Here is a 277,500-nt window from a genome sequence, read left to right on the forward strand (position 1 = left end):
CAGACTGATAGAATCCACAGGTGGCTTTGCTCTTGAATCAATGCAATGTGCGTATGTACAGTATGTCTGTACGACGTGTGTCTTTGAACACTATAGGCCTGTGCACATGTGTCTATATGCATGTGAATGTGCACGCACACATTCCTGTATGTGTGTGTGTGTGTGTGTGTGTGTGTGTGTGTGTGTGTGTGTGTGTGTGTGTGTGTGTGTGTGTGTGTGTGTGTGCGTGCGCGTGCGTGCGCGTGCATGCGTGCGTGCGCACATTCTATATGTGTGGGTATGGATATGTGTTTGCGGATCCACATGTGCATACAGTACGTACCGTCGCCTGTGCAAGGTCAGCCTCTATTATTTTACTGATAGAGGTGTCATTGTGTTCTCCCTTATCTGAATACATGGGCACAGGCGAGACAAAACAGGAGACAGGGCAGCCTTCGGACGGTGCTTCCACCAACACAGCCTTGAAGCCAGCTGGAGTCAGTGGGATGTCAAAGTAGAGGAGAAAATCTACAATCTAAAAAAGAAAACCATGAGTCATGATTAAACCAGCCACATGGCCTATTTCACATTTCTCGACAGTCTTTAAAGCCAAAGAAAGCCCTAATCTGCCACAACGTGCAAGATGTTTGCCATAAGTAGAAAGCCCATTAAGGTATTCATTCTAGGAGGAGGGTGTGTCAGGCAGGGCGGAGGAGAATGGCTCCTCAGTGGGAGTTCAGTTTTACGACTGGCCCTTTTAAGGAGAGCGAAGTTGTAAAGAGCCGCAGAAAGACTGAAGTAGTATATTATGTGCATGTGCATGTGTGTGTGTGTGTGTGTGTGTGTGTGTGTGTGTGTGTGTGTGTGTGTGTGTGTGCGTGCGTGCGTGCGTGCGTGTGTGTGTGTGTGTGTGTGAGTGTCTGTTTGGGAAAGTGGTGTAGGAGGCTGACACCGGTTTTTCATTTGCCTATTCAAGGGTGACATTAAGAGGCAGTATTATACACTTGTGGAGTCAGTTTAATGTGGGGACAGATTGATGCTTGGCTATGTGTGCACTGTGTACTTTTGTGTCTGTCTAAACAGGCAAATGTGTCTGCTATGCAATTTATACTCTAATTGTGTGTCTCATATTTGTATATACGTGTGTGTGTGTGTGTGTGTGTGTGTGTGTGTGTGTGTGTGTGTGTGTGTGTGTGTGTGTGTGTGTGTGTGTGTGTGTGTGTGTGTGTGTGTGACACACACACACACACACGCACAAATATATATACACACGAACATAAGTACGTACAGTACATATGTATATCATTATTTATATCTGATAAATAGTTTTCCTTTTATGAAACGTACAGTTCTTTGGTTTTATTAACAATGACAGTTCTTTCCTTTCCAGTGAGTGAATAATGTTGGCTGACGGGGCAGCAGAGACCGTGGGGAACAGCGAGCTTTGCAGGGGAGAGCGCTCTAGTCTCTAATTTGAAGCAGACACAGGGAGGTCCATTTCTCTTTGTACAGTTGCAGTCTGGAAGAACCATGGTTGAGTACCGTAACTTGTTGAGTGCAAATAAATAGTATTCTAAGAATACAGGAAACATTTCTTGAAATTAATAAATGCTGCAGGCTTCTGTTTCACTTATTATTATTTGCGGATAATGTAGGAATTGAAATACTTGCTCTACTGTTGTTTTCATTGTGTCTATGAATGAAAGCATCATCCCAATGCTAAAATGTGAATGTTCATATACAACTGTATGTATATAGCATTTTCTCAAACTATTTCAGGCATTCCCATTATTAAACTGCTGATTGCAGAACACATGTTGATATCATCAGCTTACCTTTAATTTATAGAGATTTAAAATGTTTTTAGCATTAGAGAAATCATGTGAAAATGCACACCAACACATGCACAATATAGGAAAACATAGCAAATATACACAATGTTCACATAAAATGTGAGGTTCTTTTCCCTTTCCAAACGGTAATGAGACCATTACGAGAGGAGTTCTGCAGTCAGATGTCAGTATATGATGAGGTGATTTCAGGGTGCAAGGGAGATGGGAGAAGGCAGATGATGAAAAGTCAGACTTCTCATATGTCTATATCTGGAATTAATTTATATATAGAATGAAACCTTAGTCTATACAGTATGTCGTAACAGACATCCTGTTACCAAACCCAGACCCTCCCCCTCCTCACATATTGTAGACATTTGGCCAGTGTGTGTGTGTGCGTGCGTGTGTGCGTGTGTGCGTGCCTGCTTGCCTGCGAGCGTGCGTGCGTGCGTGCGTGCGTGTGTGTGTGTGCATGCATGCAATAACATATTGCACAGTGTAGAGTAGACGGTCGCTTTACTGTAGAACAGCCTACGTATATATATATGTACGGCACGTGTGCAGACTTTGCACACAGAGAGAGATCTGAGATCTGCAACAGTCTCCCACATACAGTATGTTCTCTGTATGTCTGACAAGCCTCCACATTGACACAAAACAAAGACACACTTCATGCCAAAGACATTGAGAAATGCAGACACACAATACAAGTTCTGCACACAAGCACACTCATGCATGAATGAAGACTTACACTAATGAAGATGCAAACCTTTAGACACATTCAGGTGCAGACGCTGTAAACCTCAATTACACAAGCATACACTGATACACACCACATGTGCAGGGAATCTTGGTGGTGAAATCCAACGAAACACGCCGACTGCTTTTGTTGCTAACATTTAATCTTCATCAGAGTCAAACCTCCGTGGGACCCACACAGTCCCTGCACACACTTATTCTGTCAGCACCGCTTTCCGTGTGTGTGGATTGACTGAAGCACAGAAATCTCCTTCTCAATGCACTCCCACTCTCCCTGCATGTCATGTCATGAACATAACTCAAAACACAAATGTTGCTAGGAATAACACATGCACAACGATAAAGTTACTTTTATTTACAGCACAAGCTAATGGAAATGCTGTTGTGTGGCTAAACACCCGCAGTCACGCCCTAACCCTGGCAATGTTATGGCCATGCTCTCCCCATCTATGCATGACCACATGTGTGCTTGTGTGTGGAGGTGGTAATGTGCAGAGATTATGTGCGGAATGCAACAAACCCATAGCATCCATCATACAGCCATGAGAGCAGCTGCTCATGGGACAATGTAGGTCAGTCTTGAGCCAGTAAGGCTTTAAGTGCACAAAGGGCTCTGACCAGCACTTTGCAACTCACCACTGCCCAACACAGATGATAAGCATGCTCTGATATTGTAGCGATTTCACAACTAATTAATACGTCGTAAATATAAGTTAAAAAAAATTGATCAGTGGTTTTCAAACTTTTTGTGGCAAACCAGTGGGCAAGTCAAAATCTCAAGACACACCTGTATTTGTTGCAAAAAATATCTCACTAATGTGTGGTTGTCACTAAATCCCAAGGCACACCTGGACTTGTCTCATGGCACACCAGGTTGGGAACCACTGGCCTTGATTAAGATGCCAGCATCTGAGTTGGGGTGGTTTTGGTTAGGCATGTAAACATCCTTCCTTCCCTTTATTCCTTTTCTAACAACACCTCATTTTTGGCCTCTTCAAAGCCCAGAATGCTGCAGATCTGCAGACCTTCTACTCCCTGCTGCTCTCCATGTTTCTCTGAGTTCCAGCTCCAGTTAAGAAGCATGTTATCTCAGCTTTGTTTCTTTACTCTCTGCTGTTGCGGGAAGCTCCCGGTGGGTCATCTGCCCTTGTGTGGTATGAGGTCTGATGCCTTCCAAACAACTCCCCCCCCCCCCCCCCCCCCTATTTTTTAACAGTACTACTATTTTGGCAAATAAACTCTTAAATTGAACTTTTCACCTCGTTGTTGTGCTGTGCTTGGGGGTTTAAAGAACAGTAGGTTAAATATCACTTACCAACAACAACAAAGCAGCATATATTAGACTCTCTCTTTTCCCGGTGTTTCGCCCAGGTTGACATGGTTTTGAGATTAGGTATAGTGAAAAAAAACGCAGTGTTTGATGTGCGGGTGATATGAATGCCAGGTTGTAAATAACACTCCAGCAACTGCCAAAGTAAAATAAATAAAATGCCGTCTTTATCACATGCAAAACACTTTCTGTGGACACGAATACTAAGACTTCAGGTGCCCACTCTTCCTGGTGCCCACTCTTCTCCGCCCTAGTCCCAACTCTTCCCAGTGCCCACATTTCCCTAATGCCCACTCTTCCAAGGTGTCCAGTTTTCCCTAGTGCTCAGAATGTTTTGGTGCCCACCTTTCCTGTTAGCCCTAGTGCATCAACTTTAGCTGAGTGAGCGACCACATCCTGCCTGTAATCTAGTGCTTCATAACCACATTGCCACTTTTACAAGGCTGTTCTCACGGGTCCACAAATCAAACACTTAATCGATGAAAAAAACACATTTAAGTATGATTCTGTAATGCAAAGAGACAGCAAAGAGATACAAGAATACCAGCTGTTAAGAACACGAGCTGATAGATATACACTCAAGTATCTTGGAACACACACACACATGCGCGCACACACGCACGCACGCACGCACGCACGCACGCACGCACGCACGCACGCACGCACGCACGCACGCACACACACACACACACACACACACACACACACACACACACACACACACACACACACACACACACACACACACACACACACACACACACACACATGGAATGGAATGAACTCCCCATTGCAATTAGAACTGCAATCTTCTGCCGTAATCTGAAGACTCACCTCTTCAGACTCCATCTCAGCCCGTAGCACTTGCCCTAGCCTTGACGACCTTGCAGGATTATGCAAAGGCTAAAATGTAACTTAGATAGCATGTTATGTAGACAGATGAAAGTTCATTGTTGCCCTGGCATCCTATAGTGTGTATAGTTTCAATGTAGGCTGATGATAGGTTCTTGGTTTACGTATGTATTAGTTATTAATGTGTTTGAGCACTTGAGAATCTGGGCCACACATTATTAAGGGGAAGTAGGCCTACTGTATAATAGAATAATGGCTTCTCCAGAGCCAAGTTGAAGTCATGCATATTTAATTGCTGTGGATCTTAATGAGACGTGATGAACAAATAAAAGCTAAGCAAGGCAAACAAAGACAAAGACCCAAACATGCTTGCACAAGACAGTGAGGCTAGACATTCTGTGTACGTATCCCACCCATGGCTGCCTGAAAAGGGAAGAAAGCATAAAAGTGAGGCCTGCACAATTAATCGGAAATAGTCAAGACTGTGATTATATTCACAGAAGAACAATAGAAATCACAGAGGTCATTACATACCACTTGACCAAAGATCTAGCACCGATAAACACAACAAGCAACAAAGATATTAAGAAACATTGTTCAGGATTGTACAGTATTAGATATTAATGCTTGACTGATTCAATTGTGGTCAGGCAGGGAGCCTGGTGCCTCTCAGTGCATGTCAGGACACTGGCTGGCTGGGGGTGGGCCATGTGTTGATGCAAATCTGTGTACTGGGTGCAGGAGGTGTTGGTGGTGTTGGTGGCTTTCTGGTGCTGATGCATGTCTAGTCACTGGTAACACAACCACTTGTTGCAGAATGTACAGAGGCTCTGCACGTCCCTAGGCTCAGAGCAATCTGAGCAGCTCTGAAACACTTATGACTTAATACTGCAAATATCACATGAATACACACAAGCACACAAGCACACTAGCACATGCATGCACGCACGCACGCACGCACAGATGTGCATACCGTGCAATGACGAACATACAGATAAGTGTAGGTCCGGATATGCCTGCAACGTGAGCATAAACATAATTTCATGTGCACTGCGCGTGTTTCCATGTGGTTTGCGGCGTTCCACGTCAGAGAATTTAATCAATCACACGTACTGCTACATAACAAACACTGGGTATCAACACACTAAAGAAACACGTTCTGTTCTCCCTTGAGCTACAATGTGTGGTGTGGATTCCTTCATGTCCGTGCCCATCTCTCACGTGGGGGACTTTATAGTTATAGGTGTGTCTCTGAAACCCGCGGTCATCATAATATTATCGAGTCCAGCTGCAGCCAAGTTGCTCCACATGCAGCCATGAAGAGAGACGGGGAGAGAAATCAAATGACAGATCAAGCACTATAGGTTGTTGGTTCTCAACCAACCACCCAGGGGTCCTTGGGGGAGTTCCAGGGGGTCCCCAGCTAAATGATAGATAGTATAGGAACCAAATTGACCCTTACATTAACATTGATTTTACAATATAAATTGGGGTCCCAGAGATAGAAATGCCATTAAATGGGAGTCCTTGAAATTAAAATGGTTGAAAATCACTGCTAGAGCCGTAAGAAATATTCTCTTATGGGGGTCCTTGGCATATCTTTTCAAATGGGGGTCCACGGGCTAATAAGTGTCTAACCACTGATCTAGGCCAAAACTGAAGCATGAGAGCATGACTTCTGTTAAACGGAGACTATCACTCATGGTGTTGATGTACATTTCAGTTGTACACAATCCACAGTGACAGAGACAATTCTGTTCTTTTCCAGCCTTGTTCCTGCAATCATTTAGAACAGAATGTCTTCAACATTTTTCAGGCCAAGGACCCCTTAGCTGAGAGATAGATGAAGCAGGGACACCCACTACAAATTTGTGTCGCATATTAAACATTTTCATAGATTTCATAGATAACTTCACAGACTATCAGTGTACATTTTTTGTTTATTTCAGACATGCACCCTCAATACCTAACCCAAATAAACCTGACCCTTGACACTTGAACCTGACCCTCTGTACTTGGTCTGCTTTGCCAAACATAGCCGATCTACAAGCTCACATGCGAGGAGTTGTGAGCTTGTAGATCGTCTACAGTAGTTTCGGCTAATGTTCCCCTCAGAATAGGGATGCAAGGGTTGAAGTGGTTCATGTAAAAAACAAGATATGGTGCAGTAATTCCGAGGACCCCCTAGGGTCCCTGTTGAAGACCCCTGATCTTATGTGAATGTGGCCAGTTCCTTAGAGATATTTTACATGAACCTGTAATCTGTCAATCTATCAATTTAATATGATTCTTGTAGCATAATCATAATATGGCATACCATACAATTAACGTTAGAAGAACCTATGTTTGCAATGTATGACATCATTTTCATACAATACATAAAAGAATCCTACAGTAACCTTTCTGCATGGATTTGCGTGGGTGTGTTTGGATGTCTTGTGATTCTCTGGAGGCTGGGCCTTGTGAGCTCCTCTGACCAGCTGTTGGTCATGTTGACTTTAGCCGTGTCTACATCTGCTTTTCTATTTGTGGCTCTGGACCGGTCACTCTGGATGAGAGGTGCGAGGATACAGAACAGGGGAGATTGGTGAACTGGCCCAGTGACCTTCAAATATTCATCACTACCACCCACCTAGACAGTCATGTTTCAGGGCTACCAGCCACCCAACCACTGATCTCACATCCTCTCTCTTCCCTCACAATATAGATACAGATCATACATACATTGACAGTTATCTCGTTAACTTACACAGGTATATCTGTTAAGTATTGTCCAATGCCTTGTCTCTGATCCTGCACTCATAAGTTCAGTTGTTTGTTCAATTAAGAACCATTTGAGCATGTATTTATGGTGTTGTGGTACCCTCTGCTGGACAAAAAACAGAACGACAATGACCAATAGTGGTGGTTAAGATGAAACCTGACTTGTTATGGATGACATTATGGAGTGTAAGGCCCAGTTCTAGACAGTTGTTTACTCAAAGCTCAAGTAATCAAAGTTAATGTGTTTCATGGGCACATTTTAGGGCTTTATTAATACACTACAATAAAATAACTACTTCAGGTGTAAAATGCTGAAATACCCATTATGTATGTATAGACACTAGGCTAGGCTACTTAATCCCCAGTAGGTCATGTTAATTGTCTCTCTCTGGCTTCTGCAGACTTTAGGGACTTACTGTCATAGGAACATCACAACTGTTTATCACTCTAGCATTTTATTGTTACCCTTTTCTCTAAATGACGTAAGGCAACCCTCACAGGAAGATGTATTAATGGAGAGAGGAACTACATTTGTATAAAGGAGGAACTTAAGCTCATAATAGAAAGCACATGTAGAAGGAAGTGAGTGACAATTGGGGAGTTCCTTGGTGAAAGGAGTTATATCTAGAATAACATATCTAAGTAAATAAGGCTGTGGTGTGCTCATCATGCCCACTGAAGTTTGGCTGTACAGGGGTCAAAACCAAGAACATCTACTTGTGGGAACAAGAATGTAAGACCAGAGCCTAATATATACTCGGTGGTAGTAGATCAATCTAACAATGCTTTGTTAGCTTGAAAATCAGTTTCAATTCCCAAGAATGCACACCAGTCATGGAAATCTATTGAATTAACACACCTGGAATGCATCCTGATTGATCGCTACACAGTAAACCCCTCAGTGTTAATTCATCTATTTGTAACTCAGAGGGTAACCAAATGGATCCTTCCAGCTCATTTGTTACACTGATTTACACGGTGTATGTAATCTGGATGGACCTCTCGAAGCTACATTAGGCCATCCACTAGCTTTTAACCTGATTTCAATAGTCTGGCCTGGTGTCTTACAATACAGGTCAGGTCATGGATGTGAAATGGCGTCCATCCATCCTTATGGGGGTTATTGTTGGGTAATGGACCCACTGCAGTGTGCGCTGTGGGACACCATGACATGAGACAGCAGTTTGAACCCAACAAGATGTGGCAAGCAGCACAGTTCAAAGTGATAATTCAAGGGACCAGTGATGAGATGTGCACATGAACTATCTGAATAGATACGGGCAATATATACGTCACTCTCGGATTGAAACCTTGGATGTCAAAAAAGGTTCATTTTCAGGAAATGGAAAAAAATAACCTGCGTTCCAATGGATCCAATGTAATTACTAGTCACAAGCTCTATTATTTTCATTAGTTCAATACATAAAATCCAGACACGTTACTTTCTCAAATATAGCAACAGCCGTCGCGTTGTGAGCTTGTAGATCGGCTATTTTTGTGACACTGTAGTATCACGAAATAGGGCATTCATTTACAAAGGAATCAAAACGTTGAAATATAGAGCTTTCTGCCCGGCAGCAACAATATTAGATGTGTAGTGAAGAAATATTTATTATGAACACGGATATACACATAATTATGTCTTGTACAAGATGTAGGATATCCCTACGGTCAGTTTCTGCTTGCTGTATTGAATGTTCACTAGTACTCATACTATGTTGAGATTAAAATGTTAAAGTACACATAGCTGCACGTTCTGTCAATGTAGCAGATCAGCATGTCAATTGATATTCCAAGTACCGGTAGTTCCACAGCAGGAATGAAATGAAAAATATTTTATTGTAAGCAGCAATTAAATCAACTAATTTTATTACATCACTGGTTCGTCACCACTACTATGGCTCTTCAATTAACATATTCAAGTGAACCAAGTAACAATGTAAAAAAAAAAGAAGCTTTTATGTACAGGATTGGTTTGATGGTTTTACCAAAAATGTTGTTATACAGTTATAAATTAACCAGATTTGTTTGTTCGTAAGACTTACTTTAACATTTTCCAATTTATCACTCGCACAAATGAAATTTAAAGTACATAAAATAGGAAATGTAATCATCTGAAAAAGAAGGAAAAAAACTGAATAAGGTATGATCATCTGAACGTTACTCGTGGCATTTCAAATGCATCGTCATAAGTTTTACTGCCCACTTCTTCGAATACAAATTACACAACAAGAGAATAAAAACACACGGTCTGAAATTCACAGAAGCATTTGAGAGCAATTTACATGCAGCAGACAAGTTGCACTTCAATATAATTGTGACAGGCAAACAGGAACACATTAAGTGTGGTGGGGGCTTTCAAAAGCTTTCAGACAGAAACCCATATAGAAGGCAGGGAGAGAGGTCAGTGCCCATGACTTCTAATTGAAACAGTTCAACTCAAAACAGATCTGGCATTTGCAAGCTGACAGCTGAGGTGTAAAAAAACAAGGTTATTTTATCTAAATCACTGATTCTCAACATAGGGACAGAGGGCCACCAGGAGTCCTTGAAGTTGTTTGAGGGGGTCCCCAGATAAATGATTGCTGTAGTTATTAACCAAATGGACTAACTGTGCACTCACACCATTTATTTCCAATGGCTGCTGTCTACACTACACTACAAGGTTAGGTTATGATGACTGAACAACTTCGGAGTGATGAAACGCCTGGCTACAAGGTCGCCACGACTTGGCGACCCCCCAAAAAGTTTAAGGCATTTCAACTTCATGTAAATGAGCAGAGACTACATTCAAGTAACAGCCAATCAGATGCAGGGATTAAAGCAAAATAAAATCTCACGACTGAAACATTTTAGGTGCCAAGTCTTAATCTGCCATTTGTGAAACAGCATGAAAGGAGCCCCACAAACACGCACTAGTGCTGTGTTTCATGAGCAATTGGCACAATATGTTAAGTTAGAAAGTCTTGGTAGCCATACAGCAAACAAGAAACTTCAGATTGAGGCTGATTTGATTGATTGATTTTATGAATTATCAGAGATCAATAAGGGTTTTCTGGGGATTGAACATGTATTCTATTACTAGTATCACCACTTCAAATATGCTTTAATTTATCTACAAGCTTACACCGGGTTGTAGGGCGACCCGTTTGTAGATCGCCTATTTTCGGTACGTGACATGCTGACTTCTATGGAATCCAAAAGACTGAAATCAATCATGGCGACTGAGAACTTAAATCCATGCAGATGGTAGATGTTTTGTTACGTTTTTTTTAATGTATTCATACTGTACTGTAGGTAAACAGCTCCTGAATTGTATTTTTGGATGTACTAAATATATAGATAGAAGCTCCTCAGCACTCCACTTCCTCAAAAACAATGAATCCATGCCCTTGTCGCTTTTGATCTGAGAGCTTTTCAGGCTTTGGCGACTGAGACTTGGTGACGACATACTGTACGATCAAATCGCTTTTGGTGTGGGAGCACAGTAAGGGTCCATTTGGTTCCATTAGTACGTTTTCAGAGTTCAATTAACACCAATGATTTTACAGTGTTGATTGGGGTCCCAGAAATTTAAATTTGTATCAAATGGGGGTCCATGGCCCAATTAATATGAGGGCCCATGAGAAGTAGAGAAGACTCATCTAAATTATCTATATTCCAGGTAAATGAGTACTCAAACACAATGGGGGAAAAGAGCTACAGTATGATATAGGAAAACTGACATGGAGATGAATGGATCCAAAACCTCTAGAACCCTGGTGGTGAGAAATAATAATTAAGTCTCCAATGTGGCAGCCTTGAGATAAACAAAAAACAAACATTTTCAGACAAGACGTCTCAGTACCGTCGCCCAAAGGCCCCACCACCCTGAAGTCCACTGCCCTGCATCTGGTTCATCTGGTTCTGTCTGTTCAAAGCTCCAGAAAGAGACTGGGATGTTCCCGTGTTCATGTACGCTCCTCCACGGCTGGAGACGGAGGGGAAAACAAAAATGGACAGCATTATTCTCACTTTGGTTTGTAAGACGCCAGTATAATATTTAAGGAACATGATTCAATAATTCCACTGTCAAGATGACATAAATGGAAATGATTAAATGATGGAATAAATAAGTAAGACAGTAATCTTGTATGAGGTGGAAGCCTACTGCCTGTAGTAAAATCTTCATTGGTTTTAATTCATGCATTCTTTTGCAAGTTATTTACAGCTACAGTGTTCTTTGAAAACACTGAATAAAAAAGCTTACGAATTCAATGCTACAAGCTAATTAGATCCTCCATGCCACCACCACACACTCTCTCTCTCTGACTCCCAAGACATCAGCCTCTAATCACCTTGCCATTCCTCCTCGGGTCATGTGGCTCTGGCCTGGGATAGCACCATCTCTACCTAGAAAAGATGAACAGGACATCAGGCACGGACCACAAGTCAGCAATCAGAGTACTGTACGGCTGAAAACCATTCAGAGCAAGAAAACTAGAGTTTTTAGATCATGTTGCACAATCAATACAATAATGTGGATATGGAATAAAATTTGAATGAATGCTGACTGATACAATTAGAATCCAAAATAGTTCATAATATATTGTTTGAGCATTGACATTGTGTAATATTCACATTGCAAAGAATGCAATTTCGGTGGACCCAAATGTAACATTACACTACAACTTTTAACCCATTTAAGTTTTCTGAAAATATAAATATATGTATTAAAAATTACAAAAAATGTATGTTGCTATATACTGTACATAGCAACAACTACCCCAAAAGGGAAAGACAGCTATCAACTAATTTCATGACTAAGCTAGAAGAGAAACGGTCTAGTCCATGATAAATATTAAATAACAAACTTTATTATAATGTAATGATTACTTGGGTTACTGGTCTTGCACTGCTCTGTTAGCCTGGTTCCAGATGAATCTGCCATTGCAAAAAAAAAAATGCCCTTGGCAGATTAGGTCTGGCCCATCTCAATACAGATTGGAATTCTCTCCCTCTGAAGTTGTAAGGGACCAATCAAGGCCCAGTATGCAAATATGGGACCAGAGGCATTTTTTTTTATTTACCCCTCTGAAATGCAGGTTCCACACAAAGACTCCAGACTAATATCTACGCAGTGATATTAGTCTGGCCATGCCAGGCTACTGCTCTGTATGCATGGAGAATGCCCAACTGCATTATTTCTCAGGATGGAGTTCATTACAATACTAAAAGAAGTAAATAGTCATGTATTGTGTTGCTAGACAAACAGATATCTGCCTTCCGATACGTCTGGGGAATTCTAAATGCAGGGTAGTTGCCAGAACACCGGTGTGAACAGCCGCTGACAAAGCTACGCCCATTGTAATAATAATAATAAAACATTTTATTTGTAACACACTTTATATTGGACACAAATCTCTAAGTGCTACATGGCATAAAAAGTGAACACACAGTAACAAAAAACATATTCTTACTTTGCCACGATCTGTCTCCGTCCATCTTCCGCCCAGACTCCCAGTCACGGCCTCCGTCTCTAAAAGATGACAGATATTTGACATATTTTATGATGAGCACCAACTTCACCAAAATGCTTGACAAAAATGTTATGTCAAGTGACAAACATTACTTTCTTCCACTTGAAAATAAGGCATTTGTGCCACGCAGTAATCGTAAAATAATATTTAGTCAACTACAACTAGACTAGAAGACAGATGACGATTGACGCATTAACTGCAGCCACCTGCAAAGAACTAACCTCGAGTTCAAGCGCTTGTTGTCGTAGCCTGTGTTCCAGGAATCCCTGCTGTGTCTGCTGTCTGACCTGTCTGAGAAGTGCTACAGGGGGAAAAACACAGAACGGGATCAAGTTATGTTCGTGTTCATCTATGACTTTGTGACAAAAGAAAAAAAGATAGGTTTTTGACGTACTACCCCCACACAACCTAAGAACCACAATATATTTCAAAGCCTCTAACCTGGCCATCTCTGTCTCCACTCAGGGTACGCGAGGTGTCCCGCCTGTCCAATGCCCCATCCTCTTGGTAACGGCCACGGTGGTCAAAGTCTTGGTAGCGATTGAACCGGTCCTCAACGCCTATCCGTTTCTCTGGCCACTCATCTTTCCTGCAGAGCAGCAAGCAGCAACAACCACACAAGTTAGAAATAAGAACATCCATGGATCATACACGTTGGGCTCAACGATTCAAATCATCATTTAACTGACAACTTCATAAATAATAGTCCCGTGGCTTCTTCCTGATGAGCTTCTACTAGGCTGATGTTTCTTTACCTGCCGTCCATGTCGTAAGGCCTCTTCACACCGCGGCGGTCCTGTTCAAAGCGCAGCTGATCCTGCTGCCGCCGCAACTCGTCTCTCTCCCGGTGGATCCTCTCCTGCTCACGGCGACGTTCATACTCTATTCTCAACCTCTCGCGCTCCAGGAACTCACGCTCCATGCGGTCGGCGTCAAGGCGTTGCTTCTCCACCTACGGATGAACATGCCCACAGTTCATGAATTAATTAATTTAGAAAGGTTGTCAACATAACACGATTGATTGTAGGTTTTATGTTTCAGCCACAGGATCTTTGGTCCAAAGAGGCAGGGATATGGGGTGTGCACACGCACCAGACAATGAACCTCATTCAGCCTTATTTCACATTCATGTAATGAAAAAGCAATGGCTTTGGAGTATTTATAATAAAATATTTCATATGTTCATGCATAAATAAAACCTAGTTTACCTCCAGCCACTTCCTCTTCCTTATCAAGCGTTCACGCTCCTCTCTCTCCCGGAACAGACGGATGCGTTCACGTTCTGTACGGCCATCGCGATTTCCTTCGCGACTATTGCTTCTATTAGCGCGATTGTCTCGGTCTCTGGGAGGAACAATACATAACAAAAAAAATTCAGCGGCAGAAAAGAAAAGAAAAGTATGTTTGCAATATAGTTCATTTAACAGATGCTACATACCCAGAGTGTCTACGTCTCTCCACCTCCCTGATCTCTCTCTCTCGCTGCCTTTGCCTTTCTCTCTCCCTCTGCTCCTTGATCTGGTCAAATGACAGGATGTCTTTCTTCTCCTTACTGGGTGACTTGCGATCCCGACTCTTAGTGCTCTAGATGAGGAGAGGAAGAGGACAGAGGGTAGGTAGGAGGGGGAATTAGAACTATTTTCTTTCTTTCTTTATTGACCTTAACAGTGATGAAAAGGCTTACAGCATTATGGAATAAGTATTGTCTGCGTGCGTTCAAGGGGAAAATATATCAGATTTTATGCTATGTAGCATTGTACCATTTCTGAGTCATGCATGTTTTAGTGACTTACTCGCTCCTTGCTTTTTGTCTTCACACTGATAACGGGCTCTCCCTTGGACTTGTCCATCACCACAGTCCTCTCATTACGTGCTACAAAAACAACCACAGGTCATATTCAGGAAGATGTTCATCACATTTTAGACAGGTGATACAGTTAGTATCCATTCATTGACTCACCTTTGCCGTCTTTTCCTTCGCCCTCAGATTTGACATCAGACCTGGAAGAGGGTAACACCACATTAGATTTAGAAGGATTGGTTTGTTTGTGCCTCATGTATGTCATTTTGTCCAATCAACTTGAGTTGGTCAGCATGTCACATCACCATTTTGTAGATGAGCAAAACCCTGTGTGAACAGACCCCAAGACAACTATAGCTCTTATTTTGTAGTTAATGATACTGCTACAGTATACAGTTAGTTCTCTCAGGACTAATAGAATACGTTAGCCTGGAATCCAAACTGATTCGCTACCATTTGCTCCCCTTTATGCACGGAGATAGGAGGCTACATGGCAATATTATATATTATTTCAAAAAAGCTTTTCAGTCTTAATGCGGACATAAAAATACTAAATATGACAGTTACATTTCAAATGTTTCTCAGCCTTTAGATGACCTTACTTTGAGTCTGTGGAATGTCTCCTGTCACTGCCAGGCTTCTTAGCGTCATTCTTGTCTGCTGGCTTCTTTCCAGCAGGCTCATTTTTGGCCTGCAAAATTAAGGGAATGGAGAAATATAACATTAATATATCATAATCGCACATGTACGCAATACCTCACTTGTCTACTTTCATGGTGCTTAATACAGTGGAAATGGAGAAATATATCATTAAATATCCTCCAACCAAATTACCAAAAAAATAACTATACAAAAGGTCAACAACACCCACCCGATCCACAGAGATCATCCTGCCATGTAGCTCCGTCCTATGAAGGTGAGTAATACACTTGGTGGCCTCCTCTGTGGAGGACATGGTGACAAAGCCGAAGCAGCGAGACCCAGGGCTTTTGGCATTGGTCACCACCTTGGCTCCAACAACCTGAATGGAGTGGGAGAAGAGAGGAAAGCCAAAAAGAGTAGGGAGTGGCAAACAAGGTGAGGAACAAAAGTGAGAACAATAAAGACAACTTTCTGCATCACTGTAATGTCTTTTGCAATCACGTCAGCCATATTCAATTCAATCATTACCAATGTTGGTAATGGACTTACCTTGCCGTACTTGCTGAAGAGGGTCTTCAAATCAGTCGCTCTGGTGGTGGTGGACAGACCACTGACCCACAGATTCCTGCTACTGCTAGCTCCATCACTGCCTCCAGAGACTACACACACACAGACACAGACACACAGAGAGAGAGAGAGAGAACAGAATTCGGGATTCAAAAATAATTCGAATATGAAAAGAATGTATATGTATGCATGTTATTTCCTGACCTACCGATGTGAAAACAAATGCTTTCATCACGTCACGCATGATCAACAATAAAGTTTGAGTGCATGCACTGCACTCAGCAAGTTAATATGAACGTCGTTGTCATGATGTATTGGTTATTCGGGTCACATGATCAGGTACAAGGAAAACCGAAATGACACACTCGACACACTTGGTGATTTAAACGTTTGTGATGATTGAGACAAGCACAGTTCTGGTCCATAGTGTTAGGAGTTCTCCATAACGCTATGTGACTTTTTGGCCATTACCTGGAGGCGATGCTCTACCCTCGGTAGCGCAGCCTCTCGGCTGTAGTAAAAAAAAGTAATACACTTTCGCTACTCACCAAAACAAAGACGGTTTTAATAGGTTGAAAGCCTGAATTCCTTAGTGGGAACAATCTGACCCACAAAATACAATTTTTTGTGGGTCAAAAAAATGCCCCACAAAATACAATTTTTTCCAGAAAAGTAAATATTCCACCGGATGGAATTGTTACTCCACTGCGCACCCTACATATCTGGTCAATGGAATTTTTCTATTGACAAGCCACTGGCCACCATGTTACTACGTTACTCTTTTTCTCTCGGACGCGCGGTAAGAACCTGTACCCAAATATTATTCTCCTCTCATAAAGAAAAGCCTGAAAATGAACCTAACTAATGTAATTGGTTTCACAATTGTATGTAGGCTGTTATTATTGCATTTGTAAGTGTGCAAGTGGGTGTTTATTATTGTACAACTATAAATGATTTTATACAATAATAAATGATATAACATATTCGAATATTAAAAATAATAAAGCATTTTGAATGGGTTTATAGAGGAAAACTGACAGCACTAGTCCACCATCCCCGACACTTACTTTTTTCTTCTTTTGAGTCGTCCTTGCCATCTTTCTCCTCAGGGCTAGAGACAAACAAAACAAACAAATAAATATGCAGCAGTGAGGACAGCGCTGGTCTCTTCTCATCCAGGAACTTATACTTACCACGGCTTTTATAGTTCAAAACTTTTATCATGGCTTTTAGAGTACAAACTGAGTAATTTAGCAGTGAATGGATGGACCTAAGCCCAAAGAGTATTCCATTGCATTACTCATTAAACGGTGACATAGGGGGTTAGGGGAGTGTAAACAATGACAAACTTTTCGGACAAATGCACAGACCTTTTTTTGCCTCCAAAAGAGCACCCAAATTTTGCTAGTACAAGGGAGCCAATGCAACAGAGATAACCATTTTGGTTTCTAGTAGACAGAAAACAACAAACCTCTTTTTCTGATCATCACCCTCAACAGAAGAGGACTCTTTCGCTGCCGAGGATGTATCTGCATCAGCTATGTCTTCTGTCTTCTTCTCTTCTTCCTCGACCTTCTTAGAGTCATTTTCTGAATCGACCGTTTCGCCCGCGGGGCCCTGTTCGCTTACACTAACGGCTTGAATGCTTTCGCTTTCAACTGTCTCTTCTGGGACGTTTTGCGTGTCCCCAGACTCTTTTATATCAGTCTCCATAGCGTCCTTATCAACCGCAATATCTAAGGCGGCCTCGCCGTCCCCTTTGTTGCCAATGTCACTCACAGGGTCTTCCCCTCCATCGGTGGTGGCAGCTTGATCTTCTTCAATAGCCGCCTCCTGGATCTGCTGGCGATCTTCGTTAAGCGGCTCAGATATACAAGACCCGGCTACTTTGTCATTTTCTACGGATTTAACAGGAATAGAATGGCACAGTTTAATCACTTCTGAAACACAGCAATGGTTAACGAGGAACTTGGCAAGCCTGGATTAGGAAGGTCACAGACCCCTGGCCTGTGCTCTTAGCTCTAGCATCATAAGGATGGGGCACATCCTAACGGGAGACTGGAAATGGAACCCAAAGGCTGAGATAGGGGGAGCAAACAACCATAGGGATTAAGACATCCACTCACGTTTAAACACTCGACTCAACATTTCACCTGAAGAGTTCAGACGGACTGAAGAGTTCAGTCCAGAAGAGACCCACAAGATCGGCAGTGGAGGCACATTGATGTAGTCAGTCTTCTTTTGGTCATACTTGATTAGCGTCCACTCATGTTGAGAACATGATGAGAGTTTGATATCAAGTCCATCGTATATCAAGTCCATTAGTTTCATTTCCAGTGTATTCACAATTCAGTCTTTAAAAACGCTATTGTTCTTTGATGAGGCTTGACAGTTGTTCTTCATCTTGGTCTTCGTGGGGCAACCTGGAAACACTGCAATCACCTTCAACAACTAAAACCTCCCTGACCTTGACAATTGATTGCTGCCAATGTGCATCAAGTTGTTCACCACCATTTGGTTATAGCTAAAAACGTATATTGATACGCTTATTGAAGAAAACATTTCTTACGTATGGTTAACCAACTTTCAACACATGGCCAGCAATTCCCTTTGGGTTTCCAGTCTCCCTTCCTGGTTGAATTTACACTCAAGGATTGCATTTCAAGCACACCACTGTAAAAAGACAGGTCTGCGTTCAAGTGAATTTCCAACCCGTTTTCAGTAGTACCTGTTGCTTCTTTGTCCTTGACATCTGAATCATCTTGTCCCTAAAACAAAAAATACAATTTTGATTATGTCATTTTATGGCTATGTTAGCGTTACATTTTACATTAGTAGCTTTACTAGAGTTGTTCCAATACCGATACCAGTATCGGAAAAGCTTTGGATACTGCCTAAAATGGTATCGGTGAGAATGCCAGTCTATGCCATTCCAATACCACGTAATGTATCACATGATGTCATTTACAGTAATCAATAATTATGTATTTTGAATGCTTCAGTTGATGTTGCCCTACTGTTTACTATTACTGTACCATTACATTATTATTTTACTAACTTGCAGATGCACTTCAACAATTATTAATGGAACTTTTATTTATTCCTAGATCAGTGATTCTCAAACTTTTTAATTTCAAGGACCCCAGTAACTCTGAGTGTACAAATGGAACAAATGGACCCGTAAGGGTTACAGAACATGTAAGGGTCCATTTGTACACTCTCAGAGTTACAGACCTGTAAGGGTCCATTTGGTTCCATTTGTACACTCTCAGAGTTACAGACCTATAAGGGTCCATTTGGTTCCATTTGTACACTCTCAGAGTTACAGACCCTGTAAGAGTCCATTTGGAACCCCGCAGGTAACACTGAGGGTCCCTTGATCCCACTTTGAAAATCACTGTCCTAGATTTTTTTTCCATTACACACTGGTATCAGATATCGAACGCAAGTTATATAAATATTTCGGAATCAGTATAGGGAAGGAAAAAAAATGTATTGGTACATCTCTAAGCTTTATACATAACATCTGTGAAAATGATATACCTCTTTGGCTGATAAAAATGTCTGGTCTTCATCTTCATCTTCGTCTTTGATCTTGGACTCGGTCATCTGTTTAGACATAAATCAAGAGGAATAATCAATTATACAATTAAGCAAATATCCAACAAGTGCAATCGGCACATATTAGTTCTTAAGGTTATACTAGCGAATTACGGCAGCAAGTATGCAAATAAGCATACTCTACCCGTACCCACCCACTAGTGGTGCAACAGTTCAGTTATCCCACGGTTTGATTCTAACCTCTTTTTGGGTCACGGTTTCAGTTCAGTTAGAAAAAAGCAAATATTTCCAAAATGTTCCCTTAATTTTGTTACCAAATTAACCTTATGTCACTACGCCTCACACATGTGTGGGGGAAGAGGTGGAGGTACTTTCACAAAGAAAAACATCACTTCAATGTTTAATCTACAGCAATTAAACATCAGCTTGAAATCTCTGCATAAAGATTTAAGGATGTTATGCTTATAACGATTACAAGAAGAGTCCCTATCTGCAGTCATGAGTACTTTGTTGGAACCAGTCTGACAGAAATAACTTTTAATGAGCTACTACAAGTGGAGAGGACAACAACATCACGTAGACTAATCATTATGCTCATTTACTAATCCGATGGTGTGTCACCCGCCGTATATAGACGATCTACAGGCTCACACGCAAAACGCGCCGAGATACTTGTGAAGCGGCTGTTTTTGGCGAGCAACACCATACACTCGCTAGGATCTCTGCTGATTTTAATCACAGAGCTACTACATTTTGAATCTCAATGGAGATGACCTCCAGACGGTGTATTACTCATCTTAAACTTAATCAGCACACTAGAATATGTATCGGAATCTTTTTTTAGGTAAGAAATAAGCAACGTACATTGGCCCGCTCACTCTACCTTGGGCAGCATGAGTGACAAGCTATACAAACACTGAACGGGACCTTCTGATTGGTTGAAACGTTGCAGACTAAAATTTCAAAATAAAATGACCAAAGAAGCCATTTCACCAGGTCTTTCACAAGCGTGCTTCAGCAGTGGCCCTCTCTTACGCGCACACAGACCGTAGCTGCTGCATTTACATTATCCCATAGCACGAAGGGACAGGACGGTCAGCTGAGACTGTGACCGGTTGAGGCACAACACGCCTCCGTTTCAGAGGGAAACATCCAAAAATAAATTGAGCAAAAAGCAATTTCATGACTTCTTTAACCCATTAAAACCGGGAGAGCATCTGTGCCATTTTTGATTTTAGGTCTTAATGGATTTAGATACACAGTATAAACCTGTGTTGTATACGAGGCCATGTGACCCAGTCTCTCACCTCCTCAACTTTGGGTTTCGCCTCTGACTCCATTGTGCCATTGTCCAGCTCTTCATCTTTTATGGCGGAGTTATCGCTTTCTTCGTTGCCTTCCATGGTGAGCAACTTCTCCTCCTCTTCCTCATCTTTGACTGAAGGTGTTCCGTCATCGTTCTCTGCGTCGTCTACGACACTCATGTCAAGGATGTCCATCTCGTGTATGTTAGTGTCTTCATCTGGATGCTCGTCCTGCAGGGGGTGACATGTAGAGCTCAGGAGAAACGAAAGGAAGTTTGGGAACCCCTGATCTAGTGTCATGCAATAGAGCACTGAAGTCAGTGATCACTGCCGCTAGAGGGCGCTATCCCCCTGGGTCACAGCGTTGTTTTTTCTCTTGAAAATCGCATAGGAGAATCTTAGATTGGTCATAAAAAAACTGTGTTCCAGAAATAAACAAATCAGCCGGGCGATTTCATTCATAATGGATATGAAGCATCAACTGTGAAAAAGTACTTATTTATCCAAAGGGAAAGAAAATATTTTTTCTTTCACAGACGTTATCAAATGTAAATTTGATAACGGGTATGTGACACAGAGTCACATACCTGGCAAATTCGCCCTGGTGGTCTGTTTATATTTGGAACACAGTTCCCATAGAGAAATCTATGATTTCTCTATGGGATTTTCAAGAGAACAAGATGACGCCGTAGGCCCGCGACCCATGGGTAGGGGAGTGACGTCAGGACTTCGGTACTCTATAGCTTCAAGGGAGCCAGGACAAGCCAATTTCTTCTTGCACAAATATTGCAACACATTAGCAATATTTATATGAAAGACTATTGGATATCATATCACCCTTTAATCAACTCACCTGTCCATCACCAGCATCCTCCTCAGCAGGGCTGTCTCCATCAGTGTCTGGCCTTGCATCTATAAAACAATATTTTTGTCTTTCATGGCGGTCTTGAAAAAGGCAAGGCATGCATATGACATATTCAGCATATTTCAATAAGGCAATTCAAAATAGTCTCTACACAAAACATTAACTCAATCTGTTTGTATTTACCTCTGGCTGCCCGTTTCGGTGTGGATTTCTTCGGAGTCTGATCCTGAGCAATGGCAACCTCATCCGGATTGCCGCCCTCTTCCTCGATTGCCTGCACACACACATCCGCAGGGTCAGCTAAACACTGCAGTTAACAACATGACATATATGTGGGACACAGGACGCATACAAATTAGGGATGGAAAATTAACCAGTCATCATATCGGTATTGGCCGATGTTGGCCTTAAAATGCAACATCAGTATCAAACAGATATCAAAATAATGTACCGATTTTAGCCAATATTTTATTGTATAATAATTAAGTTGAAAACATTTTTTTTAAAGAAGATTCTATCATTTTTAAACACAAATAATACTACATTCAAGCTGTTTATGATATCTGTCTGTCTCTTATGTCATCATGATTTGTGTGCATGGGGATCTCATCTTAAACAAGCTCAGTGCTTAATGAGTCTTCCAGTTTAGTAGACCTTGTATTGTGACTTTGTACTTCCATGTACTGATGTTCTCATGTCTTACTAAATAAAGTACATCAATCAATCAATCAATATGTTGGCATATGGGCCAACATTTCAATAACCGTGCATCCCTAGTTTCGGAATAAAGAGGCATTGCTTTATTCAGTGTTTATATGCCTTTTTCAGAATGGACAAAAGTATTATTCTTTTTTTTAAATACAGAATGATAATGATATCGATATCGGCCAGAAATGTCATATCGCCCCATCCTGAAATCTAGGAATATAATAGTAATTTGACAATTACATGTTTATAACCTCATAATTTCTGTTTTCATTCCAAGCACATGCATTGAGCCGTCCATAGCTACATTAGCTTAGCTCGTTCTAAAGAAGGATATAGGGGCCTTCAGCTAGCTTAGTTAACTAGTAACCGGGTTTAATAAGGAAACTGTCCAGCTAAAGCTTCAGTTGACCACATGTACAGAGCTCTGGGGAACCGCCTGGTCAACGTTGACATGTATATTAATCAACAGTGATGTTAATGTTAATGTGTGGGACCTTTTTGAGGCGCTCTTGCAGCACGCTCTTGTTGCCCGTCCCGTCCAGGCTGCGTCTCTTCAGCTCGGCCTTCAAGTCGATGACTCTCAGCTCGGACAGTCTGCGGACCTCCACCTCCTCCATCACCGCGGACCCCTCTGTAAGGACAACATCTAGCTCTGCAGGGGGAGAGTCAGCCATGGTACAAGACCGTAGGATTGTTTCTGACACGCGAATAATAGCCGCTAAAGCACGAATCGAGCGATTCCCTTTAGCTTCTCTCTGCAACACAGACACCGCCGAATTCTGCTGCAAAATGGCGATGGCGGTGTTTTCAGTGTTGCCAGGTTCTGTGAGAGAAATAAGCAACCGGGTCTATGAAAACAAGCCCAAAAGAAGCAACTTGGCCACATGAGCACTTTAAACCTAAATACGTTGGCTATTTGAAAATAGCCGATCTACAAGCTCACGTGAGCTTGTAGATCTGCTATTTTCAAAAAATCTTTTCAAAACACAAATCTGTACGGGGCTCCCCTAGCATAAAACATTTGATTCATTTGGGGGTCCATGACATGACAATATTTGAGAACCACTGGTTTAAATAATAAATAAAACACATTGGAACAGAGCCCAAACAAGCAACTGCACTTTGGAAACAAGCCCCCCAAAAAAAACGCAACCTGCTACTTTAGTGAAAAACAAGCCCAAAGTCGCTTATAATAAGCGGACATGGCAACCCTGGGTGTTCCGTGTTCCAGAGATGTCACTGCGCCTGCGCAGGATAGCCCACCGGCACGATTTATATTGCCAGACGTCTTGGTGTGGTCACTTTTTATTAGGATTGTATAACTTAGTTACTTTACACCACCTGGTTACTGCCACTCTCGTTTGAGCATGACAAATATGGCAAGCGGTTGTGGTGGCATTTAACTCTATGAGTTGTGGTCATAGAGTGGATTGGTAGGCTATCATGGGGGAGAAACAGGAAGAGTGGGCACTAAGGAAGAGTGGGCACCTCAATGTAAAATTGGCTATTTTGTCCAAAATGTTAAAAAATATAATATTTGAAAAATGTTTCTAAGTAGGCCTAATGTAAAGTAGGCCCATATTATATTTGAACATGCACGGTACATCTACATCATGTATCAGACCTAAATGTATACAACTTCTTGTTTATGCCCCAAATGATTGGAAATACAGGTTTTGTAGCAATTTGTGGAAATATTAGACCTTATTGGCGAATGTTCAATCATGCTCTAATACTTAACATTAGCCTACTTGAGACCATTTTCCAAATATGTATATATTTTTTTACATTTTGGACAAAATAGCCAATTTTACATCGAAGTGCCCACTTTTCCTTAACAGAAAATACATTTTCCGGTAGGTGTCAAAATCTCAGCCAATCAGGAGAAAGTACCAATTTTTAAGCTTCATTTTTTATAGTGTTCCAGTTCCAATTTTGCCTGCTCATTTCTTAGTGTCATCACTTCCAATTTCCCTTGTTTAATCTATATCCTGATTGAGTTCTCTATCCTGATTGGATCAAATTGTACTGAACAAGCACTCTATAGCAATGAGTACTATCAGAATATAGAGCTATTTAACACTTATTTTAACCAAAGAAAATCACTTACCCTACCTTTAATACTCACTCTTCCTGTTACGGTATGGGGTCCGGCCCCACGACCCCCAGTGGTCCTTGAAAACCTACACGGTGCCTGATCCATCGGCTATTTGAAAAGCCGATCTACATGCTCACAATGCAGCTGCACAAAATATTTTCAGATGGGGGTCTGCGGCCGAATACATCATATTCATTTGGGGGAAATGAAAAAGAACCACCGATTTAAAAGATAGACTGAATATGTATTAAGATATCTGTAATTCAATTCTTCCTAGTCAAAATTTCCGATATCCTTAATGACTATCTTCATGGTCATGGATATTTGAAATGACAATTCTGGGTAGGAAGAAAGTTTTATCCACAATTGTCATTTCAGATATCCATGGGTCATTCTTCTTAGGAGAAATTATGCCAGCATGTCACTTTTGCCATTCATATGTTATTGGGCATTCAATTTCAGCTATCAACGAACAATGTATATCAGGATATGTCTGTTTCAGTTGCCCACTTGCTTAACAGATGGAGGATAGGATGAAGTCAATACGCAGTACATTTCTGAGGTGTACCATACACATTTTATTAGTTGTCAAAACAAATGTTACTGTACCAATAGGCTATAGCATATACATCTATAAATGTTTCTACAAACTAATAAGGGGTTAAGAATGACCTTCCCCTTTATGAAACTCCATAGACCCATCTTGTAAAACTATAAGATAAATAATCCTTTCACTATTTAATTTTGAGAGTAAGGTGCTCTTCAAATGAACTTTACAACAAATTAATACATAACACAACCAACAGCAAAATGGTTTAAAAGGTGAACTGCATGCACGTCTAACAAATACTATTGTGTCAATGTTTTTCCCTTTATCTTTCCTCATTTTCTATTTTGAGTTTTGTTCGGTTGATTTATTGACAAATTAACCCTTTTCACAGCAGCCATTTTGACAGGTAAACAGAGTTGAAGGTATTAACATTAAATGTTGGTGTATTTAATTGATTTAGGTGTTTCTGAGCAAAAGTATGAAGTTAACTGTAAAGGAGCTGTCCATGCTGGCACACATCAGCTGTGTTTACCTGTTGAAATGTCTGCTGTGAAAAGGGTATATTGAGTGATAGCCAAATTGTAGCGTGGCTCCTTTAACAAGAATGAAAATTATAAGCATTACTAAACTTGTAGTTATTGTCATCTCCTTGGCTATAAGGCAAGCTGGTGGTAAGAGGTTGAGGAGCATCGGAGTCAAACAACTCAGGACTATCAGTCTCCTCTGGGACGTTGAATTTCCTGGATGAAGTTGCAGAGGCAGTGGAGTCAGATTCTTTCACAGCCTCAGGATAATATGACCAGGTAGTTGAAGCTGAGCCAACAGATGAAGTTTCAGAATTGGGCAAGCCTGTTCCAAAGCCCTCAGTGAAGGAAGACGACTCAGGAAGGTTGAAGGAGTTTAGGTCACAGGAAGAGGCAGAAGAGGAGCGGGGCAATCTGGGTTCATGGAGGTTGAGTTTGGAAACCAAGGGTTTGCCGACTGAGATGGTTTGTTGTTCCTGGAGTTCCTCATCCAAGTTTTTGTACCGGTAGTGAAGACAAACAGTGAACGTGAGCTCTGTCTATAAAGAGAATAGGAAGCAAAATGTTTTCCTTGGCATAAGTGATATGTGATGATACAAAGAACAATTACAAAATGCTAAAATAGCTAGATAGTGTACTTTGCTTTTACATGACAGGCCTCACAAGCTGGTATGTAGCTGGTTTGTGGGATGATTAGGCCTGCAAACCTAATGCTGTTGTAGGTGAAAAGGTCCTGGTTTATTTCCTGATACTGACGGTGCCAACTGCCTCTGTGTACACTGTGACATCCTCTGTGATAACTCTGCGAGAGTAGGATCCATTTGGTTCCATTTGCACACTTTCAGAGTTTAAATGAACACTCAGGATTTTACAGTGTTTACTATACTGTATATGTACCTTCCGACTCCAGGATTGGGAATTGTCTGAATTGAATTGTTGGTTGGAATATCTCTCAGTTTCTGTGCCTAGCCTTGTAAAAATAGCCCATGCACACACAGACCAGATAGTCAAACATAAATGACTAACCTTGAGTCTCTGCAGGCTGTGGAGGCGAGTGTAGAGGCTGGGGACCTCTGGTGACGGCAGGTTGACCATGGTAAACAGTAAACTGCCTGCTTCAGCCAAGCTCTCCTGGTTGCTCTTTTTCAGATCAACAGCTGGACCCTGCCGAAGCATTTCATTATTATTTCTAATCTGGCACAAAGTAACCGGGGTCTATATGGAGAGTGAGAATCCAAGGAATCCAGGGGGAAAACAATTATTGTATGAGCTACGGTTCAAGAGTTATTGGCCAAAATGTTAAGTGGGCTGTTGTAGCACCACCATGAGGCCGATGTAAAAACAATTAGGTGGAGGTTCTTCCTAACTGTGAGTGTGCGTTCAAAGTTTCACAGTAATCAGGAGCTGCGTTCATGATTTGTGGCATGTGCAAAACAAGCCACGCCTGCAAAGTTTGGGAGGCAATCATAGCCAATTGGAATGAAATATGAGAACTCTGACAGATATGTCTTGATCACTTGACTACAATTGTGTAAGGTTTGGACAAAATCTGTAGGAATAATATTTAAAAAAATGTTTTTGCAAAAATCGGCCTCAAGGTGGCACTATGTGGCACTATAACCGATTTGGGGCAGAGGTTCTGCTCTGGGCTCCAGGGAGTGTGCGTGCAAAGTTTCACAGTCCAATAATGCCTGGAGATTAACTGCTCACAGACAGACAGACAGACATAAACAGACACACACACACACACACACACACACACACACACACACACACACACACACACACACACACACACACACACACACACACACACACACACACACACACACACACACACACACACACACACACACACACACAGATGGACGGACGGACAGGGACAAAAACAGCCTCTGGTCACTGCCTTATATTACAGGGGATAACCCTGTTTATGCCCCAAAGTGCTAGAAAGGTATACCGTATTCTATTTTGCTTCTCAAGACAAGTCACTGGGCCATGAGCAACACATCGAGGAGGATGTCTTAAATATTTTTGACATATTCAGCTAACCAACATACTTCAGAAAAGTCTGTTAGCTGAGCAGAGCAGGACATGATATTCTTAGGCGTCTCCAGTATCCGAGTGTAGATGATCATGATGTTGGAGAACTCTGCAGCAAAACCCAGCTGAACCTTCACTCCACAGTCAAACTGTAGATTACGGCTCTCAGGAAGAACTATGAAGACAGGGTGCATTTATTCAGTGTGCCATCATAGACCTTATACTAAATTCAAATGACATATACATGTGCTCAAACTCCAGTTTGACAATGCATGCTTAACTCTATGCAAATGAAATGCGACAAAAGACCAAGAGAATAAGGTTTTGAACATTTTGTTGTTAATTTTGGATAAACAGTACCATGTGCAATGGCCCACTGTAAGTTCCGTGCTGATGTGGCTGCAGGACAGTCTGTATCAGGCTGTATCTGGTCAGTGAGTGTACGTCGCTCAGACAGATTACTGCGTAGCTCCAGAGCCTGTCTCCCTCGTGCGATGCTACAGTGACCCATGTCTGGTAAAAGTGAAAAACGATTAATACAGTTCTACATTATACACAACTCATAGAGTATTTCCGTTTAATAACCCTACTGAAATATTTATTTGGGGCCGATGCAAGTCGTTCCATTTATACTGCTATGCGGCACAAAGTTTATGCGAAGCTCAGCCAATCAGTTAAGCCGACCGGTCGGGCTAGCCAATCAGGGACTTATACCGGCTTAGTGGCACAAACGTGATGTGACGCTCCTCCAATCCGTGAAGCCGACGGTTTGGGTTGGCCAATTGGGGCAAAAGTTGATGCATACAATCTCCCAAACACACCAAGAATTCCTTCCTCTTTCTCAGACCCGCGGGCCGATAGATACAGATATTCGTGATGTTTCGGTTCCCGGAAACGGTTGGTCCGTCTGAATTACCAGTCGGCTCAGCACACCACGCCAAGTTTCAAACCGAACGGTTGGACACATACACAGATTCCGTGACTTATAGTATAGAAGATAGATATTGAAAAGATAGATATTGTAATGTAGAACATACCTTCAGCCACCCTGTCTAACATGACAGTGACCTTTTCATCCTCTCTGAGACGCTTTTTGAGGAAGCTTATGAAGATACCATTGGACAGGTCATCTCTTTTCACCTCATATGCTTCTGCATCCACACACCTAAATATCCATACAGTAAACAAGACATTTCAATTGTCCATTTGTAATGGGTTTTAGAGAAGTACTCTGTGTAATATAATTCTTTGTGTATGGTAAATGAGATGCTTGAAGAAGGTCTATTGACCGAAACGTTGCTTAAATAAAGTTGTCCCTATTGTGCAAGTGTAGACAGTGTGCGGGTCATTTTATCTTATTCTATACGTCTGATCCCTATGCACCCGTCTCTGAGCTGATCAGGTGTGCATAAGACCTTGTTGTTTCCTGTATGGTAAATGAGAAAGTATTTCACTGCCTCCCTACCATGCAGCACAGTGTGTGGAGTAATGTCTCAGAGGATCAACAACTTACGTAGCATATCCAAACACTATGTTGGCTGTCACTTTCAGTGGCCGTGATTGAGTAATGGCATCATCGTTTAGGTTCCTAATAAAGAGAATGAACATAGAACGTAAATTTTTTTATACAGGAGGAATAATAGGAAAATGTAAGGCTTCATTCACAATTTAAGAACATTCATAATACCTTTTGCGACACATGTCCAACAGGAACACATTGAGTCCTGTTTCTTTTTCCTGCATCTTCTGAAGTACACTCTGTACACAGAGGCAGTGTTCAGATGTAAAGGAGGCAGGTGCATCAATAGGTACCATGAAGCTGTTGCCATAGTTCTCATAACCATGGCCAGCAAAGTACAGCAAGCCTGATGAGCAGGGACACCGAAGAAGAAGGGAAATATGCAGATTACCATAAAATACTCATTGTACATTGGACTAAGTTTTTCTTACCTTTTCTATGATGTTATGATATCTTAGGATGAATGGTACAGTAGAACATCCCACCCATCCTGGGTTCGCCACAGCTTAAAACGGGCGCGGATAGGCCTTGCGTTAGATCATTTATTTTAATACCTTTTTTTTTGTTTTTAGATCTGACGTTCATAGTGACAGAACACTGTCAAAAAACAAAAGAAAAAAAACGATTGAAATCTCGAGATTTCAATCTCATCTAGCGAGACTTCGTTTTTTTTTTTTTGGTTGTATAGTGTTCTGTCACTATGAACGTCAGATCTCACAAAAAAAAAAGGGAAAAAAAGCTATTAAAATATGTGATCTAGCGTAAGGCCTATCCGCGCACGTTTTGAGTTGTGGCGGACCCGGGATGGAGTTATGAATTTTTTCTACTGTACCATTCATCCTAAGATATCATAACATCATAGAAAAGGTAAGAAAAACTTAGTCCAAAATTCTGGTGTGGGTCTAAAGCCACTTCCCAGATTTTTTATTTGAGTAAAGGCTTTCTTAGGAATTAGAATCAAAACCAGCAAATGTCTGATGAGTCAGGGACTGTAACGCAAATCTCTTTTTGAAAACCAATAAAGATAAATATGATGCTGGAATAACATATACATTTCAACGAGTTGATCAATTAATCAAAATGGTTTGGGGACCAACCATAAACTCCTTTGTCTAGCAGTAAGAGGAACTCTGTCACTGCACTGTGCATCTCCTGACAGTTGAGGTCCAACAGGGACACCACCTTGAAGTCCAGCTGCCTGAAGAGGTTGGTCAGCTCATGAACATCAGCCATGGGTGCACAAAGCGGTGTGTGATAACGATAGTTCATGTTGCCTATCAGGAGAGCCACTTTGTCTGTGGCTGTGGAGGGGAAGTAAGGACAGACTGATTGCCCACTGAATACTTGCATTTTATTTACTATAATAGATCTTGATTCTTTGGAGACAGATCTTTACTGTGTCCAAATTACTATTATTGTTTTCTGTTGAAAACTCACCATAGAAACTAGTTTTATGCCTGGCAGCCTTGGCAGGGTTAGGGCTGGCTGAGGTGACAAACAAAAAGCACACAACATCTTTATCATTACAAAACAGCCCATGATATATTGTCATTATATCACAGCTAAGTTGTTTGCACACAGATATACATAGAGAAAACAAACAAACAGAAAGAGGTGATCACTGATAAGTTATAGAAAGAGGAAGTGGGGAACAATGGTTCCAGGAATACCTGTGCGTGTGCGATGATCAGCTTCCGACCAGTCATCACTGATAGAGCTGGGGCCTGAGTAAAAGAAAGAAAGAATAAAGGAAAACAAGAACAACAACCAGTAAGTAAAGCAAAATGTTAATGACTTGAATTTAATGTACAGTGTAGTACAAGTACACAAGTAACTGGTATGGTAAGAGCGAACAGATGACAGAAGTTCAATTAAGAACATCCCGCAACTTATACAGATATATACTGTATGCGTATATTACCAATGTGGACTTGGACGGTATCACTCCATGTCTCATGGTATAGGTTGAACACCCTGCAGCTGTACTGTCCTCTGTTTGCCGTGGTCACACAAGGGATCTACAAGACATGAATCACATAAAATAATGAGTAAATGCCTTCTTAAAAGGGAATCGACTGACGGCCCAACTAATTCAAATTTTTCATTGAGAGGCAGAAAATGTGGGCAATCTGACAGGCGGAAGCGGCAAGCGGGTACAATTCTGTGACACTGTCACGCAACACGCCTGCTTGCTGCCAAAGTTTAAATATGTTAAACCTTTTTCTACATGAACCATAGAAACGCATCTATTAACATGAGGATTTACACAGTTTGATCTTATGGATCTAAGCAAATACGCAGTGTCGCTCCCCGTGTGAAAAGCCCTTAAGGCTGGCCGCAGTAGGGCCCAAGGGCCAAATCTAGCCATGCGCAAAGTTTTGGTGAGTGACAGTGATACAGTATTACATTTTTTAGGGCGCTTTTGACATACTTGCTTATTACCGGGCATACTTACACAAGAACTGCTTATGTAGATGAATAGCTACTTGTTTGTACTTGTTTTTTCTACGCAATCTATTTCCAAATCATATCCCACAAATTACATTTATGCTGAGTGTGACGGCCCCATGGCCTATGTCAGGGTTTGAGTGCACGTTGCTAATCTCAATGTCCTTTCAGTGTGCTGGGACCTGGTTGGAGATGATGGTGGTAATCAAGGATTGGAGGCAGCTGGCCAGGGCCTCCAATCACTATAAAACAGTGCTTCCTTCTCTCCTACCTGCTGGGCCACACCTGAGCATGGTCACACAGAGCATATTGTTTCTTTGATTCAGTCCCTTAGTTTGTATGGCAGTTTAGTTTCCCTGCCAGGTTTTTGTTGGAGACATTTGCTTTATCTATTTAAATTCCTTATTCTATTTAATAAACATATACATTTTTGCATTTATCCCTTGCCTGTTTCCCTTCTTTGTTGTGGTCTGGGAGCCGGACTATAACATGAGTTAAATGAACACTCAGCATTTGATGCAGACACATCCATTGTGTTCTATATGTCACAGAAGACATACCCTGAGTGTGCCCTGTTTGTGCTGTGACATGGGCTCCATGTTGTGGTACCACTGATACTGGGCAGGGGGGTTGGCGTCTGCAGAACACTTCAGGAACAGAGTGTCCCCCTCAGACAGTGTCTGGCTCTGAGGCTGACTGACAACATGCAGACCACTCACTGATCCTGGGAACAGACTGCTGCTGCAGCCTGGAACGAGAAACAGAACTGAGTAGATGAACAGAGCACAGAATAACATGAAACAGGAAACAGACACGCAAAATACGCAAATACGCATCTGACAGACCGACTGAGAGAGAGAGAGAGGGAGAGGGAGACAGAGAGGTTTTGCGAGAGGGAAGTGTAGAGAGAGTATAATAAAGAAGAGAACATCTTCAATCCGTCCCTCTAGTCTACACAGAACAGTACCTGGACTGGTGTTTGCGTTGTGGAGGAAGCGTACTTGGGCCCATTGTGAGAAGATGCAGTGCTCTCCATAGTTGACCCTACAGATATAGTGGCCCACGTGCAATGGGGACAAAGGGCAGAGGACCAATTCTGGAGCACTTCCAGTCCCACCCAATATCTACAAAAAACAACCAAAAAACATCTTTACATCCATCATAACATCAACATGCATACATATTTACAAAATATGTGTTGTATGTATTCATATGGACAACTTAGTTTGTTTGTGACAAAAGAAGGTCAAATAAAAAAGACCATAACATTATATAAATTATGAAGAAGAGGAAGAAGAAGTGAAGAGGAAGCTAATTTATTTTCCAACGATAGCAGTGAAAGACTAAAGGTAATTTTACACGTCTGAACTTCTCTTTATTTAAAAATCACACAAAGAAGAGATTATTTGCAATTGCAACATAAGATTACAGTATGTGTCACATCACAGGTACAGGTAATATAATACTAGTATTTCATTGTATTATTACATATTACATGTGTGTACCATTCTTCTACAAGCTAACAAGTGTATGGTTGACTATGCATACTACTGTATTGTAAGGGTTGTGTGCTGTACATATTTTATTCTTGTCCACAACATGAGTGATGGCATCTTGTGCCTTTCATCGGCCTCATTCCCAGTGGCTACCACTGTGTCAGGCAGGTTGCCTATTTAAAGGCACACATTTAATTAGTGTGGATGATGGTCTGAGGAACGAAATGTCCATTATTTATTTAAAAAAAAACACTTTCACTGTACATAAATAATGTATTTTTGCATCCAAAGAGTCTTATTATACGTACATTTTTTGTCAATGTGTGGGCCTTCTCTGTTTAACTGGATAAATGTATGTCAAAAAAAGTTAGGGTTAGGGTTAGGGTTAACTTGAATATGTCTTGAATATTGACAATTCCTGTGTGGAATAGAAATTAGACCCTCTATTTATGAGTTAGAAGCTGACCTGGTATTTGTGTGTGCTTCGCTTCATTGTATTACATTTCAGCTTTATAAAATGTGACTGACCTCCTCCTTGCCTCTGAACCACTGGTAACTCAGCCCAGGTGGACCGCAAGCTTTACATGTCAACAACACCCTGCCTCCCTCTGAAACCTGCTGGGATTGGGGCTGTACAGTGACACAAATCTGCTCTGTCACTGTACACACGCACACACACACACACACGCACGCACGCACACACACACACACACACACACACACACACACACACACACACACACACACACACACACACACACACACACACACACACACACACACACACACACACACACACACACACACACACACACACACACACACACACACACACACACACACACACACACACACACACACACAGAGAAAACATGAAGTACTCAATTTCCAATTTCCAACAGACAAGGGAATCAATGCTTAACTTCTTCATTGGTGACTAACAGCTGCACTTAATCAGAGTGTCAGGTTAGGGCCCATTACTTCTTTGAAAGTTGAATTAATCTCAGATTTCAACATTAACATCAATTTACGTTTTCGGAGTGGCACCAGTCGTATATGGCGCATACCAACCTGTGGTAGTCAGGTATTGCACAGCCCCCTGGTGGTCGATCTTCTTCAAACAGTGGAGTAGGAAGCCCACGGAGCAGGAGCGGTCAGCTAACCTGGCCAGAAGGTAACGTCCTGGACTGCCAGTAGGATTCAACACCTGGAGGGAGCAGCTGGTCAGCTCATGCTCACTGCAGGGGAAATAATCAATGGAGAAAATATGTTCATTCACTCATCATTTATTTCTTTTTCTTTACCTTTCTGAATCAAAGGAATTAAATAACTCAATAATACACACAGATATACATAGACGTTTATGTCCCCTCCCGTTCCCTCAGGTCCAGTGAGGCCAACCTCTTGGAGGTCCCCCTGGCCAAGTACCATACCTGTGGGGACAGGGCTTTTTCTGTTGCTGCCCCCTCCCTCTGGAATGCAATGCAATTACATTTTTCAATTCAAAGGAGCTTTAGTGCCATGAGAAAACATACTTTTACATTGCCAAAGTAAGTGTCAAAATATAATTGCACTCTCCAACGATATCAATAATGCTCCCTCCCTCCCCTCTATCAAAACCTCACTCAAATCGAAACCCACCTTTTCAGGATAGCTTTTTTCAGCTGAAGTCTATTTAAGATGTCTCTCCAACCCATATTTAACATTTTATCCATTTTAATCTATCACTTATCTCTTTATTGTTTTAGTTTTTTTTCTTATTAAAGTTGGCTCCAAAGTTGGCAACTTTGGGTGCTTCGAAAAGCACTATACATCTGAGCTATTATTATTATTTAATAAGCCTTATTTCAAGTATGCCAGTTAATGTCACTTTACACAATATGAAATATGATATGTATTTCGGCATTGTGTACCCACCTGCAACGGAATCGAGGTTGTTCGGTCACTACATTAGCCAGTTGTCTCCATCCACAGGTGGGGTTGTCCAGCATCTCTGCCAGCCTGCCCAGAGGCCTGTCACCCAGACTCCCAATGCTCTGGTTCCAGTCCCCCATCTTCACCTAAGGGTCGCTGTCCCGTCCTGTGTTTAGGCTACAGAGATGCAAATAAGATTAAATTGAAATGGTTCACACACGCAATCCACGATTCCCGTCACGTCTCGAGTGTGAGTTCATCATTAGGCTACTCGGGTGCCAGTCACGACCAATGATTGACACAGTGATGACACTTGACACAAAACAGTGGACACATTGTTGCAACAACATACACTTGTTGACCATAGCGCGACGGGCAGTGGTGGAAAGTAACTAAGTACATTTACTCAAGTACTTTACTTAAGTACAATTTCTGAGGCACTTTTACTTTACGGGAGTATTTCCAATGTTCTATACTTTTACTTCTACTCCATTACATCTCAGAGACAAATATTGTACTTTTACTCCACTAGAATAATTTGAAAACTTTAGTTACTTGTTATTTTGTAGAGTTGAATTATTATTACAAAACATACATTAACCACGTCAGCCCTATATACATTTTGGCCTTTAGAAAATAGCCGATGAGCTTTTGTAGATCTGCTATTTTCAACAAAAAAAAAATATATAATTATACATTTAAAAATGTGCAAAATGGGCCATTCTGCATAATGAGTAGTTTCTTCCTTTGGTAGTTTAAGTACATTTTGATACCAATCATTTTGTACTGTTTACTCGTGTAAATTTTGAATTCTGGAGTATTTCTACATTGCAGTATTGATACTTTTACTTTAAAGTAAAAAATGTGAGTAATTTGTCCACCACTGCTTGTTGACTACCGCGACAGGTACGATTTCATTCTCCAAGGTTTTCCATTAATAAACGTGTTGTGTGGGACAGTAGGTGGTAAATAGTTGCTGACACTTTAAAAAGAAAACAAAACACCCGATATGGCTTAAACACCGTTTCCCAAACAGTGGGTCGGGACCCAATTGTGCGTCGCGGACACATTTGTATGGGTCACGAGTAAATATACCTTTATCTTTTGTTTCCTACATTTAGTTTTTAATTATTATTTCAAAACATTAACTTTTTCATGAATCAAAAACAAATTAAATGATTTTTCAAAAGAATTTCACGAACACATGAAAACAAATCCACACTCTATAAATTAGAAAACAAACGTTTAAAAGCATTGAAAATAGCTGACCTACAAACTCACAACGGGTCGCATCGCGACGCGCTGTGAGCTTAAAGATCTGCTATTTTCACTAGCTTGGGTCCTGCGGGGGGAGACATCAAATTTCTCTTTTGGGTCACGGGCTAAAAAGTTTGGGAACCAGATTTAGGCTAAAACATTCGCAACAGCTAAAACTTTTCCAAAGCAGAAATATTGGTCAAACACTGACAACTTATATCAACGGCTGTATAATAATAAAACACAGCTTATTGTAACGTTATTATAACAGGTTATTATAGTAGCAGGTTGTCGTAGCCTACACCGCTTCCGGTATGAAGTTAATCATTTGTGTGACAACACCGATTATACTCACCAACTCTTCACTGATGACTGTATTTGCAGAACGATTACGATATAGTCGATTATAGCGTGACTGTGAACACTTAGTAACACTTATAGGAACGTTATATGCACAACATCCCACTTCACCTTCATTAGGCTGGCAATCTTACATTATTTGGTCAGACGTTTTTGCTTCACATTTCGGTTCCTCATTTCTGCTGGCATGCCGGATTAATCATTTGCATAATGCGTTGCCCTACCTACTGTCGCCGTGCAGTTCTTTTTCACCTGGCTGCACCAATAGAACAGTGGTGGCAAAAGTTCTCAAGTTTTCTACTTATAAGTAAAGTATCAATATTGCAATGTAGAAATACTACAGTACAAGTTGGGCAATCAAAAATTACTTGAGTAAAAGAACAAAAGTATTCTAGTATTGGCATCAAAATGTACTTAAAGTACCTATAGTAAAACTCCTCATTATGCGGAATGTCTCATTTCACAAGTTTTCAAATGTATAAAAAAATCTTTTGAAAATAGCAATCTACAAGCTCACAATGCGCACCGAGGCATTGTAGGTAAGCTATTTTCAAATGGCCACTTTAAATAGGGCTGAAGAAGTGGTTTTGTAATAATAATCTAAATCTACAAAATAACAAGTAATTTGAGTTTTCAAACAATTGCAGTGGAGTAAAAGTACAATATTTGCCTCTGAGATGTAGTGAAGTAGAAGTAAAAGTATAAAAAAGTATACATTACAGTAAAGTAACTGAAAATTCAAGTACAGTACTTGAGTAAATGTACTGAGTTACTTTGCACCACTGCAACAGAATCACACCAAACTCTGCATGCTAATCTCTCCCTGAGAAAGTTTTATACAACAAAAATGTCCAGTGAAGAGGATATTTATTTCTATTTATTTACAATAACTTGAAATGTGGCATACTTTTTTTCTTCTTTTTTTGGAAGATCAACAGTACACGCCTTTCTTTAAAATGAGAGATAACAGAAGAATACAAAAACATGTTTTCATAACAATGTATTCTACACACATTTCTTTAATAAAAAGAAAGCACAAAGCCACAAATTCAGAGAGAGAAAATAAGCTTCCTTTCAGCCTTCAGTAGCCCCCAACCAGTTAAACCACTAAATATCCAATGCATGGGGGTAGGCTACCATGCGTATTTTCGATGCTTTAAATCGACCCACTGTATGAACACAAGGTGGTCTGAGAGTCCGTAAATCTGAAACTTGACAGTGGTTTACAATATACACTGAGTCAGGAATTCAGTCTGTGAAGTCACTGAGGCGTTCATTTTCTGGTTCAGTGAAGGCCTATATCTTCTTTCCTTTATGTAACCTGTTGAAGCGCCACATATTCTCCTTCCTGAGAACCTTCCAATATTCCCTGTCGTCTTGCTCCAGCTCATGCAGTTTCTTAGGAAGTCCCAAGTTTATTTGGAAAAGCCTGGGGAGGAAGACAAAGAAGGGGGAAATCAAATAACATACAGTCAAACTATTCAAATGGGGGTGTAATTTAGCTGTCAGTTTGATGTGACTAATTGAATAACTTTCAATACCTGACTCATGGGAATTCAATTATTGAACATGAAAAGTGTAATTCCCTGGCCTAGAATGATCATCATGTGCCATAAAGAAATGTTTGTGATGAGTTAAGGATATAGGTTTATGGTCTCCACCAGGCCAAGACCATGTTTTCGGCCTTGTCCATCCGTTCGTCTTTCCGTCTGTCTGAGAGCAGCTAAACTGTGCCAACATTTTTTGTTACTACTCCTACAGATTTTGTCCAAATGCAAATCGGTATACATAATCTCCTTTGTCATGTGATCAAGACGTTATCTGTCACTGCCACATTTCTCATATTCCGATTGGCTATGATTGGCTTCCAAATTTTGCAGGGGTGGCCCGTTTTGAACAAAATACCACACATCATGAATGCAGTGCCAGCTAGCTGGGAAACTTAGCACGCACAGTCCCACTAAGCCAAAGAAGAACCTCCATCCCAACTTCTTCAAATCTCCTCATGGTGGCACTACAACAGCCCACTTCACGTTTGGGCCTATAACTCTTGAACTAGGTTGTATAATCAATATATTTTTTCCCCTGGGTTCCTTGGATCATGATGAAACTTATAGCCCCTGTTTGTAGTGGATTACATTTTCTGCCTAGCGCACTTTTTGCTACCACTCCTACAGATTTTGTCCAAAACTCGCAGAAATCGGTACACATTATTTCTGGAGTTTCATGTGATCAAGATGTACGAGTCGGATCCCATTGCAAATTGGCTATGACTGCCTTCCAAGGTTTGTTTTTTAGCTGTTATAATTTAGGCCTTATGCATTTTGTATTTTCATGCTGCCCCCTGAAAGTTATATAATTTAAATTTTTTAGAATCTTTATTAGCTCAATCAGTTCTTAAAGCCTCCATGGACAGAATTGCATGCATTGTATTATCAAGGTATACAACAGTATATACTGTACATCTTCATGCCATTCTTTTTTGTACAACTATAACTCTTAATGTTTTGCAATTACAAAATACAAGAATAGCAATAAATAAAAGAAAACAAGTCAGATAACAGGACAACAAAATCAATGTCAAATTATATATTTTTCCTTCAAAAGATGTATTCATCTTGAAAGGCTTGAGGCAGATATTGAATTAAACAAACGAGGAGAGTAAAAGAAGAGACATACAGTACTCTAGGTTCTAGTACTGTATATCTCTACTTTTACTAAAGTCTAGAATATAATTTGATAGAGATACCATACTCTTCTTACCACTCTGGGTATTCCTCAGGGGGCTTCAACTGAGGGTCTTCTCCCTGCTTAAAGATGTTTACTCCTACAGCATAAGATGTGAGCTTCACAGGGTCTTTACACACCTCTGGGCCTTTCAGTTCTTCTTTGGCCATGCCTTTCCCCTTTTTGGACACTGGGAGAGAGAGGGAGTAACGAGTTGTAACAATAGCACACTTCATATCAGTCACCATGGAAAACAAATGGTGCGTTTATACACTACAGCGCCGTACAATATGCATTCAATTCACACAACGACGGCAGAGGAAACCATGTAATTAAGACACTAACTCAGGGGGAGCCCGGGATCGAACTGGGAACCTTCCTTGTTTTCCCGAACCTCTACCTCCTGAGCCACTGAGCTCCTATTAGAAGTTTTGTGTGAGGGGCTGACACAATTTTCGACGTGGCTTTCAATACATACAATATTATCTCGCTATATTGCTTGTGATATGTAAGAGGTGCAGTTGTGTAAAATTGTATATTTTGTACAAAAGGTTAAAAAATAAAATATTGACTTTAAGTAATGTAATGTATACATGATGTGAACATGCACGGTACATCACTAACAGACTTAATTTTATCCTTCAACTTCTTGTTCATGCCCCAAAATGACTGGATATGCAGGTTTTGTAGAAATTTGTAGCAATTATAGAAATATTAGACCTTACTTGTCGAATGTTTAAGCATTATGTTTAAGCATGTTCTAATCATGTATACTTTACTTAAAACATTTTCAATATATATATATTTTTGTTTAACATTTTGGAAAAAAATGCCAATTTAAGACCGAGGTGCCCACTCTTCCTTGGTGCCCACCTATCCTGTTACCATAAAATCACCCCCTGTATCTGCTCAAGAAGGATTTGGTCAATAATCAGATTTGCCACAATATACAAAAGAGATGGGACATTATTTAACGACCATGGTTGGCTAAATGCACACAATAAATATTGTCCAAATTGTGTTTAAGGCAGGGGTCTTCAAAGTTTTCAGCCCAAGGACCCCCTAGCTGAAAGAGAGATGAAGCAGGGACCCCTACTACATACTGTATAAAATGACATAACCAACATCACCTCTTTGCCAAAAATATATATACACAACAATAAAGGAGAAATAGCAGAGCTTGTAGATCTGCTATTTTGACCCCCTAGGAATCCCGGACCCCCTGTTGAAGACCCCTGGTTTAAGGCAATAGTTTGAGTAAGAAGTGTACACACTGTTATACGTTTCAAACAAGGAGAGGCAAGAGAACACAGACTGAATCATGACAGAGAGGACATGTCCTTACCAACTTTTTTCGCGTATCCACATGCCGGAACTCTGGATAATCTGTTCATACAAAACCCCGTTGCTGTGTTGGTTGTTGTTTGCAAGGCTGTCCGAAATAAATGGTTATACGCCGACATAGTTACTTAAATACCTAACAAATACAAACAAAATACACAGATAACATGCGTTGGTTTGACTTTCATGCGTTTTACTTCCTGGTCATCTCTTCGTTGTTGGATAACGCTTGTCTGATATTGTATGCTGCCCCATCTGGATGGGGGGCGCACTACAACCTGACTACGACCAGGGTTGCCATGTCTGCGACTTTGGGCTTGTTTTTCTATAAAGTCGCTTGTTAATATTGGTTATAGTTGCGGGTTGCGTTTTTTGGGGGCTTGTTTCTACAGTGTAGTTGCTTATTTGGGCTTGTTTCCTAATGTTGTTTAAACCAGTGGTTCTCAAACATTTTCATGTCAAGGACTCCCAAATTAACATTTTGTCCATGGACCCCCACATATAAAAATATGTTGTGCCAGGGACTCCCATTTTGCCACTTTCCCCCCTCAAGATTCTTTAGAAAACAGCTGGGACCCCCTTACCAGATTATCTGTGTTCAAATGATTGAAACTGATTGAAATTCAAACAAATAAAAAAAAAATGTGTCACTTTTCATAGACCTGGTTTCTTATTTCTCTCACGAAATCTGGCAACGCCTGTTTTGGACCGTTCAGCCCGCAGGGTGGCAGTAGAGAGCTTTAGGAGACAACAACAATAATAAAGGAGAAGAAGTAGTGCTCTCTTTTTCCTTCGACGCCACGAACAATGTCTGAATATGATGCGGTCCAGAAAGGTGCCTTAAAGTTAAAAGGAGCTGGAGACATTTCTTCTGGGAAAAAGTAGGTTTTGTCTGTCTGTTGGTGACACTGTATTGAAGAAGTCCATTTGTCTCTTTGGTAAAATGACAGTGTGTTAGGCGGTATGTCTGAGACACGTCGATAGGAGCTAATATGATTAGCCATCTTGCTAAGAAGAAAACAACACTGTCTTGCTCTCAGGTCAACAAACGTAGAATCTATCTAACAACAGTGGTGGAAAGTAATTAAGTACATTAACTAAAGTACTGTAACATTTTCGGTATTTTGTTTTACTTTACTGGAGTATTTCCAGTTTTCAGTACCTATACTTATAGGCAAATATTGTACTTTCACTCCACTACAATTATCTGAAAACTTTAGTTACTAGTTGTAGATTTTGATTATTATTACAAAGCATATATTAACCACTTGAGCGCTGTATACATTTCGGCCATTTGAAAATAGCAGATGCAACGCATTGTGAGCTTGTAGATCGGCTATTTTCAAAAGATGTTTATATTTTGTATAAAAGGTTGCCCACCCCTGCTCGCATTATTATTATATTCTTATTTTGCAGAATAGCAGTCCAATCTAATTACTCTGTGGTGTCATATTGTCAGTCTTTGTTAGGTTGTATCATTAGATTGTTGACTTATTATGTGAGTATTAATCTAATTAGCAGCTGTAAAAATAAGACATAAAAGGCAATGGTGGTTCGCACGAGTTGTTCTTGTTGTCAGCATTGGAAATTGACTGAGGCCTTGTGCCATATAAAGTAGCCCACCCCTGGTGTGTAGAGAGAGAGGGGGGGAGGCATGCAATGAATTGGAATCGAACTCAGGTCCTAAGTTGTAATGATCTATGCACTAACTGGCTGAGCTACCAGGACCAGAATGAGTCTCTTGATTCTGCTCACAGTAGTGCAATACAAATGAGAGTTGATGCTACTCTCATCACTAACATGTTTTTTTGTTACAGGAAGAAAAGGAAGGATAAAGAGAGGAAGCAGCGTTTGGAGCAACAGGTCTTGAGCAACAGCCAAAACGATGAAGAGGATAAGGCCAATAAAAAATGTGTTGACAAAAGGACTCCTGCTCAAATAGCTTTTGACAAGATGCAAGAAAAGAGAGTAAGTCAAAGGGGTTTTCAAGGTTTCTTTATTGTTACATATTGTGTACGGGTACATAAACGTACAATTATTTTGTTCTGGTGGTTTCTCAGACACTGTAGCAGCAATAACAATAAAGACACACACAACGACAGGAAAAAAGGAATAAAATATGAATATAAAATAAAATAATGAATATGGATAGCAGCTGCATTCGGAAAAAGAACACTTTGACCAAGCAACATAATTGTTGTTGTGCTAATGTTCCATTCATGACTGTCTACGTTGTGTCTGAAATGTTGCAGAAGTGCTGAACTGTTTACCCCCAGGCAAAAGTGCAAAGGACCACAGTGGAAAGTAGTGCTGCTGTGGGCTGTATTCTTTAACCACTGTCAACCTGGTGTGAAGATTGCCTATTATCACTTTCAATTAAGTGATTAATGCATCCCAGGTGATGATCCATTATATGACCCAAAAATACAGATTGTAAAGCTAGCTACCTGACCATGATAAAATAATATATTGATATTTGGAGTTGGAATCCAAACCTCTACCAAAGTGTAATTTTGTTTTAAGGCCGTATAGCCTAGAAATATATATTGTGACTTGAGTGGAATATCATGCCTTATATAGGCTACAACATTCTAAGGAAATGGTTCTGAGCCAGACATGATGCAGGAACGTTTTTCAAAGTATCATCAACTATTCTAAGGATCAGCTTATCAAAATGTGATAATTAATGATACATTTATCCATATAGTGTTTGGTGACTAGCTTGCCAGAGTGTCTTGAAATAATTCTCAAGTAAATGTAATGTGTAAGATGAAGTATTAACAGTAGAAAAAAACAACTTAAAAACTACCAAATCTTTTTAGCAAGGCCTCCAACTTTATGTTAAATATTATGCAGTTAACAAAAGGAAAAGGTCTGCACACCGTCTTGATGCTCCCAACATGATTTAATAACAGAGCTGTCAGAAAAAACTATGTTTCGGCCGATGTGGCCTTCGTCAGGTACACTGAGCTGAGTGAGGAGATGGCTATATGAAGAGACAATAGTGGACAGAGTTCACAAATCACTGAATGAAGACACCCGGGGACAACACCCCGAATTGGAATTGGAATTCACAGTCCATGTCAGAGTCAACAACAGATACACAGATCAGCCATTATTATTCCTATGTGGCCATCAGGAAAAACAGGAAAACAATTGTATACATATAAACTGTCCATATCCCGTACATAAAATGCAATATTAAAAAGACAGGACAAGTTCAATCTTACAGGAATGGTTTGATGTCGAACTCCTCGTTCAGACCACGAGGAGCCATAGAATTGAGATAATGAATATAAAACATTTCTTTCTCGTTGTAATATTATGTTATATTATGCAGTTAACTTGTCAATAACCCAACCATGAAGTTTGATGAATGTTAACCTACATCTGTTTAGGGGCGGCCATAGCTGAATGGTTAGTGAACCCGCCTAGGGAGTCAGAGGCCCTGGTTGCCCCAGGTTCGATTCCAGGCCAGGTCAGCATATGTGTCGATGAAATGAAATTTGTCCCTGAGCAAGACTCTTAACCCCTAATTGCTCACAGGTTCTCATTGGAAACAAGACCGCAAGGACTTTCATGAACGACCTGTTAAAAGGAATTATCCTTATCCTTACAGAGGTTAACAGTAACGTGACTCCTGACAGGCAATATTGCTCAAAAGTTAAGCTGTGCTGACAAACTTGCAGAGACATGCAAAAGTGTCACTTTTCATCTACAGTCACCTTTTTGAACCCAAATAGGGCAATAGTGTGACACCTGACCCGAAAGAACACAACATGTTGTCACCTTTTTCACCTCGGGGCTGTTTGCGTGCCTGCAGTTAGCAGTGATAATGGGGAGTATACTGGCAGATGTCTTGGGTGTTCAGTTCTCATTGAAATTACTGTTTCCCTTTTAAGTCTGATTTATACTTTGTCGCAGGCCGAAAGTAGCCGCGTCTTATCGTGTCACGAGTATAAATCAAGCATTGTCATGGCTACCCATCAAATCATATTTATTGACTAAATATAACATCCCCTATTTCATTGATATTGGTATCATCCTTTCCTTTATAAGATGTGTTCTAATATTAAATTATTTTTCTCTTCTATCTCTTTCAGAAAATGGAGAGGATTTTGAACAAAGCATCAAAAACACACAAACGCAGAGTTGAAGTAAGACATTTTAAAATCAGACATACTCAAAAGTCAAATGACATTAAAGAAAATAAGTTAATTCAAGCATTTTGGAAATGGGAAGTTCTTTTTACAAGTAAAATATTTGGAAGACCAAAACATTGGCATATTGGACCACAAGTTTCTTGAAAATATTAAATGTTCTCAAGACTCATGATAGTATAATGGATAGTATAATTCAATACAATATGATAGTGTTTCAGGAATGAAATATCGGTAATGAGTAGTACATATCTTTTTTGCTTGCAGGATTTCAATCGCCACCTGGACACTCTGACCGAGCATTATGATATTCCCAAGGTCAGCTGGACCAAATAAAAAGGATCAATGGCTGTTTGCTTTTGTTTTAAATTTCTTTTTTTAGGAATTGATCTGGTATTGCAGATGTTCCTGTAATACCAGAATTGTCGTCGTCGTCTTTTTTTCGGCTGCTTTTATAATGTGGTTATCTGTGCAGTGACACTTCAACAGTGCTTTCTCCAGTTCTTGGTGTGTCATTAAAGATTGAATTAATGTTTTTTCTTGTCTATGTGTGTGTCTCTCTGTATCACCATTCACAACCTCAATGTACACAAAGGTTAAATGATATGAATTTATCTTGGAGTATTGTTAAGTTTGTATGTGAGCGTTATTAATTTGTATCTAGGTACTATATACAAATTAAAAAATATATAAAATAAATATACACTATTCATTAGACTATATTTACTGTTTCATCCTGTAATAGTAAAACATGCTGGTAAATCACAAATGCTATTGGAAACATGCGCATGGTATTTGAATATTAATATCAATCTTTTAACAAATTTGTGGTTTACACATTGTATAAAATTGTGTTGCAGATTAAATGTTTTCATAGATTTCATAGATAGCTTCATAGACTATCAGTGGTGTGAGAATTAATGTTTGTTTATTTCACTTTCCCTCAAAATGTAGTAATCTTGACTGGCTCTACTTGATCTGCTCTTTTTTCCCTCTACACGAAACCCTTTCCCAAAAATAGAAGGCTTGCTCATTGGAACTTGTATATCTGCTTGTAGATCTAATGTTCCCCTCAGAATAGGAATTCTAGGGTTGAAGTGGTTGAAAATAAAGGTTCCTGGCTATCGCACAAAGATTTGGTGGCCCCACTAGAGGTCTCGGACTCGGACCCCCTGTTGAAGACCCCTGTCTAGACCAATAAAGACGCTCAGTGGAACCTGGAACGCATTTCCGCTCTCCTAATTGAGTCAAGTTTCCTGCAATAATGCTCAATATCCGGGCCTGCTGCAGGTTTGCTGCCGAAGGCCATGTACATCTCAAATTAAAGGTTTATACTATAAACCTTTAACTTTCATCATATACTATACATTTTATAGTACATACTGTTACACGGTGGCCGTTGTGGAGTTTTTTCTCTTCCTTTTTTTTCTACCTATTGGCTGATTGATGTATGTCCTTTATTTATCTAAATGTGTAGATATTCCAAACATGCAATGTCAAATTGGCATTGTAAAATCTTATACATTGTACATTCACCTATAACTATGTAATTCACTCTTATGAAAGAGCCATTTATAGTTTGCTCTAGCACTACATGTGAGAATATTTTGTAGTAGTGTTCAGCGTTATTATAACTCAACTAGTCTGATGGTTTCCCGGCTTAGAATAAAATAAATCAACCATTGGTTTTAAGTCATGCTTTTATTCTGAAGTTTGCCTATTATAATTTTTTTTTACCGGAAAACAGCGTTGCCATGTCCGCTTATTATAAGCGACTTTGGCTTGTAAATATTGCTAATTGCGGGTTGCGGTTTTTTGGGCTTGTTTCTAAAAGTGTGGTTGCTAATTTAGGCTTGTTACTCAAAAACATTGTTTTTATTTAAACCAGTAGTTCTCAAATATTTTCAGGAATTATTTTGTGCCAGGGAGCATTTATGTTGTTAGAATGTTTTAAAAAAGTATTCCACATTTTATTGCAAGAGTTTTTGAAAATGGCAGACTTACAAGCTACAAGCTCACAAGCTTATAGATTGGCTATTTTCAATGTATACAATATACAGGTTCAAAGTGCTCATAATGTCCCAGTGCCCTAGTTGCTTCTTTTGGGCTTGTTTTCCTAGACCTGGTTGGTTACTTCTCTCGCACAACCTGGCAACACTGCCGGAAGAGTGTCCGTTCAGTTCACTCATTCACTACCGCCTGTTCTCGCGGTACCATTGGTGCGACCACATTAGCTTGCATGCTAACCTCATCGTTTACAGGTTTACGTGTCGACCTGAAAACGAGCAAACGAGCGAGACACGGAGAAGAACCACGCAATTGAAGAATCTGGAATAGTGCTGCAAAGAGGAGCTCCAGGAAGGATGCCACACAATTTCCAGGCCGGAGACCTGGTGTTCGCCAAAATGAAGGGATACCCCCACTGGCCAGCTAGGGTAAGCAAAGCAAGTACAGCAACGAACGCAGAGGGGAGAGGGGGGCGGTGGGAGAAACAAGTACAGCAACGAACGCAGAGGGGAGATGATGGGGGCGGTGGGAGAAACATCAACCAGGTCTAGGGAAAACAAGCCCAAAAGAAGCGACTACTATGGGCCACATCATGAGCTGCTGAGCACTTTAAACCTATATATATATTGGCTATTTGAAAATAGCCGACCTACAAGCTCACAACACGTCTTGATGCCATGCTGTTGTGAGCTTGTAGATCTGCTATTTTCAAATGGATACAGGATAGGTGGGCACTTAGGGACATCTGGGCACCTTGGTGTAAAATTGACTGTTTTGTCCAAAATATAAAGAAAATATATATATTAGAAAAATGGTCTTAAGTAATGTAAAGTATACATGATGTGAACATGCACAGTGCATCATTATGCACTGTGCACAGACTTAATGTTATCCTTCAACTTCATGTTTATGCCGCAAAATCATATTAGACCTTAATTGTTGAATGTTACTGAATTTTCTAATCATGTTTCATACTTTACTTTACCTAAAAACAGTTACCAAATATTTTATCTTTTTACATGTTGGACAAAATAGCAAGCTGCCCAGATGTCCCTAGTGCCCACCTGTACTGTATACGTGACATGAAAATGTTTGAGAACCACTGGTTTAAACGACATTTAGGAAACAAGCCCAAATAACCAACTACACTTAACAAACAAGCCCACAAAAAACCCAACCCGCAACTAACCAATATTTACAAGCAATTTAACAGAAAAACAAACCCAAACTTGCTTATAATAAGTGGACATGGCAACACTGGGGGGCGGCAGGGGGCGGGCGACCTGCTCCTGTGTATGTGACACTGGAGAGAGAGAGAAGGTTCTCTGTGTTTCCTTGGCTCATGTCTGTGGAGAACCCCAGTCTCTCTTCTGTAGAGACCCCAGTCTCTCAGTGTCTATGGTGTGGAGACCCCAGTCTCTCAGTGTCTATGGTGTGGAGACCCCAGTCTCTCAGTATCTATGGTGTGGAGACCCCAGTCTCTCAGTGTCTATGGTGTGGAGACCCCAGTCTCTCAGTGTCTATGGTGTGGAGACCCCAGTCTCTCAGTGTCTATGGTGTGGAGACCCCAGTCTCTAAGTGTCTATGGTGTGGAGACCCCAGTCTCTCAGCATCTATGGTGTGGAGACCCCAGTCTCTCAGTATCTATGGTGTGGAGACCCCAGTCTCTCAGTGTCTATGGAGAGTGAGTGGAGACCCAGTCTCTCTGTGGAGACTCCATCCAGTCTCTCAGTGTCTGTGGAGAGTGGAGACCCAGTCTCTCTGTGGAGACCCAGTCTCTTTAGTGTCTGTGGAGACCCCAGTCCCGCTGTGGAGACCCACAGTCTCTCAGCAGCCGCAGAACCTGCTTTTTTGCTGCCATGGCAACCTTGTGATGTTAGGATGAAACGGTTCAGATAGCATGGTTTTGGGTGCGATGCTGCAGGGTCCTGCTGTTCTGCATCATGTAAACGTTAAACTTTAAAGCCACAACCCTATGTTACTTTAGAAATGACGTTTGGGGTTATATATTTTTCATTACAGGTTGACCCTTTTGTATGTTGAAAACGTGAACCTCAATGAATGTTGATGTGCTATTAGACGGCTTGTTGTGTTACATCACTGAACCAATAGATACATTAGACTTGCATTATCTTGCTTTGCTAGCCTAGATATACGTTTTATAACTTACTTCCTGACATGATGTCTGATGCCCCAACTAATGTTGGTTGGCAGAGTGTGTAGAGTAGACCATACATACAGTAAATTAATGTGTTATTATTTATTAATTTGATCCCCCTCTCTCCCTGTTTCATATTAATGTTTCTAGATTGAAGATGTGGCGGATGGGGCAGTGAAACCTCCTCCGAATAAAATACCAATTTTCTTCTTTGGGACACATGAAACGTGAGTAGAGTACTATGCATGCTCATTATTGAAGGTATACTTGTATAACTGCTATGCTGTGGCTGGTTTCATATGTTTGCAGGATGTGATCTCTTTAAATCTTGCATCTCACACCATTTGTAAATAAGATGGGAGATGCAATTCAATTCAAAAGAGCTTTATTGGCATGAGAAGACATGCGTTTACATTGCCAAACCAAGTGTCAAAACATAAAACAATACTATACAATTCACTATTCATAAACAATACTATTTAAGAAAGAAGAAAAAGGGGAAAGTATGTATAGTTAGACGGGGCACTGTAAACAGAGCTACAGTATGTCTCATTGCAACGTTATATTTACATGTTGGCATTGACAAGGGAATAAAGCTTTTAGAAACAAATATCAGCAATCTTTCAGTAGTTTGACGTTACTTTTGGGACATTTAGCAGTATTTTCCCCAAAACTATTTAAAACAGTATACAAAAAGCCTCAGATTTCAAATGTGTTTAAAGGTAGTAGCTCTGTTTATCTGTGCAGTAGGTGAGAGGTCCACTCGGTACAGAGGGTTAGTGTGCAGGAAACACATATTGGTTAGTAGTCCTTTAGGCGGTTGTATTCCAGATGCACTGTTCTGTCACATTCACTAGATGGCACAGTCTCTTTTCTCTCTCACACTAGGGTAAATCATATAGGAGGAGTAGTAGTTTTATTTTGGTCATTAAAAGCAAATTAATATAAAGCTTTCATTTGTTATCATTGAAAATGTGCTTGGCAATTATGAATAAATCAAGGTATTTACTTTCATAATCAGGGCTTGCCATTTACTTTGAATGGAAATGTTATTACCACAATTGCACATTTTCTTTTTCTCTATTTTTCACAGTGCATTCCTTGCACCAAAGGACCTTTTTGCCTATGAGAAGTACAGCGAGCGTTATGGGAAACCTAACAAAAGGAAGGGATTCAATGAAGGTTTATGGGAGATTCAGAACAATCCACATGCCTCCTACAGCGCCCCACCAGTAGTAAGTATTGTCATGGGGGGGGGGGGGGGGGGGGGGAATTGATACAATACAGAATATGACAGATATTACATACTGGTAGAAGCTTAGCACGGGGTTCTGCAACAAGGTAGGTTCAGTGGTTTTCAATTGAATACGAACATTCATACGAACATTCATATTCATTTTGTGACATATCCACAGCCAGCCAGCTCATCCGACAGTGAAGGAGGCAACAATGATGCAGGAGGAGGAGGAAGTGATGAGGAGGATGATGATGAAGAAGCAGCAGCAGCCGTGGTACCCAGCAAAGCAAGTTCTGGAAGCGACGCAGATTCCGATTCCGGGAGTGAAGACAGGGGAAAAGCAGCTGCGGTCACTGCGGTGAAGCGGAAGCCACCAGCAGCCGCTAAGGTATTGTGAAGTGCAGTCATGTCATCACAGTTTGTTTTTGGCGGTATCACAATCCGCGTTATGGATCACAATGTTTTTTCATGTTGCTTTTCTAAGACATTTTGCAAGTTGTTGGACAGTAGAAACCGGTAATTTCTTAAAATGTACCTGCTACCTGCTCTCGACTGTAAGGAGTGGTGCAACGTAGGTGTGAGGGCCGGCCCAAACTCTAGATGTTCGAACCTAGTTAGAACAAAGTTGCTGATCACTGATTAAATTAAATGTAGAAAAGTTACATTTCAGCTAAACATTAGGCCTAATAATTATCACTATGCGTATACAGTATAATGGTTGGGTATACTGTATGATTTCACTAGCTTGTACCCCAGCGAGAAAGGCCCTTCTGAGAAAATCTAGCCCTACAAGAAAACGATAACTTTAAGTATTTAAAATGCAAGTAGGAGAATATCTGAACCATTAGGACAGGACAACGTTCTTTTTCATGGATATTATTAACTACCCCCAGTTTCAAAAGGTTGACCAAGCAGCCACTACAATAATAAAATGGCATTTTAAACTTACCAATAAAAGTGCATAGTAAGTCAATTACATTTTCCTTGTTTTTGAGGTGCATTTTGGAATGTATTTTTGTCTTCTGTCAATGGTGTGTTGACAAAACAGTTTTTATCTCAATTTCATGAAAATAATTCAGATACTGTTCTGTCCCGAAGTTTGCCATTAATGCTGTGTTTCTTAGGTTTTTAGACAAGGTCCTCTCTTGCTCGCCACTTGGAAATGTGTCTATGAATGCAATGCATGCATGTTTACTAATATGTGCACACTGGTGCGGTGCAGTGAGACGTGCAAACGAATGCATGGAAGCAGGACTTCTGGAGAGAAACAGATGATCAAAGGACAAACTTATAAATTCTTAATATGTTCACACATTTGATCATAATCTGCCCCATATCTTCCAATTCTATGTTATGAAATGCTTTTCTGTGTTCCAATTTTGTCCATGTTTTCACAGAGTGATGCCATTTGTTTATTGGAGTGTTTTATTACGTAAATTATATATTGTATTATAAAAAAAGGGAATTTGATTTAAAGGTTGACCTGGGCAATCTCAGACACTTACTGTATGATAAGAAAGCCAAGTTTGGAATTGTGTGTGAGTGCAGTCAACACTGATAGAATGGACAGTAGTGCTGTGGCACGATACAATCATCTGTAAAGGTAGATTGTGGAGATTTTTTAAAAATCACACATCATCTAAGTTTGTCATATCACACACGCCCCTAAGGATTATATAGACATATACAGTATGCTTGAACAAGTTGTTGTGCTTAATTTCACTGCAAAAACTGCATCATGATGGTGATGATAATTTCACCCATTGACTTTTGACTGTCTTTACCCCCTCAGCGGCCCCCTCCTGCAAAAAAAGCCCGGGCCTCATCCAGTGACAGGGATGGAGAGGAGAGTGGATCCCCCTCTGAACCAGAGCCCTCCCCTTCGGAGTCAGACTCTGGCAAGAACAGTGACAAGGTGAAAACATGCATAAGTACACTTACGCACCCTCATGCAAAGTGAACATTCACTTGATGGCAACATTGTAGTGTGTAGGAAACTAAATAGACATGTAAGCAATACATTGTTGTTGCACTGCCTATGAGACATCACACTATCATTTTGTTGCTCCTAATAAAGGACTTTACTCCGGAGAAGAAAACTGTGGGACGGGGTGGTAAAAAAACTGGAGGAAAAGGGGGAAAGAAGAAGGTAAGGCTGTGTTATATCTTCACTGTCAACCAGCCTTTTAAGGCATTGAATGTAGCACCGTAGTGGTAGCAAAGTAGTTTGGGTCCGTTTTGTCATGGTGGAGGTTTTTCTTCATTCCTGCTCCATTTCTCTGGGGTGTTGCAGAAAGCTACATCTGACTCGGACTCAGACTCTGCGTCTGCGCCAGAGAAGAAAGCAGCAGACAGTGACTCCGATGACGAGAAGCCACGGCCAGCCCTGTCGGGTTCAGAATCTGGCTCCAAGTCTGGCTCCAAGTCTGGCTCCAAGTCTGACTCTGACTCAGACCCACCTCCACGGAAAGGCCCTCAGGCCCGCAAAAAAGGTCCGAGTTTGGGCATCCGGGTGGCTAATCCAGTCAGTGCATGTATCATATAAAACTAATCACGAAGTCTTGGGTTTGAATCCAGGTCATGAACTATTTCACCTTCTTGCTCTCCATCCCCTCTTTCTTGTCTCGCCACTATTCTGTCTAATGAAGCAGAGGTGCCTTAAAATAAACTCAATAAATAGACAGGGTCCCATACAAATTGTATTAAATGCTTTTTGGCCCCCAAGGCCACAGGGTGCTTACTGAAAGAAATATTTTTGCTTAATCATGTCAATAACTGTGTTTTGTGCCTTTCTTTTTGCCCACTCATAGAAAAGCCCCCACCAAAGCCTAGAGGACGGAAAGCAAAACCTGCCCCAGCTAAACGAGCACCTTCATCTTCATCAGATAGCGACAGGTCAGGTTGCTACAGCTTGTCTGTTATCCTGATCACCCATCCATTTTTATTAGAGGAAAGACATACTGCAAAGTTATTCCCTTGTTACTTTGTTAGTCCCCCCAGGATTCCTTAGAGAAAAGGTCTTGATTCCGCGGAGAACAATCCTTGATTCCGCGGACATTAAAAAACTGCCTAAAATGACCAGCTATCAAGAAAAAATATATTTTGTTTTAATAATCAAGTAAAATCCTTTATGAAATAGATACAATTAATTGTAATACCATTCTAAAACACTGTGGAAGCAAGTAATTGAGTCAATGTTACTGGTTATAAAATAATCAACAATTTTCTTTGTCCCTCTTGGGGAGATTTATATAAGTTCAGGCATTGTAAGTGCAACACACACACAACCACACACACACACACACACACACACACACACACACACACACACACACACACAAATCGCTCCTTTATGCCCATCGCTTTCGATCAGAACTGCCGGTGTTATGACTAGAGACTAGGGGTGTCACGATTCACTTACCTCACGATTCGATTCAAAATCGATTCCTAGGGTGCCGATTCGATTAAAATTGCGATTCTGCGATTAATTGATATTCGATTCGATTCTGCGATTTATTGCGATTTTCTAACAAATATTCGATTCGATTCTGCGATTTATTGCGATTTTCTAACAATTCTGAACAATATAAACCATGAAAAGTTGAATAATACACTTCAATGCAGCCAGATCATGTCAGTCAGTCTTTCTGACATTGATTTCAGACAAAGTGCCAGTGAAAAAGGTACTAACTTATACAAAAAAAAAAATATATATATATATATATATTTTATTTATTTTTAAATAAATAAAAAAATCGATTTTTAATATTTGGAAACGATTTTAAAATCGTGGCATTAAGAATTGCGATTTATTCATGAATCGATTTTTTTTGACAGGCCTACTAGAGACTCATGCCGAATTCGCTGTGAAAAGCCTGCCTTTAGACCCCGCCTTCCCCAAAACGTTATCCACACACACAATACCGCACATGCTCGCACGTTGCACACCATCCCCGTCTATCTGACCACGACCAGGATGAAAACCGCAACAATTCTCCACCATTCTGCTTGTTGCGAACGCGGAAGGAGCCCAAGTGGAGCCTACTATGAAACTCTGCTCGGCTTGTGGCTCTGTCTGTCTGTGTGTGTGCAGTATGTGTGCACTGCCTGTGTGCAACCCACAGAGTGCGCCAGAGTGCAGCTACAGTCAAAACACACACACACACACACACACACACACAGTCCGTAAATACACAATATTTTCGAGCTGCGTTCGCTTCCAGCGTTTGCGCGTCTTACTTGTTTTCTGCACTGTGCCTTGTATTCTGCAGACGGATGAGAAATCTGATGATGGCGGTATCCTGGGGGGTCTACTTTGTGCATTTTGTTGATGTACTTCTTTCTACCATGTCATTTAGAAGTAGTTATTTCAGATCAGTCTTGCTTTGTCATGTGGAGTTTCTTTTTTTGTATTACTTTTTTCAGTTAGCAGTCATTGGTTTCCTTATTTTGCCTTTATTTATTTTTATCATTTTCAATGATCATTTGTACAATGATCATTTTCAATGATCATTGTACAAATGATGCTGTTGAATGGCAGCATAATGGTAGCCTGCTTTCCTTTCTTCTCTAAAGTGACAGTGAGCCTGACCGCATCAGTGAGTGGAAGAAACGAGACGAAGAGCGCCGACGGGAGCTCGAAGAGCGCAGGAAGAGAGAGGAGGCGGAGGAGATCCGCAGGTTACGTGAAAGAGAGAAGGAGGAAGAGGACCAGAGGAAAAAGGATAAGGAGAAAGGTAAAAAAGACAGTGACAGTGACAACAGTTCAGATGAGGCCGTAGACGATAGCCCACTGAAGAAGTCCAAGAAACCCCCTCCAGCTCCAATCCCTGCACCCTCTGACTCCGATTCTGGACCCCAAGCTGAGGTACAGGACCTAGATGGGAAACAACACTCTTTGGAAGGCAATGCTAACACTCCTATTAGTAATCACTGCAAATATTGTTTTTCCCTTCACATAGTCGAAAAAATCTTCCAAACGACCGGACAACCAGAAGAAGGGGAGAGTGAATAAAGAGAAAGAGAGGAAAGACAGAAAGGAGAGAGATATGAAGGAGAAGAGAGCCCAGCGGTCAGAGGAGAAGTCCAGGGGGAGGTGAGTTGCACCCTGCTTGGACCCAAGGCTACAGCATTTAAACCTCATTAAGTTAACATCATTAAAAATGTATGCACACGGATCACTGAGCGCCTGCTTCCACAGGTCCAAGCCTGAAAAACCCAGACGCAAACCAGAGAGGCCTCCAGAAAAGAAAGTGGAGAAGAAAAAGGGTCTGTCTTCCATGCCGTCACACTCGATCATACAAACCACATTTTCTATTCAGTTGAAAAATATCATAGCCTGGCTTGAAAATCATTTGCATTGGCTTATCCTGTGCAATGGATATTTTGCATAGTTTAAAACGGAACGACGGTTGGGTCTCTAGTTTGAGGGCAGTAAATGTTCATCATCAGTGCAATTGATGGGTTCGCCAGCGACTAAACCTCAGAAAAATATACCACAATGGCATAATGTAGTTGTGTTTTGTGTAGGTAGTCGAAGGTCAGTGATATTCTTCCCCTTTCCAGTCCATGTATAATAGATATTTTCGTGTCATTGAAATGGAAAGTATGTATTGACAATTGTTTGGTGCGTCCATGTATAGAGCCGTCGATAGAGGAGAAGTTACAGAAACTCCACACAGATATCAAGTTTGCACTGAAGGTGGACAACCCAGTAAGTGACACAAAGAAAAACATGTCTTTCCGTTGAATGTGTGTCAACAATTATATGTGTACCATATTTTTTGCAATGAAATCCTAAACTGTTCTGTCACATCCTTTTCGTAGGATATAGAGCGGTGTCTACAAGCCTTAGCAGAGCTCGAAGCTATACCGGTCACCAGCCAAATCCTGCATAAGAACGCTGATGTTATTGCCACTCTCAAAAAGGTGCATTGTCTACACTGAAATAGTCTTTAACAGTGAACATAACAATGACCTGGGTAATGTTTTGGGATCGAGTGTTTTCACAGCATGGCACCAAAAGGGCCAGCGGTTTAGAACTGTTGGTCTGTAAATTTTTGTATGTATGTTTGTAGTTATGGACAGTATGTTAATAACCAATCGCAGTGAATTACACAGCTGCTGCGCCAATCACAGCTTAACTTGCACCGCTATGCTCACATTAGCACAGTGGTGCGCTACTAGCAACTGGGTGCAGTACGTTAGTCCGACAGCGCATTCCTCCGACAGCGCAGCGCTCCGACGTTTCCAATACTAAACCCGAACCAAACCCGCACCCTAACCCTAACCGCACGCGGATGCCACATAGTCGGAGAAAAGGTCTGTCGGATTAACGCATGCCTCCCCTAGCAACTAGCAGATTGCCACAACTTACAGAACTGCACACCTAGCAACTTGCCACGCTGACTCTGTGTTATTACATTACATTTAACCAGTGCTCTCGTCAACCCAAAACCTCTCAACCTTCATTCAATGCTAACTAAATCATGCAGTCAAAGCGACTGAAATGAACTGTTTGCTTCATTGAGACAGATCTGGGTATACTAACAATACTAATCATTGGTCATATATTTTGTTCCTCTTTGAATTCTCCTCTTCAACGTTAATTCAACTTGTATTCATTAATTATTATACAGATTCGGCGGTACAAAGCTAGCAATGCTGTCATGGAAAAGGCCAGTGACGTCTACAATAAGTTAAAACTCCGATTTGTCGGCAAGATGGAGACCCCAACCAAACCTAAAACAGAAGACAAGGGTCCACAGGATAATGGAAAGGAGGAAGAAAACACAGGTTAGGTTTCCATCATGCTGCCAACTGGTTTTCATACCACTTAAATGTGCATGTTGTGTACTCTCCTTTCTTGGTTAATGAATCTACCACTGTCTATTTTTAAAATTATTTTTAGACTCTGTTCCTGTGAATGGAGATTCGGAGGAGAAAAAAGATATGGAAGCAGAGGAGAGGCCAAAGTCCCCTGCTATGGAAGAGAATAATGAGCACATGAGTTCAAGCCCAAGCAGGTAAAAATCTTGTTTTCAAATCAAATATCTTCATTCACTGTATGCATAACTGCTGGGATAGAAATACAGGGCCATGTGTACACACACACACACACACACACACACACTCACACCGTGAGGCCGTGGGCAAAAAAAGAATCAACTGCATGCAATTTATTTTATGTCTTAATATAAACCCGGCCCATTTAATACAATGTAGTTGTAAGTGTATGCCCTCTTTCTGTGTTAGACCCAGCCCCGGGAGCCCTGCGGAACAGACACAGACCAATGAGGAGACAGACCACGGCTTCCCTGCCGAGACAGAACCGCCTTTAGTAGAGAGCTGAAGATCCCACAGAGAAGACTACAATTGACTTAGTGCTTAAAGATGGTGGCCTCCTTGATTTCATGTCATTTTGTCCTCATGATCCAACTTGCGTTGTAATGAACATCCAGAGTTTCCTACCTATTAAGCTAATATTGACGTTTGGACATTTTGTACTGTAAGGATATCAAACCGGAAGGCCTCTGTGTTTAAACACTTTGGTCTGTTGTTTACCACAGAGAAAGAGGAAAGCTCACCTATTTGATAGTACATGGCGCTGTGCGTACTCTTGTTTCTGAAATGTATTTTTTCTTTTATATGACACTGCCCGTCCTGGATCGACACCTCTATCCCATTCTCCGCACTACCATGCTTTTTCTTCCCATATGACCTCTATCTTTGGGCTTTCATACCGTATGTACATTGAAAGATTCCATTTTTAGCACTTGTAAAGCCTGATTTCTACTCGTGCGCTGGTGTCGCACATCAAAAATAGCAAATCTACAGTACAAGCTCAGAACGTGTTGCGGTGCTACACATTGTGAGCTTCTAGATCTGCTATTTTCCTTGCACGACACCCGCGCGCAACTAAATATGAATCGGGCATAACAGGAATTTAGGCTGGGGCAGAATGGAGCCATGCTGTGAATGTTTAGCTTTGAAGATTTTGCGTAGTCGTACATCCGTTGGCTTTATCATTTTAACGAAGCCTACAGAACATCACTAAAGGCCTAATGTCTATGTGTGTTTGGAACATTGAGAGAGTGGTACAATACTATTTGTGATTATTTTATGTTGTATACTTGTTTTTTATCTGGTCTTGCTTCCTATTAATCCAGTCTAAAATATTAAGCCATGGATTTATGTCACTTCTACTGTTTTACAACTGAGGTCCACCTACTTTTTTATAACCCATGTTTTCAGATATTTGCATCTATTTTTGACGTAACTAATAGATGCTGTGGAGTTACACGCTTTGCCTCTTCGTCTTCCCTTAGTGTCTGCTTTCACGATGCATTACTAAGTAGGAAAGTTGTACAGATTAAAAATGGTCCTCACTGCAGGTTGTGCAGGTTGGGCTATTCAGATCCAATGTAGCTGCAGCTCATTTTGACATTTGCCTCATGCATACAAACAGCAGTGTTTTTAGTGCTATGTAAATTGGTAAAACATTTGTATCGTTTAGTTGAGACTTGAATAAAAATCTCAGCATGAATTGAGTTGGTCCCACCTAATTTCTTATGTAAAGTACAATTGCATATTTAACACATATTCTTCTCATGAGCAGACAGGTAGATTTTTTATTTAATTTTCTTGCCTGCCAATTACTGGTTATTTGATAGTGCAGCCTCTTGTATTTATGTTTGTGAAATTTTGTTGATGGAACAATGCATGCAAATAAGTAAATGCTTATGATGGTAAATATTGGACTGTTCATTACTCCACTTAATAGAACAATAATTTAATGTGCCCACTATTTCAGTGATAGTGACTGCATAAATGGCCTTTGATTTAGAACAGTGGTTCAAAGTGGGGTCCAGGGACTCTCAGGGTTCCTTGAGGGGGTTCTAAATTGACCCTTGCAAGTCTGACTCTGAGTCTGACAGTGTACAAATGGAACCAAATGGACCCGATTGGTTCCATTTGTACACTGTCAGAGTTAAGGTGGGTCCTTGAAATGGAATGATTTGAAAACCACTGATTTAGAATATTACAATTATAGTGGCAGAATTGCACTCCATTTAGAAGAGACTAGCTTAGCGACAGTAGACCTTTAATTTCATTGATTCCCCTCTTGAGTGAGAATCTCGCATAATAATACACACAAGTCAGCTGACTTTTAGACGCCATTTTGTCAGCCATTTCCTCCACAGATCCATTGCCAGTGTCTGCACACACAGTACAGGACAGGAGGAGGACAGCAGCCCCGTCTGGCCTCGCCTTCCCTTCATCTGCCCCGGGATTAGTGGAAGCAGCAGCGGATCATCCTGCACACAGGCAGCCTTGGTGGTCCCCCGGGTGGATGAGAGAGGCTCGGTCAGCAGCCCGCAGACCTCTGGTCCAACAGGACAGTCACCATGGCTCTCAAGATTGTCAAAGGGAGCATCGATCGCATGTTCGATAAAAACCTTCAAGATTTAGTACGTGGCATTAGGAATCACAAGGAAGATGAGGTAAACGAAACAACCGATCATATATAAATATTCTCTCCATCTCTTTATTAACGTTTTCCCCGTAATCGTCATCACAATCAACGGTATATTGTTGTGCACGTCGCTAATGTTATCCCCTCTCTCCTCTCCCCCGACCCCCGTCTACGTTGACAGCCTAGCCGGCCCAGGTTAGGCTGGTGGAGGGTTTAAGCTGCTCGGCTAACGTTAGCTTTACTTGCTACGGTCGGCTCAGTCATTCGTTTCACTCATAGTCTTTTAACGTTAGCTTATTCTAGTCTATGTTTCACTTTGTACAACCGAGTGGCCGTTCAGAGGACGCGGTGCACGACTTGTCACGCTATCCGAGGTGGTGAATGACAGGTCAACCTGCTGTCAGTTTAGATTTGTTATTATTTTTTTAAGCAAGTGAAGTTATATTGTGTGTTTATGTGACAGCTAGCTAACGTAGCATTAGCCTGTTAGTTAAAGACAGCAAGCTGGCTTCCCAGAGTCTAGACCAGTGGTTTTCAACCTTTTTTGCGCCAAGGACCCCCAAATTGACACATATTAGCCCAGGCAGGGACCACCATTTGAAAAGATATGCCAGGGACTCAACCATTTAGATTTCTTGGGGGTCCCAGTCTACACTGTATCATCATCATCAGTGTTCATTTAACTCTGAGAGTTACAGACATACAAGGGTCAATTTGGTTCCTAACTTAATTTGGCTGGGGACCCCCTGGAAACCCCTCAAGGACCACTGGTGGTCCCCGGACCACTGGGTGAGAACCACTGGTCTAGACTATAGAGATGATCAACCTCCGGGCAGGTTGCTCATCCGGATAAGGAGAAGAGGTCACACACAATCCCTGCTAACGGTACCCACTACCCCACTGTGTTTACTAGAGATGTGCACAACGGGCCTGGTGGTCAGTCTGAGCCATCCCTGGTTGACCATTCATTGTTGCAGGTAGACTGATGGGATTGGAGGTCTGATAGAAAACGGGGCGTTCTGAGGTGACGAGCGTTGAGACCATCATCATCACATATGATTCCATGACGTGATGCTCTCCTCTAGGGCTGTCACGATTACACATTTAAGTTGACTATTAATTGTCACTCAAATAATTGAGATTAGCGATTTAATTGTGTGTTTGGCCATTGAACATTGGAACACATGAATGAAAAATCTTTTCTGTTTGCCTTTTATGCTTCGTAATCAAACATTGCACAGGGCAGATGACAAATAACTGAAATATATAAACAGAAATGATTGACTTTTAATAATTGTGCAATGTAAAAATAGCAGAAATAGCTTTGTGACACGTTGTAAGCTTGTAGTAGATCTGCTATTTCTGCTTTTTTTTTATATGTGAAAATGTGTGAAAATCTTTCAACATGGAAACGATTATGACGATTATGCAAAAATAATTGCGACTATCTCAAATAATTGCGATTAGACGATTATGTAATAATTGTGACAGGGCTAGTGATGCTCTCCTCCATCACATATGATTCCGTGACGTGATGCTCTCTCCTCCTTAAACACACAAGAGCCTTTTGAACCTGTCACTCCCATCATCACACTAAGCATGACTTTACACACTGACCGACGGGATTAACTGGCTGACAAAAACATTGCCAGTGGCTAAAATCAGAGATTCTAAAGGGATTATGTTGTGAAGCCATGTTATCTTATAAATTATGCATAAGGTATTATGACTCACTCGGTATACACAGCTCTTTTGAACATCTCATCTGTGGGTGAAGCTGATGTCATCTCCATCAGTACTATGTATGTGTGATATGTCATTGAAGTGGCTCATCACAGCATCTAGAAATGAAAGCACATAGGTTTTCCCATTTTGTTTGTCAGCTTATTATTATTATATATATTTTTTAAACGTTCAAGTTATTTGTTGAGATATGTTGTGTTCAATTTCCCCGTAATCATGTTTTCTATGTAGAAGGATGGGGTGGGGGTTTGGAGCATCTGAGTGTCATAGACTAGTGACACACTGACACTGCATTTGTCTCAATCTGAAAGTCGGGGGTCAAATGTACAGTAAAATCACTGGGTCAGTAGGTCTGACCTCTGACCTGAATGTAATTCCTAGACCCTTTATCTGTATGTTTTGTTTTCTCTACGGCTTTATTCTGCTTTTGGCACCTAATGATGAAAACAATGGGCTATATAAGTAGTAACCTCACTTGCAGGCCCAATCGTGTCGATACACAATTGGTTACAATATTGCGCCATTCGTGTACGTTTAGTTCATTACATTGGCCACGAAAAGTGAGCACCAAGGCTAGCTGTTTATTCTCCACCCAGCCATCCATGGACGATCTTTTGATTCAGCCTATAGACTGAGATGGCCTCCATTGGTAACTCAACCCTACCTACCTAGATAAGGTGTTGGTTACCGGGCCGACAGTGGACAGTTTGCTGAAATATTAATATGGTCTCTGTGTGTGCTATACCTGGGCCCGGCCACAGTTTCTCATGCACTCTCTCTATTTGTTTTGCACGTATGTGTGTGTGTGTTCTCTCAACCTTGCACAGCTTGTTCATTCACCCTCTCCCTCCCATATTTTGTGGAACAACAGGCATTTGAACAAAAATGTGTGAAGACTGCGAGTTGACCTTATTTGGGACCGCATGCAGTTGCTACCTCTTCTGCTTCCCTCTTATTTCAAGCTCGAGCTGCTGTGCTGGCAAAAGCTCTCTACGTTGGCCATGGGACAAGTATTTGGGTTATTTCGATGCAATGGCATCTGCGAGCATCAGTGGTGACACTGTGTCTCCCCCTGCCTGCCCTCTAGGCCCGCCAGCCTCCCTTCTCCTCAGGAAACACCAGCAGAATGTGATCCCACCCCCTATACCTCCTCGTGTCACTGTGCTGTCTCATGACTGCAGACACATGACCAACACACTCTTATACTCTATAGAGCTGAGCTGTCTCTTTGTGTGTGTGTGTGTGTGTGTGTGTGTGTGTGTGTGTGTGTGTGTGTGTGTGTGTGTGTGTGTGTGCGTGTTCGTGGTTAAGTAATGGTTAAGTGAATAACTTCTTGTTGGACACTTTAAAAAAATAAATATATACTCATTTATGCAATTTTCCAGACATCAGATCATTTGGCCTCGGTGGCTAAAATAAATGATCAAATTACTTTTACTTATCACCAGCAACTACAAACCATATATTTGTAATTGGAATGATCTGCCAAACCACACCAAACCAAACTAGCTCAGTGGCCTTGTAGTTAGAGTGTCCACCCCGAGATTGGGAGGTTCAATCCCCAGCAGAGTCATACCAAAGACTATAAAAATGGTACCCAATGCCTCCCTTCTTGACACTAGCCTCATGTCCAAGCAGTCCAATTGTCCATAGGGTGTACATGTACATCATGGCTGGGGATGTACTACAGGAACAGGAGATAGGATTCTGACATACATGGGCCACATGGCTCAGGAACTGTTGGTTCCCAAAGGCTACATTCTGTACGAACTAATCCAGTGCATTCAAATCAGCCTCAACAGTGACTGATCAATCCCAGTACTGTTTCACCTACATTAGTAAAGCTATCACCACGGTGTGCTGTTGCAATAACCTTCTTATTTAACATTTTAGGAAAACTGGGATAGTTTTTGTCTACAAGTTGCTAGAGTGGCTGACAGGGTCCCACATTAACACTAGTAAATGTGGGTAGATCTTTCATTTGGCCTGTACATTTCGGAAACCATCTGGTTTCTTGCAACAAAATATCAGATTAGATGTCCATTTCTTAACAAAATATCAGCCACGATTCAGGAGTGCCTTTTTTGCAAAGATATCAGCATTGATGGCTCAATGCCAGTAAGATTTGCAACAAAATATCAGCCTTGGTGGCTCATACAGCGCATAAGTGAATGAACTTGGTAAAGTCTTGTGCTCCATAATCCGTCACTTGTCCACTTTCATCCTTCTGGCATGTGCTATATCTCCTATGTGCATAAACGTTTTGATGTAGTTTATAACATCAAAAATTACCATGGTAACTCTTCACTTCGTGGTTTTCTTTTTTTTTCACAGACTTGAAGAAGAAACATGATGTTTTTTGTTTTCAGAACTAGGACCATTGTGACTCAATTTCGTTTTTCCTTTTTTAACAAGACAGTTGTGTAACCGTCTGCTCTGAGGTGCAGATTAGATGTATGTATGATATGCAACACAAAAAGGCTGTGCATATTGCGTAATACATTAGATATTTTTTGGCTCGTTTAAAGAAAAGGTTTAGCTGATAGGAGTTTTCATCTTAGTTAAAAAGATAATTTTGGACCCTGGCTGGTATCTTTCAATTAGGGATGCCACAATCTGACCTTCAGCCAATTCGAAATTCGGGCAGCCCTGGCGAATATTTTTCGATTATTCGACAGCGCCATTTTAAAAAAAAATATTTTTCAAAAAAAAAAAAAAAAGTTTTTTTTTTTTTGTTTTTTTTTTGGAAAAATATTTTCGCTCCTGTTTTAGCATTATTACGGTCATTTCCGGGTTGCGCGGCCCAATTATTAGTTACATTAATGTTTGGGCTGGGATGCTTTCCAGCAGGGGCCTCAGTGCGGCTGCAGAGTTCATGTTTGGGCTGGGCTGAAACAGTGAAACGCTCTGAAACTGTGGCCATTTACAATTATTAAGACTATAATATTACTATTATTAGTATTAGCATATATTTTGATTGAAACTAAGGCATACAAAAGTAAAAAGTAAAAAAAAAAAAAAAAAAAAGTAAAAAAAAAAAAAAAAATCTTAAAAAATTATAAAAAATATATATAATTAAAATCGAATTTTAAAAATCATTTTCGATTATGGAGACTGTAACGAATATTCGAAAATTCGAATATTCGGTGGCATCCCTACTTTCAATATGCACCAGCCACCTTCACTGTTTTGCCATCCAACTAGATTTGTAGGATAATTTCAATTCGAATTTTCTGTCAAAGGCGGGTAGAGTAGACAAACTGGCAAAGACTTCCTGCATGATATGATTGCTGACAATGTCTCACTGACTCACTCTGAGTGTCAAAAATCCATCCATTCTAACATGTTATCTGCCCTCTGTTCCGTCTGTTCTCAGGCCAAGTACATCTCCACCTGCATCGATGAGATCAAGCAGGAGCTCAAGCAGGACAACATTGCTGTCAAAGCTAATGCAGTGTGCAAACTCACCTATGTAAGACTCCTCAGCACCCTGCAACAATTCAGTTACTCTTTGTAGCCCTTACTGGCGCGACATACTGGCATACACATTCTATGTTAAGTTCTTGGCCCTGTCTGTTGACAGTAAACTTGCAGTTTTCAGCTTAGTATTTCATTTAATGCATCCTGTGGACAGCAGAGTCAAGCACATTGTGTAAATTACGTTAAAGTTTGGTCACTAGATGTGCTGTCAGTTTTATCATTGTAATTACCTCTCTCTGTCAGGAGAGGGAGACAACAGACATAAAACTTACAGATTATAGCTTTAAATCATGAAAGGACTCAAATGTTTTGTTGTAATGCGATGGGGAAAAATATGTTGTTCGAAACTCCCTTTGTATCTAAATTCCCATCTGTATAGGCTTTTAGTGTTTTTAAAGCACTATTTCTATTTATAGTTCAGTCCTACACTTAGGCTTGCGTTTGGTATCAGTGGTCAATTTCAAAGCTCTCTGCTCAATGCATTTGGCCTCTTAGTGTTCCACAGGGACAGTCCATGGCTGCTTGCTTCTTTAAATCACCCTCTCTCTCTCCCTGTCTCATCCCTGTTGCATTTACAGCTTCAGATGCTCGGCTATGATGTCAGCTGGGCCGCTTTCAACATCGTTGAAGTCATGAGCTCCTCCAAGTTCACTTACAAGGTGAGACCTAGAGCTTAAAATGAAAAGGCTCCAGCTTTGGAGAGAACCTATGTCAGTATAAGGGATGTTCTGATCAATCAATGGCCGATGACGGTTGGCCCAATTTTCATTTTACACTATAAAATGACATACCATAATAAAACATAATGCAAGTTTATGCTATTTTTCTTATTTTATTTTATGTAGAACATACTTTTCATAGTATTTGAGGTCAAGTTTATATTTATTGAATCGTCAGTTAGTACTGTGTGTTCTGACACAAGGGGTGCGGTTGCATGCCATTTAGTGGGTGTATTAAACCATTACACAATGAATTTTCACCAAGTTTGACACTATTTGGCCCTGTCCATCATGGATATTTTGCAAAACTAACATTGGCACTACTGTGTTAAATTCATGTTGGCATTTACATGTGCTGTCTGTTCTCCCTACAGAGGATTGGTTACCTGGCTGCGTCACAGTGCTTTCATGAGAGCACTGATGTCATCATGCTTACAACCAATCAGATTCGAAAGGTCAGTGACATTATTTACCCTTTGCAAATAGTCTGCGCATCATGAAGATTCTTGTACTGAGACATATCTTCGTTTTCTCTCTCTCTCTCTCTCTCTCTTATCTATCTATCTCTCTATCTTTTACATGTTCTGCTCTCAGGATCTCAGCAGTCCCAACCAGTATGACACAGGGGTTGCTCTTACTGGCCTGTCCTGCTTTGTAACCCCTGACCTGGCCCGGGACCTGGCCAATGACATTATGACACTGGTGAGTCCTGATGAGGTCTACCACCTAATCGCATGCTCATTTTGCAGGATGAGTCAATAATTTGGTGCATCTTTACTACCATGCCTTTCTTCATTTGAATTCCACTTCAAAGCCAAAGTGCTGGTGAGGTCATGCTGTGTAACAGGCAGCACATGACACATGGGTCATACATACTCTTCTCTGTTTAGATGTCTCATACAAAGCCCTACATCAGAAAGAAGGCCGTGCTGATCATGTACAAGGTGTTTCTGAAGTATCCAGAGTCCCTACGTCCTGCCTTCCCCAGACTAAAAGAGAAACTGGAGGACCCAGACCCAGGTATGGACGAGACACAACATCCTTTCTACGGGTGTTACAAGGGTGATGTCTCACATTTGCTGCTGTAACAGGGCAGCCACATTGGTGCTGTTCTCATCAGGGGTCTTGGCTCTGTCTCTTGGGTATCATGTCCTTTTGGTTTGGGTCAGATGTGCTCATTCCAGTGTGAGGTAACTAAATTATAGGCTGCTTGTGACTTGGGTACAGACTTTCTGTCACCGACCTCGGTCCTATGAATTATTCAACAGCTGCTGAAAATCTGAGAATAAAAAATGGCTCATTTGTGATGCTGCCACAGCTGTCTGGCAATATTCGACACTTCACAGGACTATGTCTGCCGTGCTGACAAAAAAACACCCCAGAGGAAATTGGTCTCTTTTTTTTTATTGCATATTGCTTGGACCTAACTGTGTCAGCTCCCTTCTGACAGCGAATAGTCTGCTATTGTTTATGGCCATTATCTGATACAAGCTACTGTAAGATACTGCTGACAGAATATTTGATTTCACCAAACAATTTTAAGCTACCAAATTGAGTGGAAAAAAGAAGGCCACTAATTGCAGGATGCTGCCCAACAGAAGCAAACCTGAGGCCAAAATAGACAATTGTTTGTTGTCTATTTCTAAAGAATTCCCTAAGTGTCTAAATTGTTGATCAAATTTAGATTAATTTCATATTGCTCTATATATTGCTCTGTACATAGATTTATTGACAAGGTTTTTATAACTAATTCGGGTGATTTGTGACTATATAGTAGGGGTGAACAAGATATTGGTCTTCATATCCGTATCGTCTAGTAATTACTTGAAAATGCGTTATCTTATCGGACAGATTATGTTGCACCAATATGATTGGACGATGTGTCTCTTAAACTGACAACAAATTTGCCATTTGCAATGACTGTTCAACTTCAGTCATCTGAGTGTTGCGCAAGACACAATCACTGAATTCCAAAGTTGATAAGCCACATGAAGATCAAACATCCCAAAATATGGCAGAGAATGATGTCGTAATCATATCTGAGATACCAGACTTGTGTTTTTGTGTATATCAGGATTGGTCACTAGATGTGCTGTCAGTTTTATTGTAGTTCAGGCATCCTTGTAGTTACCTCTCTCTGTCAGGAGAGGGAGACAACAGACATAAAACGTACAGATTATAGCTTTAAATCATGACAGGACTAATGATTTATTTTCTGTCTGTAAATGTGTATGGTACTGCTATTTTATTTTGTTTTATTTGCCTCGTGCAGGTGTTCAGTCAGCAGCAGTGAATGTGATCTGTGAGCTGGCCAGGAGGAATCCTAAGAACTACCTGTCCCTGGCCCCACTGTTTTTTAAGCTCATGACTTCCTCCACCAACAACTGGGTCCTCATCAAGATCATTAAGCTGGTGAGTCAGTATGGTTATATGGTTATTTCATTCAGTGACCACGCATGCTTGTGCGCATGGACGTGCCCTGCGTGTGGGAGGGAATGATTATGGTATACCCTCGGAAAAAACCTAGAACACACCACTGAATTCTAATATCCTCCAACTTTATTGTGTTGCAACACAATAAAGAAAGTATCACTACTCAATAAACTAAAATGGATCAGCCAAATGCCTTCTAAAACAAAATACATGTTGTCATTTATTTTCCTGAATTGATAACCAAAGACTGCAGTCTCAAAACTAGGATAAGAAATCAAAACTAGCAATATTCCAGGTCATCACTGCTACCGTACTGTATACATTAAGCGGTAATTGTAGTTTTTGAGAGACTAGCAAAATAAAGTGCCTTGCTTAAAGGACAATGATTGTCTATTCACAGCTTTGGCCATATATATCATCCATAAACCGTTTTGCTGTTAATTAACAGTTTTTATTTTTTTAACATTTTGCCTTTATGCAAAAAGGGGGTGGCTGTAGCTGAGTGGGTAGAGAAGCCATCTGGTAATCAGAAGGTCACCAGTTCGACCCTTGGCTCTCCCAGTCTACAGTACATGTTGAAGTAACCCTTAGCTAACCACTTTACCCCCAACAGCTCCCCCATGCACTCATCTGAGCCATCTGAGCAGCCATCTGCAGGGTGAATCCTCCCTCCCCCAGGGACCAGTATATACAGCTTTTCCATTTTCTTTGTAGTCATTAAAACGGTACTAAACTGAAGTCATGTCGGTGTCCGAATTTCATTAATATCATAAATCAGTATTATTTTTTCAGCAACACTTTTCAAATCAGTCCACACTTTAGTCAACACTTTTTAAACTAACTGAAAAATATAAAGATTCCGTAAAGTTCACTGTGCTGGATTATATTATTTCAGTTTAAAGATTGTAGTTGATTTTCATAGCATACTGAAATGAAAGGAATTCAGTGGCTCCCTTGAAAATTAATTAAACCTCAGCATACTTTAGAAAATGGTCGGCACTATAATCGTGAGTTGTAGTTGAAGGGCTAAACTGCCAGACCACCAGTATGAGCCTTTCAAAGATCTTCACATACACTGGCTGCAATAAATGTCCATGGTCTGTTGTGTGTGTATTTGTAATGGTACTTTTGTGCTCTTCTTTTCAGTTTGGTGCGCTCACACCCCTCGAGCCACGGTTGGGAAAGAAGCTTATAGAGCCTCTTACAAACCTCATCCACAGGTGAGACGGTCATAGGAAAGCTGCTGAGCCCTTTACTCAGACCTTTACTGAGCCCACAAGGGGAATTTAGTCGCCAAAGGCAGCAGTTAAGATACAGATCACAGGGGAAGAAAAATTAGATAGTAGATAGCAGCAGTGTAAAAACATCACATTTAATGCACACCCTCAAGAAATGGCAAAATATACAATATACAACACTACTATACAATATGCAACACTATATACCCTCAACAGTGCAAATACAAGAGAGCACACAGTAAGCATGTCAGATAGTATCCGTACTTTACTGAGCTGTTTTCCGAGCAATTAGTCTATTGAACGAGCCGAGCGACCATCGTGTGCCTCATTATACATCTTCATAGTTAGGCACTAAGGACTATCTTAAGTCTGTTGGTTGTCCCCTTGGGTAAGATGTATCTGTCATTACCCCGGGCCCTCCTGCTAAACCGTCCCACGATATCTATAACAATCCTGTCCTCTCTCTTCTTACCTCCATCTCTTACAGTACCTCAGCAATGTCCCTGCTGTATGAATGTGTCAACACAGTGATTGCAGGTCAGTACTATGCTTTGGGCAGTACAACTGTCCTTCATGGATGCATTGTGGCACTCACACTGCTGGCGTAATGACTAATATTAGTTTTGTCGTACGACCGTGTCAAATTGTGCGACTTTTGGCAAGCAACGCAGTCATTTGGCAGTATAGATTAGGCTTCAGGGATTCGTGCTCAAACTATTCATGGGACTGTAAGGCAGCCACCAAATGGTACATATTTATGACATACATATTGATTCTGTGTTTCAGTGTCCAGGTATAAAGCCACCTTTGCCTTCACTCACTAAGACATGCATTGCAAAAAAACTTGTGCACAGTGTCTTACCATGTGCACAAGATCAGGAAGGATGCAAGTTGGGAATGCATTCCCCACCCGGTTATGTGATACCTATTGTACCCATTTTCAGAGTACCCGTTGTGCGTGTCTATGGAGATCTCTGTATCTGTCTTTCTCCATTGTATGCCCATATATGGAGATCAATGTCAGCCATGTCCAAATATGGAGGCCAGTCTATGATGTCGGTACTATGACGTCACGTCATGTTGATGACATCGGGGTACTCCATATATGGGGATTTGTGGATTTATCAATATTTTTGGGACAACTGCCGATACGACTTACTTCAGTACCAAGTTTAAAGTCAATTGGTTGATCAGTTCTCGTGATACATGGAGGGGGGGCACTCACACGGAACATATCCAGCGATTTTGCGCATTTATAGAAGGATTGTGCTGCATAATTTCGTAAGCGTTACTGTAGAACTCCTCCTTGAAATAGACCCAAAGCTCCCTTTTCCTTTGATAAAAGTATGCAGCTTCAGATGTGACTTTTCTCTTTGCTTATGTTGCAGTGTTGATTTCCTTGTCTTCTGGGATGCCCAACCACAGTGCTAGCATACAGGTAAGTGTCTGAGGTCCATGCCACTGTCTGCCTGCTCCTGTGGCATGACATTAACCTTTTCCACTCCAGTGAAATCACTCTGCATGTTTCCATCTAACTTTCTGTTCGTAGGTCTGTCTGTCCGAACATCTATTTTTCAACATTAACAGGCTGGACATGCTTGCATGCCTCAAATGAGTCTCAGTCGTTAGTATTGCTAAGAATGCATGGTATACTATAGAAAAATCTTTCCCTCACCTCTTGCTTCATTATTTGATTCACTAAATTACATTAAACTAAAAAGCCTGAAAAGGTCTACAATGATGATAATGGCCTTTTCACCTTCTCCCTCTCCTCTGTCTCTCTCTCCCTCAGCTCTGTGTACAGAAACTGCGAATCCTGATTGAAGACTCGGACCAGAACTGTGAGCCCTCTGTCAATGCCTGCAGTGTGTCATTCTCTCATTGTCTGCGTGTTTCTGACTGGCATACAGTCCACCCATTTAGATGCCCACGTTGTAGCCCCCTTGTTTCTGGATAACTCGAACTTCATTTACCTTGTTGCTTTCAATTGGAGACAGCTGCTTGAAATGCCACTGCAATTAAGCCACCAATTGACGTTTGTACACACATTGTCAAGCATAGTGTTAACTTAGTATTTATGTACACTCATACGCAATTATTCTTAGCACTAGGCAGACAGGCTGTTTAGCCTCCAAAGATGACTTTAATGTATTCAGCATTCGAGTTATCTAGATCTCACTGTGCGTGCGTAGATTGTATTTTGCTCATAGAGTAGAAAATAGAACTGTGGTGTTTGTAGAATAGATTTGAACCTGGGCTCTGTTTGGTTTTTCATTTGAATGCACTTCTGTCTGAAAAGAGTGCCATTCAAGTTTAATACAGGAAATGAGACATATTGTTTAAGAAGCCTAGCAATGTTTAAGAGATATGGTGGCAGTTTGTAGCAGTAATTTAGAAAATATTTCTTTACTTATTTTTGACATATCATCTCAATCTAGGTTCACTGTTCAGAGTCTTGGCGGTGTGCCCATAGAGTATCCATATACTGTAGTGGATAGAGTTACCTTGAGAGGAGGTGAGTGTCCGCTGCAGCTGTGCTTAAGGGCCTGTCCTCGGTCAGATGTACCCAGTGTCTGCTGCAGTGACCAGCTGCATTTTACCCCCAAGGACACCCCATATACACGTATATTGATCCACAAACCTAAGAGGGGATTGTCTGTACCAGGTGACCCTGTAGTGAGTACAAAGGTAGACATGATTGAGCAGATTTAATCTTGTGAGAAAGAGAGGAAAGAAAAACTAAATGTCCATGTGTTCATTGTCTTGTGTGTTTTCTGTTCCCATCGTGCTGTGCTTGTTTTTGTATGTATTTTCCTTTTGTGTAGTTTAATTAGAATTTTCATTAATGAAATCTTATCAGAATGTTAAATAGAAGATTGTTGGATTATAAAGTGTTTACATATTAGTGTACACTAGAGTATGTTTAACAACCTATCGCTTTTAGTATTAAAAGTGTCAGGTGAGACTAAGGTTGGAGAATGAAAGAAACTTTTTGTCCAAAAAGTATTCTTTTTAAAAAGACACTAAGGCAAAACACATTTTCCATTGGTAGTTTTTTTTTTAACAGTGATTTGAATACCTCTTGGTTGTCTGTCATCTGAAATACCTGTACTTTAAAATTGTTAATTCAAGGTTTATAGGGGACACCTTTCTAATACACAGAGACCATATGAAAGGGTACTCCATTTAGCTGTAAGTTTCAATGACCAGACATTAACTGTAATGTCCAAATACATCTACAATAAACCATCAACCTTAGTCAACAGGGCACAGAATCAGCTTAACGTAGATAAGGTAGTCCTAAGAGCCAATGCATGCCTATTGTGAAGGCCACTGAGAGCATTTTGTGTGGGTTCTCTAGTGAAGTACCTGGGGCTGCTGGCCATGTCCAAGATCCTGAAGACCCATCCGAAGTCAGTTCAGTCCCACAAGGACCTCATCCTCCAGTGTCTGGATGACAAGGACGAGTCCATCCGTCTGAGGGCCCTGGACCTGCTCTATGGCATGGTATGAAGCGGCACTTGCCGTCGTACTGGATCAGTGAGATTTCTTAGCAACCAAATGTAATCTTGGTGTCGTGGCTTATCTTAACTATTTGGACCAGTGTCATACCCCATCCAAACTTTTAGCGAGCGATCTGATGGCGATATCACTTGGAAAAACTGTCCTGATATGGAGTGTCGGCCATGCCGTTTGCGACATTGCTTGCCCTCAACCAATCAAAGTAACTATTAAATGAATAAATAATAGGACATATTGGAAAGGAATTAAGCTACAGCTCACGCGCGCATATACACACACACTCAACACTTTGACTGTTTGACTGAAAAATAAGTAAATCACTTTATGAAATGACGACTTCACCCAGGACAAACAACAATTCAACAAAAAAGCTCTGTTATGTATTTAGTCTATTTCTGTCAACGTTTTGATCAAATAGAGCTTCATCAGGAATTTTTAATTTTCATCAGGATACATCAAGACATGTATCCCACATCTTCAGGAAAAGTCCTGATATAAATGTAATTGATACAAACGTTGACCGCAATAAATAAATTGAGCTTTTTCTCACTCACTGTAGTCTGCTATTTAATGGCGGTCGTTTGAATGAAATAGGCTACTAAATATGAAGTAACGAGGGACTCCCTTTACCATGAACAATCCACTATAAAACTTCTGACAATCAAAATGGCTGTGTTCCAGGAGCAAGCGCAAAGCAGCGTGCAGATCTCAACCAATAAAAAATGTTTGAGGGAGGTACACAGCCACGAAACCTCGCATAAATAGAGACACTGCGAGCAAATATTGGAGGGCTGGACAATGTTGCTGCACAACGACTTGTCGCTCGCAGTACGTCACTCAGGACAGTCTCATTGAAACGCATTCATCTCGCGCATGTCGCTGGCAGGGCGGATGGGGTGTCGCGGTTGTTTGGAGTTAATGAACTGAAATAAATCCATATATTGGACTGGTGTTTGCATTCCCCAGGTGTCCAAGAAGAACCTGATGGAGATTGTGAAGAAACTGATGGTGCATGTGGACAAGGCAGAGGGAACCACTTACAGAGATGAACTACTCACCAAGATCATTGACATCTGTAGCCAGAGCAACTACCAATACATCACCAACTTTGAGTGGTAAGTTAATTGTGCCAAGTTGAACACTAGAGTTTGTGTCCCTTCCTGCATCCAGTGTTTCTGTATTTTTCCTTTGCACTTGATATATTTGCCCTTTTTTAGCTTGATTATTGTATTTTGTTGTGTTTTAACTATGTTTACTGCTCGCCCTCTTGGTCTGCTCCCTTATTCTCAGTGGGATTAACCTGCTAAAAGTTAGCTTTTTCTTGCCATTCATATATATTTATGAATTATGTATATAAAAAAGTTTTTAAAAAAACATGCCGCATGCTGGCTGGTAGAATTTACATATTCACCAGGGAGAAACCGTGCACAACCTACATTTAGCTGGCATCTGGTATAAATTATTTATCTTTAACTGTACCTCTCCATATGCGTCTTTGCAGGTACATCAGCATTTTGGTGGAGCTCACCCGATTGGAGGGCACACGGCATGGGCATCTCATCGCTTCTCAGATGCTGGACGTGGCCATCAGGGTAAAGGCCATCCGAGGCTTTGCGGTGGCCCAGATGGCCACTCTGCTGGACAACGCCCACCTGCTCACCGGCAACACGCAGCGCAATGGCATCTGTGAGGTGCTCTACGCGGCTGCGTGGATCTGTGGAGAGTTCTCAGAGTAGGTTGATCATCTTCCTTTGGGAAATTGCATGCACTCACTCACACTAAGACACATGTGCACGAAGGGCAAGCAGACGCACAGTAATTTCCACCCTGTACATAAAGTTAGGAAGCAAAAAGGCTGACCTATAGTTAAAAGGCTGACCTATGGTTAAAAGTTTTTGGAGGACATTAGTCGTAGGGTTGTGCCGATACACTAATTTAACGAAACTATACGATACGTTATATGGCACTTTTTTATTAGGAAAATATATGGGGGGGAAAAAACAGCTTATGAAAATATATGGGGGGGGGAGCAAATGCAAACAAATACTTCTGTTTTTGCATTATTGCAGGAAAAAAAAGTAAAAAAATAAATAAAAGTTAAACAATATTTTCTTTCCCCAAAACGATACATATCGTCACGAAAACGTATCGCGGGACGATGTATCGGCACACCCCTAGTAACTATCAATAATTTCACTGCGTGGGGTTTCGCAAACCTCATGATGGGAACCACTGTATTGTACCATAACCATAATGTAGCTCAAGGCTTTCTGACTCGAGTTGTCCATGATTTGTGTGATGGGAATAAAATGATTGTCAGTTTGGCCCAAATGTGCCAGTTCCCACCTCTGTGTTGTACTCTCCTGTCATCCCCACAATACATCTGTTAATTCAGCTCTATTCCCCCATGCTCCCAACATGATTTACAGCAAACACACTGTTCCATAATTAATATTTGTATATGCTCCATCTAAGATCTGCTAAGCTTTAATGAAACACATGTTGCCTTTGTTGTTGACAAAGTGACACGTGTTAACAGCTGTTGGTATATGGCTGAGGGATGGTGTCACTTAAATGGAGGAAATTGCCCTCCCACTGCGCTTTCATTTCCACTCTTAAGTAGGGCTACACAAATAATACATAATGATCCGTCACAGTTACAGTTTTTTGGTGACATATTGACATCGTGGCAGAACCGCTGGTGTTGAAAATAGTCAGCTTGTTGCTAGTGTATAAAAAGTAAAAGATATAATGTATTTTATTCAAATCATCAAGGCTATGATGATTGGAATATATACGTACAGTATTGGGATATATAGCAAAGTAACCTGGATTTATCAAAAATTTGCCACAGTAATGCTGCCCTATTTTGAAGATATCGTAACACGTGCACTTCTACGATTATCAGACCCAAAAGATCCACCACAGACCTTTCCGCTTACATCCATCTCTCTCCCTCAGACACCTGGAGAACCCCGCGCAGACGCTGGAGGCCATGCTGCGTCCTAAGGTCGCCACCCTGCCGGGTCACATCCAGGCTGTGTATGTACAGAACGCCGCCAAGCTGTTCGCCACGGTTCTGAGGAGCCAAGAGGGGAACACGGACAGCACGGCCGCCCAGGAGACCAGCCAGCTGATGATAGACAGGTTGCCACTCTTCGTCCAGAGCGCCAACCTGGAAGTGCAGGAGAGGGTAAGACCGGAAAAGCAGCATTCTGACCAGTTTTAGCCAGATCATGCAAATCGATACAGAAAGATATTCAGCATTAATTTAACTCTGGAGTTACAAATTAATAAATTAACAATGAGGATGTTACTGTGTATTCCTGCTTTGGTGTGTTTTACTTTGTATATAAATATAAGGTATGGCTGGCTTTGTACCAGCATGTATTGTAAAACGTTTATTTGCTTCATATCCTTTTCTTGTGACAGTCCACGGCCCCGCCCTGCCGGCACTGACACCTTGTGACTTATAGCCAACAAGCACTGACCTTGTATCGCCGCAGTCGAACCGATTAGGTTACATAACATGACACTAATTTGATCGATACCGTCGCTAAGCTGTCTGTACATGTCCGTCTCCCTTCCTGTCTCGTTGCCAGGCGTCCTGCATCCTGCAGCTGGTGAAGTACATCCAGAAGCTGCAGCAGAAGGACGTGGAGGTGTCCGAGGAGGTCACCGCTCTGTTTGCAGGAGAGCTCAACCCTGTGGCCCCCAAGGCACAGAAGAAAGTGCCTGTTCCGGAAGGGTGAGTAAGAATCCAGTATGTCTTCTTGCATCTAGGTTTTGCTATAGCTGGCACAATAGCAGATTGCAGAGGAGATTGTGTGCACATCTTGTACCTGTATTTAGGCCAGGTGCTGGACATCAAGGCAAGACTTCAAGGAGAAGATAAGACCGGGGAAGCATCTGTCATTTCATTTTAGATTTCTTTGGGCTATTAAAAAATAGCCGATATACAAGCTTGTAGCGTGGCACTTGCTGCTGCGCCACAAGCTTGTAGATCTGCTATTTTTGAAAAATCGTGAAACTGTGTGTATATATATATATACAGTATTATTATTATTATTTTTTTTACTCAAATCTTTGCGTCTCGGGGTCCCTGGAACAAATTATTTTGAGATGGGGGGGGGGGGGGGGGGGGGGGGGGGGGGGATGGTGTACAAGCTCATTGCCCTCTGAGCTTGTAGGTCTGCTATTTTTGAATAGCCAAAGAAATTTTAAAATGACACGGATGCTTTCCTCGGTCGTAATGGGTTAAAGCTCCCAAACTTTTAGGAGCTTTAAACCAGTGTGCGGATGTTTTTACCTCCCTTGACAATAGCAGATTGGACATTATGATTACATTATCTATAATCATATTATTACATATGACATGACTGTGATGTTAATCAGCTGCTAGAATATGAAGGAAAAAAACAACAACATTACACTCTCACTCATTAGTGCTGAAATCCCTCTGGGTTTTGTCTGTGCAGCCTGGATCTCGATGCCTGGATCAATGAGCCTCCATCTGAGAGCGAGTCTGAAGACGAGAAGCCCAAGGCCGTGTTTACCAGGGAAGAGACCAAACACTCCCGCCCACGACCAGAGGTGGACGAGAAGGAGCTGGCGAGGGTACGTATGGATGCACTAATGAGCTCCGTCTCAGATCTTTGATGTTCCTGGTCTCGTTTTGTTTTTAATGAATGGAGCATATGGTTGGAATGTGGAATATACTGTATGCCTCTCTTGTTTACTCTGGATATTGTGACCATATTCATTATTGAGAGTTATTCGTTTGGTTGGGATCAAAACTATTTACTGCACTTCTTCTGTGATCTAATAAAAAGGCCATTTAAAATGTAAAACAAAAACGTTAAATGGCCAGATTTATTGTTGCTGTTCTGATATAATGTTGTTTTCTCCACCAGAGGAGAGAAGTCAGGAAGCAGGAGCAGGCCAGCAACCCATTCTACATCAAGGCCTCACCATCCTCTCAGAAGGTACTGCCACAATATTCACTGCATCCTGTAACACACACTGGTTCTCAGTTTGGGGTCCAGGGGTCCTTAATAAAAGTATTTAATTTTGATGTGCAGGTGTACAAGAGTGGTATTTGTTAAATGAATGTACTACGTGCAGGTGTATCCGGATGGTATTTGTTAAATTAATGTACTACATGCAGGTGTATCCGGATGGTATTTGTTAAATGAATGTACTACGTGCAGGTGTATCCGGATGGTATTTGTTAAATGAATGTACTACGTGCAGGTGTATCAGCATGGTATTTGTTAAAGGAATGTATTTAATGTTGTTGTGCAGGTATACCAGGATGCTCCCGGAGTTGAGCACATTCCAGTGGTGCAGATTGATCTCACTGTACCCCTCAAAGTCCCAGGTTGGTCAGAATGACTTAGCGCTTACTGTGGAACCCCATCATTTCTGTTTACCTTTTTTCATGGGAAAATACATAACGTATTTTATCAGCTTGACAAACACCATAGACAATGACATTGCCAATGTTCTTCAGTTCTGTTAAATTGAATATAGCCCCATTCTCCTCATGCTGCCCTCGCTAATACTCTTCTATATTTGTCCATTAACCCATTCAATCCAGGAAAGCATCGGTGTCATTGTATTTGAATATAGCAACATAAGTTTTAGGTTGTTAGGATTTAGAAAGCATTTGTTAATCGGCCTCGGGTCTAAATGGATTAAATGGGACATATTCCTTGCTCTTCCATGTCAGGCATGCATCAGGCGTCTGACTCATACGTGAAGCTGGAGGAGGAGCGTCGGCAGAAGGACAAGGCAGACAAGAAGAAGAAAGACAAGAAAAAAAGGAAAGAGAAAGGCGGCAGACGAGGGAGGAAGCACGACTCCGGACCAGAGAGTGAGGAGGACATCACGCCAGCTCAGGTGGTGGACATCGTTACGGAGGAGATGCCAGAGGTACGCTACAGCTTTTACGCCTGAACAAATCACAACATTTTGCTTTCCAGGGTTGGCCTCGGTAACCATTTCACCAACTCTGTGACTAGATCAATTTGACCAGATATAATTATTTGTTTGTTGTTGTTTTTCTTTTGTTTCTTTATTACCATGCATTCTTTTTGATGTGACTCTCCTTTTGTATCAGAATGCCTTACCCAGCGATGATGATGACAAAGACCCCAATGACCCCCACAAAGCCCTGGACATCGACTTGGACAAGTGAGTTCACCCCACTCTGGTCTTTACTGTAAACATACACACCTGCTCTGCTTCCAGAATCTGGCATTCAGGCCCATTAGACTTCCTTGGTTTGACGTATTTCCACATAAAACTGAATATCAAAGCGTGACTAAGCGCAAAAAGCAGGACTTGGTTTGTTTGATATGACAGGCTGTCTGACATCAAAATATATCAATTCCAGCCATTCCAGAAAGGCAAATAAGGTTTTTGGGGACTGATAACTGATGATGCACCGCCAACCTAACTTTCTACTGCTACGATGTTATATTTTTTTACTTGAACTTTGATTTTTTTATTACCGTAGCTGGAATTCTTGAGTGCACGATGAGTCAGCAATGACTCCATCTTCATTCACTCATCATGGTGCTTTGCTTTCTGCTTCTCTCTCTCACGCCACACACACACCCACCCACTGCCCGTTCTGTCTGGGCAGCTTGGTGGCGAAGGCTGGGCGCAGGTGAGTAGCATCCCAGCCGCAGGATTCAGACTCCCAACACTAGATGGATTGCTGTTCTGCTCGCTTGCCTGAGACTCTTTTTCTTTCCTCTCTCCCTCTCTCTCTAAACTTATATAGCTTTCTCCTTCCATAAACATAGTATTACTCTTCTTCTCCTTCCATAAACATAGTATTACTCTTCTTCTCATCTGGTTGCAGTGCCTGGTTGCAGTTTTTGCTCACCCTTTGCCTAACTTTTTAACATTTTTTTTTTGAAGATCTCTACCATCCCAGGAAATTATCATCTTTGATCTTCCGTATTTTTATGCTGTATTATATTTAATATTTAATTATACTTAACCCAACCACTTTTTTTTGACCCCTCTACCTTAACATTCACTTGACAAGATCAGCAGTGAGATTGTGTAATATTGGCACATTAATATAAACATCTCAAAACTAATAAATGACCAAAGAAAATACTAGATTGCTTTTTTAATGACATTTTGTTGGACATTAATAAATTGGATCGCTCTCTCTCTGATCACTGCTGATGTTCTCAAGGCCTCATGGGTAACAACTCCCACTCATGACTGGGTTGCCTAAAAGCATGTTACCCCGATGATCTTCTACTTTTGTTCAGAAATGTCAGTTCTATGAACATGCTTTCAGGAACCGCAACTCTGTGCCTTGGTCGTAGAACCTCTGCTCTGATCTTCCTTAATTGATCTTATCAGACTTTCCCTGCCTCCAAATTTTGTCGGCTCTTCCCTTGAGGTGTGCACACTTTAGTTTCCCTTGACTGAATTGACAGTGTAGCAGACGTACTTGTACTTTAAGACCATCTCCTTGCTTAATTTGGAATCATATATATAATATATATAATATCTCATGGAATGGGTATATAATAAATATGTAAAAATATGGAATCCTTACAGTCAACAATATCTGAGGAGAAATGGGCTGTGCATGAGTCTTTATAGAGGATGGCCAGCAGGGGGCTACAGTGCACATGGTTACCAGGCTTCAGAGAAGGAACCAGTTCTTATCGGTTCACTTTGGAGGAATTTGGAAATGGAAGTCATAGTCTTGCTGTCTGCTAGTGTCCCATGCCCTAAAAGCTGCCAGGAGAATGGCTTAAATCAACACTTTGAGTCTGCTGTGCTGCAGCAGCACAATGCTGAGAATGCGCTTGAATAGAGTGGATGACCACATCATAATGGGTCTCCCCTCCTTTGATACTTTCTGCCAGAGGAGAAAAGAAAGAAAGCGAGCCAGTAAAACTGTTTTAGACACTGACTATGGTTTCCTCACAGTAGGCCTTGGAGCTTTTGGATTCATGCAAAATATAGAATGAACAAGGGGGAAGAAAAAATGTCTTTGGGTCCTCTGTGTTTTGAAGTGTGTTTTCATTGTGTGTGTGTGTGTGTGTGTGTGCGTGTGTGCACAGGCCCCTGGAGGACAGTGACAAGTTACCGGTCAGGTCACACCGTCCGGACTCCCTGAAAACGAGCCCCGTCGAAGACGGCTACGTGGAGGCTGCCGCCCTGATGGAGGCCAGGAAGAAGAGCAGCAAGGAGAAGAAAGAGAAGAAAAAGGACAAAGGAGAAAAGGATAGAAAGGTAAGCTGCCGTTACAAAGCCAAAGTGCACTAACTGCATTTTGTTTTGACACATTGACTTATTTATTTGTCTCAAAGGTCAAATCAGACTTCATGATGTACCGATAACCCACTTGGCAGGCCAGTTGAAACACTTTAAAGCCTTTTTTTTTAATCAGTTTGATTATTTGCATAGTTACTGCACTCTGGCTTTGTAGGTTGAGACATGCCTTTCCATTCCTAGGTGTGATGTTGAGATAGTATGAGCAGTGGTGGAAAAAGTACTCAAATGTTTTACTTAAGTAAAAGTATCAATACTGCAATGTAGAAGTACTCTGTTACGAGTAAAAGTCTGTAATAAAAAAATGACTTGAGTAAAAGTACAAAAGTATTGGTATCAAAATGTACTTACAGTACCAAAAGTAAAAGTACTAAAACGTTTGAAAATAGCAGATCTAAGTTTGTGTGTTTTTTTTAACTTATGTTTTCACAGAAGAGTAAAGAAGAGAAAAAGAAGAAGAAACATAAACACGAGGAAGGCGAAGATCTCATGGGGGTTCAGCAAGATGAGCCTGTTGTCCAATCGGATGAGACCAACGAAGTGGCGGCGGCGGCGGCGCCACCACCACCCGCCTCCACCACCGCTGAGGTATATGACATCACAGTAGGGGAGGGGCTAGCGTGCGTTTCCTGCCTAGCACAGAGTCCATGCAAAAGGAGGCTCTGATTTCACTTCACCTGGAATTCTGATGAGCATTAAAAAGATTTGCTGATTTTTTTTTTCTTCTTCAAAGTGTACTGGGGTCACCACCAATCATTTCTATACAAGGGCTCAAATTTCTGACTGGAGTTTGCGGGGCAGGCGCCTCGCTTCAATCATTCTCATTTGACTTAACATTGCCATTGCTTCCCCCCTTAACCCCTCCTTTGCAATCGGTAATAGTGATATCAAATCAAGTATCAGTTCCCTGCTAGCTGAAGCTCTCGGTAAAGTCCCTCGCCAAATACTTGATTTATTCATGAAATAGAACAGTGTAAGCTCTGTATCCATTTTCATGAATAGTACTAAGACAAGAGAACCTGTTCACCCCTTAACCCTTTCACCTGCTCCTCCCTCCCTCTTCCCTTGCCCTGCTCTAGGTTTCGGACCTGGATTTCTGGCTCTCAAACGCTCCAGTGCCCTCTAACTCCCAGGTTGAGTCTCTCTCTCTCTCTCTCCCTCTCCTTCTCTGGTCTCCACTCCTTTTCCCATGCGCGCACACACACACTGCTCTTTCATAATACCACCATGTGTTTTCTCTGTGATCTACCTCCTCTGTGTGCTTGCAGCACCGTAACCATACATTCTCCCTCTGCTGCCTTTCTTAGCTGTGTGTCACTAGCATTTAGCTTTGTTTTTCTTTGGTTTGTCTGCTTGTCTCACCGTTTTTACACAACTTCCTCTCTTTTCACAGGTCACCTAATCCCCTCTCATTGTCCAGCATTTCTTCTTTGTGTGTGTGTGTGTGTGTGTATATGTGTGTGTGAGTATGTCAGTCATTCTCTTCCTCTTGCGTTCATGTTGCTCATTGCGTGCTGTGTTGGTGATAAGGTCGCAGTAGCTGTTGTGTGGTTTATTTATTTTTTGTTATTATGTTGCCGATGGTAATAACAGTTAAGCGGATGACGGCTGACATTCTCTGGAATCTAGCCAGTCAGTTCCTGTCATTCCTGTACCGCCACACGTGTTGTTTGGCTGCCTGTTCCATGACCACTTATGGCGTTCGGTGTATCTGTGTCTGTATCTGTATCTACTTGTTTTTTTTTGGTTGTTGTTCTTGTTTTTTTATTGTTCATCAAACACTTTTTTGGTCATTTTTCATATTGGATAATGTAATTGAAAGTGACCTTTTTAAAAATGCATATACTGCATTCTTGGTTGAGGTGCTGGTACAGGCTGCAGCCCCCTGCCTGTGTATTTATAGAGCAGCTGTTACAGCTGTTAAGGGGACAGGTGGTGGTAGGACTGAGACGGACTGTACTCACTGAACATAAATAGAGCAAAGAACCTCAAGCGTTATGGGGCAAAAGCTATGGTCTCCTAAACATTATGTAAATGGGCATGGCTTCACCCATGTTGTCTGCACCAACCTTCCATAGCAGTTTTTACAGAGATGGATGAGATCTGCCAAGATGGTTGTGTGAGGGGGGGGGGCGTCTTGGACCTGGGTGGTGTAGAGGTAGAGGTAAAGCATGTCTCCAGCACCGCAGTGACCAGGGTTCAGTTCCCGGCAGCGGTGCCTCCGGCTTAGCCGGGTGCTCCAACGTACACAGTCGTGGTGGGAACCAGCAGAGGAATCATGTCCTTGTTACTGACTTACTGCACTATTGCTAGTTGGTCGAGGTGCCTGGTCAGCAGGGAGGGCATCTGGTGGAGATAGTGTGAACCTCTGTGTGCATTGCACCATCCTAGTGAAACCCCTCTGTCAGGTGAAAAGATGCAGCTGGTGACTCATGTGTATCGAAGGAGGCACATGGTAGTCTACACCCTCCCTAGACCAACAGTAGTCGGGGTTGGCAATAACAGGCACTGCAGTACACATGGGAAATTGGCAATGATTAAATTGGGCTGAAAATGGGGCAATCTTGTGTGAGGTTCCAAGAGATTCTGTTTTCAACACGTGAGCAGTCAGTCCCTGAGGAAATATACCTCTAACCTCCACGTGATAAATGCAGGATAGGCTTCAACACGCCTTTCATTCCCCCCACCTGTTTTTGTGTGGCTTTTCATAACACAGAATTAGACATACATGGAGCCTAGGACTCCCATGTATACGACACTGAGAATGATCCAGTGAATTAGAACTTTTTATGTGATCGAATGACTGGATGACCTCACTAACCTCACTTGTACTGACTAATAACCAAGAAAATCACATTATAGGGCTGGGCAATTAATCAAAAATATATCGATTCGAAACTGATACTTGGAACCAATAACTGAATAATTAAGAATATATATATGTATATATAGGAAGAAGAAGAATCAACACGGAAAAAATATTTATAATCGACTAAACCAATCTGATTTACCACGTAGCCCTGTTGTGAGCTTGTAGCTCTGCTATTTTATTTTACTATTTTATTTTTAAATCATTCATTAATGGTAATCTGAGGCAAAAGTTTCAAGTAATCGTGATATTGATTAGAGGTTATATCACCCAGCCCTATCACATATGTTTTATGCGCAAATTGTCCCCCTAACTCATTGTGTGTGTCTGTGTCTGGGCAGGAAGCCGCAGAAGCAGTAGCAGCCCCTGTCCCCCAGGCAGCGTCTGCTGTAGACTCTGAGCCTGATGAGTCCAAAGACACAGAGACGGAGGAGACTGTGAGTCACCGCTGATGATGCAATAATTGCGAGACGGAAATCTTACCAGCGTTGCTAGGGATTAGAGTCTAGAGTGGCCTGGCAGGATGTGGTTTTATTGACATTTTTGCCACACGTGTGTTGCTTTGTACTGTTTAACATTGCAAAAAACCTTAGCCCTAGCACATCTGCAGCAGGGTGTTCCTACTCTCAATGTCCTGTTACTGATACTGGCAAGGATGTACATTTGCTGTGTGGCCAGTCTTGTGTGTTATGTTATAGTCCGGAAATCTTCATCATAACCACGCCGACCTCACTCTGTGGCGGTCACACTTTGAACCTGCTTGAGTTACTGCCGGGGCCCCGTGTCTCAGTTTTCACGTCCGTTCCTCTCTCCGCTTGTGGTTGTTCTGTCATCAGAAGTCCTCCAAGCACAAGAAGAAGAAGCAGAAAAAGGAGAAGGAGGAGAAAGATAAGAAAAAGAAGAAGAAGAAGCACCACCACCATCACCACCACAGCGACGGAGGTGGAGAGGAGTCTGTGCCGAACGGCACAGTGGAGGAGGAGGAGGAGGAGGAGCCTCTGCCGGTCAGTGGTGTGAGTGTGTGAGATGCTTGAGGGTTAAGAAATTATTGTTGAATAGTAACCATAGCTATTATTGTGGGGAAGCTACAAATGTAAATAGAAATACACCCAGATAGATGCCACATGCTATGTATATGTGAGGCTCACAATATAAAACAAAAGACACAGAAAGATGATATGCTGACTCTTAAAATAATTATGTACTTTATGTACTATGTACCTAATCAGCTCAGTTAGTCACAGGTGTAGCACATTCCTCATGTACTGGGCACCACCATCGCAGGCAGCTGACAATAAACCAAACCCATAATCACCCTTGTATAATCATAGGGCGAAACTTGGACCGTCCACTGTGATCTTGACCCTTTGAGCGATTTGAAAGAAAATCCATCCATTGTACAAGTCCCGACACTGCCCCCAACTCTGATTGATCCAAATTGGATTACATCTGTCTGAGTTATCGCTGTGAAAAAGGGACGGAGATTATTACAATATACACTACATTACGTTGGGCATGGATGTAACTATCAAAGACGTTTACTGGTTTGTATACATAGGTCATCCTGCGCCATGTTTTTAAGCGGTGCCAACCGCTCTAAGCTTGACTTTGTCCGTATTTCCGTCCGTCCGTCCGTCCGTCCGTCCGTATCAGCACGGGATGAGCACGGCAAAGAAGCAACACATACAAACACACGCACACACACACACACACACACACACACACACACACACACACACACACACACACGGACTTGGAGATTGCCTATGCCATCTCTCCTCTCATTGGCCACACGTGCCACTGCTTATCAAAGAGGGGTCCAGGGACCCCCAGCGTATGTTGTGTCCGTGTAAGCACGGGATGATGTCCGTGTAAGCACGGGATGAGCACGGGATTCTAAACGGCTATAACTCCAGTTTGCAGCATGCCACCAAGTCCAAATATGGTATGTGGACTTAGACCACCAATAGGGACGAGCATGAATTGCTGAAGTTATCAAAGAGGGGTCCAGGGACCCCCAAGCACGGGATGAGCACGGAATTTTAAACGGCTATAACTCCAGTTTGCAGCATGCCACCAAGTCCAAATTTGGTATGTGGACTTAGACCACCAATGGGGACGAGCATGAATTGCTGAAGCCCCGCCCCCTCTGTCTTCCTATTGGCTGGCCTTTAAACAGCCATAACTCAAGTTGACAGCATGCTAGGGAGTACAAATTTTGTACATGGACTAAAACCACCAATAGGGACGAACTGTAATTACTTAAGCCCCGCCCCCTCTGTCTGCCCATTGGCTGGGCTTTAAACAGCCACCATTCCAGTTTGCAGCATGCTACCAAGTAAAAATTTGGTAAGTGGACTCAGACCACCAATAGGGACGAACTGAAATGAGTGAAGCCCCGCCCCAAAGGCACCGCTTCCTTCACACAGGGTGTGATTTTTACATAGGTCAGCCTGCACCATGTTTTTTTCAGACATTGAAGTAAATTAAATAATGCAAGGAAAGATTTGCTAGTGTTTTTGGAGATTGATCTCCTGTGGCTTTAATTCTGCTTTAATTGTCATACACCCTTGCTCCTACGTTGACATACTGTAGTTTTCATACTGGATCACTGCAGAGTTTTCCAACTCGACTCAGTTAAGGAAGTGACAGTTGGCATCAGTAGGACTAACTGTTTTGGGGACGTTTGAGGTTCTTTAAGCTTTGTAACATTACTTGGTCATCACATTCCTATGCAACTTAATATCGATGTTTTGGGGACTATGAGGTCACCGATCTCTGTGTCGCCAAATGATTGTTGGTGTTTCAAGACACTGTATCGTTAACCTTTTGACCTCTGACTTGTGAACTCCTCTGTAATCTTTGACTGATAGAGTTTCAGACACACTGCTTGGTTCATTGTACTGCATCAGCAAAGGGGCGCAGGCTCCGGTTGCCTAGTTAGCATACTGAATGACCAAACCTGACCCGAGCTCTTCTCTCATTTCAGCCCATGTCCAATTACTGCCTGTGCGCTGAGAACTCCTACATCAAGATGGTGAGTTTTGGGGATCTGAGTGACATTGAGCCATAATATTGTATGGGTGTGCCAGGGCATGCTTGTATACAAAATGCATCATGGGAATTGTACAGAAGTACAAAAAATGCTGAAACAGACAGACAGGGGAATGTTCTGTCAATATGATTTGTATGAGTAAATATGTTTCTATGGACCAGGGTTGGGCAAGATTTTCTGGCACAAGATCACGTTGATCAATGTGCTGATCAGAAAACATGCAACGTACATAGTGTCCACTTCAGAAAAATGTAAAGTACTTGCATACATATGTTATGTAGATATTAAGATATGTAGCAGGACGTGCTGGCCACTGGCCACTTTTGCTCCCGTTTTAGGATTATTACTGTAATTTCCGGGTCGCGCGGCCCAATTATTAGTTACGTTACTGTTTGGGCTGGGACGTTTTTCAGCAGTGGCGTAATTTACACAGGGTTGCTGGCTTAAACCCCCCCCGTTGATAGGTGATCAAGTGGTGGGATGGCCCGCTGTCAACGTAGCACTGTCCGACTTGCATACCGATAGGGTGGGAATCAGTAATTATCCACTCTCACTCAGTCATCCAAACGTTCATACTGCGAAAGAGATGCGACCACTCGTCACTTGTAGCAGGAGCACGGTTCAAAGAGAATTCACCGAAATCAAAAGATCACCGGCGCTCACTTAAAGTCCTTGATTCTCGGGCGTGGGCAGCAACAAACAAACGTGTTTCTGTGTGAGTGTGTGCATTCAAACATTCATACCCTGCATGGGTTAGTCTGCTTCAGAAAGTCTGAAAGCAACGGCTTTAATATCTCGTTCTACTTCATTCCTCCTGACCGCCAGAGGCAGTGTTTTCAACACCTGGATATTCATCGCGCGCTCGCGCATAGGTCGAATATTAATACCAACAAAGTCACTCGTGACCTGTGTACGCGCACGTCACCTATATAGGTACGGTGTACACAGCGATCATCCTCTTTCATCTTTTCGCCTCCGGAGCGTAGGTCGATTAACTACTGCAGCTGCGCTTGGAGCCTTGCAACCAACGGTTGGAGCTACGGACTACGGTTCCGTCCTCCAGAGGCTGCGTAGCCTGCTTTATATATTGGATTACCCCGTTCATAGGGGCATCGGAAGGAACCGAAAAGAGAGAAAAAAGGACAAAGAAAAAGAAAGGACGCGTATAGGAGCAGCCCTGCAGCTGTGGCGGCTGCTTGCTAGCACTGGAGCTAACGACACTAGCATCGTGAGCTTTCCCCCTCCACTGTTGTTGTTTGTGACACGGAGTAGCGTGGAGCCATAGCCGTGCATTGGCGACGGTGAGTGTGTGTTTACAGAAATACGAATAAAGGAATAGTAGGATTAGCGTTGGGGGCGTTTCGCCCTGCCGCTTTTGATGCCCAGTGTGTTATTATACCGTTAGCAATTAGCATTGGGGTGTCTCTTGCTCCATTGTTGCTGGTCGCTGGACAGGAATAGAAATAAAATAAAAGAAAGCTGCCGCTTCTGAGGGACCGCGGTACGCGGCCCAGTGTATTAGTACACCGTCAGTAATTAGCATTGGGGGTGTCTCTCGCTCCATTGTTGCTGGTCGCTGGACAGGAATAAAAATAAAATAAAAGAAAGCTGGCGCTTTTGAGGGACCGCGGTACGCGGCCCAGTGTATTAGCACACCGTTAGCAATTAGCATTGGGGGTGTCTCTCGCTCCACTGTTGCTGGTCGCTGGACAAAGGAGAAAAAAAAGGAAGGATGACTAGCGTTGAGGGTGTTTCTCGCCCTGCCGCTTGGATATATACCGCAAGCATTGGGGGTGTGTCTCGCCCCGCTGCTGCTGGTCGCTGGACAACAATAGAAATAAAATAATAATAAGGATTAGCGTTGGGAGTGTGTTTCGCTCTGCCGCTTTTGAGGGACCGCGGCCCACTGTTATTATTATACCGTTAGCCTCTGCTGCTGCTTGGCGCTGGCAATGTACGCCATCTGTAACACGTGCTCGGCTGTTCTGGGATCAGAGGATGGCCATGACCTATGCCCACACTGTCTTGGCATTGGGCACCTGAGGCAAGCCTTGACAGAGGACGCTTGCACTAATTGCGGTACCATGTCTTTCACTGAGAGGGAAGAAAGGTTGGCTATGGCTGAGGAGGACACCCAGGTGCCTCCCTCAGGAATGCCGGTATTGAGCCCTGTAAGGGGTAGTTCTAAGCGCCAGCGCCTATGTACTGAGACCTCAGGCGCCGAGAAGAGACGTAGGGAGGATCCGTTGTCTCGCAAAGTGGACACATTGACCTCTGAGTTTGCTCAAATTAAGGCTCTTCTTCTCAAACTGCAGCCTGTGGCTCCCCGCACTGATGCTGTGGCCCCGGCGTCTCCACTCCAGAGCGGAGATGGGGACTATGACCATGATACTGTCAATGTTGCTGATCAACATGAGGACGATGCGATGTCTATTGCAGCCTCGGACTCCCAGTTTGCGTCCGGAACGGCAGGGCATGAGGACCTAGAAGAAGAGGGCGGGTCCCCCACCCACTCAGTGGCAGGCTCTCAGGGGTCTGGAGCAGATGCTCATGGGCCTGGGTTCAATGCAGCTAGGGAGGCCATTCAGTTGGCCTTGTCACAGCTTGGGCTGGATGCCCCCCCTGGGGAGGCCCCCCCTCCTAATGCCTTCTTCAGGCACGCTCAGCAGTCCTCTTTCAGTGTGCCACCGTCTGAGGACTTCATCAAGGAGCTTCAGCGATGTTGGTCGGATCCCAGGGCCAAGGCCGGTCTCCACCTGTCACGAGACTGCAGGACCTTGGCGGCCATGGACAAAGCGGGGGAACATGGGTTAGACCACGTGCCGGCTATGGACCCTGCCATTGCATCCTTAATACTGTCCCCAGATGAGGCCCTCAGACCAGATGCTCGTTGTCCACGAGCACAATGCAGGGTCACCGATGACTACCTCACTAGGAGCTACGATATAGCAGCCCGGGCGGCGCGTATCGGAAATTCTCTTTCCCACCTTATACTTGCCCTAGACCAGTCCCTCCGCACGGCGGGGGGTAATGCCCCGTCACAGAGCCTGAGTGAGGCCTCACTCCACGCTTTCGCTTATATGACGAGGGAACTTGGCAGACTGATGTCCACCCTGACTTTGGCCCGGCGCCAGGTGTGGCTCGCCCAGGCCCCATTGTCGGAAGGGTGCAGGAGGACACTCCGCACACTGCCTGTCATTCCGGGCCAGATGTTTGGGCCCGCAGCTCAAGAGGCCTTGGAGCGCAGTGTTCAAGCGAACAAGTCCAGGCGCCAGTTTGCGGACTTACGCCCAGCACCGCCACCTCAGCATAGACGCACGGGTACTCCGTACCCTGCAGCCAGGGGCCAGAGCTCCTCGGGAGCCAGACGTCCCTTTCCGAGGCAGGGCCAACCCGAACAGGGCCCCCAACAGCCTTCATTCCGGCCGCCCACAGGCAGGGCTCCTAGGCGTGGGGCCCCTGCCAGCCGATCCTCTAAACCATTTCAGGACCAGGGGGGTCGGAGGTGACTCTCCCGACCCGGGCCCCAGCCGGTTCACCCCGCAACATCTCAGCCGCTGGGAAGCCTTGACTTCAGACCCTTGGGTGGTGACAACGCTGTCCAAGGGTTACAGGATTCAATTCAGACGTCGGCCCCCAAGTTTCACAGGGGTACGAATGACGGTGGTCGACGACCCGCTGAGGTCTCAAGCCCTCAGCCGGGAGATTTCAGAGCTCCTAGAGAAGAGAGCCATAGAGTATGTACCTGGTTCAGCTCAGCTAAGAGGGTTCTACTCCATTTATTTCCTTATTCCGAAGAGGGACGGCAGCCTTCGGCCGATCCTCGACCTCAGGCAGTTGAATCAGTACCTGAAGGTTTTTCGTTTCCGAATGCTGCGCACAGTGGATGTTCTCCAGGCTGTGTCAGAAAACGATTGGTTCACAAGCATCGACCTGAAAGATGCTTATTTTCATGTGCCAATAGCACCACACCACAGACAGTTTCTCCGCTTTGCTTTCAAGGAGCGGGCTTATCAGTTCCGGGTGCTCCCATTCGGGCTCTCTCTCGCCCCCCGGATCTTCACCAGATGCGTAGCGGCGGCGCTTGCTCCGCTGCAAGCCAGAGGCATGCGGATCCTCCCATATTTAGACGATTGGCTGGTATGTGCTTCGAACCAAGAGCAGGCACTCAGCGATACGTCCACCCTCCTGGCCCATGCCGCTCAGCTAGGGCTCACGGTGAATCTCGCCAAGAGCTCTCTGGCTCCCAGTCAAACCACTGTGTTCATCGGCATCGCCCTCAACTCAGTTTCAATGCGGGCCTGCCCCTCCCCGCGGAGAGTGGAGGATATTGTGGGCCTTGTTGCTCGTGTACGGGGGAGTACAAGGCTGACATACGGCCTGCTCCTTCGTTTGCTGGGCACATTGATTGCGGCATCCGCAATTGTGCCCCTGGGACTCCTTTCGTTGCGCCCCCTGCAGCTGTTGGTCAACGGCTTAGGCCTCGACCCCAAGAGGCACCAGAAGAGGCTGGTGAGGAACTCCAGCCAGTGCCGTGGGCTGCTAGAACCCTGGAGAAGGAGGGCGAGTCTGTGCCGGGGCGTCGCCATGGGCTCACTACCCTCTCGCCGGGAGATAGTGGTGACGGATGCATCTCTCTCAGGCTGGGGGGCTGTGTGGAATCACAGGACAGTCAGAGGAACCTGGGCCGCTCAGCAGGGACTACATATAAATGCACTGGAGCTCCGCGCAGTGTACTTAGCCCTCAAACATTTCCTTCCAGCCTTGGAAGGGAAACATGTCCTTGTCCGATCAGACAATACGTCAACGGTCTACCATGTGAACCATCAGGGAGGTGTCAGGTCCAGGCAGTCTCTGCAGGAGGCTCAGAGACTTCTTCAGTGGGCTTTTCCTCGCCTTGCCAGTCTCAGGGCAGTACATCTGCCAGGTGTTCACAACCAGGCTGCAGATATGCTTTCTCGCCAGAGTCCTCCTCCAGGCGAGTGGAGATTGGACCCCTCAGTGGTCCAGGAGATCTGGGAGAGGTACGGGAGAGCAGAAGTGGATCTGTTTGCTTCGAGCACATCAACACACTGTCGACTGTGGTTCTCCCTGTCGGATCCAACCAGTCCATTGGGGCAGGACGCATTAGCCTACCCATGGCCCCTAGACTGCCTCTTGTACGCATTCCCTCCAATTCCACTGCTCGGGCTGACACTTCACAGAATCGCCACATGCGGTCACACGGTGCTGCTGGTGGCTCCATACTGGCCGGGGAGGATATGGTTTCCCATGATCCGACGGCTTCTCAACGGAGCACCTTGGCCTCTCCCATCGAGGCCGGATCTCCTGTCGCAAGTAGGGGGCCGCATTTGGCATCACCAGCCAGATCGGCTCCAGCTTCATGTTTGGCCCCTGAGAGGCCGGGTTCACTGATGAACTCCTGCGACCAGGCGGTTGTCCATACCTTGCTTAACGCTCGTGCACCCTCCACTAGAGCGCTGTACTCTAACCGATGGAAATTGTTCCGTAGTTGGTGTGAGGGCCAACAGGCGGATCCAGTCATGTGCTCGGTACCAATGCTGCTCCGCTATCTACAGACTTTGCTGGATAAGGGGCTCTCAGCCTCTACAATGAGGGTGTATGTTGCCGCCATTTCGGCTCAGCATGGGCTGGTGGACGGTCGTACTGTGGGATCTCATCCTTTGGTGAGTCGCTACCTGAAGGGGGCTCTGAGATTGCACCCCCCGCATGTCACTCGGGTGCCCTCGTGGGACTTGCCTACGGTCCTAGAAGCATTGTGTTCTCCGCCGTTCGAGCCGCTGGAGCGGGCTCATCTCAGGTGGCTGTCGGTTAAAACCGCCTTCCTCCTCGCCATTACATCTGCCAAGCGAGTGGGAGAACTCCAGGCCCTGTCTGTCGCTAGGGACTGTTTGAGGTGGGCTTCGGATGGGTCGGGGGTTACTATGTGGCCCAACCCCTCCTTTCTTCCTAAAAGGCTGTCAGCCTTCCATATCAACCAGCCTGTCGGATTGACGGCTTATGCCCCACAGCCAGGAACGGAGGGATCGCATCCTGATGGTGGGTTGCTGTGCCCCATCCGGGCCCTGAGGCAGTATGTGGACGTGACTTCTGTGTTTCGGAAGTCGGACGCACTGTTTCTCTGTTATGGAGGGCACAGGAAAGGGTGTGCTCTGTCCAAACAACGACTTTCTCACTGGATTGTTGATGCCATTCTGCAGGCCTACGAACGCAAGGGTTTGCCTGTTCCTCCTGTGAGATGTCATTCGACCAGGAGCGTGTCCACCTCCTGGGCTGCATTGAGGGGTGTCCCACTGGCTGACATATGTGCTGCAGCAGCGTGGGCTTCCTCCTGCACGTTTGCCCGCTTCTATAGGGTGAACGTGGCCGCCCCTCATCCCGTGGCGATGGCGGTGCTGTCGGCCTCTTCAACCTGCAACTGATGGTCAGGTAAGGGCAGGTTCCTCGTGACTATGTTGGTATTAGTCATCCAGGTGTTGAAAACACTGCCTCTGGCGGTCAGGAGGAATGAAGTAGAACGAGAGTTATGCATATAACTAAGGTTCTACGAATTCCGGATGACCGCCAGAGTTGACTGTCACTCGGAATCTCATTCTCGACGAAAAGATTTCAAGAGGATGATCGCTGTGTACACCGTACCTATATAGGTGACGTGCGCGTACACAGGTCACGAGTGACTTTGTTGGTATTAATATTCGACCTATGCGCGAGCGCGCGATGAATATCCAGGTGTTGAAAACACTGCCTCTGGCGGTCATCCGGAATTCGTAGAACCTTAGTTATATGCATAACTCTCGTTTCCCTGAAATTATTTTTTGTGTTTGGCAAAAATGTAGCACACATGATAGGAGGCTACGGCGTTGCAGCCCATTAACTTTACTAACTGGATTTGTGAAAACAGACTGCTCAGTGTCTTCTTTCTCTTGGCGAGACTGTTGTCTCGTCTGTTTAGCGGTGGTTTAAATGTAGCCTAGTAGTACTTAACAGGTTAAACACTGGCCCACTGATTTACAGCCAGGGCCATTGCTATGTTAATTTGTGCTGCCCCATTTGGCAGCTTTTGCCAGATGGTGTGAATGGTGGTTTTTGATCAACTCAATAGTCAATAGCTCATCAAGATGTCTGGTCGATCAAAAAGACAAGGTTGCCCAACGCTGCGATGGACTATGATAATCATCCACAATTAACTGAAATACACATCAACAGCATGATGGTGTCCCTTTAAGGTAGCTCTCCAGACTAACAGACCACAGATTACTACAGACTGGCAGTTGAATGAAGTCGGGAGATCAGTCGGTTGGAAGGTGTGAAAAAAAAAAAGTTGCTGAATGCACCTGAGAGCCGACACAGACTGACTGTTTTAGCACCATAGTGCTGCTAAAAATAGCCTATGACTTTGTATTTTACTAGCCTATGGCTTTATGTCTTTTGCAACAACAAGCCCGCTGCTATCTGACGGTCGAGCTCGTCGGCTTTCGACGCTTGCCTACAACTTAAGACCCGGCGCAACAGTGTACCCACTATCCACCACCCATTCAACAGCAGATTTTCGTCAACAGACGCTTTCAAACACTTAGAGCCGCCAACGTCGGTGCGGTGGAGAGCTACCTTAACACACATTGATTAACGGCAATATTAAGTGAATTAAGAACCACCTATTGTTTTTACATGGTACTATATCACTGGTTCCTTGAAGTTGTTTGGAGAAAGTTGTTTATTCTAATAAAGTAATAAATCCAGCAGCATCAGTAGGTGAATAACACACAATATGTTGCCCGTTCTCTTTCTCCCTCTGTTTTTAAAGATGATGGAGGATGGTGATCAGGTACTGGCTGAGGTTCTTCTCATGACAGAATATGAGTGATTCATTCATTGGTTGCTGTGTTCCCTCTCTCTCTCTCTCTCTCTCTCTCTCTCTTTTCATAGAATAGCCTCGTAATCTGATGAGCGTAATCCAACTAATTGTTTTGAGAAATGTTGATTTGCTTACTGTGGCACAATAATGCTGTATTGCTTTCTGAGATTGAATTCCTCTTGTGTGTTGTCCAACCAGCGCTCATACTATTTTCTTTAACAAAGTGAGGCATGGTTCGATGTTGGGGAGTTGGTTAATTGGTTATTAGGAATAGGGAGTGAATTTGCTGTGTTTTTGCATGCACTGGAGTTAAGGAGACAAGGAGAGAAAGGCAAGAACAATAAAGATAAATTAACATCTTAATTAAGTATTTTTTTTTCCCTTTTCTTCTCCAGGTGTGTGACATCCAGGGGAATTTACAGGATGGCAGTCAGGTTGTTGTGTCGGTCATATTTGAAAACAAGTGTGATAGCTTCCTTAAATCCATGGAATTCAATGTCCTGGATTCGCTGAACTCCAAACTGCAGAGGCCAGAAGGGGCAGGCCCACACGATGGCCTCACTGTGCCCTTCCAACTACCCCCAGGTCAGTGTACATGACTTCCCTTTATATATACAAAAATGTTTTTTTTTGTCTAGAACAGGGCTGGGTAATTAACCAAAAAATATATATATGGAAACTTAGATTGATATTTAGAACCAATAACCGACTTACAACCGAATAATCAAGAAGCAACGATTTTTTTTTCTCCTTACATATCAATGAATCGACATACCACAATTACATTACATTACATTACATTACAGTCATTTAGCAGACGCTTTTATCCAAAGCGACTTACAATAAGTGTATTCAACATAGGTAGGGAACGAAAACTACTAATCACCATGGGCAGTGACTCTGCTGTCCTGACATCAGTGGGAAGTTCATTCCACCACTGTGGGGCCAGAACAGAAAAAAGTCGTGGTATAGATTTTTTATAATCAGCTAAATCAATTAGTCTGATTACCACTTAACCCTGTATTATACTTTGTTGTACAATGGTGGTACTTGCAGATGCGTCGTGAGATCTGCTGTTTTCACTTTTGTTCATAATTCTTGATATCGCCCTGCTCTACTGTAGAAGCATTTATATGAATGCGTGTCATATCTTTCATGAGATAAATGACCAGTGACCCGGCATGTTGTATCAAATCCTGTTGACACTGATACTTTTTCCCTCATGCCTCAGGTGTGTCAAACGAGGCACGTTTCGTCTTCGCTGTGCAGAGCATCGTAATGCCTCAAAAGCTGAAGGGAACCCTCACCTTCATTGTCAAGGTCTGTGGGAACTTACACATGCTAGATACTGACATGTAAATGTAGGATTATTTGTGCTGGACTGAAAATGTAATAATCCAAAATGTGTATGGACATAACTGACAATAGTTTTTCATATATATATATATATATATATATATATATATATATATATATATATATATATATATATATATACATACATACATACATACATACATACACACACACACACACACACACACACACACACACACAGACACAGACACAGACACAGACACAGACACACACACACACAGATATATTATATATTACCTATCAAATCAATTGTACTTTTCAAATATTTTCTGGCTGAACAACGTGCTTGTCTTTTCTTATTGTTGTGTTGTGTTCTTACAGACTGATGACTCCTCCACTCATGAGAAACTGGAATTCAAACTGCACTTTACATGCACCTCATACCTGATCACTACTCCCTGTTACAGGTGAGTCCAGTAGCATACACCCACCAGCTACTTCCATGGTCAACATATTGCTCCCAGAAAAATAGAATCTGCTCACTGGATTATGCCTCCTTGGATATTTATTAAAAAACTACCACCCTAGCTGACATTTTGAGTAGTGACGCGCCACTGATGTAAATCGGCCGATTTTCACTCCAAATTATCGATCGGTCGTTGCCAAATTACCATATCCAGAAAAACTGATCTTTTTATAACCAACTTAAACCCCACGACCCCCAAGATCGACTCTTATCACTATCGATCCTCAACAGCTGGACCAAAGTACTCCCATTACAGCAGAAAGGGACTCTCCTTGTAAGCATATTGTAAGGGTAACAATTCATTTATGTTTAATGTTTAACATTAAAATGGTTTCTCAGCTTTGAACATGCCCAGACATGCCCTCACATGGCCCCACACACACACACACACGCGCAGGCAGACAGTGGTGTTAACTAAACAATTATTATTGTGTTTATGGAAATATGACACCAGTCGTATACTGGAATGTCTGAATGGAAAAGCTTTTTTTATTTTTTTTAGCTAATAAGCAAAAAAATAAAATGATTAAAATAAGTATAACAAGATCAGAATCGGCCGATCCTGAGGGGAAAATCATGGATTGGGATCGGAACCCAATCGGAGCACCCCTAATTTTGAGCGTCTGCATGCTTTTACAAACATTTTGACCTCACTCAACATATAGTTTGGCTTTTTAAAAGGATTTTCCTCTGTGATGAGAAGACTGTTTGTGAAAACTAATGTGCTTTGTTTCCCCTTGTGATAGTTCATATAATTTCTCTCTGTCTGTTTGTTCAAGGTAAAGCTGTATAAAATCATTAAATATGATGTAACGTGAAAGTGTATTTCTTTGACCAGTGATGCATTTGCAAAGCTGCTGGAATCAGGGGACCTGAAGGGCAGTTGTGTCCGACTGGAGGGAGTTAACATGCCCTTCCACCATCTACTGGCCAGGATCTGCTTCCACCACCACTTCTCTGGTACACACACTTGGTTGGCGTTATCACATAAGGCCAAATTGTTTAGTTTTCTTTTTTGTGATTCCACATCTCAAAATGTGTTGACTGATGCAGTAAATGATATCCATCTGCTACCCAAGTCTCATATGCACCCACGTGCCGACGCGCACACTGTACAATCATCCAGTGTGAACTAATGTTTCTCTCAATGTAACCATACAGTTGTCAAGCTCACTCTTGTGCTCTGTCGTGTCTTGTTCAATTAGTTGTGGAGAGGATCGACTCCTGTGCCTCCATGTACAGCAGGTCTATCCAGGGTCACCACGTCTGTATGCTGGTCAAAGTTGTAAGTGACTTCCTCTCGTCTGTTCATCAGTGTTCCATGCATAATTTTACTGTTAGTCAAACACACCCTGACACACACACATTTATGAAGGTATCTATGACTTAAACCTAGGATGAAAATCCAAATCCGGGACCTTTAATCAGTTAAATCCTAGATCAACGTGTTGAGCTAGCTTGTAGATCGGCTATTTTCACTATTATTGACAATTTCTTTTACTTTCTTTTTTGTGTTTTCATCAGGATAGGGGACAATTATTTTAGCACACCATGTGACTGCACTTGCCAACAGAACAGAGCATGATGGACATCCATGTAACCGCTCAAAACAAGTGTTACTATTCTAACTGTGGCTAAAACCGGGACAGTTTGTTAGTGTTTTAGATATTTTTCGAAACCAGGACATCTGGTCACCATCCTCTAACCCTGTCTCTCTCCCTCACTCTCAGGCTGATCAGACCGTGACCATCGACGCTAAATGTGACGAGCCGTCGCTGCTTGGGAATGTGCTGGATGAGATCAAGCAGACCTTCTCTCAGTGCTGATTGTGTCTGACAGCCCCAGGGTGCCCCTACCACCCTCCTGTCCACCCCCCACTCACTACACTCCCCTACCCCGCACTCCCCCCATGCTGAAACACGTAATCATATGAAACACTGCGGCTTTGACCTTCCCAGTATTTGCCCATGTTTATGAGTCCACAGATTCGCAAGAAGTTTTCCTTCATCAAACCTTCTTTTCACTCAGTGTCTTTTTTTCTCTCCCCCTTCTGCGCTCTTGAGCTCGTTACCCAACACTTGATGTTGTTTTACAAACTAGTTGCACATACTCACTCCCTCCTGGTGCACTTTGGTTTTTGCTTCCTAACTTCCTGGTTTTCAAAACTCTTCCTTCCTGCTCAGCTCCCACTGCACCCGTCTGTCTCCAACTCTATACTGAGCCTGTGACATCTGAATCGCTGGCGTTCCCTGTTCTGTCCCATGTATCCTCCACCCTCCACTCTATTGGCCTTTAGAGTCTGTGACGGTCATGTAATGTAATCTGACAACTGGACTTTTTTGTTGTTGATGGTTGAATTGTGTTTTTATTGTTTTGAGATTATTTTGTTGTTTGTTTGATGCTTGATTTGTTTTTTGTTTTTTTTGTCTGAAGCCTGTCTGCGCCTTTCTTTCCCCTGACCTTTTGCGTTTGTCACTAAATGCTCACGTCTTGTCCTGGAAATTGTGTGACCGACTTCCTCAGACTGGTCCTAGCTGGAAAAATAATATGGACTCTTAACATGGTCACCTATCACTGATCTGGTACCTGAAGGGGAAATTGCACTGTGAAATGTTGAGCAGAGGCAGAAGTTTAGACTTGCAGCAGTGCCTTGGCCCTGCTGTATGTGACCGGATCAAACTGGGCAAGGCCCACATCAGACCTGCTAATGTTTATTTAAAAGGACCCAGGTTAGGGAGGCTACTTATGGTACTACGGGTGTTTTTTTGTTCTTTTTTTGTGTTCTTTTTCGTAGATGGGTGGTTTTGCTCTGTGCCTTGACCATGCAGGCAGACCGACCCCAGCACTCTGTGTCTCGTTGAACCCTGCGTCCCCGCCTCCCCCAGTGTTTCTGCTCCGTGTTCCAACTGTGCTAAGCTGCAGTTTGACCCCTCCAATACCCCCTCTTCCCACGTTCTTGCTACATATCAATCGCTCCAGGAATTCAAAAGCCTGAGCTAGCACTTTGCCCCATCCAGAGAATTAAGAAATGATGAGGATAAAGAGTTGTGTTCATCGGAACGTTGTACATATGGAAGTAGCAGCATCAGAGTAGCTCTGTGAGCTTGGATCCAATACTCGTATACACTTTCACCCAATAAAAAGTCAGCTGTCAAGCTGATGACCGTGAGCCCCCCACAGCTTGCTCCCTGGTTATACATTCATGGATGGGGTAGTGTAGTATAATTTTATGTTGTGATTTAGTGCAGTGATAACACTGAAGGATAATATGCTCACTGCTGACTGAAAAATCTGGAAGAGAACAACTTGCCCATGTAGAGACCTTTCCCTGCTTCTCTTTTAGCTTTACTAACTTGCATCAAATGAAGGCCAGTTGTTGTTTACTTAAGCTAGCGACTGACCCAGTTAAACTTAGTGTAATTTCTCTTGTTTAACCGTCTAGTCGTTGAAGATGTTGTAAACACAAGGTTACTTTGGGATAGACTTTGGGGATGAAAGAATAAATATATCATAATTTTGCTAAGTGTGGTCACTTACCGTGCTCATTTTTGATCAGTATTAGTTGGAGTGGCTCCCACCATGGGTAAGTAACTACTCTTTTAGCAACATACCGTAATATAATTGTCTGTCTCATAGGTCATCTAACCTTTTGCGCTTGTGCCACTTAGAATTTAACATCACAATAGCTCCTGCACGTCACATAGCAGAGGTGTCGTTCCTCAGAACTGCCTTGCCACTCCTTTGTGAATTGACAAAATGAGTGTGAATGACCATTAAAAACGGTGTCCTTTTGCTCCGAGGCATTTTATTCATCGTCTTGGTTTCTGTAATCATTATCTCAAGTCACTGCCTGGTCCAGCTTGACGTAATAGTAGCAAGACTTATAACTGACTTTTTGTTTCTATATTCTGGTTAGCCCTTTGTTCCCTTAGTCTTTGTCAACAACTGTAGATGATGATGTCAGACCAGCCATTCCACGAGCATCTTCTGTTGAGTAGTAGAGTTTGAATACAGAGTTGATGAACTGTTGTTCAGGAATGTCATTAGTAACTAAGGACACACACATACTGTATACTACACTGTGTGTACTATATATATATATATATATATATATATATATATATATATATATATATATATATATATATATATATATATATATATATATATATATATATATATATATATATATATATATATATATAAAATGGTGTTTGAAAATGCTTTGGCTGATATAAATGAAACTGTTAAATGACTCCTAATCAAACATTGTACTAATTAACATTTTTTTCTGTGCAAAATATTTAAATTAAAATTTGTATCTTGCATGATTAGGAATGTATACTTTTTTACTTTTTATTGTTTTTTTTGGTTTGTTTTTTTCAACCAGAGGACATTCTCTAGTACCCCCCTTGACATTCCTTTCTGTCCTTTCTTTTGTTTTGTTTTTTAATGAAGTTGACTTAACCATTCTACAGTCGATGGTATTGTATTTTTTATCTATTCTAATTTCAGACAATTATATTGAAAAAAAAAAGATATCTGAATGTTTTAAATTATCAAACATGGGGAAGGAAGGGGCCGGGGGTTCATCAGGTGTCAGGTCAGAGGACAGGGCTCTGAGTGAGTAGAGTAGGTCACATGGTAGGTCAAAGGTCACATGATAACGGTTCTGAGAAGCAACCCACTTTGTCTTAATTCTCTGTTCATTGTAGTGATTTATCTTATGGAGTTTGGCTTGTGACTTTGACATGTACTCTCATATGGCTCTGTTATTTTATTTTTTTGAAGGTCCTGTCTAATTCCTTCATACTCTATTCTCCAGCTGTAAGATGTAATATAATGTTTTAAAGGGGATTACTGACTAAGACAACATAAGTTGTTTATCAACATTCCCTTTAAAGAAAGAGAAATCTACCCAAAATAAAATAAAGGCTGTAAGAAGCTGCTGTAGTCTTTGTGTTACAGTGAAATAATAAACTCCCACATATGAGAAATGCTACAGTGCTGTATTTCCATTTTGTTTCCATGAGACGGGTTGAAGCATGCAGAGACTTTAAAGATCCTATTGCGAACATTTATGTAGTTAACCTATGTACACAGTAAAATCCATGTGTAAACCCTGAGAATGTTCTAATGAAACTAAACGGACCATTATGGGTCCGTTAAGGGAGTTAAATCGACATTCAACACATCACAGGTTTACTGGTGTAAAGAAGTGGGTGAAATTATTTTTTCTATGAACACTGAACAGTGAATCATTTGCATAGATGATTTATTAGATGCATCGCCATCTAGTCCAGTGGTTCTCAAAGTGGGGTCCAGGCAGGGACCCTCATGTTTGAGAGGGTTGCAAATGGACCCTTAACATGTCTGTAACAGAGTTATATGGGGGAGCAGTCCTTGAAATGATAAAAGTTTGAGAACCTCTGATCTAGTCCCATCTTGTCGGCACAGCTGACAATATGCATCAGTGGTGTAAAGTAACAAAGTACATTTACTGAAATACACAGTACTTAAGTACAGTTAGGGGTATTTACAATTTTCAGTACTTTTACTTCTACTCCATTACATCTCAGAGGCAAATATTATACTTTTACTCAACTACAATTATTTGAAAACTTTAGTTACTAGAATACTTTGTATATTTTTGTTACAAAATATGCACAATAACCACTTCAGCCCAATATGCATTTTGGCCATTTGAAAATAGCAGATCTACAAGCTCACAATGCGATGCGACACAATGTGAGCTTGTAGATCTGCTATTTTCAAAAGATGTCAATACATTTTGAACACTTGAAGTGGGACATTTCTGCATAATGGGTACTTTTACTTTTGGTACTTTAAGTACATTGTGATTCCAATAACAGGGTATTTCTACATTGCAGTATTGATACTTTAACTAATTGGTTCTCAAAGTGGGGTCCGGGGACCCCCAGGGGTACTTGAGGGTTCCAGGGGGTCCCCAGCTGAATGATGGATAGGAACCAAATGGACCCTTATGGGTCTGTAACTCAGAGAGTGTACAAATGGAACCATGTGTACACTCTCAGAGTTAAATTGACATAGATTTTACAATATAAATTGCGGTCCAACCGTCCAAGTGATATAAATGCCATTAAATGGGGGTCTGTAGCCCTAATGCATGTCAAACTGGGGGTCCTTGAAATGAAAATGGTTGAGAATCACTGCTAGAGCCGTAAAAAAAATCTTCTCTTATGGGGGTCCCTGTTATATCTTCTGAAATGGGGGTCCACGGGCTAATAAGTGTCAATTTGGGGGTCCTTGACATGAAAAAGTTTGAGAACCACTGCTTTAACTTGTGTAAAAAAATGGAGTACTTTTTCCACCACTGCCAGTCCTTGTGAAATTACAAAAATTTGAGAACCTCTGATCTAGTCCCATCTTGTTGGCACAGCAGGCAGGCAGCTGACAACAATATGCATTTGGTACTCCAATACCCAGAAAGCTTTGCTTGGCAAGCAGAACAGGACTCAAGAGACCTCTCTCTCTCCTTCACTCAGTTGTGTGTGTGACTGAGCAGCAGTGGTACAGTGTGTCGAGTTGAGGAGGAGTTGAAGGGAGAGAGAGCGAGAGAGAGAGGAGGAGATCAGACTACCTCGCTGCAATCTATTGACAAAAAGAGGCCACGTTTTGATCAGATCACAACAGCAGGGACATTGCTTCTTCTTCCCCACAGAGTTCTAGTTCCAACGCAGAGGTCTCCTCTGGGTGACTGCATTGAAGCAGAGGACACGCGTTTAATCCGTTGAATAGCAATACATCCGTGTGTGAGAGGAGAGAGAGAGAGAGAGAGGGGACGTACGGGGCTAGTAGCAATAGCAGGCTAGCCATCTTTAGCTAAAGGGCTTTGTATTATTTAGTGGGGTCGTTGTTATTCTTTTTGTTTAAACGGGAGGATCCACCAAATCACAAGAGGAGAGCGACAAACACCCCCAGAAAGTCCACTTTTAATAGTCGAGAGGATTCTAAAGAGCGTTTTGTTTGTGGAAGGAAAGGAAGGGATCCAACACACCAAGCTGAGCTTCTTTGTTGTGATCTTTTTTTTTTGAAAAACACTTTAAGAGCTAGAAGCTTTTTGTCCTTCCTTTTTTTTTTGAGTGGTGCCAGCCACTCCTACACTTGACCGTGTGTGTGGGTCTGTCCATCCGTCCGTCCGTTTGAGCACGGCCTCAACAGCTGCAGCTGATTGCAACACAAGGCTGCAACCAGTTACACTAATTCAAAGGCACCACTCTCTTCACACTGGGTCTGATTTTTTTTGGTACTATAGTTGAAGATTTGGTGGGTTTGTATTATCTGTAAAGGGATCGTGGTGGATAAACAATGGCTCAGCATGGACATCATGTCCATAGTTCACAGAAAGCCCTGATGCTAGAGATGAAGAGTCTGCAGGACGAGCCGGTCGAAGGCTTCCAGATAACTTTGGTGGACGAGTCGGACATGTACAACTGGGAGGTGGCGATCTTCGGACCCCCCAACACACACTACGAGGGGGGCTATTTTAAGGTGAGTTCTGGTGGTGGGCCGGTGTGTGAGAGGCCAACAACATGTTGGCTAACACACAATCAGTGGGGGGAGAAGAAGTACTCAGATACTTTTACTTAAGTAAAAGTATCAACATTGCAGTGTAGAAATACTCTGTTGTAAGGCCTGTACTCAAAATGTGACTCGAGTACAAAAGTATTGGCATCAAAATGTACTTAAAGTACCAAAATGCAGAGTGGCCCCTTTCACAAGTTTTCAAATGTGTAAAAATATTTTGAAAATAGTAGATCTGCTTGTAGATCGGCTATTTTCAAATGGCCGAAAAGTAGTGGGTAATGTGTGTTTTGTAATAATAATTAAACGTTTAAATGAACTAACACTCCCCGGGTAACTACTTGTATTTGTGTTCTTCTGTTTCTGTTCCTCATTTTCAGGTTGTGACGTTGTTACCATTTGTTTTATACCTCTTTGTTTAACTCTCCTTATCCAGTGGTGTAAAGTAACTAAGTACTCTACTTAAGTACACTTTTGGGGTATTTTACCAGTTACTTTGTAGATTTTTACATTATGCATAATGAATACCTTTCCTTTTGTACTTGAAGTATATTTTGATACCAATACTTTTGTACTTTTACTCAAGTAACACTTTAATTACAGACTTTTACTTGTAACAGAGTATTTCTACATCGCAGTATTGATACTTTTACTTAAGTAAAACATTCGAGTGATTTTTCCACCACCGTCCTTATCCTTAATCGACTCCACTACGTCACAGTGATCCTAACTTAACAGTTGTTAACTTTACTTAGTCTTTGTTGAGCAGAGCAGGCTGTTTATAGTGAGCTCCTGTTAGGACTGACACCCAGCAGAGCTATTATTAGTCACTGAGCCACATGGTCACATTTGACACTGTGATACTTCATCAAACAATGGCTTGTTTCCATAATAACAGCTCTGTGTTAAGCAGCCATGCCCATAGAATTCACCTTTCCTTTCTGTTTATTATGGTTGATCAAGAGCCTCTAGGCTGCATTGCTCTGAGTATTTGCATATTCAAATCTACTCAAAGCAACTGTGTTTGTGTGTGTGGTAGCCCTGCTGTAATCTCTCAAGAACAGATTCCGACCTGCGGTGGAATCTGTCGGAGCGGTTCGTCCTAACCAGTGCGCATTGGCTAAAAGTGGGCGTGCCTTCAGATCAGGAAGTGGGCCGCGCTTTACCCAATCAAATGTAGTGGGCGGGATTCACGTGTCCATCCACCATGATCCACCCTCCCCCCCTCGAAACTAGCCGAAACTAATTTAACAATAGCGTCCTCGGAGCGGACAAAACCACGGAAAGATATTCACATTTTAAATTACTCTTTCATCATAGAAACAAGTGGGCTTATAACCAAAACCATCCATGTTCTCTGGGAGAAGTGGTGTTAGTGTTCCGTGTAGAAATATTGTTAGTGGGAATGAAAACATGGTCGCACCAACCGGAAGTGATGCGCTATAGGCAGACATGAAACCGGTGTTTCCCTGCGCTCTAGTCTAACATTATACTCCTGCCAGACTCCACAGAATATCAGAAAAGCAGAGGTCGCTGTTTTTCATTTTCTGTGGGGTCTGGCTACGCGAGACTAGCCCTGCTGTATCTTTATTTTTTCAGGGTTTTTATTTGTATACAGCAGTTGCCACAGATCATTTGATTACCATTTGATTTTTGGCCTTTTTGTCAGCAAAGAAATGCTTCTACCATCACTCATGCTAGGAAGTGTAGCCTCCTAGACTTTGTTGCCGTCCATACTTGATTCTATCAACACCAACCCATGTGTGAAATCAAGATAACATGTCGCAAGAGGTTGTTGTACAGGTTTCAGGTCGTATACTTGCATGTTTATTTGTCCTATTAGGAGGTCCCTCCTTTTCCATTTGTGTTGACTTCACTTTACCCAGCAAGAGAAGACAAACCTTTTATACATTTCATTATATTGCATATCGTTGAAAATGGGGGGCCTTCTTCATGTTTTGATTTAGTAATAGTCCTTTTTTACAGGACAATACATAAGCAGTATATGGGTCAGTCATTTAAAGATGTTTATTTTACTTTAATAATGGGCGCCAGGGGAAATGACACACAATTTATTCTTGCATTGACCATGGTTTAAAACTCTCTTTTCTAGATAATGTTCGAGTTGATTAACTGTGCCTTGCCCTATTTTATCCCAGAGGTTTTATGAGGGCTTTCCATATAACAGGATAATGTGATCTTATGAAAGAAGGCGACTGTGGTTAAGGTTAGCCAGCTTATCATAACCACACCGTTCTTTGAGCCATGCTGCTCAGTTTGGCCACTCTGTGCTTTAAGATTACTGTCCTTGAGGAGCCTGTTTGGTTGGCTTGTAGTTCTCTCTGTGTGATTTCTGAGCACACGGTTAAGGCCCCGGCCAGGCCAGCCAGCATAGTTGCTGCACACTGTGTTTGTGTGGGAGCCGTGTACGAGATTCCATTGTTGGTCCAGGAATGCGCAGCTTGGCTGTGAAATGCACCGCTTCGTTGTGAGTCATTGTTCCCCCTGCTCACTCTCCAACCGACCAGTTTACCATGTCATGACTGAAAAGATCCTCCCTGTTCTCAACAGGTTGATTAAAAAAAACAAACAGGTTGACTCGGTGTAACTGCCTTGTTCATCACAATTGGGCCGTCAGTCAGTCAGTGACGTCATGTGTAACCTGGCTGAGTCAGGTGTTTTCTTAAAATGGGTGTTAGTCATAAAGGTTGTTACACAAGAGCAGATGAATTAGTTATCAGCTAACAGTAGACCAAACAACCATTAGTCACCTGTCTTTGGGCTATAGTGTCGTAGTTGCAACACAACAAAGTACCCTACCATACTGTGTTGTTGTATCAACCAAGTAGTTCCTAGTAGGGGCATGAATTGAAGGGGCTGGGACTGCCGTGAAGCTTTGCTAAATAATTGTTAATCCTTTCTGATATAGAGAGATCTTATCCACCTGTTTCCTAGGCTTTTCACTGTGTTCCACTTCCTGTCTTTTGATCCAATGAAATCCAATGAAACCGGTCAGATGACTAATGATATTCAATGAAATCCGACAGGAAGTGGAAAACACAAGCCTAGGAAACAGGTGGATTGATTCTCTGTGTACTCTCTATGATGGCTAACTTGCTCTCAAGGGATGTGATGAGCTTGATGAGACTTGACTAAGCATTCAGTCGCTTTGTCAGACTGTCCACCAATAATTTGATTGATTGAATACTTTCTTAACAGTTTGCAAATAGTACAGTCGTACGATAACACAATGTTTCCTTTGTGGTCCTGTTATCAAGAACGTTTGTCACTATACAGGTATGAGCAGCGAAATGCAATAGTGGTACAGTCTCTGCAAATACTACCATCCTCCCACAGAATTCAGACCACTTCAGCCTGTGTCCTTGCACTTTGGCAGTTCACATGATATGTCTAATATAAAGTAACCTTCCCTTCTTTGTATCCTTATACAAGTCTTAATATATATGTATATATGTTAGGATTTTTGAAATGTTCAATTTCAACATACCATTTGGTAGTTAAATTTGGAGGGGAAATGCACATAAACAATGTAGGGGTGTACTGTGCATCTCTTCCTTATGAAGCAGGCTACACTAAATTTTGTTGTCCCGATGCGTTGTGAGCTTGTAGATCGGCTGTTTTTGGTAGCCGGTCTACAAATCGGGCATTGCGACTCCATCAAAGCCTGCCAAAATATTTTTTGGGCGACTAAATCAACTGTAGCCGACTAAAATCATATGCTATTTATTCAACTAAAACTAGACAAAAACATTTCAGATGACTAAAATATGACAAACTAAATGGAATTTTATACAAGGACTATGACAAAATTTGCCGTGAAAATTACCACTGCCTCCATCGCTCTCCACATCCGACTGGCGGCTGACACCATCCGCCTCCAAGCACACTGGTCCCTTTTTGCGAATTACTCACACTACAAACTGACCAGTGCAAGTGTAGAAAAACTGCTTGCCATCCGTGTAGATGAGGCATCTCGTTCCAGTCCATGGAGAGGATATGAGTCTCTTTTTGGAGGGGGTGCATATATATAATATTTTTTTTCTCTATGAAAGTTCATTGCAATGAGTCAACTCGTTGTCATAGATACCACCTACTTTCTCATATAGAGAAGTACAACTCAACTTTTTTTCATTTTTCCTTAGAATTGTTTACTTATTTGTGCTTATTATATGGTAAAACTTTGTTCCATTTGCATATGACATATCTTATACAGCCTGTCTTGTGTAGCCGTTCATTTGTTTCTCTCCCTCCACCTCAAGGGAGTTTCACCAATTTGGGTAAAAAAAAGACAAGTTGTTTTGTGTCTGTTGCATCATTCCACTCTATTTCTTTCGCTCCATTTTCTGGGAGTCTCAGGGGTCTTGTTTCATTAATACACCAGCAGTCCAATTAGCCCCCAGCCAGCCTTTTAAAGTTCCTACTTTTCAACACTTCTAGAGTTCATCTAGCATGTCAAACCATGTTTTAAGGAACTAGTATTGTTTTGGTATTATTATCTTGTTTTTATGCAGGCTATGGATTGTTCCCGGTTTGTTTCATGTCACCGTTTCACTGCGTTTCAGGGTTTGGTTCAGTTTATTATTTGGTGTCTTGGGGGTGCTTAAAATCAATGTTTGATTAGTAGATTTTATTTCATATAACATATTAATACAGTGTGAACTATAATATCAATAGGCTTGGAAATCATTTACTGCTGGAGGAGTTGTTTTTGCCACATCAGTTCATCCTGGTCAGGGATACACCTGGGTATAGATACTGTCACGATTACAAATTTAAGTTGATGATTCATTGTCACACAAATAATTGCGATTAACGATTTAATTGTTTTTGGCATTGAACATGAATACAATTTTAGTATCTGTTAGGTAAAATTTTTATTTGCTTCATAATCACAAATTGCACAGGCCAGATGTAACCAATAACTTAAATATACTTTAAATATATATATTTTTTAAATAGCAGAAATAGCTGATCTACAAGCTTACAACACGTCACGTAAGCTTGTAGATCAGCTATTTCTGCTATTTTTGGAAAATGTTAGATGTATGAAAATGTTGCCACATGGAAATGATTATGGCGATTATGAAAAATAATTGCGATTATCTAAAATAATTGCTATTAGACGATTATGTAATAATTGTGACAGGCCTGTGGCTACCTGGCTGATGGTGATGTAGCCTAAATGTGTTGCCACTAGCGTACACGACCGTGTCGAGCCATAGTATTCCCACCTCCCAGCAGACTTAAATAACTAGGCTAATCTTGTCCACTTGCAATTTCATGATGCCAACCATGATGTCATTGGAAGGCACCAACAGTTCAACAGTTGATCACTGTCTAAGGAGATTGAGACCCACGTGGGGCCACAGGGTTGGTAAAGTAAACCAAGTCAATGATAGTAGTGAATGGCTGAAACATGGATGAGGAACCTTAAGCCACAGATTTTTTTATGAGAACGGTTTCACCCCCCCAAATGTATTATGGTTTATAAATATATTTTATACATACTGAGGACTATATATTTTTGTTATTGATCCTGTTGCCGACACCGTAGATGTATGTGCTTGGTCCGGTTTACTGCCGCATGCCATAATGGTAAAACTAGGCTTTATTTATAAAGCCTGGTGTGTGTGTGTGTATATATATACCTGGTTGGACAACCTTTAGGGAACCCTGCATGTCCCTAAATTAATATTGTATAACCGATTACTTGACCTACTTGCTAAGTGGTGCTTTGCCGTGACACAGCAGGGCCCTCTATGGTTTTTCATTGGTTTCAGAGGCTCACGAGGGACAGCTTGCAGAAATAGCTTCATCCTGCCCCTTCCTTTTCATGACACCTTGCACCAGAACAGCAAAAGAAATCTACACCGCGGCAGCGCACATACACTACAGTGAGGTCATCTGGCTCTTGTGCCGACAGATTGCCGGTGGTGGGTGACGTAAGGTAGAAACTATGCTGTGTGTGTGTGTGTGGTAAGGGCTCTGTTGTGACAGAAAGCCTGGGTTCTGTGGAATCATCATGGCAGAGACTCGAGTAGGTTTTGTTGTATTTGTGATGGGGCCGTGTCAGCAGTGCAGCTGTGTCACACAATGTCATGAGGGTATGCATGGAGCCGGCACGAGGAAAGGGGTCATTGTATATGCGTTGTACTTCCAAAAGGGATAGAGAGCCTGCTGCATTGCATGCGAGCTCAGAGGTATTTAGTAACAGGCGAACTGAACTATAAGCTGGCCTTTACTAGTAGTAATTATTCATGTCCGTGTTCCATATAATTGACATAAGAGGCATTTCTGAAACTGAAATCCCAATGAACCGGATGACATCCAGCTCTTATAATATCTCGGCTCGTCATGTTTTGCATTTTAAGCCAGTAGCTTCATCAGTGGCTCTTTTTTTTTAGAGAGATGGACATGGATTTGGGCCCAGGCCTGTGCAGCCAACATATGGCCGTTTAGCTTCTCTGACTTAGGCTAGTTGACAGACACTAGCCCTAAAGGAGTCTCTCCACCAAACGGACTACTTCAGACTACAACAGACTGGCAGTCTGTTCTGCGTAAAACTATCGCAAACTGTCGGCCGAAGACACACCAGTAGCCTGCCAGTGTTGCCAGGTCTGCTTACTATAAGTGACTTTGGGCTTGTTTTCCTGTAAAGTCGATGTAAATATTCACCGGTTGCTTTTGTTTGGGCTTGTTTCTGAAGTGTAGTTGCTTTCAAGATACCTTTTGAAAATAGCTGATTGTAATAGGACTCAAGTGATAAAACTGGTCGCTTATTTTGGGCTTGTTTTCATAGACCTCGCTTGTTTCACTCACAGAATCTGGCAACACTGGAGCCCTCAGTTTGGACTAAAACAAAAAAAAAACACTCTCCCCCCCTCTTCATCACCCTGCGGCTATCGACGGGCTCTAGCCTGTCAGGACCCGACCGAGCAAGTTCCGTCGGCGTTCAACTAGAAGTCCCCGACCCGACTGCACAGCACCATGTACAACAGGTTGTTGTTAAAAGACCATTTCCAACGTCTTCCGCCCCGACGGTGTGGAGAGCTTGAGAGAGAGAGGGTGTGAGTGTGTGTGCATTTGTTTGTATTTGAGGGCCAAGGGGCATGTAGGAGGGCTGTAGTGTAAAAGAGGCCCCAGCCCTGCAGCACAGCAGGGCAGAGCTGGTTTGGTCCTGGCTGCCTGGCCTGCTGGAGTCATGTTTCCCCCTCATGGCTGTGTCACAAAGAAACCAGAGCTGGGTAGAGAAAAAGAGCAAGGAGATGATACAGAAAGAAAAGAGGGACGAAGAAGAGGCTAATGCCATTCCCGTCCCTGGCGCAGGTCTCGTCTGTGAAAGGAGAGCCTGCTTTGAGCGTAGGTGACCAGCAGGCCTCTGCAAGCATCGAGAGATGGAAGAAGTCTTTCCTAACCCGTCCGCATCTGTGTCACTTTAGTTTTACTTTAGAAAAAATAATCGTGAAAATGTGGGCACATTTTTGAATATATACATTTTTAAATCTTTGCTTCGGGGGGGTCCCTGGAACAAAATATTTTGAGAAGGGGGGGGGGGGGGTCCTTGACATGAAAAAAGTTTGAGAACCACTTATAGCAACGTAAGTTTAAAAAAAAAAAGATTTAGAAGACATTTGTAGAATCCCCAGGAGCAAATATTTGAGTTAAACATGTTTGCTTTAAAAAAACACATTCAAAGATTTGCACACACTTTCACGATTTTTCAAAACAAAATAGCAGATCTACAAGCTCGTAGCTGCGTTATGAGCTTGTATATCTGCTATTTTTGTGAATAGCCAAAAGTATAAAATAATGGTTATAGCTAAAAAGAAATCTAAAACTGCACAGTATGCGTTCCTGGATTGAATGGGTTAATAGGTCTCCAAAGGTCCTGGTCATGTACTCTTGTGTGTATTTTCCTTGTATGGGTAACTAATGTGGTAGTCGCCCCACTAAAAGCTACAGTTAAATCATTTCGCTGCTGGCGGCAGGTACCGTAGGCTTGGGAACTGTTGGTTCCCAAGGTATGGTGTGGCCCATAGGGGCAGGAGCCTATCTCCTGTTTCTGTAGTGTGAGGGCGGCTTGATCTACAAGTACCTCCCCCAGCCATGATGTACATGTACACCCCCTGGGCTACTATTTTGCGGCGACTTATTTACTTATAGAGCACAGAAGTCCTGACGTCATCCCTGGGTCGTAGAAGTAATTTCTCTATGGAGAATAACATTGGGTGAATCGTCTCATATAAGAATTGTGGTCCAAAAATAAACAAACTGTCTCGGCGATATTGTCAGGGAGGTGGCTCTGTATCGTTTATGATAGTCAGTCAGTCACTCATATTTGATACGTTTGATATGCAAACTAATTTGGCGTAAGCGTTTTATCACCGCCAGTTGATGCTTCATATCCATAAGAGTCAATCCGCACGGGATCATTTGTTTATTTTTGGAACACAGTTCTTATTTGACTCCATATTAAACACGTCTATGGGAATTCAGAATGGGGGGGAAACGTGACCCAGGTAGGATGTGTAAATTACATCAGACTTCGGTGCTCTATAGCTGAATGGTTAGAGGGGCTGTCTGGGTAGGACAAGGCCCCCGGTTTGTGCCCCGGGGGTCTGTGTGTCAATTTTGTTTTGGGTGAACTACTCCTAAGGTCCTGTCCTATCATTTTAGCAAACTCTTGAGATCTGAGACCCTGATTAAGTCATGCAGCTGAAACACTTTGAAGTTTTGTGTTACACCTTCTTGGAGAGAAGACGGCCGTATCTCCAGCTGCAGCCTGGCTTTGCAGCGACTGTCTGTCCCTCATGGTGTCAAGACAGCTTTTTGGTGTGGAATTGGATGTCAATGTGACTCATAACCCTATTGGCTCATAGTTTGCAATGCTTCCGAGTTCTCGTTTAAACTCCTGCCCCCCCCTTGGAGAGCCCAGTTAATGAGGCAGGGGCCTGTTGGGTGTGACAGTGAACAGGATCATCTCTGGGACCCACTAGGTGTGTGTGTGTGTGTGTGTGTGTGTGTGTGTGTGTGTGTGTGTGTGTGTGTGTGTGTGTGTGTGTGTGTGTGTGTGTGTGTGTGTGTGTGTGTGTGTGTGTGTGTGTGTGTGTGTGTGTGTGTGTGTGTGTGTGTGTGTGTGTGTGTGTGCATGCACAGACGAATAAAACACTGCTGTTCTTGAGGTCTTACGCTCATTCAATTTGCACAGGAGAAGAGGAGATAGATGAGATGGAGGGGGATAATTGAGCAATCGGGGACAAGGAGAATAGGTCATGATTTATTCTGTCAGGGTTTCATCGCTGCCTGTGACCCAGTTTACTTTTCCTTCCCATCGCTCTCCACTTTTGTTTCTCTTCACTCACTGTCTTTTACTCTTTCTCTACCCCCCAGCTCTCTCTCGCTCTCTCTCTCTCTATATCTGTCTGTCTGTCTGTCTGTCTGTCTGTCTGTCTGTCTGTCTATCTGACGAAGACTTTATGTCACAATCCAGGAGCCTTGTTTTTTTTAGCGGTGCCAACCGCTCTATATCTGACTTTGTCTGTGTGTCTGTCCCATAAACAAATATTGATGACAACATCAATACGGGGCTCATCAAAGGCACCGCTTCCTTCACACAGGGTGTGATTTTTATTAAGGAGTGCAAATCAATTAATTTTATTCTGGCTATCTATCCGCAGCTACTTTACACATTATCCACTGGGAGGAAAAGTGACCCATCCACCTCACCTAGGAGTTGAGGCATTTCATTTAGTTTGACTTGGTTCCACAGATAAATAGGCGATTTTCAAGCTTATAACGCCTTGTGTTCCGAGGTGTTGTGAACTTGTGGAAAACTTGTGGATCAGCTATTTTCAAAATGTTTGCCTCATTCTTATATTATTTGACAATTTGGCCAATGTTTGACCAGTTTTTATTGTATAGTTTGATTACTTTTGATGCAGTAATGGTCTTTTTTCATTTCTTGTATCTTTTTTTTTTTTTTGTATTAAAAAGGTCATAAAAGTCCTTCAAACTGTCACCTGGGGACCCCCCAAAAATCATGTAGGGACCCACTGGGGGTCCAGACCCACAGGTTGAGAACCACTGGTCTAGATAAGCTGTTAGAACTTGGAGGTGAAACGTTTTGGCCATGGACGCTGGTAATTCCACGTTCAATCCAATTAGGAGCCATGGAACAGCAGCCAGTGGGTAGCATGTTGGAACAAACATGCTGAGGCTAGCACATTCTGACAGGCATGGCCTGATCCTGTTTTTCCTGCACCAGCTTGAGAGACGTGAACCTCACAGACACACACGCACACACACACAAACACTGACTCATACGTACACGGTTGATGTTTCTGAAGCAACTGTTCCCTCCCACTCCCAGTATCTGTTGCTGCTTGATATCAGTGTGTTGTTGCTGTTTTATATCCTCAGGGCTCACCAAAGAAAACTCCCTTCAAAGTGTGTGTGTGTGTGTGTGTGTGTGTGTGTGTGTGTGTGTGTGTGTGTGTGTGTGTGTGTGTGTGTGTGTGTGCGCACACGCCACCAGTGGTTCTCAAACTTTTTCATGTCAAGGACCCCCAAAATGATATGTATTTGGCAGCCAAATGCATATCATGGCTGTTGACCCCCACAGCTAAAATAGCAGACCTATTGGCTCATAGCACGCTATATTAACACATTTTGCTGGTGACCCCCTGGACCACCCTGGGGCTCCCCGGACCCCACTTAGAGAACCAATGTGCTACACACATGCATGAACGAGCACATGCTTAGCTAGTTAGCGTGTGATGATATGTTGCCTTAATGCCTTGCCTATTGCCTTCATAGAGTGGTATTGATTCTGGAGACTGGGGAGCTTCAAGGCAGGTTATTTTTATAACTATATTTTTTAAATGTACCTCATGTTCAGTCTTGGCCCCTAGGGAGCTGGTGAGATGTGAACTAATCTTGGACTTCAAAGAACCATGCTGCATCATCTTTGTTTTCATGCCCTAGCCTCCTCTTCCACTGACCGACTCATACTGTTCATTCAGTCCAGCGCGGTCACACGTCAGTCATCACTGCCTCTCTTCTTCCTTTCTCCCTCCCTCCCTCCTCTCCATCGATCTGAGTGGAACTGAGCCTAGGGGCTTGGTGTCAGTTGGGCGGGTAGGCCAGGGTTTCAGCCCTCCTCCTCCTCCTCTTTCTCTTGCAGCCATGGAAAGTTTTTCCCAACCTGCATTGCCTCGCCTGCCTCCCTGCCAGCCATGTGAGCTTAGTGTGTGAGATGGTTTTCCGGCCTCGCTGGACAATAACCTTGTATTCTATTCTATGAGCGAATGCCATGATGCCAGGCTGTTCTTTGGTCTCCTGCCTAGAGATGGGAATTGATAGGATTTTATTTATACACCCGTAGCGATTCAGCTGTTAGCAGTCCAATTCCTTTTCAATTTCCTTATTGATTCCTGTTCAATGTTAAGTGTGTGTAGAGTACATCACATCTATGCCGGTTTTCACCAATTTGATTTTCGCTGAGTCTGAACACAGTCACGGAAACGGTAAAAAACACACGCATGTCTGTCTAATGACATTTGGAACATGTTAAAATGAGTTACAAATGCTTATCTTTTATTTCATCAGCGTAAACACAATGATGTTGATCATATTTTGCAATGAGCAACTGTCAGAAATTATGCTGACATTAATGAAATGTAGCTTGTGTGAGAGTTAAAGATTCCGATTCTCTTTAACGATTCCGGTTCTCGATTTCCATCCGTACTCCTACCCATGGGAGTTGTGCACCGCAGTATTAGTGTTTCATGGGCTCTGATAAGGTGATTCATGGATCTGTTACCGGGCCGAAGCTGTGCCAATGTTTGGGCTATACCCAATATTGACGTAGTTAAATCACTGATGTGTATCTATAGTTGGTCCTGTTAGCCTTTCTGTTTCTCCATCCACCATCTCTCTTTCCTGCTTCCCTTATCTTCCCCTCAGAAACGGGAACCGTCTCTTTTTTCTTTGGGGGGGAATGAAACTAAAAACTAGTGTTGAATGTTTAAGCAAATATGGTTATTTATGAACATGGGTTCCTACTCACTCAGAAATCAACACACCACTGACCCACAAACACTCCTTGTGTACAACTGTTATGCTGCGTTCACACGGGCGGGTATGCAAAAATACACCGCATATTTGTCGCTCTGTGTGTTGCTCAACGCGGTCGTTGACGTCATCGGAGCTACAGTTGTTGTTTTGTATCTATGTATCTGGAAGTTAAACCCAGCTCAACTTCAATTTGTAGCTTTGCATCTTTGTATCTTTTGTAGCAGCTACACAAACGTTGGATGTTGCTTTGTATCCTCATGTCGCTGGCTTCCATTGCAAATAAATGGTAGCATGTATCTTTGTATCTGCCCGTGTGAACGCGACATAAGCAGATCTTGCGTGTCCATCCGGTTTGTACCGTTGTGTCTCCAACCTCTGGCTCAAGTGTTGCCTGTTCCTTCGTTAAGCTGCATGGTGAAAACTAATACCGTTGCCTCCTTACAGGCATCTATGGTGGCGCTGTAATAAGGCACTTGCTTAAAAAAAAGCATTCACTGCTCACCTTTCAAGGCATGGATATCCCAGTGCCTGCTGTCTGGGTGTTTCCACTGGCCTTTGTTACCCGATTGCATTCAAAGTGGTGATACACCAGGAACTTATTAGAGGACTGAAGATGGGCAACACTCCAGCCCATACAAAAGTGAGATTCAGGGTCAAAAATGGATTTCAGAAGTGTTTCCTGGCAACAACATGCTCTTCAGTGATTAAATATAACATAATTCACTGGGCCCAACATTTTGCCCTGTGTGACAGTCTTGGATTGCTCCTTGGCTGGCTTGTTGCCACTGGTTGTTTTCCCTGGCAACATTTCAACCCCCTGCTGAATTAAACACAATTATTAGGATGGAAAACGGTTACATGGAACTTGTTTATTTGTTGCCATCGGATCCCCATTAGCTGATTCCATAGCAGTCAGTCTAGTCTTGCACTGGGTCCACACTCATGCACAGTAGGCATGCAAAAAATAAAAACACTAAAAAGTGAATCCCAGAGATTGTTGGTGGCGAAATGGGTTTACCCCCAAATGCATTTCACAACACTTGTTGTCCTATTCACAACTTCTTGACAGTACCATTTCTGTGCTTATTTGGATTTGGGACAAAGTGTTCAGGTCTGAGTTGTTGCTACTGCAGGGCCCTCTCTTTTGGTTGGCTGCTATGTGTCTGTGCCAATCTGTAATTTGTACAATGTTGGCTTGAACCCTAGGAACTCTAAAGGATGCCAGCTCTCTGCGATGACCAGTTTTCTTTCTACAAACAGCATTGCATTCTATTAGGGGCCTGTCATTGTTTCCACCCTGCCCATCAAGCCTGGCCCGCACACTGGGGACCATGTGGTTATCGTTCCACTCTCAGAATTAATGCCCAAGTATGATACATGTACAGACATTAATTCAGTGACATACTGTGACAATAACACGGAGACTGAGTGACGCTGTGCAAATTCACACTGTATATGTATATGTACATGACACATGACACTATGAAGTCAAAATAAGGAGATGATTAAGAGGTCATAATGCATACATGGCATAGCTTTTATGTTATGGCATCATAACATACTGTATGCCTCTAGATTAAAAGCTCCAATGCAGCGGTACATAGATAAATGTGATGTATGTTGATCACAACCCCTCTTAGTGGAAATCCTCTCTCTACCCCACTCCTACCCCCCCAGTCCACTCCATTGCCCCCCCCCCCCCCCCCCCCTTCAGGCATTCATTTGGCTCATTGTGGGGAGCACCAGCTGACCGTGCCGAATCAGCAACTGCAGGCGTGTGTGTGTGTGTGTGTGTGTGTGTGTGTGTGTGTGTGTGTGTGGTGGTGGGGGGGGAATATCAGCAGGGGGGCTGCATGCTGTGAGTGATGTGTAGTATATTATGTGTGTACTAGTCAGTGTAGTTTCTATGAAGGGTACACCACCCCCTCCTCACTGGATTGCCCTGTGGAATGGGAGGAGTGTCTTTCTGTGCACGCTCTCTTCTGACAATAGGATTTATAAACCTGACTGTTGTGTGCGTCAGTGCACGAAGATTCAGTGTGTTTGTGTGTGTGTGTGTGTGTGTGTGTGTGTGTGTGTGTATAGTAGATTGTCTTGTGTTGCAGTGACAGCTGGAGCAGACAGCCCCTACACAATGTCTTTACCCAGTCCTCTCTCGGCTGCTGGTTTCACTATAAGCTCCACGCTGCAAAGCAGCTGAAAACCCAGCAGGCCTGTGTGCCTCCCTCCTGACAGTATTACATTACACTGTCATTACCTCAGTAGCCCCCCCTCCCCCTCCCCCCATTAATCCACAAACACTATTACTAGGTTTCTTTGCAATCGGCATTAAAAACCCAAATCAGCAGGATGGCGTAGGCCTTTCATTCAGTAGATGCATCGTCAATCACCACGGTGCTGTAAAATGTAGGGTCTTTGTTAAGAAAGTGCATTCATGGGGACTCCTCTGCTAGGCAGCTGCTCTCTCTATCTCCTTCTATCTCTGTGTCCGTAGTAGTGCACTGTACTGGATTCAATTACCCTGGGACTCTGTCTGTCTGTCCGTGCCTGCAAGCAGGGCACATTTACCATGGTGGATTTAACCCTAACCCTAACGGCTAATAACAAACGAGCTAACGCTGGGGCTGCTTATCTCTCTGCATGGCAGCCCCAGGTTGCCAGGTCGGGAGAGAAACCAGCAACCAGCATTAGCTCGTTCTGTTATTAGCCGTTAGCTTGTGGGGCGTTTTAGCGCCTGTTACATTATCATGGGACTCAACAATGAGTACTAGAAGCAAAAAAACAGACTTTGCATTGGTTAAAATAGGCGAATTTGGGCTATCCTATATCCTCCTATAATGACAACGGTGGGGGTCGATAGGGGGCTCTGTGGAGTTACGCGATTTTCATTCCTACGTTGGTAAGTGATTTGACACACATCAAACATAACACTTAAAATGACAGGAATTCTCCTTAAGGCCTGAGGTTCCGTTTCTACAAAATGTCTTCTAAATCCTAACCGTTTTCTGAAAAATGTATGTTGCTATAATATCAGTGGTTCTCATAATTTTGGAGGTCCTTGACATGAAAAAGTTTATGTATTTGGCTGCGGACCCCCATCTGAAAATATTTAGTTCAATGGGCCCCCAGAAGCAAATATTTTGAGTTACAAATGTCCACTTTAAAAATGTGTATTTTCCAAGATTTTGCACAAATTGACACGATTTTTCAAAAATACCAGATCTACAAGCTCATAGCGCTGCACTCGGTGCCGCACTGTGAGCTTGTATATCTGCTATTTTTGAATAACCAAAGTATAAAATAATGGTTTATCTGATTACACAGATGCGTTCCCGGTTTTAATGGGTTAATACACACAGCAAGATTTCAATGAGAGAGTCACTGGGAAAAAGCATGTGTTTTTTTTGCTCAGGCCGCCCTATGTAAAACAGCCTAATTAGAACTAGACCCTTGTCAAAATGGAGTTCTGATATCGTTATGAACCCAAGGATTACTGACTTTTAAAAAAGTGTACATGGCAGTTAGTTACTATTTGGCAGAACGTGGGATTAGGAGGATACAGTTACAGCAGACCGTGTTCCAGTGCCCCATCTCTGCCTCTTGCATCACTAATGGAGATTTCCCCTATTTATTTTTCTCTCTCTCTCATTCTATCTCTCTTTCTCTCTTTTCTTATAGGCTCGGATCAAATTCCCCATCGACTATCCTTACTCCCCACCCGCCTTCCGCTTCCTCACCAAAATGTGGCACCCCAACATCTATGAGGTAATTGAATTTCTAGTCTTTAAATGTTTCCTCAGATGCCCCTCAAGGCCATGGCAAAACGTCCTGATAAATCTACCATAATTTACTGCTTAGAGTTAGAATAATAGGGGGATGGATCCAATACACGCAGCAAGATGTCTAAAAAGGCCTGATTATAGTATACGTCTATACGTCAGTCCGTAACCGTGACTGTCCGCAGACAGCGGACGCATACGTAGTTCTATTTATACTGCAATTGGTGTACAATTGTCAATCACGTGCATACTATTCTACACTAGTTGCGAGACAGGCTCCACTTCAGCCTGCACACACTTTCAACTCTTCCGACAGTATAAAAGTAAAGAAAAGGCAGCACACTCATAGCCACGATACAGGATTTATTTAAAGAAATCCCTGAAGACCTTTCCAGGTCGAAATGTTGTTTCTTTAAATAAATCCTGCTTCGTGGCTATGAGTGTGCAGCTTTTCTTTACTTTTATACTTAATTACCAAGGTCAGCAGCACCTCATCAATACTGGTGTGCACCCTTCTCCTGTTTGTTTGCCAACTCTTCCGACAGTAAAAGCAATACAAGAATTTAAGCACATCGTGTTGTCTTGGGTTTTTAACGGGTCATAAAGCGACGGATCGCCTCACACATTTCCTCCAAAAAGAGCATTTCTGTTCTGCACAGTCACCATAGTTGTATGCATATGCGCATGTACGAACGGTCATAAAATCTGAGAGGACGCCACGTCTGCGCAGACAAAAGCTGGTGATGAAATTTACGTCATGATGCTAGCATACCCTCGCATCTACACTGACGAGGCAAGTATAATTTGGCCATCAGAAAGTCACTGGGGGAGATTTATGGGACATTTTTGTTGTGCATCATTTTTATATAGGCCTGTCACATTTATTACATAATTGCCTAATCGCAATTATTTGAGATAATCTCTATTTTTTTGCATATTCTTTTCCATGTTGAAACATGTTCTTACATTTTCAAACACTAAACACTATTTCCACTAAAGTAGTGGAAATAGCTGATCTACAAGCACACAACGCTTCACAATGCAACGTGTTGTGAGCTAGTAGATTGGCTATTGCCACCATTTTGAAAGTATACAGTTATTAAATATGTCAAATATGATATAACAAGTTATTTGTCATATCGGTCCTGTGGAATCTTCGTTTATGAAGCCTAAAAGCCTAACAGAAATATAATTTTCATTCATATGTTCCATTGTTCAATGCTAAAAACACACTCAAATCGTTAATCACAATTATCACAATTAATAATCGTCAAGTAAAAGGTCATGATTGTCGACTGCCCTATTTCTGTATTGATGTGGAACAGCCTACTTGGTATGGTGGTGTACTGAAAGGCCCTGTGTGTTATTTAACAGAACGGGGATGTGTGCATCTCCATCCTGCATCCCCCGGTGGACGACCCTCAGAGTGGAGAGCTGCCTTCAGAGAGATGGAACCCCACACAGAATGTCAGGTACATTGGACTCGATAGAATAAATGTTTTCTCTGCTTCCTGTTCTGGTACACTGTGTCTACAGCAGGAGAAGCTTGTTGGCTCAAACTTGTCACAGCCAAACATTTTGTATCAAGTCCTGGATCCCTGTATCAAGTTCCCACTTAGACTGTGACCCCAAAGCAGATGGGGTTCAGGATTATCTGAACTATTTAAAAAAAATGTGCTGCGGTCATTTATATGAACCTACATGGCACGTGATTTCCATATTTGATTATATTATTGGATGATATCCACATTATGGGCCTTGGGATTTGTTAAGTGATCACATAAGTGATTCACTGACTGACTGACCTTTTTTCTCAAACTGGCTTCTAAAACTGTACACATTTTACCATCTCTTGAATTGCTGCTCAAGTGCTGCAGTGTAAATGCAGAAAACAGCCAAACATGCTGTATTATTCATATGCCTTATTTCAAACACTTGCTTGGGTGCAGACATACATTTATTCAAACCCTTAAGCGCTCCCGTTGTGTCTTTCTCTGAACAGTTTCTTGCTTTATGTACAAACACAGTTGCACGTGCACACACACGACTGAAACAGCTAATTTGGGGGCCTAGATCTAAAATGAGAATGAGAGTTGGTGGAAGATCACCTTAAACGCACCCCATTTGCTACATTTCTCATATCCAGTTACATAGTGAATCAGTACGATTGGTCATGGCCACACACCATGGTGATTCCCTTCACTTGCATTTGGTAATAGCACTTAACAACTTTACCTGCAAAGGCTTAATAACATAACAGGCTGGGTTAGGTGGTCCTGAGGAGACCTCTGGCCCAGCAGAGCTGTTATGTAGTGTTTACCCACGCTGGGCAAGACCTAGACGGTTGAGTGTCTAACCGGAATTTGGCGGAAGTACCGCCCAAGGAAATGCCGTTGACGCTTTGCAAATCTGTTTTACATCATAGACATATAAAGGTAGACGCCTCCTTCGGCTCTGAAGCGTTCGTATCTCGGGCGCGCTTCCTTGTTCCGCAGGGCTCATACCTCATTGGCAGGGATAGCCTTCCGCTTCAGCAGGGCAAGCTGGAATCTTCCGTGTGCGTCACAGAAGGGGGCGTTCGGTAGGCCAATCAGAGGCAGGTGGGGTGGGTCTTTCCTTAAGAGGCAGCCGCGCAGCAACTAGTCAGTTAGACGCGCTGTGATTGGCCAGTAGTCAACGCGATGTGATTGGCCAGTAGTCAAACAGCCCTGCGGAAGAGCCTTGTATTGAGATACCAGTCGCTCCAATGAACTGCAGAGGCCAATGAGGTATCTACCGGTAGGTTTCTATATCTATGTTTTACATTCTCCGTGAAAGAAACAAGTGTTATTATTGGTCAAGAAAGGTCGTTTCCGGGGGAAATGCGTACGATACAGGTCCCGCCCCCATAGACACACTCTGCATTAGGTCGTGACCAGGCTTTTCTCCTCGCAGATGAGTAAGGCTGGAAACGAGGCTGGTGTTGTTTACCTGGTTCGATAAAGCCTTGAATCTCCATGGATCCGTTACTGGGAAGTGTGCTGCATACATATCCTGTTTGCATCATGTATAGTTTAAGATGTCTATGGTGTCTTCAATCATGAGATGTTTTCGGGGAGGCGTTTTTGTAGCACAAATGGTAGTTAGATGTACTAGTACAGGGGTGCCGATAGCCGAGTGGTTAAGGCGCATACCCCATAGGCTTTGATGCCTGTCACTCTCTCCCTCTTTCCTTTCTCTTTACACTTTAAATAAATAAACCAGTATATAGAACACAACACGACAGCATCAAATATTCATAATGTTGCAGTAGAAAGTACAGTAGAAACAATAGGCCCTGGTGGCCTGTTGAATTGTCCTCAACAAGCGGCTCTTGGAGAAAAGAGTCCAAATCAATAAGGCACATTATTGGTGCTGTAACCCACATCAGTCTTTGTTTTCTTTTCTTCCTGTCTGTTTTTCTCTCGCTTTCCCCCAATGTCTCTCTCCCACTGTCACTCCCATCTCATCAAACCCTGATGTGCAGCTGTTCTCGCTTGTTTTCCCCACTCTTCCTTTGCTTTGTTGTAAGCTGTCAACATACCAAACTTTGTTGTCGAGACTACTACTACAGACTGTAGGTCGAATGAAGTCAGGAGATCAGTCGGTTGAAAGTTGTGAAAAAGTTGCTGAATGCACCTCTCTCCACACTGCATCAACAGAAGGCTACTATGGAGCTTAAAATAGCCTATTTTCCCCACTCTTGCTTTGTTGTAAGCTGTCAACATACCAAACTTTGTTGTCCAGACTACTACTACAGACTGTAGGTCGAATGAAGTCGGGAGATCAGTCGGTTGAAAGTTGTGAAAAAGTTGCTGAATGCACCTCTCTCCACACTGCATGAACAAATGGCTACTATGGAGCTTAAAATAGCCTATGGCTAAATCATTTGAGAAATGATAAAGATAACCACAGCAGGGTGGACAGCAGGAAATGGGCACAAGGTTATCTGTATTTAGGCTATTTTCGTTTGTCATGTCTTTCTTATTTAATGTTAATTAAAACGATAAACTCTACGTGCCTGCAGCACTGCAAATGCGCACACGGCCATATCATTTAGCTTCAACTAATGATCAATATATTATAATAATAATAATAATAGATCATAGGCTAGAATGATTAGAATTATTTTTTTCACAGCCTGTCATTTCTTGACTACTGTAGAATACTTACCGCACAAGCCTTGCGCATCCACAAAGCAATCCAACGTTTCATCATTAAAATGGCCAATCTATCCTCCCTGTATATCCATTGTCCCATGAAATAGTTGGTGAATGAGCACTCGGGTTTGCAATGGTGAAAACTAAAGTGAAACACAGACCTTTTTCGCCTTAAAGAAAAGCTGGAGAAAGTGCTTTCCAACACCTATCGCAGACGTCGGGTCGGTTTGTTGGAGGCTTTAAACATATCTCCTTCCCCTGTCACCCTTTTTATGTTTACTCGCCTTCTACTCTCCTCCTGCCCCCTCCTTTTTTTCCCCTCAACACCAAATATCTTTGCCGAAAATAGCCGATCTACAAACTCAGAATGCGACGTGTTGTGAGCGTGTAGATTTGGCTATTTTCTCTGAATGTTTGCCCCGGAATTAGAGATGCTAGTTGTTCACGTGTTTAATCCGTCTTTCATTTGCCCTCTTTGCCCCCCCAGGACCATCCTGCTGAGTGTTATCTCCCTGCTCAACGAGCCCAACACCTTCTCTCCAGCCAACGTGGACGCCTCCGTCATGTACCGCAAGTGGAGGGACAGCAAGGGCAAGGACAGAGAATACGCCGAGATCATTAGGTAGGAACTCTTTTTCTACTGTTCAGCATGGCAGCATGTCGTTGCTGTCAGGTGGAAACCTTGTATGTCTTTCAACGTTTAATGTTTTTTTTTTTATTAATACCCTACTTCGTCGTACACGAGTGTCGCAGAAAGGTAGCGAGAATTGCCGATCTACAAGCTCACAATGCGTCGCATCGTTTTGAGATCAGCTATTTTTTAAAGAGTTTGAAAGTGATGGTGAAAGTGGTCAGTGGGTTTTATAAATATTGAACCAAAGAAAAGTATTAACAAGAGCGTATGGCTAAATAATAACTTCATTGGAACCAGGTTTTATTTTTTTCAATTCGTGAAAAGTAACGGTTTTGGCCCGACAGCGACAATATGCTGTTTTTCAGTCCAGCAGGCACACTTTGTGCTGCTACTGAAGGCCTCTCATCTCATGCGACCGTGACCGTGGCTTGAACTCTTTCTCTGTTCTATCCATCCGTCCAGGAAACAAGTGCTGGCCACCAAGGCTGACGCGGAGAGGGACGGCGTCAAGGTCCCCACCACGCTGGCCGAGTACTGTGTGCGCACCCGTGCGCCGCCCACCGACGACGGCTCCAACCTCTTCTACGACGACTACTACGACGACGAGGACCTGGATGAGGACGAGGACGACAACGACGAGGACTGTTGCTACGACGACGATGACTCGGGCACCGAGGACTCCTGACCTCGTCCCCGCCCGCCCCCTTCCTGCCCCAATTTCTCCCCCACCGCCCCGTTCCCTTTACCGTTGTCACAAACTGAACTTTTAATCTCTCGCTTTGCCCTCCACCTCCTCCGGAACCCCCCCCGCCACCTCTACCTACCCTGGTCCTCTTCCTAGCACAGGTCCCAACTCCATCCCCGGTGCAGCGGAGACCTGCACGCTAAAACAGACACAACACAAAACATCCAGATGCATCTGAGAACAGGAAGCTGCAAAAGCTTGTTTTTCTTATCTATCTTTTTTTTTTTTCTTTTGTCTTTGTCATCAGAGTAGAGGTTACACACACGATCACTGCCCAGCGCACAGGGTTTTCTTTTAACATAAGGTAATGGTGCGTCACGCAGAGTTTTTTTTTTCTTCTGCTTGTTTGTTTGCACCACTGTTAAGAACTGGATTGAATTAACTAAAGCAATTTAGTTCTTTAAGACTGTTTTTTTTTCTTTTTTGTTTCCTATTGACTAAAGAATTTATCAAGACGATCTCATTGCCGACTTCCTTTAGGGAAACTCAGACTTTCCTTGATAACATCAACATGGAGGTATAAGTAATGAATGGAATTCCATTCAAGAGCTAACAATCAGCGTGAATGGAAGGTAATTTAGAATAATGAGAAGAAAGCTTTTATGAAGTGGTGTATACACAGTAAAATCTTTAGTGTTAATGTATCCTTTTGTAACTCAGAATATACCAAATGGACCCTTACATTGGTTACATGTGTACACTCTCAGAGTTGAACTCACACTGAGGATTTTACTGTGTATGTGTTGGAGGGCTTGAATCACCTGTTTGTGCTTCGATCACAGCCTGAGCCGTATATGTGACCTGTGACCTGTCTTTTAATGACGCCATTTGATGCCCTGCTGTGTTTCACCTTTGACCTTCCCGAGCCCCTTGGCTGGTGCTGCTTTGAACGGGGAAGTGTTCCATGTCAAAAACAAAACAAATCGGTTCACTCCCTTGTGCCTTCCCTCGCTTCCTTTCCTAGATCCGAATTGCTATGTAACAAACCACATTCATGTCTCGGTCCTTCACCTAGCAAACCAAACCGCCACAGTAAAATCCTGAGTATTAATTTAACCCTGAGACTTACAGGTGATAATGGATAAATTAACACCGAGGATTGTACTGTGTACCAGCCAGGCTGAGGGGAAATATTTAGGCTTGATAAGGTCTCAGGTGGAGAAACTCTCACAGCTCCCTCCTGGATTGAGTACAGACTCTTATCATCTTCAGTGTTTTGATCAACTCCTGTCATATCTGTGAATGTTGTAAAACAAGGTGGGTAAGATAAAATGGCTTTTGCAAGCAAAAGGAATGGTCATATCGCTTGAAACGGGTATTCCCGTCCTGTCCTTACTGCCACTCTGCCTTGTCCATAAAGCCTAATTTATAGTTTGTCGTACGGCCTCGGCGCTAGCCAAAAATAACAGATTCTCATGTCGATAATGCAGTGCATCATGTCACGTTTTTCACTTCAAAATCAGTTATTTTTGGCAAGCCACACTGTTGTAAAGTTTGAAGTATAAATTAGGCTTTAGAGCCCATACTTGCAGTGGCCTGAATTCATTTAGATGAGTGTATGACTTGTGAAATCTGATGTACTGTATTTGAGACCTATGCAGTCAGTTCTTGAGTGTATTTAATGTTTAATATGCAGTGCTTTGGCAGTGGTGTTAAGCCTTCACTACTGGCATTGAATAGCACAAGCCAGTCCCAACTCAACGTCCAGCATGGGTTTCACAGCCTAACACACCCAATACTTTGAGCTACAGTGAAGGTCTTGGATTAACAATATCCTTGAATCTGAGATAACGAGATGAGAAGATGAGTCCCTCAGGGTTCTGTGAGGGGGTTCCAAATGTACCCTTACAGGTCTATAACTCTTGAGTGTAAAAATGGAACCAAAATGGACCCGTACAGGTTCATTTGGTTCCATTTGTACACAGAGTTCAGGGGTGTTAGCCACAGTAGCGCCGGTGTGTCCACAGAAGAGCTTCCTCTTCTGAGGAGGGATTTCGCCAGCCTTCTCTGTGAGAAGATGCCCCCTACTGTTAGGTCTGTGCGAAGGCCTATGCCCCTCTGACACTTGTTCTGTCTGCAGCCATCTTGAATTATCTGAATCTGTGAGCACTCCCTCGTCGCATCATAAGAGTTCGGGTAGCAGTATGAATGATTTATGGAGGGTGCTGTTGACTTAATGGGGGTTTGTCATCAATATAGACTTGTTTGTGGCCTACAAGTCTTGGCAACACCCTTGGGGTATTGCCCTCATGCAGGCCACCCAGTTGCACGCTAAAACACAAATACAGCCATTCAACAGTATTTCAAGCAAAGTTCTCTACATTTTTGTAATTTTCCTTTTTTTTCAGTAGCGTGTGAATATTCACTGAGTAAGACATGCCCATTTAAGTAGACGAGAAGTGTGGAGAAATGTGAAAGCATGGAGGATGGGGTTGACCTTTTGGCCTTTAGCATGGACAGCAGTTCTTTACTAGCATGCTATAATGACATATTATGCTTAAATGGTTTTAGATCTGGTAAAAAGGTTTGTGATGGTGTCCAGAGATGATTCTACCTCTGGATTTATACTCATGTTTTCTAAAACTGTTGTGAATGGGCTCTGGGCGTGCCCCCCTTTTGGTTTCTTTAAATATTTTTTGATGTAATGCTTTTATTTTTCTTTCCAAACTGGGGCATGAACCACAATGTTTTTTTTTTTATTCTAAATGTATTAAGTGCTATGATTTATTTTTTACCCGTTAATTAAATTAACAGGTTATTCATTATTATGGAAGAATATAAATATATGAACTGTTGTGACTGATTTTAGCAAACATCAAAGACAGGAAAAGTTGTACAGAACCAAATTGACACCTCATCCCATCCCACTAAACCATTCACCTGCTCTTGAATGTTCTTTGACAAATATTCAATTGTCAGGAGTTGACTGATGTACAGCAACTACTCCATGAATGACCCTTCCCATGCATCGCTGTCCAGGTGAATGGGATTTCATTTTTGTCAAACTACTGTTGATTTTAAACATGCACACCCTCCCACCGCCCTGTTCGCTGAGCTCTGATTGGCAAGGCATCACTGGAGGGAGTCCCCAGCTTTAACTAGAGAAACCAGATAACGCCTCAGGAAAAAACAAGCGAAACAAAGCGCAACCTTTTCCAACTGAGTGACCCTGACAAACCTGATACCGTACCCCATCTCCACCCCATGGTGAACTAATGGTCTTCTGATGAGCTTGTCCCCTCCAAATGCTCACCTTCTGGCTTCAAAAGACTGTTTACAATCTCTACCTTGATATGCACATGTCGATATTTTGACGATCACTTGATGTTTTTTTTTTTCTTGTTTGTATTTTCTTTTTTCTTATGGTTTGTAAATCTATTTAAAACCTAAAAAAATAAAGATCTTTATTAGATGTTGAGCGTTTTTTATTACAGTGGCGGGTGAGAGAATTGAAAACCTGTGTGCATGAATGACGGGTCTTGAGTTTAGAGATTCTGTGAAGCTCATGCTCATTGCTCCTGTTTTCATGCATAGACACTTACTGGGAATGAATGAATCATAATGTGTAACCCCCGAGATAGCTGAGAGGTACTCTGTAAAATGTGTAATTCATTAATTTGTAACTCAAGAGTGTACAAATGTAAGTTAATGGACCTGTTAATATTTGTTTACTCTGAGCTAAATGTAAAGGTTTAAGTGATTAGTAGTAGTATTGTTAGAATAAGCTCTACATTCCTACATTGAACATTGCTATAAAGGGATCTCCAACTCTTAAGTAAGCAGAAAATACATATTCAGTTTGATATACCAATTTCATATATTCAGGAGGAGACAGAACCCATACAGGATGCCCAAGGTAAACGGGTGAAACTTGAAGTGATGAAACAAAATGAGTACACAAATTGGAACTCGAACACTGAAGCTGATAAATGGGTTCCCTCTCCTGATTGAACTTAGCAATGATTACTATCATTACTAATGGTGTCCTGTTCGGGCTCCCCAACAAAGCCCCGGACAGACTGCAGTATGTGCAAAACTGAGCTGCCAGAGTGCTCACTCGCACCAAGCCCTGGCAGCACATCAGTGACATCACCCCCACCCTCAAACACCTACAGTGGCTTCCGGTTAAGTTCACCTACAAACTGCTCCTCCTGGTTGGCAGCCCCAACCCTCTGGAACTCTGTCCCCATGGAGATTCGCCAGGCGCCAACATTGGACTCTTTCAAGTCGGCACTGAAAAGACACTTGTTCATTCAGGCTTTTGGCAAATAGTTTGTTTATTTTTGTTAATGTACTTGTTAGATTTTTGAAAGGCGCTATATAAATTCAAGTTATCAGAATGTAAGAGTTTATTTTTATTTTTACAAAAAATATTTTGTGACAACGGAAAAATCACGTACAGCACCTTTAACACTGAGGTTTGTACTGCATACGGTTCATGTTTTTCCTTTTCACATCCACTTGGCATTTCAGTTGGTTGTGTGAGGAGAGTAAAAGATGTCATTTGTAACTACAAAGTAGTCGGTTCAATGGGGAGTTGAGGATTTCAAGATGCTGCCATAACTCTTCCTAGGAAGAATTTTAAAAGAATGGCTGTTATAAAATGGATGCTACTTATCTTTTTTTCCCTCTTCTCCAGAACAGCACTTGGTTCTCAAAGTGGGGTCCCCAGCAAAAAACACTTTTACCCTATTTTATACTTCCGCTATTTGAAAATAGCAAGCTTTTAGAAAATGTTTTGAAAAGATTTGAACATTTTGAAAAATTGAGAAAAATTTGGAATAATTGTTTTTTTTTTAAATAATTTTAACTAAACAAATCTCGTCTGACTCCCAGGCATAAAATCATTTCAGACGAGGGTCCGCAGCCAAATATTCATATGAATTTCTGGGGCCATGACATGAAATGTTTGAGAACCACTGAAGTCTGTCTGCATAGAGTTATGGGAGAAATGTGATGCCTTATTTTTGCATGGTCTTACGAACATGTGTCACATGTTGAAAATAGCAGATCTACAAGCTCACAAGGTGCGACATCCAAGATGCGTTGTGAGCTTGTTCGGTGTATCTCTCTTTAGAGACACAAGACCCATGAACCAAATGCAATGTCATACGCTCAGAAGTGCAAAGTAATGTACTGCATGTCACAGGATTACATAAACAGGCTGCCAACATCTATCATTGTCTATGTGCAGCTTTTTCAGATTGAGCAATTGGCATGCAGTATAATGTTACTGTTTTCTAAGGTGGGGACAATTTTCAGAATTTTCAAGTAAAAAAATGTATGTAATATCAATAAATAAAACATAGAACTAAAACCAAACTGTGTCTGTGTTAAAACAGACTAAAATAACAGTTACATTGACTTGAGTAAATAAAGAGATCGGTAAAGCCACAGCAATACAAGTATAAACGTATAAATAAAACCAAGCTCTGCCTCTGTGTTAAAACAGACTAAAATAATTAATCAATGATTGGTAAAGCCAACAATACAATATAAAAGTATAAATGGATAAATAAAACCCTGCTGTGTTAAAACAGACTAAAATAACAGTTACTCCCCTTGTGAATCTCTAATAATATCATACTGATGATGATATCAGTATTATTGCCCAAATATGGAGAGATGGCGTGACAGTGGATGTGAGATTATGAACTCACCAAATGTGAAAAGTATTACCATGACTTGTGGTGTTTCTCTCATGCTTTTGTTCTGCACTCTTTGCCAGACCCAAGGTGTCGGCCTACATGAGGCTTTGTCCCTCTTTCGTCCATACATGGGCAATCCCTTTCTGTCCCCTTTCTGTCCCTCTTTCGTCCATACATGGGCAAAAGGGACACAGAATTCCGTCCCCCTTTCGTCCATACATGGGCATAAAAGGGACCTCGGTTATTCTGGGTCTGGCAGAACCAGGTCTCCTGGTCTTGTTGGAGTCCCACCATCCTCCTATAATTTGACAAACCTCTGTCATGGTGTCATGGCGGTTGGTGAGGCCAAAATTGCTCTGCCCGGTTCTCCTCAGCGGCTGGAGCAATTGATCCGAAATTGCACACAGCCATTGACCATTACCATGTGCACCTAACAGCGAAGCCCGTTTTTCGATTTCACCAAACAGGTTTCTCAGCTGTTTATTAGCGTTTTTGTGTAAAACACTGTCGCCATGGTTACGGGCTGCCTCCCCCAGATCATGTGCGCAAATCCCCCCACGGCTGCGTCGACCGGGTATGGACTAGTAATCTATAATCTATCTAAAAGTTTCCCCTGTGTATCTAAATAACTAAAGAGATTGACTCTTTGATTTATCTATAAATCCACAAATCCCCATATATGGAGATCTCTGATGTCATCCATATCAGATCAGCGGTTCTCCAAAAACATCTATAAATCCACAAATGCCCATATAAGGATGTCATAGTATTGACTGACCTCCCGAGGGAGTAATGTGCAGAGTGGTAAGTAAGTCGGTAGTGACATCAAACTCGGGAGATGAACAGTTATTAAAAAAGTTAAGGAAAATGTTTGCAGTGTGCTTAAAAGAGTAATATCCACTGGCTTTGGTTTGTTTATTGGCTAGTCGAATCAATACCTGCTGTATGGGGCCGAGACATCTACACAAAATAGATATGACAATATGGACACACTGAGACGTGACAGTGGGGCCAGAAAGACAATCCAAAGTCTGGCCCTTAATGCTGGAAAGGACATAGGTGGCGGCTATCGACTCTGTAAGAACAGAGTGGATCTTTACACTGCGGCTTCGTATCACACAGGCTTCCATCGACGACATGGACACGCTGTGTCCTGACAGCAGACCACCTGTTTATTGGGCTTGAACATTTCCTGTGAGTATGATTTGTCCTGTTCATCAATGGCCTCCCGTTCCAGGGCCTCCCGTTCAAGGGCTTCCATCCTCTCCCGTTCAATGGCCGCCATATTTTCTTGTTCTTCGGCACTGAGCTCTTTAGGTTTGTCTGACGGGTCCTTGTCATGGGCCTTCTGTTTTTTGGACTTTCCCTTTGTCTTGGATTTGTCCTGTTTATGGGACTTGGACTTATCCTGTTCCTCGGCCTCTGCCTTGTCCACTTTAGCAGGCTTGTGCTGTGCCTGTTTTTTGACCTTAGACTTGTCATGGTCACTGACCTCAGGCGTGTCCCGTTTGTCGGGCTTGGACTTATCCCGTTTATCGGCCTTTAACTTGTCCGGTTTATCGGCCTTTGACTTGTCCGGTTTATCGGCCTTTGACTTGTCCGGTTTATCGGCCTTGGACTTACCTTGTTTATCACCCTTCAACTTGTCAGTCTTGTCCTGTTTTTTGGCCTCAGCCTCAGCCTTGACCAGTTCATCTGCCTGTGACTTATCCCGTTCATCGGCCTCTGCCGTGATCTGTTCATCAGCCTCCGCACTGTCCTGTTTATCTACATTTTCCTGTTTGTCGTTCTCCAATTTGACCTGTTTGTCAGTCTCCAATTTGTCCAGTACATCTGCCTCAGACATGTCCAGTATCCTGTATATGCCTGATGCAGAAGAAAACCAAGCTGAAGAGTATAATATCCTCCGTATTATACACTTATTATAAGTAAGTATAAGTAGTAAGGCAACCATACCTTTTATTGCCACCCGGCCATGCTTTGTGACGCAAGTTGGCACTTGTGCTAGTGGCTCCATATATGGCAATATAGCAGACAGCCACACATCTATTTTGCTGAAGTTAAAAGGTAAGATGAAATTGTAAACCTGTCAAAACCGGAAAGTTTGTCTAAGGTAGCAACAGTAACAATAGAACTTAAATAGCGACCGGTCTATTGGTCCTCACTAATGATAATTGATGCCCCAATATCCGTCTACTCACTCTCGCATCTCAATGGTGGGCTATGGACAGACAGTTAAGAAACCTGCCTAACTATTACATCATCGATAGGGATTCCAAGTTAATGCAAAGTTTTTGTTTTCCCTGAAAGTTCTTGCATTAATAAAACATTTTTAAACACATTTTGAAATTACCAAGCCTGCCTACCGGTGATGTCACTGGTACTGTAGGCACTAAGGATAATTCTGAATTCTCCACTCTGAGGCACAGACCGAGTAGACAGAAATAGTTCCATCTTATAAGGAGCATTAGTGAGGGCCAGTTATATGAAGGTAGGTCCTACTCTTTAGCACCACTGAGAAGTAGAGCATGTAGGAACAACAAAGAAGATGCTTTAGTTTAGGCCTATGTTACATCATTCAACCCCAAGAGTTTGACATGGTGATGAGGCCCGTGGGGGTGAAGAATGAATGTTAGAAAACAATGGCTATATATTTCTTTCATGTAGGAAAAATGTGTGAAATGTTTTACAAATCTTGAGCGAGATTCCTACTGCAAATGGTAGTCAACACACACACACACACACACACACACACACACACACACACACACACACACACACACACACACACACACACACACACACACACACACACACACGCACGTACATACAGTACGCACGCAAAAATAAAAAACAGCCTCATCAGAAATGTAAATATCCCTATTAAAGCCCAAGATGTATTACATTTATCAGGAACAAATACATTATCCTGCTTACAGGATAACATGTATTCAAAGTAATAGGGCGACAGAAAAGAGCATGGCACTGCGTCCATTGAAGTTCAATGGAGAAGTGGCGCCATGTTATATTCAGTTCCTGAAGCTCGACAGGCCAACAGGTGTTTTCTCATCGCATTCGTGTTATCCACAAGTTTCCTAGTGAATTATGGGAATCACTTCCTGTCGTCAGTCATTCAATTTCATTCAACAGGAAGTGATGCCCATAATGGACATCACTTCCTGCACACCTGGGGTTCATTAGCCTGGCATTGCCAGGCTGATTCAATTCAATTCAAATCAGAAAATGACCGGGCCAATCAATGACTGCATTTTAACTGCTGTCTGTACAACAGTGAAAAGCAGACCCTGATTGGCCCATTTTCTGATTTCTCATACTCTCTGCCTGGTGCCTGCCTATGGGCTGAAGTCCAGACTGATACCGTGGAGGAATGTGAGAGTGAATCCCCATCATCAGTCTGGCTATGCCAGGCTAAGGGTTCATAGCCTAGGCTACTCATAAAGCTCAGCCTGTAAAAGCTTGTTTTTCAAACCCTTGCCAGTTTGTTCATTTCTTTCTTTCATGTTCTTTGCCTATATGGGTATTGATACTGTGCCTCAGCTCCTCAGTTTTGTTAGACACTTTTGTTTGTCTCAAGCATCCTTCTAACCACATGTCTCCAGATCACGGCCAACTATCCACACCTATCCGCACCATTTACATATGGCAAAGCATATTAGGCTGAAGTGTTTCATTAAGCTTGTGATGAGTTAGTCATGTTGCCAGCAGTCACCCGCTAAATTAGCTGCTATAGATTGATGCTCTTGTGTCCTCGTTTGAAAAGTTCTACCCATTCTTGATGTTTTCTTTCTTAAAAACAAAACTGTCATTTTCTTCAACCTGGGCTGCATTTATCTAGTTGTTGCCATCATACTGATCGATTATTATCAGTGTATCAGTGTGTCAGTGTATCTATCACCTCACATAGCAGAAAGAAACACAGCTGTTAAACAATCAGTCCCATCAGCCCAATATTAGTGTCAAGTTTGTGTTCTTCACCTCCAGGGGGCAGCAAAAGCTTGCCTCTTGTCACAGAAATGGCTACTTTAACTGAGTGACCAGTCTGACCACACAATAGATAATTAACAGCACTTTTTAAATCTGTGAAGTATCTATATGTATATACATAATATATGTAGCCTACCAAATGATGGTAATTATGAGTAATTAATTGTAGGCATGCCCAGACATGTATTATTATAATTGAGTTATAATTGAATAATAAATGTTGTAGGCTACATTACCGAATAGCCTATTATTATTATTATTATTTATTACCTTTATAAATGCTATTACCTTGTTTGCCACTGCACTACAATGTACTGTATGTCTACATTTTTTATGAGAAAAAATGTGATAACAAAAACAAACAATTAACAGCCCTTAAAATACTGTCATGGTTATGGTTTTGGCATCTATGTCAGTGCAGGCCCAGATTGATTCTGCATGATTAAACTGCTATGTTTACGTATTCTGCCATCAACACCATCAACTGTACTGTACCAGGGTTTTTTCATTCGAGGACAGCTTGAATGAGCTGCCCTTTGCCTCACTACTACACAACACATGTGTTGTAGTACTACACAACACATGTGTTGTGTAGTATCCCCCCCATGCTTCCAATAGAACTCACTTTAGTGGAGCACATTGCTGAAACGATCTTTCACTTGGTGATACAAGCACCAAATTTGGCACACAAGTGCTTCAGAACCTACTCTCTCAGAAAAGTACGAGATCCACTTGAAAAAACAATATGGCCGCCATTTTTCAAGATGGCCGCCATTTGAAGTGGTTTTAAATGGTGTTTGAACTATATTTTGATTGAATAATCCTATTTTGATGGTCTATACATCCAAATATATGTTTTTGAGTATGTGAAATCCAATTCTGCATTTACAAAATTTTAATTATTGGATATTATGATGATACAAATGCTGTGCTTTGCTGTGCTGTGCTGTGCTGTACTATACTGTACTGTGCTGTGCTGTACGGCACTGTAGGCACTGTACGGCACTGTATTATACTGTACTGCACTGTACGGCACTGTACTGTGCTTTACTGGACTGGACTGGACTGTATTATACTGGACTGTACTGTATTGGACTGTAGTACTGTACTGGACTGTACTGTATTATGCTGGACTGGACTGGACTGGACTGCACTTTGGTCATATGGAACCAAACCGTAACAGTTTGGTTCTTCTTTTAGTCCTCACATTTGCAGACACACAACTGTGTACACTTAAGCATGAAGTGGTAGCATTTGCATCGTCCTCGGGATTCAGTCTTTTAGACACATTTTGTCAACTGCTCACAAGTCTGAACAATAGGTGGAGGGATTGTCCAGACCTCTCCATCTTTTTGCCAGCCACAGTTGGCAGGGCTTTCAGTTTGCATTTTGCACACTGTTGCCTGACATGCAGTTTTCTTGCCTTTACCATGAAAAGCTGACACAACTGTCTTTCCACTGGCGTGGAAGGACAGCATGCCACTGGATTTCTCTGGGCCAACAATTACTACCATATCATGAATTGGCAATCACCTAATGGACTGACCCTGGCCAAATTATACCCACATAATTTCTAAGCCTGCACTGACTGCAACAACAAGAATATCTGTGTTGCATGCCTCAATCAACACAGACTTCATTTGTTGCTTGGCTGCATGGAGAGCATGTGTGAAGATGCTGGAGTCAGCTTCTTCGTGGTTGCAAGGACTTAAGCCTTCAAGGCTGATGAGTTTGTTTGTCTCCCGCGCTGGCACATCCTGTCAATTCAGGTGCGGCAATCTAACTACAATACTACAACAAACTAAACTTGTAGTTGAGATATATACAGGGGCTTATTAGCATTTGGGACATTAACGTATACTACAGTACAAACTACAATGAGTACACCACTACAACAGTTAGTAAACTACACCTACAGCTAGTACACTACAAGCCGACACTGAACCCCATGCTGAGTCTCACAGCAGTGATGTCACCAGTGTGCCCGGGTTGTGCTTTGACATCACTCTTATAAAAAATGACAAACCAATAGAGCTTGACCACAGCATTTCAATGAATGATCATGGATATTTCCCTTCAACTTAATGCAATATCTGTGATCAGACAGCTTCCGAAAATGCTCATTTTGAGTCACGTAATAACCGCCATCTTGAAAACTGGCGGCCATATTGGAATTCAATTGACACTATTGAGTTCTTCCAGTCAGAATACATTCATTTTGATGTTTGGATCATTAATACATTTGTGTTCATTCAAGTTTTACTTCAAAAAACATTTATTTTGCATTTGATGAGGCGGCCATCTTGAAAACTGGCGGCCATCTTGGATTGTCAGCTGGATCTCGTACTTTTCTTAGATAGTACATCCTGGACATCATTTGTGCCAATTTTGGTGCTTGTATCACCAAGTGAAAGATTCTGATGGAATATTGACTTAATGTGCTACACTACTTGTGGTGGTGCTGTAGGTTTTTTGTTTTTTATTTCCTATTTTGCCTGAGTAATATAGCCTACTGTAGCTTTCTCACATACAATACATTTCTTTTTTTTTAAGATTTGTTTTTGGGCTTTTATGCCTTTAGTGATAGGACAGTAGACTGACAGGAAATGGGGAGAGAGATGGGGAGTGACACGCAGGACGCAGCAAAGGTCGTCGGAATCAGGATTCGAACCTGCGACACGCTGTCAGGCATTGCGGCCTACGGTGCCTGGACCGCCACGCCACGGCGTATAGGCCTACAATACATTTCTTCCTGGGTTATTTAATCTCCTGTGGTACTTAATCCACTAAATAACCCCTGTAAACGAATCTGCTCATGACCTATAGTGCTGGGATCTGAAAATCTGGATTTGTGCAAAGCCATAAGCGAAGTCTCGTCTGACATTAGGGTACTGAATACATGCGTATATAGGCCTACAGCATATACTTGTACTGTATGTACTGTACATATACTATAAGCATGGTGCCTGGTGTTTCCAGTCCACCTCTGTGTTGACACATGAGTGCACTCAGAGAGATAGCAGCAGTAATCATGATCACAGTAATTCGCCTCGCTCCCAGCCTCTCTCAAATTTCACAATTTCCACAGCCTTTTGCTTCAACTCCCCTGAGCTCCTATAGGTCATCACGCTTGTGTTGTTGACGTCTGAAAGATAAGCTCTCCACCATGCAGTTCATCAAATGTCCCTCCTGTTGCTGTTGCTGGCCTGCTGCCCTGTATGTGTCTGTTGTAGGCCTCTGCCAATCCGAGTCCAGTGGTCTCACCACTGATTTTAAAGCCTGATTTATACTTCATGAGGACTATAAATTAGTCATAATTCTCCTGATTCTTGTTAAATTGCGTTTCTCCTTGGTCTGTCACACACCTCAAATCACGGAAGGTTTCGGAAAGGCAGCTCTGCTATTCTGTGATTCTGATTGCGAGTTGAGATGTGGACTTTCAGAATAAGAATCAAGTGCCATATATGACATGGACATGTATTTCTACTTTTCTTCTTGTTGATTGATACAAACACAATGTCATTCTTTGTAGCAATTGCTTCAGTGCTTAACAGCAATTAGTCATTGGTAAATAAATGGTGCATTTATATAGCGCTTTTCTCCTAAGCACTTTATATTCCACCCACCGATGGCGGAGGAAACCTTGCAAGGCACCAACCTTCTCTCTGGGAGCAGTTAGGGTTTCTGTGTGTATAGCTCAAGAAAGGACACTGACACGCAGCCAGGAGGATTGAGGATTCGAATCGGGAACCTTTCGTTTTCCAAGACGGCTGTTCAACCTCCTGAGCCACTGCTTTCCATCATTGTGCCGGAGAAGAAAATGCAGTAGTCAGTCACTATACTGCCCTACTCAATTTATTCACTGCCACTGAAGGGATTGAAATGGGCTTTGACAGCAGTGTGTACGCAGTAAAAATCTCAGTGTTAAATATATTGATTTACGGGGTCCGTCTGGTTACATTTTTATCCTCTCAGCGTTATATTAACGCGGAAGCTTTAATTATGTTTAGTGTAACCAGTAGCTTTGAACCAAAGGTAAGACTCTGCTGCCTGTCGCACCACTCTTTCAGTGTAAAACACTGTGGCCTGTGACTCTTGGGTCATGCATGGCCACTCGTGTCTTGTGTCTACTCCTGGCAGCAGTGGTGTAAGTACATTTACTCAAGTACTGTACTTAAGCACAGTTTTGAGGTATTGTTACTTCATAGAGTATTTCCAATTTTCAGTACTTTTACAACCACTGACTATTTCAATGTAAAACCCTGTGCCTGTGACTCTTGGGTCATGCATGGCCATGTCGTGCCTTGTGTCTAAGTGAGGCATGTGGTATGGATGCTGAGTCAGAGCCCTCGGCCCAATTGTAGTGACCTTTCAGCTGGTGTGTTGTGTTCACGGCGCACAGAGAACAGAAGGTGGCGATGTGTCAGTCCACTCCGTCCACCCAATAAACTAGAATAGATGAACTGTCACAGACTTGAAAGGTGAAGAGAGGTGAGAGGGGGGGGGGGTGTGGTGGTGGTGGTGTAGGGAGGGAGGGGTGGTCCAATCCATATGTCAGGATATGAGATGTCTCCATGGCAACCAAGATGGCCAGGGAGGGAGGACAAAGTCAGTTGGCAGGAAGAAGAGAGATGGATGAGAACAATAAAGGCAAAAGGGGTAAAAATGGACTGTGTGACGTGCAGGAAGTCTGTCTTTTATTCTCCGCCACATGTGACTTTCTGCCAAGAGTGAGTGGAAACTCACCTTTACACACACCCACACCCCCACACACACACACACACACACACACACACACACACACACACACACACACACACACACACACACACACACACACACACACACACACACACACGTGCACAGCAGAAAGAATAAGTGTCTGGACCTCGAGGCATGCTGGCCCACCTGCTGAGCTTTTTGTTCTTGTTCCTGTTCAGTCAGACTGCTTCTGTCAACTTAACGGCTCCAGCCCCTCTTCCTGTCGTCCCCAGGGGGCCAGTCGGGTGAAAGCGGGTAATCTGACACAGAGGACTGAAGGATCACACTAGACTAGAACATAAATGGAAGGACATACAACTGTGTGGCTTGACTCCTCTGCTGCTCTCTCACATATAATTGCCCCACTTACTGCTTATTCCTAGATACCTCACTTTGCCCCAGGAGGGAACAGGAGATCTCTGTGATCAAATCCGTACTGATTAATTCACCGGTAGGACCCAGGACGCATGCATGCACGCACGCACACACGCACACATGCAGACACAGACTTGTTTTTGCTGGTCCTTAATAAGTTAACAGACATCTTCTCGGTTTCTCACACTTTCAGACAGACAGAGATGTAGGATCCAGCCCTTAATTAGCCGAGAGCAGAGACATTAACCTTTTCCCAGACTATCCTCGTCTCATACTGCAGACTTTAAGAAGCCTGTATCGATCTCCACTTTTTGTAAAGCAGGCTGTTTGGAGCCTGAAGCCAGGGTAGCATATAAGATAGTCAGTGTGACTATTAGTGTCAAAATATTGCTCAGCAGGCATCGGCCCGCTGTTAATTGATCAAATTAACTTCGTACAGAGATTGGTTCTTAATTGCATCACAAGTGCATCATTCATGTCTTAAACTTGGCATATCACTGGTATATACTGTAACTGGTATGTCTGGTTGCACTGTCACTGGGTTCAGGGCTCATGCTTTCACCTGCAATCTATAAGGTAATGCTGATTTTCAAATGTGATAACACCAGAGAAAGACCTTTGTTTTGACCTCTGAAGACATGCAGTTCTTGAAATAGCTGACATGTCATAGATGCTAGACTAGCACTCCTACAATGCCTCCTTGTCAGAACAGGTTGAGTCTCAAGGAGTCCGTTTTCATATTCATAGAAGAATGTCATGGGGCAGGTTTATCCTCTTCTTAGTATATGGCCTGTGTGTGTGGATGGGTGCATGAACAGACATTTAGATGAGAGTATACAGTAGGAGGAGTGTCTGAGAGTGGTGTTTCTCGACATAGAAGAGACAGTTGTTCATTTGTTTGAAAGCTCTTGTCTGTCTACGCTCTACTTCCAACAGGCGTACAGTTTACAGTGTTATTCTTTTTGCACAAAATATATACAGTACACACACACACACACACACACACACACACACACACACACACACACACACACACACACACACACACACACACACTCACACTCTCACACACACACATATGGACACGTGCTCACACACACACACACATACACACACACACACACACACACACACACACACACACACACACACACACACACACACACACACACACACATACACAAGGCACACATTGGTCGCTCATGTCACTCTCAGTGGACTAATTGCTCATATGGTATGCGTGTATTCTCTTGTACTTTTACTTGTCTTGCACTATGCTAGCACTGCTGAGGGTGTATACTAAGTGTTGTATATTATATGTTGCATCTATCTAACTATATATATACATTTCTTTTCTTTTTGCCACCTTATAGGTGTTGCCTTGACTGTTGACTAATTATGTTTTCCTTGCTCTGTAATCTTTTTTTAACTGCTGTACTGTCTTTGGCGCCTGAATTTACACAGCAAGATCAATAAAGGTCTTTCACACACACACACACACACACACACACACACACACACACACACACACACACACACACACACACACACACACACACACACACACACACACACACACCATACAGAATACAGTTGATTACGTACAGTATACTGTATGTAATAAATAGGCTATACATTAATGTCCTTATTTTTCTTACGCTGGTGTTCCTATTGTTATCGTAATGTAGATGTTGCACAGTATTTTGTGGACCCCACACACTTACATTTTGCTGCTTGTAACTATATGAGTAGTGACAAATAAACCTTGATTCTGATTCTTGATTCTAAATTGCACACAGTGTAAAAGTTGACATCTTGTAAATGTAGTTAGATTAACACTGAGGATTTTGGAAATGCGTCAGTATAGCATTGTATGGTATGTTTCATGTTTAATTTGCACCTGACTCCACTGGTCTTTGGTGCTCTCTTGAAACCCAATTCTGAGGAAATGTCTAGTGATTGACTTGTCCTCCTAATTAATCAATCAACTGAGCTGTGGCCTTTTTTGGCAGATACAAATCTATTTGTTGCCATCACAAAGTTTCCATGGAAACCACTCTGCCTTTTAAGCCTGAAGAAAGAACAAAAGATGGTGTTAATTGATTAGATTATACAGACAGTTCCATTGTCTGTTCAGCAGATGCATGCTCTGTTCAGTTGAAGTAAGTAATACCTCAAATAAAGACATTACTATTGGTCCTAAAAGGCTCTTTCTGTGGTAGGAAATATTTGTTTCTTTTCTTTTCTACAGAGGGGTAGCTAATCTAGCCTCTGGGTGGTTAACATTCATAGCATTTTATGTAATGTTTGCATAATTTCCTTTATTATGATACACTTTAAAACTGGATACTGTATAGGCTTAATGGGAGTCCTAATACTGAAGGCATATGGGGGATGCTGTGACAAGAATAGAAAATTGATTCCCAGGACTGGTGGGTTACTAGGAATATATTGACTTTGTGAGGCAACATTGCACCGTTAATACAATTAAAAACACATTACTTTTGCATTTTCACTTTAACACAATCATAGGCCTAAATCCATCTGGCTGTTTTTTGGCATGACAAATGGTTGGCTATTATGGCCAGTGAAAACCAATCATTTGAAGCATCCATAATTACACAGAAATGTTGATTGTGCTGCTTTTTAAACCGTCTTTAAGAAAGTCCCTGCCCTATAATCTCCAGCCACTATGGCTGTTACTGGTTCTCATCATTTGATCTTTTTGGCCAGCCACACACACAGTCTAGGGACTGTGTAGATCAATGGTTCCCAAAATTTTTAGCTCAAGACCCTAAAGAGAAATGTGATGTCACCCCAGGACCCATGCTAGTGAAAATAGCCAATCTGCAAGCTCCTAATGCATCGCAATGCAAAGATTTCGTTTTTTTTTGTTTAGTTTTTCTTGATTAAAAAAAATACAATTAAAATAATAATAATAAACTAAATGTATAGGAAACAAAAAATAAATAAAGGGATATTTATTTACTCGTGACCTATAAACATTTGTCCACGACCCACATATGGGTCCCGACCCACTGTTTGGTAAACAGAGGTGTAGACCAGTGATTCTCAACTTTTTCAGGCCGTGACCCCCCAAAATAATCATATTTAAACCGGGGACCCCCCAAAATAATCATATTTGAACTGGGGACCCCCCAAAATAATCATATTTGAACTGGGGACCCACCACCACCCCGATAAGCACTTGGAATGTAGGAGTTTGGCCAATGTTTGTTTTTATAGTAGTTTGTTGATTACTTTTGATGCAGTAATGGTCTTTTTCTTGTCTTTCTTTTTTTTGTTTGGTATTAAAAAAGGTCTTAAAAGTCCTTAAGTTGTCACTTCACTGTCATCTGGGGACCCCCCCCAAACCATGTGGGGACCCCCCTGGGGGTCCCGACCCACAGGTTGAGAACCACTGGTGTAGAGGCTATAAAGGCGATGATAGGCGCACTAGATTCCCTAGAAGTACATCTGAGGAGAAGCGCAGTGTATAGCCTCGAACGCAGGAGCTTCTGACAGCCGAGGACAAAAACACCTGTTACTGTTGCGGAGGAAAGGGGAGAAAGAAAGCGCGCAGTTTGTCTTTCTATGTAAGTATCTCTTCTCTGTTGGTGATCTTTTCGTTACAGAATGTTTTAGACACTTTCTTTCACCCCTTTAGTCGTGTGGATGTTTCATTTCAACTGATTTGGCAAATGTACTTAATTGCGCAGAAATGATAGCCTAAAACCTCTGGTCACCTGTTGTTGCGCATGCAGCTTTCCCTTTGCATTCATATCATTGCATTTTATAGGATAACTTTAAAAAGTACTTTTTTAAAGTACTTTTTTTAAAATATTATTATTATTAGGCTATTATTATTGACATTATCATTATTTATGCCTTGTTATTATGCCTATTATCATTATTATTATTATTATTTTATTATTTTTATTATAGGTGTCCATCTAAACAAATACATCTGTTGTCAGATAGCCTATCCGAAGAATAGATTATTATAGCCTAGTGGCAGAAATATGTTTTTGTTGTCATGAACTGTAACCAACAGCACTTGAACATAATTTGAACTGTCTTTGTTTATGCTACAAAACAAACAACATGCCGTCCAACCCGACCTTTTATCAACGGTGGTTCTCAAACATTTTCATCCCAGGGTCCAGGGACCCCCAAATTCATATGCATTTACCCCCATTTGAAATTATTTTGTGCCAGGGACCCCCATAAGAGAGGATTTGTGTAAAAACAATTATCTCATTTTTCAAAAATAGCAGATACAAGCTCACAATGGGTCATTTTTTAATGGCTGAATCATAAAATAGGGTTAAAGTGGTTAAAGTCTTATGCCATATTATTATCTATCTATTTTTCTGGAGAGCCCTGGTCCCTGGTATCCCCTCAAAGACCACTAGAGGTCCCCGGACCACACTTTGAGAACCACTGCTCTAAACAAGTTTCATCATACGGAGGTTTACTGAAACAATAGCTATTATAACATACTTCTACCAATGATTCCATCTGTTTGCTTTCTACTAGTAATCCCATGGTGTAGGTTTTTGGAAAGTCATCATCGTTATGATTGGAAATGTGTTGACTGAAGTTAATTTATGTTTGATTAGTGACTTAATAATTAACCCACTGAACTACACGGTGAATCAGTGCTGTAGTGTAGGTTTTTCAGACGGTATACATACCATAATTATTCCTTCGCGCACGCCACGTGCACGCGCACATGTATGCGTGCGGTCACAATTAATTATTGTGGTTACAGAGGGTACACAATTTTTTTTCAAAATGTCGGTTTGAGTATATAGCATACATCGTCTATAAACACACCACTGGCGTGAATCCTCCCTTCTAAAAAAAACATTTGCATAATTTCTGTTAAGTAGCCTAGGTCAGCAGCATTGTTTGTGCTCTCCTGCTCATCTAGGAAAATAGCATGCCCCTGCTCATTCACAGAACATTGTAGCATAGACCAGCTCACTGTATTGAGTTAATTGCACACTGACAATTTCACTGTGTTGGTTTAGGTATTCTGCTGTGTATCTTGATATGACCAGCATAACACTAAAGGCATTCATAGTCTATCTCTCTTAAATACTTGAGAGTAACTCTTCCCCTCTGTGTTTTTAATTGCAGAAATTTACTAAATCCCTCCCCACGAATCCCACTTGGACAATCCCGACGGGACAATGTGGGTTCTGGATAAAATCCGTGGGTCAGTGGAGACCAGCGTGTTGCGACAGGGGGAAAATGGAGACAAGAAATCCAACTCCACAGCCTACAGCAACGTCCTCACACCAGATAAGATCCCAGACTTCTTCATTCCCCCCAAGCTGGTGAGCTGCCCCCCAGAGCCGGAGGTCCCGGATGTGAAACCCAAAGAGGGGCTGCGTCCCTCCGTTTCAGAGCAAACCCTCGGCAGCAATAAGAAGATGAGCAGCCCGCGCAGCCCACGCAGCCCGCGTCTGGTAGCCAAGCTCGCCGGAGACACCAAGAATCTGCTGAGAGCCGCCAACCGCCACATCATCCAGATAGAGAGCGCTGACGACGTGGTGGCGGGGGACACCAACGCAGACCCCCAGTCGCAGACGGCCATGTCGCTGCCTTACGTCCCAAAGACCCAGACCTCCTATGGCTTCGCCACGCTGAAGGAAAGTCCCCACACCCGACGCAAGGAGTCGCTGTTCCACTGCGACCTCACCAGTCCCGTGACCTCCCCGAACTCCAAGAGGAAGACCACCCCTGGGAGCAGCGAGACCGGCAAACACCTCAATCCGGCTGATTGCAGCTCCTCCCACATCAACCCCTATCGCTATTTCAGTGGCGGGGAGAGTGACACCTGCTCCTCGGCGGAGTCGTCTCCGTTCAGCTCCCCTCTGCTCTCGCGCTCGGCCTCCCTGCTGAAGATCTTCACCCACGAGACGCAGGCCAAGGTGGTAAAGGCCAAGCGGACGTTTGCGCGGCACAGCTCCCTGTCCACTGACGAGTGCAGCTCGGCCGAGCCCAGCCCCAATATCCAGCGGCGCCTCCGTCCACACAACACGGGGGCCGGCGGAGGAGGAGCGTCAGACCAGGGAACCCGCCGGGAGCACACCATCAACCTGCACAAGGGCGGGACGGTGAGGATCAGCACAGACTACGACGCTAGCACCGCCCGGCTACGCATCCGTGTGCTGGCGGCGGAGAGCCTCTATGACAAGCCGTTCGACATCAAGAGCATCAACTGCTGCGTGTCCTTGTACCTGAACCCGGGCAAGCTGCAGAAACAGAGGAGCAACATCATCAAGAACAGCCGCAACCCCGTGTTCAACGAGGACTTCTTCTTCGACTCGGTGACCTCGGTTCAGGTGAAGGACCTGGCGGTGAAGATCAAAGTGGTGAACAAGGGCACCAGTCTGAAGAGGGACACTCTGCTGGGCGAAAGAGAGGTGCCTTTGGCAAAGCTGCTGTCTGGACCCTAAAATACATACAGTAATAGTAAGCATGGAAGAGTGACCCGACAATATTAGATCCTAATTGAGAATGTATTGTGTTTACACTGTTTCTGTAAATTCAACATTGCACATTTTGCTTTCAGAACAGTAAGCATGAAGATTATGAACATATGAATGAAATGGAGAGAAATGAATGTCTAGAGGAGAAATGCGTGTTTTAGAAGTGCGCTTGCCCGTAATCAAAACCAGGTTCAGAATATTAAGTCCCTGAGTGATTGGGAGGTTTTTGGTGGTAGAGGTTTTGTTGGAACCTTCCCTTATTCACAATGAACTGACTGAGTATAGCAGAGATATTGCCTCTTATAGAATTCTCTTAATGAAATTATTTCTCTGGACATCTTCTCCCAGCCATCTTCCTTAGCCAAGGCAGCATAACGTTTGGAACAAATGTCATAAGATTGCATTGCCAACAATCTGTACATGATGTGTAGCATATTGGCTTCACATATTGTGATGTACATTCACAGTAGTACATGACACAGTTCTACAATTCTCTGTTCACTGTAGTACAACAATGCTTCTGTGGATCAATGTATTCTTTGAAGCGGCGCCTCATCCTGATGTGCAAATAACCCTTTGATCCAGGCCACTACGGTCCAAATTACAACAGGGGAGGGCGAGAAACAAACAGAGCTGCACAGACTTGAATGTCTCACACCTGGAGAACAGAATTCTGTTATCACTATATACAGTAGAGTTCCACCTGTATGGCATGAATAAAACCCCAAAGCCTTACTACACAGAGAGAGAAAAAGAGAGAGAGACAGACAGACGGACAGAGAGCATGGTATTTTTGATATGTGGTATTTGTTTTGTATGACATCTTTTGTACATTTTAGATGACGCCATGTGGAAATTCATACAGTAGTTTGTATTGAATATGAATTTATATGCATAGTAGTTTGTATGACAGTTTGTGAAGTGTCAATCCAACACAATATGGACTGCGAAGTGAATCCTGACCTGCAATTACGCCTCCACCAACCACTGCATGACAGGTCATCGTAATGACTGCTCTAACCCAAGGGGAATCGCAGATGGCATGGATAAAACACAGCAAAACAATACCCAAGGGGAATGGCATCGATAAAACACTGGAAAACAATAATATGTGTTTTGACTTGGGCTACGGCCCTCTCCTCTCACATTGTACTCTGTTGTCCTTCTAAGGAATCAGAATAAATTGCATGTGATTGCAGCCTCAAGAGGGTCGCCATAGAAAGAGAACTAAATCATGCTCCTCGTCACAAGCAGAGACATCCAACATGAATTACAGATTGTCTTTTGACACAGCCGATGGATCCCTGGTCTCGTGGGCCACGGACAGTGCGCTGATGATAACATTCAATAATTGTGAGGATTTCACTCACCCCTTGTTTGTAAAAGCAATTGTAGCAATGTTGTTGAAATGGTTTGTACACTTTATATACCAACATTGTGAAAGTGACGACTGGATTCACTTATGGTGTCAAAGTCAGTGGTTTGCTGTAATCCCTATTGTGTATACGTGCTTTTGTGTGCAAGTATACAGCACCTGCGCACAGGCGTATATGGTTCTTTTAATGAAACCTTTGTAACCAATCCCTTCCCTAGGTTTCATGTAGCATGACTAACAAATCTCTATGTTGACAGTAGATTTTTATTGTATTGTGCGCTCTGTTTCTAGATGAGGTTCTGCTGCCAATAGGGGCTCTAGTAATGTTTAGAACATTCAGTTATATTTGAAATATAGGTGATGTGTTTTGGGGGATTGCCCAATTGAGGTCTATTTTGTAAATGACTGCTTGGCCCTGTCTCCTGCAGCTGAAATAGTTTTTTTTTTAAATTATTATTATGTATTATTAGCCCTATATTTTTCTGCAAAGAGTGTCAGCTGGATGCAACAGGTTTGATATGCAAGGGAAAGATGATAACACTATCAAAGATTATCCCATTATCTCACCTCTTATGACTTTTGAGCATGTGCCTTCATCTGTCAAGCTGAGGACAAGTGAACAATGTCCATAGTGTGAATATTGACCAAACATCTGAAAATATATATTTACACTGCAAGCATATGAATGTGCTTAAAAACATGGTTTGTGTCATATTACATATTATAATATTAATACATTGTTAAAGGCTAAATGCCACTGCTGTTCTGTATGGATTCTATATTATGTTTTATGGACTTGATAGGGGTAAATAAATCGCTCCTCTTTTCAGTGTGTTTTCCCCAAATGCCTTTCTTTCTTTATTTCCCAATTTTATATTAGTCACTGTCCTGGTGGCAAATGCAACTTTGTCAACAAGAAAACACACGTTTTGACAAATAGCATCTTTGACTCCATGGCGTAATTTTTCTCCCCTGCTGTATCACTCTGCCTTCTAAAGGTAACAGTTCAAGAGAAGCAAGATAGCATTCTTGCCCAGAGATTGTATTGTTATAAAAATAGATCACCCTCTCTGCCCCAAAGAACTGCCTCACTAATTGTAGCATCACATTTTAATGGAGTACTTTTACATTTTTAAAGATTGCAAAGAGTGCTAGATTCTTCTCTTCTTTTTACCTGTATCATTCCCAGTAGTTGGCACATCAGTGAGTGTTTCAGTTACAAACAAAGTAATGAACAATGATCTACCTAATGTATTCAATCCTGACAAGATATAGGACCCACATGTAACACACAGGTTCTTTAAGAAGACTTGGGCCTGTCCCAGTGGTGGAAAGTAACTAAGTACATTTACTCAAGTACTGTACTTAAGTACAATTTTGAGGTATTTATACTTTACTGGAGTATGTCCAATTTTCTGTACTTTTACTTCAGAGACCCCAACATCCATTGTGTGGCCAAAATGGATGTAGACTAGAGCTCACTCACACAAGTTTGATCAATTATGCACCAACAGTGAACACACTTACAACACAGACAAACATCAACTTAAACCCTATATACTTAATTGACCGGGGTACCCCAGCTGCAGGGTCTATACTTGGTCCCCTCCTTTTCCCCTCAGCACCAAATCTCTTAAAAATGTACTGTAAATATCAGATCTACAAGCTATTATAACATGTCCAGAGTAGGGATCAAGGGTACATTTGGTCAAGCAAACAGTAAAGTATCCATAGGGTCCTGTCTATTGTCTATCATTGATTATTACAAACCAACATGTGTCCTGGTATAAGGCTATGGTTAGACTTGGACAAGTTGTTAAGTAGAAGACAACGCACACACGCACGCACACAAGCACGCACGCACGCACGCACACTCACCATACAACTTGCTTTGTCTCTTCTGTGGTACAGGGAATCAAATAACCCAAAGATCCAATCCCAGAGAAAGTCAATTCCTGTACATGCTTATTATCATCTCTGCATTGATTTATTTAAATGTTTTATAAATCAATGCTGAGGGTGTGTGTGTGTGTGTGTGTGTGTGTGTGTGTGTGTGTGTGTGTGTGTGTGTGTGTGTGTGTGTGTGTGGGTAGTGACTTTTTTCTTTGATATATTGGAACTGCTGCCACTATTGCCAATGATTAGATATTGATATTTCCTTTAAGCCACCTGACCTTAACTGAAACTAATGACAAATATTAAGTGAGTGAGGTGGAGAAAAGTGCAAAGAATGTTCAGCGTTAAAGTGGGATAATTTAATAATATTACTGCACTCTGTGTATAGCCTGGCATGGCCAAACTAAAAGGGCAATTTTTGGCAGATTGGTCTGGAACCAGGCTACTCTGTGTACCCTTTTTGTTTGTTTTTAAAGAGGTATTGTAACAGAATATTTGGCTCCTCTGTTCTATTAAGTACAGTGTTCAGCAATTTCAGTGCTAACCTTAATTTGATACATAGAGGAATGATCCCGATTAAGTTTGCCATTATCTTCCTCTGTTGGTGTGCTAAAAATCAATAGCTATTTTCATTACGTATGGGTTGGAGAGGCTTGACTGGCAACATGTTACAATGAAAGCTGAGGAGAGCTTCAGGGCTCATGTGAGACACTGAGGATGGTACTCAAATGGATATTGTGTTGCAATAATCATCCATCCAATTCATTTCCTCACTGGTTTTTATTTATTTATTACGCTGAACTGTCTCAACAACGTGGTTCTCATTAGAAAGTGCTAGGCCATTACTTGACATGAAATTCTTCATTTATATTCAGAGTTATTACACAAATGACGTCACCGGATTTCCATGTGTTGTGTTGTGTTTTGTGTTGGGTTTGCATATTTATCTTCATATTGTGACGTTGCCCACGATAAAACAACCACCTGTGGATTTTACTGAGGATTATTTGAATTGTGCTTGTAGGTGTTCCAGTGCTTTAATTAAAAGAGGAACAAAACCTTCCTCAGCATTGCTGTCTATGTACACATCCAGATGCTATGTTTTCTATTTTGAATCTTCTGAAGTTTTCTGGTGCCTCTTGCTTCTTTCTCACTAATTATCTAATGAAGTATGTGTGAGACTTAGAAAATCCCTATTAGATTAGATATGTATTGTAAGTTCCACCGATTTACAGCACTTACAATCAGTACAAGATTTGACTCCTCAATAAGTTTTTAGTTTGGATGTAGTGTTTTAATTCAAATATTCCAGTATTTACCACTGATCATATCAAGGATGACTGAATATTGTCTTTCATTATTTTGTTAGGTCAAGAGATTTTACATACTGTATTTCCATGTAGATTTTCAACTTTTATAACACACACACACACACGCGCACGCACGCACGCACGCACACATGCACATGCACACACACACACACACACACACACACACGCACACGCACACGCACACACACACGCACACGCACACGCACACACACCATGGTTTTCATGCACCACCTGCATATGACATGTTGCCAGTCTACACGCCCGCTCAGTTTGGCTGCTTGGAATGTTTTCCAATTTCCTTCGTCTGCCACTGTACATTTCCCTTGACAGCCATCTCGTCTCTCACAGTTTGTAAATTGATTTATAATGCTGTCTCTTCTGCTGAGTGCCGTGTGGGGGATGGCAAAACACTGTAGTTCTTGGGCTTTGGAAGGGCTGGACGGTGGACCGCACCAACTTTAGTAGCCTACACAGCATTGATGTCTGTCCCTCCGGCAGCAAGGAAAACCTATACTAGAGGGTAAATTCGATTGGGGCAATTTTCATCCCTTGCTTTCTTGACTTCAGGGAGGAAAGGTTGAGGGCTATTATTGGCTTTGGGATTACTATGGCAACCACTGAACAGAGTGTTCTCTGCGTAAAGGAATGAGATGAGTGTGATAGAGAGAGAGAGAGAGAGAGAGAGAGAGAGAGAGAGAGAGAGAGAGAGAGAGAGAGAGAGAGAGAGAGAGAGAGAGAGAGAGAGAGAGAGAGAGAGAGAGAGAGAGAGAGAGAGAGAGAGAGAGAGAGAGAGAGAGAGAGAGAGAGAGAGAGAGATGGGTCATTGGGAGTAGACGGACATGGTAATTGCGTGCTATGTTGTGTTTTTCATTTCAGTGTCAATCCAGTGACAAATCAAAGTTGTGCAATTACTATTACGTACTAGCATTTGCAATGCGTCTTCTAAAAGTCACACTTTTTAAAATCTTTGCAAGATGAGACCAAATCTTAATTGGGTGTGTTATGACACACACTTTCCCTAATTAACAGCTCAGGATTACAAAAGACGTGAGTTGAAAGCCTTTTCATTAGTCTGGTTGCAACACAACTGTTCTATTGCACACTTATACTTATTATTTCAAACACACACACACACACACACACACACACACACACACACACACACACACACACACACACACACACACACACACACACACACACACACACACACACACACACACACACACACTCTCTCTACTGTGTAGGCTACTATCAGTAAAAAGGTCATAGTGTTTTGCCAATATGGGGGCCCGCTTGCAAGATCCTCATGGCCCACCAGTGGGACCCGGCCCACAGGTTGGGAATCACTGGTCTACAGTATACTAATACATACAGCCACTGATGACCACCGCTCATTGAGTGCCAACAGTGTGGTGGATCGCCACTGTGGGAGTACAGTAACTCACAGGAAACGCTTGAATCCTAACTCTATTGAATCTGCTGCGGGTTGACATCAGCTACGCTGTGTGAACCACTGTAATATGTTCCCATAGCAACCCAGGGGGCATTTGCCACTAGTAATAGGGAAAATGAAGGTTCTGGTGGAGGGGGGGTCTGCTCTTCAGAAACATCAGGTGCTCACTGGTGCAGAATCGACCCATTTCTATACGCTTTTGGAGTCAACTGAAGCATAGAAAGGGCGTCAGCAATTAGCTGCCACCTCCTCAGGGGTCTGTTTACGTAGACAGAGGCGCCCTGTCTGACAGTAAAGACAGGTTTATGCAACAGTAAGGACAGGTTACTTTGATTTGAAACATTCTTCCATCATGTAACCAGGAATGGGAATGCAGGGTAAAGGCACGTCAAATGAATTTGCTTACCGCTTAATTTGTCTTATAGAGTTTATATATCTGCTTTAATCTGATATGATATACATTTCATAGGTTGTTGTTGTTGTTGTTGTTGGAGTATTTGTCATGGTATTTGCACACCTGAATTTCTTCTTGAGTCTGCATTTATTTATCACAGTATGTAGATACGCAACTATGTGAGTCCCTTGCCAGAGATGTCACAGAAGAAAATGGAAGGACCACCAATATTACAGGCATATTCGTTTTGATTATGCAAATTAAATTGTCACAAATTCACACAATAAAAACAATAAACTGCAGGCAAGGAAATGAAAACAATTTCATCAACACTTTTCTTCCATCATGATGCCACGTAATGACAATATTACAGTATGTTGTATATTGTTTCACAAAATGGAAAACATCGATTTCCTTCACAGAATGTCCTATGCCAGACTGACAACATTGTTTTGATCTAGCTGTAAACGTCGCTGATTGATTGATTTCAAACTTCGCTGCACGCTTGTCACAGTTATTTATATCTCCTCTCATTTTACCCCCTTTTCTCTTTATCTGTGTCTCCTACTCCCTTCTGTACCTTTAACACCGTCCATGGCCCACCCCAGACCCACGCACACCCTGGTCATAGCTTCATGGTGAAAACAACAGGAGGTTTTCTGATTGACACTTGGGCTATTGACCAGGAACTGTGTATCTCCCTGATAGGGATGAAAGAGCCTCTTTATGGTCTCATGATTGCACAACATGTTCAATCAAAGACGATGGCTGGCATACTCTCCAAATTGCACAATCAACATGGTGGTAATTATTTTTCCCCCGACATGGTGGACTGAGGAAGGATTGACTCCTGCTCCTTGTGAAGCAGATATGAATTTCCAAACCAAGATCAGATATCTTGGTTTGGAAAAGCATGAATCCTACGCATACTTTGTTGTAATGACCAATGGGCAGATATATTTTTTTGGCATGGCCTAGTCTAGTGTTCTCAACCTGGGGGTCGCGACCTGAATGTGCTCAAAGAAATGAAAATCTGAAGAAAAAAAAAACACATCTTGCTGTTAGTAACATACTAAGATCCATAAAAAATATCACACACCTAACACCCCACAAGTATTTTCAACTTCGACCTGCAAGTGAGAAACTCAAAGTGGGCAATTGAGGCACAGCAAAGTGGGGGGGGGAAATAAATTGATCAGCCACAATGAGTCTGTGGTTCTCACACACGAAAGCTTAATGTCTGAGTGTTTTAATATGAGAGGCGGAACTGCAGGGCCAGGCTACTGTAGCTGTGTGAAGACAAGAGGTGCATATATTTTCCTCTCAGATGCATGGTTCGACTCAAGTGTAATATTACTCCTCTTATAACCCCGGTTTTAGAAAATGTACTTATTATTAAAGACATAACAATGAACTAATATAGCTATTTTATTTAGTATATGCAGTCTCAGTCTGTATGTGTGCACACACATGTTTGTTCAGAGTGCGCACATGCACAAGCATTTGTTCAGTGCGTGTATGTTGTTAGATTAGTGAGTCGTGAAGAAGAGGGATCGTGTTGTGAGCAGTGTTGCATTGGTCATTGCACACGGCAACACGCCATCCCACCTGTCTTTTGAGCAGGAGCAAGCGCACGCACATGCATCGATTAAAAACAACCCTTAAGTTCACATCTCAACAAAGTTTACAAAGGCTGCTGACTGTCACACCAGCATGAATAGGAATGAGCCTAGATCGGTCTAGATGCATATCAATTGTCCATTGTTTTGTAGGTGTCCCACCGGAGATAGATTCACCAATGCAACACTGGTCGTGGTCTTTTTGGGGGGTCGCCAGCCAAAAAGGTTGAGAACCACTGGCCTAGTCAACCTGTTCCCAGAGAGGGGGTACTTTTATTTCATACTTTTTATTTATTTTATTTAATATGCACAGACACAGCGCATATGAAATATTTATTTCATATGCGCTGTGTCTGTGCGCATATTAAATAAAATCACCAGAAGGACTTTGGAGTGCAGGCTATTGCTTTCTTACTGTAAATCTTTGTGAGCCGTGCACCCGGCAAACTGCATTATATACAGACAGAGAGTGCTCGTTTTTGTTTTCTATTATTACCTACAGTAGACAGCAGATCAAATAATCTGACCAAAACAATTCATCCAGCAGTATATAGCTGCCTGTGTTGAGACTTTGGAGAAAATATCTAACCCACTCATCTAACTTCTCGGGAGGAAGTTAGGAAGAAAAGGCTTTTTCAAGCACAAGACCTTATACTTTGTCAACTGAATGAATTTTGATGACTTTTACCAGAGCCCCAATTCCCTGTTCATGAGAAATAAGAAGCAGCCCATGCCATAGGCATTGTTTGTTGTCCAGATAATCAGTTCCGATAAGGAAAAGAAAGAAAGAAAGAAAAACAAAACAAAACAGTGTGTGTGTGTGTGTGTGTGTGTGTGTGTGTGTGTGTGTGTGTGTGTGTGTGTGTGTGTGTGTGCGTGTGTGCGTGCGTGCGTGCGTGCGTGCGTGTGTGCGTGCGTGCGTGTTTGAGTGTTTTATGGATTAGGTGGCATACCTTGAGGTTACCATGGTGACTGGCAGGCAGCAGACACCTGTGAATTAGCATTGGTTTTGCAACACCAAGGTCGTAATTAGAGACACACCGAAAGACCATGGGCAGCGTTCAATTTGACCTGTTATACCTTTATCAACGCACTGCTTCCATAGAATCAAACAGAAATAGCTTCCGAATGAACAGGTGCCAGTTATAGAGGAGATGGGGAAAGAATAAAGAGCTCTACCCAACTTCTTCACGGTGGTTTGGCTGCACATAACCTCATTCTCCAGTGAATCTAATGGCTCTTTTCGGCTACGAAGAGTAGAACCTTCCATAACCTGAAACTTTATTGAGTCTGTGAAGTTCTGTGATTGTTTTTGACTGGGGTAACAGCCCCAGTCCTACATTCATACCCCCCGGAAAAAGTGCATTTCTTTTAAATGTGGTCGTTTCGTGGGACTTTTTGATGATTAGTTTGCTATCGCTTCCCAAGTTCCAATGCTCTGGAAGGCCTTCAAAAACGTTGTATATCTCGAGTATGTGGCTATGTCCTTGTAGCTTTAGCATATAGACGTATGCAAATGATGCAATGCTAGTGTGCTACCATATAATCTGGCTCACAGTGGCCACAGCGCTCCTCAGAACGGACACAGGGGGCTTTCGCTGGCTGGTGCTTGTAGATCTATTCTTTTCGGCTTAAAGCGGCGATAGCACCAGAACGGTGGGTCGTACCAGGACGGGGGAACTGTCTGTCCGTCGCTTCAAAAAACCTTGGCGCCAAAAACCGCCTCCCGAGGAGGTCGAGGGACCACCCTGTTTTCAGACTGTTATCACATAATTGACATTTGTTCTATTATCTGCTTGTTTACGTTTCCATTTTAACCAGAACCACCCCTGAAGGGGGAAAGTACATCATGAAACCTTATCTGAAACCAAGCTGTAGGCAAAGTGCAAGCTACTGTGTGCGTTATGACCCTGGCTCACTCTCAAACAGTTGTACAGTAGTTTTGTTACAGCCAAATTGAGCCAATTGAGAAGGGGTCGATGGATAAAATAGTGAGTCATACTGAAAACCATGCACAGATGTTGTAAAATGACTTTAAAATACACATTGCATTGTTTTCAGTGTTTTTCCATCTTTCTCAAAACTGCAACCACCAACTCAAATCCAACTTTTATTTTATTTTACACCTGTAAACCTGTGATGTGACAAAGTGTCCCCAAAATATGGACGCTAGGATTCAAGTGGTTAAATTGTGAATAGGTAACTTTATTTTTGAGGTACAAACAGTTGAATACCAGGTATTTTGTTAGAATTATATTTTGTTATGTGGATACCTGTAGGCTAGGATACTCTTTCACCAGGTGTATGGGTGGAAGGACACGAGTCGAGGTGGATCGTCAATCGATCTCAGTTTATATGCGTGCAGTCAGGTTACAGACAGCATAGCAGATGCAGGCAGTGCTCACGAGCTCATCTCTGTTCAAATCTGTCTAATTATATCTTTACTCAGTATTTATGCACTTTTTATCTGACTCAGTCCCTTTGATCGGGCCCCCTCCTTCCTGATCCATGTCTGGTTATTTTATCTATCAGGCACATCCATGTAAATTACCTCTTTTCCGAGAATTTAAGAGTTTGCTTTGATATTATGATATTAATTCTGAGAACTATCCTTGATTCCGAGAAATAAGAGTTCATTGGTCTGATAACATTCTTGATTATTATCATGATTTGATATGTATACTTGCTATCACCCTCTTATGGGACCTTCTATGGCTCTCTTTTCCCAGAAATGGACTTCAGACCCTTGCCCTAGTGGCGCTGAATATATATAGAGTAGATGTTTCCCCATCTACTCTTCGTGCATAAAATACTTTTACTCAATATCCTGCTCTAGAGGCCATCTAACCCCTATCCTCTTTCTCTGATTTTACATAGCAGCCCTGCATAGGTTCCTCTTCTACATACAGTAGGATCTCACCACTACATAGGTTTTAGGTTCCTCTTCTAAATAGGATCTCACCACTACATAGTTTTTCTGCCACTACAAAAATACCTGACATATCTGGTATAAGAGTGAAAGATTACTGTTAACTATCAGGTATAATAGCTGAGGAATATTCCTCACAGTACTATTGTCATAAGAAAACCTAATTTTCCCATCCTATTATTTTGTGATTTTCATTTTGAGTGTATGACAAAGCACAAATTAGGCTTCTTCATCACATGACAACTGATGTGTCCGCAATCTCCGCATGTGGAATGACATTTCAGCTTAACTCTTTCTTTTGTTGAAGTGGGAATCATAGTCTCAGTACAGATGCAGAGTATTGTCATAGTTGTAATCTAGTTGTAAAGAAACGCATACCCATATACAGCCATGAAAGAAAACTCCAATGAATTCTATGATATTCACATCTCTTCCTCTTTAACTATAGCCTTTTCTTGACAAACTATTTGTGACATTCATGTTTGCAGTTTGTATTGTTGAAGTTGCATGATTTGTCCGGAAGGATTAGCTTTACACTCACTGTCAGTCATACAGACAGTTGGGATTGAAACAGTTTCTGTCACATACCATGCAATTATGTCTCTCTTAAAGGCATTCCTTGACTTGAAATGGGTCAATCTGTTGAAGCAAGGTAAGGTAATAGAGGCTGGCTCTATTTAAAACCCATTACTGTGCTCAAGAATAACTCGTACAAGTACAAGCAATTCTCTCTGTGCTGATGCTTTTCAGCACAGTGCCATTATGAGCCAATCTGGCTCGGAATGAGATTAGATTGGAATGAGTGAAAATGAAAGATCTAGAACATGGGTCTTCAACATTTTTCAGTCCAAGGACCCCTTAGCTGAGAGACAGATGAAGCAGGGACCCCCTACTACATATTGTATAAAATTGTGTTGCAGATTAAACTTTTTCAAATATTTCATAGATAGCTTCATAGACTTGTTTGACAGCACTGACATCAGTGTTGTGTCAATTGAGGTTTTTGTTTATACATTATCTTTTCTAATAATATTTTGGATTCATGTTAATCAGTGCCACTCGACATCTAAGACGTCCGTTGTATCATAAGCCCTGTGCCACTGGACGTCTAAGACGTCAAAAAAAAAAGAAGAAAAATGTTCAGAACCCAAGATATCATGATTTGAAAATGTTCTGCTCCATTCACTGCTTGTTTAACTTCTTACTGAAAAAGGCTGTATCTCGGCTCCTAAGCACTTTTTTTTTTACAATGAATTTTGGCTCTGGCACTCAGAGCCAACCTGCCAGAAATAAGTCAGGCACTGAATGAGTTAAACCCTCAATACGTAGTACTGTAAACTAGACCTTTAGCTCTGTAGCTCTTTTTTCCTTATACACCAAACCTCTTCACTGAAAATAGCAGACCAGCTCACAACGCTTCACGCTGCGAGGCGTTGTGAGCTTGTAGATCTGCTATTTTCCACTAATATTCCCCTCACAATAATGTAGGTATGCTATAGAGTTGAAGTGGTTAATGTAAAAAACTAAACAAAAAAAAGTTCCTATCATAATATATCCATCTTTGTTTGCCACCTGTGTTGTTTACTGTGTTTGCGTCTCTATTATTCTCTATTCTCTATTATATCTCCAGTTCTGATCAGAACGTTATAAAAAATAACAGCACACTCTTAGATTGTATCTCCCTTCCTGGCAAAGGATGTGATTACGTTATACAAAATCATAAGAGTGTGAGAGATACCATAAACAAAAGTCTACAACTGAATTGATACAGACAGAGATGAAAGTTGACTATACATTTCTTTCCTTTCTATGACCATTGCTTTGTCATAATTGTTGTACTTCAACTAATTCTAATACTTACCTTCCCACACTGCCGGGTTATAGACCGAGCAGGTCCTTATAAACAATTTTTTTTTTTTTTGACTGGGGTAACAGCCCCAGTCCTACAATTATGAGCCATGAGTGAGCACAGGCTGAGGTGGTAGATGGCAACTAATTCATTGTCTTGTCCCTCACTTTTGTTGATGTGAAAGACATCAGCATTACACAACCCATCTTAGGTGTATGAAATCAATATATTTGTGAGTTGCCGTTGAGCTTTACAGGCTCTTTTTAAGTTTAATTTTGTCTGGTCCTTTGCGATGGCCACTGTCTGTCCTCACAGTGTGCATCTGAAAAGTTAGATGGTAGTTTCAGTTATGAAACTTTTAAAATGTTTACATAATATGTGAATTGTGTATTTGTTTACACATGTACTACATGTCTTACATATGACTAGCTGACGCCATGCATTCCCGGTATAATAGCATAACATGAGTAGTTACCTGTGGCCTTTTAGGCAGCTCCAAACTGGTCCGGCACATTCTCTGGCCATTGTGCTCAACTGAAGTGAATGCAGCCATTTGAAATGAGACAAACATAAGCAATGGCTATGTAGGCAGCCATTTGCCAACAAACATTGATGAATTAAACAATGTTTGTGTATCCTTTCTTGCATAATGCTAGAACAAGTGAGGCATTAATCACGCACTGGAGAAGCTGGACCGGTCCAATACTTCTGTGGTAGATAGTTTAGCACCCAATACCAGAGGGAGCTCCACTGATCTCATTCCCCCCTGATTCGGCACAAACATGGAGATGAATTAATTCTATTATACCACCAAAATGTGGAATGCCCTACCACCAGCAATCAAAAAGTGCGAGTCCCTACCCTCCATCAAAACCGCCATAAAAGAGCAATTTTCAACTGGACCTAGACAAGTCTTTCTAGCTTGCCAAAAGAAATTACCCCCCACTGTGGTTGCAACACATTCTCACAGATAGGCGTCAGTTATTGCCGCTCTTTCTGTAAATATATTTGTATTGCTCATAGTATTGATGATATATTGTATAGTATTGTATTGTATTTCTGTATATGTCTTTATGAATTGAATGGACCACAATGGAAACAGTGCTTGAAAAAACAAGAAAGAAATGACTTGAAGTCATATTCTACCAGGTGCTGTGTGTGTGTGTGTGTGTGTGTGTGTGTGTGTGTGTGTGTGTGTGTGTGTGTGTGTGTGTGTGTGTGTGTGTGTGTGTGTGTGTGTGTGTGTGTGTGTGTGTGTGTGTGTGTGTGTGTGTGTGTGTGTGTGTGTGTGTGATTGTTTTCATAGACCTGATTACTTGTTTTTCGGATTGCTTGTTTCTCTCTGAATCTGCGATGCTAAACGCTATAATGTTTTTAGCGGTGCCAACCGCTCTACACTTGACTTTGTCCGTATGTCCGTCCGTCCGTATCAGCACGGGATGAGCACGGCAAAGAAGCAACCCATACAGCATGGGATTTTAAACAGCTATAACTCCAGTTTGCAGCATGCCACCAAGGCCAAATTTGGTATGTGGACTTAGACCACCAATAGGGACGAGCATGAATTGCTGAAGTTATCAAAGAGGGGTCCAGGGACCCCCAGCGCCCGTATGAGCACGGATGCGCACGGGATTTTAAACAGCTATAACTCCAGTTTGCAGCATGCCACCAAGTCCACATTTGGTATGTGGACTTAGACCACCAATAGGGACCAGCATGAATTGCTGAAGCCCCGTCCCCTCTGTCTTCCCATTGGCTGGCCTTCAAACAGCCATAACTCAAGTTCGCAGCATGCTACGGAGTTCAAATTTTGTACATCGCCTCAAACCACCAATAGGGACGAACTGTAATTACTTAAGCCCCGCCCCCTCTGTCTGCCCATTGGCTGGGCTTTAAACAGCCATCATTCCAGTTTGCAGCATGCTACCAAGTAACAATTTGGTACGTGGACTCAGACCACCAATAGGGACGAACTGCAATGAGTTAAGCCCGCCCCAAAGGCACCGCTTCCTTCACACAGGGTGTGATTTTTCATATAAGTGGTGGCAACATTTTTTGACACCACACGGGTCTTCCCAACAATAGCGAAGATTGAAGTCAGTGTGAACATGGCCAAATAATAACTTAATAGCCAAACTAGGTCTAATGAAGCACGTTAGCATTTAGGCTAACCCTCCTGCCTGAGGCTGCAGTAAAACTTGCACTGTCTGCAACAACTGTTGCAGTGTGAATGAGGGGAGCGGAGCGGAGCGGAGCACGGTTACTGCGGGGGGGCGGGCCGTCAAAAAGTGGTTGCGCTGTCTCTATGTCTGTCTCTCCCTCTTTCTCTCACACACACGTGCGTGTGTGTGAGCACGCACGCACGCACGCACGCACGCACGCACGCACGCACGCACAAAATCCATGGCTTTTGTGTTAAAGCAGTGTGATTTCCTCTTTTAATGAAAACAGGCCTGATAATCCAGGAGACCACAATGGGAGGTAAACTCACTTTTACTGTAGAAAAGAGATGGCAGTCATTCATTGCTGACATTTTTATTTCCCCCCCCTGTTTCTACTTTGTACATATAGTGTTTTATATTTGTTGATGATAATGTATTTTGGTGTTATTTTTATGCTATGTTGATGAATTGAATACATAGGACCACAATGGAAACAAGGCCCCAGGACTTTTTTGTGTTATCCTTTTATAGCCCAAATGTCTGACCTGGATCTTGATCTGTCAATCAATCAATCAATCAATCAATCAATCAAAACGTTTAAAGTTTAAACAAGAAAGCTTCTGTGTAGCTGGGAGACATCTGTGATGGAAGATTATTATACTGTATGCTCATCTTTCTTGCTGTGCTCAATATGTCATCTCTGCAGACAGAAGTCTTTGTCTAGTTAGTCTTATCTTGTGTGCACATAGTGCACAGCCGTTATATTGAAGCTACTGTGCAGCAAGATCAAGATTATAAGCCAAATATGTTATTGGGATATTCTGTTGAAGGAAGCCAGGAAGAAAAGATGACAGCCCCTAAGCGGAACAACTGTCCAATGAACAGAGAAACACTGAGACTCTTTTGAGGGGTTAAGATGCTCTTCAGTGCTTACAAACATTAAACCATGCTGAATAATTTGTGTATTCCTCATTATTGATTCATACCGCTACTGTTCATGACAAATATTGGAAGCATGTAGTGGTGGAATTTAGATAGTAAAGCAGATAGTACCGCCTCAATGTAGCTGGTCATCATCGCGATTTCCCTCTGCATAGGAGAGTCTAAGTGCAAAACAATGCTGAAGTTAAAGCTAATGCTAACATGGAAACATTCTCTATTTCACCTGAACAGTCCAAAAAAACAAAACTGTTTGATAACATTTTCAGGGTGTTCAAACTTTTTTCAAAGGTGGCCGTATTTGAAAATATGAAAATACACCTTGGGTGACTGCATCTCCCGTTATACTATACCTTTGGACCATAACAAAGTCACATACAATGCATCACATTTATTACAACAATCGTACTTAACTACAGCGCAATATCAATAGTCTTTTGTTTGCAGTGTAGCCAAATGTAGCTATACTGGCAGGCCATAAATACATTTTAGGAAGGAAGCCGCAGGCCATATAAAATCTGCGCTCGTGCCACAATTGGCCATTAGCTGTGCCGGACTTTGGACATGCCTGTTTATTAAGGTAAACAGGCCATGCACTTGCTCAATATTGATTAATTCACATTTACAACAGCAGAAAATGGCCATAAAGCAAGCCTGCGGAAATTGCAGCAAGCAAAAAAAGATGAGTGTTATCTATTCCAGGTTATGACATCCGTTAGAAAAGTACAACTTTAGGCTCTAAGAGGATTGAAGTCTTTGTAATAATACTAAATCCAACTACAAAGACATTTTGGTTGTACAGGATAGACAGTCGATACAACATTTTGCTGGGAGAGCATCATAAAGCATGAGGTGATGGAGGCATGTGATTGTTTTTCCTGAGAGGCCATCTTGATTGAATAGCAGTTTTTCTGTTTTATCTTGGATTTAAATTGTTTTTAAATAATGTTGCATTGTATCTTAATACATTATGTTGTGATTCCATATGGCTGCCTGCTACCTTGTCTAGGTCTCTTCTAAAAGAGACATCATCACAATCCAGCTAAGAATAACGAATACAAAATAGATTTTTGGAACTGGTTCACCAGTAACATAAAAATATGTACATGTGCTAAAAATGTACAGGCAGAAAGAGTATGTATTGAGTATATTCCTCTGTCTAGCATGTTTTTTACCAGGTTGCTTGCAGCCTGGTCTAGGAAGAGACTGATCAACTACTCCACACTTTCTCGACACTTTCTCAACACTTTCTAAACACTTTCTAGCAACCTTTTCATCATTGGCTGTCCTTCAATCCTTTAAGCCAATGGGGAGACTTCCCCGAGACTTCCCCATACTCTGAACGACAGGCGTCCTCCCATGCTATGGAATCATAGCCCAGAACAAAAAAAAAGTGTGGTCGTCGCCACCAAACAAACTATTAAAAACAAATAAAGTGTGGTCGTCGCCGCCAAACAAACTATTGACTTGACTCCTCATAAACACACACACACACACACAGCATCGCCTCCAACAGCGATTTGTTACCCCGCGAGCGAAAGGGTACAGGACCACGGGTCCATTTGGTTCCGTGCGGGAACGCTGGAGAGAGCAACCTGGTATTAATATGACTGCGTCATCATTTCTTGTTATTCTCCACTGAGCGTCACTTAATAGTGCCCCTTCTTGCATAATTGACCTAGCAGCATAGATATGCACAGCATGACCCAATCAACCAAATAATTTATGGATGTATAGTCTCATACTGTACACAGTGAAATTCTAATTTAGCTCTGAAATTGTAAAACTAGACCTATGTAGAAATGGACCAACAGTTACATGACGTAGCTCGCTATTAGAGTGAGAGAGAAAACATGCTTCGAACTGGAGTGGAGAGGTCTGTATAAATTATAATTTAACCCGCACCACCCCTCCACCCATCAGTATAGGTCAGTGAGGTAAGTGTATGTATATATGTGTGTGTGTGTGTGTGTGTGTGTGTGTGTGTGTGTGTGTGTGTGTGTGTGTGTGTGTGTGTGTGTCCTGGGCATGACGTTAAACTGCCCCGTTGTAACTACCATTGTCAATGTAGTCGGTGCAGTGGATGCATTTGCAACTTCTGTGGACTATGTAGCTTGCATACAAAAATACTTTTCTCACCGGTGGACTCTACCAACAGCCGACGCTACGTGACGACGGCCCCTCCCTCCCGTGAACAGCTACCGCGAAGAGAGGCAATAGACCCCGCGGCCTTCCCGCGGTGGGTCAGTCTGTCGGAAAAGCAATAGGTGTACTTCCAGGCCCATGAGAACAACTAGAGAGAGCGCTTCTTTAACACCAAGCAGCAGTGCGAAGACTAAGAACTTTGTTTCCTCTGGTGATCCAGCCTAGGACATTAAACCCACGGACTGGTTGTTGGAGGGTTTCGAACAACTTGGGATGCCCAAAGACGAGTCAGAAAGGCTGGCAAAGTATTGTGCCGTCATTGCTGCCATATGTGGAGGAGCCGCCGCTACTTGGAGTGCTGAGAGACATGCGTGTTGTATCATGAGGACATATCCATGAGTTTGTGAATGTAACCTTTACTGACCCTAAAATATTTGTGTGTGTACACAAACTTCAGACAGCTCCAGTCTCTGTTTGTGTCCCCTGCACAATCAAACTCATCATCGGTGCTCAATTATACTGTATTGGGAAACTGGACAGGAATGTAATACTCCGCTGTGATATGGGGGTTGAATGAATACATAATATAATTAATTAATAATATAATTAATATACATGTCCGACAGACAGACAGACAGACAGACAGACAGTGATATCATAGTTGTTTTCCCTTCTGTCACATAATAGTTCATGTGTTCCTCAATCCTCATCATACCTGTATGCACTGCTGGGGTCTCTGGAGGAGCTACAGGGAGGAGAGGCAATGGTGGGGTAGGTGGATGGTGGAGCTAAATGGGGGACAGTGATGATGGCGAGGGTCCCGGCCACACTTTGAGTGAGATTAGCACAACAAAGGGCCTGATAGAGAGAAGGACAGTGTGAAAGGATCCTTCATAAAAGGCTAATTGCATCGTGTGGCACGTCCCCTTCACACACACGCACAAATGCAAAAGACACAAATGCAAATACACAGCGTGCGTGTTTGCATGAGCACAATCACGTACGCGTGCATGTGCGTGCGCACACACACACACACACACACACACACACACACACACACACACACACACACACACACACACACACACACACACACACACACACACATACACACACATTATTGCAGCTTTTAAATACACAGTATAAGCAGTCATTGTGATGAGCACAGAGGGATATATTAAGGGTTAATAGTTTATTTGCATCTGTATGTGACAGGAACACTGAAATAAATAAGTGACACAAATGTTTGTCTTAACCATAGAGTCTAGACCGTAAAAACAATATGGACAGCGTTTCGCCATTGGTTTCTACAGACGATTTTCTAGATCCGGTAGATATCCGGTCCGAAATGCGGCCGGAAATTAATGCTATTGACTGAAACTGCAACGAGGGTGGGTCTTCACTCGGTAGAATCAGTAGATACCCTAGAAACATACCCTACTTTAAAAACCCATCCGCTTGAATAGAGCCAAATTGCTTCTGCAACCAGCAGGGGTGAAACAGCTGTGAAACAGCGGTGAAACAGAGAGACTAGAGGCCATTCATATGTCACACTTCCTATATAGCCTCAATTTACAAGCTGGATGCTAGCCCCTTGGTCTAGCCCCTTGGTGTAAAGGCAGCTCTCCACTGCACCAACGTCGTTGGCGGTAAGCTTTGGGAAGCGTTGGGAAACATCTGTGACCAAAAAATCAACCTCTAAGTTGTAGGGAAGCGCCGAAAGCCAACCAAACATCCTCGGTCGGCTACCGACCGTCGGGCTGGTGGAGAGGAGACAGAGCTCTCTGATTGGCTGCTAGGAGCTTTCTAAAATGCAATACAGAGTAGTGTTATTGTAATCTACACAGGTGCTCCCAAATAAATAATTACATCATGCCCCTGAGTGCACTGCACAAAAGTAGGTCAAATCAGTTATGCTGTCACTCCAGCTGAGCAGGTCCGAAGCACACTACTGACTGACCAGCGGCAGCTACCCATAATGTTTAAACCATAACATGACATGTAGTATCGGATCTTCAGCCAAACAGTTATGATTAGTTAAGCCTACTCTGCAGGCTCCATGTTCACCTCAAAGCTGGATTAATTCTTCGTAGTCCATGGAAGAACCCTGCAGTCTGCAGCCGCACTGAGAGGTACTGAGAGCGCAAGTGTCTCCCAGTCTCCCGAAACTAGCTTTCAGAGGGATAATGAAAACACGATTGATACACAGAAAGTACATAGACACTTCACAGATTATAGAGAACTTTGAATTATAACAATCGCTTGAGAATTAGCTGAGTATGGCCGAGTTAAACTGTCCTCATCTCATCTCATTCAAACACCAGCTGTCAGCTGTCAGATTTTCTCTGAAACAAAACAATTGTATATATGTATATTTTACATCACTTAACATGACAACAAGATGGTTCTTGAAATATGTGAACTACAGACGGATAAGATTGTGTGCATTAATAGTTCGATACAGTTAGATCTTTAATAGAATATCAATTACAAGTTATCTTACTGTTTAGCGCTATGAACAAGAGCAATGTTGCATTACGGGAGAGAAACAGAGTTTGAGTTCAAAGCAGAGTCTTTGTGAAAGCCACTACACTGTTTTGCTCTCAAACCTATGCTGTTGGGTAAATTGTTAGCACTTTGCAACAACATGGAACTCATCTTGCCCCTAGTTCTGCTTTCTTTCTCCCTTGTGGCAGGACAGGTCATCAAGTAGAGGCCTGGCTCTAATTCAAGGGAGGGTGTTATTTACTGTGCCAAAGGACAAAAAAGTATCGAGTTTTAAGGGAGGTTTGTGTGCTGAATTCTATGAATGGCTAGTTCCGAGTTACCCTCCTTTTGAAGTTCTGGGAGAGCTATCTATATTTACGATCATTTGGAACGGGAAGGCCATGCTGACAGGAAATAAAATATCGATTCTAGGCAGAGAGAGGAGAGATCCTGAACGTATTTTGTGATAGGAGGCAGCAAGGCAGCGATTCTATTCACGACTATTCCCATGCTCTCATTGCTATTATAGAAGACATTAATAATTGCAATGTCAAGGAGGCCTGGTGTACGACATTGATGACCTGAACCGACGCACCGGTGGCTTAAATTGGTTGGCACCAATTTAAGTACATGTGACTTAAATTGCTGTGTGTAGTAGTTCATTAAGTCAATGAACTACACGTCAGAATACCGACACTCCTGCCGGCACCGCCCACAACCCGCAAGAAAACATAGGAAATTGACACGTCTGAAGCCTCGGCTTACATTGGCTACAACGCTTCTCGCGTATATTGTAGATGTTGATCATGTACTAATGATATGCAGCTGGGATCATTTTGTGACTTTTAAAGGAGAATGAGCTGTCCTCCATCTCTGAGTATTCATTCATGTGACTGATTGGGCTACCTTTAAGGAACTTGATCATGGCCTAACCTCCAATTACATGTTTGAATTCTTAACCCCTTATCAGTCCTCGGATTGGAACCTGCTGTTTTTTCCTAAGTCGAGGCAGAAGACAAAGGGTGACTTTGTTCTCAATTTGACTGGAACAACCTGTTCGAGTCAAGTTCAATCTTGCTAAATTCAATCTTTAGCAAGAAAAAAAGTTCAATCTTGCTAAATCAATGTCTTAATTTAAGTTACAACATATTTTTGTATGTTTCTATAGATTGAAATGTGTAATTTCATTGTTTGATTACCTTAATGTTTTATTTTGATTGATCATAATTTGTCTAGTGCCCTAAACCTGCTTTAAATGTCAAATTAATATAATACTGTCATATTGGCCTAAACTCTGTCATGTACATTCTGCTATTTCTCTGTCTATGCAAGGTCAAACTAGCTACAGGCGTTCTGTGGCTATCAGTTGTTTTAAGAACACTGTATCTCGGTGTTCTCCTCTGCGCTAACAATTCCTTCAGCGCCACTGAAGTCACCACTGACCAGTGACCGGTCAGACCCGAGGTCAACGTGTTATTCGAGACATGTGGACGCTGTTTTTCCAAAGATAAACGGTCACATCATCATCATCATCTTCATCATCTACCATCATCATCTTCATCTGACGACGACGTAATCGTCACTATCCACCAATGGCAGGACTACACCTCCGAAGGCTGGACGCTTGATGTATCTTCAATGATGTCATATGTTTATGTTACCGGACGCTGTTAAAGTCCAGGGCTTTCTCTGTTTAACGGGAGAGAGACGACGACCGATGATGCGTGAATACCTGTGATACTGTAAACCTTCCATTACTCTCTCTCTCTGAATAATATACTTTCATTACATCCATGGCTGCCTGTGTTCTGAGTCTGTTTTTTTCCTTTGTCGCCTTTGAAAGTTACCGGTACTTATATACATACTGATGTGATGTTCTGCCATGCATAAGTATCTATATATATGGTTGATAAGGAAAAATAACAGCTCTATCAATTGGTCCAAATCGATGCCGGATATGGTTGAAACAGGGTGGACGAGAGGAACTGAGCTATTGACCGGAACTGGCTTCCCCTGTTTTAATACGTATCAAACGAACCAGCCTTGGGTGTAACGATGTATCACTTCTATTCAGATGAAGGTTATCTTTGAACAGTATCACATTTTTTATTTTATTTATTTTGTTTTGGACCTGGACGCGATCGCTGGACCTTTGGACTTGCCCTTTGACTCTCCACATGTCTCAAATTCCACATGGTCCAGCCATCGGAGTCAGGATCCCTGAACCATTGATTCGGTATGTATATCTTTTTATTTTATTTTACCATGGTCCAGTGATTGGGATCTCCACGTAACTTCTCCCTGTGAACCTTGATCTGATGAGTATACCTTTTTATTTATTTTATTTTATTGTCTTTACCGAACGATTTGTCTCATAATTATCAGCCTGTTTTTAAATTCCTGTTTAACACAGCTCCGCCAGGGAGTCAGTCAAGTCAAAATGTTTTATCACCTTATTCCTGGGAGGACATTCCTGAATGCCTCATAAATTAGCCTCTTATTTAGAGTACAGTGGTCTTTATTTAGGTCGTTTTTATTTTCTGGCTTGTCCATTCTGTATATATTGATCACACACCACCAGACACATCCTCAACGTTTTTTGGGGAGGGTATGACTGTGTGGTGCTGCATGAATATATTATTTCTCTGTTTTTTCAGTTCACAAGATAGATGCCAGGCTGTCTTATTTATTGCAGCCTAAGTTCACAAAGCGTACACTCCCATATGGGGTCCTGCGTTCATTGTGAGCTTATGCTTTGATTAATTACTGTCTTTTACTCTATGAGTATTTATTTGTTTCAGCGATTTCTTACCTACTATGTATAATTCACAAGTCAGTTTTTTTTGTTACCGTTTATAATCCGCAAGAGTTTGTTGATATGGTTATCTCTGATTATCCACACGATTTTGTTGAATATGGTTATAGACTTTATAATCCGCAAGAGTTCGTTGTTATGGTTATCTCTGATTATCCACACGATTTTGTTGAATATTGGTTATATACTGGTTAACTGCTTCTTGTTACTAGGTTATATTTAGTTCTGTTTTGGTGGATTTCGTATTTATTACTATATCTTATCTGTCTCTTTTTCTCATCACCTCCGGCCGGGGTGGTGCGGGGGGTGAGCATATATATATATATTTTTTTACCTTTGACCGGTTTTATTTTTGACCACTGTAGATTAAACCATCCAATATATTGAGCTTTAAACAATAGGTTTTAAATGCTTTAATAATACATTTTTATATTCCTTTGCCTTAATAATAAGTTTTAAATTCTAAGTTTTACATTCTAAGTTTTAGATTATTTTAAATATTTTTAATATAATTTAAACTAATAAGTAATACTGAACCCAGTCAGTATAACATATTTCTCATTCCAAATTTAGTTTGTCGCTGAAATATGTATGTTCGGGATGTCTGTGTGTATGAATGAACGATTGTTTTTTCTCTCTTTCTCTCTCTCTCTCTCTCTGTGGGTCCGCCAGTGCGAGGGAGTGAGGGAGCGTATTCGTAAGGAGTGAAAGTTTGTGAAAGTTTCTATCTCTCTTATCTTCTATCTGTGTGTGAGCGATTCAGCTATACAGGCATGCGTGAATGTTTGAATGCGTGTGTCTGTCTCGCTCGTTCTATAACAATTTTAGTCCAAATTTCAATCCTTCTCCAGTCAGTTAAAATTAGTTTGCCACTCTGGTCTCTAAAACTCCATTACCCATAATTCCTTCAGCAGGAAGTGTTAGTAACTGCCACGTTGCTTGGCAACGACCTAGCCACCATTAAGTTCAACTTCATTCAACCCATATCAGTTAAATTAACCCTAATACGATTCAATATGTTCTAATATCAATATTGGAAAAAATTAACTATAATATTAAGTTTATTATAAAGTCATTTTGATTTCTTTTAAAAGTTTTGAAAATATTTTATCATTTTAACTTAAGATTTTTTTGAGCTTGTAGATCTGCTCTTTTTGAAAGTTTGTGTTTTCTTTTCGATTTATTTTGGTGTACTTTACCTAACTCTAATATACTCTTCAGAACAAAGATGTTTATTCCTTGTTTTTCATTGTTATATTTTAATTTTAAATATTTTAATTATAACTTCAAATTTTTTGTAATTTTATTTTTTTCCCAATTTTTTTTTCTCTTCATTTTCAGTTTGATTTATTTTCTTTCTCATCAACAAATTCATCCTCTGACACACACTATATTACAGATATATGGGTGTCAAATAGAGGGGAGTTTGATGAATATTTGATTTAAATATGATTTGATTTAAATGTTTAATGCTTTGTTTGTGTTTGTTTCATTTTAGAACGAAAAATGTAAGCCACTCCATTAAACCAATTCCTGGACAACAATAAGGTCACAATACCTGCTAATTGTGACATACAGGGCTAAAACTTTAATTTTATATTTTGTTCCAAACTGTTTTAAACTCTGTTTCATACTACAGTCAACTGTAGGTCTCATGCCAAACAGTAAATTTGATTTCCATTTATCTTACAGATTTCAACTTATGTCTTGGATAGACAGCTGTTTGATGCCCCCATGCCTACATGATGCAATCGGGAAGTATTTCTTGAGTTTTAAGACCATTCCACGTGAGTTTTTCCCTAAATAAAGTGTAAAGTGATGTAATAAATACAGGTATCAGGAGTGTATTGTTCCAGTCTCAAATACTTGGACCAACAGGTCAACTTGTAAAAATAAAGCACATGACCACAGTTTCACACGAGGAGGATAACTTTTCTATTCCTGGACATGCACAGAATCGGATCGGACACGTAGGTGTCTTGTCAGATTTCAATTTGAAATTGTCAGACTGGTCAGTTGTCTCTCACTCTATCTCTAAGCTGCCAATGTCATTAACGGTGCTGAAAATTGATTAATCTAAACATGTTTTGAAAAGGTTTGTTGGGACAGTACATTAGCTGAGATTTTTTTGAATTATAATAAAGTTATTTGCATATTGCAAGGGGAAAACTTTGTTGTGTGGTGTCTTAAAATGTCATGAAATATAACCATGTTTTGCTTCATAATTGAATAAATAACCATTATATACAGTCCTTTTGAAGAAGTACAATTTTGAATTAATATCTGAATAAATTATACAGTCCTTTTGAAGAAGTACAAATGTGTATGTTATCTGAATAACTAACCATTTATTTTTGCCCTTAAGTCATTGAAATCTCTGTCACAATGTTAAGTTTGCCTGTCTGTGTCTGATTTGGTTTGAATAATGTCACAAGGTACAAGACTTGATCAACTTGCCCTTTGACCCTATCCAAATCATGATAAGATGTAGGCTTGATGGAGTTATTTTGATTGATCATAATTTTTCTAGTGCCCTAAACCTGCTTTAAATGTCAAATTAATATAATACTGTCATATTGGCCTAAACTCTGTCATGTACTATTCTGCTATTTCTCTGTCTATGCAAGGTCAAACTAGCTACAGGCGTTCTGTGGCTATCAGTTGTTTTAAGAACACTGTATCTCGGTGTTCTCCTCTGCGCTAACAATTCCTTCAGCGCCACTGAAGTCACCACTGACCAGTGACCGGTCAGACCCGAGGTCAACGTGTTATTCGAGACATGTGGACGCTGTTTTTCCAAAGATAAACGGTCACATCATCATCATCATCTTCATCATCTACCATCATCATCTTCATCTGACGACGACGTAATCATCACTATCCACCAATGGCAGGACTACACCTCCGAAGGCTGGACGCTTGATGTATCTTCAATGATGTCATATGTTTATGTTACCGGACGCTGTTAAAGTCCAGGGCTTTCTCTGTTTAACGGGAGAGAGACGACGACCGATGATGCGTGAATACCTGTGATACTGTAACCTTCCACTCTCTCTGTCTGAATACAAAATCTTTCATTACATCCAATGGCTGCCTGTGTTCTGAGTCTGTTTTTTTCTTTATCGCCTTTTATGAAAATGTTCTAATACTTATATGAATATCGATGTGATGTTTCGCCCTGCATCGATATTTATATATATGGTTGATAGGGAAAAAACATACGTATCATACGTATCACACTGTATTTCTATACATGTATCAATGCCTTCAAATGTTGCAGAAACATTATCTTTACACCAAATTAGGTGCACATGACAGGAGTCATGTGACAATGAGTGTCAAACTCTTTGACGTTTCCATTGTTTAATGTTACACTATTCATAGACTAGGTGACTCATTTGCAATGATCGCACCTCAGAGTACCAGTAGCTTTCTTGATTTCTAACCCAATAATGTGGTAATATTTCAAATAACTACTTCCAATTCAGTCCTGCACTGTTCTTTTCAGCTAATTGTTTCTAAATCCAGCCTCAGCTGTTATTTTGAGCCAGGCTAATTGTAAGTGGATGCTGTCTGTTATGGTCAGTTTAGCATGAATGTACATCATGCCATGGGGCTTGAAATTGACATGATGTATGGAGAGGAGAGAGGGAGAGGGAGAGAGAGAGAAGGAATGAGGAGCTGCTGTAGAACCAGCACTGCTCCAAATCCATCACACACCACATGCCAATGTAGCATGTCAATCAGTGACCATGAAGATCATTAATAACATGCAGACACAAATGGCAGCATATTCTTTTCACATCGAATGCCACAGCAGGCCACCAAGCATGATTGATGAGACGTTTGAGTCTCCTTAAGAGTTGTTTTCTTGGAAACAAACAAGGTACAAACTAGAAAAGTGTGGCACAGATCCCCGCCTGGCCGGGTTGCCTACCCAATGTTTAAACTAGATGAAAAATCCTATGTTTATATATGATGTATGGCCAAAGCTTTTAATGGACACCGACACGTATTGATACTGGTATGATGAATGGATAGCGAGGATCAGCGGTTGCAGACTTCAAAGGGATGATTTAGAGCAGATAAAACGTTTGATCTCCTTATATTATAATATAGTAAACATGACGCAGTGCGTGGGTGGGTGTGTGTCAACGGTCTGACAGTCAGTGAAAGTGTCCCAGTTGATCAAACTGGAAGGGATACTGAAGTGCATTTATATATCTGAATATCAAAGCATATATCTGTGATCAAAGCAACAAATTAAATAATGGTTTGATTGATCTTTATTTACACAAACCTGCTCTTTGTTTTGCATGGGTGTGGGAGAATACATACAACTCAATTCCTTAGCATATTGTATAGAATTACAGTGTCCAATATGACATCAGGAGGACGGAGGAGGCGAGGAGGCAGAAATTTGATTATTGGAATTTGCTATTCAGTCCAACCTGCTTGATTATTCTGTTTGAACACATATGAAGTTGTTGTGTCTTTCCAGTTCAAATCTGCTGCTGAGCCAATCAAATGAAACTATGAGAAACTGACCTGGACAGGAAATGGGGATGCCACCTTCTGGAAAAACTATACTGTATATGCAGTCACGCACAGAGCCTGCTGGTGTAGAAATGGGTGAGATTAGAACGTGTGTTTGTTTGCGTTTGCTCTGAGAGTGTGCAAATGGGACCCCTTGGACGCCTTTCCTTCAGTTATTCCTTGTATATTATAATCCACTGCACTCAAAATAATATACTGTAGCACAGTGGAGTCAGGGTGAAAAGACAGTTTCATTGTAGACAACAATTGTTTTTCTTTTACTTGGTTTAGTGATTGTTTTCGTGTTTTTGGCCATGTTCACCCAGACGTTAAATGTTGCTATTGTGAATATAAATGTCACAAGTTGATCAATAAATGGAACACTTTCTTGCATGTATTTCATTATCAGTCTTTGTGTTGTGCTATCAGATGGAAGTGCATTCACCTATTATGAAATGTTTAAACTACATGTTAAAAATGAGAAATGAATCAATGGTTAGTAACTGCATGGCCTATTTATTGCCTTAATGTTACCACCCACATAGCAAAATTGGTCTGGCCCAGTGCCGGGCCACACTCTGCCCACATCCGGCAATGTAGGATAGCACTCTAGAGCACCAGATCTGGTAGCCAGATCTGGGCCATTTATAGATCCGATTTGGCCCAGATCTCAACTGTATTGACCATAGCTATCCCTATTCTGGCACAGAATAGGGCCACATGTGGTCCAGATCTCAGCCAACTGTAATTTGTCATTAGTATGACAGTGATACAGTAGGAGAGCTTCTGAGCAGAGATGACAGAGCCACGTGGATCTGGTGTAAAGAGAGGGGGCCAAGTACAGACCCCATTCAGAACGAAAGGGTATACGGGGGGACGAAAGCAAAACTTTCCATGATACCTGGTTGTTCCGACCAGTTACAGTAGGTAGAAGGAGAACCACTGAGTGTCATCCCAGTGATATCAAGGTCAGAAAGAATATCCTGGATTAGCAAAGGACAGGAGTGACAGGCAGCTTGGGCAGTGTTATATGCCTCTGTGACTGCAAGAAAGACAGCTGGTTGGAAACAACTTCAAGAGTTCTGGAAAGAAAGGAAAAGAGAAATAATACCAGCCTGTAGTTCTTGACGTCGGAGGGGACAATTGGACAAATGACGTTTTCTTGAGGAGTGCAGTAACTCTGGCTGACTTGAAGACAGATGGGATGCAGACTGAGGTCATGTGTTGTTGTTGTTGTTGTTGTTGTTGTTGTTGTTGTTGTTGTTGTTGTTGTTGTTGTTGTTGTTGTTGTTGTTGTTGATGATGGTGGTAATGAATTTGAGTAGATCAGGTTCAATGGTCAGGAAGATCATGCTCCACTGCCTGTCTGATAGGGGGGAGAGAGAGAGAGAGAGAGACAGACTGACTGACTGACTGACTAAATGCACGCACGCACGCACGCGCACACACACACACACACACACACACACACACACACACACACACACACACACACACACACACACACACACACACACACAATTAAAAAGAAAGAGGGGAAGAGAGATGCAGAACACGCTGGAAGAAAGAATGAGGGATGTGAAGAGTTCGGGATCGGGAGAAAGAAGAAGAGAGTGAGAGAATGAGAGAGAGGCGTGAGAGTGAGAGAGTGGGTGGACAGATCAGATGATGGTGCTGCTCTAAGCATAGTTGTAGTATTTCCTCAGCACAGTTTTTGTTCTGGCTCATTCTTATTCCTTCTAGTTTAATTTGTCTTTTCCCCAGGACAGGCTGTCTCCTGAGTTTTATTCTGCTCCTGTGATAATTCTTCATATCATCTGAGTGGTAATGATCATCTCTCGACTCTTTTATAGGCTACATCATCTCTGTCCTCATCAGAAGTTCAGATGATAATTGAAAATATGTCTTACCTTCACCCTTCCTTTGCAAAGTTCTCTGTCATTTTAGTTGTCAGAGTAAAGGAAGGGTCAGTATTTGCATTGCGATGATGACTCTGATTCGGAAAAATGGCCCTGAAGCCACCGTTCGCTCCATTACCTGTCTAATTATACCTGCTGTGATGAAGGGCCATGGCGGACAAACCTTGTTATTTCTAAAAGTATTATACATACCCCCCTGGTCTGGAGCAGCAACAAACATGAAGATTACCATAGAAAGTATTTTTAGAGTATAGAATTGACAAAAGAAAACCATGGCAAAACAGCAGTTAAAGGTAGGGTAAGTGATATTTTTGGGTTAAAACAAAAAGTATTGTGTTAAAAGGTTAAAGCACTATATTCTGATAGTAATCATTGCTATAGAGTGTTTGTTCAGTAACAGATGTCTCCCCGTCTCTCCAGCTCTTTAATAAACAGAAAATACATTTTCTGGTAGGTGTCAAAATCTCAGCCAATCAGGAGAAAGTAAAGTACCCATTTTTAAGCTTCATTTTTATAGTGTTCCAGTTCCAATTTTGTCTGTTTCTTAGTGTCATCACTTCCAATTTCACTTGTTTAATCTATATCCTGATTGAGTTCTCTATCCTGATTGGATAAAATTTGAAATGAAACTGCATTTTCTGTTTTATAAAGAGCTGGAGAGACAAGGAGAGTCCTTTTACTGAACAAACACTCTATAGCAATGAGTACTATGAGAATATAGAGCTATTTAACACTTATTTTAACCAAAGAAAATCACTTACCCTACCTTTAAGGAGTGAATAGCACAGCAATATTCTATAACAGAAAGACGACAGTCAGGATTAGACATGCAGCAGTTTAGAGGAAAGTTGTTTTGAACCAAGATATAATCGGAAAATATGGCGTGAAACTCGGAAAGTGATTACAGTTAATTTGTCTCAGTGGGCTTGACTACACATTCTGAATCTAGCAAAGCAAACAGGCATTAAAAAGCTGAAGTCTCAGGCATATTAAGTGTTGGATGAGTTTACATGGTGTGGTCAGCCCTTCCTCCACAGAGGTTGTTGATAATAAATCTTCATGCAGCCTTAACCTTGTTATCACGGTTCCAGCAGGTGGAGAATTACAAATACCTTGGCACCGTTCTTTATAACAAATTGTTTTTTGAACCCCATGTGGACGCTATTCCAATCCAGTCTAACAATGTTAGTATTTAATAAGTGTACTCTGATGAGTGATGACACATTCTATGAAGATTTGACTGAATCCACCAACTTTCTGGATGGTTCCATGGCTTGGTAAAAGGAATTTGAATGAACAGACCTGGTAGTATTGTCAGAGTGGACAAGACAGACCCAGTTTATAGATCTTTATTGTATTCGGTCTGTTGTGTTATTTTACTGATTGACTTTACTCATTGACTGCCAAAGACGTGTTTTGATGTGTGTCAATCCAAAGCCCACACCGCCAAGGATGTGTTTTGACGTGTACTGGTGTTTTCAGTGTTTTACGCTAGATGGCGCTCTTCGCTAGCCTGGTAAACCCTCCCTCCGGAAATCTCATTTCCATTTGATTTCAGGAGTGAGTCTGGCCTGATCGCCCATTCTGCAATATTGGCTGTGGGCTGGAGTTGGGCGGGAGTAATACCGTTGACTGACAACCCCTTCAGCCAATGATCGTTGTTCCCCTCCAGCCAATCAGCAGACCTCCAGACTAATGTGACGCAACAGGACTTTTGAGACAGCAATGCCCAAAATAGGTTGCCTTATTCGGATACATGCGTGGCACTGCCCGCCCCTGCTGGTTCTCTAAATTTTTATTTTTAAATAGGCTCTGTCATGATTAATTGACCACATACATATATGAAGTTAAACAACTAAATTCTATCCAAACGATATCTTAAAAGTAAATTCCGTGCCTCAAAAAAGAAGTTTGAGAGCGTTTTAAAACCGAAAGTAAAAAGTGTAACTGGCCACAGAAACAATGGCGGATCGTTCCATTTTTGTCGGCTGCACTCGGTCCCATTCGGGCTCACTCGTACTCGCCACCTGATTGGCCAACTGTCGCTGTCAATCACAGAACGATGAGCGACGACGCTGATAGGCTTAGTTAGTAGTAATTCCAAGTAAAAAGTTAGTTGGTAATTCCACTAGAAACCCCCACAATGGGCTATAAAGCCAGACTCACTCCTGAAATCAAATGGAAATGAGATTTCCGGAGGGAGGGTTTACCAGGCTAGCTCTTCGCTAACCTATGGGTCACCATTTGACTCCCAGTGAAGCAGTGAAGTAGGAAATCACGTTATCGCAAAAAAAAAAAAACAGCCACATTCACTACCATTCTAATGGATTTGGAAAAATGCCCTTTTCTCCGACGAATTCCAAACATTGCTGACCCACAATAACCTACCTGACCTGGTGGAGACCTGTGCTCCGAGGAGCCCTTTTTTTTGTCTGTGTTTGACTCACGAACTGAAATACAAAATTCCCCTCAGTGGGACAATAAAGATTGAGCAGAACAGATAAAGCGCAAAGACAAATTTTACATAAGATTGAATACAATGACTTATAATGCCTAAAAATAGCAACTCAAAATATTTGTTTGCATGCTGTTTATGTAATATTTCAATCATGTATAGACATACATGAAATATTACATAAACAGCACGCAAACAAATATTTTGAGTTGCTTAGTTTCATTCTTTTGTTGCTATACTACAAATGTATTTAATCAGTCAAGGGTGGATAGCTTGCTTAATTGGCCCAATGAGATTAGTGCTACACAGAGGTTATCACTGAGAGCAGATGAGGAAAGGGAGAAAGCCTAGCTGATGTTGTGCTGCTAGCAAGCTCCAGCCTCCTGCGTCTGACAAAAGTAGAGGAATAATGATAGCTAAAGATTAGGTAGGCTGAATGAGATAAGAGTCAGGGGTTTGGGGGTACTACTGTGGTCATTCGTGGGTATTCGGGAGATTATAGACCCCCTACGCGTCTGTGGCTTCACTTTTATTTGGTATTATTCTTATCTTGTGTCTCATTCTCTACACATTTTGGTTCTTTCATACAAAGCATCAGACAGAGATTTACGTCCTCAGCAGAGGGATGTGTCAACATACAGCTGTATACAAGGCAGCCAAAATGAGCATACATACAGTATGACAGCCGCAGCCTAATTTACAGCACGCGAAGAAGACGTAACAAGGTGTATTTTGCATCAAATTAGACAATAACAAGAAATAATATGTTCTTTATTAGACAGAAACAAACACAGTCATACCCTAAATAGACACAATAATTCCTACATTATAGTCTAATAAGGAACTGCATAAGGTTTAACAAGGCGTAATTAGAAATAATATGTTAATTATTAGACAGAAACAAACAAACACAGGTATACCCTAATTACACACAATAGGTCCTACGTTCAATTCTAATGGAAGGAACACAAGGAACCGCATGACATGTGATTAGAAATAATATGTTCTTCATTAGGCCTTTATTTAATATTATTTCCACTTACTTGCAGGGACATTACAGCTAATTAGAAGAGAATTGTACAGCAAATTGTACATGACCCACCTTCCTGCTAAAGGCATGGAAGCTGATTCTAAGTTATACAACTATACTATTAGGCATTCATAAAAAATATATATTTATTATTTATTTAATATTATTTCCATGAACTTGCTGGGACATTAAAGCTGCACTATGTAACTTTCCTCTTCTACCCTGGATTTGAACCCTGTTTCCTTCGCAAGTCCTATTTCCTTTTTTTACTATTGAGCTAATAGAGCTTACCTGCTTGCTCAGGGGATACATTCAATTCAAGTTTGCATGTTCTCCCCGTAGGTACCCTCGCAAAAAACATGCAGTAATCTTGGTCTCTATAGGCAATGGGCACTGGGTGAAAAAATCTGTTACAAAATCTTGGGATAAAGATTATAGAAAAAATAATAATAAAAAAGTGGAGAGTAGTAGGCAAAAATCCAATGCAACAGAATAATGGAGGAGGGAGACCACTCTACATCCATTGCTGCCTGTACTGAGGAAGAGTTTTTGTACTCAAAATGCATTGCTGAGTAGTCTGTATGATATGTTTACCTAAACAAAAGTTGTAAAAAATAGCTGTTTAAAGGCATCAAAACTATTCATTTGCATTGTATGGTCTCTCATAAGATGCATATTGACCTTATTATGTGTTAAAAGGGCTATGCAAGTTTTAATAATAGCATTGTGAAAATGTGTATTGTTAGATTATATGCCATTGTGATGGCTGACTCAGCAGCCACACATTGAGACTATAATGTATGGTAACTCTTCCTTTTGGTTTTAACATCATTTATTTAGTTGTTTTTCTATGATTTTATTTGCATTTGAGTTGACTGAGTTTTCTTTGAGTTACCAGTTCTGTGGGAGGCAGCTGACAGAAATGGACTTGACGAAAGCAATGGGGATCAGCTGCTCCAGATCTGCAGCTAATGTGGACAATTGGACTGCACCACAGCCCCTCTGCACCATGGGGAGGGGCAGGGGATATTAGAGTGTGTTTCAATAGTAGTCTGTGTCTTTTCCCCCTTTGTGTTAACAGTGGTCTGACCCGTCCCTATATATGTCCACCTCATGTGTCACTCTAGGTGGTTCAGTTTTCAGTTCAGTTATGTTGACAATAACAATAATATGAGTACAATAACAGCGACAAATGAACTCTCTTAAGCTCCACCATTCACCGGCATGCATGCTGAACTAGGACTACATGCATCCCCATGATTGGCAGAGAGGCTTGATAGCACAGACAGGCACAGTGCTCCACCTCCTCACGGTTAAATATCAGTGCATTTGCCCTGGCATTTCGTCATGTCAAATGATGGATGTGTTAATCGGACAGAGGATTGGGAGATGCTATGCCAGCTGTGCTGCATGTTTATAAACAAGATGTTTATTTAAATAAGTAGCCTCCTTTTTATTGTTTTTTTTCTCTCTTTTACATTTTTTATCCCACGATTTTGTAACCCTTTTTTTTCACCCGGTGCCAATTTTCTAAGTGATCCTGGGCGCTACACTCCCCCCACAGCCTAGGGAGCCCAGGTACGAGTTCATGCCTCCAATGCATGAGAGCCAACTGACCTTCTTGTCACCTCCACTTTATTGTTGATAGAAAATATGTTCACTTCTCGTCTTGGAAGAATGTTATGAATCCATTACCTTCTGGTTTTCTTTTTACGGTGTGGCTCTGCAGGAGGCTAGCTGTCAATATGAGAGGGTCAGTCTGTGTGTCTGTTTGTATGCCTGTTTGACCGGAGCTAAATGCGGCGCCAACCAGAACCGGAAACCAGAAACGGAAACCAATTGTTTTCCCCTTTTTTCTAGACAGGTTCACACGGGTCAGTTTGTAATGAAAACCAGGCTTTCCTGTGTGTGGAAAGCCTGGTGACACAAGGTTAAATACAACCCCTTTGCGCCTTGTACCTTACTTAGCAAAAAAAATTGCTAGTTTGAGACACATAATATGGGTATATTATGTGTCTCAAACTAGCAATTTCTTTTGTTGGACAGCAATGGACACACCCCCAAGACACTTGCGCCATACCATATGCTTAGACCATAAGGCAACATATTCTCTCTCTCTCTCTCTCTCTCTCTCTCTCTCTGACTCTGTGGGAATGAATAGCCTCTAGATCCATGAAGTGGAAAATTACTTTGCGATCCCAATATTATTATCCTCTGCTTCACTGTTAAAGATGGACTCGTCATGGTTGGTTTGTATCTCTTAAATGACATCACTGGAAGGGGCTAATGCTTGTGTGTGTAGTCTGTGGGAGGGGGGGGGGTTGTTTCTGTGTTTGTGTGAGTGTCTGCAGCTTGCTTAAATTTACGGTGTAGCCTACCATCTATGCTTTTACATCCGTGTGTGTGTGTGTGTGTGTGTGTGTGTGTGTGTGTGTGTGTGTGTGTGTGTGTGTGTGTGTGTGTGTGTGTGTGTGTGTGTGTGTGTGTGTGTGTGTGAGGGTGCATGGCTGGCTGCCACAATTATAGGTCTGCCCACAATGGTGCCCTCATCAGGCACTCATAAAGCAGGAAAGGTCAGGGTAATCCACCTCTCCTAATCAAAACTACCATTAGTATGCAATATGTAAATAAGCCACCCGACTCTGTCTCAAATGACACAGAGCCCCTTTAATTCACCCAGATATCCACACGCATAAGCTTTTGGTGGGACTCTGTTCTGTTGAAGTGTCATATCTCCAGAGGTAATTACACACTTATATTCATTAGACTTGATACCCTTAGCAGCGGCTATGGTCACTTCATGCATGTTAAGTCCCAAACCTGAACATGCTGATCGATGCATCGCAAAGGGAGAGGGGGTGGCTGGTGAGAGGACCCCTTTGGTCCAAAACAATATATCTCAGAAACCATGTAATTTGATGTGCATCTGGCCTGGACCACTGGAGTAGCGGTCCAGGCACCAAGGCTTAATGTAGCCTGACAGCGTGACTCCCAGTCCCGGTGGCCTTTGTTGCATGTCACTCCCCTTCTCTCTCCCCATTTCCTGTCAGCCTACTGTCCTGTCAAATAAAAGGCATAAAAGCCCAAAAATAAATACATTCATGTGCATCTTCATGACCCCAAGAGAAGGACCTCCACTAATTCTGGTGACCCAGCGCTACCATTAGGTCACAATTTCCACTTCGCACACAAGACATCTCAAAATCAAATTGGTGGATTGCCATGAAAGTTGTTGTACACAAGGTTGTTGCATGCATTCATGATCTCAGCCGGTTTGATTGACCGGATTTCCTCTAGAGCCAACCTCAGGCCAAAATGCCAACTTTGAACACAATGTATCTCATAATCTACTAGGCAGATTACAGGATGGTCCCTACTGATTTTGATCTGTAAAAATCCTGAGTTTAGTCGCACATTACTTTTGCAAAGATAAGTGAAATTGAATGAAATCGTTATTCAAAATTGGTGTTAACCTTTTTGGGCTATCTAGGTCCCCCCACACCCAATTAAGATTTAGGCACATTTTCTGCTCTAAAAAGTAATATTTGTTTATTATGGTGTTGTTTATATAATTTGGAAAACATCTCATTGAATGCCCAATAAAACATTTTACACTAAGCAGGACTGCTAGTATGTGATTAATGATTATTATGTAATTATGAGCCTATTTCCCAGGGTGTAATAAAAGCCTGTGATGATAAGTACAATTCTATAGCCAGGGAAGCCATTGTATTATTATGTACTGTTAAACAACAGCTACAATTATGAATTGCTACTTCAAACACTAATTACGACTCCTTATTGGAACACAGCAATCAAAAGGCAATAATTATAATAATAATAAATCATTATAATAATAAAGTAGTATTTGATACATAAGCATAGTAAACACTTAAATGCGACTTGATTCATAATCATGGTTGACAAGGGACTTTGCTGCCTCAATGTCACTCACACACACACACACACACACACACACACACACACACACACACACACACACACACACACACACACACACACACACACACACACACACACACACACACACACACACACACACCAATGTCCATGTGCAGGGAACCTGGGAACCTTCTGGTTTCCAGTTTGATCCCGGGCTCCCCCACAGTTAGTGTAGAAATGTCCTTGAGCAAGACACTGAACTCCCGATGAGCAGGTTGGTGCCTTGCATGGTTTCCTCCGCCATCGGTGTATGAATGTGTGTGTGTGAATGGGTGAATGTAATGCACAATCATTGTAAAGAACCTTGGATAAAGGCGCTATATAAATGCAACATAAGCCTCTATTGATTCACTTGATTCTTGCATTTTTCTCACACAACAGAACCTGGCTACTGCTTCTGTTTAGCCCATGGCCTCTCTTCTTTGCCTACGAGTCTTTATCAGCATTCATGTACTTGTGTGTATGGTGGTCAGCTTGAATGCAGTATTATACTCACACGCACGCACGTACACACGTACACACACACACACACACACACACACACACACACACACACACACACACACACACACACACACACACACACACACACACACACACACACACACACACACACACACACACACACACACAGGCACAACAGCTATTCTGAGTCACCTGTACTGAGAAACAATTACATTGTTCTGTCCTCGTATCTGTCTCTCCTCCAACTCTCCTTCATTCATGAAAAGATAAAGAGGAGGACATGGAGAGGGAGTGGGAGTGAGACCAAGAATGAAAACTTTTGAGCAGAGCGAGATAAATCCCATAATGCGGGATGATTGAAAAGAAAAGACAAAAGAGATGGGTGTAAAAGGAAATGCCAGAGAGACAGTGAGAAGGTGAAAGAGATGGAAAGAGATGGAAAGAGATGGCAAGAGAGAGAGAGAGAGAGAGAGAGAGAGAGAGAGAGAGAGAGAGAGAGACACGTTGTGAGGATGTAGATCGTCTATTTTCAGCACACAACACTACGATGAAGTATAATTTAAGCAGGAAGGTGGGTGGGAGAGAATGAGACGGACAGAAAGAGAAATGAGTGACATCAAACGGTTGTTCTGCCTGGATCCAATTATAATGCTATTCGCTTTGCTTGAATCTTCTTTCTTCGCCTCTGGAGATGCAAATGATCCAGCTACTATGGGGCAGTAATGGCAGGCTATAATGACGCATTATTTAGCTCGCTCTACTCTCGCTCCCGCTGTTCAATCACACGAATCCAGAGCCCCATTATTCCATAACACATTCCCCACCTTTTCCTACTGCGACTGTCGGCCCCAGACAAAGAACAGTAACAATGGCTGCATGTGGGGGAAGTTATTATCCTGAGGGCCACAACAGTAGACATCCGCTACTGAGGTGAGAGGCCAACACTTCTTAAGAACCATCCAATCTTAAGAACAAATCCAGGGAAAAAGACATTTTGAGTCAACCTGTGGACCAAATCATCCCTGCAATGTCACATTCTGCCTCTTACACAGAACTGGATAGGCCACCCGTCCGAGCCTGGCGGAGATACACGCTCCATGATGCGCCCCTCTCTTGTCTCTTTTGGTTTGGGATGAGCTTTAATGTTAATATTTGCTTTCAAGTGTATATAGTTTGTGAGTCAAGAATGTCTTAGGAAGTGGTGTTGTATACCGGTATGGAATCTCTTCCAAAAATCAAGAAGAAGGTTTTATTTGTCACTCACTCATACAAGTATAAGCAGCAAAATGTTGGTGCAGCATGTCTACAAGACTGTGCAACAACAGCAGCATAATGAAAAGACAAGATAATATTTAGAGATCAGGCTCAAAAGGAAAGACCCATATAAAAAGGGGAAAAAATAGCACGTATTAATTTGTGATAAGATACATACATACGTGTACATACATACATACATACATAAATACATACATACATACATACATACATACATACATACATACATACATACATACATACATGCATACATATGTGTTTCAACCTGGCGTCCCTATTTTGGGCATCAATGTGTGACACTGTCATACTACGAAGTATAAAATACAGGGTATTAATTTGTGAAAAAACAATCGACAATATCATATACAGTCAGTGGAAAGGAACTAACTAGAAATACTCTCCTGACTGAGATATTATAGCTTTTTCACATCCATTTATTTGTACATTCTAAAATCAGTCATTCTTTCACTTGCCGGTTTTGGCTCAAACCTGTTTCATATGGAAATGGTCTTGATCATAATGCCATGTTGGCAATTTTATGTGGCGACCATTATGTAACTAATAGAATCCGCAAAAGAGTAACTTTAGTACTTTTACTTGAGTAGTTTTCAATACAAGTAATCTTACTTCTAGTTGAGTAATATACATGCAGTATTCTAGTACTCCTTCTTTCCACCCCCAATGATGTACAGTATGCTGTTCTCTTTTACAGCTTTGTATGGGATTATTGCAGTGTGTAACAAACCTAGCTAGGAAGATAACTACCCATGGGGATGCAAATTCTGTGGCGCTAGGGCCCTTTATGGATCCAGATAATAAAGCCAAGCCAATACAATCACCAGTGATCACACACATAATCTGTCTGAGCACTTCCCACTGCTCCTCTGTGGAGGGAGATGTAGAACTCCTGCACATTCTCGGTTCCAACAGCTATCAGACAGCACAAGCAGTCACACAAAGTTGTAAGGGCTGGTTTGCTATCTCATTGCAGAATGAATATTTAATGGATTTAATCAGTCCTCTTCTGTCTAGGCACTCTTGTTTCCTTGATTTGCCCGACCCTTATGTTGGTGATAATGAGGCAGGAACTTTAGCTCATTCCACTGCATTTGTGGCTTGTTGTTTCTATAGTTTGCATGTTTCTATAGTTTGATCTAAAATGTATCTTCTTGTGTGAATGCTTTGTCTTGTTTCTTTGATGTACGTGACTCTTGTGCATTTATATTTTGTTTAGATGAATCAGTCATCCACATGTTCTATCAGGAATTTATTCTCCTCTTACTTATTTATTCTCCAAGAACTGTTGTTCAGGTAGCATAAGCTAATACTGTATGTTTATATGTTTAGCAGGTATCTCAAAGACCTAGCATTAAATGCATTTTCTGCATGCTCCACTGAATGCAATAATTACTCCGATCATTTCAGAACCGGCCTCACAACCAGACGTTTCCGTATCTGGAGAGGTTGTGCTCTCCCCACCAGCTGCGCCAGCTCCATTCACGTGCTGATGCTAAAAACATGCAAATGCATGAGTATTTATGCATCCACGTGCATTCATGTATACAATACAGTACACTTGAGTGTGCCATCATATGTAGAGCAGCTACTTGTGAAGACCTGCGTGTTATCCCGTTTAATCCTAAAGTTTACCTTGCAAATATGACTCCTTAGACCTCACTACACAAACTATGCCTTTTTTGATTTTATGTTGGTTAAGTTAGTGAAATATTAGGTTTTATATATATATATTAGGTCACTATAATGACAGCGCAGACAGAATTCATACAAGTTCTTCAATTAGACCTATTTACACATTCAAAATCTTAAAATAACACTAATATATTCAACATATAAGAATGAAATATGGTCAGAATAAACTTCATGAAGAAATTATAAGAAATTATTCCACCTGCATGTAGATACGCACATAACATCACTACAACTTGCATGTAACACTGTGGGCCAAGCATCATCACAAGATTTAAGAAGCTTCTAAGCATTTTGCTTAGTAGAAAAAAGGAATTGTTCCTCTAAAATCAGAGCAGATGAGAGCAGACAGTGTCCCCTCAGGGAGCAAAGAGAGAGCTACCTCGAAAAACAGACTCTCACGTTTGGAGCCCCAAGCAAGGCGACCTAATATGGCTCTCATATCTAGCCAGCATCTGCTTCTGGCTGCAGTTAAATCTGTGTTTACTTTCCATTAGATTCAGTGTCAGTTGGGAGGGCTGACAATGATGGAGAAAACCACTCTCAGTCTCTTTCTAACTATGACAAATAACTTCTGTCTAGTTGTTAGCTGTGTGTGGGAGGATGAGAGGTAGAATTACATCAAGTCCCAGGGGAGATAACAGCTGATGATCAGTCATTTTCTTTTTCTTTTTCCTTCTCTTTATCTTGTGTTACAGTGACCACAACAACACCAAGCAGAGAGGGAGGATAGCAGTTGTTATGCACAAAGACAAGCTCAGTGACATAATAGAACTTTCCTGCCAACTGAACAAAGTTACATTGGAAACGTTCAAATTGGACACTTTCAAAGGGTGCTGTTCCCATGTGATAATTCAAAAATAGTGGCAAACCTTTTATACTGATCATGAGTGGGAAACCACCCCTAGTTTCTACATGAAGACTGGTTACTTATGTGGTTTAAAGATATATCATGAACATCAGGTAATCATCTTTCCCAAATATGATTGATAGACTTTTGTAAATATAGCTTTCCCATGTGGGGCCATTGGCCCATGTTCAGGGGAGGGAAGCCGGGCCTACGGGCTGGGGGCGGAGCCTGTCAGCAGGGAGTGTTGTGCGGGAGGAGTAGGAGGAAGGCCCTACGTCCTCCCGGTGGGGGCTCCTCACTGGCAGGTGAGTCAGTAGGATACAACATCAGTGACAGCACAGAGATGTGGCATAACGACTACATTGGGGAGAAAAAGGGGGTAAAAAAGTAATTGGCTACTCTAAAAAGTGGAGTAACCCCCCCCCCCCCCATTGTGGAGCCATGCACTGGTACATCAGACTGGGATGTGAGATGTGTACGGGCTGCCATTCCATGGGGAACATAGCAGTCTTTAGTGCTTAATGACCTGCCTGTGAAGCAGACATTTGGAGACACATGCAGCCTCAGAGGCAAAGCAGGGGACCCGCAACTGCAATTCATCTTCATTTTAATTGGGAACATTTTGTGTTGCATGCACCACCACATTAATAAACCCGAGCCCCACAGCAGTGTCTTTCAAAATCTGATTAATGCACACATGGGCAGACCAAACCAGGTGTTGCTGAGCAGCACTGAACAGAACAGATCAAAGCAAAGCAAAGCAGCGGGGGCATGGTGCTGTTTACCCAAACACCACTGTTATGAAGAACAGTGGCAGCAAATGTAAAAGTTGCTTGGTCATCGTTTTATTTTTCTTCTTAAAATTTTTAGTTTTTGCTTGTTCCTTTTAACAGCAGACAAAATCACCACTAGCATCAATGGCAGATTGGCAGTCATATATCTTAATCAATTATCTTCCTCCTTTTTGTTCTTGTGTTGTGTCTTCTTCTTCTTCTTCTTCTTCTTCTTCTTCTTCTTCTTCTTCTTCTTCTTCTTCTTCTTCTTCAGTAGAGAGCAATCAGATCAACCACCCACAGAGAAAACAGTGAGAAAGCATAAATGGTTACTCGGATCAAGCACAGACGCCACCTGGAATGGAAGCCAATGTTATTGTGCTTATTGACAAAATCTTGCATAATGCGACACGTTTGAGCTTGTGGATCTGCTATTTTCAAACATTTTAGTACTTTTTACTTTTGGTACTTTAAGTACATTTTGATACCAATACTTTTGTACTTTTACTCAAGTACATTTTGAATTCCGGACTCCGGAGTATTTCTACAATGCAGTATTGATACTTTTACTTAAGTAAGAAATGTGAGTACTTTTTCCACCACTGGTAGTGTGTACGGTGTACCTTTTCCCCTATGAGGTGAGCAGTGCGATTCTGGCTGCTAACACACAGCAAGGGGGAAACCAGCTACAAAGGCACAGCTGGGGCTGCAAATGCTGGAGCTGTTTTGGGGAACCTTAGAGCGCCAAAGCCTGCTGGCAAATTGATTAATTTCTTGTGTTGATAGGCAAGATTGTATTTCTTTCCATGCGCATTCAATGGCTTTGACAAAATAAATAATAAAGCCTGTTGAAGAAATTTCGCTCTCAACCCACTGTTAAAAGTCACAATGCTCTTTTTTGGGGGGGCGGGGGGGGGGGGGGGGGGGGGGGGTTCTGCCTTTATTGATATAGTACAGTGGAGAAATAGGAAACGAGGAGAGAGAGTAGGGTAGTGACATGCAGCAAATGGTCCTCCTGGCCTGGGAATTGAACCAGGAACTCGTTATCAGGCATCAGAACCTGTATACGTGTTTGTGTTTAGGGTACTGTATGTGCCCCAACGACTCGGCCATCGGGAGCTCCACAACGTAGCTAATTTGTGCATACTTTTATTGTGTGTTTCTTGCGCGTTTACAGAGGCAGGAGAATCAGTGTCTCCTTGAGCATTATGCGGGTGCACATTTGCGTCCATTTGCTTCTACACATACATTTGTGTGTATGTGTGGTGATTGTCAGCTTTGAGATACATTGATTAAAATGGAAGGCAATGATTGGCTCTTATCAGCAACAGCAATCCATGACGGCAATGACGGTTTTAAAAAGCACAGCAGTGAGTCTTTTCTTCTGAAAAGTCAAGAAAACTGCATCTGTGTTCTGGATTCTGCGCGCACACCCCAACCATGAAGAAAACAACATGAAGAAAAACTCACATTGTAGGCCTATTGCAATTCACATCTCGATGCCGGCTGATCAATACACTTCCTGTGTCTGAAGGAGTACCCAACTGTGTTGTGTGTTTTTGAGAGCTCTACATAAACAAATGCCTTATAATGGGGCGAAGAATGGAATGGGCCAGGGGTCCCACCTGTTGTAGAGCAACAGCTGAGGATGAATTCTTCTCCTTCTTCTTCTTCTTCTTCAGTAGAGAGCAATCAGACCAACCTCCCACAGAGAAAACAGTGAGAAAGCATAAACGGTTAGCGGGACTCGGATCAAGCACAGACGCCACCCGGAATGGAAGCCAATGTTATTGTGCTTATTGATAAAATCTTGAATAATTAAACAATTCAAAAACCAAGATGTTTTCTGGGCTTTTGTCAGACGAGTGACAGCCCAGAACCTGCTGTCACTCGTCCATGAACAGCCTGGCCTGTGGTCCTCTGTGTGTATGGTGTACCTTTTCTCCTGTGAGGTGAGCAGTGATTCTGGCTGCTAACACACAGCAAAGGGGAAACCAGCTACAAAGGCACAGTTGGGGCTGCAAATGCTGGAGCTGTTCTGGGAAAACTTAGAGCACCAAAGCCTCTAGACCAACAGCCGAGGATGAATCAATCTTTTAAAACTGCCAGCAACGCAGATGCCTGTTTCTGTGCCAAAATACAGCACATTTTCTGGGCTTACACAGAAGAGCCAAGTGAGTCAGTATGGTCAGTCAGTCATTCAGGCCGGCCAGTCAGCCTCTTTATTGTCTCCGCCAGGCCGAAAGGCATGGCGAGAGAGTATGTTTTGCACCCTGTCCGCCCGTCCTTCGTGTGTATGTGTGTGTGTGTGTGTGTGTGTGTGTGTGTGTGTGTGTGTGTGTGTGTGTGTGTGTGTGTGTGATCTTTCACATGGGCCTGTTATAGCGCCTACTCGTTGGTAAAAAAAAGTGCCATCTCCAGACAAAAAAATAATAATAATAAAAAACAGAATTCAACTGCCCCTAGCGGCCTAACGGTAAGGCCGACGGAAATGGCAGTGTATGTGTTGGATGCAGCTCAAAAGTGAACTTTACCTCAGGTATCTAGTTTGCCATACGACCTTCCTAGCCTGTGTTATCAAAGAAAAACGGGCAACATTGGCCAAAACTCAATTGAAAATCGGTGATCAAAAACCGTCGAAAGTGGCCGTTTTCAAGATGTTTTGGCCATTATCTCTGAAACGGAAGGTCCAATCTGCTCAGTTCAAAGCTTGTTGGGTGCGTGACTTTGAGGACATTAAGCACGTAATGATACATTTGGGTTTTCGGGGCTAAAAGTATAGTATGGTAATAGTTTGAAAAAAATGAATCCAATAGGTGCCCTTTTGAAATTCCAGGCCCTGCCTCTCCAAATCCCTCTGCACGTCCCTCCCTATAACTGCACCAATCTGTGTAAAACTTTGTATGCGCACTCCCTAGAGGCCAAGGAAAAACTTTTGCCATGCATTTTTCACATCTGCCTTTTAAAGCGCAAACAGGAGGCCGACTTATGTAAAAAAAAAAAAATGAGATTACTCCTTCAGATTTTATCGAAATTTCACGCAAATCGGTACACATGATCTCTAGCCATGTGATCAGACAGATCGGTTTGATTTTTCTTATTCCATCTTGATTGGCTAAGATTGATATCTAAGGTTTGCAGGAGTGGCTTGTTTTGAACAAAGTGAAAGTCATGAACGCAGCCTCCAATTATGGTATATTATTTTTATATTACTCCCACAGATTTTGTCCAAACATCACGCAAAACACATTATCTCTATAGTCAAGTGATCAAGACGGATCCATCCGATTTTTCATATTCCATCCTGATTGGCGAATTCCAAACATTGCTGGCCCACAATAACCTACCTGACCTGGCGGAGACCTGGGCTCTAAGAGCACTTTTTCTAGTTGTCTAATGTAAAGCACAGGATCCAAGTCAGTCCAAGAGTCAATCCCTGTGCTGTTCAATGCAAAACAGAGAATCCAAATCAACGATTGAGTCAGTTTTCAGTCGGAACATAAAAAGAGAAACCACAGTCTGGTTCATCGCAGAAGCAAGAATTATTTAGCCTGGTAAACCATCCCCCTCTCATTTGCATTTGATTTCAGGAATTGGTCTGGCCTACAGGCCTGTATGGGTAATTTGGCTGTGGGCTGGAGCTGGGCGGGATTAGTACCGTTGACTGACAACCCCTTCAGCCAATCAGCAGTTCGTTCCCCTTCAGCCAATCAGCAGTTCGTTTTCCCCACCACCAGCCAACGTTACTCAAGGGGACTTGTGAAAGGGCCATACCGAAAATAGGTTGCTTTCTTCGGATACATGCGTGTCACTGCCCGCCCCTGCCGGTTCTCTGAATTTTGTTTTTAAATAGGCTCTGTCATGATTAATTGACCACATATATGAAGTTAAACAACTAAATTCTATCCGAACGATATCTTAAAAGTAAATTCCGTGCCTCAAAAAATAAGTTTCATGTTATGAACTCCACAGAAAAGCCCAGGCAGGCCTGTAGTCCAGACTCACTCCTGAAATCAAATGGAAATGAGATTTCCGGAGGGAGGGTTTACCAGGCTAGGAAAACAGCACTTTGGCAAAAATAGGTGAAAAACCTGCTGTCCCTATACAACTTTGCCTGTCGGAAAGATTTGAAGTGATGCGTTTTTGAAATGTCAGACAAAATGATATTTGAAGCTAATTGAAAAGCTGCAAGTATTAATTCTTTCAAATGCCAGACAGGATTGAACTTTTACCTTTACTTAGAATGTGCTTAAAAGTGGAAATAGCCAAACCACTAACTGCAAAAGCCAGAAACCCTAACCCTAACCGCACGCGGATGCCACATAGTCGGAGAAAAGGTCTGTCGGATTATCGCATGCCTCCCTTAGAGACAACCGAAGTATTTAATATATAGTATGTAATATAATTGCATACAAATGAAATTGATTCGTTTTGGACTTATATGTAATCTATAAACTTGTATGTAAGGAACGTAGGACTGCTTTACTTCCATGTCAACTTGACCATTTTGTATTATGGTTCCTCCCAGAAGGAGGAACCATAATACCTTTGTAATTGTAATAAAACAATTTGACACAGTCTATATTGATCATTCATTGGTGACTGTGCTCTGTCTTTTATATGTGCTCATAGTAAAGTTTTGTATAGGAATACATTTTCTGTACTTTAGTGTTTTATTGACTCCATTGTGTTTTCATTTTCATTATAGCATGTCATTAAACGCATTGTGAGTTTCTAGATCGCTGCTTTAGCACAACAACATCATATGACAAAGTATACAATTAGTATTCAATTATGGAAAAACTTTAAAAAATGAAATATGAAGATACAAAAGGGAACAAAAGAATGTTACTTATGTACCTGTCCACAAGATGTAACAATTAAAAACCTTGATACAACTTTTCTGGCATCGTGGAAATGCCCTTCTAATGTAAGCTTATACCCTTAACAATGACCCCAGCCCTTATGCTTGTGGCTGCACTATCAACTACAACAATCATTTGAAAAATTCTGCCAAAGCTAAAAAGCTAAGATGGATGATACCTGATGGTGGTTGTGATCTGTCTTTATTGGCCCCCCTGCTTCTTGTCTGTACTGGACTTCTTTGCCCTTCCCCCCAGGGACCCTCTGGCTCACCATCCCACCACAACAACTCTTATTTTGTAAGCGCAGTGAAGCAGCATGGTGTTAGCGGAAGGTGGAAAGGGTTGAGTGTTGGATTGATGGGCTGTTGCAACAAGGCACCTTGGCTGCCAACAAAGCTGTGAGAGAGAGGGGGCTGCAACCTCCTGTCGGTATCTGGAGGGATCACACACACGCACGCACGCACGCACGCACGCACGCACGCACGCACGCACGCGCACGCACACACACACACACACACACACACACACACACACACACACACACACACACACACACACACACACACACACACACACACACACACACACACAGGCAACAACCTCACACATAGTAAGCTCAGAGAGACACATCCAAACTAACTTCAACTAATACTATGGCTAATAATATGGAAAATATAAAGACATACTGTAAGATTAAAAAACAAGGGATATCACCTTTTTGGTCCTTCCACGTTCCATGACAACACGGTGGAAAGCAGTAGCAGTTGTTGTAGCAGGTGGTCATTGTACATCTTATAGGCCGAATCATCATCACCATGCACACACAACCAAACATTTGTTTCCGGGCAGTAAACACAGACAATGTGGCTTTGGAGTGTGCGTGCAAACTAAGTTTGCGGCGATCGGTCCAATGGGCCACTCACCAGGGGTGCAATGCTCACTGGACGGCCTTGCACTTTGACCAGGAGAACGCGCAGGCACACGCATAGATTTAAAACAACTTTAAATTCGCACCTCAACAAAGTTTTCAAAGTTTCCCAACTCACACCTAGCGAATTAACATAGGAATAAGCCTAGATGCATATCAATTGTCCATTGTGTGACTTGCAGTGTAGGTGTTAAGCGACGTGTGCATCACGTCATTGAAATAGAGTGCAAGAACATACCAAATGAGCATTGCATGCCTGCCGCTCACACATTTGCGTGCGGCAAGCGTTGTCCCCATACACACCCATTCTATTTTCAAAAAGGGGCGGGGAGTCCCGGCGCGGCATGTCGGATGCAAGATACCACGCTACTCCCATTGAAAATGAATGTAACCGGAAGTTCCCCTCCATCCGTCCATCCCCACGTATCCGGCACGTTGCCCCACGCAAATGTGTGAGTGGCCGCTAGGGGTCCACTCACACATGGGCGAGCGACACCATGTCGGATACGCTGGGGAGAAGGTGGGACACAGCCATTTCAATGAATTTCCTTGATTAAAGTCACGTGGTTTTCAAGCTGTCACACACGGACGGACGGAGGGAGGGACGGGGGTGAAGACATTCTCTCTCCCCTTCCCCCTCCCCCCGCGGCACGTCGACGCTTGAAAACCACATGACTGAGGAAATTAATTGAAATGGCGGCGCAACCCCCCCGCGATTTCGACACGTTGCCGCACGCAAATGTGTGAGCGGCCCCCCAGGTCTCCGCGGCTTTGGCCCAGTGGAGACGATAAAAACGCAAGACATAACACACGCACACACATGCACCCGCGCTCACACGTACATGTGTACGCATGCACGCGCACACATACATACACGCACACACACACACACACACACACACACACACACACACACACACACACACACACACACACACACACACACACACACACACACACACACACACACAGCACTCAGTGTGAGAATGTCAACTCATCTGAGTGAGAGTGACAGTCACCAGGGCCACAGGATCACACTCCCGCTCTCCCATGGCACTGTGCACTGACAGCGGCTGACAGCCACAGTGCAAGCGTGTCACGCGCGCGCGCGTGTGTGTGCGTGTGTGTGTGTACACTTGCAATTATTACTATACTTAATATAGTAGAATTGTGTAGAATTTCAGAAATTATGACCATTGTGAAGACCAGCCAACACCGATGTTTTTTTTATGGTTAAACAAATATTAGATATTTTGATTTAGGCTTCCAATTAGGAAGAGGTTGGGGTTGGGGTTAGTGTTAGACATTTAGAGGTTAGGTTTAAGGTTAGGGTTAGAATTATGTTATTATAGTTATACTTAGTTGCTTAGTTATACCAACAATAGACGGTCGTCTATTTTCGGCTTTAGGGTATAGGGTTAAAAATGGTGTTCATAAAATCACAGTCCTTAAATGTTAATATCCTACTGTATTAGTAGGCTAATATAAACATTGCCTGTCCACATAATGTTGTGGAAGTGCTGATGTGCTCTTTCCTTTTATCACCAAATAAATGCATTAATTCAATATCTCCATCACTGTGGTATTTGTCACCTAATATCATGTTCTTATTTTGTGTGTACAGATTAACAGTAGACTGTTTGCATGGCACCAGGGCCTCGGGCAACATAACAGTCACTCTGGCAACCGACCATCACAAATTATCTGAAATCTGATACCTAAATACTGTGAAACAGTCCGACATGCATAGTAACCAAGGGTTTTGCTTGCCTCACACTATAGCAGGATGCATATACTGTACCTTGCTTACATATATCAGTGGTTCTCAAACTTTTTCATGTTGAGGATCCCCAAATTGACACTTATTAGCCCACGGACCCCCATTTGAAAAGATATGCAGGCCAGGGACTCCCATAAAAGATTTTTACGGCTCTATTTGAATTTCAAGGACCCCCAGTTTGACATGCATTAGGGCTACGGACCCCCATTGAATGGTATTTCTATCTCTGGTACCCCAATTTATCAACCAAATGTTGGTTCCATTTGTACACTCTCAGAGTTACAGACGCTTAAGGGTCCATTTGGTTCCTAACTATCCATCATTTAGCTGGGGACCCCCTGGGACTCACTCAAGGACCCCTAGGGGTCCCTGGACCCCACTTTGAGAATCAATGACATATATGATTCAAGCAGGTGTGCAACACATAGTAGCATCTGACCTTCATGGCACCTGCTTGCAGCCTCAGCTGTCAGAAATACGCTTGGACTCTATACACACCACACACTAGCCTGCACAAATTACAATGTTCTACTTTATGGCCCTGGCCCATGCCACACACCTGTGTTTACAGATGAATTGTCAGGCCGTACCTTGGGCACACATGCACATGCATGCATGTACACACACACACATACACGTGCGCGCACGCGCACACACACACACACACACACACACACACACACACGCCCACGGAAATGAACATGGAGTGGAAAATCCTAGGTGCCTTGTTTGTCAAACAGTGGATAAAAAAGAGCATGTGATTGAAGGCAGTGGGAGGCTTATTTGTCGGAGAGACACAACCATGTGGTGTAATTGAGAGCAAACACATCAGCAGCAGATGAGACTGCCAGTCAATCACTCACTTTGTTGCCCATCACAGTGGCGAGGGAGACAGACAATACCAAACGGAACCTAAAATCTCTGAAATTTCCATTTTAATTCTAAATAGAAAAATATTAGCCCAAAAATGTTCCTTCACCCGAGTCTATGCAAAATATTCGTCAGTCATCATGTAAGTTTTCCCAGTACGTGCCAAAGAGTGAAATATCCAGCAAAGTCCCTTGTCACAGTTACAGTATACTGTATGTGCAGTTTCTATTATAAACAAGTAGAACAAAATAAAAACACACAAACATAAAAAACAAACATTGAATAGTCTGTCGCTCATCAGTAGTATTCAGGTCTGGCACAGTCAATATATACATACATTTTTAAAGCAATTCATTCATATACATAGCCTAAATCAGTACAACTACAGCATTTACATGCTAACTTCGACAGCATACAAACTAAAACACATTGAAACAGCAGTCGAACCATGAAAACAAGACAGCGTGAGCAAATGTTGGCCTCCCAACAGGGTTCATTTAAATTAATTTGAAGAAACAAATCTCATGTAATGTTTCACTTAGGTCACAACATGACACACACATGAGTCAAAGTCCTGTTCTGAAGATCAGTGTTGGTTAAACTCCCCTCCCCACACGACACATGAATTTAAAAAGGACAATCATAGGTTTAGTGTGAACTGGCAGCTCAAATATATACATATATAATATGTAGTATATATACATATTCTATAACCCAAACTCATCACAGTGATTGGGCTGGCAGATCAAGTCATTTTGTGAGAAGCCCAAGAGTTCCCAAGAATAATTCCTGACCTTTAAAAATCACTATTATTGATTTACTTCTCCACATTTGATTTGTGCTGTCCACTTGACATTTCCATATTTTGTTTTTTAATTAACTAAAATATACGAATAAGGAAAGTTATGAACAGTGAAAGGGCAAGCTTTCAAAGCAAACATTGCTGTGTTATGAATATTGAATGATCACAGATGAAGTCTATAGGATCCACAGAGGAGGCTGGAAGTAAAATCAAAGGACTGATGTAAGCTGTCCAGTAGTGAATCAAATGAAGACGTTTTGAATTCAAAATGAGGTATCTGCCATGTATGAACAGCAACACCTTCCACCAAAGTGATTGCTAGACCAAATGGAAAACTAATTTTGGTACTTGTATGACAGCACACTGACAAAGTGAAAACACTTTTACAGACTAGAACGTCTATATATATATATTTTATATATATATATTTTTGATAAACTTCAGACTATATATTTTTCCTGAAAGTTTCCAAACTTTTCAATTTGCCACACATTTCTAAATGGTGTGTTAACACATGCTAGCAGCTGATTACAGTGTTTCTTTTATACAGAAAGACAGACACAGAAAAACACAGCAGGAAGTGTTCTCCTTTTTTTTTGCCATTTGCATTTCATATATCATGCCATGCTGCTTTTTAATTGTAAGATTTCAAGGACAGAACCACCCACAATAGTAGCCTTACTTTTCCAATGTTCCCCTCTCAGTCCCCTAATTGCATCACCTAATTGGGTCCTAGGAATTTAATGACAATGATAATGACACTTTTAATGAACGTGGGCTTTATTACTGTGCCATGCCCAACAGTTACTCTTATAAGCCCTGCACTTAGCTTAGCCATTGGTTAATAAATTGATTCCATAAAATGTTAAAAATTAAATGTACCGTGGAGATCTCAATACAATAGAGAAGCCCCTTGTCAATGTGAGGGCATAATGAAACAGTGTAATCATAAAGAGAAGCCTCAAGGTCCTTTTTTGCCTTCCATATAGGAACTATTTTAGTCAGTATGCCCCCCCCCCCACATCATGAACACATCATGGTTCACAAGGTTTCATGATGGAAAGCCGCCCTCAATTTTATATTGTTAAGAAGCATATAGCACAGCATGTAATTCTTTAAGCCTGTGAATGAAGCCTGTCACTTTTAATACCTTTAACCCATTCAATTCGGGGACCCATCTGTGTAATTTTTATGATTTCTTTGGCTATTCAAAAATAGCAGATCTACAAGCTCATAGCGTGGCACAGAGTGCCGCGCTATGAGCTTGTACATCTGCAATTTTTGGAGAAATCGTGAAAATTCGTGTAACAGTGCACTTGGTAGTACATTATGTATCAAAGACATTTACAGATCGTTTAATGTAGTGATTGCTTCTGTATAATAATACATTGTAATTAAATATGTTGGACTAGGGAGAGCATGTATAATAGTATCTACAATAATTTTGACTTCATGTGCCTGTGTCTACATGTGTTTGTGCATGTGTTTGTGCATGTGTTTGTGCACGTGTGTGTGTGTGTGTGTGTGTGTGTGTGTGTGTGTGTGTGTGTGTGTGTGTGTGTGTGTGTGTGTGTGTGTGTGTGTGTGTGTGTGTGTGTGTGTGTGTGTGCGTGCGTGCGTGCGTGCGTGCGTGCGTGCGTGCGTGCGTGCGTGCGTGCGTGCGTGCGTGCGTGTGTGTGTGTGTGCGTGCGCACACGTGTGTGCGTGCGTGTGTCTGTGTGTGCTTTCTTTTGCAGCTACAAGTGTGTATGCCCGCATTAGTGTCTGTGCATGCATACATGCATGCGTGCGTGTGTGTGTGTGTACTTGTCAAACATGCATGTCTGTACGGAGACCCTCTTCACTTGTAAAAGTCATTATTCCCTTCATGAGGATGGAGTACTTGTGGGAATTTGTTGCAATTAGCGATCCATCATGCATTTCCATCACACCCACGCTCTCCTACATAACCAGATGGGAATAAAACCCCAAAAGAAACTCTAGCTAGAAGTCTCATCCTTATCTTGTCCGTGTTGTCCATTCCTTCAAGGGTGTCCCTGTTGGCCATAGTTTCCTTGGTGATTAGTGTTAGAGCAGGAGGTGACGAAGGAGCATGACCTCTATTGCCCCTTTACCAAAACACCTCCTTTGTGGAGATGTAGAAGGACGTATAGGGAAATAAGATGTGGATCCTCTGGGAAGCCTCTACAACCCTGAGTGGTGGTGCAGGACAGGTCCAACCATCCCTGCTTAGGAGCCAATCACTCACGTGTTACTTCATATCTAGTGTAATAAAATAATAATAATAAAATACAACAAGTCACGCCCTCCATTTGGGTCAACGTGACCTCATGAGGGCTTCTTCAGGCTGACTGTCCAGAACAGGGGTAACCAACCCTTTCCATGACAAGGACCCCCAAATAGCCATAGCATCTGGCTGTGAAAATGGCTCTCAAAAATAAAACAAGAATAGCGTAAATAAAAGCCAATGTAATTATTTTTTTAACCGTTGGTTTTCCTTCTTTACATTTTCCTCTCCTTGACGATTGGCACCCCCGGGCGGCCGCCACTTAGAAAACCACTGGTCCAGAAAGACAAAGGTTGTGGTTTCTATACCTTCCATCCCTACACCTTCAATCCCTCCGTCCAACGATCAGACGCAGGTCTTGTTCAGATGACCCCGTACTCCTTGAGAGACGTGAACAGAACAGTGTCCTTGACGTCGCTGAAGACCTTGCGGATGTTGTTGGTGTCGGTGGCGCAGGTGAAGTGTGGGTATAAGGTCTTCCTTTTATCCCTCTTGTCACGGCTGTAGGCCTGCTGCTCATACATCTTGAGGATGTAGTCCTTGGCGTCCTCTGCGTCTCGTTTCTTGCCTGAAAAAATCAGATGGAGCAGGGGTACAAAATTACCAGATGGAAGTTTAACCTTTATTTATCGGGCAATAATGTGAGACAGGGTCAGAAAGAACATTGTTGAATATTGTGATGACACATATGACTCACAATAAGTAAACAAATATTGAAGTATATAGTTTTAATGGCTTTCTGCCTTAGGTTTGCTGCTAACATTACAACCCAGACAATGAATAGCCTACTGTATGCACACACTGATTTCTTTTTTTAATAAAACTGACCCATCAGGCGCAATCCATCGTCATCACTGACGGACGGATGCCTATGATGAATAACATCGTTTTACTGAAAACATTGCACCTGGCTACAGTTGCCAGGTGTACCACCAACTTAGCAAAACAGTTTCTCACTGCTCCCCTTAACACATTTTCTTCTAATCTAAACAAAAATATCCTTTATACCTGGATTGTTGAAATTAATGAAACAAGTTAAATAATTAGTAGGGCTCCGAGCGATTGGCCAAATGTATCGATTTGCGGACTGTGAATACATGGCACGTAAATATACCATTTATTGCATTTCAAACAATCTTTTGCGACATGCGTATTGTGCATGTTGATATTGCGATAATAACGGTAAATTTGCGATATATCGTACAGCCCTAATAGCAACTTTATCATGTCACTTTTTGGCCGCAGTGGCCTAAATCAGTGCTGCTTAAAAATATACCCTTTATTCATTCAGAACACACACTCATTTACACCGAGGAGGTGGTGACACATATTCACACGGACATACACAGGAAAATAGCATTTTCCCCTCATTGACAACATTAGCTATTGCAGCTTCTGGGTACAGAAAGTTCATACTTCTCATTAAGTTAAATGGCCAGCAAGGAGCAATGCCATATGACTCATTATTTCACATCGCTTATGGTGAAGCACAAGAGCACTCTAGCTACCTTTTCCCCCACTGCAAACACACGAACGCACGCACGCAAGTACGCACGCAAACACGCAAACACGCACGTACGCTCTCATGCACGCACGCACGCACGCACGCACACACACACACACACACACACACACACACACACACACACACACACACACACACACACACACACACACACACACACACACACACACACACACACACACACACATACTCGCATATAATTGCATGTGTTATTTCACACTCTTACTCTCGCTCTCTCTGTCACATATACACACACACGCGCACCTGCGCAGATGGTATTTATGGTTGCTATGGGTAACTGAGGGAGATGGGGCCTCAGAGAGGCAAGAGGGAGTCTGCCAGGGCTCAGCCACTCTACTGCCTTCCTACTTCCACACCAAGCCAAGCTCCAAATGACCAGGGGTGGAGAGTAAATGAGTACATTTACTTGAGTACTGTCTCTTACGTACATTTCTTTGGGTATCTGTACTTTCCTTTTTTTGGATACTTGTGACTTTCACTCCACTACATTTTAAAAACAAATATTGTACAGGAGAGAGGAACAAGTATGTCCAAAAGGCATAAAGAATCTAGGTCCAGGCAGGCACTCAGGGTGGACATTTTCTTCAAAGGCAAAGTTAATTGCCTTTATTACATTTGGGCTAGAGACACTAAAATACACGTCCAAATATTGTACCGTTGCCTCCACTACATTTCCAGGAAAGGAAAAAGTACAAACCACTTAAGACCTATTTCAAATTTAGTGAAAATATCCGCTCACGTGTCGTGATGTGACTCTTGTCACATCACGACTGAGCTTGTAGATTTTGTCTAATGTCTAAATTGTAATACAGCAATGCATTGATACAAAAAAATTACTATTTCATTTCTACTTTTGAATACTTAAAAGCATGCACTTTTGAATAGCGTTTTTTAAAAGCAAGTAAATTGGACTGAGCAACTTTCACTTGTAGTTAAGTAATATTTGACCAGGAGTATCTATAATCTGACTCTAGTCAAATGGCCAAATGACCACATCCACCTTAGCCAACTCAGGTTTATCCAAAGTGTCCAAGTAAAGCCTGATTTATGCCTTTGGGGTAGTGCGACGCGTCTCGTGCAAAACTTTCTCACCAATGCATGAATCTGTCTTAAGCGTAGACAGAAAGAAAGTGAACACACAGAAAAAGGTGCTGCTATGGCAAGTATAAACAAACATAATGTTCATGGGCACTGCGGAAGCCAAGGCACAGTGACGTAGGGAGGACGCTCACTGTGGCAGCTCATTGATAGACAGAGCCAGGGAAAGCACAGGGATCGAAATGACTTTGCAAATTACTTTGTAGCATTTCCAATGTGTTTGTTATTTCCAGGGGTGCCATAGGGCGGTGCAGATGGCTGCATCTCCAAACATAATAACCCAATGCGAAATAATAACAACTACCCACACACACCCATATTGTGAACGCTTGTAAACAAACACGCACACACGTAAACGCACACACACACACACACTCACACACACGCACGTGCGTGTTCATACACACATAAAAAGCTGTTGGATTACGCACTGTGCAATTACCCAATTTGCAATTTTTCTCAATTTAGTTAGATACCACTGCATACCCCTGCACACGCAGGTACACACACACACACACACACACACACACACACACACACACACACACACACACACACACACACACACACACACACACACACACACACACACACACACACACACACACACACACACACTACCTGCATGACGCATGACTGCAGTTACATTAACAACATTGATTAATTACATTGAACGTGTACCCCTTAGTTGTTTTTGGAGTATTTGCCAAGTACAGTACAAGTGCACATACCTCTGCATTTACCCATCCTAACTATTAGATGCAGAGGATGTTATTCATACGCTGCTTTGGGAACAGTTAGATGTCAAAAGTCTTGCTTAGGGACAGACACTTCGACGCATATACCTGTATACAGTAGACTGGATGAGCGGACAGTACAACCAGCAGCTTTCTGATTCCCAGACGGCCTCTATAATCACGGCCACCCCAAAACACATCTTTACCAGGAGTGGGGTTCGAACCCACGTGGACATGAGTCCATTGGATCTTAAGTCCAACGCCTTAACCACTCGGCCATCCTGGTGCTGTTCCAACAGCTGAGTGATTAGTGAAAAAAATAGAGATACAGACACAGAGACACACACACACACGCACGCGCGCACGCACACACACAGCCTACCTGTGAAGCCGGGGAAGTGCTTCTGCAGGTCGGACGTCTGGATTTTGTCAGCCAGGATGTCAGTCTTGTTGAGGAAGAGGATGATGGACGTGTTGATGAACCAGGGCGAGTGTATGGTGGTATAGAACAGAGCCAGGCTCTCATCCATACGGTTCTGGAGACACAGGGGGGGGGGGGGGGGGCAGAGGGAAATGGACAGGAAAGGACATGGAAAGCAAGTGTGAGGCAGGTTCAAATGCAATGATACATGCTGCAGCTTAAAGATGTCAAGAGGTGAGCAGGGAAACAATTTTCATTTGAGCGAGTCAGGGAGATAAAGTAGTTCTCTGTATAGAGGCTGGCCATTTAGATTACACAGAAGAGAGACAGAGAGAGAGAGAGAGAGAGAAAGGCAGCAGTTCCTTCCCTTGCAGGGAGGAGAGGCAGGTATTTGGACCAGGAAGGATTTCAGGTTTCCATGAAAGGGGAGGATGGGTATCAGGGCTGTGTGTGTGTGTGTGTGTGTGTGTGGGGGGGGGGGGGGGTCTCATGGGGTACGGAAGCACAGAGGAGGACACAGTGGAGGTTAATGAATGTGCAGGCAGTCTACAAAGTGGCTGAGGGAGATAAACAGCTTATGTGTTGTGGGGGGCTGGCTGGTGGAGGGAATCAGGGACATACAGAGAGAGAGAGCGAGAGAGCGAGAGAGAGAGAGAGTCATGTTTTCTTACTCAACAGTGAGACCTGTTGGCGGAGGAATGAAATGCCTGTGGGGAACATGATGCTGGGAGAGGTTTGGCACGTATAGGGTTCACTCACTACTTGGGTTCAGAGAATCACAGGCTGACAGGGAGTGAAAGCCTCAGGGGGGTTTATGAATCAACAGAGAGACAGGCGGACAGACGGAGAGATAAACAGACCAATGGAAACAAAAGGCTTTGCTGGCTGATAGAGACACCATCAGGCAGACAGACTGAGAGACGGGCAGGTAGGTTTGTGAATAGAATGATAGGACAGAGAGGACAGTGCATACTAGACAGGTATACACACACACACACGCACGCACGCACGCACGCACGCACGCATGCACGCACGCACGCACGCACGCAAGGACAGCCCACAGAGGCTCTTACGTCGGTCTCGCTCTCCTCCAGGACCTGGTCATACTCGCTTAGGGAGGCCAGGAATATGAGTGACGTGACGTTTTCAAAGCAATGAATCCACTTCCGGCGCTCTGACTTCTGTCCGCCTACATCTACAATCCTGAGGAGAGAGGGGAGATAAGGAATAAATGAGGTGCAGAGTAAAAAAAAGAACAAAGCCCCAGGTATAGGAGAGATGGCTTATAAAGATCCTTCGACATTTTGAATCTTTGTTCGTCCAGGGAAACGTTTAGAGACGTTGTTTTTCAGTTCCACTGTCCTTCGTGCTCTGGTCTTGCGGTACTGCTGCCCCCACTTGTGGACGGATGTTGGAAAAACAACCCCCACTCACACTCTCCCTTGACTGCTCTCTCTTTCATGTTATTGTCCCCAAAAAAAGGATCTATTTTAGTGGGAAAACCAAAATGACTGAGTCATCTGTGTAAAGCATGTGGGCCTTTGAGGCCGTACCGTAACATAAGCCTGTCATGGAATGTAGTTTCAAATGCTTATGACAAAAGAGGCTATGATACCACTTCTGTCTACTTTTCACAACATTTCTATCGTTCGTTTTTGTATGTTGGGAACAGTGTTGATTTCGTCGACTAAAACTATGAAAAACTTCTATGAAAAACTACTATACAAGTTGTGAGCTTATAGATCGGCTATTTGCAGCATGCAACCAAGTGTAAAATCAGCCATTACGACGCCATCAAGGCACCGCCAGAATACATTTTAGTCGACTAAATCAACTGTAGATTTAGTTGACTAAAAATCTTATGACATTTAGTCGTCTTAAACTAGACTAACAGTAAAACAGATGACTAAAATATGACTAAAACTAAATGGAATTTTATTCAAAAGACTATGACTAAAACTAAATCAAAATTTGCAGTCAAAATCAACACTGGTTCCGAATGGGTGCTCAGATTGGGGAGTGGGGTCGGAAGTCATTTGGCATCAAACGGTAAACATAATGAACACCTTTCTCGTTTTGCCTCTCTGCCAACATGTTGGTGGGTCTGCTAGAAAACACTGGTAACGGCTCTCCAACAATTCTGTGACAGGCCTCTATTTCCGTTCCATTATTCACAAACTGCACCCTCCTATTTGCAGTGACTGTATGAAGACACCTCAGGACATACAAGGAAACAATATGCTCAGTGTGCATACAAAAAAAGTCTGCACAGGGCAATCACACATTTCCCAGCAAGGGCTTTGTGTGGCTGCAACTGAAAATGGGATCCCACTGCGTCCGAATCAGACAGACAATGCCTCCCACTGGCCCACAAGAGCCTATATCACGTTTTCACGACGTGGTGAATGGTGTTGGTGTTACATTTGGTCCCATGACAGCTTGGTAATGGATACCTGAGTGTAATGGTCTTGACGTTAAAGGCGTAGTCGTGGATTCCCGTGGTGGGGAAGCGCACTCTCAGCACATCCTGGGCTGTGGGGATGTAATCTGGAGCAGCTATGCGGTCCAGATTCGTCATGTAACTGAGAGAGAGAGAGAAATGGGGGGGGGGGGGGGGGGGGGTCGGCGGGGGCGTTGAGAGAGAAAGACAGGCAGTGAGACCGAGAGACAGCATGCTATATTGCTATATATATATGCTATATACAATTTCTATTCTCTAAAGCGTTGATGGGCTCCATCTGTCTTGAACTTTGCAAAACGTCGAAGTGTGTATGGACAAATGTTTAGTTGCTTAGAGATCATAAATCATTAAGTATTTATTCATTTCAGCCTTGACCGTGTAAAGGGAACTAAACTGGAGAGAGAGAGAGAGAGAGAGATTGAATGAGTCACTTTCACTGTTTGTTCTGTTGATTGTTTTATGGCTTATGTTGAATCAACTTGTCATTAACTGAATGTTGACTGACTGTCTCTTATCATGCTCACCTTGATGACTGGCTGACTGCATACGGTAAGGTTTGTTGTCTTGTTTTTGCACCAATAAAGTCTATGTTGTACTAAGACTTAATCATTTTGAGGGTGGCTCTATCAACTGGTGGTTTCGAAATGGCAGAGAAAAGTCATAAAGGGCTCAGTTTTCAAATGACTAGCCCCCTCCAGTGGACACAAGAGGAAATGCACACCGCTTGACCAGGACAGTGTTTGTAATATAGGGGTAATTCAATGTCAGAAATAACCATTATATTGAATCAAAGGTTGATTATAAAATTCATCGTAACCTTAAATTACAACTCGACCTCACATACATACAGTTTTTATTTCTTTTTAGAAAAAGTAAAGTGCATTTAGTCAGATTTAATCAGGGGTATGCACTCTTACGAGGTGAAACACTGGGGCACCCAAATAGCTATGTTTTAGTTATAGAAAGACACAAAACGTCCATGATGTCTATCCTAACAAATGATTTCAACTTTCAGTATTCAGTTGAAGACTGATCATTTCACTTACTTTGGCATTATATTCTATAACTTCCATTACATGAGTTCCATTGAATACATGTTTTAGATATTGCCACAAAGCTTACAGGTTACATAATTCTAGGTTGTAGGAAGTAAAATTGAGGGATAAAACCCTAACAAAACAGTTGATCAATAAATAAAAAGATATCTTTCAGTTATGAAAGATTGTTGCACTTGATAGAAAATGGAAGACTTGCATAGGGTGTAATCACTTTTTTAGATTTGTCTTTGCCTTGGTGATGCATACAGACATACTCCCCAGCTATACCACAGCTACTCACTATTCTGTGGAATCCAGAAGCTGGTATTCACTGCGACGGCTGTAGCACGCCCTGATGCCAGAGTCTGCCCAGAGGCGTCGGATAGCATCCACATATCCCCGGTCCAACTGGGTCACATGCACATTGTCCACATCCCGGACCCATTTGGCATACATCTACAGACAGGACAGAGGCATACAGTATACCATATGTCAGATGTTATACTCTGTAAGTCATGTTCCTATAATGTTTACCAATAAATAGATCATCGCAATTATCTCTGGTGCTAATAAACTACAGTGAGCACCATCTATGTATGTTGTCACTTAGTCTGGACTCTGGATGTTCAAGAAAATGGGGGTGTGCTTGCGTATGTGTGTGAGGTACAAGTGTGTGTAGGTATGTGTGTATGTACAGGTGAGGATGGTGGTAATGAGGGTTGCTATTTGTGTGTGTGAGACAGAGAGGATTTCTACTGTGTTTGCAGTTATGAGAAATCACCAACATGAACATCCACAGTTATAAAAACATGGAAACTGTAGCTTGTGTGCGCTCAGGTGGCGCAGACTCCGCAGAGGTAAAGTACTAGCCCACCACTGCAGAGGTTGTACGTTTGAATCCACTGTGGTGCATCCGGCTTTGTCGAGCGTCTATACGAACACAATAGGACCGTGTTCGGGGGAGGAAAGCCGTGCGGAGAGGGTGATATCACTGTGGCAACGCACAAAATGTGACAACGCACAAAATGTGGGTGGGGAGGAATTCAATGGCATAACGAAAAAGAAAGAAACTGTAGCTTGTGCTAATTTCTACAAACTTGCCTACTGCACCTTTAAGCACAAATATAGTAGGTCTATCGAAAGCCGAGTAGAAAGCGACTAAGGGAACAGGAACAGATCGGGAGGAGACAAGGAACATGTAAACAGTTTTCAGACTTTGATGAAAGCAGGGAGAGAAGACGAAAACCAGGTTGGTCTGTGTGTGTGTGTGTGTGTGTGTGTGTGTGTGTGTGTGTGTGTGTGTGTGTGTGTGTGTGTGTGTGTGTGTGTGTGTGTGTGTGAACCTCGTTGTCTGGGTTGGCGTAGGGGATTCTGAGTGATGCCATGGCTCCTGTCATAGCCTTGACGGCAGTGAAAATGTTCTGGAAGATACATTTGGCAAAGGCCTTCCTCTCTTCCTCTGAGAAGCCTCTCCCGTGGATGATTCTCATCTGTCGGATGAAGGTGGTTTTACCACTCTCCCCGGTGCCTGGAGGAACAAACAGGAAAGTCGGGATTCATTTTTGCATCTGTGAAGTCAGGTCTTGTCTCATTCCTTAGTATTCCTTAGTATATTAGTATTCCTTTTAATTGCATTATATTATGTTTTTTGTTTTTATTTACTTTTCTTTTCATATCATCATATCATATCCAGTATTATTGTTCTTGTTGTGTTGTAGTGACATACACTCTTGATTGTTGATGGATTCTCTTATAAATCCCCCTACTCAAGATAGATTACGCCTGAAGGTCTGCAACCTCATGGTCCTGTTCAGTGAGTACCCCATTGGTTTACTCTGCCAGAGCGTAGTGTTCAATTATCTCTGGACTCATCCACACAAAGACAAGATGAGGTCTAATAAAAACATGACTTTCCTGAAGTTACAAGGGTGTTATGACATCATTAATATGACATCAGTCTTGTCCATATATGTTGTTGGGGACATACACTTTATATACTGGACTCCTGCACGGCTCCAGACTGGCCATAGCCTGGATGGACGGTGGATCTGAGATTACAAATTCATCAAATGATGTCTGGAAATTTGGACAGCTAATAATAGGACATTTACTCCACATGCTAAAGCTGGGCAAAGGCATTCTAAAATGTGGGTTAATACACACTATGCATAACTACAGAGTTATTTCCAACTCTGTTTTGCAGAGATTATCCAAAGCCAACATGTGACACACCAAACATAGAACTGAATGCGTATCTGATCTGATGTTGTTAAAAAAAGAAGAAAAATAATGGCACAGGAGAGGGTAATCACTGGCACACTGGCATAAGTGTGAGAGATATGATTTTTCCTTTACATTTTATTTTTAAATATATATATATATATATATATATATATATATATATATATATATATATATATATATATATATATATATATTAAAAAAAGCCAGCTCAAAATGATTGCAATCACCCTGCTGCAGTTCTGGCTCAGAGAATAATGGCAAAAAAGCAAAGCAAGCTTAAATAGATGTGTGGGCATACCAACCCTCAAGTATGGAAAATGTTTTGAAAATGTTGTGTGCTGAAAAGGGGCGCCAATTTATGTCCACGCTACTGGGTGCGCAACGCACACACGCGCAGGGCGGTTAATTAGGTTAATTTGGTACAAAAAATCTACTCCATGAAGTGTAGATGTCGGAGTTTTTTTCTTTTTCTTTTTTTTTAGATTGTTTGTGATGGGTGTTCGTCATTTCTCCTGGGTGCTTTAGCCCCGAGGCACCCACAGTATCGGCGCCCTTGGTGCTGAACATACAGTGTTTAGTGTCACTTTGAGACTAAACAATGTCCTGATGTCATTGTTATGTATTTGAACAATTAAAATAAAATGTGTTGGAAATATTGTATTTTGATGTGGTGTCATATGTACACTTAAATGTTGATATGGCACACTGACTATCAAGTAAATAAAAACATGGCACTTCATGTCAAAAAGGTTTGCCGACCCCTGCTCTACACTAATCTCTTCCCCGTGAATCTCAAAATGTGTCACACTGTGCTGTATTGTGATTGCTATTTTTGCTGAATGTTTACACTTGTCAAATGTTCACCTATTATAAGACATGCCCAGAATAGGGAGGGATGCTGGGGCGTGTGTGGTTAAAACCATTGTATTAAGTTGCTCAATCTCTTTAGTTACTCATTTAAGCATTCCATCATATGAACTCAAATTCATGCATTAATTGACAAAGAAAGTTATGAGACATAGTGATTGTTATTACATGGTTTACCACAAGACTTACGTCTGTGTTGTTGTGTGTATAATTATTTAAATATGCATTCATGAAATGGCTCGGTAACAGTGACTTGACTAGACACTGATGCTATACACACACAACAAAATCCTGATTGTTAATTTAACTCTGAAAGTTTCAAAAACCTGACCAGTAAAGGTTGCTGTGTAGGCCTACTAACTAGTAATATTGACTGAATATATTACTATTTCTATCTAACATTTTCTTTCATTCCTTTCTTCAGTCCGAGGTAGGCTATGATGACCAATCGTGTTCATTATAACATGTTGACATGCTTCACATAGTTTTCATTCTACAACTTGCTGGGCTTGTGAGTAAATAATAGGTCCTTTAAATTTCATATCATGAGCCTCACCCTCTGTCAGGTGTCGCCCACCCCACCCCTTCTGTTCACATACCTTACAAACACATCAGTAAGTCAATAATAATGACCAAATATTATTGTATTGTCTTCTAGTCCTCCTTTCATTACACTTCATTTGAATTGCACTTAATTTGCATGTATAAATGGATAATTATGGCATCTCAGAATGCCTCAAAGCAGCCTGATAGAAATGACCAACCTAGGAGGAGAACTTTGATTTCTCTCCGTTCTCTCTTCTTCTGTTCTCGGAGAATTCTCTGGATCTCTTTGTCCACCGCTATAGTGAGCCTTTCCTCCTCGGTGAGGAAACAGAGGCAGGTGCGATGGCACCATCGCAGGCAGCCCTCCATGGCAAACTCTGCTGTTAGGACCTGTACAATATATATACAGTATACACACACACACACACACACACACACACACACACACACACACACACACACACACACACACACACACACACACACACACACACACACACACACACGCACGTCATACAGACGACAAAAACACCGATAAGGACATTGTTTTGTCATATCTGTCATTAATTCACTATCACTAGCCTACTATAATTTATTTGAACCACCCCAGCCCGGCACCCGCCTGCTGTCACCTGGAAATCCCCTCATTCTGGATATGGAAAACAAAAACATGACAAAACATTGAAAAGCTCTAAGCATGGACTCAATGGAAGGTTAATTTTAGTCAGCATTTCATCATGCAAAATAGCCCAATGTACATTAAGTTTACTTTAGATGACTGTAAATCCAATGTGTAAAGCTGTAAGTTAGATCATGTCACTATACGCATTTTGCAGCCTATGCTAGCCTACTGTACAAATTATTCCTCACAGGCAACTGCAGTATGCGAACTTTTCCCATTCAGTCACTGATGAGTAAAAAGAAAACAAGTCGTAGGCAACACGATCTAATATTAAACGAAGGCTACATAGTAATTTGTTTAATTTGTTTTGTTACCTTGAATCACTTCGTCAGACTCCTTGAAAACTCGCAGAGCCCGACTTTGATTGCCTTTCGCCGTCCATTTCTAAGCGCGTAGACTGGCACCAATCCACCGGCGCAAAGGCTGTTGCGTAAGCGCAACAACTATCTAGCCTACTTTACGTTTCACGTAGGCTATAATCTGAAATACTTTTCAACTCGAACTATAATAACCTGCTCCTCGTGAAAGTCTACCGGCCTAAGTGTGCGGTGGAATATGCAGAGTATGTATTTGTAGGGTGGTGAAAACACTGTGGAATGCGCCTTGAGTCACTCGACTGCGCTGCGCCGCGGATAAAGTTTCGAATGAGGCTCATCTGAATACTAGAACGCTCGCCCCAAAACACGCTCACCTCGAGAAATTAAATTATTGTAGGCTATTTATTCCACTGCACCCTCTACAAATCTGGTCAACAATGACCAGATCTGTAGAGGGCCTGAGGGCGCAGTGGAGTAAATTTTAAAAAATCCGTCTGGCAAACGTATTTATTTTTTTGCCCAAAAAGTGTATTATACAGAGAAGGTGGGGCCCTGAGAGGCTTCTCGCCCTGGAGAATAGACCTTGGCTTCAACAACACAAAATTTCCTTTGTTTTGATGAGTAGCGAAATAGTTTTGCTTATTTTTACTAAAGACCTTGTATGGTAGTGGATTTTTTGGCCGCGCCCCTTGAACCCAATCTTTGGGAGCGAGTGTGTTTTGGGGCGAGCGTTCCGGTTACCGCTCATCCCTCTGTTGGCCTGCCTGCTACAGTAACTCCATAGCCTCATGTTTCAGGGAGAGTCTGCTTGCTGCAGAAGTAGAAAGTGAACAAACCTTTTAGAGCCATAAATCACACAATGAAACAGAGACAAACGCAGTTTTTCAGATAAGGCTGAAAGATAGGCCTACAGTCCTACACAGACCGAAAATAAATGGTCATGCAGCATGCTGCTTGTTGGCTTCTGGTCGAAACTGCCATGAACTGGACTCCTTTAGACTATAGGCTACTACACCCAATAACCTATCATTTTACAGATTTCATAGCTGCTTATCCACGTTTGACCGTTTTAGCTCAGTTCAATAATGTAGCCAAAACTCTTGTTTGTTTTGTTTTTAATTCAGGTGAGTAATCGTGCACAACAGGTATTTGTCACTCCTTCTTCCCCTCTACAGCTCTTTGGATGTCATTCTTTTGTCTTAGCCGGTAGAACCGGTCTGGCAAGATTTCCATGGACTCCAACAAGTCTCAACAGATATTAAGATTGCCCGTGCTCCACATTGCCATGGGAACAAGGTGTTGAGCCACAACTGAGGGGGGAGAGACTGAAACATAGGAGGGAGAGAGAGAGAGAGAGAGAGAGGGGGGGGGGGGGGAGAGAGAGAGAGAGAGAGAGAGAGAGAGAGAGAGAGAGAGAGAGAGAGAGAGAGAGAGAGAGAGAGAGAGAGAGAGAGACTGGGATGAGCTAAAGAGGGAAGGAAACAGAATAAGAGTTGAGACAAGATGCAATGTGGGAGGAAAGAATAGAAAGGAGACAGTCAGGAAGAAAATGATAGATATATGATAAGAGGAAGAAAGAAAGGTATTAAAAAACAACTTACAGTAACAGAGTTGGTGAATATGGTAAGTGGGTGTGGATTGCCAACATTCACACATGCTTCCTTGTACAGGACATTATAGGCTAGCAGCTTATTGGCACAGGTGGGTCCTTATAATGATTCTGGGAGAAAAATGTGTTAGTGGATTAGCAGGAGGAAGAGTGAGAGTGGAGACTTTGTCCCTTGTTAAGGCTACTGTGGGAAATAGGGGAGGCTTAATGATTAATCTGACAACATTCATCAGAATGTATCTCATATTCGTTTCTGTCTCTGGCAGAAACCAGCTAACTCCATTTTGACGGCCCATTCAGCTGTTCTTACCAATGATGAACAAAACCTCCTAACTCCACTTTTTTTTTTTCATTTCCTGAAAAATGAACATTTTGGAGTTTGGAGCAAAACAAAACAGACTAAGTAATGATAAACATTGAAGACAGCCAGCAAATCCAGGGCAAATAAAAGGGATGATTTGTACATACATGTGAGGTCTGAGTCGACTTAAGGTACATTATGACTGTATAGTGCAGTGGTTCTCAAACATTTTCATGTCAAGGACCTTGATATGTATTTGGCCGCGGACCTCCATCTGAAATATTTTGTGTTAGGGACCCCCATAAGAGAAGATTTGTGTTCAAAATGTCAAGTTCTTTTCCAAAATGTGCCCTGTGATTGTGATTTTTGAAAGCTGAAGCATAAAATACAGGTATAGGGTTAAAGCTGCATGGTGTTGTGTGGACCCCCTGGAACACCCTGAAGGACCCCTGGGGGTGCCGGAACCCACTTTGAGAACCACCGGTGTGACACTCCCAGTCAACTGCAGGTTTATAACAAATATTACAAAGTGCTGTTCAGCAAATCCAGGCTGCAATGTTTAGGCCGCTGTGCTGAGAGGATTGGTTGTCTGCAGTGGTGGACATTAACGAAGTACATTTACTTTGAGTATTTGAACTTTACTTGAGTATTTGTTTTTTTTGATACTTTCACCCCACTACATTTCAAAGACAAATATTGTACTTTTGACTCCACTACATTTCTAGGAAGAGAAAAAGTACATTATTAATTAATCACGTGAAAATAGCAGATCTACAAGCTCACACTGCATTGCGATGCGACGCATGGTGGGCCTGTAGATCTGCTTTTTTTACTATTTATTTTAAAGATTTCTGGAAAATCTGTGACTTTTGGGGGAAAATGTCTGAATTTCAATAAAGCAATGCATTGACATTAAAGAGGAAAATGTACTTTGTAATTTGTACCTTTGAATACCTGAGTATTTTTAAAGCATGTAGCCTACTTTTGAATATTGTTACTCCAGTAATTTCGATTGCTAAAGAATAAAATAGCTTTTAAAGTGCATCAATTGTAATAGATTTCTTTGACTGAGTATTGCAATTACACAAGATGTCCACAGGATGTCACCCGGCACACTAATATGACTGTTCTATGGCACAATCAAGAGCTCTCAACATTTGGGAAATAGAAATAGAAATTGAACCATCTTTATTACCTTTATTATTATTTTATTTTTTACAGAATGTACACATAGTTAAATATGTTAATAATGATTAGGCTAAAAATTATGTTTGTGGTAATTGTGGACCTGTTGGTCCAACAGGTGGTAAAAATTATGATGGCAGACAGTGGTGTGTCTCCCTCTTCATTCATATACCCTAATCTGTTGAAACTAAATGTATCATCATCATCATCATCATCATCATCATCAAGGTAATAGGTTGTTAGGCCTACTAAAAAATATAATTAGAAGGGAATTGGATTTTGTTGAGAGGGCTCATTTCATTTGCTCCTTAAATCGGTCTGAAAAAAACATTGACTGTAATGGCGAGGCTCTGGTTCAAGTCTTGTCTGATGCCCGGCGTCAAATGAGTGATTTGACCCGCTGCTTGAGACCAGGATACCTTCAAATGCCTCTCATGGTTATTATGTCAGAGATATCATCTCAACTGATCTGGGCAAAGTGCAGAACTGCCTCAGTCCACCAAGACCACCAAGACCACATATTACTACTGCTATGATAAACAACATTGAGACCGCTGTCTTTGTTAAACCATTATTATTACCATTATTGTCATTCGTTGTAGGATAACCTCATAACGGGTGCAGTAGGTATGAAGCTGACCGTTGCTGCTGGTGTTTGACCATAGTGTTTGACCAGGGTTTTACCATAGTGTTTGTCTGACCATAGTGTTTGACAGGGAATGGGCGTTGTCTGTCCAGTCATATTTCTGCTTGTGTCGTCGACACGCCTCCGAAAGGAAGACTTTACTTAAAGACGGGGTGCAGTGATTTTCAGTGATTCCCCCCCACCCCCCTAAAACATAATCATCAGGTATTATGGTTATACGAGGAGGAAGAGTTTTTTCAAAAAAGTTTACAGAAATTGTTAAAATTATGTTTTTATGTGGACAGGCCTCCAGTTCATTAAGTATACCTTAGCACCTCCTCCACCACCTTAGCACCACCCACCTTGTCCTAGTCCCTCCTCCTCCTCATGCCCACACCTGTTGTGTTATGATAATGAGGGGGAGGGTATGTTTTTACTATGTCACTAAAGCGCTGTTTCTCTATTGGTACGTTTGACCCTCAAGGTTTCAGCCTCCATGTAGAAACTCAAAATAGTCAGAGAAGACATAAAACACCATAAAAACACCACCAGGGGGCTTAATGAAGTTCTATCAACCTCATTGATTGATTGATTGATGTACTTTATTTAGTAAGACATGAGAACAGTACATGACAGTACATAACAGTACATGGAAGTACAAATTCGCAATACAAGGTCTACTAAACTGGATAGCTCAGTTAAGCATATATGAAAATCAGAAAAAGTGCAAAACCATGGCACCAGTTCTTTAAAAAACCTGGAGACCGCAAGCACCTCCCCAAAGACGACAAGCACCTCCCCAAAGACGATAAGCACCTCCCCAAAGACGATAAACACCTGCCCAACGACGACAAGCACCTCCCCAAAGACGATAAGCACCTCCCCAAAGATGCCTCCACTCTGTCTTCTCATTGGCATTCCCACTGTCACTCGCGTGTGTCCAAATAGGGCATTGCAGTTGCGGCCACTTCCGGGTTCCACTGCAAAATACTCAATGCATTTTTCCCATTGACTTTTCCAAAAATATTTATATCAATTAATTTAAGCCTAGAATCAAGCCATCCAGGATCCTGGTGAAATTATATGATATACTATTTTTAATAAATACCCTTTGTTTTGTCGTTTTCAAAAAAGTTTTTTCACAGAATCAAACGTTTTATGGTCATGATTCACCAGGATCCTGGATAGCTTGATTCTAGGCTTAAATTAATTGATATAAATATTTTTGGAAAAGTCAATGGGAAAAAAGCATTGAGTATTTTGCAGTGGCACCAGGAAGTGGGCGGGAACTGCGATGCCCTATTCCGCCGCACTCCTGGGCACCAAACACTCCTGGGACCCAAACATGCCTCCACGGCCGTCTTGAGTGACAGCGATGCGTCCAAACACGCCCCCATGGCCTTCCTCTATGTATGAGAACATAGGCTAATGCAGTTATATATATCAAGGCGATGACGCTGTGCAATCATTATATTTATACTTATATTACATGAACGGCAAGTCGGCTGCCACTCTTAGTTCTTTCTTTTAGATCGCATTTTAAAGCACCCTTCTGTTTGATGCTGCCGCCTTTCACAGTTATTATTTCCCCCTTTCTCTTCTGTGCGATTTTCCAATTAATGTTTTAATTATATAATAATATAATAATTAAAAGTTTAGAAGTAATTGCGCTTTTTAGTCTCGCTAAATTGTAGGATGTCGCTCGCGTCACTCGCGTGTATCTCAGTCGTCACCAGTAGCACAAGGTTCAGTGTTGCCATGTCTGCTTATTATAAGCGACTTTTTCATGTTGTTACATGATGAAACATGGCTTCATGTTGTTTAAACCAGTGGTTCTTTAAAAAACAAACAAAAAAAACTTTTTATCCCACAATTTTGTATTTTTCACCCAGTGCCAATTGGCTAAGCTTGTAATCCTGGGCGCTACTCTCCCTCTGCCAGCCTGGGGAGAGTAATGTAACCATACATTACAGTCATTTAGCAGACGCTTTTATCCAAAGGGACTTACAATAAGTGCATTCAACATAGGTAGGCAAGAAAACTACTAATCACCGGAAGTCTTAAGTGCATTCTCTTCTAAAACAAGCAACTAAGAGTATAGCGCTAAGGTAAAAGTGCACTATATCAGCTACCTACTTTCTTAAACAGATGAGACAAATAGTAAAATCAAATGATCAAGAGCTAAAACCAATAAGTGTATCAAAATAAACAAGATCCAATAAAACAAGAGCTCATACAAATAATTGACACCATGCATTTAGTAATGTAACGACCACTAGTTACAGTGCAGTAAATTAGCTGGTGATGTATAAGCATCACCAGCTTTAGCAATGTAAACGTATGTTTTCTCATGCCAATAAAGCCCTTTGAATTGAAAATTGAATTGAATTGTATGGGGCAGCAGTGGCTCAGGGGTAGAGTGGCCGGTAGAGCGGCCAGATGAAAGCCCTGAGGTTTCCAGTTCGATCCCGGGGTCCCTCAGAAGAGTTAGTGTCCAAGTGTCCTTGAGCTGAATCCCTATGAGCTCCCGATGAGCAGGTTGCCTTGCATGGTTTCCTCTGCCATCGGTGTATGAATGGGTTTCATACACTGGTGTTCGCTTTTATCCAAAGCGCTTTACATACATAGATTACATTATCTATGTAAAGCGCTTTGGATAAAAGCGCTATATAAATGCACCCTTTATAATGACGTAAATGTTGTCAGTTACTGGGAAGTCGGATGTCACGAACCTCCACAGAAATGGCAGCGACAGAATCTCAAGTGAAACTGTACCGGATTGCCTGGTTGAGTCACCATTATTAGGAAATGTGCCCATAATCAATCGCATGTGTCTGCTCACTCATATAAGTTGCAATGAATCAGTTAACATGAGTTTAATTTGGAAGGTTAAGAGAACAGAATAAGGTCAACCATGGGAAAGGAATAGATCAGTGGTTCTCAATCCTTTTTTTTAATTTTTTTTAGCTCTGGACCACTAGCATATCTCAGTTAAATAATAACTGTTAAGGGCTTGATTTAATTCACCTCAAATTAACAAGTTAAATTAAGCCCTTAACAGTCATTATTTAATTTCAAGCTTTTTCCCCCACACGCCACTCCACGCCCATACCCCCCCTCCCAACACAACAGCTAGTGGTCCCCAGGTTGATTCTCAGTCAGGGTGGTGGTCCCTGGTTCATAATCAGTTGAAAACCCCTGCGCTAGGGGACACGGGGAGAACATGCAAACTCCACACAGAAAAGGCCCTTTCGCCAACCCCACCTAGGGTATGGAACCAGTCGTTCTTAAACGTTTTCATGTCAAGGACCTCACATTAATATGTATTTGTCTGCAGACCCGCCCATCTGAAAATATGATATGCCAGTGACCCACCAATCTGGGAACCCATCGTCAAATAAAAAGGAAAAACAGCGCCCTCTGCTGTTTTTTACTTATTCATTTGGCTCTGGGCGGAGCTGTAAGGACGACCCGTGCTCAGGGAAACCGGGGTTTTAGTCTGCCTTCAGCCTTCCAATTCCGGTGGTGCGACTATGTTTTCTTTCCCACTAACAATATTTCTCCACGGAACACCAACACAATTTCTCCCAAAGAACATGGATTGTTTTGGTTATAAGCCCACTTGTTTCTATGATGAAAGAGCAAGTTAAAATGTTGATAACTTTCCGTGGTTTTGTCTGCTCCGAGGACGCTATTGTTAAATGAGTTTCGGTTTGTTTCCAGTGGGAATTGAGCAGCACACATGTAAATCCCGCCCACTACATTTGATTGGGTAAAGCGCGGCCTGCTTCCTGATCTGAAGGCACGCCCACGCCACGCCAATGTGCACGGGTTGTCAACACGGCTACCGACAGATCCAAGTGCAGCGATGGATCTGTTCTTGAGAGATTAGTGACCCACATACAAGATTTGTGGTGTTCGCTGAAAATGTTTCAAAAAAATATTTTTTTTTTTCAAGATTTTTTTTTCAATCACAGATCTACAAGCTCACAACTCGTCGCATTACAAGCTTGTAGATCAGCTGTTTTCAAATAGCCGCTGCTTAGGAGGACGTTCGGAACTGGGCTGCCCCCCCCCCCCCCCCCCGAACTGTTTATTGTAGGCCTACATATTTTTATTTTCGATATCTACTTGTTCATATTATATGATGTTTTTGCATAGTAGTGTATATTTGTCTGTCATTGTTTCGATGAATTGAGTACAAAGGACCCCAATGGAAACAAGCCATAGTGCTTTCTTGGGTTTCAAATCCTCTTAACAGACCTTGAATTGAACTGTACTTCCCTGTGCTTGTCTTTACAAACTGTTAATAAAGTATTCAATCAATCAATCTTCTCATGTAGTCATAGTCATAGACGCCTCTTTTGGGGCTTGTTTTCCTAGACCTGGCTGCTTGTTTCTCTCACAAGATCTGGCAACGGTGATCAGGTTAGTGTGTTCATCAGACACACACACACCGGACCGGGGGCTGATATAATGAGTGGGTGACGCGCTGCGAGCCTCCAACTGAACTCACACACCCACACACCACATAAAAAATAACATTGGCGATTTAAAATGGACAAAAAAGAAGATTACATTCACGGACTATAACAACAACCCATTGGACTGTCTGGCAGTGAGAGTCGAGATCTGTGGAGTTTTTAATGATTTGACCCGGATGACGACGTGTTTTATTGGAGATCAGCAGTCAGCGCCAATGTGATGGGGGTCTTATGCCGTTACAATACTGGAAAAAATAAAATAAAGAAAGAAAAAATAAAACAAATAAGCTCGAGGTTATAGACTTTAGGCAAAACATTTTTTTTTCCAATGGGGGTCTTCTTATGCCAAACTGGACAGTGTGTAGCTATAACTAGCCAGCTGGCTGCATCAACATCAGTGATGGCTAGCTAAAGCTAACGCGCTAGCCTGCTCACTGCAGGGTGCCTCGATCCTCTGCTTGCTTAAGTAACGTTATACGGAGCGTGGCTTTAAGTTTAAACGCCGGGACTCTCACACGTTTTCCCGGCTGCTGCTGCTCGGACACGCCATGAGCTTGTCAGCTCGTTTAGGCAGCTGATGGGCGGTTGGAGGAACGGCCAGTCTTTGGGTGTGTGAGTGTGTGTGTGTGTGTGTGTGTGTGTGTGTGTGCGTGTGTGTGTGGTGTTGGTTTTTCGGGCGTGTTATTTGGGGGATTTTTGGACCAATGTGGCAGCAGTGGCAGCCAAGTATGTCCCACTGTGTCCGGGACCGGAGATCGTAGTTTTGTCGTGTTGAAACGTACCATACAGCCGTATCTTTTGATGCGTTTTATACGTGAGTTGTGGGCCGACAGGCTAACCAGCTAGTTGGGGAATTGGGTTTCAAACGGCGAATTAAGCTACTCCTCCTGACACTATATAACTTGGGTTTCAGAATTGGTCGTGGTGTTTTATTTGGGAGGATGATGTGGGCATTGATCTCCTACAGCTGACAGTCTGTCATCCAGCGGAACGTTAGCTTGAAGATTTACATACAACTGAAGCTGTCAGTGTGTGACAGCGGCGGCCCCCAGGCCAGGCATCAACAAGGAGGAAGGCCACATTTCGCAGAATTCGCACCAAACATCCAAGCCTTGGAAGTCAGCATTTAGCTGGGAAACTTTGTGGGAAAACACTTGATATTTTTTTTGCCATCATCTTGCAAAGAAACGTTCTATTTATTACATTTGTTGCTTTTACGTAATGGTGTAGCTCCAGTGGGCTCCCTATATGTAAGACGGACTGCTGCTGGATTATTGCTGCGGTGATGACTCTAGAATCCATGATGGCTTGTTGCCTGAGCGAGGAGGCGAAAGAGTCCAAACGGATCAACTCCGAGATCGAAAAGCAACTACGGCGAGACAAGAGAGATGCTAGGAGGGAGCTGAAACTACTTTTACTGGGTATGTATGTAATGTAATGTGTGCATCCAGTCCACATATTATTCTCTCTGTCTGTCCCCCCGCCCCTGTCTCTGTCTCCATCCATCTCCCCCTCACACACACACACACACACACACACACACACACACACACACACACACACACACACACACACACACACACACACACACACACACACACGACCATGAAAGTATTTGGTAGCCGATCATTTTCAGTATTGCAGGCAGTGGTGGAAGAAGTACTCGCATGTTTTAGTTAAGTAAAAGTATCAATACCATCTTGTAGAAATACTCCGTTACAAGTAAAAGTCCTGTATTAAAAAAAGAACTTGAGTAAAAGTACAAAAGTATTGGCGTCAAAATATACTTAAGTACTACAAGTAAAGTACTCACTATGCATACTATCCCATTTCACATGTTTCAAAATGTATACAAAAAAACTTTGAGCTTTTTATAACAAGCGACACGTTGTGAGTTTGTAGATCGTCTATTTTCAAATAGCCAATGGCTGAAGTGGTTAATTTATGTTTCACAAAGTAACTACGTACTATTACTATGTAGTAACTAAAGTTTTTAAATAATTGTAGAGGAGTAAAAAGTACAACATTTGCCTCTGAGATGAAGTGGAGTAGACGTAAAGGTACTGACAATTGGAAATACTCCATTAAAGTACCAATACCTCAAAATTGTATATAAGTACAGTACTTGATTGATTACTTTATTATCAGTTTGCGAAAAAGTACAGGAAAATACAAGGTCTGCTAAGAGGATTTTAAACCCAAGAAAGCCTATGGCTGGGTTTCCATTGGGGTACTTTGTACTCAGTTCATCGAAACATTTAATGACGGACAAAGAAAAGAACGACCACGAAGGGACTCGAACCCTCAATCTTCTGATTCGAAGTCAGACGCCTTATCCATTAGGCCACGCGGTCTGTACGAAAGTGAATGTACATAGTTCCTTTCCACCACTGACTGCAGTGTTCAGTATTGCTAGAATACCTGGTAACCTCGCCGTTTCGATTAATGTTATGACATGCAAAACTATTGGCTTTAAAAAGAAAGCGTTGGCTTTATTTATTTAAAATACGTGAGTCATGTGCCATGCGAAACCGTTTCAAATGATTGCTTCTTTGTAACGTACTAGTTGAATATGAGGCATGATTTTAATGTTGTCAGACTCATTTGAAACTTCAATAAAGGCATCTAGAGTTTGGGATGTCCTCATGCACCCCGTGTGCCCCCAGGGCTGACATAAAAGCCAATTGACAGTGACATGTTTGTAGGGCAGCTGCTCATAGAATAAGAGAGAGGACATCCAATTCACTCCTTGTTCTTTCTCAATGAGGAACTTGTTGCTGTGTGTTGCCTTGAAGTTTTCTTGGTATTTTTGTGGGGTTTTAGAAACTTTTTACCACAGTTCATTGATGTTTGGAACCTCATTTCAGCAAGGCTGCTTCCATAATGAACACTAGTGAAGCAAGCAAAATGCAAAGTTTCAATTTGACTTGGCATTCCAGTGGATTTTGTTTATAAGTTCTGTGATTTAACTGGTAGTATTGATGATTTGTTGTAAGTGAAGACTGTTGTTTAGGGCATTATACTGTTTATGGTCTGACTTGCTGACTGGTGGTAATTTGATTTGTTTGTAAGCCAGTTAATTATGACTTAAAACCATAGAACTTAATCTGGATCAGGTGGATAATCGGGCAAAGGGTTTTACTTTGCAAAGCTGGTAGAGCTCCAGGCTCTGTCCTTAGAAACTGCAGTTTTAAAATGTTCCTGTTTTTTTTCTCCATACAATGTCATTACTATAGCCTAGAATAAATATCACACATCACTTTGCCATAATAATAAATGTTATACAGTTGCAAAATGTGGACATGTTTACCTTGCTACCATATACTAGCACAAATGTTAAAAGGAAAAAAAGAAGCAATATGCCAATCTAGCCTATTTGATACCTTTAGGCTGTAGGCTACTGATGTCTGGAGTCTGTCCAGCCCCATGTCAGTCTGACTCTGTCTCAATCCTATGTACACTGAACTCTACACATTACACAAGTGTCACGCAACAGTCAACACTCGCAGTACAGAATTTTGGCAAAAATGGACAAAATTGACAAAACTGAAACTGTTTTTCACCCATCATAAAAAATGAATGCCAGTCAAATACAGGGAGCTTCGCTAGTGATAGACACTTGACAGTCCCTGCTTCTGCAATTGTGTACAACTGTGTTTGCTTGTTGATACAATTCAGACCACCTGCGTAGTGACGCAGTATTGACAACACGTGAAATGCCACCCATAGCGCCTACTGGAAGCGCTCTGGCTATTACTTGAAGTTTTACAGTAGTACAGGCTTGTAAAATGCATCTTTTTGATGGGTGATTGAATCTGTGATCTGCCAGTCACACCACTGAAAACATGGGTGATTTGTATTGACCATAAAAATGCACAATTGTGATTATGGCATCCCTACTCATTTACTTGTTGGAAGCTTCGTTTTAACCACTATACTTCATAATTGACCGGAGTCCCTCAGGGGTCCTTTTTCTCTCTACACCACTCTTTGCCAGAAATAGCCAACCTACTAATCTGCAATGTTTGCTGAAGATTCACCACAGAATAGGGATGCTAGGGTTCATGTGGGTAAAGAGTCTGATGCAGGAGGGAGAGGGCATCATGTCAGAGTCTAGACCAGAGGTTGCTTTAGCTGGGGAATTATGGGTTTCTAGAGACTTGGTTATGCCCTTCAGACTCATTCTCAGGCTTAATGAATGGTAACAGAGCTGGTGTACCTCCTGTGTTACACTGACTAACTGGTGTCTTGTACAGAGTCAACAGCTCTGTTTAGTTTGCGTGTACTTCTTGAATAATTGTAACATTTCCCCACATGCTGTGCCAACAAGATTTCCTCCAAGAATTAAGTATATTGTCATGTATTCAGACAAAAATAGCGGTAGATATACAATTATCAGCAACTTTCCATAGCTGTTTGAGGCTGCAATGAATGTAGATTTATTGGAATGTTTTCATTTGGATGTGCTAAAAAAAACAGTAGCCACTCGACTTCTCCCCGTATTGCCTGCTAGGCCTGACTCATAGCCAGCCAGGGATAGCAAACTTTCTTTCCTGATACCAACTTTGCATTGTAGTCTTACCACAACTGATACCGTGACCATAACTGTTAAATCTAAGCTAAGCTATATACATACTATATATATATATATATATATATATGTTGGCATAAATAGTAACAGGTACAGTATGTACATGAGGTTAGACATGAGGTGCAGCAATAAAGTGAGGATAAAAATAGCCGCAGGTGCAGAACATAAGGTGCAGCACTAGAACAGTGACAGATGTGGCACACAGGCCTCCGTGCAAGCAAAAAAAGTCTCTCGTGCAGGTGACGTAATGAACATGGGGTGAATCTACATAGTTAAGAGCTCAGTGGCCTTGTGGTTCAAGTGTCCGCCCTGAGATTGGGAGGTTGGGGTTCAATCCCCGGCCGGATCATACCAAAGACTATAAAATGGGACCCAATGCCTCCCTGCTTGGCACTCAGCATCCAGGGTTGGATTGGGGGTACGTTCCTGCGACACACTAGCGTCATGTCTAGGGGGTGTACTGTAGGCTCCTGCCCTTATGGGCCACATGGCTCGGCAAGGTACTTACTTACTTACTAGCTCAGTCCATCCGGATCCACGATGAGGTGGATTCAAATCCCTAAACTCAGTAGTGGTGGACCCCTGCGCCACCCGAGCGATATGAAGTTTGGCTTTAAATAAGATCGTAAGAATCTGGGCCAATATTTTCCTTGGGCACGGGGCGCCCCGTCTCAAGCGACCTTGAGGCACCACCGAGCGAGCTGAAGCTAGTGAGTTGCCGTGCCAAACATTGCGAAGTTCACTTGAGTCAGCGGCGTCCGACTTATGTACCGATAGGCACAGAATCGTAAATCATGTTTTGGGGCGAGCGGTTGCCCCAACTGCCACTCAAAGTGACTACTACTACTGGCCAATCACAGCGCGTCTTTTCCAGGACTTGTCAGAATCTAGTTGTATAAAACTATCACGCGTGTTTCAGGGAGTGGTGGAGTGGAACTGGAAACCTTTACTTTTAGATTCAGAATCGTGACACACTTAATATGATGCTGCAAGATGTTTTTGAAAATAATCATTTCTGATCTCGACACATAAGTTGCTGGTGAATTTTATGATCAGTGTTGAAGAGATAATGGGTACCAACCTATTGGTAGGTACAAATGAAGACTGGCGAGAACGGAACTGCTTGTAGAGTTGAAGGGTCCAGTGCTTGGCAGTATAATGTGATTGGGACCAGCCATACTACTCCAAGAGTTGCCAACATATTATTGTTTGAAATAGAATAAATAATGATTGGTGGGAAAGACAACATTGTTGTCATACTTTTACAAAAATGCACTTAATACAAATATGAGAGGGCAGGAAATTGACTCATTGAAAGAGATTGATTTATTAGACATATAAGGCATTTTCTTTCCATGCAAGTTTTATTTGCAGTGTTTAACTCTAAATTGCAGTCTGTTCTAACATTTAATCTTCTATAAAAAAGACCTTAGTGCAGTATAGCCACTGTATGAATAACAGTGTGGTTTGGAGAGCTGTCATTTGGGATCTATTATGTAGCTCTCAGATCCTTCATAGACCAACCTCCATACCCATTAAAGCCTCCTGCGATGTTTTACAGTGAATCAGGATGACGCGCTGAACTACTTCACCCACCATTCACAATAGTTGTTGGATCCCAAATTAGCTTACATTTTATCAGCCAGTTTGATGTCATGATATTGGAGCTTGTAGATCTACTATTTTTGAAAAATCTTGAGAATTTGTGCAAGTCTTTGAATATATATATATATATGTATATATTTCTTTTTTTAAAGGGAACATTTTTAACTCAAATATTTGCTTCTTGGGGGTCCCTGGAACAAAATATTTTGAGATGGGGGTCGACGGCCAAATATATATCATTTTGGGGGTCTTTGACACGTAAAAGTTTGAGAACCACTGATCTAGCAACATAGATTTTTCAAAAAACTGTTAGGCTTGTGTAGCAAACTAGTAGCCACAAACAAGACATATCAGCTGCTGTTATGAATATGGTGAGTCAAGTCAAATGTTTGTTGAGAAAGGTTCATACATTTTGAAACATCTTCAGAAATGGTGGAAATAGACGATCTACAAGCTCACAACGATGCAACGCAAGCATGTACAGTAGATCGTGTATTTCCACTATTTTGTTACAAATCTTTAGCATAAAATATTAAATATGCCGTATTTTGCCCATAATGCATCATTTATCTTGATTATTGGTATTGACCTTTGTCAGTCATTTCTTTGTTTTAAAGTTTTTTTCTGTCATATCTGCCCTGTGCAACTTTTGTTTACAAGGCCTAAAAGCCACACAATTAAATTGTTAATCGCAATTATTTGTATGACAATTAATCGTCAAGTAAAACTTCATAATCGTGACAGCCCTATTTATTTATTTTTGTATCAGACTGGCTCTTCTCATTGGTGTGGTTAGCTAGTTCTCAGCTGACAGGCAGGCTTTAGGAAGAGCTGAGTAGGAGGAGCAGACTGCTGCCTGCCCTGTTCTGTAGCTAATGGAAGTCACAAGTAATTAAATGTGTACAGCCAGCCGGAGCTGGGGGAGCTGCAGCATCCGTCTGTGGGCTTCCCTCAGTACAGCTTTTGTGTGTGTGTGTGTGTGTGTGTGTGTGTGTGTGTGTGTGTGTGTGTGTGTGTGTGTGTGTGATGGAGCCTTTATTGATACATCTTATTCTTGTGTACAAAAGAGTACAATTATTTTGTTCTGGTCCCTCATGCATTGTAGCAGCAATAAAAAGAAAAAAATGGCAAGAAAAGAAAGTTCTCTCTCGCACACGCACACACGCACACACACGCAGTACTGGGGAGAAGAACAGTTTGTCTGTTGGTTCTAACAAACAAAAACAGTGCTATTTCTAGCAGTATTAAGAAAGGGGAGAAAAGAAACAATTTGTTAGTACTAGGTCCTAGCACTTGAGGTGCTTGAAGGTGCTGTCTGCAGCACGTACTTACTCATACAAACATCTATTTACGTATAATTATGTCTGTGCCTGTAAAGCTCTCTAAAGTGACTTGTGCCAGTGGCTTTTGACATTGCACAACAACATTGTTCACCCCTTGGACTACCTCTGACTTCACTTCAGACAGACGAGGGGGTTAGCTGTTGAGCAATGATCTACTGGCAGTAGCACCTGGTAGCATCTGAAAAGGTCTGTGGTTGGGGTGGCTTTCCAAGCTTTTCTGACAGTGTCCATCATCATATATGTCCTGTATGGAAGGGAGCTCGCATACTCGACTGTTCGCATGACCCCCTGCATTGCTTTGCGGTTGAGGTCAGTACAGTTCCCATACCAGTTAGTGATGCAACCAGTCAGGGTGCTCTCGGTGGTGCCTCTGTAAAGAGCTCGTAGGACCTTGGGGCCCATACCAAACTTTTTCAGTCGCCTGAGAAAATAGAGCTGTCGTCGTGCCTTCTTCAGCACTTATTGTTAGTGTAAATTCGAACTCGCTGACCCTCTCCACTGCGGTGCCATTGATGTAGATGGGGGGGGGGGGGTTCTCTCTACAGACTTCCTGTAGTCCACCACCAGCTCTTTGGTCTTGTAGACGTTGAGGGCCAGGTTGTTCTCCTGGTACCATTGTGACAGGTTCTCCATCTCTTTCCTCTAGACTGTTTCATAGCCGTCGTCACTCGTCAGTGATTAGCAAACGGCCTATCGGCGAACTTGACCACTAAGTTGAAGCTGTACATGCCCGTTGGGAGTAGAGAAAAGGGCTCCGAACACAGCCGTGGGGGGGGGGGGGGGTCATGGGGTCAGAGATGATGGAGAGCAATGGCATCCTCATCTCCTGGCATCGCTCTGACAGAAAGTAAAAAAATCCATCTGCCCAGGCTGGTGTTGACACCTAGGTTTCAGAGCTTGGTGTCAAGTCAAGAGGGGACTATGGTGTTGAACGCTGAGCTGTAATCTATGAACGGCATTCTCACGTAGGTTTTCCTCTCCTCCAGGAAGGAGACGACAGTGTGAAGTGTTGTGGCTATGGCGTCTATGGATATTTTTTGCCGGTAAGCACATTGATGGGGGTCTAGGGTGGGTGGCAGCCTGCTGTTGATCAGCTCTTTGACATATTTCTCAAAACATTTGCTCACTATAGGGGTGAGAGCTACAGGACGTCATTTAGACCAGTTACTTTACTCTTTTTTTGGTACTGGAATTATGGTAGCTTGTTTAAAATAGGCAGGGATACTACCTTTCTGAGAGGGATATTTTGTAGATTAAACCTGGTAGCAGCGTTGCATATGCTCTGACACCCGACCTCGACCTGGAAGTGTGTGTGTGTGTGTGTGTGTGTGTGTGTGTGTGTGTGTGTGTGTGTGTGTGTGTGTGTGTGTGTGTGTGTGTGTAATGGTGCCAAGTCAACCAATGTAGATCATCATGCACCAACAATGAGGGTGACATGCACAGATGGCTGTTTAGTGATTTTACATATCACAGGATGCCAGTTGATCACTGTTAAACCCGTTTATGAAACAGTGTAACCAAATAGGCCTTGCCAGTTTAGACAAAATTGTCAAGGTTGTGATTATTAAAAATAGTCATAAATGTAGCTACTTTTATGTCCAAAAAGCCTCCATGGAGTGGCTCTAAAATCACATCCCCTGATGCTATATGGAGATGAACGCAGGCTGGCAAGAGATGTTATGTTGGCATGAGTTCTCATTGTCATGCAGTCATTTCATACTGGAGATGTTGATGGGGATATTCCTTCTGTCCTCCTTGGCTGGTAACTGGACTAGTAGTTGAGTTTTATTTCGTGTGCGTGTGTATACGCCACTTCTAAATGTTGGTACCTGTTCCCAGGACATGAACACATCCTCTTATACATAATAGCAGTGTGGAAACAGAGACTAGTTACACATTGTAGCAGTGTGGAAACAGTCCCTGGAAACACTGACTTCCACCTCTCCCATGTGGGACTGATGTTGACTGATGGTCCGTCTCGTTAATTCAGTCATATGGATAGAAACCTGTTGAACGTGTATTGGAACAAACAGTACAAATCACATGTCATGGTTTTCTTTTTATGTTCATGTAACATAAATGTATACCAGGACTTTATTCACTTACTGAAGTAAATAAAATAATTAATTCATTTAAAGGAGATACATTTTTTCTGTAACATTGAATCGAGTTATGCATTTTTTTTATCTTATGACTATGAGCTATACAAATAACATATACAGAAGGATAACCTCTAGGCTAACTAAAGAAGGATAACTAAACTGTAGTGCCTCAAGATTATCTCATTATGGCCTGGTTCCTTTTCATTTAGGGCAGTTCCATAACATGTGACAGAAATTACTTATTACATGACCAAATCTCTCCACTGCTCTATCTTCTTAATACTCTTTATGTCCAATTATAAACTCTGTTGACTATCTTAAATTTCATTTTCTTCTAGCTTGCATTGGATTGTAGTGAAATGTATGATCAGCTTCCTTTTTCTGTCATTCTCTCAATATTGGTTTGCAGTCTTTTCCCTGTGTTCTCTTACTGTCCTTCCTGAACTCCAATTGAAAGCTAGCTATATGACAACTACTTCCTTTTAGATATTCAAACCATTACTTATCAGTGCGTCTTTGTTCAGTTCGGTGTTTTGAGGAAAAGTCTTTTAGGATTTTATTATTACATTGTTGGATCGTGGATAGGGGAGGAAACCCCAAAACATCCTTTTCCCATGAGATTTTATCTTTGAGCTGTGAACTGTGAGTTAAGAAGAAAGCATCGGTCACACTTTTTCTGTCAAAGTGCATGCTATCAATCCGTCTCCTATCTAGGCTAATGACTGTTTGTTTTTTTGCCAGAAGTTCAACTCAAGGATGTCTCATACGTAAAAGCCTGCCTACGCCCATTATGGTTTCTCTTTATAAGTCTTATAAGCTAAGCCAAGGAGATCAACCCGGTACTAGCTGTGTTTATTTGAATCCTGGGTAGTTGCTGCCAAGGTAACTATTCTCATTCCGGGGTTCCGCATAGCCTAGCCGACATCACTGCCACACAAAGATTAAAAACAAATCCCCCCCACACACGCCACGAAATAATGACCCAAAAGGGAACCTTTGAAGAAGGGGTGTAAGCAGCATTCTAAGCCTTCCAATGACATACTACTATACAGTATACACACACTAACATTGCTGGAGGCAAAGTTGGCAGATGTGCCCCTGAATCCCTACTCCTATGGCCTGAATCAGTGTTTACTGACTCCCTGGCAAAGCCAAGGTTCATTGGCCTTAATGCTAATCATCATCACCCACATGGGTGTATTTCCTAGGAATCTTGAAATGGCACGCCTTGAACTGTAGCTGTGGCAGTGATTGTTGTCTGCCTGTCCTATGAATTAAGCAACATTTAAAATGCTTACATTATGCTTTTGTCAGTTTATGATTAATCTGATTAATATCCATCTTGCTGCTTGGCAGAAATGGGGGGGAAAAAAAATCCCCTCACAACTTTTGCGAGACACGGTTAGAGACTGTAGCGTTCAATGATTGGGGAAGAGTTGTCTGGCTTGAGAGACTAGTCTTGACCCAATGGGACTTGTGGTCATCCACTTTTGCCCATGTCTACAGGAAGTGCTACCAGCTGCTAGTCATCTCTGCACTTTTTGTACTGTAAGTTGTTGTGTAAATTGTAAAATGTCTTCAATCTGTCATCTGGTCTGTCAATCTGTCATCTCACACTCCACACAGGACTGCCTTTGCATTACGTTTAGTGCCATGCAAATACAAATGTAGCCAGACTAGCCACAGCATTTGCATGTCACACAGTTGTAATAAGCGTACTTATCAGTCTTCACTGAGGTTGAGATTGGAGACTTTGTGTGGACAGGATTTGGGGCCAACATATCGGACCTCTAGGCCTCTTGATTTAGCTTAAAGTAAATAAATAAAATACCATGTTAGATTTGGACTGGGTGTCTTGTGGGAATAGTCAATATTAGGCCAATTTGTTTTAAGTACCCAAGGTACTTAAAAGAAGTTGGTAAGTAAGGAGTGTATGTTTGTATGTACTTTTGTTACTTGTAACTATGTCGGACGCCTACTTCGTTGAAGTAGACTCACACCTTGAGGTCTTTCTTACGAGGTCACCTGGGGCATCTTTCTCCTGCTGATGGGCATGACTTTATTTCATTACATTTTTCTTTTACAATGAATGCCATCAGTCCTGTATATATTATTAGCTACATTCTATGGGGGTGTGTGTGTGTGTGTGTGTGTGTGTGTGTGTGTGTGTGTGTGTGTGTGTGTGCCAATTGAGAGGCTATGATCGATAGGTAGCACGATAGGGAATGAAGCAACAGCTATCCACTTTGGCGTTAAGTATGCCTGCCCTACCAGCCATTTTAGCAAAGCCAGCCACTCTTTTAGAGGTATACTTTTAAAGCACCAGCTGAGCCGGTGGATAACGACGTGCGGGAGGTAGCTAAGGCAGATAGGTGTTTGTAGTTCTGTTCTGAGCCATGTTTGTCAGGCGGCTCTGTTAGTTGAGCAAACAATGATGTTGACACACCCAGAGTTTCGGCAGTTATGTGGCAGACAGGTCTGTGAAAGACTGCCCACTCCCTCGCATGTCATCGTCTGTCTACTAGCTTTTCATGACTGACATGTATGGGCCCTCTTTATAGCTTCTTCATAACCCTATATGGTCTGGATATTCTGTGACAAAAGGGTTAGTGTTTGCCATACTGCAAATTTCGTCCTACATTTTGGGCTGAAGTCAGGGTGGGATATTAACAGCAACCAGACAAAGATAGATTTAGATTTTGTTTTGTGATATGTCAAACACTTTTTAATTATTTAAATTGCTAATATTGCAATAACCATGTGTGAGTTGTATACATGATTATGGTTAAAATGAAACTGTTGACAGTTATACATCTACGTTATTTTCATGTTTATATTCTAAGATTATTAGCCTGTGCTTGTATAATAATTAATCATCTAACACTATGTATTTTACTAGATATTGACCATCGTGTTGTCTCTCTTAGATGAACATCAACGTGTGTATGTGACCATGTGAATTAATGGCACATCAGTCAGTGGTGTGTAAAGGCCTGTGTGAAGTGTTGCTCAACACGTCGCAGGACCGCGCCAAGCACCATTTGGGTTTGAGCATTCATACTGTATGTTTTGCCATCGATATGGTAATGAAAACCAGTAAACTGACATCCGCTGATAGTGCTTCAAAGCCCTCTTTTTTGACAAAAAAAAATTGTAAACAAAGTAGTACAGAAGCTTTTCTATAGAGAAGCAATGTAACTATAACATGTATCGTTCAGCCACTACTGTCTGACACTGCAGAGCATGCAGAGTGGCAGTGCAGAATGACATAGAGTCCAATCAGTCCATGAGAGAAACCCCATTTGAAGCAGCACTATGTATTTGGGGTATCAGTGGCCACTTTGGACACAAATAACAGGGCAGCCAACGTCTTTGACTTCATTACCCAAGAGTCTCTGCAAGCATGCCCGGCGAGAACGTGCTGTGATTGGCCAGTCTTCGCTTCGACTGGCAGTTCTGGTATTTGTCATCCTGGTATTTGTCATGGCACCAAGGTGCCATGACAAATACCAGGATGAAACTCATTGTCTCCCATATACATAGCAATACAGTCAAGCCCCTAGCAGGGTATTGTTATTGCTTAAACATGTAACTTTATAATTAATATAAAAAATAAAATAATATGCTATATAGTTGTTAAAAAGTTACATAGTGCAGCCATTAACAGCCATTTACACTTAAATTTACATTTATTTTTATTATTTACATTTCTTTTTGTTATTCACCTGATTGTAAAGTGCTATTATATAGGTACATTTATTTTGCTGCATGATTCAGTTTGTGGTTATTAGCTGCCAAGCCTGCCATATTTGCTGAAGTTGATGGAGATTGAGTGGCGATCTCATCATCTCATAGCCCGAATAGACAGTCATGCCATGGTTTGCTAACCGATCTTGTTCTGTAAGTTGTCAGGGAGACAGAAATAGCCTAGATTAGAAAATGAACAGAGGGACAACTTACATGTGTAAGGCGATGCCATATTGAATGTGTGAGTGGACATACATCATTAAAACACATTGTCAAACTTGAACCAAAAGCTTTATATTATGAAAACCGACAGACCAAACAGAGCGAGCGAGCGAGTGACTGTCTTCGGCATTGCATTTGTCTGCCTGGTTCTTTAATCTTTAGCCGCCCTTTCCCCCTTCCTCTCTGTCTCTTTCTCACACACACACACACACGCACACGCACACGCACACACACACACACACACACACACACACACACACACACACACACACACACACACACACACACACACACACACACACACACACACACACACACACACTCTGTTATCCTTAATACCGGATTTGTCCACAGACAAGTATCAGTAAGCAACTGATGACTTTTTTTACAAACTCAAGTGGAGGAAACGGAGTACAACAATAGACCACAGAGAGAAGAGAAGGAGATAGCCATCTACAGTTTAAAACCCTGCTTTGTCAAAGGTTATAACCTACTCAATATGGTTTGGCAATTACTGAGTATGATTTTCAAAGGGCGGCTGTGAATAAAAGCACAGTGGAACCTTACTGCACCAGGTCTATATTACTGCCCAGGTTCAGTGTAAACCCATGTGAGGTTAGGTAAATGGTTTGGTACCAGAGAGGCTATGATAGTCATAGAGATAACAACATAGGAGTGACATTTAATTAAGAATCCTCATTCCAGAATGGTACGAGCCCAGGACTAGTGGAGTCATGTTTTTGCTATAATTCTAACCTATGGTGCAAGAGGCTTATGTCTGTCCTTGTCTTTTTGTAACTAATATCAGCACTGTTCTTATTCAAAGTAATGTATAGCCGGCAGTGGCTCAGGAGGTTGCTCAGAAGGTAGAGCAGGAAGGTTCCTGGTTCGATCCCCAGCTCCCCCTGTGTTAATGTTGAAGTGTCCTTGAGCAAGACACTGAACACCTAACTGCTCCTGATGAGCAGGTTGGTGCCTTGCCTGGTTTCCTTTGGATGAAGGCAGGCACTATATAAATATTACTCTGTCTAGATTTGAATGAAAAATAACTCTAGTTCTCTCTAGACATGGATTATTCTGTTTGTGAACAGCTAATCTCCGGCACTGATGGACCGGTCGCAGCGAAACTGTGCACACACGCTCCCTGAATGCCAGTGCAGAACCTGTCCCAATTTTTTTCGATCTGCCTGTTATAGCGCCACCAGGATGTCGATTTAAAATATATATATATATATTATTACTCCTACAGATTTTGTCCAAACATCACGCAAATCCGTACACATGATCTCTATAGTCATTAAACAAAACGTGTCTTTCAGATTTTTCATATTCCATCCACATGTTATGGAACATAGGCACATGGTAAGATGACAACAATGTGTTATCTAGACTTCACTAGATGTGATGAATAGGCTATCTGGTAAATGTACTTGGTATGCTAAGGAATGCCAGTGTGTGGTTGGTTGGTAAGGTTTACTTTGAGCTCCACGTTAGCCTATCTAAATCTAACTTGCAAACAGAACTGTAATGATATCTAGTTTACTAACTTTTTTGTAGTTGTACTTGACCCATACGTGAAAAACAAATCTCTTTTCTATGCAATAGGCTACTGACGTGTGGTAATGCCAGCCTCCCTGGTCCTTGTAAACATTTTAGTGCTGCAAAGGCAAAAAAACATATAGCTGCAGTGCCCATATGTGGCAACTGTAAACAATACAGGGAAAATGGTGGATGGTTACTATCATTGATGATGTAATTTCTCATGTAATACTGTTTCTATGGCAACAAACTGCAACACACTCCACTTGGGCTTCCAACCAATCATATTATGCAACATTTTATGACAGCGTCTGTGACCTTTCATTCTTTTTGGGGTATGCCGCCTGCGACGGTCCTATGGCTGGGCGATATGACTTCAAAACAATATCATGATTGTTTTAAAAAATTGCCTCGGATTAATGATTAATGATATACGGTATGAATGTGTATGTATATATTATATATATAATATATATATTTATATATAAGATAGTGAAAATAGCAGATCTACTTAGCTCACAATGTGTGACGCGTTGTTAACTTATAGATAGGCTGTTTTCACTTTTGCACGCCACCATTATACAACAAAGTATAATTAAGTGGTTAATAATCAGCTTAATCAATTCAGTCGATTATAACAATCTATTTGAATGTTTTCATGACGATTCGTTGATAATAAGAAATAAAACAGAAAATAAAAACATGCCCAGCCCTAGTCCTGAGAGAGATTTTTGTTGTGTGGAGTGATACAATTTATGTACAAAAGGTAAATTGGCCTCGAGTCCTTGACATAGTAACAGCTCTGTATTAAATCGGAGATGGAACACAATTAGATTTCATCCAAGGAGCACTTGAAAAGTTACAGATCGTCTTGGCAACGGGAAATGCCGCAATTTCCCTGTACTGCACATGTTGGAGGTTGGAGGGAGCCAAAATAGACGACAGGATTAAAAAGGACACATTTTCCTTTTTTTTGAAGGAAAAATAAAAGCATGTTCTAAAATCTGCAGTAGATTCTCATACCTAGGTTAATACACACATCTCTCTGTTTGTGTCTCACTGTCTTGCCCCTTTAATGGGACCTAGATCCCTGGTTCTCAATCTCAACATGGCGATGGTTAGAAACCAAACCTTATACAGTAGGTCTGTAACTTCGAGAGTGTACAAGTGGTTGCTATTGTATTGGTTGGTGTATTTGTACACCCTCAGTTTCGTTGTATCCGTTGTCGGAGTACTTAGTGCAGTCCCAACACTGCCGCACACTAGTTTTGGACGCGTTTTGGACAATTGCTGATTCGACCGACTTCACACCGGGGCACGGAACCCCCTTAGGTCCTTGACTCCTCTGTGACACACATGGTTCATAGTACTTGGAGGCCAGTCTATGATGTCACTCTTATGACGATGCTTGTCGGAACGCATGCCCCTTTGCCTATGCAGTACTGACGTCATATTTATGACATTCGGGCTCTATATGGGGATTCGCGGATTTATAAACACTAGAGGTTCAGGCCGCTATGCAGCAGCCCCCACACCTACGTTGAACCGGCAATCTGACCAATATGCCCATATATAGAGATCTCTGTATCTGTCAGTCCTTGTCCCTTTTATGCCCATATATGGAGAATGAGATCGCTGATATCAGTATATGCCCATATATGGGCATGCCCCCTTTTGTTCCATGACGACACATTGAGGTTAGACAACACACTTTGGCGTAGCTGCATTGGGAACTCCTTATATGCTTATGGTTGAGTCATGGAGACATGAGCGTTACGACATGGCGACATGCCAATTTTTGAATAGGATACTTCTCCAGTGCTTCCAATGATGATTTTCCCAATTATTTTCTGCCTTGTTTGCCTCTTCTCTGGGGGTTGGGGATTGTCCTGGCCAAACCGCAACTATAACACATACTTTGTAAAAGTGTACAAAATGTAACCAAATGGACCCATATGGTGACATTTGTACTCAGCGTGAGATTAACACGCACGATTTTAGAGTTTATAGCCAGGATGGGGGGGAAGTGGGTCATCTTGTGACACGGTCACGGGAAATGAATAAGGAAGAATTTTATATCTCTCCCACACACATGCTCCGTGGGCAGGCTTTGCTAGAATTATCCAAAGCAGCTGTCCTCTGTAGCATCACTCATTCAGTCACTTAGCTTTTTGCAGCACAGAACAAACATGGCAGTCAGTCACACTTCATGGTCAAATTGATCACAGTAAAATACGCAGTGTTAATTGAACTCTGACAGTGTATCTGTAACCAAATGGTCCTGGTTATTACATACATTTGCATACCTCTGAGTTACAAATGGATAAAGTGCACTCACAATTTTACTGCGTAAGTTAGAACAGTGGATCAGTCAATCTATGTGTGCCCTTTCAGTCAGTCATTTGGTGGCCTGGAGGTAGTGTGTGTGTGCCCCAACATTCTGCTGAGGTGTTCATCACAGCCTTGTTGTCCTCACTATGCGAGGGAGGAAGTCTTCAGGAATAATTTACCTTTCACCAAGAGAGGCCTTTCTCCTCTCCTGTCAGATTCACCACTTCTCTCTCTGTCTTTTTCTCTATCTCTCTTGCTCCCTCTCTGTCTCTCTCTCTCTCTCTCTCACACACACACACACACACACACACACACACACACACACACACACACACACACACACACACACACACATACACATACACATACACATACACATACACATACACACACACACACACACACAGTCACTTACAGTACTTACTCATTCCTTCCTTCTAGCTTTCCCTTTCAGCCCGTTCTCTTCTCTTAAACAGGGAAGTCAAACTTTGCCCCAAGTTATTGGCCTCCATTTAATTTGGAGCGGAAATACCTCCCGAGGCCTCTGGCTGGCTGGAGCAAATGAAATGGATCCGTTTTGACCGTGTTTTTTGGTCATTCCGAGTTAATGGTTATTCAGTAGAATGAGTAACGGCCTGTTTGGTGCATGGCATGGGCATAGTGACACAGTTCTACTCCAGTGGCCAGACATGGCTGTGTGATCACGGGGTTTCTCCTTTCCCTGTGTCTGTTAGGAATCGCTGCGTCGTTGATTTCGTAATCGCTCATTTAAGTCTCTCCCAAAGCTGGAGCACCGCAGCAGCGTCCATGACACAAGATCATAGGCATTAAAAAAAAAATCAGCAACGTATTGGCCAATGTTTGCTGTAATTGTGATTTTGTTTATTGCAAACACTTGACAAAATAGATTTTCTTCCAATTAATTATTTTAGGATGGATTACGAATGTACCCTTTGACCCCTTAACCTCTTAACCTGTGTCTTTTTAGAAATGGATGGGCTGGTAGATGACCGTATGTGCATTGACCACATGATTGTAATGTCCTGGTTTTATTCTGGTGTTGGAGATCCTTTCCTCTTCTCTGTACTCTGCGCTGTCTTGTCTAAATAAAAGAAGTGTAGCCCATCAACACGTCTGCTGGTGCGTTCTGCTATGTGTTTGAGTGAGTTCAATAATACATGAGTTGTCATGGGAACTGACATCATCCCCCAGGAGTAACACCATTTACTGTACAGTAGGTCGTCCCTGAGTGATTTTTTTTTTGCAGGATGAGAATCTCTTGATTCTGGCTGAACCGTGGGGGTGTGTGTGTGTGTGTGTGTGTATTGGTCATGTCATAGGCTAGGCCAGTAATTTCACTGGATTAAACAAACATGGATAAAAAAAGACAGTTTGGTCAGTTTATATCTTTTATCAGACAGAGATTTTCTGTCTTCTGATATTTCTCCCATGACTCTCTCCTTCTTCATACTCTGTATTTTCTCTCGCACCACCTCTCTTTACTCAGTTCTTACATCACATCCTAGCACTTCGTCCCCCTTGCCCCAGCCCCCCATCCCTTCCCAAGGGATGTGTCTAGTTGCTGCTAATTCTATCCCCGGATCATGGATATATTATGTCTGAAGGGGAAACTCCAATGTTGCCTGTCCTGCTTTCTGATAATGAAACTAAAACTAAGTATTTTCAAAAACTCTAGCAAACCCGCTTTAAAAACAAATCAAAACTGAAATTGAAAACACAAAGTCAAAACAAAATCAAATCAAATCAAATTTGAAACTATAATAACCTTGCTGTACAGGTCCGGCAGTGCTTCTGTCAAACTTTCATCATCTTCGTTAGAAAAGGAACCACTTTACCTTGTGAACTGGAGTTTTCTAATATGAAGCACACATATCTAATCGGCCACTCAGGTCATGTGATGCCACCCACTTCACCCTCATGAAACGTCTAGGTCGATAACCCAGCTGTCTGACTCTTGTTTGTAGGTGTAACCACCTGGATTCGAACCTGGGTCTCCCACATGGAAACCCAGACAGATATACCCCTCTAATCCCCCCCCGGACAAGGGAGATATTGGGCTACAGGACGACTCAAGAGTCAGTCCCAAGCCAGCCGTAGCTTTTAGGCACAAGTGAGTCCAATTGGAGAGGAAATCTCTCAGCGTAAAAGGCCTTGAGAGGGCTTAAAAGCTGCAGCAGCCACTCTGCTTAAGAAAGCAGTTGTTATGCAACAAGCCCATTTCATTTTACTCTCTGGTCTGGCTTGCCCTGGCCTGTCATTTGTGCCAAGACAGCAGACACGGCACTACCATTCAACACAGGAAGCAGACAGACAGACAGAACAAGGAAAAAGAACAGGGAGCAAGGAGTGAGGGGAAAAACAGAGGGAGAGCGTAACGAAGAAGGTTTATGGGCATTTCCCTCAGTCTAAACTAAAATGGTGACACATGTAACATCTTAATGTAATAAGAGAACTATGTTTAGTCTTTAGATTGATTGATGTCCAGTCCTTGACATTTTTGAAGAAATGCTTGAATGCAGTGAAGTGAGCCTGGGTACATTTAAGTAAGAGGAGACCTTCTGAGATACAGAGAACAAAGTGTTGGGGAAAGAGAGAGAGACATGCCTCTGGAGAGAGGGGTGACGAAGAGGAAGAAACGATAATGAGAGTGAAAGACAGAGCAATGAAGATTCATGCAGTGAGCCAAAACAAACATATAGGGTTCTCAGTGTGTGTTCATACCCATTTGTTTCTGCACGATGGAACAACTTTTCTGTCCATTTCTATGTGTGTGTGTGTTTGTGTGCTGACCTCTGATCCCTTTGCTCTCTCACTGCTAATGTGTGTCGTAGTTGTACTATTGTCTCTAGCATAGAAACAATTAGCTGAACAATGTTATGGAGAGGCTATTACAATACTAATCCTAAGGTGGCAAGGGCTAGATAGATCTCCAGGTTGTGAAAATGAGGAGGGAATGTAAGCTAGGTGTAGAACAATTGCCACAAGAGAGCAAATCTTGCTGAAGCATATTGCTGTATACAGTAACACCCAATACGTCTTTGTGTTCTGTGGCAAGACAGACTGACATTTCCACTGCTGGGAATCACTTATATTTGTCATTTTTAGCCCCACTGCTAGTGAGGCTAAAAATTTACAAATATAAGATATACTTATGTACTAATAGCTAAGCCGTACTTATATGAATACAGTGTTCATTAATTTGCTAACACCCCACCATGTTTCTGTGCTCAGGTACTGGGGAGAGTGGCAAGAGCACCTTTATCAAGCAGATGAGGATCATCCATGGGACAGGCTACACAGATGAGGATAAGAAGGGCTTTACTAAGCTGGTCTACCAGAACATCTTCACATCCATGCAAGCCATGATCCGCGCCTCTGAGGCCCTCAAGATCCAGTACATTTATGAGCAAAATAAGGTGTGTAATAAAAGAAAAGTGTGGCGCAGATGAATCTCCTTAACGATTGTGTTTCTGTGTATTTCTGTCATGCTCATCTGCGTGAACAGCATTGAGCAGAGATGTCTACTCAATTGTCAGGACCTGTTGTGAGGACCTCACATTACATCACCGGTTACATGCTTGTTTACATGCTGGACTGTAGCTGCATTACACACCATTCTCCCTGGACACATTTTGAGAGCAGCGTCCACTCCCCGCAGATGTTGAAGTCCTCAAAGGCGATCAAACACGTAGACTTTTTCTCTCTTTCCACCTTGGCCTTGACATTTCCATGTCACTCAATGGACCCATCAATATGTAAATTACCCGACCCCTAACAAGCAAACAAACAGTATAACAGAGAAATTACACACGGCGGGGCTTTAAACGTAAAGGATGGCATTATGAATGAATTACTTTAAACCATAATGCTTTGGTATATATAATAAAGTGCGCACTGGAGAGCTGTCATTCTATTTGGCATTCTATTGATCAATGCAATTTATGAGTTGTCACAGGCAAGGAAATATAAAGTATTCTGACGCCAAATTGCTCCTCTTCTGATATGTCTCACTACAAGAGGAAAAGACTCGCGTTCCGACGTTCATAATCGGGCCTTCGGCAGGAAATTTGTCGGTGCCACTCGGTGCTAGAAAAATTGGGCTGAATTTGTGTAGTCTATGCCGGAATTATTCTTTTTTTTAATGTTATTTTTTTTTAAGTTATTTTTGATAGGCACAGTGGGTTGAAACAGGAAACACAGAGAGTTCAGCAAATTCCACAAGTTTGGGAATCAAACCAGGGACAAACCCCAACCACTAAGCCACCGGGTTGCCCCATAGATGGACCAATTTGGTTTAAATACAACAAATACAACTCTGTTGTGCAGTTTCTTGCACAACAGAAACTGCATCTGCCCATTTCACAGTTGGATATTTTTTTCTGCATAGTTCTGGGAATGAAAATCCAAATTCACTTATACTTATCTCTGGGTGTTTGCATCCCTGATCTTACCATCAAATGACAACTCATTCAGCTTCTATACAGAGCATGAATATATTCTCGATTACATTCTCGAAGCATTGGTCCAGAGGCAATTTTGCCAACCAAGAACGTATTTGGTTCAGGAACTAGCTCCAGCACTGGCCCTGTGTCAGTGATGATACCAGTGTCTGTGCCTCTATTTATGACTGTATGCCTCTAAATGTAGTCATTGTCTTTGGCCATGTGAGGCATTAATCTCGCTGGAGGACATTGTTTAATTTAACAACAGCAGAATATGAGGTAAATAAAATTAGCTCCCTGCCTCCCTCCTTTGCCAGTGAATCTCTGTTGAACTGTAGTTAACTTCATGCAGTTAACTACATTAACGTAGCACCTCTCTGCTCATCCACCCTAGTTTGAACTTCCTCACTGCTGTTGTTGGCTGGGCCAGCAATCTGAGCGTCCAATTGTCCAGCCTGAAGCTCATAATTCAGCTTAGTTAAAAGCAAGCCATATTCAAATAGAATAGACCATAAAAAAGACAGTAGTCCAAGTTGTAAAATATAATGGTCTGCTATTTTTCCAGTCTGTGGCCAGCCATGGCCTGATGGCAGTAAGTCGTAAGTTCACAGGCCACAATGTGAATCTTGAGCGTTGATGACGAAGTTCAATCTGAAGCGACCAAGGTTACTCCCTTTTAGCTTAGTAGTTGAGCTAAAGCATTGCATATTTAATTTAGCATATACATGTGCCTTTGTGATCTTCTTGTATTTGTGTCCCTTTTGTTTCCTGTATAAGGCACTTGACAAACCTGTTTGTTGAATGTGCTTTATAAATATATCTGACTTGACTAGCATACTCTACATACAACACTGACCTTTTCTCTTTGCTCCACGCCTCCAGAATAATGCCCTGGTGGTGCGTGAGGTGGATGTGGAGAAGGTGTCGTCATTTGACCATCCTTACATTGGTGCAATAAAGCAGCTGTGGGCTGACCCTGGCATCCAGGAGGCCTATGACCGTAGGAGGGAGTACCAGCTCTCGGACTCCACCAAATAGTACGTATACAGTATAGTACATATTATCTGGGCTAGAATTGTAAACAGCACGTGGTACAGTAAGACATTAAAGCTAAAAGGATAAAACAAAATGGTCCTGGGGACTTCCATTTCCATTGGGGTCCTATGTATTCAATTCATCAACGTGGCATACATAAGGCATTCTGCTATATCTGTTAATACACACACACACACACACACACACACACACACACACACACACACACACACACACACACACACACACACACACACACACACACACACACACACACACACACACACACACACTGCCACAGAGGAGTTATAGCAGAGAGAATAGTCGGGGAATAGGAGGAGGAAATGTAGACAGGCTTATTAACGAATGCTAATAATATCAGAACTAATTCCACTTTTCATTAATCCAGTCTAATTTAGTTGACTTGAGGAGCTGAGGTCTGAGATGGAATCGTGCTGATAAAAGGTTGCATTTGGTACCTTGTCATTATGCACTTGATCATCACCACTGTGGTCAACCCTGTTTTATTTCACACACAGTACATACTGTATGTTTTAGTCAGAATGACTTGGTTGGATTTGGAGCAAGACTTCTCGACTACAGAGTAACAGACATTACAACAGCTGTAGAAGAACTACGGCAAGTCCCTAGGGGAAAACTATACCTGACCATAACACTCGAGGGCACATTGCTCCATACGAAAAGAAAATATGTAAAACTTCATCACTGAGAGAATACCATGTTCCGTCGTGTTCCATCAAGCTGTTATACGTATATATTTTCTCTTCCCTAGATGTTAATTCCTTGGCCAATTTCACTGTCAGAACAAATCTGTCAACATTTATATTTAGCCAGCTAAAGTAACTCATTAGCCAAGTAGCTGGGGAGGTGGCTGGTGTATTTGTGTTATGTTATGGAAGCTAAGGCTAACAGATACATTGGTATCTGATATGATTTTGTCCGAAAAATAGGCTTGGGGTAATTTAAATATTGTTCTATTTGTGTTTTTTCCATTTATAGCTATTTGTAATTATTCAATTCAAGTTTACTATATCAGTGCACTGATGGAATTTTGGACAGTGAAGTTAATTGTTAAACAGTAAAATATCATGCCTCAATTACATATCTTTGTCACAAGAGTTTTATAACCACACTTGAGGTTACATTAACCTGTTGCTTGAGACCTGTTGCTACCTATACGTTGTTATACCTTTCAATCCGGATGCTACCTCTGTGTCTCATTAGTTGTTGCTATAATATAGCAACATCATTTTTTATTTTTTATTTTTAGTAAGAATTTGAACGTTTTCAGAAAACTATGGTTAGGTTTTAGAAGGCGTTTTTAGAATCGGCCTCAGGTCTAAATGGGTTAAAAAAGGAAAATAAATAAATATAAACCTTTTGTGTACATCGTTCTCCGTAATCAGCCCCCAAAAATCAGTATTGGTCAGACCTTTCTTGATGATGATTTCTTGTCCCAAACAGGGTTGAATTTGCCCAGGGTTGAATGTTTCTCCCCGGTTGAAAGTATTTTATTTTTATAGGGAAAAATGTTCGGGTGTGAGAAAACGGATTTCCACGTACCCGTCTGTGTGTGCGTGTGTGTCTATATGTGTCTGTGTGACCTCACAGTGTTGAGATTGTGCACGCGGGTGTGTGTCTTTAGTCACATGTCCATTCCACTTCATTCCACAGTTACCTTAGCGATTTAGAGAGAATAGCAGCATCCGGATACATGCCCACTCAGCAGGACGTGCTGCGGGTTCGAGTGCCCACCACCGGCATCATTGAGTACCCATTTGACCTGGAGAATATTATCTTCAGGTACTGATGGCAAATGCAGCTGCTGTCTCTGGTTGGTTGGTGTGGTAGAGTAACCAGCCATTTAGAAGCCGCCGATGCCGCCAATGTTCATTCACCACTGCTGCACAGCCCAGCTTGGCACCATCGCTCAAACACATCCCTGATGGCACTCTCTCTAAGACTGACGTAACTATTTAAACCCCTATACCTGGTTGCCCGGAGCCCTTCAGGGCTATATACTGGAGACTTTTCTGTTTTCACTCTACATTAAATGTCGTTGCTGAAAATAGCCCATCTACAACCTCACATTGCAACGCAACGCATTGTGAGCTTGTAAATCGGCTATTTTCTGCGAACGCGTTCCCCAGAGTACAACCTTAACAAGCCTAATTATTATATTCACTCCAGAAGCCAAGCTTAAAGGTAGGGAAAGTAAGTGTTAAAGTAAGTGTTAAATAGCTCCATATTCTGAATAGTACTCATTGCTATTGAGTGTTGGTTCAGTAAAGGTCGCTCTCCACCAAACAGACAACTACAGATTACTACAGACTGGCAGTCGAATGAAGTTGGGAGATCAGTCGGTAGGAAGGTATGAAAAAAAAGTTGCTGACTGCACCTGAGAGCCGACACCGACAGACAAACACATGAACATGTACATGCTTAAATCATTTGAGAAATTATAAAGATAACTACTGCACTGCAGGGTGCTTAGGTCATGGGAACAAGGTTATCTGTATTTAAACTATTTTGGTGTATCATCTTATATATTTAATGCTAATTAAAACAATAAACGCTGCGTGCCTGCAGCAAGCGGCAGCGCAATGCACACGCAGCCATATAATTTTGCTTCAACTAATGATAAATATAATAAATAGCTAGAATGATTGATTGGAAAAAAATTGAAGCCTGTCATTTCTGTTCGAGGAGCCTGCTGTAGGATAGGGAGTTTATTAAATAGCTGGAGAGATGGGGAGACCCCTGTTACTGAACAAACACCCAGTCTATAGTAATGTATAGTATTTCTATCAGAATATAGTGCTTTAACCTTATTAACAAAAAACTTTTTTTTACCCCAAAAATAATATAATTTTTTGCACTTTAATTATGGAGATGAGAGGGTACATTTTTCAATTGTTTAGTCTTTGAGAACTGCCATCAAGGATGATGCATCCTTTCTAAGAAAGTGGGGTGGTGAGAGCTCATGAGGTGTGGGAAAAAGGAAATGCCCCCCCCCCCCCCTCCATAACTCTTGGGAATGTTTCTTGTTACATCTGGACTGCGCTGCACTTTTCCTTTTTGGATGGGGTATATCGGCTGCAATGCTTCACTTTCTCCTTCTCTCTGTCTCTTGTTGTTCTTCCTTTACCCCTAGCTATCTAAGTGCTCTGGATCGTATTGCTGAACCGTCCTATCTACCAACCCAGCAAGATGTTCTTAGGGTTCGAATCCCAACCACTGGGATCATAGAGTACCCTTTCGACTTGCAAAGCATCATTTTCAGGTAGAGGAAGTACTACACTATTTTGACTAACCACTATCTCCCCATTTGTCTACCCATCTGGTATTGTCTTTAGCTAATAAAAATGGCAATGTGCTCTCCATGTTGGTGTCAACGTAAATGAACATTAACCGTACTTATCGGATCACCCGTGGCTCGCTTTTACAGCGGTTTACGCATTTCAGCCTCAGTGGTTCACGTACAGTATTGGAGTATTAAAGAGTTCTACTTGTTAGCAGCTCCCTGTAGTCTATGTTGGAAATCAGTGCTTTATCTTTACTCAACAGACTTTATCAAGTTGTTTGTGGATAGTCTGAATTTATGTGTTAGTAGCAGTGTTGATTTCGTCGACTAAAAACTATGACGAAAAATGTTTGTCGACTACCTTTTTTTCACTGACGAAAACTAAATAAAAACTAAGCTACGATGATTAAGACTAAATATATTGACAATTTTGTCAACAAATAAAAAATAGACTAAGATGTTAGTGAGGGACGAGTGGAGAAGAGATCCAGTAGAACTAAAAGACGAGTCATTTTATGTTTGGTTGCGCTTGGGTGTTTTGCTCTGAAAATAGCAGATCTACAAGCTCACAACGTGCCACGCTGCCTGCAACGCGTTGTGAGCTTGAAGATCGGCTATTTTCAGCATGCAACCAAGTGAAAAATCAGCCATTACGACGCCATCAATGCCTGCCAAAATACATTTTAGTCGACTAAATCAACTGTAGATTTAGTCGACTAAAATCTTATGATATTTAGTCGACTAAAACTAGACAAAAAATAAAACATTTTAGACGACTAAAGTATGACTAAATGGAATTTTATTCAAAAGACTATGACTAAAACAAAATCAAAATTTGCTGTCAAAACCATCACTGGTTAGTAGCACAGAGGCTCTGTTCTGAGATCGGCAACACCCGCTTGGGCAGGTTTCCGAGCTGCGTGCTAAGAAATTTGTATTGTAAATCCACAGTAGTCCCAGGCAGTATTGGTGATGTAACCAGCCTGACAAGTGTTCTGTGTCACCTGGGGCAATCAACCCCCCTGGACTTTGCCCAGGGAGAAACTGTGGAATGGTCACCAGCACACTGCTTGATCTCTCCTTCTCCCCTGGAAAGAGAGTGGATCAGGAAACGTAGAGGAAGCCAGGGAATGAGAGCGATTACAAAAGAGTGCAAGTAGATTGGAAGCCATCGAGTCAGCCCCCTCCCACGCTTGGCAAGATTAGAAATAACCACTAACTAGGAGGATGGACTGAAGAGGACCCCAGTACTGATAGGCTCTGCTCTGCTGCTGGTGAATCACTATGTTCTGGGTTTTATTCAGGTAACACTAAACCGATCTGAGGTATAGTTATAAATATGAGATGTCAAAAATTAACACTACTGTACGTTAAGTTATAAAGGAGAGATATGGTCCTAGGTTGATATAAAGAACTTTACACATAATGTGGAAAGGGGTACCACCTCTGTGTCTGAGTGAATATTCAAATTAGGCGTTAACAAAAACATTTAGGCGTAGAGAAGTGTACGTGAATTTTAGGAGGAGCCTTCTTGATACAAGGGGAAGGGTGTCCCTGCAACCAGCTAATAGTAAGAAACAGTATCAAAGCACATGATACGAGAGCTCTCCGCTGCAGACTGGTGCTTGCGGGATGCCAGCTTCAACAAGGCAGCTTTTCATTGACAAAAATCTCCATTAAACTAATGCCTTATTGAAGTACTAGAAAATGGCATTTCTCCGGGCTCATGCTCTATAGGAGAGCTTATCATTATAAGTAGGCCACTCATCCTTGCTGGAGGAAAAGGAGGTCGTCTGATGGGAAAGAGTTTTATTTTAGGAAGACTCTACCGGAGGACCCCATTTATCAAACCCCTCCCTCCAAGCGCACAATCACTGGCTCGGTCCACCTTTACGTTGAGTGATGCACCTAATCCCCAGTGACACCGGGACTCAGTCAGACGCTATTCTGTGTTAAAGGGAATGTAATATTAAAGTGAGTCTTTAACAGATTAGCGTTATCAGTGTTCGTCATCGTTTATAGTAGAAGCCGTCGAGTTATTAGAGCTGCCAGCCTTAAGGGAAAGGATTGGGGGGGAGGGGCCTCAATTCCATCTCTTGCCCGTCTCCCACATTCGTCCCTCTGTACCCTCATTGCTTTTCCTAATCTCATCACCATGTAAACCCCCCCAAAAACAAAACAAAAAACAAATAATAAATAAATAAAATAATTCTGTTTTCCCTTTCCATCTCCCTTCATATTTCCCTTTTACGTTCTCTCCTTTTCTCCTTATCTACCGTCCTCCTCGTCTCTTACTGCTCAGCTTGTGTTCCACACTGTCAGTACTTGTGCTTGTATGTAGACGAATGTGCTGCAGACTTGCTTTTTGGGCGCACCTGCATCCACTTAGTTGAGAATGAGGGAGAAGGATGGAGCTCTTTTTCACAAACACATTTCCTCCTTTCATTTTGTCTTTGCCCTGTTTAGTTGCACACACCACATAATCCTGAGTGTACTGTGTTAATTGACACTCAGGATTTTGCAGTGTAGGTGAATTAACTTTCCTCTGTTCCTGTCTGTGATCCACACTGCAGATGTTGTACTTGCACTTTTTAAATATTGCTTAAGAGTTGCTTTGATTAAAACAATATGATCAGCTTTTGGATATTAATATTGGATATTAAGACATTTTTTATTTTTCATGGATCATAACATTACTTTAAAATGTTAATGAATTTAAACTATTTTACTTTAAGCATTTTACTATTTCAGATTGGATGCCTCTTTGCAATGACAAATCTTCCATTTTAAATTGGGAAGGAAAAACATCTTTGTTGTCCTCATTTGACCCATATCTATGCTGGTGGCTTGATCCTAGCCAGTCACATCAAGTGGTTCTCCTCTGATGTTCTTATCATCTTATAAGATGTAATCCTTGCAATTGGGACAGGTGTTTTGTGAAAGTTTGATATGTGAGAAATTCCGAATATTCTAGGGGGAAATAATATAGTGACACAAGTCCTCTAGAGGCTCAATTTACCATTCAGACGATTGAATAACAATATGCAACTGTTCTTTGTCCTGGTTCTCATTGGCTGCGCTCGGTGTCCCCATCTTGGTTCAATTAGGATGGTGGATGTGGGGGGTCAGAGGTCGGAGCGGAGGAAGTGGATTCACTGCTTTGAAAACGTCACTTCCATAATGTTCCTGGTGGCACTCAGCGAGTATGACCAGGTCCTGGTCGAGTCAGACAATGAGGTGAGTCACAGCCATTTGGATTGAAGCACATGCTTTGGTAAATATAGCCATTAGTATATGGACAGTCCGAACAGTTTACAGTATCTGCTGAAATATCTTGTATCAGCTCAATTCATTCAAAGTATACTGAAACATGCTGCATCTGACGGTACTCTGTAAAATAATTTAATTAATTAATTAATTTTACTCTTAAAGTGTAAAAATGGTTATGAAAAAATAGTAAAAGTAATAAAATGGATGGACTTGTGATTAACTCTGTGTTAGAGTAACACTTAGTGAAGATTCTTCTTTTTGCCATCATTCTTCATTTTGCCATCATGCCGTAATACACAGTATTACAGTTAGAGTAATTTGATTAGTTCCTGGTAAATATTTTGTTTATCTGAACAGTTTGTCTTTCTGACAGTAACCAATGAACAATGTAAGTAAGAGAAGTAACATTTCCGTTTCATAGGATAATGTGGCTATCCCTGGTGCTATTTAGTTGGTTTAAGCACCTAAATAGAACACTGACTTGGATGATAATGGGGAGAAGCAGTGTGTGAGAGTTGGATGTATGACATTGGGGTTATCAAATGAGGGAGATGTTGGGGAGGGAGGAAGAAGATATTTAATTATTTAGTTCCAGCAGATCTCAACAGTAAATTCTGGCTTTCCAGATCCACCTCTCTTCCCCTAAACTCAGCATTGATCAAATCTACAGTCCCCCTGCAAAACGGCTATTCATGGAAATAGCCATTCAATAAGTAGCACATGATGATTGTTATTGGTGATACTATTGAAAATACCCTCACAACACAGGGCCCCAATCCATTTACCTCTGAGAAGTTTCGTGTGTCAGCTCTGGCCCCTCTGACTGTACAGATGGAATTATAGCTAATGTAATCAGCCTGTGCATGCATTCAGCTCCTCTCACAACAACAACCCCTCTCTCTGACTTGGTCATATGACAACAAGGGGTCATAAACTAGGAGGCTGCATGTGTCTGTGTCTGCTGTGTATAAGCTCAGCTCCAAAGATAACCATACAGTAGCAGACAAGGACATCAGTCACCATCAGAATGATTTTTCAGGTTTTTTGCTCCTGTTCATCCGTCTGTGATCTGGGAACCCATTCGGTGAAAAGAAGATATATTTCTTTCCTTTGTTTCGCATCTGGGCACAACCTTCTTTTTTCGTGTTAAACAGGAACTCAGGTTTGGCTCCTCCCCCTTTCAGTCCATTACATCCGGGTGCTCCTGTTTTTATTCCTACTAACAACAACATTACATGTTTAAGGCAGAAGTGCCGACAGATTCTGCTGTTACCATTATCTTTCTTGAGAGATTAGTGAGCAGCTAATCTCAAGCACCATTGGTGTAAAAGTGTAAAACTTTGTATGCACACTCCCAGTAGAGTAGACCAAGTTAGAATCTCCTGGTGGCGCTATAACAGACAGCTTCACGATTTGGCCTTTAACTCTTGAGCCGTAGGGCATACAATCAATCCCCCCCCTGGATTCCTTGGATGATGACGCAACTCCTCATATACTGTAGGTCCCAGGCCAGCCATTTGTGCCAGACTGCATTTAGCGTTTTCTTCAAAACACTTTTTGCTACTACTTCTACAAATGTTGTCCAAAACTCACCCAACAGTACACATTATCTCTGTAGTCATGTGATCAAGATGTATCTGTCAGGTTTTTCATATTCCATTCCAATTGACTATGACTGACTGGGTTGGCAACCCAGCCTAGCCGAGATCTGAGACCACTTTTCTAGTTTCTTATGATTTGGGGTTTATGATCATATCCCTTGTATATAATGTTTCCAGTTTTTATCTTTTTAATCTCTCTTTATGTCCTTCCAGAACCGTATGGAGGAGAGTAAGGCTTTGTTCAGAACCATCATCACATATCCCTGGTTCCAGAACTCCTCTGTCATCCTCTTCCTTAACAAAAAGGACCTACTGGAGGAAAAGATCATGTACTCTCATCTGGTCGACTACTTCCCAGAGTTTGATGGTAATTCTTCTCTTCATTAGAACATTGGAAACCATGTCATTTGGTCAATCTGGTTTTATTTGAACAGTAAAATAGAGTGTGATGTTAACATAAGCCACCAGGTCAATAATGGCAAATATAGCCTGTAGCTGGTACATCTCTGTCCCATACTGTGCCAACGACTTTGACATGTAACCAACCATGTTTTGGAGGTTATTTTTCACTCAAAAACAATTTCTAATTGGCTGGTGAACATTTGGAAAACAGTGGCCACTGCGGTTGGCACCCAAAAAGTCATTTCATCACTCAGTGAAGAAAGACCCATTTCTTTTTCATGTATTTATTTTTCTGACGCTCTAACTTATGTACCCTAAATGCCTGACATGAGAAGGATTTGCTGTGGTAGAGTGGCATCTTGTGGTGAAAACGCCAAACTGCAAACAGCACTAGGCTGGAAATGGTATGCCTCTAAGTAACCACTGTATGGTCTTTGTCCCCAGGTCCCCAGTGTGATGGTCAAGCAGGACGAGAGTTCATCTTGAAGATGTTTGTGGACCTGAACCCAGACAGTGACAAGATCATCTACTCCCACTTTACCTGTGCCACTGACACGGAGAATATCCGCTTTGTCTTTGCAGCTGTCAAAGACACCATCCTTCAGCTCAACCTCAAGGAATATAACTTGGTTTGAAGGAGCAAAAGGGAGGGATGGGGAGGGGGGTTACCAGCCCCTACTTATTGGACAGTGCGCACTTGCATACACACTCAAAACACACATGCATCAAACCTACAACAGGTGATAGTGATGAGTAGTGTTTCATCTGTCCAATTCCGTCTCTGTTGGCTCCTTAGCATTCGGTTCACCCATTTTTAAAGATCTCTATGTACTTTAAAGTTCCAATCAGTTTGACCCCAACACACACACACACACACACACACACACACACACACACACACACACACACACACACACACACACACACACACACACACACACACACACACACACACACCACACTTGGCCCTTCTGCCCTCCCTTGCCACTGTAGCGCCTTGTCCCTCTGTTGGTACATTATCTACTGTGGGGCAGCTGTGACAATGCCTGTGTGGCTGACAAGCTCCTTGCATGGCTCCAGTATCGGCTCAAACCTTTGCTTTGCTTACCATCACTAGTAAAGTAGCAAGGGCTTTCACTACCATTGGTGCTGATGTTTAAGGGGGTAGAGTAGGGCATTTTAGGCAGTGCCAGGTGGAATGAGCGTACATGGAGCAAGGGCTCTCTCCCAAAACTGCAGCACCGGTTCTGTATCCTGGGCTCCAGACCTTGTAACCCCCCACCTCGCCTACATCTGCCCCACAAAAAAATAATCAGTCCACTCTTGAATGTAAATGAAGTGTTCATGCTGCTCACAAATGGTGAGGGCTGAAAAGAGAACATTTTCCAATAATGTTTATTCATCAGCGTTATTTCTCCTACCACTCTTGGGGGTTTAAACGTTTCTCTCATGAGGGGTGATTGATAATTAAAAAGAATGGAACCTCTCAGAAGCACTGAGGGTTTTACACTACTTTCCATGTTCCTGCTCCCTCATTTCTTATTTTTATATACAGTGAAACAAAACATATGAATAAATGGCAGCACTATTTCCATGTTTCTTTTAATATTTCTTGTCCTTGAAATTCTCTATCGATTTGCCAAATTTAACAAGTATTTTGGTTTGTAAATATTAAGAAGTTGCCAGTTTCCAGCTCATCCCTTAAATGGTTCACATACTGTATGTGCAAATCCATTCTGGGAAGTGGGTGATCACTTGGAGGCCAAAATGTTTAAATATAAGCTCTTGTTGATAATTTGAAGATGTTAAATCACTAATTGTGGCATAATTTAACTCTGATTTGCCATTCGTGTTTCTTTTCGAGCAGTCACCCAAGTTAATCACAATTATAATCACACCTTGATTTTTTCTTCTTTTCTTTTATGTGAGAAAAGTTTGCATAATGTGAGGATGACAAAACAATACTATCGAGCAATAGTTATTATCATTTGTTCTTTAAAGAAAAAGCTCTTATGCTGCCAGGTAACTTAAAGTTACAGGCTTGTTTTCATCATCAGAATGGCTTCTGTCTGTGATTGGCTTTATTTCACCACATTATTTGGCCAGCATTTGATTAATTTGATTAAATACAATAATTAGTTAGACTTTTTTGTCTAATTTATGGACCAGACATACATTTTCATAACATGAGTGGCTATTTCTTCCTGGACCCAGCTTGAAATATTTTCAGCTGGGAGATGGGGAGAGATTTTGTACTGCTGTAAAAAATCAAGACTATTTTATGGACAAGTGTTCTATCTTTTTAATAATACTTAATATATTCAGTTGTTGCAGTTCTGCTCTGAAATGCTTGAAAATGGAAACATTTGTTTCCATTTCAGGTTGACGCTTTATGCAAATTGGAATATGAAAACAAGAAAACAAATCTGTGGTTAAATATTTACTACGATGCTTGCAGTTTTGTAATTTGTATCTGTTCGCTATTGGTTCTAATCCCATATCTTGTCTTTTGCCTGATAGTTCTTAAATATTCCATAGAACTGACAATAATGTCAATAGATGGCTATTTTTGTCTTCACTATGTAATTCAGGTGAGTTTTCATAACTTTTTCATTACAAGGGCTACTATTAGCAACATTAATAGAATGAAAGGACTATGGATGAGGTGATGGGTGCAATTGAGGGGTGTATAGGTCAGGGAATAGAAGTCTATGGGAGTGTGTTGGTAAATTGTTGAGAGCCACGATCCCAGGTTAAGTGAGAGAAGAGTGCTGCAGTCCGCAGATGCCTGTAACATTCCTGGGGGGAATTCTGGCTGTTTCTTAGTCCACTTTGTTCACCTGTTCATCCTTATTTAAAGGTGAACAACTAAATGTCAGGGACGGGGGTCCCAAGGGTGGTGCATAACATTATGTCCTAGTTGTCACCACTCTGTAACCATTTTGCTCCCCATAAATTCTGCGCTAATCGGCTTGATTTTACTACATTGTCTATGTCTGTACATATGAAGTGTATACGGTAATCTCTTTGTTGGTAGTGTGTTCATGTTTGATACTAGCACTGCCAGTATTGGACAAAAGGGGTGTGTGAGGGTTTCTTATAGGTGCTTACGAACTCTGCATATCTGCATACCTTATCTTGGTGGTGCCAAAGGCTATTGAAGGCAGGCTTGCTTGTCAATATTTCTTGAAGTCGGTTCAGTTTTAGCGGAACGCGTGTTTACAATGACTATTGTGTTGGCAGACAATGGCAAGCATTATTTACAGTTTGAATCACATGTGCCCAGTCATATTCTCAGTACCTTTGTGCTGGCATGTACATTGTGTGGCATGGGCTATTGGCTTACTGAAAGATCTAGTTACCTCCATTATAAAGTAAATATACTGTACAGATCTTTTATTGAGAGGGGAAGTATTACACCTCTGGGCTATGGGTTTCAACAGTTAAAACAATATCGAGAGGTGTTGTAATGCCTGGTCTGTTGATGAGCCATTTTCGTTGGCTGCGGTATTTTGTTTGCAGTTTGTAGTAGGAAAGGGTTCATAATTGGTGTTTCATGCAACATTGTAAGGCCTTTCATGTAATGTTACACGCAAGACAGACTGGTACTTCATACACCCCATAGAACAATATAATTAGATGCAACATGCAGAGATTGCAGAAAAACGTCATTCTTCAGGCACCACAAGTCAGCAGACTTTCAACTTTGGAATCCCGTTTAGATGTGCTCTGGTGGTGTTTATTACAATTAATGTATTATTTGAAGGCCTTTCGTTTTTTCAATCAGAAGCTCTCTGTTCAGCTTGAAGGCAAGTTTAAAGATCATATGATTATAATGGTACTACAATTCTTAGCCAATGTGGCAGCTTGTTTTTTGTAATGAACACAGCATTAAGGGGGTTCTGCTTGGTGATCTCCAAAAGCACACTCCGTCCTATTTTGACCTGTGTACATCTTAGTACCTTAAGTCTTAGGGCCAAAGATGTAATATAAAGGGTTACGTTCTGCATACGCTACATGGATTTGTCCTGATCCTCAATAAGTGGCCTGCTGTCTATTTCATTGACGGTGCAATCATTTTTACCATGTTTATGTTCCAATAGATTTATGTGAGGAGTTGTGAAGGTAGAAAACTCATATCTATGAAGAACATTCTACATATGATTGTTATTGGACACAGCACTTCAGAAACCAATTTTAATCACAAACTGGATTTGTATCCCTTGTCTGACACTAAACAAGCTGGAAAATATTGTTAGCACTAGAACCAGCACAACAGTAATAGCTTGGTGGATACACTATTAAGTGATAGGGGGTCATGTCATACATTTAACAGCAGACCTGGCTCCATTATTAATTCCTTTGAATTATTTGGTGTTTGCCTAGTCTGCTTGTTGTGGAAGTTGGTTTCTACTTTAAGGACAATCCAATTGATTCCGGTGTTCCAGACAAATAAATCAATCCCATAGCATAGATGATACATCTATTTTAAATGCCAATTTGACCCAGGTCTGAAGCACTGTTTATTATGAGTTGCACTAACTCACTTTTGCATTACAGTTCCCTTGGTCTAAATGAAGCTTCAGTTTTACTGTATTTATTTAAACACTTGCAAACTGAAGGTACTAAAGTTGTCATATTGGGTGGGTTTATCAGTGGATGAATAAATGTGGTGTATTCTGGGGTGCCGGCTTCTCTGTTCTCCTTTACTTGATTGGACTGTGTAATCTTCTCTTCTTCCTGGGTCGATGCACTGAAACTGCACCACAGCAATGGGACTGCTTGCATTCATGCAACTTTACATGTTAGTTCAAGCACGTTCGTTGGTACTCTTGAGATGTGTGTGTATACATTTGATGGTTTATTGCTTGTGCTTGAGGTCAGTTTTGATGAGATGAATGGATAAAGTGATATTAAAGCTATCTGCTATTCTTTTGTAAGGCTCACACATTACCTAAACTCCTGTATTTTGGACCACTCAATATGATAGATTTTGTTTTTTTAAAGATGGGGTTAATAAACTTTGTGTAGTGGTGTATACATTGAATAATGTTTTTCTTTTCTCCCCCCCAAGTATACCAAATGTAAATTATGTACAATGAGTGTGCCAGTCCCCTTTCTTTGTAGAGCCAGATCTCTTAACAAGTGCCAATGTTGTGAAAACTCATAAAGGGGACCTTTGAATTTCATGGTCCAGTTTTTAAAACAAACACTAAGTATGTGATTAAATAATGAAAAAAAAGGACAGTTTATTCTATATTTAAGTTTAATGATGATGAACTGCTGTTTCTAAAGAAGTGTCATAATTGCATGTGTTTGCCAGGCTGGGAAGGGAGTTGGTAGTGAGATACTGTATTCATTCAACACCCTCCTGAAAAAGGGTCTTAATTGTTATCGATTTACAGTGTTTTAGCCATATTTCTCTTTTTATATGTTTCATTTCAACCACTGTTGCCTGAACCTCATTCAAACTCCAATGATTTTCATAGCCTTCTCAAAATAATTATCTGTTTTAAATTGGAATAAAATTTGTTCCTATACTCTGTGTTGTATCATTTCATATTATCTCATTCCTGAAATAATTTCATTTGGGTAGATTGGGGTAACAATCATCATTCTGGGGTGCTGGAAATAAAATTGAAAATACAATAAAATAAATAATCACAGGTAGAGACCCATAGAGGTATAATATAACCTAGAGACCCCAGGTTTCCGTGAATTGTTTGTGAACTGATCCACTAGGGGCGCTCGATGCTCAGACTGTTTGTGGTGTGTTTAGATAGAACTGCGCCGTGTAGATCAGATCTACCGAGCGATGTGCTCTAGGTCTCCTTTATTATATTTCTATATTTAGATAGACGTGCACCGTGTAGATCTGCCGAGCGCTGTGCTCTAGGTCTCCCTTCATGTATTTCTGTGTGGGGCGTTATGTTATGTAGCGTTGAGCCTGGAATGACTTCCCAGTTTACCACCACACTATCAAATTCACACCATTTCTCTGCAACTCTGTGAGGGAAAGCTGTTCAACTGCAATATATGATCAAGTTTGTTCATTTCCACGTTATAAAACTGAATTGACTGTCTTTTTTTTATCGCGCAAGTAATTCAATTTTCTGTGTGAAGAAACAAACGGGATTCAACTTAAAAAAATATCCGGAGACATTTTGTTATTTTTTTTGAGAATTCGGTTGTGGTTGTTTTTTCTTTGCCTTCTTTTCTTTGTGGTGTTTTTCGCCCCAGCAGCACCAGGGAGTTGCAGCTGAGCGAAAGGAAGAAAGCGAAGCGGGGCTGTCAAAGTAAACGTTGTTAACGTTCCACCGCGGAGAACAAAACGAGCATAAATACTGCGTAGCGTTTAACGGCGTTGCTACAGCTCGTGCGTTACAGCAGCAAGCTCGTGCGTTCACTGCGTTACAGCAGCAGGCGGTGAGCTTCGGAACAGTAATGAATCATTTCTGACTGACACCTTTTTGAAGAATTAGCCTACAAGTAACATTGATGGTGCTTTAACAGTTGACGTGTTAAAATACGGGATCGAGTGGGACAGGTAACACGCGGACTGAGCGGCGTGGCATCATCCACAGATAGACTTGATTAGCTTTCAGACGCCTGGAAAAAAAGTGTATTATCGCTTCTCTTTTTGGGTGCGAGTCGCTAGCTAACATTTGCTAGCCTTCCTGCTATCGCTGGTCAGCTCGTGTGTTTGTGGCTCTCTGAGGCTAGCTTGCATCAGCTAGCTGTGGACAAAGAGGACCAACGCAAGGCACAAGGAAGGAAGGAAAAAAAAAATCAAGGGCCAGATTTTTTTTTCTTTTATTCTCAACATTCATCGGATAACGGGGAAGGACAACAAAAGAAGGGATTGACATGATGTTTCCACAATCCAGACATTCAGTAAGTGTATGTTTTGATTTTCAGTTGAGAAATGATGTGGTTAAAATTCTAAGCACAAACAGATTTATTTACTGTCAGCCTCAGGTTGGGCTACTTATTGTGCTTGGAACTTGTTTTTGTGACAGTGTGCCTATATTTTTTGCAATGGCATAACAATGATGACGGTATTTGTCAATAAAGACATAACTGTAATGTAATTAAATTCAGTTATTGTCAACAACTGCTTGCTTAGTTCTGGTAAGTTCTGCAGAGGTTGCTTGGTAGCTGGACACCATATAGGGACATTGCATGATCTGACTGAAAATCCTAGATTTGAACTTAAAACTGTCAAAATACAAAAAAGAAATCAAGGCGATAGTATCTTCATGCATGTCAAACAAATGAATGTAATGGCTGCCAATGTTTTTTTACCTCGGTGTCAGCTTAGGGTCTGTTGTTTTCTTTGGAAACTTAACTCAAAACGACAGGTAACTGTAGTCAAATGTACTTGTAAAGCAATTAAGGAAAACCGAATGGAACAGGTACTGTTATTGTCTGATGGTCTTCAATGAAAACCTAACACACAGTACACCACTCTGTCTAGTGGGTGCTTTTTTGTCGTTGGTAAATTAATCTTACATTTCCCATATTCCCCTAATCTCAAGTTTCCATGGTAACAGTAACTCAGTCCCGTGCATGCATTCATCAGAGAGCCCATTGGTCAGGCATTCTAAACTAACTGACAGATTGTGTTTCTTGTCAGAAATAGTTAAAGTATTTGACGGAAATAAAATATTCCAATGGGTCCTCCTACGAAGAAACAAATCGCACTGGTTAAGACTCTTCTTTAACCCATTTAGTTATTTTTGCAAATAAAGGAAATGCATTTTCTCTCAGGGAACAGAGCTCAAATAAAACCCATGTCACTCTTGTTGAGATAAACTCCAGTAGACAGGCAAGCAAAACAAGTAGTACTCTATGTAGTAAGCAAAAACATAAATACAATATACAGACAAGGATTTATGAACTAAAACTCAAAACCAATCTATAGTTTTATGAGTTTCAGCCTATAACCTACGCATTAGACACTGACTGCAGTCCTGCCTCTTTAATGTCAAATAACAGAATGATAAGTGTCAAAGTGCAAGGTAAGCACAATAGCTAGAAGACTATTATGTTGCCGGACTCCGGAGACTGTTCTACTTTTCCCTAGCAACGATTTGTAGCCAAGTTCCTTTGCCACTGATGGGGGGGGGGGGGGGGGTCGTATGCTGAGGCTAGAGCCTGTCTTGTGTGACATGAATGGTTTGCCCTTTGGCAGTCAGTCAGTATAGCAGGCTGACTGTGCTACACTGTACCGTGCTGCTGTGGCACAGCCAGCCAGCCAGCCAGCCAACCTGTGTTCTCACAGACTAGGGACAGGTCTGAGACGTGGTATTGACATCTGGTTATTATGTACAATAGGTACTAGTGCATCGTCATGTCAGATAGACCCAAAGAAGCCTGTGTAGTGCAGTACTCCCCTCCTGTTAGCTGATGATAATCTAAAACTTAATATTAGTGTTTTTTCTTATGATTTTAAAATCCATTGGCTCAAAGCTAGTCCAAATGTGTTCTTTTTAACATCTCCTCTAGTGCTAAATAAGGCATTCCACAGATAATACAAAAAAAAAAAAAAAACATATACAACAATGCAATCAATATATTATTAAATAGTGCAGATTTGCATGTAAAAATGATTTACAGTTTTTATCTTTGGAGTGTCATATTACAAGAGAAATCTATTTGCATGTACATTTTGGTCAGCCCCACGGTCTTCAACCTCTTGCTCTAATTTTATTAGTACAGAACAGATAGCAAGCTGTTTGTCTTTTGTCTTACTTTAGTACCCAATGGTGTCCTCCTGTCATTTTCTTGCTGTCCACGAACCAATGTAAACAAAGTCTGGATGAGGTCCTGGTGGATGGTGATGAGGCTGTTAAGGGCCATAAGGGATTTGAGAACACGTGACCTTTGTCATTGGTCGAGCTCCTTTCAGACAGTGTCTACGCTTCTGCTTTTCCATGCCATCTACATGTAATAATGCATGAATCTTTAGTCAGTCATTCTTTGGTTTTCGATATTAGACCAGTGAAAATGTTTGCTAGCTACAGTAATACGACTTTTGAACTATTAATCAGTTAACCAGTTGATGTTTTGTCTGTTTTCATTGGGGACGGTACTTTTCCCCATAAAATGATGCCTGCAGACAGCTGCCACATTATCATTGCTGCCTTATACACGTGTCTTAGATAAATAAGAAACCTTGAGCACTTCAGGAAGTTGACAACGGAAAGGGTGTATTTTTTGTCCTCTGCATTTAACCCAGCCTAATTATTAGGAACAGTGGGCGCCCGGGGATTAGTTACTTAGGGGTCAATTGTCTTGCTCAGGGACACATAGACATGGGCCAAGGGATGAACCTGGGACCTTTTGATTCCCAGACGGTCTCTCTACCCGTCCAGCTTTGGCCGCCCAAGCCACGACTGCTATTGTATTTTGATTTCAAAACAATATCTTTAACAGAATAAAAGCGGTTTTGCAATAAAATTATGATCTGAATTGATATTAGCTTTGCATCGATCAAAAATTGTGGGATTTGATGACAGTGGCAATTACAAACTACTCACATGGCATATCTGGCAGATTGAAGTAACAGCAAACCTCTCCAGCTCGTATAGGAAACTCATTTGTCCTACTACTGGCCATGGTGGCGAATGGTCGCCATAATTTACTGACCATTTGGCTATACTGGGTTCCTGTAGCAGTTTCATGACCACATTTGCAGTCCAGGTGTAATTTTTGGACCTTGAGTGACTCTCAGACATTTGTCAATTCTAAATAGTATATTGTAATCTAGACGGGTTAACGCTGTAGCATCCCTTGTTGTATGTGGTGGCCTGCCAAAAACACTTTTGGTCTCTCCCTCTCTCTAGGTCGTCCTCAGACGTCAGGACTTGGATGACTTGTTGATCCAAGTAATTGAGTATTTTATTTGATCTTCAAATGTGTCTTTTGTCTGAAATCACGCTCAAGTTCTTAAATTTGTACAGTTGGACATATGTATGACAAAGTCATGGTCTAGTGTTAATTTCAGTTGTCCATACAGAAGAGACAGACCAATCAGGGCTCTTTTTAAGTACCATAAGCTACTAAAGAAAAAAAAATTGCATTCAGTAGTCCCGTCCCAATTGAAAAAGAATAGTGGCGCCTATATCTATGTCTGAGACAAAATAGCTACACGGTGCGTGCTGCACAGGGTGCAGCTGGCAGTTGTTGAATTAAAGAGGTGACGGCGTTGTTGGAAGGTCAAGTCTGTTTGTAACAAACTAGAGCTTGCCCAAAAGTGGGTGTTGTATGCAAAATACAAGTTAACAAGCTAATGTTTAGCTTCTGTTAGTTACCACTGCGGGCATGCTGCACTGTGGTAATGGGCTCGGAGGACTTGGGCAGACCAGATGACTGTATAGATGACTGTATAAAATGTATAGATCAGATGGATGCATTTTAATGCATTTATGGTAAAGAGTGACTTTAATTTTGGTATTAAACCTCTACTGTACAGTTCTATTCTGATGCTTATGAAATGTTCTATATGGAAGCATATGTGCTATGTGCTTTAGGGGATGTTACTGTAGATGCCTGCGGCTACTATATGATTTCCCCTGAAGCAGTCGGCTCCTAATGGACGGTGCCTAACTTGCTGGTGTTCAATCACCTTCCCAAGGTGAGAGAACACTGGCGCTCCACTTCTGCCTTGCCTGTCCCGCAGGAGGTTACTTATCTAATCCAATTGAGTGCCCTTATGCTGCTTGATTGGAGTATTAAGACCCAACACACAGGATTAAAAATAGGGATTACGGATTTAACGCGTTGCTACGCCAGAGCTGCAGCAGTTTGTTTAGCCTTTAACCAAAAGCAGTCAGTCCACTCTGGAGCTTTACCTTCTGTCCCCCCCCCACCCCTTCCATCCAAACAACCCTACCCTAATCATGCACTGACCACCACCTCTCTCCACTCATCTTCAGTGATGTTATTAGGTAGATATCCTGCATCTCTGGTGCATGAAAAAGGCGCATTAAATAGAATAGCAATGCATTGACACATCCTATTTTTACCCTGATAATGATACATTGTTTCAAGTTTCCCTACGCTTTGCATAGATAAAAGTTCACGGCAATTAAACTCTGGCACGAGGCGAGCAGGCGTGTGTGTTATATGAGCACGAATGTGATTGCTCCGTCTGTTGCCCACATCTCCTTACCTGCTTGCTCACCCCTCATTGAACCTTAATTACTAGGCGTGTCATTTGTTCCTTGTATGAAAAGACCTAGCAGCATGCAGCTTACCAAAGCCTCCCATTTACAGCAGCAGTTTGTATGACATGAACGATCGGTGATGTTCTGTGAACATTATAGAACATTGCATAACATGTTGGTCAAGTAGTACAAAAGTACGCTTTTTAGTTATGTTTGGGTCACTTCACTTCGAAATAAGAGCAACATTAACTTGACTAATATTGTGTTATATAAGATATTGTAACGAAGCACTGTAGAACTCATCAGGAATATGTTTTTAAACAATAATCAAAATCATAATTCATGTTTTAAACAGTTTTGTTAATTGTGGTTTCAAGCATATTTTTTTTTTATCAAATGGTCAGAAAAAAACAGGAACAATACATATTCTGTCAAATAAGGTAACAGACGCATTGCATTTTACTCTTGCACATAGTCAAGACACAGACCGATCATTGCTGTTGAGCATAGTCACTCCCCAAAAGCCAATTCTGAGTACCAGTACCCCCCCCCCCCCCCCCCACCAGGACTTATTCCTCTACCCTAGGATGAGGTTGGAGGGGCTTCTTCAGTCCTTTGTGCCATTTGCTATGAGAATGTATAACAAAGCACGCATAGGGCAACGGTAATTGACTGTGACTTAGTAGCATTACGGTGATGCATGACTATTGTAACATCTGTAACGTTACCTGTGGTTTGTGCTGATGTCATTAACTATAGGGTTACCTTGCTATTCCCTTTCATCTTCTGAATCAGGCAGGAGGATTGTATTGAGTGTATACGGCTGTATACTTTAATATTTATTGACTTTGTCTCTTGTTCTGCACCAGGCAGGATGATTGTGTATACATCTGTATATTTTATTCATATTTGTTGGAGGGTGTCTTTATTGTGAAGTTATTGTACTTATTTGCCCTGTATCTGTAACTTTTACTGCTGTGCTGTCTCTGGTGCCTGAATTTACCCCGTAAAATCTATTTTGTTAGAACTTTGTAGAATGCTACTATGTAGGCCTATATGAAATTAGATTTTCTTTTGCAAATAAAGTTTTCATATTGTAGAACATTTTCAGATACATTTTCAACATACATGAATATCACTATTTGTTAAAAAATAACCACCCATGACCACCCATGGATGGGTCACATTACAATGAAAACCTAATAACATCACTGCATCTTTTCCTCCCCTCCTCAAATGCTATTGCTGCTGTCACAGGGGCTGTGTGGGGGTGAGGGAAATATGTGACAGCCATATAGATATAACCCTCCAAGATAGCTGGAGGATATAGGAGAGATGAGGACAGCCACAATGATGCTGCATGATGATGGAGATGGATCCCTTGAGCTGCCTGAATCAACAGCACATCAATCTTGCCCTCCCCCCCCCCCCCCCCCCCCCCCCCCCCCCCCCGCCTACCCCACACACGCACGCACAAATATTTTAATTTGTGGTTCAGGAGATGCCTGATAAGTAATCATTTAATTTACATGCTGGCAAAGTTTGGCTGTGCCTTTTACTAACCTAACCCATCATTTGGAAGACATCTTCCGTAATAAACTGTAACTAAGCCGGGGATGTGTGCACCCAAACTATAATCAGACTTTTGATATGCACTCTATACACAGTACAAAGTTTAGCTTTTGGAGGGGAGCGCTGCTCATTTGATCCTGCTGGATGTGTCGGACAACCCGGTCATTTACGACCTGACGTTGAATCATTACCACAGCCATGAGAAGTTCATGTTTACGTTGTTTGAGCTAAGCTATTTGTGATAAAAACATGATGTTGCACGTGTCAATAAAGACTGTGTGTGAGCGCTTTGTGGGGACATGATATCCAATGCGCCGCTCTGCTCAGAAAATGCTTTCTGTGGACACGGCCCCTAAGTCAAACTCCTTTATTATAACTTTTTAGCGGTGAACCAGGTCTGTCTGTGCTGGTCCAACCAGCGACAACAGAGCCCATAGCCCTTAGCCATGCGTGTGCAGTAACTCTGAAACACCACTGCTTATTGGCCTACAAAGCCAAAGTGCAGTAGCTACGTTTTGGACACACCGACTTATTTGTGTATCCCAAAGGTCAAATTAGCCTTCGTGATTTTGGGGGATAAACAATTACCTCAAGAACAGATGTACAATTAGTGTTATATCACTTATATGCTGATATCTCATTTGGATGACCAGTTGAATCACTTTTAAACCCATTTTTCAGTGATTTTTCTTTCTGTAGTTACTGCACTTTGGCTTAGTATGACGATTTCAGTTCACAAAAAAAACGCCAATAAACAGCTTAAATGTGGGGGGGGGGGAAACAGGCTTCGTCACTCACGGTCTTCATATCAATGCCTGTGTGCATTGATTGATTGGTTAAACCAGTGGTTCAAAACCTGTGGGTCCCCACATGATTTTTGGGGGGGTCCAAAGATGACAGTGAAGTTACAATTTAAGGACTTTTAAGACCTTTTTAATACCTACAAAAAATACATTTAAAAAAGACCATTACTGCATCAAAAGTAATCAACAAACCATACAATAAAAGCTGGTCAAACATTGGCCAAATTGTCAAATAATATAAGAAAGAGGCAAAATTTCAAGAATGAAAACAAAACATTGCGCTCAATGGTACCTACCAGACCGGGCAGGACAGGTTTCACTTGCCCGCAGGTGTCTTGTTTACCTGACCCGGGCATTCTTAAGTGTCGGACCCTGGCTTGAATCAAAGAATTTCCGTCGACAGAGAGGTCTCGACTGATTACTAGATTTTCAGACTGGATGACTAGCTAAACCTTGCCTGATTATTATGACTACTATTAATGATTATGGCCATTCCAGGTAGTTGTCCCAGCTGGACGTGCCTATGTAATTCATTTTCAATGAGAGGCGGGCGATTATTTGTGCGGAGAAGTTGAGGGGCGGTGAGGCGAGCGGGCGCCGCCCCGTGAAACGTTCACGCTCGTTTGTGCACACACACGCGCAGCAGGCAAGAGCTGGATTGTGCTAAGCTTTCCTTTTGTCCCCGCACCGTGCAGGAGGACAAAACAAACAATGATCGCGGCGCAATCGCTGCTGATCCGACCGCTCCCCGTCTGTAAAGACCTTAAGAGTGTAATGGTGTCACCCCAGTGCCAGTGAAAACGAGTGTCTTTACCTACCTTTGAAAAATCATGGAATATCTTCCGTGATCGCTGTAAGCACGGAGATCGCCTCATTACACGCACGCGGATCTCGGGAGTCACGGGGGAAAAAAAGTATCCACTCGCGATAAGAAAGAGGCAGCTGTGGCCTGTTGAAAATGCCTTGTTTTGACCGTAAAGCAAGTGGAGCGGATATATAGGGATTTTCCCTCAGGAAGTAAACAAACAGATTTTTTTTTTAACTTCCGGGTCAATTCCGGGTCTGACGTCATCTGGCAGTGAAAGCATCATTCATAACGTAGCCAACATCGCCATCTGGTGGAAAACCACTAAAAAGCCACAACAGGTCTAACGTGTCCATGGCACCGTGGACTAACTGCGTGCGTTTACATGTCCATGGCAATCAAAGAGTTAAAGGAGTAGTTCACCCCAAAAGAATAGTTATTTTCTATCAATTACACACCCCATGAAGCCTTGAATTCATAAAGATTTTTTATGACGGTCCATGGCGTTTTTTGTCGCATTTGATGACAGGGTCATCGGTCAATAAGAGACTCAGTCGGGGACTCTTTGAGTCTCCTACCTAAAAATCTCCTGAAGTCAAGGCTTCATGGGTGTGTAATTGATAGAAAATGCGTACCTTTTGGGGTGAACTACTCTTTCAAGCACTATTTTAAACCTAGCTGTACGAAGGTGTCACGTGTCAAAAATCTACACGCTCACAATACTTTGCAATGCCATGTTTGGGACAATTTTCGCCTATCATGTCATACCCAAAATAGGGCTGACAGGTTGAAAGTTTATTCCAGATGCAGCTCCAAAAAAGCTGGGCATGGTGTGTGAACTGTGAAAGTGCAGTGGAGGACAAAAAGGCATGATGCCAAAGCTGTTGTGTATCACAAGTAATGGAGGCCAAATCTCCCCTGCTTAGCCTCTAGTACAGCAATGGCCACAGGTTGTACACACACACACACACACACACACACACACACACACACACACACACACACACACACACACACACACACACACACACACACACACACACACACACACACACACACACAAATACAATGCTGTCTCGCACATGCACACACACTTCTCCCGTTTGTCCCCCTTTATCATGCATTTCCTCCCAGATCTGATGTGGTTGTGGGAGGGTCGGGGGCAGAGGGTGCACGGGCATTATTAAGCCCACTTGAATTAACAGAACAGCCCCCAGCCTTTCCTCTAAAGCCCCCAGCTGGGGGGAGCTTAATCCCCATGGTCCCCTGTCTCGCCCATTAAACAAACTCCCTCCCACCACTACTCAGTCGCTTTGCTGCACACTCACACACACACTCACAGACCCAGACACACATCCAGGCACGCAGTTTACACACATAGTATGCATTTGATCTTGTAGACGTGCACGTGCATGAATCCAACACATGTATGCAAAAACACATACAAATAAGTGCCATGCATGTGCTTATGAGGGCTGCTGTGATCGACTTTTAAAAAAAAATCTGTCAATTAAATTTTCAATTAATCAAATAATCAATATGTGTTTTTATATGTATATATATATATATATATAAACAAATTGAAGCAACAAGAAAAATCGATCCGGTGTTGTATAAAAGACTAAATCGACGATTAGTCTTGTTACCTTGTATTTTATTCTTTGTTGTACAACGGTGTCAGGCAAACATTTAGAAAATGGCTAATCTACAAGCTCACAACTTGTAGACCACCTATTTTCAAACAAACGTGTCGCCACCTGCAATTCAAATATTGCTACTGCTAAAATATTACTACTGCTAATATACTATTTTATCAAAATAGATAATTTTCTATAATGGATTAAATTGATTAGTTTGATTTTACACCCCACACTCACAGGAATGTGTATGGATGGATAAATGTACTCACACACAGCTGTGTTGCTTATACATAATTCAAGAGGATGTTTGTGTAGATGCATGTGCATTAGGACTGGTAAATTAGTATTTCAATCTCGAGTATTTCTCAAATATTTGAAAAAAATACACATTCGACTTTAAAAAATGTATATTAGAATAGTGGGCGTGGCTGCCGCGCAGTGTACGGAGTTTGACATTGTTAGATCATTAGATGAATTGACTCTGTAGCCGCAATAAGGCACTCCACGCTATATCCATGTCTCGTTCATACTGTTTCCATAGTTCGTGCTGACTGCATACAGTGATACTATACAGTGGAGACGGGTTCGTTCAGCCCTCTCCTCCCATTCTCTCCACTGAGTGTATCAATGAATAGCCTGCCCAACTTTTTTTCTTGACGTTGTTCATTTGAACGTTGATGCTGGAACCGAAGTCGAAACTTCTGGGTGTTAAAACGATCCGAAGTCGAAGCTTCAACGACGGAAAGGGGAAAAAAAGCATTTTGCTGCATAGCCGATGCCTTTCTCTTTTGGCACAAATGCGTCCTCATGAGCCTAGATGGACAGCTAGGCTCAGCTTGGGTTAATACCCCACCCCCCGTAATACGATATATATGGTAATAAAATGTATGACGCTGCACTTGGGGCAGAGCATGTGAGCGGAGTGGAGCGTACCAGTCGCTCCACGCTCCGCTCAGACCCGGCCGCTCATTAGCAAAAAAAGTATTTCGCTGCATGTCCGATACTCTTTCTCTTTTGGCACAAATGCCCATGAGCCTAGATGGACAGCTAGGCCTACTATGTTGCAAAAGATGCCATCCAAGTTATGTAGTTATTTATGTAGACATTGTATTATTAATAAGACAGACAATATTAAATCCTGTGGGTTAATGATTAATCCCCAGATTTGAGAGCGGGCGGGGGCGGGAATCGCAAAACGAGTAAGTGTCGTTCAGCCAAAACCCGTCACTTTCGTTTCAAATCGTATCCTTTGATCGGCTGGTGATATAACTTAACTGACACAAAGTATTTATAAACATACTTGTGTGGATTATGGAGAAATTTGAATTAAATCTTGATCAGGGATCTGCGCTGTGTGCGTCTGTTGCAGTGTTGAGGATTCTTTTGTCCGTGCGACCGCCAGGGCATGCTCAAGTCAAACATGTGGGGCCAGAGCGGCTTGGAGCGGAAGGCGGTCCTCGCTCCGAGTTCCGCTCCTATCTTTTTATAAACCTGCTCCCCGCTACGTTAAAAATCATCTTGTAATATATATATATATAATATATATATATATATATATATATATATATATATATATATATATATATATTGTTTTTTTTTTTTTTTTTTTGGAAAACGGCAGAATAGTCGATTTCATGTTTGAATCCCGTGCCATCGAACTAAGCTTTGAATATTCGAGGGTCGGCTCTAAACTAGTGTACTTGAAATGTGTCAAAGACGAAAATAAATATTAGTGCAGTTTTTCTTGACAGTAACATGGTGGTGAGCGCCCTCTTGTGGACATAATGGTTGTGACCTGTTTTTGCAAATTTCAAATTTAATTTCTGAGATAATTTAGCAGCCCTAATGTACAAACCGTAAAATAGTTTTTGTTTTGTATGCAAACACATAATGCACTCAAGTCGCCTCTCCTCTGTCCTGTGCAGTTCATTTCTTCATTGTTGTAATGATTGCTCTAGTACATGCAAATAATAAAGGTCTCTCCCCCTTTCACCCATACAACCTCAGTAACTACACACATGCATGCGCGCGCACACACACACACACACACACACACACACACCCCACACACCACACACACACACACTCCTTACTGGCCTCAAGGGTCTTATCTGCTTTTTGTATCTAGGGAACAAATTGAATGTGGGTCTTGACACACACACAGCCCAGCAGATGTCTGGGTCGTTAAGGGCAGGCTAACTCATTAGCATGACAAACAGAGGCCCCCGGCCCCCCCACTCAGCAGGGGGCCTAGCTTTTGAGGGGCTGAGTTGGGGCCACGGGTCACAGGTGATATTGATTTTTGTGGAGGGCCACACTGGCTGATTGTCAAAACGCTATGGGGCTAGACGGGAAACGGCTCCAGTGAAAGGATGGACTGGGACACTGTCCAAGCTAGAGTCTGACCCATGCCACAATTTTTAGTCCGATCCCGATTTTGGAGAGTCCTAGATCACTGATGACCGATTTTCTTAGAAAAGGGGTTGGAAATTGCGATGCTTTCTGAGTTTGTAGATCTGCTATTTTTGAATTATTTTGAAAATTATTGAACATTTTCTCCAAGAATGACATGGCCAAGGTATAGGGATGGAAAAGTTGAAAATGGTAAAAAAAAAAAATCGGGACACATGGGCTGCCTAATACCGATGTTGACACAGGTAAAAATGCCCGATATATATCGGTCAGGCTCTAGTCCACTCCAACCCCCCCCCCCCCCCTTCTTTCATGAACACACCCACACACCTAACTCCTTATCCTTTATTTTGGAATTCACTCTGAGATTTGACACAACAGAGCTGCTACCCCTGGCCTGGTGGAATACAGACACGTGAGCCACAGTGGTTGATGTACTAGCTCCGTAGTTACTAAAGCTGTGATTCTCAACCTTTATTGGGCTATGCCTTACCGCCCCCCACACCCATTTAAAATGTAGCCTACTGTTAAGTTTCTGCTCTGAATTTTGTTTTGTTTATTATGCTTGTGATGCTTACTGTATATCATTTTACTGAAAAGGTCTGCGTCATCCTCTCTACAACAATGCATCAATTATGAGCCCAATTGTGGAATGATAAAATACTTTGTGAATACACCCTGCTTCTTATGGTTTTGATAGTTCAGAGTTGCTTCCCAGACGGCAGAGCTTATGGCAGGATGAGAGGGGTCAGATGTTACGAATAGTAGGCTAAGCATCATATTATATCATTTCTGGAAGCATTGTAGCTCAACAGACACAAACTGTGTCTAGAAATTGACTAGCAGAATGTATTACTTTGGTCCTAGACCATGAATTACTAATGTTTTGAATGCATTTTCTGAAAAAGTGCAACTAAAAGCAGTTTGATAAACTTGGATTGGATTAAAGTTTGTTTAAGAAGTGAACATTTAACTTCTTAAACAATGCATACAAAAAATAAATAAAAATAAACAACTTTTTATTTAAAAATTTACCATTTTTCAAAAATAGCCAATCTACAAGTTCACAATGCATCACATGGTGCATTGTGAGCTTGAAGATCTTGAAGAAATGCTTTTTGGAAAGAATTATCTTTATAAGGATATGCTCAAAATAGGAATGCAAAGTGGCTAAAGATCGGGACACATACCGGCTGCATAATTGCCAATACAAGTAAAATAAGTCAAATAATGGCTGTTATATCAGTCAAACCGATATATCGGTTTAGCTCTAGTCTGGACTGCTTTGCCTCACTAAAGGACAAGGTACGGTATCAAATGTATTATGAAGAACTAAAAGATAAATGTTACACTATATATATTTTGCTTTGCTGCAGCAGCACACAGTGCCCAGTGTGTGTGTTTGTTTTGTGCAATATTTATGCATAAATCCTCTGTTGTGTTGTGGGGGTGGAATGCAGTATGGGCTGTCATTTTACAAATTCACAAGCAATTGACTGCTTTGTTTGTGAGGGATGGTCTTTTGTTGTCTGTATATATTAGTTTTTTTTTCCATGTATGCATGTACAGTATTTGTGTGTTTGTGGTGGGTGTTGCTCTATGTGGGAAAAATCAAGGTGTGTGTGTGTGTGTGTGTGTGTGTGTGTGTGTGTGTGTGTGTGTGTGTGTGTGTGTGTGTGTGTGTGTGTGTGTGTGTGTGTGTGTGTGTGTGTGTGTGTGTGTGTGTGTGTGTGTGTGTGTGTGTGTGTGTGTGTGTGTGTGTGCACAGAGCATGGAGGAGTTGGGGGTGTATGTGCTGTGGAGTGAAGCGGCTGCATCAGTATTCAGCAGTGGCTCTGCCTGAGTAGGTGTGTGGGAGGAGGATGGGGGCGCCTCGCTCTGTACCCCGGAGCGAGGCGCTGGGCTGGAACAAAGCGGCTCGGCAGGGGTGGGTTGGTGGGAGGGCTGCTTGATTGGCCTGCCCAGGCTCATCCTGGCCCAGGCCCCCTAGACCTGCCAGAACCCAGTGCTCTGCTGCGCCAGGCTAGACAAGAGAATTAGCTGCTCTATCTGTCTACCTGAGAGCTGCCTTTTGCTCAGAGAACAGACTCTGACTGGAATAAAGTCAGGGCTTCATCCCGGCCAATGGGAGGATCCACTGTAAGACACTGCAAACTAGAGCCTGACTGATACTTGTTCTTTAGGGCCAAAATACACATCTACAGTATGTCTGTCTGTCTGTCTGTCTATTTCAGACATCAGTGCACTGAAACGGTAAACTTAAGTGTGAAATTAATTATTAATAATGACTATGTAAAAAGAAAACACACATTTCCTAATGTTCTGAAAAGAAAAAAAAACTAGAAAAGTGTGCTCCCCGGAGCACAGGTTGCCTGTCCAGGACCTGCAAACTTTGAAAGGCAGCCATAGCCAAAATCAAAAATCAGACTTATACATCTTGAACACATGACCCCCGAGGTATTGTGTACCGATTTGTGTGAATTTTGGACCAAACTGTAGTAGTAGTAGTAGCAAAGAGTGTGTTTTGAAGACAACACAAAATGGAGGGATATGTAATCTGGCACAAAAAAACGTCCTCCTGGTGGCGCTATAGCCTATAACTGGCCGATGTGAAAAATGTGGGACAGAGGTTCTTCCTTGGCCTCCCAGGAATGTGCATGTGAAGTTTCATGCTGATCAGGCCAACAGTGGACGGACAGACTGGAGCGGAAACATACTCTCCGGCCTTCGGCCGTCCGGCCTGGCAGAGATGATAAATACAATTTCATATCGGACAACATATAGGCTATGCCAATACGATAGACTACATCTGTGATAGGGCCAGGGCTGCACAGTGTCTTGATATGAACATACAGGATCACATTGTCACATTGCTCATAATTCCTCCTACCGGCTTCATAGAGCTAGACCTGCACTCGCCTTTCATTGAAAATTAATTACTAGGCGTCTCCTGAAATGTCCCTAATATAATCTAGCAAGCTGCCTAAACCCATCCGTATGAAAAGCTTGACTGTTTGTCCATTTGTCGGATTGACGTTTGTTTTATTGTACTCAGTGATTTGCCTTGACTTTGGCTTAGCATGTTCGTCAAGCCAGTGCTGTGTCAAGTCAAACGAGAATAAACATATGACTTCTGGACAGTCGGCTTTCAAAATAAGAGTCTTCGTCCAAGGAAAGTAAGCGTTTTACTTTCGGTCAGAGAAATTCAAAATAAGAGTGGACCTGACTTGCTATTGTTTTGAAGAATGCTTAGTTTTCACTAGATTCAAATACCATTGAAGTGGAAAAAGCGGCACTCCAAAATGAAGGATGCAAGACTGTCTCAAATAAACATTCTTATATATTGGGAACGCTTGACGTGTAGTTTTCACTGTTGCTACACGTAGAATATCAAATAACAAGTGTGTGAACCCAATAATAGGCTACTTAAAATGTTAAAGTGATATCGCCCTTTTAATGTCTTTAGATGCTGTTTTTTGAAGACTGCTTAGTTTTCACTGTTGCTACACTTAAAATATCAAATAGGAAATTTGAACGGTAATATCGTATATCGATATCAAGATGTTTGGCATAAATATCGAGATATGAAATTTTGTCCAAATTGTGCAGCCCTAGATAGGGCTATTGTTCAAAACATTTGGATATGAATACCAGTTTTATACAATCCATTTTAACAAAAAGAAAATGACATTACGTATACGGTATATTACACAGGAGTCAGTGTCGTCCTCCGTAATCTCAGCAGGCGAACACTGAGCAGCTTACTGCTCTTACAACTATTCCAGGAATTCCCTCAGACCATTTCAGTCTTTGCACACCACCACGAGTACAAGTCTCTACTGAATCTGTCACCCTGAGACTAAATGTCAGAAACATATACCACAATATTCTGTTTCCCATCATGTAGTGTACATAACACCAACCCGTCACACACCCTATATACTCATATAAGAGTGTAAACTAGCTCTGAATGATAATTATCATAATTATCTGGATATAAACATGCAAGATATTAATATCGTAAAAGGGAAAGACATGGACAGTATTATTTACATTTTCCCCACTCGCCCCTGTATGTAAAGCTAAAGCCGGCCAATCACAAACATCACTTAACACTGTGTGTGTTTTAATAGCTTGTTTCAAGTTCAGCTCACTCAACCCCTCTTTCCTATGTGTCGTGTAGAAAAAGTTTGAAGTCTATTCAGCTCTGGCGCTGCTGAATAGATTCGTGACAGATTCAGGGGACTTGTAGACTGTCATATTTCCTGCGGCTCCCAACGTGCATACTCGCCTCTCATTGAAAATTAATTATTAGGCGACGGGCCTAAATGCAGCAAGCAGATGATTAAAGCATTCCTTATGAAAAGCTTTACTGTTTATGTCGGGTACTTACTGTCATGTCAGATTGAAAACACCAGTATTGACTTTCGTTTATTAAATGATCAATGAGTTTCCGTGACCATTACAAAGCTTTGCACGTTCATTATGCTGTACAAAAGTGTGACTTCTGGTCGGTGGACTTCGAAATAAGAGCTGTTTTGACCTGTAATATGCTGCTTAGTTTTCCCTTCACTTAGAATATAAGATACATGTGGACTCATATTATATCGTATCGTTATTGAGATATTTGGCATAAATATCGTGGTATGATTTATTTTTGCCATAATTTGTGAAGCCGTAGCAGCATACACGCACATGTGCAACCCCCTCCGGCACCTAACCCTGGACAGCGTTATTTTCCTGGGGGAAACCCTGTAATCTGTGCCCATTCAAGTGTTTAATCAAATTCGTCAGACGTAACCACTTTAACATTAAAAAATCTTAAAAAAGAACCTATCTACTGTACAAACACAGGGTGTGGGGAGGGAGGCCTTGCTCCATGTCAATCACGTCTCGGGACTTCCTGCCGTCCACTTTCATTGTCCACTTATTTGTTTCTGAACCTTGGGAGTAATCTTCCCTCCCTTCCCTTACTCCCTCCCACCTGGACCCTTGTAAGTAATAACCTTGGTTTTTACAACCAGGCATCAATCATGGACACAACTGTGCTTGGTGTAATCTCACAGCCTCCTCTTCTGCCAGACTGGCTTTAATCTCAGCCATGGTCTCCAAGCCCACAGCCCTGTCGCCCTCACTGCTTTCCCCACTCCTGACAAATTGCCCATTTCCCCCTGGGTTTGCAGTCTCTGCCTGTGTGTATGTTTGCGTTAACATGCCTAACCCCCCCCCCCCCCCCCCACCTGATGTCAGCTGTGTTTGTGTAGTAGGTTCTTGTGTGTGTGTGTGTGTGTGTGTGTGTGTGTGTGTGTGTGTGTGTGTGTGTGTGTGTGTGTGTGTGTGTGTGTGTGTGTGTGTGTGTGTGTGTGTGTGTGTGTGTGTGTGTGTGTGTGTGGAGGGCAGCGTGGGCCCGAAGTGTCATGTTTGTGTGTGTTTTGACTTCCCATGCTCGACTAGCCTTGCATGGGGGGGTAGGTCAAGATAGTTCAGCAAAAGGGGAAGGAGGCCAGGCTATGCCATGCCATGCCAAGCCAATGTTTGCGAGGGCACTTCACTCGAAGTGATAAAAGTAGAATAATCCCCTTTAAAAGCGTCTTAACGAGGTCAAATCTGCTGGCCTGTGGTTGGGAGGAGAGGGTAGTGGAGGTGTGTGAGCAGGGATGTGATGGGATAACGCTGCAGAAATGTGGGTAAGCCCTGGCTTGGACCGTGAGAGATAATAATCAAAATCAAATTCCTGGCCCAAACAGGATTAAGCTCTCCCCGCGCTCTATCTAAAGCCCCTGTCCAGAGCGGCTGAAGACACAATCCTATTCCTCAGCCCTCCCCCCTCCCCCTCCCCCCCCCCCCCCACACACACACACACATACACACACGCATATCATTTATGGGCAAAGACCACGTAAACACTCAAACAAAGATACACACACACTCAAACACTTAGCAGACGTACCTAAACAGAGCGGCTAACAGAGCGGCTAACATAGCAAGCGTTGCTCAGCCCAAAGCTGTGTTGGCAAGGGGAAATTTGGCCGATGGCCAGTTAGGCTTGTCCGTCTCTCAGATCACTATGCCTGTACACTTTACCAACACACTAATCTGGGATATTTAGATGTTATTTGGCTGGAGCTGTTCTTATAGATGTCTTGTTTGTTGCTGCTTGTGTATTAGCCCAAGGCTTAAGCCCTTCAGCTTCTGGTTCAGTGAGTGAACTAAGTCACAGACGATATAGTTTTACCAGTACACAACAGCTCTCTATCCCTTGTGGTATTAAGCAAACGTGGG

The 277,500-nt window shown here is 42.0% G+C and overlaps 11 protein-coding genes across 23 annotated transcripts in view; 7 read left to right on the forward strand and 4 right to left on the reverse strand.

Moving 5' to 3' along the window:
* Nucleotides 1-9,335: 9,335 nt before the first annotated feature.
* safb (scaffold attachment factor B) lies at nt 9,336-23,271 on the reverse strand. 4 transcript variants are annotated; one of them, XM_084067284.1, is made up of 22 exons: nt 22,977-23,271; nt 21,958-22,048; nt 21,763-21,821; nt 20,913-21,140; nt 19,588-19,653; nt 18,773-18,812; nt 17,516-17,942; nt 17,112-17,155; nt 16,027-16,136; nt 15,707-15,856; nt 15,438-15,526; nt 14,995-15,035; nt 14,828-14,907; nt 14,473-14,618; nt 14,243-14,378; nt 13,790-13,986; nt 13,476-13,623; nt 13,256-13,335; nt 12,975-13,033; nt 12,391-12,438; nt 11,853-11,907; nt 9,336-11,485 (listed from the first exon to the last, which is right to left on the reverse strand). In XM_084067284.1, the coding sequence occupies exons 1-22, from the start codon at nt 23,154-23,156 to the stop codon at nt 11,356-11,358; spliced, it is 2,604 nt and encodes an 867-aa protein (XP_083923410.1). In that variant the 5' UTR covers nt 23,157-23,271; the 3' UTR covers nt 9,336-11,355. The 4 variants fall into 4 exon arrangements, with proteins under 4 accessions (XP_083923410.1, XP_083923409.1, XP_083923412.1 ...); XM_084067283.1 differs by having other exon boundaries at nt 21,958-22,081; XM_084067286.1 differs by lacking the exon at nt 12,391-12,438.
* Nucleotides 23,272-25,145: 1,874 nt separating this feature from the next.
* Nucleotides 25,146-36,873, reverse strand: malt2 (MALT paracaspase 2). Of its 2 annotated transcripts, none has more exons than XM_084067534.1 (17): nt 36,826-36,873; nt 35,078-35,251; nt 34,232-34,398; nt 33,689-33,819; nt 32,632-32,788; nt 32,225-32,412; nt 31,138-31,234; nt 30,887-30,940; nt 30,654-30,701; nt 30,314-30,517; nt 29,385-29,562; nt 29,211-29,285; nt 28,735-28,862; nt 28,058-28,210; nt 27,715-27,872; nt 26,681-26,818; nt 25,146-26,193 (listed from the first exon to the last, which is right to left on the reverse strand). In XM_084067534.1, the coding sequence occupies exons 2-17, from the start codon at nt 35,212-35,214 to the stop codon at nt 25,726-25,728; spliced, it is 2,481 nt and encodes an 826-aa protein (XP_083923660.1). In that variant the 5' UTR covers nt 35,215-35,251; nt 36,826-36,873; the 3' UTR covers nt 25,146-25,725. The 2 variants fall into 2 exon arrangements, with proteins under 2 accessions (XP_083923660.1, XP_083923659.1); XM_084067533.1 differs by having other exon boundaries at nt 36,687-36,872.
* An 819-nt stretch (nt 36,874-37,692) lies between these two features.
* mrpl54 (mitochondrial ribosomal protein L54) lies at nt 37,693-40,960 on the reverse strand. The gene is made up of 3 exons (XM_084066928.1): nt 40,764-40,960; nt 39,455-39,608; nt 37,693-38,120 (listed from the first exon to the last, which is right to left on the reverse strand). The coding sequence occupies exons 1-3, from the start codon at nt 40,879-40,881 to the stop codon at nt 37,988-37,990; spliced, it is 405 nt and encodes a 134-aa protein (XP_083923054.1). The 5' UTR covers nt 40,882-40,960; the 3' UTR covers nt 37,693-37,987.
* Nucleotides 40,961-41,510: 550 nt separating this feature from the next.
* On the forward strand, nt 41,511-45,454 carry fam32a (family with sequence similarity 32 member A). Its single transcript, XM_084066909.1, has 4 exons — nt 41,511-41,640; nt 42,577-42,727; nt 44,863-44,916; nt 45,187-45,454. Exons 1-4 carry the CDS (start codon nt 41,567-41,569, stop codon nt 45,253-45,255), a joined length of 348 nt encoding a protein of 115 aa, XP_083923035.1. The 5' UTR covers nt 41,511-41,566; the 3' UTR covers nt 45,256-45,454.
* A 1,645-nt stretch (nt 45,455-47,099) lies between these two features.
* hdgfl2 (HDGF like 2) lies at nt 47,100-58,866 on the forward strand. The gene is made up of 16 exons (XM_084066943.1): nt 47,100-47,354; nt 49,235-49,311; nt 50,178-50,319; nt 50,500-50,709; nt 52,114-52,236; nt 52,399-52,470; nt 52,615-52,813; nt 53,132-53,216; nt 54,897-55,188; nt 55,283-55,416; nt 55,522-55,589; nt 55,964-56,034; nt 56,148-56,249; nt 56,960-57,116; nt 57,232-57,346; nt 57,576-58,866. Exons 1-16 carry the CDS (start codon nt 47,283-47,285, stop codon nt 57,670-57,672), a joined length of 2,016 nt encoding a protein of 671 aa, XP_083923069.1. The 5' UTR covers nt 47,100-47,282; the 3' UTR covers nt 57,673-58,866.
* Nucleotides 58,867-59,520: 654 nt separating this feature from the next.
* Nucleotides 59,521-100,984, forward strand: ap3d1 (adaptor related protein complex 3 subunit delta 1). Of its 6 annotated transcripts, none has more exons than XM_084067263.1 (35): nt 59,521-59,824; nt 64,916-65,011; nt 65,598-65,678; nt 66,113-66,193; nt 66,333-66,440; nt 66,629-66,758; nt 68,011-68,150; nt 69,318-69,391; nt 69,897-69,946; nt 70,798-70,847; nt 71,202-71,250; nt 72,771-72,916; nt 73,898-74,046; nt 74,433-74,663; nt 75,893-76,124; nt 76,534-76,679; nt 77,410-77,548; nt 77,845-77,916; nt 78,236-78,311; nt 78,663-78,865; nt 79,053-79,126; nt 79,581-79,604; nt 81,034-81,205; nt 81,677-81,832; nt 82,324-82,377; nt 84,455-84,550; nt 84,950-85,117; nt 87,103-87,150; nt 94,994-95,014; nt 95,440-95,629; nt 96,276-96,364; nt 96,743-96,828; nt 97,726-97,847; nt 98,093-98,172; nt 98,618-100,984. In XM_084067263.1, exons 1-35 carry the CDS (start codon nt 59,729-59,731, stop codon nt 98,711-98,713), a joined length of 3,825 nt encoding a protein of 1,274 aa, XP_083923389.1. In that variant the 5' UTR covers nt 59,521-59,728; the 3' UTR covers nt 98,714-100,984. The 6 variants fall into 6 exon arrangements, with proteins under 6 accessions (XP_083923389.1, XP_083923390.1, XP_083923391.1 ...); XM_084067264.1 differs by having other exon boundaries at nt 81,680-81,832; XM_084067265.1 differs by lacking the exon at nt 94,994-95,014.
* Nucleotides 100,985-103,430: 2,446 nt separating this feature from the next.
* On the forward strand, nt 103,431-129,297 carry cdc34a (cell division cycle 34 homolog a). Its single transcript, XM_084065841.1, has 5 exons — nt 103,431-104,420; nt 120,228-120,314; nt 121,703-121,800; nt 124,994-125,128; nt 125,603-129,297. Exons 1-5 carry the CDS (start codon nt 104,238-104,240, stop codon nt 125,823-125,825), a joined length of 726 nt encoding a protein of 241 aa, XP_083921967.1. The 5' UTR covers nt 103,431-104,237; the 3' UTR covers nt 125,826-129,297.
* A 14,854-nt stretch (nt 129,298-144,151) lies between these two features.
* On the forward strand, nt 144,152-149,310 carry LOC311051700 (C2 calcium-dependent domain-containing protein 4C). The gene is made up of 2 exons (XM_084066292.1): nt 144,152-144,274; nt 145,820-149,310. Exon 2 carries the CDS (start codon nt 145,873-145,875, stop codon nt 147,142-147,144), a length of 1,272 nt encoding a protein of 423 aa, XP_083922418.1. The 5' UTR covers nt 144,152-144,274; nt 145,820-145,872; the 3' UTR covers nt 147,145-149,310.
* A 48,728-nt stretch (nt 149,311-198,038) lies between these two features.
* On the reverse strand, nt 198,039-213,338 carry gna15.1 (guanine nucleotide binding protein (G protein), alpha 15 (Gq class), tandem duplicate 1). The gene is made up of 8 exons (XM_084067296.1): nt 213,033-213,338; nt 212,255-212,426; nt 209,723-209,907; nt 208,681-208,835; nt 207,335-207,463; nt 205,955-206,084; nt 204,843-204,996; nt 198,039-201,647 (listed from the first exon to the last, which is right to left on the reverse strand). The coding sequence occupies exons 2-8, from the start codon at nt 212,403-212,405 to the stop codon at nt 201,442-201,444; spliced, it is 1,110 nt and encodes a 369-aa protein (XP_083923422.1). The 5' UTR covers nt 212,406-212,426; nt 213,033-213,338; the 3' UTR covers nt 198,039-201,441.
* Nucleotides 213,339-221,209: 7,871 nt separating this feature from the next.
* LOC311052028 (guanine nucleotide-binding protein subunit alpha-11) lies at nt 221,210-258,355 on the forward strand. Of its 2 annotated transcripts, none has more exons than XM_084066803.1 (7): nt 221,210-222,660; nt 241,972-242,156; nt 244,065-244,219; nt 245,913-246,041; nt 250,650-250,779; nt 252,627-252,780; nt 253,260-258,355. In XM_084066803.1, exons 1-7 carry the CDS (start codon nt 222,525-222,527, stop codon nt 253,448-253,450), a joined length of 1,080 nt encoding a protein of 359 aa, XP_083922929.1. In that variant the 5' UTR covers nt 221,210-222,524; the 3' UTR covers nt 253,451-258,355. The 2 variants fall into 2 exon arrangements, with proteins under 2 accessions (XP_083922929.1, XP_083922928.1); XM_084066802.1 differs by lacking the exon at nt 245,913-246,041 and adding an exon at nt 247,393-247,521.
* A 411-nt stretch (nt 258,356-258,766) lies between these two features.
* tle5 (TLE family member 5, transcriptional modulator) overlaps nt 258,767-277,500 on the forward strand; it is a 44,397-nt gene continuing 25,663 nt past the window's right edge. For 2 of the 3 annotated variants that reach the window (XM_084067576.1, XM_084067577.1), the window contains exons 1-2: nt 258,767-259,709; nt 262,664-262,705. In XM_084067576.1, coding sequence (XP_083923702.1) covers nt 259,683-259,709; nt 262,664-262,705 — 69 coding nt within the window. In that variant the 5' untranslated portion in view covers nt 258,767-259,682. The remainder of the gene's footprint in view (nt 259,710-262,663; nt 262,706-277,500) is intronic. The other variant, XM_084067578.1, reaches the window with a different exon arrangement.

The sequence above is a fragment of the Gymnoscopelus microlampas genome (assembly GCF_963454915.1).
Source record: "Gymnoscopelus microlampas genome assembly, chromosome: 9".
NCBI lineage: Eukaryota > Metazoa > Chordata > Actinopteri > Myctophiformes > Myctophidae > Gymnoscopelus > Gymnoscopelus microlampas.

Bases quoted from the DNA above. Each gene is read 5' to 3' on its own strand.
- hdgfl2 (XM_084066943.1), top strand. From the start codon at position 47,283: ATGCCACACAATTTCCAGGCCGGAGACCTGGTGTTCGCCAAAATGAAG. The intron at 50,710-52,113 runs GTATTGTGAAGT...TTACCCCCTCAG, and splicing joins AGCCACCAGCAGCCGCTAAG to CGGCCCCCTCCTGCAAAAAA. The intron at 57,117-57,231 runs GTTAGGTTTCCA...AATTATTTTTAG, and splicing joins AAAGGAGGAAGAAAACACAG to ACTCTGTTCCTGTGAATGGA.
- cdc34a (XM_084065841.1), top strand. From the start codon at position 104,238: ATGGCTCAGCATGGACATCATGTCCATAGTTCACAGAAAGCCCTGATG. The intron at 121,801-124,993 runs GTACATTGGACT...TTGCCCCCCCAG, and splicing joins AACCCCACACAGAATGTCAG to GACCATCCTGCTGAGTGTTA. The intron at 125,129-125,602 runs GTAGGAACTCTT...CCATCCGTCCAG, and splicing joins GAATACGCCGAGATCATTAG to GAAACAAGTGCTGGCCACCA.
- malt2 (XM_084067534.1), bottom strand. From the start codon at position 35,214: ATGGGGGACTGGAACCAGAGCATTGGGAGTCTGGGTGACAGGCCTCTG. The intron at 32,413-32,631 runs GTACTGTTCTGT...TTCTCGTTCCAG, and splicing joins CAACGCAAACACCAGTCCAG to GCTGCAGCAGCAGTCTGTTC. The intron at 26,194-26,680 runs GTTAGTCATTTA...TTCTCTTTATAG, and splicing joins ACAGCCTGCAGAGACTCAAG to ACAGAGCTCACGTTCACTGT.
- ap3d1 (XM_084067263.1), top strand. From the start codon at position 59,729: ATGGCTCTCAAGATTGTCAAAGGGAGCATCGATCGCATGTTCGATAAA. The intron at 69,392-69,896 runs GTGAGACGGTCA...CATCTCTTACAG, and splicing joins CTTACAAACCTCATCCACAG to TACCTCAGCAATGTCCCTGC. The intron at 95,015-95,439 runs GTACTGGCTGAG...TTTCTTCTCCAG, and splicing joins TGATGGAGGATGGTGATCAG to GTGTGTGACATCCAGGGGAA.
- gna15.1 (XM_084067296.1), bottom strand. From the start codon at position 212,405: ATGGAGGGCTGCCTGCGATGGTGCCATCGCACCTGCCTCTGTTTCCTC. The intron at 208,836-209,722 runs GTTCACACACAC...TCCTGTCTGTAG, and splicing joins ACGCCAACCCAGACAACGAG to ATGTATGCCAAATGGGTCCG. The intron at 201,648-204,842 runs GTAGGCTGTGTG...TGATTTTTTCAG, and splicing joins GCACTTCCCCGGCTTCACAG to GCAAGAAACGAGACGCAGAG.
- mrpl54 (XM_084066928.1), bottom strand. From the start codon at position 40,881: ATGTCGGCGTATAACCATTTATTTCGGACAGCCTTGCAAACAACAACC. The intron at 39,609-40,763 runs GTAAGGACATGT...TCTCTCTCCCAG, and splicing joins TGGATACGCGAAAAAAGTTG to TGTCCAAAAAGGGGAAAGGC. The intron at 38,121-39,454 runs GTAAGAAGAGTA...CTTCCTCCCCAG, and splicing joins CCTGAGGAATACCCAGAGTG to GCTTTTCCAAATAAACTTGG.
- LOC311052028 (XM_084066803.1), top strand. From the start codon at position 222,525: ATGACTCTAGAATCCATGATGGCTTGTTGCCTGAGCGAGGAGGCGAAA. The intron at 242,157-244,064 runs GTGTGTAATAAA...CCACGCCTCCAG, and splicing joins ACATTTATGAGCAAAATAAG to AATAATGCCCTGGTGGTGCG. The intron at 246,042-250,649 runs GTACTGATGGCA...TGGTTCAATTAG, and splicing joins CTGGAGAATATTATCTTCAG to GATGGTGGATGTGGGGGGTC.
- fam32a (XM_084066909.1), top strand. From the start codon at position 41,567: ATGTCTGAATATGATGCGGTCCAGAAAGGTGCCTTAAAGTTAAAAGGA. The intron at 42,728-44,862 runs GTAAGTCAAAGG...TATCTCTTTCAG, and splicing joins ACAAGATGCAAGAAAAGAGA to AAAATGGAGAGGATTTTGAA. The intron at 44,917-45,186 runs GTAAGACATTTT...TTTTGCTTGCAG, and splicing joins CACACAAACGCAGAGTTGAA to GATTTCAATCGCCACCTGGA.
- LOC311051700 (XM_084066292.1), top strand. From the start codon at position 145,873: ATGTGGGTTCTGGATAAAATCCGTGGGTCAGTGGAGACCAGCGTGTTG.
- safb (XM_084067283.1), bottom strand. From the start codon at position 23,156: ATGGCTGACTCTCCCCCTGCAGAGCTAGATGTTGTCCTTACAGAGGGG. The intron at 15,857-16,026 runs GTAAGTCCATTA...CACTCCATTCAG, and splicing joins TCTTCAGCAAGTACGGCAAG to GTTGTTGGAGCCAAGGTGGT. The intron at 14,619-14,827 runs GTAAGTCACTAA...CTCCTCATCTAG, and splicing joins AGACAAAAAGCAAGGAGCGA to AGCACTAAGAGTCGGGATCG.